The following is a 243,793-nucleotide window of genomic DNA, read 5'->3' as shown; positions in this document are numbered from 1 at the left end:
GGAAGGAAGGGGGGGGTAGTGAAAAGTGAAAATCCAGGGTACCCAAACGAAAAATGATTAGGACAACCAGAAGTGCTGATAATTGAATGAATGGGACACCAGGAAGTGACAATACGTGCTGGAGTGGGATGGGTTAATTTAAACTAGCTTACCGTCCAGGATATAATGATCAGTTTAAACGATGCTGGGGCGGGTGACACAAGATTGTATGCAGGGAACCAGCAAGCTGACAGGAGAGCCGGTGTAGTTAGACACAGGCAGTAACCAATCTAAGAAGAGACATGGTACCAAACATATAGGGGGTTATCCACAAAGCCTTGGCGCAACGTAACTTTTCTGATTTAAGTTACTCCGCCGCAAAATTCCAAAGTTAGGTGCCGATCCACAAAGCACTTACCTGGAATTTTGCGGCGCTGTAACTTAAATCCGTCCGGCGCAAGGCGTTCCTATTCAAATGGGCGAGTCCCATTTAAATTAGGCGCGCTCCCGCGCCGGACGTACTGCGCATGCTCTGTCGGGTAAATTACCCGACGTGCATTGCGCTAACTGACGTCGCTCCGACGTCATTTGCTTAGACGTTACCGTAAATGGCGTCCAGCGCCATTCACGGACGTCTTACTCAAACGACGTAGAATTTAAAATTCGACGCGGGAACGACGGCCATACTTAACATGGCTTAGGACAACTAGGGCTTAGCCCTAGTTTTACGCGGCGGAACTCGACGTAAACGACGTAGATTTAGAGCGTCGGGCCCGTCGGAGCGTTCGTGGATCGCCGTAACTGGTCATTTGCATATTCTACGCCGGCCTCAATGGCCTCGCCACCTAGCGGCCGGCCTAGAATTGCATCCTTAAGATCCGGCAGTGTAATTCAATTACACATGTCGGATCTTCGTCCTAACTATGGGAAACTGAGTCTGTGGATCAGTTCCATAGTTAGGACCAGGGATACGACGGCGTAACAGCAGTTACGCCGCCGTATCTCTTTTGAGGATCTGGCCCATAGTTTGGAAGTGAATGTCTGGAATAATAGAGAGACACAAGAGCATACAGTGCAAGGTCAGCGTGGACAGTGTATATTTACCAAGTTCTATGGAGTGTCAGCGCGTCCCCAGGGAGAGCTCCGTGCGTCTCATTCAGCTTGCTCGTGGAGCAGCTTAAATGGGATATCCCAAGTCGCGTCATAGGTCACATGGACGTGACGTAGACGCGACTCACCATCCAGACGGGCGCGCATTCGTCGATGCGCGGCCTTGCAGTCCTGAGACCCAATGACCAGAAGCCGGGTTCAGGGCTGCAAACAGCGGGCTCCGATTGGAGCCCGTGGTCTGGAGGGTCCGACGTGCGCCAATCAAAAAGGAGGGGGAGAGGCCAGGGCGGGCCCGATCACGTAACCAAGGTCCTGAGCTGACAAGGCACAACATTAAGACATACAAGAAAGGATTACAAACATAATCATAAATATATGGGTATCACAAACGTTTTAATTATAAATGTAAACAGGGGGATATGCCTGCAATACATTACATTGTGGAGTCATTTGAACAAGAATAATTCAAAAATTCAGGGAAACGACAGTCAGAGCGAGAAGAATCAAAGGAAGTATAGCAAACATCTATAAAATATACTTGTAGCATTTAGAAAATAGAAATACTAGGACTTCAAGTAGTCATATGACAGTGGTGGTGTTCATAAAAAGAGTTGAATGGGAAAAAGGGGGTTTAGTTGTTCTGATTGTTGAAATAAGGTAAAGAATATCTTAAACCTATCAAAACTAAAACAGATGTAGGTGAATGAATAATTAATCCATCGACATCCCACCTATATGAAGGACCTATATGAATTAACTTCATTCAAACCTGGGTAAATCGTAGCATTCAAATGTTCTATCCATAAACATTCCTTTTGGAGAATGGATTTGTCCCAGTCACCACCACGTGGATGTGGTGGGATGACCTCTAATATAAGAAATCGTACCACTGTCAAGTCATACCTGTGATAAAGTCCTATATGACGTCCAATAGTAGTCAATTTACCCGCACCCGTGTCATACAGATGGTCGCCAATACGTTGGCGAAATTCTCTAATTGTTTTTCCAACATAAAAAGCATTACAATTACATACCATTAAATAGACCACACCTTTAGTACCGCAATCAGCATGAAAAGGGGGGAAGAAAACTTCATTGTTGGGTAAGATAAACCGTTTACCCTCCAGTACCCATGGGCAACGCGGGCAATTGCCACATTGATAAGTTCCCCTAAGTGCTGGGGGAGGCGGGCGTTCTTGTGTGTAGTGACTCTGAGTGAGTCGGTCTCGCAGTGAAGACGCACGGCGATAGACCATTTCGGGATGTAATTTCACATGTTTAGACAGAGTGCTATCATCAGTAAGAATATGCCAATGTCTATTGAGGATGTCACGTAAGACATTGTGATGGGCGGAATAAGTGGTAATGAAACGTACGGGATTATTGGCTGAGGTTATTGTATTCCTCTGTTTTGATGTATCGTATAACAGCGAATTCCTAGAGCGTAGGCAAGCCCTGTTGTAGGCTTTTTTGAGGTTTGTTCGAGCATAGCCACGATCAAGTAGGCGTGACCTTAAAGCATCTGCCTGTTTTTTGAAATCGCTAGATAATGTGCAATTCCTGCGTAGCCTTAAATATTGGGCGAAAGGAATACTTCTGATTAATGGTTTGGGGTGGGCACTGGTAGCAAATAATAGAGTATTTCCAGCCGTAGGTTTACGGTAGAGGTCCGTATGTAAAGTGCCGTCACTTTGTTTGATGACAGTCAGGTCAAGGAATGGGACCCGAGTGTCATCAAATTGGACGGTAAATTTAAGATTAAATTCATTTATATTAAGCAAACTTACAAATTCTAACAAAGACTCAGAGGTGCCAGTCCAAATAATAAACAAATCATCTATAAATCTATACCAAAGTAAAACCTGATCCAAAAATCTTCGAAAGATGTCATTAGCATGTAATGAGCGTTCCCAGCCGCCAAGATATAAATTGGCATAGGCTGGGGCGCAGGATGTGCCCATCGCTACGCCCTGATTTTGCAAAAATAATTCATCGTTAAACGTGAAATAATTTTTAGTAAGGATAAATGATAATAACTGTAAAATAAATTTAACCAGTGACCAGGAAGTGTTTTCCTGTTCATATAAGAAGGACCCAGCCGTTCTGACACCCTGCTCGTGGGGGATGCTCGAGTACAAGGCCTCGACATCAAGAGCCACGAGCAGGGCGTCAGGAGGGACTTGGGTCCCCTCGACGTGTTTCAAAAGATCAGAGGTGTCACGAATGTATGATGGAAGGCTTGTGACATGAGGCATAAGGAAAGCATCTACGAATTTACTCGCGTTGTCTGTAAGGGATCCCATGCCGGACACGATGGGTCGACCGGGGGTGTTTTTTACATTTTTGTGCGTTTTGGGCAAAGAATAAAAGGTTGGTAACCGGGGAAATTTAGGAATCAGGTATTCTAAAGTATCCTTGTCAATAAGTCCTAAAAAATAAGCATCTGTACATACAGTTGTGCCCATAGGTTTACATACCCTGGCAGCATTTATGATTTATTGGCCATTTTTCAGAGAAAATGAATGATAATACAAACATTTCTTTCACTTAGGGTTAGTGTTTGGCTGAAGCCATTCATTATCAATCAACTGTGTTTACTCTTTTTAAGTCATAATCACAACAGTAACTACCCAAATGGCCCTGATCAAAAGTTTACATACCCTGGAATGTTTGGCCTTGGTACAGGAACAGAAGGTGTCACACACCTTAAAGTTGAATTTCCCACAAAATTAAAGTTGAATTTCCCACATTTGTGGCTTTTTAAATCAAAATGGGTGTCTGTGTATAAATGGTCATGGAGTTTGTTAGGCTGGCAGACTAGACACTGAGCCATGAGCCAACAAGGTAATGGAACTTTACAAAGATGGAAATGGATATAAAAAGATATCCAAAGCCCTGAATATGCCAGTCAGTACTGTTTAATCCCTTAGTAAGAAGTGGAAAATTAGGGTCTCTTTTAATACCAAACCAAGGACTGGTAGACCAAAAAAGATTGCAGCCACAACTGGCGGAAGAATTGCTCAGGATACAAAGAAAAACCCTCAGGTAACCTCAGGAGAAATACAGGCTGCTCGCTAAAAATACGGTGTACAGTAGTTGTTTTTAAGGAGCACAATTCAACAGTACTTGAACAAAAAAGAGCTGCATGGTTGAGCTGCCAGAAGGAAGCCTTTACGGAGCCAATGCCACAAAAAGCCAATGAGGCATGTCAAGGTGTTGTTGGGCATATTGTAACCAGGCTTTTTTTATGGAACTTGTACAGTAAAAGCTTATTTCTGGCAACTTGACCATGCAGCTCTTTTTTGTGCTCCTTAAAAACAACCACACAATTTTTTTTCCAGAGCAGCCTGTATTTCTCCTGAGGTTACCTGTGGGTTTTTCTTTGTATCCCGAACAGTTCCTGTGGCAGTTGTGACTGAAATCTTTCTTGATCTGACCATGGCTTGTTATCAAGAGATCCCCAAATTTTACACTTCTTATTTAGTAAATGAACAGTACTGACTGGAATTTCAAGGCTTTGGATATCTTTTTATATCCTATTCCATCTTTATAAAGTTTCATTATCTTGTTACGCAGGTCTTTTGACTGTTCTTTTCTACCTCCTCGTGGCTTAGTTTCTAGCCTGCTTAGTGCATCCATGGGAGAACTAACAAACTTGTTGACTATTTATACACAGACACTAATCATGATTTAAAAAGCCGCAAATGTTGGAAATTAACCTTTGAATACAATTTTAACCTATGCGCGTCTGTGTCTGTACTGAAGCCAAACATTCTAGGGTATGTAAACTTTTGATCAGGGTCATTTGGGTAGTTTCTGTTATTATGATTTAAAAAGAGTAAACATGAAAGAAAAGTTTTTGTGTTATCATTCATAGTCCCGGAAAAATAGCCAAGAAATCATGAATTCTGCCAGGGTATGTAAATTTAAAGCGGTTGTATACCCACATTTTTATTTTTTTACACCTGTAAGGCAAAAGCCATAATGAGCTAGTATGCACCGCATACTAGCTCATTATGAAATACTTACCTTAAAACGAGGTGTAGAGAACTTACCTGGTCCACACCGAGCGAGATGTCATCTTGCTCCGGCGTGTCTTCCGGGTGATTGGCTGGAGCGGCGATGTCGTCGCATGCGCGCGGGAGATTTGGTTCCGGCAAGGTCCGGCGGCTGCTGGCCCTTTAGCCCTTTAGCCGAGGATCCCCGCTGCGCATGCGCCGCTGCAATCAGCGGTGCATTGCGGGGGGAATATCTCCTAAACCGTACAGGTTTAGGAGATATTCTTTATACCTACAGGTAAGCCTTATTATAGGCTTACCTGTAGGTAAAAGTAGAATATGTCCCTATACAACCACTTTAAGAGCACAACTGTGTGTGTATATATATATATATATATATATATATATATATATATATATATATATATATATATATGTGTGTGTGTGTGTATTTATTTATATATATATATTTATATATATATATTACTTAATTAGACTAAACAGAAATTTCAGAGCTAAAAGGGAGAAGGAGTTAACGCTGCTTTTCTTTCCTGCTCATGTTCTCAGGCTTTTGGGGACCAGCCTCTTGTCCTGTGATATATAAAAAGGCAGAGGTTTGTGTCTTAAGAGAGCACGGGTCAGCGGGCTAAATAATGGGAACCTGACAGGACATGCTGAGACTTGTAGTTCATTGACGGGCACTGGCCTTCAGAATACACACAAGTCATGAACTTCTCCCATCGAGTCGTGCCAGCTATGGACTTCACCCACAAGGATTTTACCTATGCTCCTTGTTATGAAGGCCAGTTATAGATGGGGGCAGCGGCCAATTGTTTGTTACTGATGTAATATAGGTGACGGGACACACTGGACACCTTTGCTGCCATTGTGCTATGTATGTATTGGGTGTCCAGTGTACCCCTGTGCCTTTAAATAGGACGGGGCTACCTCCAGGCTCACCTGCCCTCTATCTATCTTTTAAAATGCATGTGCTTCCACTGTAGAGGCTCTCATAAATTTACAAGAGTTAGGACTGCAGAAATATTGGGTTACCTTGAAGCGACTCTGCAGCTTTTTTTTAATGCAAACTGTTAGACAAGATAATTCGGTTGGTATCAGATTGGCTGGGGAGTTGAGCTGGGAATTTTCTTTGGCTTTGTTTTGCATGTGTTACCCTTCCATGTGCCCCTTGCTGTGAAGGCCAGATATAGATGGGGCAACCAGAAACAGGAACCAGAAGTGACGTGTCATACTATCAGCCATTGTACATATGAAGTCTGTATTTGGACGGTAAGTCAGTAAGTGGGTTCTTGAAAATGTGCTCTTTCATCCTTACAACATTGGGTTTTCTTCCTACTCTCTTTTCACATGAGTCTAAAGCTTGCCATGCATTGTTAAGCTTTTTTTATTCAGCCAGAATTCTGAATGGAAGAAAACTGAACGCATTTTCCCATCCACACATTCATTCTAGATGCAGGAATCCTCCATGCTGTGTCATTGTATTCTGACAGCGGAGAAGTCAGCTGGACTCCACTGGCAGAATACACTGATCAGCGCTGCAACGCTGATCAAACTAAAAATTTCAAATAAGTCAGTTTATGAGTAGTCGATAGATCAACTTCTCATGAACAGAAACGGCCATTCCTGCTGAAATGGCTGAATTTCAATCCATATATGTACAGTTTAACTTTGCCCTCTCTTTTATTGCTCTATTCTGGATACTAGCTTCTTGTATGTATTTATGAACTTCAGCTGCTATATGACTAAGTAGTGCTAAATTTACCTACAGTATAGACATGCATGTACTATTTTGGATATAGATTGGAATTAACAGTGTAGCTGTATTATGCTTGATACTTTGGATATCTGTACCTATTGTACCTGTACCTTTACATTATATATGCTGAATACTATATTGCAAAAATATTTTTTGCATGTTGTGTGCTTGCTCTATATATTAGGATTGCAGCTCTCCAGGCTGAGAAGTGGCTGACCCCATGCCATCTTCAGACAGACAAGGTTGTGTGTGACAATGTCACTAATCTGCTCGGAAAAATCACACATGTGCCTGGCTTGACACATATCCTCAACCTGGAGGTACATCGGTTTGTCATGAAGTACTCTGGCTTCCAGGAGTGTACTGCTGCTGTATTTAAGCAAAGCTCAATGCAGAAGCTTAACCACTTCAGCTCCAGAAGAATTGGCTGCTCAATGACCATGACATTTTTTGCGATTCGACACTGCATCTCTTTAACTGACAAGTGCGACGCTGTACCCAAACAAAATTGACGTCCTTTTTTCCCACAAATAGAGCTTTCTTTTGGTGGTATTTGATCATCTCTTTTTTTTTTTGGTGCTATAAACAAAAAAATGAGCGACAATTTTGAAAAAAAAACCCACAATATTTTGTACTTTTTGCTATAATAAATATCCCCAATTTTTTTTTAAAACGATTTTATTCTCCGTTTAGACCGATATGTATTCTTCTACACATCTTTTGTAAAAATGCACAATAAGCGTATATTGATTGGTTTGAGCAAAAGTTATAGCGTCTACAAAATAAGGGATATATTTATAGCATTTTTATTATTATTTTTTTTACTAGTAATGGTGGCGATCTGCAATTTTTATCTGGACTGGGACATTATGGCGGACACATCGGACACTTTTGACACATTTTTGGGACAATTGGCATTTATACAGCGATCAGTGTTATAAAAATGCACTGCTTACTGTAAAAATTTCACTGGCAGGGAAGGGGTTAACATTTGGGGCGATCAAATGGTTAATTGTGTCCCCTAATGTGTGTTCTAACTGTAGGGGGATGGGACTGACCTAGAGGAAATGTGGTTCCTAGCTATTAGGAACTCACAATCTCCCTTTCCTCACAGAACAGAACAGGGATTTGTGTGTTTACACACACACGTCCCTGTTCTGTCTCTCGTGCCCACGATCGCTCGCGACCGATGGTCATCGCAATCGCTGGTCGTGAGCCTAGACACCCCGGTGATGCAGGTGGTGGGCGAGCACCTGCTGGCCCGCTTAAAGCGACCGGCATACAGCTACGACGCTTCGCACAGCAGAGCCAACCTGCCGCAGTATAACTGCGGCGGCTGGTCCATAAGCGGTTAAACGTCAATAACACATGCAAAATATGTGATGCCAGAATACTGTGAAAATGGTACTGTCCCATAACACCATGTGAAGCTTTAAGTGGTTCTAAAGCCTAAAATGTTTTATTACCTTTATGCATTCCTTGTATTAAGGTAAAAGATGTTTAGGCATTAGTATCCCCCCTCCCCTCTTTAATTTCCTGAGCCCTCTTTCAATCCAGTGCTGTGCAAATCTGCAGCTCTTCTCTCCCCTCAATTCCCAGTCTCACAGGCTTTGCTGAAGCAGTGGGAGCCATTGGCTCCCAATACTGTCAATCAAAGCTTATGACAAGGGAGCAAGGGGAAAGGCTGAGTCCTGCTTTCTGTGTCTACAATCTCAGAGCCCCATAGAAGGCAGTTTTTTTATGGGGGCATTTGCCGGAGGGGAGGAGCCAAAAGCGCTGGTGGGGCACCAAACAAAAGAAGGTTCGGGTCACTCTGTGCATACAAGTAAGAAAGGAGGCAAATATAAACCTGTTTGTTATTTTAAAAAAAAACATGTTCAATCACTTTTTAGATATCTCCCAAGCATATAATTTAAGGCAGAACTGAAGTCATACTATAACAAACGGCGAGCAGGCAGGCCTTTATTTAAAAGAGACATGCAAGGGGTGAGGGACTGTTGGAAAGGTGAGTATTGACCCCTCTAGTTCCATTTTAAAGGATTGGTGGTTATTTTATGTTGCCTACAAAGCCACTTTAAAAAGAACTATGTTCCCTCTGTACAGTATTAAAAAAAAAAATGTAAACGTCAACTGTCCCCCTACAGCAGTGCCCAGTTCATTATGCCCTTTGTTGACAAATGTTTGCCTGATAGCCTTAAAAATAGCCTGAATTTTATTGCACCACCTATAGACTTCAACTGGATTTACCATAAAGTTCAGGTTCCCCAATTGTGAATAAGATTCACCAAACCCCCTCTGAAATCAAACCCAGACAAATTCACCCATCAATACAGGTGTAACGAGACCCTTGCTCGCTTGGTTCCGCTCCCCCGACACTCCTCTGCTACTATTGAGTCAGCTTGCAGATCACAACGTCTGATGGTTCGGTCATCCAAGGCTCTGGGATCCGAACTACAGCTATGTGCCGTTCGGAATCCATTAGAACAAACACCAGGCAGGCTGTTTGTAAGTTCAAACAGGAAGACTTTTATTGGAAGCACACAACACTTTTATACAGAATTTGGAACATCCCGCTCCCAACAACCGATTTCTTATTGGTCAATTGTAAAGTACATGTAGTCCTCCTTCAGGTCCTCTTAGCCATGCAAATAAGGACTTGAAAATGAGTCAGCAAGGATTGGTCCGATAGCTTGAATAGAAGTCTATGTGTAATGAGACAGAAGCCCCAGGGGGCAATCAATGTACACAATAGCCAGACACAGAACAATGGAGCCGTCTGGAGCCTTAAGACAGAGCAGAAGACCCCCCACTGTGTAACAGATTTCAAGGAGGAACACTTCCGCATTCCAAGGTCCATGACAATACTTCCCCTGGGAAACAGTCCAACAGCCACAGTGGGACCCCGAACGGGTCAACTCGAGGATGTTGGAAAAGTAGTCTTAAGGTTCCAGGTCTTTCTGCCGGGGTAACCTCTCCTGTCTCAGTGCCAGCAGGTCCCCAGTATCTTTTCTGGCCCATAATCTGTCAGTAGGAGGCCCGCCCCCAGTCCCTTCCAAAACACACAGTGACAGTGGGCCAGATTCAGCAATAGATACGACGGCGGATCTCCTGATCCGCCGTCGTATCTGTGAGACCCGACGGTCGGATCTGTGAGATCCGACGGTCGGAGCTATGCGACTGATTCATAAGAATCAGTTCCGCATAGATCTCCCTTAGTTCCGACTGGTGTAAGTGACTTACACCAGTCGAATCTTAGGCTGTAAACTCCCGCCGGCCGCTAGGTGTCGTCGCTATTTTTTACCCGTCGCATATGCAAATGAGGAAAACCGCCGATTCACGTTCGTACGCCCGCCCGTCGCTCGTTTTCTACGTCGTTTGCGTTCGGGTTTTTCCGGCGGATAGCTACTCCTGCTATATGAGGGGTAGCTAATGTTAAGTATGGCCGACGTTCCCGCGCCGAGTTTTAAATTTTTTACGTCGTTTGCGTAACGCGATCAGGAATCCCGATGGCCGCAATCGACGTACCCGCCGAAAACAATGACGTCCTAGCGACGTCATTTGGAGCATGCGCACTGGACTTTTTCGCGGCGGCGCATGCGCAGTTAAATCGGCGCGGGAACGCGCCTGATTTAAATTGTACACTCCCCCTAGCCGCGGAATTTGCATTCCGCCGGGGGGAGTTACGATCCAACGGTGCAGTTTGCGAGGTAAGTGCTTGCTGAATCATGCACTAGCCTCGCTAAATTGCACCGGCGGAACGTAAAAAACTTAGATCCAGCGGATCTAAAGATCTGCTGATCTACCTGAATCTGCCCCAGTGGGTTCTGTCACAACAGGCAAATATGAAGACTGATCACATTTTTTTACAACAGAGGATTAAGAATGGTTTACATCAGGAGTGAGCAGCTGATGGCATAGAGATGTGATCTAGAAGCAAAGTAAGTTATATATGTGTATATGTGTAAATGTATATTTAGGAGTGTGGTATAATGTTCCTATAGCTATCACACGAAAAGCAAAAATGTGTCAAAGGGGAGTAGAATAAGAAAGGGCAGTCTCCAGCCTAGCTCAGTTTTCAGTACGTAAATCTATCCTAATCATTTAAAGTGGTTGTAAACCCTCTCCCATCACTTTAGCCCATATAAATCTGCTTTAAAAGCACTATTGGTCGCTGTCGTCAGATGTCATCTTACTTGCTCGGTTTGCTGGAAATCCGTCCCGTTATTGGTAATGACGTTGCCCGCGCATGCGCTTTTCTCCCCCGATTCACGACACGCTCTTTGTGCTATCAATCAATTAAGCAGTGTGCCATGACTGTCATATCTGCTACCAGCGGCACTGCTCTCAAATACCGTGAGACTACATGCTTAGCCTCTGAAACTAGAAGGAGGCTTGGCTGAGAAACGATTGCGCATGCGCGAGATTTAAGCAAAGGGCGGATGTATTTCCTACTACAGACACAGAGAACAACACTTAATATGGCGCTGGCTTACCCCGAGAGAATTTTTTTTTAAACATCTTCAATTACAGTAAGGAACATGCGATTGTGGCTAAATAATATTGTATATATGTTAGAAGAATTTAATATAATGATCTAATTGAAAAGCAGCACAGGAGGGGTAGAGTTTACTTCCTCTTTACGACTGTGACTTATATAAGCAACTTCCCAAGAAATCTTTGCTAAATAAACATAGGAAGTCTTTTGTGTTTCTGGGTATGTTTATTTAATTTTCCAGACTTTTAGTTTAAAGATCACTTTTTGTAAATGTGAAACTCACTTTATTTGATTCAGTTAATTATAGAAAGTTAAAAAGTGCTGCGCTATGCATGTACATTGATATACAGTGACTTATTCAGAAAGAGACATATATTGATAAAACAAATTCAGACAAATGGTGTATCATACAATTCTATACAGGTTGAACCATTAACTTGCCTTATGTTTATAAATTATGGTCCATACGTGACATCAAACAGAAAAAAGAAAAATGTTCATAAATATAAAAAGCCCAAAGTGTATCAAACTTCCATATTGATGGAAGAAAGTCTTTATATTCCAAAGATCACCACTGTGTGTAAGCCGTCACCAGTATATAGGCTAAAATGCACTTACCGGATAGTGTGGACTCAAATGTTATTAACATAGTGTCAGATGAGCATCAGGAGACTAAGCCCTCCTAGACTTCAAAACTGTGTAGCAGATCCACCATCCATTCCCACATCAGTCACGGTAAACTTCTCACTCAGTAGGACATATGTCATAGAAGCAAAAAGAATCTCTACGTAGTGTAAAACCATTTATATTGCATTTATTAAAAGAATATAGCACTTATATTCAACAGGAAGAAAACAGGCATGTCATCATTAAATCCAATAAACCATAGTAATAGAATGCAGTTGATAGATGATCAACTCAACATGTTTCGTCTGATAAGACATCATCAGCATTTAAACCTATATACTGGTGACGGCTTACACACTGTGGTGATCTTTGGAATATAAAGGCTTTCTTCTATCAATATGGAAGTTTGATACACTTTGGGCTTTTTATATTTATGAACATTTTTCTTTTTGATGTCACGTATGGACTTTCATTTATATACATAAGTGAATGGTTCAATCTGGATAGGATTGTATGATACATTTGTTTGAATTTTTTTTATCATTATATGTCACTTTCTGAATAAGTCACTGTATATCAATGTACAGGTATAGCGCAGTACTTTTTAACTTTCTATAATCATGAACAATGTTTGTCAAATTGTGGTGTTAGCTCTTTAACCTATTGGTCTATAGCGCAGTATACTATTGAAACTTAGTTAAAAATTATAGTCAATTCAAAAATGGGACGAAATGCCCATTTTCATTATATGGCTGATTTGAACGATCCCATGAACAATAAAGATTAGTCTAGTTCCCACAAAAACAATAGCAGTATAGCAGTGTGTACAGCAGTACAACTGCTGTACACACGTTTGACTTTTGTAATGGTTTATTAAGGAAACAGTGTTCAATAAATGTTGATATAATTATCAAGAAGCTACAGTATGTTTAAAATAAAATATGATTAAATAAAGGTTTTATCCAACCAGCATGGCTGCAGGTGTAAATGTATTATATTATTATATATTATATATTATTATATACTTTGTATATTAGAGTAAATCAGAATACATTTGGTAATAGTTTGCTTAATCATTATCATGGCAAATATTGTATGAATTGGACAAAGGGTTTTTGACTGCTGAGGTTTTATTATCATCATCGTCCTCATATTAATAGGCGTTTTTCCTATAAGAAAACAGTGAAACAAGAATAATGTACATTGGAATAATATGATGAAAGATTAAAGTATAGTTTAGTAGCATCAGAAAATCATTGTAGACAATAGTTCCACTAGAACATTTTTATCATGGCATCTATTATCAAAACTTAATGTACTTTTGTATTTAAAGAAAATGCCTGCCCCATATTTGGTACCCATACTTGCCTTTACATTTTGCATTTCGGTGCCCAGTACCTACTGCATAGTGGCTTTCCTCCAGCAAACAATGAGGAAGCCCTTTACTGCAAACGGCAGTGCTTGGCAATGTTGCAATCCATAGTTTGGGGACAGAAAGGTTAGTGTATGCACAAAGAAGGGTAGGCAAATAATATATATTTTTTAATGTTTAAAGTGGTTGTAACAAAGGCTAACAGGTGAATGTGAGGGAGGGGCTCCATGTGGAGTAGGGAGTGAGCAGTTGCCACACCTGTGCACCGTTGAACTCGGAGGAGATGCAGGTGATCAGGGCTGGCGTTTAGCACGTATGGCGTGTTGTGTGCTGATCCAAGAAGGATAACCCGGAGGCTTGTACGGGAGTGCGGGAGCACGGACAGAGCTGGCTCGGGGAAGTCGGGTCAGAGCGATCACTGGAAGTCGGGGGGTGTGAAGCATTGTCCATGACGCCCAGTGATGATCGTGTTACTCATAGCCCGTAGCCCGTAGCAGCGGCACGCCAGCGGTATGCACGCGGTATGCACTCACTGACTCATTGCCCAGGAGCCATTTAGCGGTAGCAACGGATGCTAACGGAGGTCTTCAGGTCCTCGCCCCGTCTTATCCCGTCTCCCCCTCCCCTCCGTCCTACCAGCCTTCCTTACTTTTCCTCACCATTTACCCTGAACCTTGAACCTGCTTCTATCTCTCGCATGTTGGCCCGGTGCTTATGGCTTGAGGTGCTAGAGTAGTGCTGGAGTAGTACAGACGTGGCGCGGTGCACGTTGACAGTCGGGTCTGTCGGGAGGAGAGGAGAGATTGCCGCAGCCTGGAGCAGAGTACAGAGTGAACGCGAGCAGAGGCAGCATTGTGAAGGACCGATTTTTGGATTCCTCCTCGTTACCTGCCACAGACCACAGAGCTAATAGAAGCTAATAGAAGCATACAGAGGACAACAGGATCGGGAAGATTCTAAGTGGCACAGCGTATCCCAGGTTTCGTGAGTAGTAATAGAAGTCACAGAAGTCACAAAGAATAATATACAATATAGGTGTAAACTTGCGTAATATGTAAAATGTTTATAGGTCCTCAAGCATTATAAGGACTCGGAGTGGTGAGTAGAACATTTCAGTCCTTTTTAATAGACGTTGTATTTGCCTGGCAGTCTGTAAAAGTTGAAAAATCGCTGAAAAATCACTGACATAATAACTTTATTGACATAAGGAGCAGTGGGCAGAAAAAATAAATAAATGGGACGGTGATAAACTATGATGGAGAGTGTGACCATATTGTGACTATATCATATACATATATCATACGCAGTATAGTGATCATCTTATAGTGCTACAGTTGCATTGAACTGTGGAATTGTGAGAATGCACTAACAGGCACCATAAGAGACATCTGGTTAATGGAATTGATTAGCGATTGAAATAAGAACGAAAATACATGACATTTTTGATACCCTAAAACCTCCCAATACTGCACTTAGTCTGTGTAAAGAAGTGTGTGTAAAGAAGGAAAAGAAGAGAAAACGAAGAGAGACAGGGAGTGACAGAGGAAAAAAGAAAAAAAAAGAAAAAAGAAAAGGGGAAATAAAGCATGTACATAATTTATCCCATGGAAAACAGGTCCTTTCCTGTCCAGTCTCGGTAACCCCTTTGATCATTGGGGGAAGAACAAATAGTTTCTAAAAACCAAAGCCAATGACCAGCGGGATTAGCTAAATAGCGGTGATCGACAAGTGGGTTCCGGCCTGCCTAAAGAATTTGGAAGTTTGAAGAAAGGGTTTAGTTGTTAATAAATACTGAAACGGCTTTGATTGCTGAAGGAAAAAGGGAAAGGGAAAAGAAGGGGAAAAGGGGAAAATGTATAGGAGTATTGATAAAATATAAACTCTTTTGGCTGCCCGGCACTCCCGGAATAGATTGGTGGGACTGTTGATCTTCTTGGCACTGTCGATCATTTTTGCATGGTCCTTTTTTTTTTTTTTTTTTTTAACATAAGTTTGGAGTTATGCATGTATAAATAATAGAATGAGGGGTAGATTACCTAGAGGGGCTACAGCAAACCCACCAAAAATAAGTGCAAGCCCAAATTCAATTAAAAAATATATGTTAAAGAACACAGTTAAAGATACACCGGAAAAAATGGCTTCAACAAGAAAAAAAACCACAGAGAATTCGCAGAAAATGGGATTAAGAAGACAATCCCAGGGGTTGGAAGGAGCAAGATCCTCTACTATAGCAGACGAGGAAGACGATGAGGTGGAAGAGAGCGGATTGACAGAAGATCAACTTCCAACCAAAGGAGAAATTGCAAAAATGTTTGCTAGGATGGAAACGGTAATGAACAAAATGGAATCTTCTCTAAAAGGAGAAATGGTACTTATTCATGAAGACATGAACCACATCCTGAGGAGAGTAGAAGAAACAGAGGAGAAAATAGATCTACAGGCAGTAGAAGTCAAGGAACTTAAAGATCAGATGAAAGATATACAGAAAGAACAAAGGTATTTAAAATACAGATTGGAAGAGCAGGAAAATCGAAATAGAAGGAAAAATCTGAAGATTAGGGGACTCCCAGACGAACAAGTTGAAGATCTACAGGGAAAAACTGATAAAATTTTTGGCCAGATGTTGGGTAAAACTGCAACAGAAAAAATAAAAATAGAAAGAATTCATAGAATAAGAAAACCTGTTGGAGTCGCGGATGAATTACCGAGAGATGTAATCGTAAGATTCCACAACTTTCAAGACAAAGAGCGAATCCGACTACATCTGAAAGCCAACGGTCCTGCTAAATTTGAGGAATCAACGTTACAGATTTTCCCTGATCTAGCCCCCGAAACATTGGCAAGGAAAAGAGTGCTAAAACCATTATTGGAACAATTAAAGCGACAAGAAATCCAATATTTTTGGGGCTTCCCAGCATGTTTGGTTGGAAAAAAAGAAGGACGCTCTGCTACATTAAGATTCCCTGAAGACACAATTTCTTTTTGTAAAAAGCTGAATATCCCAGAGACTGAGATACCGGGATGGTGGGAAAAAGCCCAGAGGGGGCCCAATGACGATCAGCAGCCATGGAAACAGATCTTAAGAAAAAACAAATAGTATATTTTATAAATAAAAGGGGGAGATGAAGGGATGGGAGGGAGAGGGGGGCAGTAGATGAGTGGGTGTGGAAAAGATAGAAAGAAGACAACAGGGGGACAGATGAGGGTAGTGGACCTACTGGCCTAGACCATTTTGATAAGAGAAAGGACGATGGTAAAGAAACGAGAAGACGGGGGGCACAGGAACCCCATTAGGGGAGGGCATCTGCTCGCAAACCCGCCTACCTAGAGCTCAACCTCGAGGGGGGAGAACCGTAGGGCCACATGGGTGAGGGCCACGGATCTATAGACCTAGGGAAGGTCATTTTCCCCCAATCTAGGGGGGGTAGAGGGAGGAGGGGAGGGATGGCGGAGGGGGGGATGGGTTGGAGGGAGGAGGAGGGAGGGGTGCTTGGTGGGGGAGGGAGGGGGGGTAGAAGAGAGGGAAGCAGAGGGGCCAGTAAAATTTTTGTAATAAATTATAATTCTATAGTTTCGGATGCCAAAAGTTAATATAATATCATACAATGTTCGAGGGTTAAATGCGCCAAGCAAAAGAGAGAACATACTGAGAGAATTGATATTCCTGAAGGCAGATGTTGTCTTTTTTCAGGAAACCCATCTGACTAGGGACTCCAAGAGTAGGGTCCGATCAGATGAGTTTCCCATGTGGTTCTATGCGGATTCTCCTATAAGTCGTGCCAAAGGTGTAGCTATAGGATTCTCTAGGAATGTTAGATTTGTACTAGAAAAAAGGAAGATAGATCAAGAAGGGCGTTTCCTTTTTTTAGGGGGGAATCTGAATGGGGTAAAGGTGTCCCTGGCGAATGTGTATGGCCCGAATAAAAATGCGGTTAAATTCCAGTCAGGAATATTAGACGAGTTTATGAACTTTAAGATAGGAGATGGTATCCTGGGAGGAGACTTCAATACATGGTTAGATCCCAAATTAGATAGTACGTCTCATGCACAGGGCTCCGGAATTAGGGAGAGGAAAAATCTAAAAAGGAAAATGTTCCAACACCAATTGGTTGATGTTTGGAGATCCCAACATATAAGTCAAAAAGACTATACATACCGCTCCCCTGTGCATGGGACGTATACCAGAATAGATTATTTTTTAATAGAACATAAATTACTGGAGGTCGCTGAAGATACAAAGATTGGTATTACAACTTTTTCTGACCATGCACCAATTTTATTACAACTGAAGATAGGAGAGAGGGCTTGTGGGAAAAGAAACTGGAGACTTAATGAAGATTTACTAACGGACGTAGATATAGAGGAGAGATTAAGGAAAGAAATAGAACAGTTTTTTTTAGAAAATAATACAGAAGGAATGTCCGAAGCAATTATATGGGAAACGCATAAAGCATTTGTTAGGGGAATTCTGATTAAGGAAGGAGCAGAAAAGAAGAAAAAAAATCATCAAAAAAAGGTAAAAATAGTTAAAGAAATATTCGACTTAGAACAATTGCATAAAGAAACGAGACAGAGAGATCTCCTGCTGAATCTTAACATTAAAAGGGAGGAATTAAAGGGACTAATCGATCATGAAACCCGAATAGCCTCAAACCTAGTTAAAAAAGAAAGATACCTATGGAGTAATAAGACAGGGAAATACCTGGCAAATTTGCTGAAGAAAAAAAAAATGGCTAATTATATAGAAAAAATACAAACAAATACGGGAGAGATAAGATATAAGACATCAGATATAGTTAAAAGTTTTTTTAAATTTTATGAAAAATTGTACTCAATTAAGGAAAAGAGTAATAAGGAGGAGGATATATTAAAAGAGGAACAAATTAAAACATACTTGAGAAAGGCAGATTTAACAAAGATCGCGCAGAATAAATATAATAATCTTGAGAACCACATAACAGAAGAGGAAATAAGCAAAGCCATTCGAATGTTACCAAATGGGAAAAGCCCTGGCCCGGACGGTTTGACCAGCTCATACTATAAAAAATTTTCAGATATATTAATTCCCAAATTATGCTCTTATTTTAACGGCATTGGCGAAAAATGGGAGATGATGAAAGAGTCGTTGGAAGCGATTATATCAGTAATCCCCAAAGAGGGCAAGGATGATTCTTTATGCTCCAGTTATAGACCGATCTCCCTTTTAAACATTGATTTAAAAATCTTCTCCAAGATTCTTGCAATAAGGATGGAAAAGGTGATGCAGGAAATGATACACACGGACCAGGTGGGATTCATTTTAGGTAGGCAAGGAAGGGACAATGGGATTAGAACCCTATTAGCGATAGAGGAGATTAGGAAAAGTGGAGCCCCAGGTCTACTCCTAGCCATAGATGCCGAAAAGGCCTTTGATAGGGTAGACTGGGGCTTCATGCAAAATACTTTAGAATCAATGGGCTTTGGCCCGAGATTGAGAGGATGGGTAAGAGCTTTATATAACAGACCGACAGCGAGAGTCAAAGTCAATGGGTGTTTATCAGAGCTGTTTGAAATGAAAAATGGCACCCGACAGGGATGCCCTTTATCACCCATGTTATTCACGTTAGCATTAGAACCCCTCCTAAGAACAATAAGACAAAATTCGGATATCGCGGGGTTAATATCCGGGGGCGAGGAACATAAGATTGCTGCTTATGCAGATGACATATTATTTTACGTTATGAACCCCAGGACCACGCTACCTAACCTGATGGAAATAATAAATGAGTATGGTAAATTATCCAATTTCAAAATTAACCCCGCGAAATCAGAAATTTTGAGTATTAACATTCAAAAAAAAGATAGAAGTGCCTTACAAAAAGATTTTAAGTTCGCCTGGAAAGAGGAATTAACATACCTGGGAATTAAGCTAGCAATCTCTAGAGAGAGCTTATATAAAATTAATTTTATGACGTTATTAAACGAGGTTAAAACCGAGTTAAATAGAATTGCTCCGGGGCAATTGTCCTGGACTGGAAGAATAAACATATATAAAATGACAATCTTGCCAAAGATACTTTACAAATTACAGATGCTTCCGATACCAATTCCCCAAACCTATTTTAAAAAATTACAATCACTCCTTGTAAGATTTATTTGGAGGGGGAAAAAACCACGGGTTAAAATGAATATACTGATTAAAGATAAATCACAGGGAGGGTTAGGGGCACCGGATATTAAAAAATATCACCAAGCAATTGTAATAACACGCCTCATGGATTGAGCAAGAAATAATACAGAAAAAAGGTGGGTACATTTAGAAATCACGACGAGTAAACTACCACTGGGAAAACTAATCTGGGTACCGGCACAGTATAGAGGAATTAATTTAGAAACGCACTATATTACGAGATATGCTTTAACTATATGGGATCAAATTCACAAAAAAAATAAATGGGAATATAACTCACCCCTACTCCCTTTAACGGATACACAGTATTTCTTACCAGGAGAAAAAAATAGGTTTGGAAAATGGATATTGCAAGAAAATATAAAACTAAAAGACGTTATGAGGTCTAACAGGCTTTTAACAATTCAGGAATTAAAAAATAAACAGGATATGATTCTTATTAATGAATGGCGCTATATACAATTAAAACATTTTTTTGATAGTCTTCCCCAACCAGTTAGAGCAGAAACAAATTTACTCCCTTTCGAAAATTTATGTGAAGGAAAAACGGAGAAGGGCATCATCTCTAAAATATATCAGATATTAAATGAAACAAAATCACAGAATGCTCTACCATATATCGCGAAGTGGGAGGAAGAGTTGGGATCCCGGGTAAATGATTTTGAGATCAATCAAATAATAACTAGGGTCCATGAAACCTCAATAAATAATGATACCAGGGAACTAAACTATAAATGCTTGGTTCAATGGTACCTTACACCAGATAAATTACATAAAATTTCAAAATCTACCTCACAACAATGTTGGAGAGGGTGTGGTGAAGTGGGCTCAATGGCGCATGTTTGGTGGAAATGCACCAAAATAAAAACATATTGGAGGGAAATAAGGAAAAAGATCCAGGAAATTACAAATAATGACCTCCCAGATGACCCTTGGGTATGCGTATTACATGGATCACGAATTCCCACAAAACAATACTTGAAAACTTTGGTTCCACAACTCTTGAATGCAGCAAAACACCAGATAGCGCGTAATTGGAAGAAAAAAGAGAGCCCTTCCCTGCACGGGTGGTGTAATAGAGTGGAGGAAATTTATAATTTAGAACATCTAAGATTTAAAGATGAGGCGAACTGGGAAGAATTTGTAGAAAAATGGGAAAAATGGAAAAAATTTAAATACACAATAGGTTTCGCTGATGCTATGGATATCCAGTGAACTAGGGGGAGACAGGTATGTTTTATGTTTTTTTTTTTTTTTTTTTTTTTTTTTTTTTTTTTCTCTCCTTTTTGGACACGACTTGGATAAGCACGTACTGATAGGATTGATGTGGGAGAGACCATCCGGGCCCAAGAGATTCCGGGAGGCCTCTCGCACACATACAAGCAAGAACCAGGGCGCAAGGGACAGTGATGTAATTAAGAAAGGGAAGCTTGGGTATAATATTGGCTCCGAAACTATCAAATTAATAAATAGATACTGGCAGGGAAAGATGAGGGAGGGGGGAGGGGGGGAGGGTTAGGATGGGTAGTTTTTCCCATACAGATCTCCAGAGTGATGTAGTTTCTCTGAAAATTAAAGTGGAAATGGAAAGGGAGGGAAAGTAATTTTTTCCTTTTTGAAATATTTAAACGGAAAGAAAGGAAGGAAGGGGAAAGAAAAAAAAAAAAAGAAAAAAAAAAAAGAAGGATAATATATATATATATATATATATATATATATATCAAATAAAAGATTACCACCCACTTATGATGCGATACCATAGAGGAGATGATATCGGCATGTGAAATATGGGCCAAGAGTCTGGCCCCCTCCTCGCCTAAAAGATCCTTTTTATCTTTGGTGGAGTCTGAAGTGGGAAAAGAAAAAAAAAAAAAAAAAAAAAAGAAAAAAAAAAAAAAAAAAAAAAAGTGGATGTAAAGTGAGAAGTTTTTGTATCTTATTTAGTCTAGTTCCCACTCAAAAAATAATAGTAGTACAACTGCTGTACACACGTTTGGCTTTTGTAATAGTTTATCAAGATAAAAAAACTTCTGTGTGCAGCAGCCCCCCTCAGCCCCCCAATACTAGCCTGAGTGACAGGAGGGAGGGGCCAGGTGAGCCAAAGAGGGACCGGAGAAGAGGAGGATCTGGGCTGCTCTGTGCAAATCCACTACAACAAAGGAGATAAGTATAACATGTTTCTTTTTATAGAAAAAAACGAGACTTTACAATCACTTTAACTGTAGTAGGTAAAGGAAACCATGATAGAACATGAAAAAGAACATCGGGGATAGGGTAATGTTTTTATTGAAAAAGGTATAAAGCAAAAAATGGCAACTGCTCTAACCAATTTATAACTAGCAAGGGAAATGTGTAGATGGGTGAAATAATATATTTATTACAAAGGATCCCCAGCATTCAAATCAGCTAGTCGGCAAGGAAAACTTAATTAAACCGCTTTTAATATTTAGATTAAATAAAAGAAGATATAAAGTGGTCAGTGGAAGAGGAAAGAAGGCAGCTTGGGGTGTATTGTGTATGAGATCCGAAATATGGAAGGTGACTAAGAACACATTTATCAACGTTAAACCTCATTTGCCACACAGTTGCCCAAATGAACAGTACATTGAGGTTGGCTTGTAAGATGGAGACATCTTGTAAGGACATTATTCCACTGAATAGCTTGGTGTCATTTGCAAACACTGAAATTGCACTTGTAATCCAAAGCATCAAATCGTTTATCAATATGTTAAAAAGTAAGGGTCCCAACACAGAACCTTGGGGTTCTATTTAAAAACTGAATTTTTTAAGTCTGCAGACTTTAACTTACATATTAAGAGCTAGATTCAGCATTGTTTTACGTCGGCGTATCTATAGATACGCCGCGTAAGTAGAAAGATGCGCCGTTGTATCTATGCGTGCCATTCTGGGAGCTAGATACACCTGAATTATAGCTTCCTCCGACCTAGTACGCCGTTGTATCTAGGGTGCATTATTACGCTGGCCACTAGGGGCGTTTCCATAGATTTACGTGTAGAATATGTAAATGACCTAGATACGCCGATTCACGAACGTACTTGTGACCGCTATGACGTTTACATAAGGCTTACGTCCGACGTAACGTTACCCCTGCTATATGAGGCGCAGCCAATGTTAAAGTATGGACGTCGGAACAGCCGTTGAATTTTACGTTGTTTACGTAAGTGGTACGTGAATGGGGCTGTGCGTAGGTTACGTTCACGTCGAAAGCATTGAGCTGACGTATCTTAGGGAGTATATGCGACGTGACTCTGAGCATGTGCCGTTCGTTCGTGAAAACATTTACATGGGGTCACGGCTAATTTGTATACAACACGCCCACTACCTTACACATTTTAATTAGGCGGGCTTACGCCTGCCTATTTACACTACGCCGGCGCAATGTACGGCACCAGATCTTGCAGAATACCATTCTGAGCTCCCTGATTTACGCCGGCGTAGCGCATATGAGATGCGCTATGCCGGCCAAAAGGTACGCCAAGCTACGTGAATCTAGCTCCAAGTGTGTGTGGGGATCTGTGTCAAATGCTTGTGCAAAAACCAAGTATATCATCACATCCACAGCAGCTCCTTTGTCTACGGTCGAGTTCACACATATATGACCACGTGTTCATGCCTGGGGTCCGGTGTGTCACTGTTCACCAGTTCAGGTGCAAATCATGTCCGAATTTTTGCCTGAACTTGAATCTTAATCGGACCCAAATACGCACAGGACCCTTTTTGAATGCGGACCGTGCCCACCCCAGACCTGTATGAACAGGCTCCATTGAGAGCCAGTTATACTCGCCTTTCATGCGAATTGGATGCGAGAAAACCGCATCCAATTTGCATATGTGTGAACCCAGCCTTATTCGTTGTTTACTTTTTTATAAAAAGTAACCATATTTGTTTGACAAAGTCAGGCTTTGTAGCAAAAATTATTCTATGTAATCTTTTATTACACTCTCAAGTATCTTCTAGAAAAAGTTAACCAACTTAGAAGTGAAATGAACTAGTTCAGGCGTCTCAAACTGGCGGCCTTCCAGCTGTTGCAAAACTACAAGTCCAATGAGGCATTGCAAGAATGACAGTTACCAGCATGACTCCCACAGGCAGAGGCATGATGGGACTTGTAGTTTTACAACAGCTGGAGGGCCACCAGTTTGAGACCCTTGAACTAGTTACTTGGCAAAGACTTCGATCCATTTTAGGGACGTATGGTAGGAGTTGAAGTGAGAAAATTAAAGAACATTGACAAAATCCTCACCGGATATGACTATATTAAGTTTGCTGTGTTTTGTGCAGATATGATTCTTTTATGTTTGCTGTGTTTTTATGCAATGATGTTTTCAAATGTGCTGTAGTTTTGAGCGCACTAGCCTGCATTTTCTCAAAGTGATTCTAAAGGTTGTAATTTTAAAAACTAAAAAAACAAACATGTTATACTTACCTGCTCTATGCAATGGTTTTGCACAGAGCAGCCCCAATCCTTTTCTTTTTGGGTCCTCCACTGGTGGTCCTGGCTCCTCCCCCCTGCCAGGTGCCCCCAATAGCAAGCCTCTTGCTATGGGGCCCCTCATCTGTCACCCCCGCTGTCTTCTGGGAGATACAAAGGTCCCAGAAGACAGCAGGGGCCACTCAGAACATGCAACGCGACTACACCATCTACACCATGCCTGGCCCCTCATCTGTCACCCCCGATGTCTTCTTGGAGACACAAAGGTCCCAGAAGACAGCAGGGACCACTCAGAACATGCAACGCGACTCGTGCATACGCAGTAGGGAACCAGGCTGTGAAGCCACAAGGCTTCACTTCCTGATTCCTTACTAGCAATACCGGCACCTCCACTTGGAGCCGACGGACGGGTCAGCTTCAGATGAGGACACCGTGGGCGCCCTGGACAGGTAAGTGTCCTTATTTTAAAATTCAGCAGCTGCAGTATTTTTATTTATTTTTAGGTGTAACTCCGCTTTAAGTTAAAGTTGAACTCCAGTCTTATTATTATTTTCTGCAAGATCTAGCCCAGCCTCTGACTTGCACAAAAATATTATTCTGAATAGCCTCTCTGCTGTCTTTTCTGAAAAAAAAAAAAAAACCTACGTAGTATAGGCTGTCTCTTTGGTGCCCCCTGACCCCTTTCTTCCTAGGAAACTCACTGTTAGTGCTCTTTCAGACAGTCATTGAATTCCAAAGCAGCCTAGAAAGTGTTACTAAACCCACAATAGTAAAATTAGTCACTGTGGAACCTAAGGGGTTAATCCTCCGCATTCTGTAAAAAGGCTGTTTGAACCTATCTCCTCCCCTTCTTCCACTGTCCCCAATATATCTTCGGATAGTACAGAGGCTAGGTGAAAAACTGCACATGCTCAGTTTGGTGCGTATTGCTAAAGAGGTTTTTTTTTTCTTGGGAGAGTGCATGTGATCAGCACAGGGCCAATCAGCACTGTCCAGACAGAGGGTCAGGCGTCCTGCAGCCTGATATGACAGTCAGAGGAGAAAACAAAAACTCCTCCTATAAGCTTTAACCAGACACTGATAGAAGTCAAAATACTGTTATACTACTGCTGATCTAGCTGTTTATATTTACTAAAACTATTGCATTTTCATGTACTGTGAGAGGCCATCATTCATCATTTGTGGGCATTTCTTTTTTTCTCCTACCTGGTGGGCATTGTCTGCATAGATTGCAAATGTGCAGTCCAGGAATGCCCCTCCTAGCTCCCCTATCTTAGCAGTGTATGCATACAGCCCTACTAGGAAAGGTAAGGCTTTATTTTTATATGGGCACACTTATTTATGGAGCATTGCATATATGTTCCAATATGTTTTGTGTGTTTTACAGCATTTTGTGTGAGCACTCTAGCACTCAGACTTGACAGCTGCAGATCATAATTGTGGGAGATGATTTTTGGGCAACATATTGCAATACCCCAAATTTTTGGGCACTTTATTGTAATGCCCGACAAATTAAGTCAATGTTCTTTCACACATATCAATATACTGGAGGAGATTGACTAAAACTGGAGAGTGCAAAATCTGGTGCATTTTTTCATTGAAACCAATCAGCATCCAGATTTTATTGTCAAAGCCTAGTTTAACAAGTTGAAGTTAGAAGCTGATCCTTAACAGAGGGCACTCTGAGTTTTTCATACAGTCATATAGCAATCTAGATGCTGCATAGATCACATATTTCAGACAACTGGTCAGGAAGGGCCTGGTTTCTATTAATTACTGCCCTGCAGTGCACATTCATGCAGTGCAAGTCATACAAGGAAGAAAGTCCTGGGGCAAACCTATGTCTGCAGCCAATGGTCCTGAGTCAACAAGATAACAGCACCCCCTGAGCTCCACGTGGTTCATAAATATAACCTCTTCAGGAACTGGCATCATCTAGCAAAATGAATCTAATATACTAAGGGTTCCTTCCAATAATACAGAGAACTGCTTCTAGTGCATTTGGCCTACCAGACGTACCTCACATTGCATGAGGAGAGCATCTGCCTTCCACAGCTCCAGAATGCAATCAGATTGTACTAAAATATCCAAATATTTAACTAAATAAAATCTAAACAGTAATAAGGGCAGAAGGCAGGGGAAATAACAACGGGGTAGGGGTAAGAACAAAAGGAATAGTATTTGGTAAAATGTATAAAAAAAAAAAAGAAAAAGGAAAGCATATTCCTGTAATTTACAGTCCAGCATATGGGAATTTTAAATAATAATAATAATTAGATCATTTTTACTCAAATCATTTTTAACAGGCTTCTACTAAAGGCCAAGAAGCAGTCACGGCTCCAGGTAGGGCATGTCCCTTTAATCCCCTTTCTGAACCAAAGGGTTGCATGTAATCACATCCTATGAGGGTGGAAGAGGAGAAGTGAGTGGGATAAGATTGCACTTGTGTTTATGACCTTCATTTGGAGGTGCACAAAAGAAGGTGACCAGATAGACTGCACTAAATGGTTCTATTTGTAACAAGTTTAAGTTGAATGGGATGGACTTTTTTCATATACTGTATTTAGGACTTAAATCTTCTATATGCTAATTTAGTCTTTAATGAACTATATTGTTTTTTTTCTTCCGTTTATTCTTACTTACTTGCCTGACATATAATCTAGTTGCCTCCAGGATGGTAGACTTTAAAGTGCCCACTGATTACTTACTCCTGTCATTTAACCTTTCAGTTAATATTTCAAAAATGTCACCATTTCATAAACATATCAGCAAAGTACTTAAACATCAGATATAAAGTACTTAAAGGAACTTACCTATCTTTTTTTGCTGGCAAAGAGAAAACAGAAATGTAAAAATTAAATACTTAAATATAACATTTTTATTATTGAATATTATAACACTAGAGGTATCTAAAACGTGTTAATCATATCATAGAATCAACATTAAAAAGGGAAATGTAAGGGTGTATAAAGCCTAAATTCTTCTTAAAACTGAATAAACATACAAACTAAAAGAATCTAAAAGATCCTGTATAGATGTCAAATTTGTCCACAAAACAAATTTTACTAGAACAGGTCATATTAGGCTTGCAAGATGACATTACCAGGTAATTAGTAAGACCGTAATCCATAATGAATCAAACAATATATAAATAGAAGTAATTGAAAAATACACGTTACATCACTTTCTTGGCAAGATAAGTTTTTCCTAGACATTGACAAACATCTCATATCCTTTCTCTGGCTGAACAGGTTACAGACAAAAACATTTTTTAAGGTGTCTTGAACACCTAGTTGCTGCAGAATATGATAAACTTGACAGAAATATTGTATATTTACTTGGGCTGCATGGATGATATTTGGGAATTCCTGAGAGTCTTGAACTCTTTTGGCTACTTACAGTCAGGTCCATAAATATTGGGACATCAACACAATTCTAATCTTTTTGGCTCTATACACTACCACAATGGATATGGATTTGAAATGAAACGAACAAGATGTGCTTTAACTGCAGACTTTCAGCTTTAATTTGAGGGTATTTACAGGGTATTTACAATGGTTTGTATATGTGCCTCCCACTTTTTAAGGGACCTAAAGTAATGGGACAATTGGCTGCTCAGCTGTTCCATGGCCAGGTGTGTGTTATTCCCTCATTATCCCATTTACAAGGAGCAGATAAAAGGTCCAGAGTTAATTTCAAGTGTGATATTTGCATTTGGAATCTGTTGCTCTCAGCTCTCAATATGAGCCAAAGAGCTGTCACTATCAGTGAAGAAAGCCATCATTAGGCTGAAAAAAACAAAACAAACCCATCAGAGAGATAGCAAAAACATTAGGTGTGGCCAAATCAACTGTTTGGAACATCCTTAAAAAGAAAGAGAGGACAGGTGAGCTCAGCAACACCAAAATACCTGGAAGACAACTGTGGTGGATGACCGAAGAATTCTTTCCCTGGTGAAGAAAACACCCTTCACAAAAGTTGGCCAGATCAAGAACACTCTCCAGAAGGTAGGTGTTTGTGTGTCAAAGTCAACAGTCAAGAGAAGACTTCACCAGAGTGAATACAGAGGTTTCACCACAAGATGTAAACCATTGGTGAGCCTCAAAAAACAGGAAGGCCAGATAAGAGTTTGCCAAACAACATCTAAAAAAGCCTTTGCAGTTCTGGAACAAAAATCCTATGGACGGATGAGACCAAGATCAACTTGTACCAGAGTGATGGGAAGAGAAGAGTATGGAGAAGGAAAGGAACTGCTCATGATCCAAAGCATACCACCTCATCCGTGAAGCATTGTGGTGGTAGTGTCATGGTGTGGGCATGTATAGCTGCCAATGGAACTGGTTCTCTTGTATTTATTGATGATGTGACTGCTGACAAAAGCAGCAGGATGAATTCTGAAGTGTTTTGGGCAATATTATTATCTGCTCATATTCAGCCAAATGCTTCAGAACTCATTGGACAGCACTTTACAGTGCAGATGGACAATGACCTGAAGCATACTGAGAGTTTAAGGGAAAAAAGTGGAATGTTATGAAATGGCCAAGTTAATCACCTGACCCTGATTGAGCATGCATTTCACTTGCTCAAGACAAAGCTGAAGGGAAAATGCCCCAAGAACAAGCAGGAACTGAAGACAGTTGCAGTAGAGGCCTGGCAGAGCATCACCAGGGATGAAACCCAGCATCTGATAATGTAAATGCGTTCCAGACTTCAGGCTGCAATTGACTGCAAATTACTGCGCCGGAACCTGCTATACCAGGAAGTAACTCTGGGAGCGATGTCACTGGCAGGATCGGGGTATGAGGACCGCTGTGGGGCTTCGATCCAAGGCAAGTAATTCATAATGAGCTAGTATGCTATGCATACTAGCTCATTATGCCTTTGTCTTGCAGGTTTTCTTTTGTTTGTGGGTTTACAACCACATTAAGCAGTGAGCCGGGACCATCCTTAACAACCGATGACTCATCAGCTGTCAGCTGGCTTTCCCACTGACAGCTGAAATGTAAACAAAACAAGGCCAAAAAAAAAAAAACACGACGTAGGGTCCTCCCAAAATCCATACCAGACCCTTATCTGAGCATGCAGCCTGCCTGGCCAGAAAAGGGGGGGCGCAATGAGAAAATTCCCCCCTCCTGAGTCATCCCAGGCCGCATGCCACTCAACATGGGGGGTGTTTTGGGGTAGGGGACTCTCCCCCCACCCCAAAGCACCTTGCCCCCATGTTGATGGGGACAAGGGGATCTTCCCCACAACCCTGGGCTGTGATTGTAGGGGTCTGCAGGCGGGAAGTTTATCGGAATCTGGACAAGGGGGCACCCAGATGCCGGCCCCCCTATGTGAATGAGTATGGGGTATATAGTACCCCACCCATTCACCAAAAATGTGTAAAAAGTGACTAAAGACAGTTAATGAGTTTTTGACAATTCCTTTAAAAAAAAAAAAAAACACACAATGTTCCCCAAAGTAGATACATCTAATGCTGCCCACCGCACCCAAAGGGCCTGGTATGGACTGGGGGGGACCCCACAACATTTTTTGCTTTATTTTTTTTAAATAGCCAGGCCGGCAATTCTCACTTTAAGAGTCAAAAAGAGTCAAATCACATTTAAATTGACTCGCATTTGCATTTGCCAGCACCAAGCTATTTTTTAAAAAAATATAAAAAAAATGGCCAACATGAGTTAATATAATATTTCTGGAGTTTCTACATATCTGTTTCCTATTCCCAAAGATCAGCCAGGCTGATACTTGCAGTTCCATGGTTTTAAAGGATAAAGGTATTTCATTCCCTGATTGATACAGACAGATGGCACCAAGCAGAGTCTGCATCTGAGCACTTGGCTCCTGTCTGGCTAGGACAATAAGATGTCCTTTTTATACTTTGCATACACAACCATTCACTGGCCAAGCAAGAGTGAAGGAGAGTGGTCCTATATACCTTATTATATGACTTCCACATGCCAGTATCACCTCAGTCTAGCAGTGAGGTCATACCAAAAGGTGAGCGGCCATTTTTGAGCACAGACAATCTTGACCTTCTTAAAACATGGGAGATCACATGGTTAATTTATGGACATTTTTGATTTTGTTGCGCTGCCCCTTTAGGATTATCATTTTGTTTTGTGTTATTGAAGTGGAATCACTGTGTGGTGTTATAGCTAGCAACATAGTGAGGTATATTTTTACATTACCAGTCAAAACTGATTGTGCTAATAGTTCACATTTCTTTTTTTCAATTCAAGTATATCTTTAGGCATAGTGGGCCAAATCCTCAAAAGAGATACGACGGAGTAACTGCTGTTACTCTGTCGTATCCCTGGTCCTAACTATGGAACTGATCCACATAATCAGTTTCCCATAGTTAGGACGAAGATCCGACATGTGTAATTGAATTACACTGTCGAATCTTAGGATGCACTACCGCATCCGCCGCTGGGGGCATTTCGCGTCGAAATGCCGCCTCGGGTATGCACATTAGGACTTACGGAGATCCACGAAGCTTTTCAGCTTAGTTTTTTCTCCGTAAGTTTTATTTTGCAAACGCAAAATTAGGGCTGCTTTTACAAGGTGTAAACTGTTTACACCTTGTAAAAACAGACCTTTCTTGCTCGCGACGCGATTTTTTTTAAATTAAATTTTTTTTTTTTGGCGCCGTATCTTTTTTTTTACCCGACGCAACTTTATTGTCTCGTCGCAATCCACAAAGCCCGACGTAACGTAATTTCGCGCTATGCACGTCGGGAAAATGATGTCACGAGCTTGCGCAGTACGGCCGGCGCGGGAGCGCGCCTCATTTAAATGGGAATCGCCCCCTGGAGAAGAGGAACGCCTTGCCCTGGCTGGATTTAAGTTACACCGCTCAAAATTTCTAGGTAAGTGCTTTGTGGATCGGGCACTTAGTTAGAGATTTTGCGGCGGTGTAACTTAAATGGAAAAAGTTACGTTGCGCCAGGTTTTTGAGGATTAGGCCCAGTGAGTATTTGCCCACTGGAGCAAATAATGGTATCTACCCTGATAAACCAAAAACATTCCACGATTCCATTATATTTCTTATTAGGGCCGTGTTATCTATTTGGTCACCTCCTTCCTTGGAATGTACACTTGCAGGTCTGCTGTGCAGTTATCATTTAATGACCACTGAGCAAGTCAACAAAAAGTGTAGATCGATTAGTTCACCCAAACTTATGTTCTCATTGAGGCATAAACAGACCAAAACAGCAAACAGGTGGGGACAACAGTAAGTTCCTCCCTTCACCTTCCATATTATTACTGCATCCTGTTGTTGGTTTCCCGGCAGACCTCAGGAAATCCCAGCACAGACCACTTCACTGGCTTGTAATAGATGGACTCATGTAGAACCAATAGGATCTACCCAGGTCACACTAAAAGGCCACATACTTTTCTGATATTTTTTTTCTACAGTATGTATGTTGACAAAGTTCTATGAAAGTTTTAATATAGATTGTAGAATAAACTCTAGATAAAGAAAATTGCAATTGTTTGGTTTTGTAACTTTCTCCAGAAATTATATTTAACATATACTTGAATTGCTTCAATGTTGTTCTCATCAGGAAATGAAGGTTAACCTAATTGGCATGCAGGAATCAGCTTTTCCGGGACAAAATCTTCTTTCCACTAGCTTTGCCTTTGTCTGTAACAACTGACTAAAGAAGGAACTTTCCTCACCTAGTAGAGATTTCCTTTAACTTTGCATCTCTATATATAAGGAAACCTTTCCAACAGGACACAAACTGCACAAAATAACTGACAGAGGTTTTAACTCTATCCTACCCAATTAAAAAGTTGGCTTCATGTTCACTTTCATTACATATCAATATCAGGTCTTCTCAAAATGACAATGTTATATTGAATAAGGATTGTTGGCAGTATTTTTGCCTGGAAATTTAGTCATGTACATTTTGAAAAACAATTACCTTTTTTAAATCGTCGATGAATTAGCCACAAAGCTAGTGCAAGGGTTAAAGCACTGGCAGCAGTTGCCAAACCTAATATAAATACTGGTCTCTGATGATCGATCTGAGAATGCAGGAGGTTCAAATTTTCTATGGGAATAAACCAAAAAAAGAATTAATGTTTTTTTTTTTAAAGTATATACACAAATATTTTACCTTTAATTTTGATTAATTGGTTGCTTTTCGTAGGGGTTCACATATACTTTAGGTATCAGAAAATAATAAAATGTATATTTTAAAATTATCATGTTTCATGATTCATCAGTGAAAACATATTGTTTTGTGCATGTTTGTAAGAATGTCTCCAATATTTTTGTAGTTTTGGATAGTGTTGTGTCTACAAGACAGGAAGTATAGGTACATAAAAAAACCTAGATTGTAAGCTCTTATGCCTTGTAGACGCGATCGGAATTTCCGATGAAAAAAGTCTGACTGAATTTTTCCATCGGATATTCCGACCGTGTGTGTGCCCCATCAGAGTTTTTCCTTTGGAAAACCCGACGGGCTTAGAAAGAGAACATGTTCTCTTATTTTCTGACGGAAAAAAATCCTATCGGAAATTCCGTTCGTCTGTATGGAACTCCAACGGAGAAAAAACATGCATGCTCAGAATTAAGTCGACTCATGCTCGGAAGCATTGAACTCCATTTTTCTTGGCTCGTCGTAGTGTTGTACGTCACCGCGTTCTTGACGGTTGGAATTAAGTGTGACAGTGTGTATGCAAGACAGCTTGAACGGAATTTTGTTGGAAAAATCCATCGAAGTTTATCCTTAAGGAAATTGCGATCGTGTGTACAGGGCATAACAATCAGGGCCCTCTGATTCCTCCTGTATTGAAACCATACTGTTTGCTCTCATATTGTAAAGCGCTGCACAAACTGTTGGTGCTATATAAATCCTGTATAATAATAATAACTGTTGAAGTTAACCATTCCTTATGCTATCTAATAGCTCTAAAAAAATCAGTTTTGCTTTTAGATGTACTTAAATATATTTAATTGTTATGTCAGAGTTGACATGATGCAAGCAAGTGTCAGTAAGATAATTAACACGTTACACAGAACCATTCGGAGCTCAATCAAAACAACAGACAAAGCTTGTTTATCAGCCTAGAGAACCTCGCAAGCTTTTATGGCTGATGGCCATCAGTACATGTGTAACAGAAATATGCCTGTAAAGTATTTAATGATAAAAAAGATACGCCACCTGCTGAGGCACAAAGAGAAATGAGCTCTGTATTCATGCATTACCATATTCTATCTTATCTTATTTATGTAATAAAACCAGATTGCTTTCAGTGAACAAACAAATGTAACCGCTTAAGGACCGCCTAACGACGATATACGTCGGCAGAGCGGCACGGCTGGGCAAAAGAACGTACAGGTACGTCCCCTTTAAAAGCCCAGCCGTGGGGCTCGCTCGCGACACGGTCGTGAGCTCCGTGACCGCACCCACTGGAGCATAAAGCAAGTATATTTACCTTATTTCTCTCTCCTGCAGGCTTTTTCTCAGCAGCGCAACCAGACCCACAAAGCCATTTCTCTTTGCAGCACTGTTGCTCACAGGCACTCTGATGTTATTAAAGTGGTAGTAAAGGTTCATAAAAAAAAAAGCCAAAACAAACAAACCCTGCAAGGTAAAGACATAATGTGCTAGTATACATTTCATACTAACACTTTATGAAAGACTTACCTTGAAACAAATCCCTCCAGCTACACGCTGGCACTGCAGACAAAGCTTCCATCTTCATCTGGTCTTCCCTCTGGGTTCGCAGGCTGCGACCACTTAAATGGCTGAGCCATAAGGACGTCACTCTCGTGCATGCGCAAGTGAGTCATGGTTTACAGCATAGACTACTAAAGGAACGGCACGGAATGCCGTTCCTTCAGAGCGCATGCACCGGATGTCTCCTAGAATATCTCCTTAACTGTGCATGTTTAGAAAATATTTATTTAACCTACAGGTAAGCTTTATTATAAGCTTACCTGTAGAAAATATCAAAATACAGACTTTATTACTACTATGAGGACAATGCCAGACCAGTCCTGCCTTGTAAGTGAGGACAATGAGGTCTTGCCTACAAACCAGAATATCTAAGAGTCTTAAGCCCCGTACACACCAGAGGATATCCGCTGGAAACGGTCCGCCGGACCGTTCCCAGCGGATAAATCATCTGGCGGATTTGGATCTGATGGCTGTACTCACCATCAGATCGAAATCCGCGCGGAATACATCCGCGGTGACGTGTCGAGCCGTCGCCGCGACGATGACGCGGCGACGTGCGCGACGCTGGAAGGTAATTACTTCCACGCATGCGTCGAATCATTACGACGCATGCGATGGAGGGGAGCAGACGGACTGATCCGGTGAGTCTGTACAGACGACCGGATCAGTCCGCTGGACTGGATACCAGCGGATAAATTTCTTAGCATGCTAAGAAATTTTTATCCGCTGGAAATCCGTCGGCTGGAGAAATCTCCGCCGAAAAATGTCCGCTTGGGCCTACACACGACCGGATTTGTCTGCTGGAACTGATCCGCGGATCAATCCCAGCGGATAGATCCGGTCGTGTGTACGAGGCCTAAGAGAGGAGGAGAGCATTAGCTGCCCGGGAGTGAGGGATAAGGTTAATATAGTTGCTTTCTCTATTATCCCCCCCCCCCCAAGACCAATCTAACACTTTGCAGCACTAGAGAAGATCCACCGCAAGGGAACTTTTCTCCGGATTTTGGTTTTAAACACAAGTAAATGAGTAAAGTAGATGAGAAAGTGTGACTTTCTCATCTGGTACATTTATTAAAAAGGACCCAACATCATACAGTATTTCTGTAATTATTCTCCTCTAATAAAAGAAAAAGCCCAAACACAATAAAGTTAGTTATGCAGAGAAAGCAAGACATCATTTGACAGACAGAGTATGATACCAGAGTGTAAAATGTAATTCTATATAACCCCTAATGCTGTGTACACACGATCGTTTTTTCAGATGAAAAAAGTCTGATGGACTTTTTTCATCGGAAAAAAGGATCGTGTGTGGACCCCATCAGACTTTTTTCCATCGGTGTAAAAAATAGAACATGTTTTAAATTTTTCCGATGAAAAAAAAAAACTATAGGAAATTCCGATCGTCTGTGTGGAACACGCATGCTCAGACGGTCGGAATTTAGTCTGATAGTGTGTAGGCAAGACTGATGAAAGTCCGCTTCATCGGATTTTATTCCATCTGAAATCCGATCGAGTGCACACGGCATTATTAACTCTTCGTTAACTCCAAACTGCAATAATAATTCTTTCATCTGTTTCTTCCCTTAGCTAATATTTTTTCTACTGATTTTTTTATTTCTTCTTTTAACACTTTTTATTTTATTTTCATTTGTTGTGTTTGCTTTTTTTTTTTTATAGCACATTTTGGGGTCTCTGCACTAGCTTGGCTGTACTGTGTGCTATCCTTTTGTCTGGGGACTCCCGTCACCCCTGGACGACAGGTGGCAGCAGTGGGATCAAGTGTGTTTGAATATCTCTTCTCAGTAGCCTATCAGGAGGTTGGGCCACCTCGCTGTGCATGCTGGGGAGGGGTATTTAAGGGCAGATGCCATTAGTTGAGGTCGCTGTGTTCCCGCCCCTGAGGTGGGCAGTTGTCCCACCACCCCCGTGTGTGGCCCTCCTGGCTGGGCTGTGTGCGTGTGTGTTCCTGGCTCCAGGACGTTGGTCTAGAGCACATTCATCTGTTTGATGGATCCAGTGAGTCGACTGGATCCCTAAAGTTGCCAGATGGTCCTGGGCTGTCCATCCAATGGGAGGAAGCCGCCTGATGATGAACCTGTCTGAGGGATACCGAGCATGAGGCTTGTGTTTCGGGAGAGGCCTGTCCATTCGTCAGAGGACAACTTTGGTTCTGAGAGGCTGGACGCAGGTCGCCTATCAGTTGCTGATTTGATGGAAGCTCATTGAAGGAGAACCAGGTGCTGAATCCAGTTAAAAGGGATTTTGGACCAGAATTGTCTCCAATCTTCAGGAGGGTCTGTGGCAGAGACTTAATCCTATTCATCCAAGTGACACTCTGACTGCCAGGCTGGTGAGAGAGGCCTGTCCAGATGCACTATACCCACTCTGGCGAGAGTGGCAAAGTAAAGTTGTCGTAGGAAGCAGGACTGTTTCCATACACAGTTACACCTGAATTTGCTGTTTCCTATCTCGCTATCCCTTAACCTTTCCACTGTTTATTGTTTTTACCCGGCTGGGTAATAAAAGCACCAAAAAGACGCCTGTCTTGTGGACATTGACTTTACTACAGCTCTCATCCAATACCCTAGACAGCGGAGATACAGAGGTAACAAAACAAACCAGCAGCTCCTTCGGGGGTAGTGCTACACGTTGGGGCTCGTCCGGGATTGGCTGATACCTCTGGCAACTGAACTGAGTGATTTTTTTTCCACCAAAAGTAATTTCACACTTATTGACAATTAAACAGGCTTGCTTTTTTACTGTTAAAAAAAAAAAACAGGTGTAGCGCCCCCTTGCTTTCAGCATGGGCACTACACCTAAATTTTGTGGGGAAGGGAGAGTTACCTTGCTCCCGTTCAGTGTTTGTTCAAATTTGGGACCTCTGTCATTCTGGAAATATCCACTGGGTCAGTCTGTGGTCAGGGAGTGCAATGCCACCCCTGGCCGGCAGCTGGCGCCAGAGGGGTTCTAGCAGAGCAGATCTTCTCCCAGCAGCCAATTAGAGGATGTTTTCCCTCGCAGGGCATGCTGGGGGAGGGTATATCTGTGACAGAGGTCATGTGTTGAGGATCTCTTCGCGGGGTCCCCATTCAGGTGCGGTACCCACCTTCAGGGTACGCGCATCCATGGACCCCACCGGCGCGGCCCACCTGGCCAGAGCTAAACTTTGCAGCGAACCTCATCCTGATGAGAGAAGGGACCTCAGCGTTCCGCTGGGTTCCGAGGCCTATTGAGGGAATCCCAGCCTGGGATCAGGTGTCCAGTCCACTGACAGGTATGCTTGCTGTCATCCGGGGACCATTTATAGAAAAGTCTACTGGGAGGATTCTCTTTCCTTATTCACCCAGGTCCTCTATTGAAATTGGCCTGTGGCAGGGGCCCTAGAGACAGGTCTGTGTGAGAGACCTGTTCCTCCCAGTATTATCCAGAGTGACGCTCCGGCTGCCAGGTCTATCATAGGGGTCTGTCTGGGGGCACTTCACCCACTCCAAGCAGAGTGGTGACGTGTTACAAAGTTGGTTCGATGCAGAGCAGTGTATTGCTCGGTTCTATATCCAGGCCTGATACCGCATGGTTCTCTTTTCTTCCTTCATCAACATTGACCTTCCCAAATTGTGTTGATGTTGGCCGTGTTTGGCCTGGACAATAAAGCATTGAAAATTCTTTATTGGATGTCTGGACCTCCACTCACTGTTGTTTATTCTCACAGTTACACCCCTAGACACTGCCAGGGTAACTTAGCAGGCCGATCCCAAATCAACCAGCGGCTCCTTCGGGGGTAGCGCTACACAGGCTTGCTTTGATCCACACAGCATATAGGTAATAGTGTGAGAGCGGAAATAGTAAAACAATTCCCTATATGCTAAATATATCTTACACAGAATTGTGTCAATTGAAAAGCTTGTAGAATTGTTTTGGTTTACTGCCAAGACTATTCATTTTGATCCAGGGAACATATCTGAAGAGGATATTTAAAACTATAAAAATGTTTTTCTCTGGAAGTAATTAGAAATATTTTTTGTTATCATCATAAATTCTTTAGAAAGGAAAATGAAAATGTTATGTTCACTTAGGAAGTTTAGGAAATTTCATTATCAGTAATTAGCTATAGTAATGCGTTTACAATCAGGAAGCAGGATACAGATGTTCCTATAAGATGTTTAGTAACTGAAAGTCCACAGAAATTGTTTGCTCCGTAAATTACCTTTTAAGGTTTGAGTTCTGAAGTATTCATTTACAGTTATATCCTGAATGTACTGACTAATACTGCTTATTGTATTGTTAACTGTGTTTATGAAACAAGACCATGAAAATGCATACAGTTAATTACAATTAACACAATTATGACATCACAATCTATACCATAGTTTTTTAAATAGAGGTTACAGGGTGATGCAGCAACCTACCTATTTATTAGATGGTGGATGCAATGAGTGCTGGACTATTATTTTACTTCATTAGTACAGTAAATACCATAGCAAATACATGTACAAAACAACATAAGACTGATATAAAGCATATAGTATTACAGAACTGGGCAACTATCATAACCTTAAAGCCTCGTATACACGACCGGTTTTCCTGGCAGGAAAATTGCCAGGAGAGCATTTGGCCGGGAATCCCAGCTGTGTGTATGCTCTCTAAGCGGTTTTCCACCTCAGGAAAACAGCCGAGAATCCCGACAAGAAAATAGAGAACCCTGCTCTTTATTTTCTCGCCGGGATTCCCGGCAGAGTGTTTCCTGCCGAGAAAACCAATCGTCTGTATGCTTACCTGTCCCAGGTAAACCCGTGCATGCTCGATAAAAGTTTGACGCATGCGCGGTAGCATACAAGCTTAGTGTGGGGTGTAGCAAGATGGCGGTGACGGCATCGAATGTGACGAGCGCCGGCTCATCGTAGTCGATGACGTCACTGTGTTCTTGCCATTCAAAAGAATGGCGGTTCTTTTGAATGGCCGTCTGTATGCACCGCTTTGCAAGACAAGCTTGCCAGGAATCCCGTCAGGAAAACCAACTTTTTTTTCCACTTTTGCAGTCAAATTTGTGAAAATCCTACTATATGTTTGTTATGCGTTATCATTCACACAGCATGCCTGAAATTTTTTATTTAAAAATATTTCTTACCTTTTAGGCCTTAAACACACGAGCAGACATGTCCGATGAAAACGGTCCGCGGACCGTTTTCATCGGACATGTCTGCTGGGAGTTTTTGGTCTGATGTGTGTACACAACATCAGACCAAAATCCCCGCGGACAGAGAACGCGGTGACGTAGAAGACACCGACGTTCTCTAACACGGAAGTTCAACGCTTCCACGCATGCGTCCAATGCATTCGACGCATGCGCGGGATTTCGGGCCGCTGGTTATACGTCATAACCAGCGGACATGTCCGATGAGTCGTACTAACCATCGGACATGCTCGACGGACATGTTTCCAGCGGACAAGTTTCTTAGCATGCTAAGAAACTTTTGCCTGCTGGAAACCTGTCCGCTAGGCCGGAAAACTGTCCGCTAGGTCCTACACACGGTCGGACATGTCTGCGGAAACTGGTTCGGTCGTGTGTACAAGGCCTTAGATGTTTCTCAAGAGGTGTCATGGCTGACTGCAATGTTAGAGGGAGCCTGTCCTCATTAACAATACAAGAAGGTTAGCCTCTACACCTCTAAAGCTGGCCATAGATGGATCAAAATTTGTGCAGTTCAGCAGGGACTGGACAAATTTCAGTCCACCTATGGGATTTTTTCCTTCTTCCTGATCACGGAGGAGAAGCCTCCTGTTCGGGGGGGGGGGGGGGGGGGGTGGATTTTCCCCATTCGCCCTGTGTGAATGAGGGAATCCTTCCAGTTGTTTTTTCTACCAGCCCCTTGGCTGATTGAAAAAAGCTGTTCCATCCATGGTTAGCATAGCTCTTTGTTAGGACAGACAGTGCTTTAATCCAGTTAAATTGAAAATGAAGAACTACCTGTACAGTACATATAGGATTAATTATGGCAAACACAGTAGCCCAGCTCCTGTAAACAGAACCGCTATGATTTTTTTTATTTCTGAAGAATCCAGAATAGGGCATCGAAAAAAGGTAAGCTGCAATTTTTTAACTTTACAAATATACATTACATGTTATCCCTATTTGGCTGCAAAATTAGAAATATAGTTTAAATCGAAAGTTTATCTCTTCATCCTCCTTTACTATCTCCATTGCCATCCTATCACTTTGTTGTCTGAGTTTAGGAAAACTCTACACCATGTCTGAGCCCCTTACTGTTAGGATGTCTTAACCCTCAGTGTGTTTGGCCGCGTACACACGGGCAAACATGTACGATGAAACCGGTCCGCCGGACCGCTTCCACCGTACATTTCTGTACGATAGCTGTACTAACCATCGTACAGAAATCCGCGCTTAAACAATACCCGGGGCGTCTCCGCGCCGTCGCCGCGACAATGACGCGGCGACGTGGGCGGCCCTGCCAGTTAAATGCTTCCACGCATGCGAGGGATGGCGGGCACTCGGACATGTACGGTAGGTCTGTACAGACTGTGATAGACGTGAAACTAAAATGAAAATTTTATGTTATGATTAGAAATATTAAAGTGTATTTCGGTAATATTTCTTTAGTATATTGCTTATTTTCCTTGATGAAGATTTTGTCATATCAGGAATGAAATGAAGAGATAGGTGTTTTAAAGTTATAAGTACATCTTGGAACTTAAGGTTGACCATACAAAGATATGTTATTAAAAACAGATGTAACCCTCCCTCCTGGATTCCTCAGTTGTAACAGGAAAAGCCTTCCCATCCCCCTCCTTCTCACTCAGACTGCTTGGAAGGAAAATGTGCAGAGCTGAATGAACTTTTTTTCTACACTGGATGATGTGGGCAGCATGCCCAAATATGGACTTTGACTTCCCCTTCTACACACTCAGAGGAACTTTGAATAGTGTAAAAAGAGACTGAATGGGAGTAATCAGTGGGTGGTATTGAGGATTGGTGGGTGTTTCTGTTTAATTGTGAACCAATGAAAATGCATTTTGTGCTTGTGTGCTAAAAATAAAGGCAACTGCTCAGACGGCAGCCAGGCTCTTGGCCGTTGAAACATTGGAAGGTGAGCATGTGGTCTGTTTTTATTCTGTTCATAGATTACATTTTCTCACTTTAGCTTTTTGAAATCATCCGGTAGTATGGATAACCCTGAGAATTTAAGTAATGAGTCCTCATCAAGACGACCGAACATGTCCGAGCGGGCAGGATTCCAGCGGGCTGTTTTAAAACAAGTCCAGAAATATTTGCCCGCTGGGAAAAGGCCCGGCGGGCAAATGTTTGCTGGAATGCTGCACGCTCGGGCCTACACACGACCGAACATGTCTGCTGAAACTGGTCCGCGGACCAGTTTCAGCAGACATGTTCGGTCGTCTGTACGGCCCATTTGGGTTAACCACTTCCTGCCCACCTGCCCACACACAATGTACTTCGGACGGGTGGCTGGCATAGGTAAAGCGAAGAACCCATATGTTGCTGCTGACTCCCAGGTTTAGGGTGCGCACATGCGTGCCCCCCAGCAGGCACACACTGTGATTGTACACAGTGGGAGCCTGTCAGCAAGTCCTGGAAAATCATTCATGAATGGGACCTGCTGATTCGCCTTGTACAATTACAGCCCAGAGCTCTGTGTTGACAATCAACAAAGAACTTCGTACAGAGAGAACAAAGCTGGGATGAGAAACTTACTGTAGAGATTTATTAGTAAAAGCAGCACACTTTACACATAAGGCACATATTTTACCACTTCATCACCCTAGATGTTAACCCCTTCCCAGCCAGAGTCATTAGCACAGTGACAGTGTATAATATTATCACGGATCACTGTATTAGTGTCACTGGTGATGTCAGTAGCATTTAGTCAGTCCCTCCTCCCCCAGTGTCAATTAGTGTAAGATTGCCCGCTGCACTATTGCAGTCCCATTATAAGTCGCTGATCAGCATCATTAGTAGTAGAAAAAAATTATTTAAGTATATATACAGTATCTCACAAAAGTGAGTACACCCCTCACATGTTTGTAAATATTTTATTATACCTTTTCATGTGACAACAATGAAGAAATGACACTTTGCTACAATGTAAAGTAGTGAGTGTATAGCTTGTATAACAGTGTAAATTTGCTGACCCCTCAAAATTACTCAACACACAGCCATTAATGTCTAAACCACTGGCAACAAAAGTGAGTACACCCCTAAGTGAAGATTTCCAAATTGGGCCCAAAGTGTCAATATTTTGTGTGCCCACCATTATTTTCCAGCACTGCACTGGAGTCCTCTTCCACTGCAAAAATGTTCTATAACACTCTTCCTCTACAGACTACAGAATCAATAATATATCTAACCACTTCAATACCAGGCACTTACGCACCTTTCTGCCCAAGCCAATTTTCAGCTTTCAGCGCTGTCGCAATTTGAATGACAATTGTGCGGTCATGCTACACTGTACCCAAATGATTTTTTTTATAATTTTGTTCACAGAAATAGAGCGTTCTTTTGGTGGTATTTGATCACCTCTGCAACTTTTTTTTTTTGCGCAACAACTAAAAAAAGAACGATTTATTTTTTTTGTAAGTAAGTTTTCTTCTTCAATTATGGGCACTGATATGGCTGCACTGATAAGGCGGCACTGATGGGCACCAATGAGGTGGCACTGATATACGGCACTGATGGTCACTGATAGGCGGCACTGATGAGCACTGATAGGCAGCGCTGGTATGTGGCACTGATGGGTACTCATAGGCGGCACTGATGGGCACTCATAGGCGGCACTGATAGGTGGCACAGATGGGCACTGGTGGGCACTGACGGACAATGAGGGGTGTCACTGATACTGATGGTGACATTGCTGGGCATCACTTTTTTTATGTTGTGCCCATGTTGCCAGTCAGTGCCCATTTGTGGAAATATACTGCATTAAACATGCACCAATGCACTGCAATATACTGTGGTAAATGTACAATAGCACACTGAAATATACTGCATTAAACATTCACTAACGCACTGCAATATACAGGCAGTAAACATGCACCAACAAACTGAAATATACTGCATTAACCACTTGCCCACCGGGCCTATTCTGGCACTTCTCTCCTTCATGTGAAAATCTCAATTTTTTTGCTAGAAAATTAATCAGAACCCCCAAACATTATATATATTTTTTTAGCAGACATCCTAGGGAATAAAATGGCAGTCATTGCAATACTTTTTGTCACACCGTATTTGCGCAGCGGTCTTACAAGCGCACTTTTTTTGGGAAAAAATCACTTTTTTGAATTAAAAAATAAGACAACAATGATTTTTGCCCAATTTTTTTATATATTGTGAAAGATAATGTTACGCCGAGTAAAATGATACCCAGCATGACATGCTTAAAAATTGCGCCCGCTCGTGGCATGGCGTCAAACTTTTACCCTTAAAAATCTCGATAGGCGACGTTTAAAAAATTCTACAGGTTGCAATTTTTGAGCTACAGAGTAGGTCTAGGGCTAGAATTATTGCTCTCGCTCTAACGATCGCGGCGATACCTCACTTGTGTGGTTTGAACACCATTTTCATATGCGGGCGCTACTCGCATATGCGTTCGCTTCTGCGCGCGAGCTCGTCGGGACGGGGCGTTTTTAAAATAAAAAATGTTGTTTTCTTATTTATTTTTATTTATTTTTATAATTTTTTACACTGAAATAAAAAAAAAAAGATATCACTTTTATTCCTATTAAAAGGAATGTAAACATCCCTTGTAATAGAAAAAAGCATGACAGGTCCTCTTAAATATGAGATCTGGGGTCAAAAAGACCTCAGATCTCATATTTAGGCTTAAATGCAAAATTTTTTTTTTAAATGACAGAAAAAAAAAAAATGTTGCTTTAGGCTGGGTTCACACTACTACACTACTTTCATCCTACTTTGCTCTGCTACATTGGTCCTACACTGATCCTACATTGGTCCTACATTGGTCCTACATTGATCCTACATTGGTCCTACATCCATCCTACTTTCATGAACAGGATACTACTTTGATCCTACTTTGTGATAGTCTGAGGCCTCGTACACACGACAGAGAAACTCGACGTGCCAAGCCCGTCGAGTTGCTCGTCGAGTTTCTTGTTGAACTTGTCGAGAAGCTCGGCAGGCTTGCTTTGCGTACACACGTAACATACCAAAATCTGGTCGTTCTCCGGCGCGATGACGCTCACGACGTATGACGCGACTATAAAGGGGAGGTTTGATTTTGTTGGCGCCACCCTTGGGGCTCCTTTTGCTGATTCCGTGTTTACGCGTGTTAGTAAAAGTTTGGTGAGTGACGATTCGTGCTTTTCAGTCTTTGTGCTTTCAGATTGATCTCTGCCGTTCAGTTTGTACTTGTGTGGGTCGTATCTAGGCAATCGAGACGTGCGGTCAGGTCGTATTGTTTTACATTGCGGTCCTGTCCCCGCGTTTTTCATTGTCAGGGTCGTTCTTCATAGGTCTTGCTGTTCTTCACTGCGGTCTGTTTAGTGCAATTCTGATTTGTCGTTCGTAACTAGCCTTGTAGCCATGTTGCAGGCACCTAGTCGTCGCCGACTTCGTGCTAAGCATCTTCTGTCTATAGGTCTGTTTGTTTATGACCTAGACGATGAGGAGTTCATGAACAGGAGGAGGACACGTTCATGGACCAAGAATTGGTTGCTCCGTAGGAACCAATTCTCTCACATGCCTTTGCTGCGGGAGCTTCAGGAAAATAATCCTGTTGATTACAGGAATTTCCTGAGGATGTCTGATCCCGTCTTTCAGCACCTGTTGGCTTTGGTGTCCCCCTATATTACCAGGCAGGACACCGTTATGCGGGAAGCCATCAGTGCTGAGCAGAGGCTAGTTGCCACCCTCCGTTATCTGGCAACTGGGAGAAGCCTTCAGGACTTAAAGTTCTCGACGGGCATCTCCCCCCAGGCTCTGGGCCTCATCATTCCTGACACCTGCTCTGCCATCATCCAGGTTCTGCAGGAGGAATATATGAGGGTAAGTTTTCTCCTTTAATCTCACATTTTATGTCTATAATGTATGCTAATGTCTTGTAGTTATCTCCTCCTTCCCTAATTACCATGTCTGGAATATGCTGTGAATGTCCCCTTTGCCCCCATGCATGATGTAAACTTTGATGCCCCTTTTTTGGCCTACATGCATATTTCCCATCACTTACCTCCCCAGCATGCTATCCTGGGCCCCAACCTACCTAGTCTAGTCACTTCCCAATGTATTGTGTTATATCCATTGTAATGTCCCCCCCCCTCCCCTCCAAAATGTGTTGTAAAGTCTATGTTCACCAATATTTAATTTTTTTTTATTTTAATTTTAGGACTCAAACTCATCTAGCCCTCCCCTCCAAAATGTGTTGTAAAGTCTATGTTCACCAATAATCAAAATTATTTTTTTTTAGTACTCCCAAACTCATCTAGCCCTCCCCTCCAAAATGTGTTGTAAAGTCTATGTTCACCAATAATCATAATTATTTTTTTTTAGTACTCCCAAACTCATCTAGCCCTCCCCTCCAAAATGTGTTGTAAAGTCTATGTTCACCAATAATCAAAATTATTTTTTTTTAGTACTCCCAAACTCATCTAGCCCTCCCCCAAACTTGGGCACTGGCCCATCAGAGGGGGTGTTTAATGTGTTAATTGGCTAAATATATTTAGATATAATATGCTAGTTCCCAGAAATGTTATAATGCTTATAATGTCTTTGTATAATCTGCTTGCAAGGTTATGTGGCTAATTTTTTCTTTTTTTCTTCCCCAGCTTCCGTCCACACCACAGGAGTGGCAGTCTGTGGCTTTGGACTTCCAGACCCGATGGAACTTCCCCAACTGCGGGGGAGCCATCGACGGGAAGCACGTCCGCATCGTGCCTCCACCCCGTTCAGGATCCCAGTTCTTTAATTATAAGGGGTTCAACAGTATTGTGCTGATGGCGGTGGTGTCAGCACAGTATGAATTCCTTTTTGTGGATGTCGGGATGAATGGACGGGTATCGGATGGGGGAGCCTTCAGGCAGACGGAGTTTGCGCTTCGCCTTCAGGATGATGATCTGTCATTGCCACCGGATGACCAGAATGTAGAAGGCCTGCCATTTGTTTTCCTGGCTGATGAAGCGTTTGCCCTGGGACCCCATCTTATGAGGCCATTCCCTCAGCGCACCCTCACCCCAGAGAGGAGTGTCTTTAATTTCCGGCTGGGCCGAGCACGTAGAGTGGTTGAGAACGCTTTCGGCATCATGGCCAGCCGGTTCCGCCTTTTCCTCACCTCTCTCCACATGGCGGAATATAAGTGGAATACTATTATTTTTGCCTGCTGCATTCTCCACAATTTTTTAAGGAGACAATCTCCAAATTATATGGCCCTGGTTGGGCCCGAGGCACAACATTTGACCCCTGCAGAAACTTTGGCGGGCCTTGAAGCTGGCCACACAGGACTGCCCCCCCAGAGTGCCCGTGAAGTCCGGGACAAATACATGGACTATTTCATGGGTAGGGGGGCAATACCATCTCAATCAAATTTGCCCTAATTGTAGCTTTCAAAAAAATAAATCATAATCTTTTTTCTAAACTTGTTATGTCTTGCTTGTGTTGTTTGGAGTTCTTTACTAAGTGTAACTAAGTGTATTTTCATTATCAACTAGCAAACATTTCCCAGGTGACCCCCCAAACCAAACACATAGAAAATTTTACGTATTTTAGGAAAAACACCACACACTTTTTTGATGTTCAAAAGCTCTTTATTTTCTTAATTTTTTTATTTTTATTTTTTCATAAATACCCTACAAAAATTTTTGGTATATTTTCTCATACAATATACAATCATTTTTGTATTTTTGTGGGTGATTTTTCTCATACAATATACAATCATTTTTGTATTTTTGTTGGTCATTTTTCTCATACAATATACAATCATTTTTGTTTTTTTGTGGGTGATTTTTCTCATACAATATACAATCATTTTTGTATTTTTGTTGGTCATTTTTCTCATACAATATACAATCATTTTTGTATTTTTGTGGGTGATTTTTCTCATACAATATACAATCATTTTTGTATTTTTGTTGGTCATTTTTCTCATACAATATACAATCATTTTTGTATTTTTGTGGGTGATTTTTCTCATACAATATACAATCATTTTTGTATTTTTGTTGGTCATTTTTCTCATACAATATACAATCATTTTTGTAATTTTTTTGGTTTTTTTTCTCATACAATATACAATCATTTTTGTAATTTTTTTGGTTTTTTTTCTTAATAAACATTAAAATCTGGTTATATTATTTTTTTTTTTTTTTTTTTTATTAAAGTATAAAATCTGGTTATATTATTTTTTTGGTTTTTTTTTATTAAATAAAGTAGAAAATCTGGTTTTATTATTTTTTTTTTTTTTTTTTATTAAATAAAGTAGAAAATCTGGTTTTATTATTTTTTTGGTTTTTTTTTTATTAAAGTATAAAATCTGGTTATATTATTTTTTTGGTTTTTTTTTTATTAAATAAAGTAGAAAATCTGGTTTTATTATTTTTTTTGTTTTTTTTTTATTAAATAAAGTATAAAATCTGGTTTTATTATTTTTTTTTTTTTTTTAATTAAATAAACATCAAAATCTGGTATTTAAAATTTTTTTTGGTATTTTTTTCAGATTCAGACTCTCCCCAAAACATCCAATAAATTTTTTAATTTAGTTTCCACCCTCCTTGCTCTTTCGTTTATTTTTCTGTTGGCCAGATGTATCTCCTCCACCTCTTCTCTGCAGGCCCATATTTCGGAGATCAGCATCTGTTTAGTATGCCTGTCCAAGCCACCACCTGATCCTGAAATGTGGGACAAAACAATTTTTTAAAATTAGGCAGGCCTACATCTACATTACCTGAAGCTGGGTTAGTTATATGTTACTTTACCTGATGTGGTGGCAGGCTGCGCATCATCACCATCCCTCGGGGGTGTGGCTTGCTGGACTTCTTGCTCCCTTCTTGCTTCATGACGCCCTACGAGAATGAAGAAAATGGAAACAGGATTTTTATAGCTTATAGGCCTGAAAGAGGAATATGATTCACTTTATACAATTTCTGGGACTATTGATGTTTAGAAAAACCCCTCAGGGCAAAACACAGGATTGAAGGCATTCACAAAGATCCTGACAAATCTTGTAGCTTTGGTCTACTTTTAAACATGTAAGCCAACAAAGTATACACTGGATCACCTCAGCTCTGTGTGAAGCCCAAAATGGGTTATTAACCACTTCAATACAGTGCTTCTAAACCCCCTTCTTACCCAGACCAATTTTCAGCTTTCGGTGCTCTCACACTTTGAATGACAATTACTCAGTCATGCAGCATTGTACCCAAATGAAAATTGCGTCCTTTTTTTCACACAAATAGAGCTTTCTTTTGGTGGTATTTAATCACTCGTGGGTTTTTTATTTTTTGCGCTATAAACAAAAAAAGACCGTAAATTTTGTGAAAAATTGCCTTTTTCTTTGTTTTTGTCATAAAATTTAGCAAATTAGTAATTTTTCTTCATACATTTTGGCCAAAATTTATACTGCTACATATCTTTGGTAAAAATAACCCAAATTGGTGTATATTATTTGGTCTTTGTGAAAGTTATAGAGTCTACAAACTATGGTGCCAATCCCTGAAAAATGATCAATCTGATCACACTTGAAGTACTGACGGCCTATCTAATTTCTTGAGATACTAACAAGTCAGAAAAGTACAAATACCCCCCAAATTACCCCATTTTAGAAAGTAGACATTCCAAGGTATTAAATAAGTAGCATGGCGATTTTTTTTAAGTTGTAATTTTTTCCCACAATTCTTTGCAAAATGAAGAATTTTTTTTTTTTTTTTTTTTTTTTTTACAAAATTGACATATTAACTGGCTATTTCTCTCACAGAGCATATGCATACAACAAATTACACCCCAAAATACATTCTGCTGTTCCTCCTGAGTATGGGGATATCAAATGTGTGGGACTTTTACACAGCCTGGCCACATACAAAGGCCCAACATTGAAGTAGCGCCATCAGGCGATCTACGAGCATAAATTGCACATCTCATTTCTCAACCACCTATTACACTTTTGAAGGCCCTGGAGCACCAGGACAATGGAATTGCCCACAAAATTACCCCATTTTGGAAAGCAGACACCCCAACGTATAATCTAGGAGGCATAATGAGTCTTTTGAGCGGTTATTTTTTTCCAGAAGTTTTGGGAAAATGTGCAAAAAAAATGAAAACGCATTTTATTTACACAAAGTTGTCTATTTATAAAGATATTTCGAACACATAGCATATGCATAGCAAAAATGACACCCCAAAATACATTCTGCAACTCCTCCTGAGTATGGGGATACCAAATGTGTGGGACTTTTACACAGCCTGGCCCCATACAAAGGCCCAACATTGAAGTAGCACCATCAGGCGATCTACGAGCATAAATTGCACATCTCATTTCTCAACCACCTATTACACTTTTGAAGGCCCTGGAGCACCAGGACAATGGAATTGCCCAACAAATGACACCATTTTGGAAAGCAGACACCCCAACGTATAATCTATGAGGCATAATGAGTCTTTTGAGCGGTTATTTTTTTTCCAGAAGTTTTGGGAAAACGTGGAAAAAAAAATAAAACTCATTTTTTTTACACAGAGTTGTCCATTTATAAGATATTTCCAACACATAGCATGTACATAGCAAAAATTACACCCTAAAATACATTCTGCTACTCGTTCTGAGTATGGGGATACCACATGTGTGAGACTGTTACACAGCTTGGCCACATACAGATGCCCAACATCCAAGTAGCACCATCAGGCATTCTAGGAGCATACATTACATATATAATTTCCTGGCAACCTATCATTTTTGAAGGCTCTTCATATTTCTAACACATAGCATGTACATACCTAGAATTACAATCCAAAATAAATTATACTGCGGAAAGGGTAAAAAAAAGTCTTACCTGTGCTTTTAGTAGTGTCCACAGAAGAGAGCACTGGTCCAGGCAGCAGTCAGGGATGTGTTTAGCGACAGCTATAGTGATTCTCCAGGCAGCATATTTCCAGATAGCAGTGGTCTGGCTCATTCATGCCGCAGGCAAATATGATGGCAGGCATGATGGCAGTAAGTCAGCAGCAGGCTGAGGGCTGCAATCGGGTAAGACCTGTGCACAGGGGCACAGGGGTAGAGGCTTCGACCCACCCAAATCTCTATGAAGCCTCCGGACTCCAGACCCTAATCCGGAAATTACGAAACCCGGAGAAAACAAAAAAAATGTTTTCTCCATCCGGAAAAACTATTCTGGAGCCCCTCACATATGTGAGACCCCTGTGTACTACAATAGCAGGGCAACAGATCAGTCCAAGTGGAAGGCAAATGCATAGTCCATAAAACAAGCCAGGGTCAGTTCACGTGAAATCAGTCCAAACGGTAGGCAGAGGCATTGTCAAAAAACAGGCCAGGGTCAGTTTACGTGGAAGCAGTCCAAGCGGTAGGCAAAAGCATAGTCCATAAAACAAGCCAGGGTCAGTTCACGTGAAATCAGTCCAAACGGTAGGCAGAGGCATTGTCAAAAAACAGGCCAGGGTCAATTTACGTATAAGCAGTCCAAACGGTAGGCAGAGGCATAGTCAAAAAACAGGCCAGGGTCAGTTCACGTGGAAGGCAGTAGGATGAAAATGGTCAGAAAATGGTGAGATGGGGGAAATGGTTAAAAATATAGACTAATATTTTAGGGATTCATGATAATTTTCGAAGCATTCTCCAATGCAAAGGCCAGGTTGGGAGGGACATCGGGGACAATGGTAGCTGGTATCTTTTCGAAATCCTTTTTTGCTGCAAACGCGACATCTTTTTTGCCGTCTTCGGCCTTCTTCGGATGGTGGGATGTTGTAAGGGTAGTGGCGTCCATGAAGTCGGCTAACAACATCAGAGCAAAGGGTTTCAGAGGGGGGTCTTTTTGCATAGATGAGGGCCATGACTACTTCTTCTGTGAAGTGTAGGAAGGGGGCAGGGTTTTCAGTGGATTTGGAGTAGACTACATAAGAGTTATAAATGGCCAAATGGATAAGGTAAATTGCTACCTTCTTGTACCAGAATCGGGACCTCCTTATTGATAGATAGGGCTGAATCATTTGATCGTTGAAATCCACCCCCCCCATGTACAAATTATATTCTTGGACACATGTTGGCTTTTCAATGGGACCTTGTCTTCGTTGAACAACAACAGCAGTGTCATTATGAATGGTGGACAGCATGTGCACGTCTCTGCTATCCTTCCACCTCAAGGCCAGCACTTCGTTGCACCTCAGTGTTGCTCTTTGCCCCCTTTGCAGCTTTTTGCTTACAATGGATTGTGGGAAGCCCTTCCTATTTTTTCTGGAGGTTCCGCAGGCCAGGGTTTTTTCAACATATAAGTGTCGGAAAAGGGGCAGGCTCGTATAAAAATTGTCAAGGTAAAGATGATATCCTTTTCTCAGGAGTGGGTAAGCCAGGTCCCATACAATTTTTCCAGCTGTGCCTATGTAGGCCGGGCACTCAGGGGGCTGGAGCTGGGAATCTTTTCCTTCATATATGCGGAACGCATACAAATATCCCGTGGCTCTCTCACACAGTTTGTAAAACTTGACACCATATTTAGCCTTTTTACTAGGAATATATTGCTTTATTCCTAGACGGCCACAAAAGGGTACCAGGGATTCATCCACACATATGTGTTTATCGGGGACATAGAGTTCTGCAAATTGTTGGGAAAGGAAATTTATCAGGGGGCGAATCTTATACAACTTATCGGAATCTGGATGATTATGGGGAGGGCACTGGGTATTGTCATTGATATGAAAGAATCTCATTATCATTTCATATCGGGACCTGGGCATTGTGGCAGAATACATGGGCTGGTGGTAGATGGGTTTGGTGGACCAATAGGAATGTCCTTGAATTTTTTTGTTAAGCCCCATGTTTATCGTAAGGCCAATAAACAATTTGAACTCCTCCAAATTTACTTCTCTCCACTCAAATGGACGGGCATAAGATGATTGGGGGTTGTTGGCAATAAACTGCTGGGCATACAAATTTGTCTGGTTGATAAGGAACTGCAGAAAAGTGTCGGGCAAAAAAAGATGAAAAAAATCAATTTCTAAAAAATTTTGGGTGTTGGCCTGCACACCTGGCTGTGCTGTGAAAGGGGGAATAATTGTTGATCCAGATCCGGAAGGCAGCCATGTTGGATTGGCAAGAACATCTGGCATAAATGTAGTGGCCCTGGCTCCTGGGGGACGTGACACTCCAGGAGTTGGGGGGGTTGAATTTCTTGCGCTGGTACTTGGATGTGATGTGGCAGCATTGGTACTGGGCCTGGGCATTTGTTCGCGAGGGGTTTCGCTGGCGGCATCGCTGGTACTGGACCTTTGTTCCTGGGGCCTATTGCTGGCGGCAGCGCTGGTACTGGGCCTATTGCTGGCGGCAGCGCTGGTACTGGGCCTATTGCTGGCGGCAGCGCTGGTACTGGGCCTATTGCTGGCGACAGCGCTGGTACTGGGCCTATTGCTGGCGGCTGCCTGGTTTTCAGAGGGCCTTGCCCTTTTAGGGGGGACCCATTCTTCATCTGAGTCATTGCTGTGTTGAATCGGTTCAAATGACGAATTTGATTCGGAATCAGAAATGGAATCTGATGAGAGCTCCCCGGTGCTCTCATCGGTCATTGAGATGATCTGGAACGCCTCCTCACCAGAATACAATCTTTTGGACATTTTGGCGGGTAGCTGTATACGATGGGTGGCAGGTGACGGTCACTGATGGGTGATGGTGTGACGGGAGATGGTCACTGATGGGGTGACAGGCCACGGACGGTGACGGGTGATGGGTGACAAGCCACAGACGGTGACGGCGATGGTCACAGATGGGTGACAGACGATGGTCACTAATGGGGTGACAGGTCACAGACGGTGATGGGTGATGGTCACAGATGGGTGACAAGCGACAGACGGTGACGGGTGATGGTCACAGATGGGTGACAAGCGACAGACGGTGACGGCGATGGTCACTGATGGGTGCACCGCTGATGGTCACTGATGGGTGACGGGTGATAGGGCAGGTCACTGATGTGTGACGGGTGCACCGCTGATGGGTGATGGGAGATAGAGCACAGTCACTGATGGGTGACGCGTGATGGGTGACAGGTGCACCGCTGATGGTCACAGATGGGTGACAGGGCAGGTCACTGATGGGTGACGGGTCACTGATAGGTGACGGGTGACAGGACGGGTCACTGATGGGTGACGGGTGACAGGACGGGTCACTGATGGGTGACGGGTGACAGGACGGGTCACTGATGGGTGACAGGACGGGTCACCGATGGGTGACGGGACAGGGCAGGTCACTGATGGGTGACAGGACAGGGCAGGTCACTGATGGTTGACGGTTGATGGCAGTCTCTTTGAGTGACAGGTGCACTTTATGGGTGACTGTTGGGTGACTAGTGACAATTGGGGGGGGCAAAGGGACAGGTGTGGTGTTTGTGCAGACACTACAGAAACACAGAACTAACTCACTGCTTCTAGCTCTTCTCTCCTCACACTGGAAACGATGTGTGAGGAGAAAAAGAGCTGGCAACAGTGTTGCAGGCTCTGTGTTTACACTTAGTGATCAGGCTGTGAATGGATCACAGCTGATCACGTGGTACACAGCCCTGACCAATGGCTGTGTACCATTGTCGGTGACGAGCAGTGTTCCCGAGAACACGCTGCCACCGACATGCACTCGCGGCGCGCGCGCGATCGCGCGCGCGACGCATTCACCGCTTCTTCCTATTATGTGATCAGCCGTGAATTCATCACGGCCGATCACAGGGTTAACAGCGCATCCGCGCCGCTGTTCACCCCTGTCGGTGACGAGCGGTGTCTCGGTGACACGCCGCCACCGACAGTACAGGGATGCGCGCACGCGATCGCGCGCATTCCCTATTTAAATGACATGACGTCATATGACGTCCTGTCAGAACAATGGAGTCCTCCGCCCGCCGTCATTTGACGGCGCGCGGTGGACAAGTGGTTAAAGGGGACAACAATTATGCAAATGAGTCCACATGTGTCACCGACTGCTGAGCAGACTCTCCTTTTACTGTATATTTAATTAATAAAAAAAGTTTTGTGGTTTTAATAGCACATCTACATAATTTTCACGATTGATCTCACCACAATTTTAAAAAAATGTCATAATTTGTAGGATTTTAAACACAATATTTAGTCGTTCCGAATGGACGTCCAGTTTGACGACAAATTATTGTGCCTAAAAAAATATTACAGTACAACCTGAAATAAAAAACACATGGCGCGGAACAAATCTTACAAAATATATAACAAACTTACTTCTTCTAATCACTCTCCTGATCCTCTTCATTTGTTCCGGCTCACGTTTCTTAAGGTCACACCACCTTTTCCGGATCTGTTCCTTGGACCTTTTCACTCCAAATTTCTGATGGAGACTCCTCCTCACCTTCTCCATTATTTGGGCCTTGACCTTATTAGGGTACTTATATGGCCCATGCCTCCCATCGTAGTCCTCTGCTTTGAGGATGAGGACCATCTCCACCATTTCCTCAAAGGTCATGTTGGAGGCCTTACAACGGATTCGCCGTGCTGCCATATTCTCCATGTGCTTCCAACAAAAAAAAGATGGAAAAGGGGCGGGGAAAATACGATACCATGAACGTCAGGGGCGGGGAGACGTGCGTAAAGTCCCACATGCGCGTGTATAAAGGGCTACCACGTGAGTAAAAGGGGCGTTCACAGTTTGTGGAAGACGGCGGAGATAACGATCGGGTCAAAGACCGGTATGTAACTACATTTTACATGTTTTTCTTGATTGAATGATTTTGTGGCCTACATCTTAGGTTCATAAATTAAAACATAGCCAGTTTGAAATTTGAAGGTAATGGTCCGCTATAGTGCCGTCGTACGTAAACAACGCTTTGATTATGCATTTTGATCCAACTACTGTTGTGTGGGCAATCTCGGTTCTCATCAGGATGTCTTCTAAAAAAAAGTCGGTTTAAACATGATGCAAATGGTCGCTTTTATGTCTTGACCAAACTATATCGGGAGTGCTTTTATCTAACTAACGTTTCATACACAAATGAGGATGAGATCTGGCTTATTAGTTCGACACAACTGGTCATCTGTTTCCTAGGAACTGACCCAACATGATCTGCTGCCAATTCCACCTTGTCGTTTTTGCGACGGAAGATAAGGGGCGGGGGGGAAACATCAATTTTTTTTAAGCATGGGCGGATGTCGTGTGCGGAGTGTATATAAGGCTCGAACACATGTAGCGTCCATACGACCGGGTTGCGTAAGAAAGACGTTTGAACGACAAGCGTGTAGGTATGCTTCGAACTTGGGACAGCAGTGGCATATTCAGGAAAGACAGACATTTAAAGGAGCAATAAGCCAAAATTGTTTGGGGCAGAAATAACTAACTTTACATTATATCAGTCTTGATTTCATGTCCTCATTGTCCCTTTTTGCTTTTAAGCAGCTGTAATCATTTGCATAAATCATCACTTCCTGGTTCTGCTCCCTCTCAAATTTATCAGGGGAGCTTGTCACTGTGGTCTAAGCTGTGTGTCTAAAAATCAAAAAAAACAATGCTAATAATTTTAGAAATTAAAATATGCCCTGCTTTTATTTTTTTGGGGTTCTGTGTGTCTCTTTACTTCACAGAAACAATAACTAAATTTAAAAACAAAAGTGAAACTAGAGGCACATTATATGTATGCACTTGTATGTCTCTAGACACTGTAAACAGTCATTTCCTCCAAAAATATAGTTATCCATTAGTGACCCTTTAAGGGCTAGCTTGTGAGAAAGAGTAATTGACTTTATAGATTGTGTAGTGACATTATTTTTTTATCCTTGGTTTTGGACAGGAAAAGATGAATCACTTTAACCGACCCGACTTCTTGGAGATCTTCATTGATAGGTGGCAAGAACTTCCTGTTCTGTGGGCCACCAAAGACCCCATCTCTAGAAATAGAGAATTGCGCAAAACTGCACTGGAGAGCCTGCTCCCACTTGTGCGGAGACAGGTGGGGTTTGATGTGACAACTGACCAGTTGGAGGTCAAAATTGGGACCTTGAGAGGCACCTACAGGAAGGCACGCAACAAGGTCTTGGCTTCGATGAGGTCTGGAGCTGGAGCAGGGCGGGTATTTCAACCCAAGTTGTGGTACTACAGCAAACTGAGCTTCCTGGATGAACACCTGGAGGTAAGGGAGTCACTTTCTAGCCTTCCCCCCAGAAGCCAGAGAAGGTCCAGCCTTCCCTCCAGCCTTCCCTCCAGCCAACCTGCTGCTCCCTCTGCAGATGAACCCTCTCAGCAGCCTTCCATCCTGGATGAAGATCCGGATTTGCCCAGCTGGAGCCAGGTATATAGTACTTTCAATGTGCAAATGTGTGGTGTTTAAATGTTGTTAAAGAGATGTAAATTAAGATATTAAAGGTAAATAAAAATTAGATCTAAAAGTGTTATTCCTAAAATTTGTCAGTATTGGCCATGAATTTTTGTGGTGTGATTGACCATAAAACATGGGTCAGAATGATTGGCTTAGCTAAGTCGTGACAAAAAAAAATGCAACAGTCAGGAGCTTAAATAAATAAAACAAAAATTTTTTTAAATAGTAAAACTTTACTTTTTTTCCATACACAGGACGAGACCAGGCAGCAGGAGGATCAGGAAAATGCCAGGCAGGAGGAGGACAGGGTGAGTGGCTTGGAGGAGGCTGCAGGCCCAAGTATCTTGGACGTGTTGGCAGGCCCAAGTATCAGTAACGTGGTGGCAGGCCCAAGTGGAGCGGATGAGGTGGCAGGCCCAAGTGGGTTGCACGAGGTTGCTGGGCCAAGCACAAGATGCCAGGTGTCTCCTCTTCGTCTGCGTCCGAGAAGGCAGGTGAGGGATACAAGGGTGCGTGACGCCTCACTAGCCCTCATTCGGGACGCCCATGCAACCCTGCAACAGCCTCCCACTGCTCAGGAGGGATTTGTCACAGTGGTTTTGGCCAAAATGTCAGAAATGACATTAGACCAACGCCTCCTCTTTGAGGGCCTCCTCATCACCCTCGCAAATCAGGGGGTGAGGGGTCTTCTCACGGAGGACACTGTGATTTGCCGCCATCCCCATCCTCACACACCACATAACTCCCAAGCTCCCCCACCTTCTTCTTCTTCTCATGCTCCTTCTCAAGCTCCCCCACCTTCTTCTTCTTCTTCTTCTCATGCTCCTTCTCAAGCTCCCCCACCTTCTTCTTCTTCTTCTTCTTCTCATGCTCCTTCTTAAGCTCCCCCACCTTCTTCTTCTTCTTCTTCTCATGCTCCTTCTCAAGCTCCCCCACCTTCTTCTTCTTCTTCTTCTTCTTCTCATGCTCCTTCTCAAGCTCCCCCACCTTCTTCTTCTTCTTCTTCTTCTTCTCATGCTCCTTCTCAAGCTCCCCCACCTTCTTCTTCTTCTCATGCTCCATCTGAACATTCTTCTTCCTCTTCTTCTCCTGCTCCATCTGAACATTCTTCTTCCTCTTCTTCTCCTGCTCCATCTGAACATTCTTCTTCCTCTTCTTCTCCTGCTCCATCTGAACATTCTGCTTCCTCTTCTTCTTCTACTACTCCTCCTCCTTCTACTGCTCCTCCTCCTTCTACTCCTCCTCCTTCTACTCCTCCTCCTTCTACTACTCCTCCTCCTTCTACTCCTCCTCCTTCTACTGCTCCTCCTCCTTCTACTCCTCCTCCTTCTACTGCTCCTCCTCCTTCTACTCCTCCTCCTTCTACTGCTCCTCCTCCTTCTACTCCTCCTCCTTCTACTGCTCCTCCTCCTTCTACTCCTCCTTCTACTGCTCCTCCTCCTTCTACTCCTCCTTCTACTACTCCTCCTCCTCCTCCTCCTCCACCTCCTCCTCCACCACCGTCGGCTACTCATCCTCCACCACCTTCGTCTACTCCTCCTCCTGGCATGAGTACTACCCCTGTGGCACCACCTCCAGCCAGGCAGAAGAGGAAGGCTGCTGAGAAGGCTGCAGAGAAGGTGAAAGAGCAGGCTGCAGGGAAGCCACCAAGGAAGGCCTTGAAGAAATCAAGAAAGTGACTCCCTTACTTCCATGTGGTGTACCAGAGTTCAGGCTGCTGTAGTACCACAACCTGGTGACATCTGCCTGCCCTGCTCCAGTTTCTGACCTCGGGGAGTCCAAGACCTTGATGCGTGACTTCCTGAATGAACCTCTCAAGTCCCCATTTTGGCCTCCAACTGATCACCAGTCACATCAGGCCACACCTGGCTGTGCACAAATGGCAGCAAGCTCTCCAGTGCTGACTTTTGCATATAAAATTTTTTTTTATTACCAAAATAAATGGTACATTTTTTTTTTACAGTTCATACTTGTCCTTGTATTTTTTTACATTTCAATTTTGCAAGTGAGAAGGCAGGTTCTTATTTTGTAAAAATTGGATATAAGGTGTAATTTGAAAGGGACACATGAGATAAGACAAAGCAATAAGGTTTCTATGGGGGGAACTTGACATTACAAAAAATAAAAGGATTTGCATTTTTTAAAAATTTAAAATTAAGGTGATTAAAAGCAGGATTTAAAACACACGACCAAAATAAGGTGACAATAACAAAGAAAAAAAATATTGAGTCCAGTAAGAAAAAGGTTCCACCTAATTTTAAGGAACTCTGTGTGAATATCGTAAAAAAAAATTATTATATTGCTGTTTTGTGCCCTTAGGAAAAATTGTGTAAAGCGCTGCAAATAAACGATTAAATAATGTTGGAAGCGACACGAATGTGCTATCTCCATTCCAAACGCTAGTTTTACCTATGTTGGTCTCCAGTGTCTAAGTTTTTGACAGGTTTCTTAGCATACACACGACCGAGTTTCTCGTTTAAAAAACAGCCCGATGAAGAACTCGTCGAGCCAAAATCCACTGCCATCGAGAAAATAGAGAACCTGCTCTCTATTTGCTCGACGAGTTCCTCGGCGGCTCCATCGGGCCGAAAATGTACACACGACCGAGTTTCTCGACAGAATCCGGCTCTTCACCGAGATTCTCGACGAATTCTGCCGAGAAACTCTGTCGTGTGTACGAGGCCTGACTTGTTCTTTGACCAATCAAAACAATCCCAGAGTGAGATAAATTCCTTTTACTGCTGCTGTAATCACAAGTCGGATGTCAAAAGTCGGATGGTTAGGACAAGGCTCCTACTTTGATCCGACTTTAATGATATTCAATGGACTGATGTAGGATCAAAGTAGGACCAAAGTAGTACAGGGAGTAGTTTCAAAGTCGGACCGACTTGTGTCGGACCAGTTAAGACAGCTCTCATAGGGAAACATTGATTTTCACACGTCATGCTACATGAGCTCCCAATGTAGGACCGTTGTAGGACAAGTGTGAACCCAGCCTCAAAAGGCTGGGCGGGACTGACGTTTTGACGTCACTTCCGCCCAGCAGAGCTATGGGGATGGGTGAAGGAGATTTTTCCTTCAGTCTCGTCCCCAGTCACCAGCCGAACGGCCCCGATCTCCTCCGCCGCTACCGACGGCTCCGGTAAGTGGCGGAGGGTGCGGGAGAGCGGCGGAGGGTGCGGGAGAGCGGCGGGAGGGGGGGGCGAATCCGCCGCGGAGACCACCGTTATCGTTTACAAGACCGTTGGCACTAAAGATGCATACCTCGGTTGTGGCAGCAGCTGCTGCCGTTACCGAGATATACATCTTTAAAAACAGGACGTCTTTTAGACATGGGGCGGTGGGCAAGTGGTTAAACATGCATTAACATACTGCAATATACTGTGGCAAACCTGTAATAACACACTGAAATATACTGCATTAAAAGTGCACTAACGCACTGAAATATACTGCAATAAACATGCACTAACACACTGCAATATACTGCGGTAAACCTGCAATAACATACTGCAATATACTGCAGTAAACGTGCAGTAATGCACTGAAATATACTGCAGGAAACATGCCCTGACAAAATAAAATGACACTAAAGTAAAAATGAATGGTCGCACTACACTCACACTGCTCTATCACTAGATTCACACTAAAGTGATACTAAAGTAATAATGAACGGCCCCACTACACTCACACTGCACTAAATTCACACAAAACTCATACTTTACACTCACAGTAGAATCACAATAGCCCACTATAGCACACTAGTTTGCTACTAGCACTGAACAGAGCCCTGTTCTAACTCTCTTTACGCCAATATCACACTACAAATAGCCGCTATTGGAATAGCATTTTTATTGTGTGGGGTGGGACAAAGAGCAATGAGTCATGATTGGAGTCATCATGACAGTGTCCAATCATGGCTCTGACAGTGCTATGTACCCCGATTGGGCAAAACTTTAATTGCTTCAGCCAATTAGGGCTTCCAATTCACTGTGTGGCAGCGCAGTGCATTGTGGTCGTTCAGCGGGCCAAACAAACAGTTAAACTCCCCAATATTTCAGGTGTTCATCAAACGGGCAAACAGCCAATGTTCGGCCCAAACTCATGCTCGGGCCGAACCGTTTGGCCAACACAAAGCCAATTCACTAATGAGTCTGCTGTGTTCTGGGCTTTAAGTAATCACCAGACCAAGGCCCTAGGCTCCCAGTTGGAGACAACTTAACCCTGAAGACAGGAGGTCTGGGCATGGGAGTCAGTAGAACTTCACCTAGGAGAGAGAGGTGAGAGCCAGCGTAGCACGAGTCTACTTGCTGTACGCACAGAGGTGCTGAGCGTCCGGCAGTGGCGGCTGGTGCTCCATTTTTTTGGGGGGCGCAAACGAAACCCCAACCAACCCTCCCTACCCCCATCACTCGCCTGCAATTGGACCTACAGACAGACAGGCAGATAGATAGATAGATATGCACATAGATAGATAGATAGATAGATAGATAGATAGATAGATAGATAGATAGATAGATAGATAGATAGATAGATAGATAGATAAACAGACATGTAGATAGATAAACAGACATGCATATAGATAGATAGACAGACAGACAGACAGACATGTAGATAGATAAAACAGACATGCATATAGATAAATAGATAGCTAAAGACATGTAGATAGAATAATAGATAGACAGAAATGTATATAGATAGATGGATAAACAGACATATAGATAGATAGACAGAAATGAAGATAGATAGATAGATAGATAGATAGATAGATAGATAGATAGATAGATAGATAGATAGATATATAGATAGATAGAGAGAGAGGGAGAGATAAACACAGATAGATGAGAGAGAGGGAGATGTATAACTGTCCTCCCCCAGGGATTTAGTAATGAATAAGAGAAGCATTAAATCGAAACCAGTCCCCCATGGCCCCCCTCCTCTCCCTTCTCCTGCCTGACACATGTCTCTAACACAGCACACTGTCGGGTGAATGGCTCTGTCCAGGCCCGGACTGGGACAAAAAATAGGCCCAGGCATTCTAAGCTGAGCAGCCCATTTTGTTAAAAACCAAAGTTGCGAATTGTCACTTGCCACATCACCTGCCACACGTTGCGGATTGTCACTTGCCACGTCACCTGCCACAAGTTGCTGATTGTTACTTGCCACATCACCTGCCACACGTTGCAGATTGTCACTTGCCCTGTCACCTGCCACAAGTTGCTGATTGTCCCTTTCACATCACCTGCCACACATTGCAGATTGTCCCTTTCACGTCACCTGCCACAAGTTGCTGATTGTTACTTGCCACATCACCTGCCACACGTTGCAGATTGTCACTTGCCCTGTCACCTGCCACAAGTTGCTGATTGTCCCTTTCACATCACCTGCCACACATTGCAGATTGTCCCTTTCACGTCACCTGCCACAAGTTGCAGATTGTCCCTTTCACGTCACCTGCCACAAGTTGCAGATTGTCCCTTTCACGTCACCTGCCACAAGTTGCGGATTGTCACTTGCCACGTCATCTGCCACAAGTTGCAGATTGTTACTTGCCACATCACCTGCCACACGTTGCGGATTGTGACTTGCCACGTCGCCTGCCACACATTGCGGATTGTCACTTGCCACGTCACCTGCCACAAGTTGCGGATTGTCACTTTCCACATCACCTGCCACAAGTTGCAGATTGTCCCTTTCATGTCACCTGCCACAAGTTGTGGATTGTCACTTACTGCATCACCTGCCACACATCGTGGTTCGTGGATTGTCCCTTTCATGTCACCTGCCACAAGTTGCGGATTGTCACTTACCACATCACCTGCCACACATTGTGGATTGCCACTTGCCACGTCACCTGCCACAAGTTGCGGATTGTCACTTGCCATGTCACCTGCCACTTGTTGCTGATTATCACTTGCCAGAAGTTGTGGAATGTCACTTGCCTGCCACCAGATGCAGATTGTCACTTGCCACCTCACCTGCCACACCTTGCGGATTGTCACTTGCTAAGGTGGTGTTTTGCTTGTCAGAGTCAGGTAGCAGAGAGATGATGTAATCTCCCTGCTGCCTGCACAGTGAGGGCGGAAATTACTGCCAGTATGCAAGGCGGCACGGGGCGGTGAGAGATAATGTCATCTCTCTGCTCCCCCGGCCGCTGGCTTGTTGATTGGCCAGCCACCCACACACCCACAGAGCCTACCAGCTGACTGCCCACTCTCTGACTCTCACTCGCTGCGGAACCGCCCGCTCAGACTCTCTGGCGCCAAATTCCGCAACTAAAACAAATTTCTCTCGGGAGTGCCAATTTCCCTGCGTCCGCCCATAGAACACGGCCAAATTACAGTACCGATAAATCTTTATAGGCAACGCTTTTAAAGTCTTTACAGTTACCAATTTAGAGTTGCACAGAAGGTCTGGTGCTAGAATGATTGCTCTCACTATGTTTGCGGCGATACCTTACATGTGTGGTGCTATTGGCATTTGTTTATTTTTCCTTTTGTCATTTTTTCTATAATTTTTTTTTTCTCCTTGTTTCTGACGTCACAAGGTAAGAGGAATAAGATCAGTTCCTCTCACTGTGTACCTAGAGCTGGATGCCACCAGTTGCATCCTTACTGGGTTGCCCACTTACACAGGAGAGCCTGGTGAAGGCAGCGGTGGGAGGGGGTATATATATGTATGTATGTATGTATGTATGTGTAGCACTGACCCCCGAAGGAGCTGCTGGTTTAATTTGGGCCTGCACTCTACTAATAAACCCCACTAACTTGGCTCAATCCCCTTGGCACAGCTGTGATGCAATGCAATACAATACAATGTAAGACAATACAAAATACCTGTATTATAACCCCAGGATCCACTGACTGCATTTGGAGTGAGAAAAACAGTACGCCACAACAACTGGATACTTAACCAGAGATATATTTTTATCAAAATAAGTGATTACAGTAATTGTGCTGTCATCCCAACGTAAGACGACAGCACAATTGATTTAAACATAAGCTATTTGAAAACAGTATACATAAACATTTTATACCTGGGAGCTCCCCCTACTTTATTAGCTATGCGTGAGATCTCACTTAAAGTACTTGGTCTTGGATCTTCTTTTCTTCGCTAGCTAAAGTGATTTGTAATCCACAGTTTTGATGAGTCAAATTGAAGTGAAAATGCTCCTGGTGTAACTGCAACAACTATTTTAAAATCGCTTGAAATGTCAATGTGAATAGGCCTCAAGCTTTCTCAGTTTCAGTTCCTCTGCTCCTCTGTGGAACTATAAATCTCAGTGAGGCCTGTATATGAGTCTAACTGTGTGTAAACTTAGCAAACTGTGGGTCGTGATCCGCTCACCCACTGGATCGGAGCTCCGGGTAGTAACTTTTGTTCAGGGTCCTGTGACTGCAACTTGCTTCTCCGTCAGCTCTGTTTAGCTCCGCTGGATGGATCCGGTTCTCTGATGCTCGGATGAGTGTCTCTCGGTCTCTGCAATCCGGCCACTGTCCTCTAGCTCTCCGAGCTCAGCCTTTCGCTCCCCAGCAGCTTGGCATCCACCTCCAGAAGGCTTTTGTTTACACTCCTGTCTCCCCTCGTCTCCAAGGCAACCAAAATCCTCAACCCAAAACATCTCTCTGCATTACCAGTATTTGGGTCTCTCCTCGTCTCCAAGGCAACCAAAATACTAAACAAAACATTTCTCTGCATTACCAGTATTTGGTCACTAGATGGCTCCAAATACTTAAACATAGCAATGTCCATAGACGTTGTATTAAAGTATGCAAACACACATCAATATACAAGAATGTCAGCGCTACATATGTATGTATGTATATATATATATATATATATATACCCAAAAGGTGTCCCAAAGTCGGACTGCATTGCATTGCCGGTTTGAAATCATGCGTGTTCAGATGAACTCGCACAATTTCAAACCGGCAATGCAGTCTGACTTTGGGGGCGATTTGTCTATTCAAATTGCCCCCGAAGTCGGAAAAAGTAGTACAGGAACTTCTTTTGGGAATTGGTGCGGCGCTGCAAAGTCGATGACACACTGATTCGGACAGTACTATTGCCGGGTATAGCCGCTGATTTGGTATGCGATTTTAATGTCAAATTGCATGCCAAATCGGCCCAATGTGAATGCAGGACACCTTTTGGGTACAATAACTGTCCTTCTCTCACACAATGTCTGACACCATCACTTTGCCCCTTTCACACTGGAGGCGCTTTTCAGCCCTTTTCATGCGTTTTAGCACTAAAAATAGTGCCTGAAAAGTGCTAGTAGGGTGCTTTTAACCCCCGCTAGCGGCCTGCAAAAGGGTTAAAACCGGCCGCAAAGCGCTGCTGCAAAGCTTTGCCGACAGTTCGGCGGCGCTGCCCCTTTGATTTCAATGGTCAAGGGAACTTTAGGAGCGGTGTCCAGCTAGCAGCATCTTTGAGGCGCTGTAAGGAGTGGCAGTGCCCTGCTCCAGTGTGAAAGCCCTCTGGCTTTCACATTGGAGTGAAAGGAACGGCTCTTTCAGGGCGCTTTGCAGGTGCTAGTTTTAGCGTTATAGCGCCTGCAAAGTAACCCAGTATGAAAGGGGTACAAGAGCATTGCTGGTTGGTTTGGAGAGTTTAGTAACCTGTAACAACTAGATTTCATGATTCTGCACTTAGGCTTCTTTCACACTGGGGTGCTTTGAGGGCGCTAAAGAGCTAAAAATAGCGCCTGCAAAGCGCCCTGAAAAAGCGTCTCCCAGGGCTTTCACACTGTAGCGGTGCGCTGGAAGCACGCTCAAAAAAGTCCTGCCAGCCGCATCTTTTGAGGCGCTGTAGGAGCGGTATATCCACCGCTCCTAAAGCGCTCCTGCCCATTAAAATCAAGGTGCAGGGCTGCCGAGCCACTTTGCTGGCGGTTTTAACCCTTTTTCGGCTGATAGCGGTGGTTAAAAGTGCCCCGCTAGCGGCCGAATAGCGCCACAAAAAGGACAGTAAAGCGCCGCTAAAAACAGTGGCGTTTTACCGCCGACAGCACACCGATCCCAGTGTGATAGTAGCAATAGACCAATTAGGCAACGATTCATAGTTGTGTACTATGAATCACTGCATTTTCACTGTTAAAGAAGTCCATTTAGTTCTGATTGGCAGCTGTGGAGAAATACCTCCTGCTAGTAAATATATATTTTATTTTCATTGATATCATGAGACTGGCAGACTTTATCAGCTTCTTCTTGCTAGTGATCCAACTAGCAAGAAGAAGCTGATGAAGTCTGAAAGTCTCATGATATCAATGAAAATAAAATATATATTTACTAGCAGGAGGTATTTCTCCACAGCTGCCAATCAGATTCTTATTTCAGGGTCGTTTAGGCATTTGTATTTAACTGCTCATTTAAAACATTGACAGGCAAGCTATAAAAAAAAAACACTGGCGGGCTGCCATACTGTGTCACTTACCTTTCTAGACGTCCAGCTCCTTTTAAGACATCAGGCCTCCTCCAGCAGCTCCTCCCTCTTCACGGTCACATGACCGGCCTGACGTAATGAAGCCCTCCTTCCTTCTAAGCCTAGAGCAGAAGGCTGGCCGGTGGCCGTGGAGGCGGCTGTGTAGCCGGCCGTGGTGAGCGGCGCAGCCATGCCAGTACAGGGAGAAGCCCAGCTTGCTGCCTCAGAGTGTGGGGGGGGACCCGGCCGCACACCTGCCTAATAGAAATGCGTCCATCTCCGCGGAATAGGCCGCAAATTCGGCCGCGATCTTGGCGCAGAGAGGCCGGCCAAGCAGCTGAGCGTGGGGAAATGTGCCCGGTGTGCCCTATGGCCAGTCCAGGCCTGGCTCTGTCTGAAGGTTGATTTTAGGGTAGAGTTGAAGCAGCAGGGCGCTCTAGATAGATCAACCTGTATACTGCCTGTAAACCATGGCTGTAGCAGGACATCGGGGCACAGAAGCAGATCACCCTCCCCCTCCCTCCACCTGCAGTCCGATCATCACAGATCACAGTACAAGGTACTGTAGATAGCATTACCTACCAAATGCAGCTCTGCTCAGGATGTGCGTTCCACGGAGCTGCTGACCTGGAATTGACGTAACTACGATAGACAGTCCTAGGGCGGTGCAAATGTCTATCATTCACCCAACCAAGTATTTACTACAGGCGCCGCTCCGGAAGCTATGTGGCGGGATGAAAAGTGCCGCAAAGCCAGTTTAAAGCCTGCAAATTGAAACGCCATGTCTGCAATCACATGATTGCATAGACGTGGCGTTTCCCATAAAGTACTTTGTCCGGCTCACGGTGCCCGAACACAGTGCACTGGAGGACTTTTTAAAAAAAAAAATCTTAAAGGGCCAGTTTTGAAAAAAAATAAAAATATATATATATTTTTTTTACATTTTTTTTGTGACTGCCTGGGGGGACGCCACTGGCGTCTGGTCTGTGGGAGACAAACCAAGGCCCTAAAGCATAAGACCTAAGCTGGAGAGCTGCGTTTAAAAGCAAGAAGGGCTGAATATTGTTTACTTTGGTAGCAGGACTGAAATACTGAATACCCCTGCGAGGTAATCTTCTGTTTTTTTTTACTTTCTTTTAAATAAAAGTGGGCAAAACCAGCCCTGAAGCGGAGAAAAGTGAGTGTTGGAGTCCTTAAAGCTCTACAATTGGAGTGAACCCCTGACAATATATATATATATATATATATATATTGTGAGGGGGTTAGCCCATCAGCGGGTGTGTGTGACCCCCTGGACGGGTTCAGCACACAAAAACAATTAGGCACAGCAGACGATGGTAGGAGGAAAACAAAAAGGTGCAGATTTTATTTGAACTATATACAAAACAAATGTGACAGAAACAAAAGAAATACAAAAATAAATCCTGGTCACTTGACCGCTTACTAAACACATCGGTGTCCCTAACTAACGCCTGGGTGCAGCCTAGTGCTGCCCCAGTCCCTAACTCCCTGCTGGTTAGAGTTTTGGTAATAGTAGCCACACAGGCTTTGTCTCAACGCACAAAGATCTCTTTTCCAGACTGTTCACACAGGTCTGATTCCAGGTTGGACCATATCTCTTAGCATGCTGGGAGTTTTTGTAGAGGACCTAACGAGCTCACCTGATACAGCTGGGCTCATCAAGTCCTCCCAGCAGGACTCCCAGCACTTCCCATAGAGGTACAAACTGGCATAAAGCCTGAACCTAGGAGAAATATATACAGCATCTTGGATGCAACCAGGGGATTTAACCTGCCTATTGTCACATACCCCCCCTCTTGTTTCAACCTTGGTGTTGGAACACCAGTATTCAGGCATGCATGCACCCGAGACAGTGCATCCACATTCCCCATTTGGATGCCAGGGCAATGTTTTACAGTAAAGTTAAATTCTTGTAAAGCCAGAAACCATCTGTTTACTCTTCTGTTTGTTTCCTTGTTTTGGGCCATCCACTTTAAGGGAGCGTGGTCCATAACTGGGTCAAAGTACCGATCCAGCAGGTAGTATCTAAGGGAATCTAGAGCCCATTTCATCGCTAAACACTCCTTCTCAATTTTGGCATAATTTACCTCATGGGACTTTAATCTCCTACTGAGATAATCGACCGGATGTTCTTCCCCATTCCTGACCTGGGACAATACTGCTCCCAACCCCACGTCCGACGCATCCGTTTTTACCACAAAGTCCCTGGAGAAATCTGGTGAGTACCGGCTGGCTACATAAGGCTTTTTTTAAGGCCTGGGAGGCTGCTTCCGCATCTGGGGTCCATATAACCATGACCGAGTCTTTCCCCTTGGTCAGGTTGGTTAATGACACAGCCTGAGAGGGAAAGTGGGGAATAAATCGCCGATAATAACCAGCGATTCCCAGAAAGGCTCGTACCTGCTTCTTGTTGTTAGGACGTGGCCAATTCTGTATGGCCTCTGTCAGGTCACCTGTGGCCAGGTGACAAGTGCACCCTGTAGGGGTCAGGGATGCACCGCAGGGAAGTGAACCCTATAGCCGACTACTGCTGGCAGGGAGGAAGCGTAACCCAAGATCACCCAGGGCGCGGAGTCTAAGACCCAGTTTTGTATTCACCAGAGCCCTTGGTGGTAGGGATGGTCTTGGCCGCAACTGGGTCCAGGTCGCGTTCCCGGGATTCCTCAGGTCACACTCCGCTGGGAGAAGGAGGAAGCAGCCAGCAGAACAAACAGTGGTGATGGACAGGCCGAGGTCAGGGCAACAGGCAGACAAGGATAACCGTGGAACATGCAAATAGTCAGGGGCACAGGCAGACAGGGAAGTCGGGGACAAGCCAAAACGGTACACGGAAGATGATCGTAGCACTCTGCAACCAGGAACTAGCAATACACTGCAGACAGGAACTGAGCATTGGAACACTGTTGAACAGCACTGCAGACCTGTAGAGCAAAGGTTAATATAGGCTTCCTGGGATGGACTAGGGTGGAGCCATACAGGAAGAGGAAGTGATAAGAAGGGAAACCAGAACAGGATCTGCCTCTAATGAACACATGGAGATCAGGTAGGCAGACAGACATGATGCATATTCATGACAGTACCCTCCCTCTTACGAGGCCTCCCCCTTCCCTGCCTGGGTCCGGGTTTAGAGGGAAACTTCAGATGAAAATTCTTCAATAGACGAGGTGCAAAGACCTCTGATGCAGGAACCCAAGACCTCTCCTCAGGACCAAAGCCTTTCCAATGAACAAGGTACTGAAGAGCGCCTCTACAGAGTCGGGAATCCAGTACTTGACTGACCTCATATTCCTGATTCTCCTCAGAGACTGGTGCCGTGGTGGGGAGAGGACGAGAGAACCTATTAAGGACTAAAGGCTTCAGAAGGGAAACATGGAAGGAGTTAGAGATTTTGAGGTTTTTGGGAATCTGAAGCTTGAAACAAACTGGATTCAGCTTAGCCATTATGGTGTATGGACCAATGAATCTTGGAGCAAACTTCAGAGAAGGAACTCGGAGCTTGATGTTTCTGGTGGAGAGCCAGACTTTGTCCCCTGGTTGAAGAGAAGGCGGTTTACGCCTGCGGCGGTCAGCAAAGCCTTTGAATTTGTCGGCAGCTGCCCGGAGGGAATCATGGACGTCGCTCCAGATGGAATTGAATGACTCTTGAGCTGAAGCCAAAGCTGGGATATCCAGAGAACAGGTCATGGGAAGTGGAAGTTGAGGATGTCTTCCATAAACTGAGAAAAAGGGTGTTCTCTGCGAACTGGTATTCACATGATTGTTATGGGAAAATTCCGCCCATGGAAGTAGAGAGGACCAATCGTCATGATGAGCGGAGACTAAGGTACGAAGAAAAACCTCTAACTCCTGATTAACCCTCTCCGTCTGCCCATTGGATTGAGGATGGTAAGAAGAGGAAAAATCCAAAGCAATATTGAGGGATTTGCAAAAGGCTCTCCAAAAACGAGACGTGAATTGAACACCCCTGTCCGAAACAATATGAGAAGGAACCCCATGAAGACGGAAAATCTCTCGAACAAAAATGGGGACCAAAGCAGGAGCAGAAGGCAGACCAGGAAGGGGAACAAAATGTGCCATTTTGGAGAACCGATCGACTACCACCCAAATGACCGTATTACCGTCAGACAGTGGAAGATCGGTGATAAAATCCATGGCAATGTGAGCCCAGGGCTCCTTGGGAATGGGCAAGGGCATGAGGAGACCAGCAGGAGCTTGTGTGGAGGATTTGAACTGAGCACAGACATGACAAGCCTTGACATAGTCTTTAACCTCTGAGCGGAGATTTGGCCACCAATAGTGACGACTAATGAGTAGGAAGGACCGGAGGAAACCAGCATGGCCCGCCACCTTGGAATCATGTCCCCAACGAAGGATCTTGGCTCTTAGCTCAGTGGGGACAAAGGTCTTACCAGGAGGAATTTTTGAGTCCAGGGTGGTAGAATGGGCAACAATGCATGAAGTTGGAATGATCGGCTCAGGTTCAAGAGTGAGATCTTCGTCCAAGGTGTCAAAGGATCTAGAAAGCGCATCAGCCCGACCGTTGCAGGAACCAGGTTTGTATGTAATCGTGAAACTGAAACGGGAAAAGAAGAGACTCCACCTGGCCTGTCTGGGATTCAGACGTTTAGCATTCTGTAAGTACTGTAGATTCTTGTGATCGGTGAAGATCGTTATGGAGTGAGGAGAACCCTCCAAAAGATGACGCCACTCTTCTAGCGCCAATTTAATTGCGAGAAGTTCCCGGTCACCGATGGCATAATTTCTCTCTCTCTGAGTTTTTGTTTTGGAAAAGAACGCACATGGTTGACGTCTCTTCTCAAAAAGTTGAAGAAGCACCGCTCCCACTCCCACTGAAGAAGCGTCCACTTCAATAAAGAATGCCTCCTCAGGGTTTGGTCTCCTCAAAAGAGGTCCAGAGACGAAGGCCTGTTTCAGATCGTGAAACGCAGAGACAGCTTCAGGAGGCCAGTCTTTGGCATTAGCACCCTTCTTGGTCAAAGCGATAATAGGCGCGGCAATGGAAGAATAATTCCTGATGAACTGCCTATAATAATTTGTGAAACCAAGAAAGCGCTGTGTGGCCTTGAGGCTAGCAGGAAGAGGCCAATTGGTAATGGCTAAGACCTTCCCAGGATCCATACGAAGGCCCAAGCTTGAAACAAAGCATCCTAGAAACAGGACCTCAGAACATTCAAAGGAGCATTTCTCCAGTTTGGCATAGAGATTATTCTCTCTGAGGCGCTGGAGTACAGTGCGAACATGGTTCCTGTGGACATGCAGATTTTCCGAAAAGATTAGAATGTCATCCAGATAGATGACAACAAACTGGTACAGCAGGTCCCTGAAGATTTCGTTGACAAAGTTTTGAAACACGGCTGGGGCATTACATAACCCGAAAGGCATGACCAGATACTCATAATGGCCGTCTCGAGTGTTAAACGCAGTCTTCCACTCATCGCCTTCTCGTATTCGAATGAGGTTGTACGCCCCCCTGAGATCCAACTTAGTGAAAATGGAGGCACCCCTCAACCTATCGAACAATTCAGATATCAAGGGTAAGGGGTAACGATTCTTAATAGTAACAGCGTTTAATCCTCGATAATCAATACAGGGTCTCAAGGTACCATCCTTCTTGGCAACAAAAAAGAACCCTGCTCCTGCAGGCGATGACGATTTCCGAATGAAACCTCTGTCAAGGTTTTCTGCGACATACTCAGACATGGCCTGGGTCTCTGGGATGGACAAAGGGTATGTGCGACCCCTGGGCAGAATTGCTCCAGGAACAAGGTCAATGGCACAGTCAAAAGATCTGTGGGGAGGAAGCACCTCGGCTGATTTCTTACAGAACACATCCCGGTAATCGCTGTAAGCAGTGGGAAGATCCGAAGATACTGATGTGGTAGCAACCGGAAGTTCCCCCTTAGGAGTCACCTTGGAAAGACATGACGAGAAACATGAAGGACCCCAAGCCAGAATCTGCCCAGAAGCCCAGTCCACATGGGGAGAGTGGAGCTGTAGCCAAGGAAGGCCCAATACAATGGGAGTGGAGGCTTTAGGTAGGATGAGAAAGGATATCCACTCCTGGTGGAGAATCCCTATCGACATCCTAATGGGTAGTGTCTGGAAGCGAATAGGACCCCCTGGGAGAATAGTGCCATCAATTGCCGAGACTACCAGCGGCGTAGTGAGGGGTGAAAGTGTAAGCTTCATAGAAGAAGCAGTTCTCCAGTCCATAAAGTTGCCGGCAGCCCCGGAATCCAGATATGCAGAGATCGATAGGGGAGAAGTGCCTACATGAAGGGACACCGGAAGGAGCAGACGGGAAGGTGATGTTTCTGGGTCCAATACTCCACCTTCTAAATGTATTAGACCTGAGCGTTTCCCGGGCGAAGCGGGCAGGAGGCACGAAGATGGCCCTTGCCTCCACAATAGAGGCACAAGCCCAGAGTTCTGCGTCTAGCACGTTCTTCGGGTGTTAGTCTGGTCCGGCCCAACTGCATAGGTTCCTCAGCAGGCAGGGGGTGGTCTACGGGACGAAGTGAGGGAAGCACAGACTGACTACGACCTAGGGAGTGCTGGTGTCTTTTCTCAATGGACCTCTCCTGAAAACGAATATCGATCTGATTGCACAGGGAGATGACATCGTCCAGACCGACGGGGATGGTTCTTCCCGCTAATTCGTCCTTCACTCGGTCAGAGAGGCCATGTAAAAAGGTAGCGACCAGGGCCTCATTGTTCCAGCTCAATTCAGCTGAGAGTATACGGAACTGAAGAGCATATTGACCCACTGAACGAGATTCTTGGCGGAGACGTAGCAGAGCACTGGCTGCTGAAGAGGCCCGAGCCGGCTCTTCAAAGATGTTCCGAAAGAGCTTTAGGAAGTTGAACAGGCTGGAAACTACCGGATCATTCCTCTCCCACATAGGGGCAGCCCAGGCTAAAGCTTCACCGGAAAGGAGGGAAATAATATAGGCTACCTTTGCCCGATCAGACAAGAAGTTTTGAGGCTGTAGTTCAAAATGGATGGTGCACTGGCTAAGAAACCCCCTGCAGGCCTTGGAGTCTCCAGAAAAACGGACTGGAGGTGGTAGCTTCAGTGAATGCGACTCTGCGACTGGTGCGACGGGCGCAGCCGCTGCCGCTGGTTGTACTTGGGGTTGTAGATTCGGGGCTCCCAACGAGGTCTGAAGCTGATCAAAGCGGGAAGCCAGATCCTGAAGGAAACGCATCACCTGAGCCTGATTAGCTTCATGCGTCTCGAGTCTGTGAACAACGCCCTGTAATGGGTCATCTGCAGGAAGCGGCATGTCGGCCGGGTTCATGGCTGTTCAAACTGTCAGGTCACCTGTGGCCAGGTGACAAGTGCACCCTGTAGGGGTCAGGGATGCACCGCAGGGAAGTGAACCCTATAGCCGACTACTGCTGGCAGGGAGGAAGCGTAACCCAAGATCACCCAGGGCGCGGAGTCTAAGACCCAGTTTTGTATTCACCAGAGCCCTTGGTGGTAGGGATGGTCTTGGCCGCAACTGGGTCCAGGTCGCGTTCCCGGGATTCCTCAGGTCACACTCCGCTGGGAGAAGGAGGAAGCAGCCAGCAGAACAAACAGTGGTGATGGACAGGCCGAGGTCAGGGCAACAGGCAGACAAGGATAACCGTGGAACATGCAAATAGTCAGGGGCACAGGCAGACAGGGAAGTCGGGGACAAGCCAAAACGGTACACGGAAGATGATCGTAGCACTCTGCAACCAGGAACTAGCAATACACTGCAGACAGGAACTGAGCATTGGAACACTGTTGAACAGCACTGCAGACCTGTAGAGCAAAGGTTAATATAGGCTTCCTGGGATGGACTAGGGTGGAGCCATACAGGAAGAGGAAGTGATAAGAAGGGAAACCAGAACAGGATCTGCCTCTAATGAACACATGGAGATCAGGTAGGCAGACAGACATGATGCATATTCATGACAGCCTCGACTTTATTGACTTGGGGTTTTATCACTCCCCTCCCAATGGTGTACCCAAGATATTTGGCCTCTTCCTGTCCAATGGTACACTGCTTTGGGCTGGCCGTAAACCCAGCTTCTCGGATAGAGTCTAGGACTGCTTGCACTTTTGGCAGATGTGAGGCCCAATCTGGGCTATGGATAACTACATCATCCAGGTAAGCTGCAGCATACTTCTGATGAGGCCTCAGAATCTGGTCCATTTTCCGCTGAAAGGTTGCCGGGGCATTCTGTAACCCAAACGGCATTCTTTTATACTGGAATGCCCCGTCTGGGGTTACAAACGCGGTTTTTAGCCAGGGGAATTTGCCAATACCCTTTTGTGAGATTGAGAGTTGTCATGTACCGGGCTGTTCCCAGCCAGTCGATTAACTCATCGATACGTGGCATAGGGTAGGTGTCAAATTTTGTAACTTTGTTCAGTTGTCGAAAATCGTTACAAAAACGCCAGCTCCCATCCGGTTTAGGCACTAAGACTATAGGACTGGACCAATCACTTTGGGATTCCTCTATCACCCCCAACTTAAGCATTTTCTGCACTTCCTTCCGTATTGCCTTCTGTCGGGCCTCTGGGTTGCGATAGGGTTTTAGCTTCACCCTTTCACCGGGCGGGGTAATAATATCATGCTCTACCCCAGACGTTTTTCCCGGCAGCTCAGAGAAAGCCTCTTTGTTGCGAAGCACAAACTCCTTAACCTCCTGTTGTTGGGGCTTTGACAAGGTGACTGCTATTCTAACCTCAGGAATCACGCAATCAGACTGAGCTGGTGACAAAGTTTCTGCGACTAGGGATTCCCTTTCCCTCTGTAACAATACGCCAAACTAGTTTCAGGTTTATAAATCGCAACTGCGGAGACATCTCAGGTTTGAACCCAGGTTTCACTCTTAACTCAGTTAAGAGTTTGGGTTCTATCATCACAGCCTCAGTAAAGTAAATAGTGCTTATTCCAGCATAAGCAACATAAAAGTAAATCTTGGTATTATTGGTATAGAACTGGTATAAGGATAGGTGTAGCGCAGTACTGGGACTGCACACTAGAGGTCAGTAATGAACACAGGCATAGAAGCAAAGCAGGTAACTGGTATCTGTAGCAGTGAGCATAACATGTGAGCTGCAGTACAACCTTGAGTGAAAGTCCTTAGTACTTTAGCATAACAGTGCACATAACTTGGAAGCAAGCGGCAAGTATGGAGATCAGCGTTTAGTAATTGGTTTCTATAGCAGAGTACTTGCGGTTGCAGATAGCTGGGCATGGATGTGCATCCTGGGAGCCTGGACCTGGTTGAGAGTGGTAGCTGCAAACAAGGAGTCCTGGTGATCCAGTTCAGGAAGCTGGAGCTCAGTTCAGGTGAGTCTGGAAGCCCAGCTGACAGTGGCATTCTGTCAGCAATAGAGGAACACCTTCCTGTCAGTGCTGGGAGTTTAAATGGGCCGCAGGAAGTGAGAGGGTATTCGGAAAGAAGGAAGAAACGAAGAGAGTTGACTGGGAAATTAGGGTACCTGCGATGGAAGAGCTTGATTAAACGAGGAGCATGAACATGTGAAGAGTCTTCCCAAGAGTCATCTTGAGGCCCATAGCCTTTCCAACGTATTAAATATTGTAGAGTAGATCCACACATTCTGGAATCTAAAATCTTCTCTACTATGTATTCAATCTCGCCCACTACCTCCACGGGAGGAGGAGGTCGTGGGACTCTGCCAGGAAACGGATTGGGTTTGAAGGGTTTGATGAGAGAGACATGCAAAAAAGGGTGTATCTTCCAATCCGGAGGTAACTTGAGTTTTACAGCATTGCTGTTGATTATTTGTAGAATTGGGAAGGGACCGACAAACTGACGGCCAAGTTTTTTGGAAGGGACCTTGAGACGTAAGTTACGAGTAGACAACCAAACTAAATCTCCTACTTTATATGAAGGGGGATTTTTTCTATGTGCATGTTTGCTACAGGCGCAAATTTCACAAGAAGAAACAGTCTTGTATAGTTTTAGTCATGCCAGGCCACCAGTAATTCCTATTTATCAGGTGGATAGTCTTTGTAATGCCAGGGTGACCAGCCAAGGGGCTGTCATGAAGTTGTTTAAGGAGTAGAAGCTGTAATGTAGGTGGAACATAAAGCTTGTTGTTGTGGGTGTATAACCCATTAGGTTGCTTAATGAGTCCATCGGGTAACGTAGGATCATCGGAGGTATCTTGAATGAGTAGTTGTTTGAAACTAGTGGTATCCCCGATGAAACGGTTAGAAGGGAAAATAGGAAGAGGTAGAACATCAGCGAAGTCCTGCAGATGAACTGGGAGATCTGGAAGTTCCGAAGAGTGAGCCTCAGCTACAAGGATGGGAGAGATAGGATAGCAGGTGTCTTTACAATAAGTGGACTGCAGCTGGAGAGTGCCATTGTTCCATTGGAAAGTGGGTTGATGGAGTAGTAACCACAGAAGTCCAAGTACTATAGGATAGAGTGGTGAGGGGATGATATCAAAAACGAGAGACTCAGTATGACCTTCAGCACAAGTAACTAACAAAGGATGTGTTTGAGTAGTAACTGGACCTGTGGAAGAAGTAGAACCATCTATGAAGGTAACTGAAAGAGGAGTATGAATCTTCTTGGAATGAACTAGGCGAGTGTTAATAAAGTTGCCACAGGCTCCAGTATCAACCATAGCATCAACGGTGATCCTTTCGTGGTCCCACTGTAGGGTAAAAGGAATGAAAATGTAGCGATTAGTTATGGTCTGAGATCGATTGTGCTTACTAATATGTGATATACTACCTCCAGACTTCTTTGAGAGAAGTGGGCAGCAAGAAACTGAATGGTCAGAGCCAGCACAGTATAAGCAGAGGTTTTGAACTCTCCTTCTTTGTTTCTCCTTAGGGGATAGGGCCCCCCTGATTGACCCTATGTCCATGGGTTCCCCTATAGGAGGTGAACTAGCTCTTATAGGAGTTGGAGGAATAGATGAATTAGCTTGTCCTGCCTTTCTTTCTCTGAGGCGGCGGTCTATAGCAACTGTAAGAAGCATGAGATCCTGTAAGGATGCAGGTATATCAGTGCGTGCGAGCTCATCTTTCATGGCCTCCGATAGGCCCAAGCGGAATTGGTTCCGGAGGGCGATGTCGTTCCACTGGGAATCACGACACCAGGCCTTGAATTCGGAAATGTAATCCTCTACAGGTCTCTTACCCTGTTTAAGATTCCTGAGGGTATTTTCAGCGGTAAGCTGCTTGTTAGAATCCTGATAGAGGAGGGACATATCTCCTAGGAAAGTGTTGAAAGAACCCAAGAGTTCCAGATGTTATTCTACATAAGTGTCTGCCCACGCTCTGGGATCTTCTTTGAGGTAAGAAACAAGAGTGAGTATTTTAATCCTGTCAGAATAGTAAGTGCGCGGCTGTAACTCGAACATCAACTGACAGGAACTGACAAAATGACGAAATAACCTCCTATCACCAGAGAAGGGTTCAGGTGGGCAGACCTTGGGTTCGGGACGATCCCTGTGAGGAGGAACAATTTGGTTAAGACGGTTACGCAGAGTGTCATTCTCCAACTGTACTTCCTGCAATGAGGTAGAGAGGGTATCAACCCGTTGTAAGAGACCTACAAGATGATTAGTTAGTTCCGCTGGATCCAATTTGAAAATGGTTCCTCTATTATGTAACAATACGCCAAACTAGTTTCAGGTTTATGGATCGCAACTGCGGAGACTTCTCAGGTTCGAACCCAGGTTTCACTCTTAACTCAGTTAAGAGTTTGGGTTCTATCATCACAGCCTCAGTAAAGTAAATAGTGCGTATTCCAGCATAAGCAACATAAAAGTAAATCTTTGTATTATTGGTATAGAACTGGTATAAGGATAGGTGTAGCGCAGTACTGGGACTGCACACTAGAGGTCAGTAATGAACACAGGCATAGAAGCAAAGCAGGTAACTGGTATCTGTAGCAGTGAGCATAACATGTGAGCTGCAGTACAACCTTGAGTGAAAGTCCTTAGTACTTTAGCATAACAGTGCACATAACTTGGAAGCAAGCGGCAAGTATGGAGATCAGCGTTTAGTAATTGGTTTCTATAGCAGAGTACTTGCGGTTGCAGATAGCTGGGCATGGATGTGCGTCCTGGCAGCCTGGACCTGGTTGATGAGAGCGGTAGCTGCAAACAAGGAGTCCTGGTGATCCAGTTCAGGAAGCTGGAGCTCAGTTCAGGTGAGTCTGGAAGCCCAGCTGACAGTGGCATTCTGTCAGCAATAGAGGAACACCTTCCTGTCAGTGTTGGGAGTTTAAATAGGCCGCAGGAAGTGAGAGGGTATTCGGAAAGAAGGAAGAAACAAAGAGAGTTGACTGGGAAAGAAGCAACTATAGTTGTACCCAGTGGAAGCCACTGGTGTGGCGTTACACCCTCCAGGCTTTTAACAGATTGATGTGATAGATCTGTTCGAGCTTTCGCCTTCCTGGTTTTCTAACCTTGTAATTCACTTTGCTCACTTTTTCCAATATCTCGTAGGGGCCTTGTCAATTTGGCGAGGAACTTGCTTTCAACTGTAGGGATAAGTACCAATACCCTAACCCCAGCGAGAAGGTACGGGTCTTGGCCCCACGGTTATACACTTTCTGCTGTGCCAACTGTGCTTGGGCCAAATGTTCCCTTACAATTGGCATTACCTGTGCAATTGGGCGACATGCTCATTCACACTCCTGTGGGGAGAACTCTCACTTTCCCAAGTTTCCCTGGCGATATCCAACAGCCCTCTTGGGTGTCTCCCATAGAGCAACTCGAAGGGTGAGAAACCCGTAGAGGATTGGGGTACCTCCCTAATGGCAAACATCAAATAGGGAATAAGACAGTCCCAATCCTTTCCATCTTTATACACCACCCTCTTTAACATTTGTTTAAGGCAGGGGTCTCAAACTCAAATTACCTGAGGGCCACAAGACAAGTTTCCATATCCCATGGGGGGCCGCATGCAAACTTTCAAACTTCAAAAACAGTACTGGTGTCAGCGAACGCATTATTAACCCTGACCACTACACTGCACACTGACCACTACACTACACACTGACCACTCACCATCAGGGTACAGCACATCAGGGCACAGGGCACAGCACACATGAGTGCACAGCGCACATCAGGGTACAAAGCCCAGCACATCAGGGTACAAAGCCCAGCACATCAGGGTACAAAGCCCAGCACATCAGGGTACAGGGCACATCAGAGCACAGCACATAGGGGTACAGCACAACAGGCCACATCAGGGTGCACGGCACTTCAGGGCAGGGCATATCAGGACAGGGCACATGGCACAATGCAGGACATGGCACTTCAGGGCACAGCACATCAGGACAGGGCACATGGCACATCAGGGTACAGGGCACATGAAACAGCACATCAGGGTACAAAGCCCAGGACATCAGGGTACATGGGGCACATCAGGGTACATGGGGCACATGGCACATCAGGGTACATGGGCCACATCAGGGTACATGAGGCACAATCACAGCACATCAGGGCACATGGGGGCACATACAAGCACACCAGGGCACATGGGGCACATGAGAGCACATCAGGGCACAATCAGGGAACATGGGGCACACCAGGGAACATGGGACACATGAGAGCACATCAGGGCACATGGCACATCAGGGTACAGGACATGGCACATCAGGGCACAGCACATCAGGACATGGCACATGGCACATCAGGGTACAGGGCACATGAAACAGCACATCAGGGTACAAAGCCCAGCACATCGGGGTACCCCATGTACCCTGATGTGCTGGGCTTTGTACCCTGATGTGCTGTTTCATGTGCCCTGTACCCTGATGTGCCATGTGCCCTGATGTGCTGGGCTTTGTACCCTGATGTGCTGTTTCATGTGCCCTGTACCCTGATGTGCCATGTGCCCTGTTCTGATGTGCTGTTCCCTGATGTGCTGTGTCCTGTACCCTGATGTGCAATGTGCCCTGTCCTGATGTGCTGTGCCCCATGTGCCCTGATGTGCTCTCATGTGCCCCATGTTCCCTGGTGTGCCCCATGTTCCATGATTGTGCCCTGATGTGCTCTCATGTGCTCCATGGCACATCAGGGTACATGGGCCACATCAGGGCACAATCAGAGCACATGGGGCATATCAGGGCACATGGGGCACATACGAGCACACCAGGGCACATGAGGGCACAATCAGGGAACATGGGGCACATGAAAGCACATCAGGGCACATGGGGCACAGCACATCAGGACAGTGCACATGGCACATCAGGGTACAGGGCACAGGGTACCCTGATGTACAGAGCCCAGCACATCAGGGTACATGAGGCACATGAGTGTACATGGGGCACATGGCACATTGGGGCACATGAGGGTACATGGGGCACATCAGGGCACAATCAGGGCACATGAGAGCACATCCGGGCACATCAGGGCACAATCAGGACACACCAGGGCACATGAGAGCACATGAGGGCACAATCAGGGAACATGAGAGCACATCAGGGCACATGGGAGCACATCAGGGCACATGGGAGCACATCAGGGCACATGAGAGCACATCAGAGCACATGAGAGCACATCAGGGCACATGAGAGCACATCAGGGTACAATCAGGGCACATGAAAGCACATCAGGGCACATGCGAGCACATCAGGGCACATGAGAGTACACCAGGGCACAGGTCAGCATTTACTTGTTGTTTTCTTCAAAGGCAGAGTAGCGCAGGAAACATCTGTCATAAGTTCACTTGTCTCTCATGTCACGCTGCTACTCCCCGGCAGCCCCCCCTCTCTTCTCGTCCATCTCAGATAATGTCACAAGCAAATGGGGATGGACGTGTTAGAGAAATTAGATGCTTATGTTATAATCATTTATGCATAGAAGTAGAATTATTTCATATAATTCATATTAGTTTGCATATGTTTTATTGATAATATGAATAATATTGATAATATTTATATTATTATGATATAGTAGTGTTCTTATCAATATTATTATTCAATGGTTATTAAATCTTTATTAGTGTTATTCTATTATTCTATAAGAATATAGAATGCCTTTATTTTACTGAACTTTAGCTGGTATTGTTAAGACAGTCATAACTGGGTGAAAGTGCAGACAGTTCATTCTAAGTTCAACTAATTAGACAAAGAAACATTTTGACAATAGTTGAAATATAGCTGATCAGATAAGCACCACAGATAGTGATACAGCGGCATAACATAATTAGGCAGGTTTGAGAAAGTTATCAGAACATTAATCAAGCTTGACAGGGTCTGTTTGTGCATTATTGCAGCTTAAAATACATTGTATAAGTTACATTAATGTTTAGACAATATTGAATAAAGTAATTGGCTATGTATGTATGTATATATGTATATACACATGTATGTATGTGTAATATAGATAATACAGTACCTTTTATGAAACCAAATATATAGATACATACACATAGAATTAGTAAGACATAACAGATAAGGTGGGGTTATTGAAAGTTCATTCTCTGAAAGTTATAAATCTGTCATCCTTGAAGTTGTGGCTAACATAGTTGGGTGCCAGACTGTCTCCACACAGATGTCTTTAATTGGACACAACCAGTTATAAATCACTTTTAATGAACATATAGGAATTCTGGCAATAAATACGTTTGTTTGGTTGTAGGACAGGTGTTACATTGACGTAGATCTTAGCAACCAATCACATCTAGGAGAGATGGCTTAGATTAAGCTTGTAAGGGTATATAAGAGCCAGTTTTACAATTGTTAGTTAGACAAGTCAGATAGGCGTCTATCAGGCTGACCGCGTGTCCAAGAAGCCCTATTGCACGGGTGGCAAGCGGTCAGAACCAGTAGGCAACTATCTGTCCTTTTGTTGTAACTTGTCTCCTCGTACGAGTCAATAAAGAAAACTTCTTAACTTGTTCCAGAGTGTGGTCTCGGGTGAATTTTTCTCACAGGACGAGAAGAGAGGAGGGGCCGCCGGGGAGTAGCAGTGTGACATGAGAGACAAGTGAACTTATGACAGCCGCTTCCTGCGCTACTCTTCATGCACCTCGATCTACACTTCCGCGGCACCCGCCCTGCCTGCGGGCCATTTAAAACCAGTCCGCGGGCCGGTAATTTGAGACCCCTGGTTTAAGGGTTTTGTTGAATCTTTCAACCAACCCATCTGTTTGGGGGTGATGCACAGATGTACGCAATTGTGTCACTTTGAACAACTTGCACAGTTCTTTCATAACCTGGGTGTACCTTGGTCCGTAAGCAGTTCCTTACAAATACCTACATGACTAAAAACATTAGATGGCTCTTTGGCTATGGTTTTGGCCAAGGTATTTCAGAGAGGAATCGCCTCTGGATAACGGGTGGCATAGTCCAATATAACCAAAATGTACTGATGCCCCTTAGCGGACTTCACTATTGGAACTACCAAATCCATGGTGATCCTCTCAAAGGGAACCTCAATGATGGGAAGGGGTACTAGTGGGTTACGGAAATGTGGCATAGGTGCCGACTTCTGACACACAGGACAGGAGGAACAATAATTTTCTGTTTCCTTCATGACCCCAGGCCAATAAAATCTCTGCAACACTCTCTCTCGGGTTTTCTCTGTCCCCAGAAGACCTCCAAGAATGTGCCCATGGGCCAACTCTAACACCAACCTCCTGCAAGGTTTGGGCACCACAAGTTGCTCAATGGTTTCTTCTGCCCTTTGAGCCACCCGATAGAGTAGGTCCCTTTCCATGATGAAGTACGGGTAAGTGCAGGTCGTACCTGGGTTCACTAACTCACCATCTATTTTCACTACATTTTCCCGTGCCTTTATTAGGGTGAGGTCCTTTAACTGTTCGGTGGCAACGTTTTCCCTGTGAACCTTGAGATCAGAAAACTCTACAGACGGCATGTTTTCGTCTGAGGATGTTGGCTCCTCCCCAGTTTCTTGAGTCTCCCGTGCCAATACCGACAATGGGAAATCTGGAGAGTCCTCACCACTCTCAGAGGAATTCTGGTTATCAGATTCCTGGTATGTAGAGGCACCAGTGGGGGGCTCAGGATAATCCCATAGTTCCCAGAACTTTGGAAAATCCCTTCCCACAATGGCATCATGTGGTAAGTGAGACACTAACCCTACCGGATGAGAGAGGGTACATTTGGAGGTCTAAAAAAAAACTGTAGTCACAGGATACTCTCGGGTGTCCCCATGCACACAAATAACAGCTACCTTGTTATTCCCAGAGACCCCTGTAGTAACTAATTCAGCCTTTATCAGTGTCACCAGGCTACCTGAATCCAGCAACACAACAACATTTTTACCATTAATACACATCTTGCATAAATGTTTCTCAGTTCCTCGAATAGCAGTGCATGCGACTGTCGCAAACAGCGACTGACGTCTGTCCCTTAGAAAGTCGCATTTCATGGGTTCATCCACAACCGGACAATTTGCTGCAATGTGTCCCTCTTGCCGGCAGTGGTGTCTTTTTGCTGCCTCTTGAGGCCTTGACTTCCCGGGCTGTTCTTGCCAGACACTAGGGAGAACCCCCACCCTCTCACTCTCTCCATCCTCACCCCTTGGAATCATCTTAACCGCCACTGGGGATGGTCTGGTCTTAGGGTGGAAAGTCCATGAGTCTCTGGAAGAGGCAGTCAGGTTCTCTGTAGCCAAGTACCTCTCAGCAAGATCCACAAGCTTATCGGCCGTTTCTGGGTCTCCATGGCTTACCCACTTTTGGATGGGAGTAGGAAGAGCTCTCAGGAAGCGATCCATCACAACACGTTCCACAATCTTTGGTGCGGACAAAGTCTCTGGCTGTAGCCACTTCCTGCTCAGGAGAATTTGATCATACATTTGAGATCTGGGGGGTTTTCCAAGCCGGAAAGTCCAGTTATGCACACGCTGAGCCCGGACAGCCAGGGTGACACCCAGCTGCGCCAATATTTCAGTTTTTAGCACCACATAGTCTTTTGCTTGGTCAGGCTCTAAGTCATAATAAGCCTTCTGCGATTCCCCAGTTAACAGAGGGGCCACCAGTCCAGCCCACTGCTCCTTGGGCCATTTTTCCCTTTCAGCAGTCCTTTCAAATGTGGTCAAAAACAGCTCTGGATCATCCTCTCCAGTCATTTTTGTCAGTAAACGACTCACCCCAAAGGATGTGGTATTAGTGGTACCACTTGCCTCACTGGTCTGCGGACGTTGCTGCATTAAAGTCTCCATTTGTTGTTGTAGTCTCTGCTCTTGCTTCTGCAACAGGTCTATGAAGCGGGCCTCAGATTGCTGCTGGGCTTGTTGCTGGGCTTCCAAACTCTCTAGGTGAGCTTGCTGCTGGGCTGGGAGGCTCTGTTGCAAAGTCGCATTTGTCTGCTGTTGCCCTGGTGCTGGTTCAGTCTTGGTGAGATTATACATTTTTATAGGCCCCGTACACACGATAGAATCCATCCGCTGAAAAATCCCAGCAGATGGGTTTCAGCGGATAGATCCTATGGTGTGTACACGCCAGCGGATCTGTTTCCGCGGATATTTCTCCCCTGGGATGGATTCCAGCAGATCGAATATTTGCTGACATGCCAAGCAAATCCATCTGCTGGAATCCATCCCAACGGATGGATCCGCTGTTCTGTATAGACTCACCGGATCCATCCGTCCGAAGGGATCCCCCGCATGCGTCGTAATGATTCGACGCATGCGTGGAATTCCTTATATGACAGCGTCGCGCACGTCGCCGCGTCATAATCGCGGCGACGGCGCGAAACGTCATCGCCAGAGGATTTCGGCGCGGATTTCAATGCGATGGTGTGTACACTCCATCGCATAGAAATCCGCGGAAATCCTCGAGAGGATTTATCCGTGGAAACGGTCCGCTGGACCGTATTCGCGGATAAATTCTCTCGTGTGTATGGGGCCATAGTAGCTGCTACTTTATGTTTGGATGCTTCTGCTCTCTTGTCTGTCGGTTCCCACTCCCATCTGACATGTTTTTTTGGACACTGAACAGTGTGGAGGCTCGATTAAAAAAGACTCAGAAGTTGAATTTTCTTCTGAACTAATCCTAACAGGAATCCTAACATGGTCTTAATGAACGTTTTTTTTATTATATTAGTCTTTTTCTTGGTTTCTGTTTTATTTCTAATTTCATGTACACCCCTGAATATATTTGCCAATTAATATTTATTATATTTTTCCTTTGTTTTGGATGTAGTTATGGTTGCCTTTTGTTTCTCTGTAAATATTTATTTTGGAAAATTGTTACTTGGTATCTTTTTGTTTTGTAGGTCTTTTTCAATGATGGCTTTTAATGACATCTAGTGGCGTTTTTGCCCCACTACACTCTATTATATTTACACAATGAAGGTGTGCACAGATTTTTTGGTTTCTATTTTTATTTATATTTAATACATATTGCACATATATTTTTATTTATTTATTTTTACCATTTCCACCTTGGTATATATGTTTGGCTTTTGTAATATTGGTAATTTTCGTTTTTTTGCTACATGAGCACATTTTATTTTTATTATTGATTATCGTTTGTATGTTTTGTTTATATCCACTATTCACTTAACTGTTTTTGTGCTGTTCCTGTAATCATCTGGGAAGTCAGCATTGATTTTTATTTGTTATCTTTAAAAACTGCTGTTATTTTATCATTGGCCGCTGACTGTTTTTCTATCCAGTCAAATTCTGCTTTGTAATATTTGCCTTATTCCTTTTATTTCTCCTCTCAGCTGGTCTCATTGGTATTGGCCATTGGTCTCCACAAAGTTTATTGATGGTACAGTAGCGGCATTTTCGCTATTTGTGTTGATATATCAATGTGTTTTTTTTTGAGATTATGTAATTTTTTTAAATCTATAATAAAATCTATATTTTTGTATATGGTTGGTTGTGCCTAAAAAGTCCAAGCCCTATCTTCTATATCTGTCTCAAATTAATAGGATGTGGCACTGTTTATTTCCTTGTATCCACATGACCACTCTGTGTTGTGATACAATCAATATTTTCGGAACCCACAATTTGCCATAAACGGTAATTGGTATCGATGGTGCTATTGTGAGCAAAGTCTGCCCAAGGTAACAGGTCTGACCAGTTGTTATGGTGGTCAGAAATATAGGAACTGCTCCAAGGCTTGGTTGGCCCATTCTTTGGCCCCATTGGACTGTGGGTAATATGCCGAAGGGAAGGAAAGCTGAATTTCCAACTGTGCACAAAAGGCTGTCCAAAACCTGGACACAAACTTGCCACCCCTGTCCGAGATGATAACCTTAGGTAACCCATGTAACCGAAAGTCCTGCCGAGCGAAATTTGATGCCAGTTCTTTGGATTTCGAAAACCGGTCAACCACCCTGGGAGTTGCGTAAATCCACAATAAAATCAATAGACAAGTGGGTCCAGGGCTTGACTGGGTTGAGTTGTAGGAGGCCCACTGAAAGGTGTTGTGGTGTTTTGTTCTAAACACACAAGACAAGCAGCTACGAAGGCGATTACATCAGTGTGGAGACTAGTCCACCAGAATTGTTGAGACATACAGTAGACCAAATGAGTTGATTCTTCCCTGGGTGCCCAGCTGCCTTAATAGAATGGTAGGTCTGGAGCAAAGCAGTGCAGAGATTCTCAGAGACAAAGCAGCGGTCATGGGGTTTTTCAGGAGGAGAATTGATCTGAGAGGCCAGAATTCCCTCACCCAAAGGTGAAGTGAGACAAGTGCGAATAGTGGTAAAATGCGATCCGGATACTTAATCCCAATATAGCTAATCCCTCTCGCAATCCTATCATGGATGTAGTCAAAAGTGAGGACCCCCAGAGATTACCCACTTGACCACTGGGCACTTAAACCCCCTTCCTAACCAGACCAATTTTCAGCTTTCGGTGCTCTCACATTTTGAATGACAATTACTCAGTCATACAACATTGTACCCATATGAAATTGTTGTCCTTTTTTCACACAAATAGAGCTTTCTTTTGGTGGTATTTAATCACCATTGGGGTTTTTATTTTTTGCGCTATAAAAGAAAAAAGACTGAAAATTCTGTAAAAAAATGAATTTTTCTTCGCTTCTGTTATAAAATTTTGCGAATTAGTAATTTTTCTTCATAAATTTGGGCCAAAATGTATACTGCTACATATGTTTGGTAAAAATAAGTACAAATTGGTGCATATTATTTGGTCTTTGTCAAAGTTATAGAGTCCACAAGCTATGGTGCCAATATCTGAAAATGTATCACACCTGAAGTACTGACGGCCTATCTTAATTCTTGAGACCCTAACATGCAAGAAAAGTACAAATACCCCCCAAATGACCCCTTTTTGGAAAGAAGACATTCCAATGTATTTAGAAAGAGGCATGGTGAGTTTTTTGAAGTTGTAATTTTTTCCCACAATTCTTTGCAAAATTAAGATTTATTTTTTCTTTATTTTTCTTTTCACTAAATTGTCATATTAGCATGTTATTTCTCACACACAGCATATACATAGCACATACATATACATAGCACAAATTACACCCCAAAACACATTCTGCTATTACTCTTGAGTATGGCGATACCACGTGTGTGAGACTTTTACACAGCCTGGCCACATACAGAGGCCCAACATGCAGGGAGCACCATCAGGAGTTCTGGAGCACCCAGGCCAATTCTGACATTTCTCTCCTACAAAACATAATTTATTTGCTAGAAAATTGCATAGAACCCCCAAAACATTACATATGTTTTTTTAGCAAAGACCCTAGAGAACACAATGAAGGTTGTTGCAATGTGAAAGATGAAGTTACGCCAAGTTAATAGATACCCAACATGTCACCCTTCAAAATTGCACACGCTCGTGGAATGGCGCCAAACTTCACTACTTAAAAATCCCCATAGGCGACGCTTTAATTTTCTTTTACTGGTTACATGTTTTGAGTTACAGAGGAGGTCTAGGAACAAAATTATTGCTCTCGCTCTAACGTTTGCAGCAAAACCTCACCTCATGTGTGGTTTGAACACCGTTTTCATATGTGGGCGGGACTTACGTATGCATTCGCTTCTGCATGTGAGCACACAGGGACAGGGGCGCTTTAAAAAAAAAATAAAAAAAATCTACTGTTTATTTTACTTTATTTATTTAAGTTTGACACTTTTTTTCCCCAAAAATAATTGTTTTGGTCACTTGTATTCCTATTACAAGGAATGTAAACATCCCTTGTAATAGGAATATAGCATGACAGGTCCTCTTTACAGTGAGATATGGGGTCAATAAGACCCTACATCTCACCTCTAGGCTAGGAAGCCTGAAATAAAAAAAAAAGCGATCCTGGCTTCGATCGTAGGGGTGAGTTGGTAGAAGCACCGGAGGGCAGCGGAAGGGGGGGTGTCCCCTCTCGCCTCTTGTAAGAATGATCAAGCGGCGGAACAGACGCTATGATAATTTTTATGGTGTAAGGAATCGCTGGCTGAAAAAGCCGATATCTGAATGATGCCTGTAGCTGCAGGCATCATTCAGATATCCCCGCACAAAGTCAAGGACATCATATGATGGCCAGCGGGTGGGAAGCGGTTAAAACTCTTCTTTTTTTTTTAACACAAAGTTATGGCTTTGGGTATGGCCAAGCATGGCAGGGTATGGCGGAGTATGGTGGGGTATTGCAGGGTATTGCTGGGTATCGTGGAGTATTACAGAGCATTGCAGAGTATTGCAGGGTATCGTGGAGTATTGCAGGGTATCGTGGAGTATTGCAGGGTATCGTGGAGTATTGCAGGGTATTGCGGAGTATCGCAGGGTATTGCGGAGTATCGTGGAGTATTGCAGAGTACGAGCCACGAGGGTCCCATAGTTCCAACCAACCTCTGCTGCCAGAGTACAGAATTCAATGGCGTAGTCTGTAACAGTTCTCGTATTCTGTTTGATGAACATTAGGTTTTTTCCACTAGGGGTCGCTAGGTAATATGTACGGTATTAAGATCTTTTACAGTCATTTAGTTCAAAATATTTTTGGTCGTATATAATTATAATTAGGTTTCCCTATGAGTTTCGTTTTTCATTTTTATTCTAATGGTAACGTTTCATATAAATTTATTTATTTGTTTTTTAACTTTCTGGTGACTAATGCGCCCTTGTTCGTATGGCGCATAGCTATTCTGAAATGGGTAGTAATTCCAGAGCCACTGTGGGCATTATTGCTATCTTTCCCATAGTTAAGATGGCGTTTTGCTTCTGCCATTTCCTTGCACGTCAGAACGAGGTCTGGTTATTTATTGCCGTGAGTCAGTGTATTGCCCATCCCCATTGAAAACGTCAACTTATGACGAAACGCGCCTGGGGCGGCGTACAGTGACGTCACCGCGTTCGATGTGAAGGAGGAAGGGCTCCTCTAGTGCCGGCCGGCATCTTTTTACACGCTTTTATGAATTTGTGTTTGTAAGTACAATCTTTTTTACTAAATAAACGTTACAAAACGGTATTATGCTATGGTCCATTTTTGTTATCTATGATCCACGGACCATCTTGGTGAAGGAGGTGGTGATCCCTCGTCGGTTGATTGATCCTGTGGCTCCCGGACCCTGTGTTTAAACCTACTGATGGAGACCATGGCCCAGAATTCAAGAAGCACTTGCGCCCGCGCAACCATAGGTTGCGCGGCGCAAGGGCTTACTTGCTCCGGTGTAACGAGTGCTCCTGATTCAGGAACCTCGTCACACCGACTGCAGCCTAGGATGTGACAGACATAAGCCTCCTTATGCCTTCACATCCCAGGCTGCATTCTTGCGTTGGCCGCTAGGGGGCGCGGCCTTTGTGATCGGCGTATAGTATGCAAATTGCATACTACCACCGATTCACAAAAGTTGCGCGGGCCCTGCGCACGCAAGGTACGGAGTTTTCGTACGGCCACTTTAGCATAAGGCTGCTCCTGCTAATAGCAGGCGCAACCAATGCTAAAGTATAGCTGCGCTTCCCGCTCGCGACGTTCAAATTTTACGTCGTTTACGTAAGTGAACCGTGAATGGCGCTGGACGCCATTCATGTTCACTTAGAAGCAAATGACGTCCTTGCGACATCATTTGCCGCAATGCACGTCGGGAAAGTTTCCCGACGGAGCATGCGCTGTTCGCTCGGCGCGGGAGCGCGCCTAATTTAAATGATTCCCGCCCCCGGCGGGATCATTTACATTAGGCAGCCTTACGCACGGCTGATTAACATATCGCCCGCGCAATTTACGGAGCAATTGCTCCGTGAATCGCAGGCAAAGCACAATATTTGCGTGGGCGCAGAGAAAAATATTTGCTCTTTGCCCACGCAAATATTGCGCAATTCTACCTGAATCTGGGCCCATATCTTTTTAAGGCTGTCTTTACTTATCATTCTGGTAAAAGGCTTTCCATGTGGTGGCTGTTCTCACGGATGTTTTAAAACGTTCACTGTGGTGCTGTTCGTCTCAGATGATTGACACCTACAAGATTTATTACTTCTTGGGACATTTTTTTCACATGATTGACTTACATGTTTATTTCTGTTACTATTTATCCAGCATGATTGCTAGTTGATTTGTGTTGGCGCAGTTTTTTCCTTCTTTTACACAGCCAATAATGTCTAACGCTGGCAACAAAAGTGAGCACACCCCTAAGTGAAAATGTCCAAATTGGGCGCATTAGCCATTTTCCCTCCCCAGTGTCATGTGACTCGTTAGTGTTACAAAGTCTCAGGTGAGTTAGATTTACACTGTTATACAAGCTGTACAATTACTATATTACATTGTAGCAAAGTTTAAATTTCTTCAGTGTTGTCACATGAAAAGATATAATAAAATATTTACAAAAATGTGAGGGGTGTACTCACTTTTGTGAGATACTGTATATATGGCAGGGACTCAAGAGGACCATCTTAATTGTGTTCCAAGCCTCATATTGAATGTTCTCCAGGAAATGGAATAGAGCCACTCCCGGTTACAACGAAACGCCACATAGGGTGGGTTTTGGACACGTAGTGTGGCTGTGCATGTGGACCGCCACCATCTTGTTGGTTTGAAACCATCTAAAACCCCCTTTTATGGCATGGTTGTTTTTTTTATCCTTTGTGTACATCGATTATGTTACAATAAACTCTAAGGCCGCATACACACGGTCGGACAAAACCGATGAGAATGGACCGAGGTTCAGTTTCATCGGTCCAAACCGACCGTGTGTATAGCCCATCGGTCTATTGTCCTTCGGTCCAAAATTTTAAAACATGCTTTAAAATCGACCCGATGGACCGCTGCCCGATCGGTCCAAACCGATGGTTAGTACAGAAAGCATCGGTTCAAAACCTGCGCATGCTCAGAATCAAGTCGACGCATGCTTGGAAGCCTTGAACTTCGTTTTATTCAGCACGTTGTGTGTTTGACATCACCGCGTTCTGACCCGATCGGTTTTTGGAACGATGATGTGTACGCACATCAAACCATCAGGCCACTTTGAACCGATGGAAATGGCCGTCGGACCATTCTCATTGGTTTGGAACGACCGTGATTACGCGGCCTTAGGGCCAGGTTCAGAAAGCACTTACGCCGACGTATCTTTATATATGCCGCGTAAGTGCACAGATGCGCCGTCGTATCTATGCGCCTGATTCCTAAAGCTAGATACGCCGTTCATTCGGCCCTTCATTTGCATGGGGTCACGCTTCATTTTAATAGATCACGCCCACTACCTTCCTACTTTGAATTAGGCGGGCTCACGCCGGCCGATTTACATTACGCCGGCGCAACAAAGGGAGCAAGTGCTTTGTGAATACTGTTCTTGCCTCTCTATGTTACGTTGGCGTAGCGCATATGAGATGCGCTACGCCGCTCTAAAGATGCGCCGATCTATGTGAATCCGGGCCCTTGTGTTTTTGACATACTACACTATGAAGTGGTATCTATTCTTACATTTTATGATCTGAGGAGAGATGCTTTTAAGAGGGGACCACAGCATCGAATCCTTGTTGAAGCAGCCTACAGTGGATATGATTCAGAGAAGATTGGTGTTTGAGCGTTAATGACTACCTTTAACTTAGTGGTCCATTACTGAGGGTAAGAAGAGCTTTCAATGAGTTAAACAAATTGCTTCTTAACTAATTTACTTATTACTAATGTCTTCTTATTGTGCAGTAGACATATTAGGCTCAATCTATTTGTTGCCATGTTTTAATGTACAGAGCCGTGTACACACATTCAACCGGTTTTTGGAGAGTTTGCACAGAAACTTACAGAGAATAAATAATATTTTCAGGGCTTTTTAAGAAATACCTACAAATAATATCAGCCTGATATATATAATGTGAAAAATATACTACAGCGCTATCTAAATAATCAATTCCACGTGCACCTAAATAAAAAACCAAATAATATAGCTGCTATCTTGAGTGATACCAAATCCAAACAGTGAAACATATAAAATATAGATGCGCTAATATTAACTTAAAAGGTGATAAAACGTACAAAGAAAACTAATCAGGGAGAACACTCCATAAACTGTGAATTACTAATATGTCCTTAATTATTGCACAGTGATTAGCAGGATTCCATGCAGGGAAAAATCACTCTCTTCAATCTGAATGCTAATCCAGCCCTCCACCGCTGTGATCAGATGATACAGGCACTCACGGACAGGGATTGCATGAAAGAAAAGAGAAAAACCTCATTGCGCAATATTCGATGACAGATCAAAAATGTAATCAGAGCATTGACATATGCACTCACGAATCCCCGCTTTCAGTAAAGCATGAAAACGCCGCTCAGTGTGCTGTTTCCTCAGCTCGATCCGATGCACTCGGATTCGATCTCAGGCTCCTCCCTACGCGTTACGTCACAGGCACGTGACTTACTCATGGGTTCCTACCCATGAGTAAGTCGCGTGCCTGTGACGTAACGCGTAGGGAGGAGCTTGCGATCGAATCCGAGTGCATCGGATCGAGCTGAGGAAACAGCACACTGAGCGGCGTTTTCATGCTTTACTGAAAGCGGGGATTTGTGAGTGCATATGTCAATGCTCTGATTACATTTTTGATCTGTCATCGAATATTGCGCAATGAGGTTTTTCTCTTTTCTTTCATGCAATCCCTGATATATATATAAATAATCTTATCAAGTGTTAATCTTAAAGCAAAAATTACATTTGTAATTTAAATTGTACATGGAACCAACACATTTGCTCATTACAAATATTACAAATGCAGTTTGACTCCTGCTTTATAGTGCTGCACAATGTTATGCTTTCTGCTCCTTCCCTTACTGCAATTCTATATTAGTGAGCAACTATTTGTGACCAAAATATCTGGTGAGCAGCTTGAGAATTCATTGAGAATTGCTACTACATCCACTGAACCAGATATTGATGTGTTAGTTTATCAAAACAGTGTCAAATATCTAACTAGTTTTATTTTGCCTCTTTTACTGTAATATTAAAAAATATTACAGAAAAATGAACTTGTGATGTGCTTGACTTTTTTTGCCCATCGGCTATCTTTTTTGTTAGTGTATTTTATGTGTGGCCCAAGACAATTCCTCTGCTTATAATGTGTCCTGGGAAGGTAAAAAGGTTGGACACCCCTTTATTAGAGTTTAATTATCAGTTCTTTACCTACTGTGCTTTATTAAATATCAATAGATTGACTCTTTTATTTTTAAATGCATTTACAGAATTAAAGATAAATTCAAACATGGATTACGAGAAATAAAATCCTTTGTTACGCATTTATTTATTACTAATATGCAGTGTTGTTCATCTTCCTTTAAAAAAGTAATTAGTTACAATTACAAGTTACTTGTCCGAAAAAGTAATTGAGTTAGTGACTCAGTTACTTTATTGGCAAAGTAACTAGTTACTCGGCAAAGTAACTGAGATTTTTTTTTTTTATATTTTACAATGCAATTACGTTCCATAATATCAAAGATGTTTATATTAACTGATTAATAGGGGAGATGATGGTGAGATGTATGTAGGGGAGATGATGGTTAGATGTAGGTGAGATGACGGTGAGATGTATGTAAGGGAGATGACGGTGAGATGTATGTAGAGGAGATGACGGTGAGATGTATGTAGAGGAGATGACGGTGAGATGTATGTAGGGGAGATGACGGTGAGATGAGATTTATGAGGGAGATGACGGTGAGATGTATGTAGAGGAGATGACGGTGAGATGTATGTAGAGGAGATGACGGTGAGATGTATGTAGGGGAGATGACGGTGAGATGTATGTAGGGGAGATGACGGTGAGATGTATGTAGGGGAGATGACGGTGAGATGTATGTAGGGGAGATGACGGTGAGATGTATGTAGGGGAGATGACGGTGAGATGTATGTAGAGGAGATGACGGTGAGATGTATGTAGAGGAGATGACGGTGAGATGTATGTAGAGGAGATGACGTGAGATGTATGTAGGGGAGATGATGGTGAGATGTATGTAGAGGAGATGACGGTGAGATGTATGTAGGGGAGATGACGGTGAGATGTATGTAGGGGAGATGACGGTGAGATGTATGTAGGGGAGATGATGGTGAAATGTATGTAGGGGAGATGATGGTGAGATGTATGTAGGGGAGATGACGGTGAGATGTATGTAGGGGAGATGACGGTGAGATGTATGTAGGGGAGATGACGTGAGATGTATGTAGGGGAGATAACGATGAGATGTATGTAGGGGAGATAAGATGTCTGGGAGATCTTAGATATCAGTGGATTACACAGCATAGTAAGAGTTACAGAAATGTGAGATCAGGATATAACGCTTGCTATACGATCGCTTACATGCTGCACTGTCTCCTATGAGAGTCTATCATGTGAATGGTAAGAAGATGAAAGTGAAAGCAGTGAGATGTAGAATCAGGAGGAGGCAGAGGAGAGGGGACATTATTAGATGGTGAAGGAAGTGTTTGGTGTGGGGGGGACTCCAGCTGACAATAAGGGGGGACAGAGCCGGGTCTGTAATATAGAGATCACAGCTGACCAGGGACAGGGGACTCCATAGGTGACAGATGAAGAGTCCTGACAGGTGACAGATACAAAGTCTCCAGACAAGTTGAGTGATCAGACCAGACCTCAATTGGTTGGGCTGGATAGGTGGTGACGGTCCGTGTGTACACACGTAGTACTGACATGACATCCCCTTAGATTGTTTCCCCGCACATACCTATATTATATGGCAATGATTGATGACGCTCCTAATCTCCCGTGTGGTGGCAATAGCAAGCGACCCTCGTCGCTTCAACCTTTTGGTTTGACATCACAAGGTCACGTGGATGTTCTCTGCCCATGACTGGCTCTCTCTGGGTTGCGTGTGTCCAGTCTCCTTAGTGAGGGTGGACTTTACACGCTGCTGGACTCTGTCTGTCCCCAGAATCAGGCTTGGTTACACCCAGGTGACGCTGCTGTTCATGTGACGAGTCGACGACAGACGTAATTTTCATCCCCCTCCCGCTGCTATGTGCCTCCAGTGGTGAGTGACGCTGGAGAACACACGTTTACAGTACATCTTGGCCCGGACTGCCCCCCCCCCCCCCGCGCACTCAATGTAATCTCGGTAATGCCGCCCATGTAATGAGAATGGCGTTGCCGAGAGGGTAAAAGTAATCTGGTAGATTACTAGTTACCCACAGGAGGCCAATCGTTACGTAACGGCGTTTATTTAAACGCCGTTACTTACAACACTGCTAATATGTAATGTGTCATAACATACTTTGCTCATTCTATATGTTGCCAAGTTCTTATGTACAGTGCTTTTTTAGGAATTCATCGCTTGGACTTTTGCACATTTTTGTGATGGTATCCCGTTTACAATGCCCTGTGATTTATAGGGAATAAAGAGTATTTTCATTGATTTAAAAGACATACATTATAACAAGATCAACTTGATATAATGTGTTTATTTAAAAAAAAGTTTCTGGGTCAGATCCACGTACAGCGGCGCATATTACCGCCGGGCGTAGCGTATCTAAGATACACTACGCCGCAGTAACTTTTTTTTTTTTTTTGGAATCCACAAAAATTTTGCGCCGTAAGTTACGGTGGCGTAGTGTATCTTTGGCGGCGTAAGGGCGCGGAATTCAAATGGATGTGATGGAGGCGTGTTTTATGTAAATACGTCGTGACCCGACGTAAACGATGTTTTTTTTGAACGGCGCATGTGCCGTCCGTGGGGGTATCCCAGTGCGCATGCTCGAAAATTAAACCGAAACAAGCCAATGCTTACGACGGTGACGTCATTCTACGCAAATCCCTATTCGCGAACGACTTACGCAAACGACCTAAAAAATTCAAAAGGCAGGAACGACGGCCATACTTAACATTGAGTATGCCACCATATAGCAGGGGTAACTATACGCCGGAAAAAGCTGAACGCAAACGACGTAAAAAAATGCGCCGGCCGGACGTACATTTGTGGATCGCCGTAACTAGCTAATTTGCATACTCGCCGCGGAATTCGACGGAAACGCCACCTAGCGGCCGCCGAAAAAAAGGACATAAGATCCGACGGTGTACTAAGACGTACACCTGTCGGATCGATCCCAGACGCCGTTGTATCTTGTTTTGTAGATACAAAACAAAGATACAACGCAGGAACTTTGAAATTACGCGGCGTATCAATAGATACGCCGGCGTAATTCTTTTGTGTATCTGCCCCTCTATGTTTAGTTTATCATTTATTATGTTCATGGGGACAGACATGTTTGTTCATTACAAATGGAGCTCTAAATCGCGATTTACAGAACTATATAATGATTATGCTTTCCACTCCTAGTTATACTGAAAGTCTTTGAATCAGCTGACTCATTGAAAGCAATGCTCCCAATGTGTCTAATCTCTTATGTTGGCAGTTGTCAAAAGAAATATGCAGTAATTGATGTAACTCTTCTACCATAGTGACTAATAAACACATTTCTATAATTAATATAACAATAAAGGAAGAGGAAGATTGAAAATACTTTACAGGTGAAACTTGAAAAATTGGAATATTGTGGAAAAGTTAATTTATTTCACTAATGCAACTTAAAAGGTGAAACTAATATATGAGATAGACTCATTACAAAGCAAGATAGTTCAAGCTGTGATTTGTCATAATTGTGATGATTATGGCTTATAGCTCATAAAAAACCCAAATCCACAATCTCAGAAAATTGTAATATTACATGCAATCAATAAAACAAGGATTGTACCTAGAACAATATCGGACCTCTGAAAAGTATAAGCATGCATATGTACTCAGTACTTGGTTTGGGCCCCTTTTGCAGCAATTACTGCCTTAATGCGGCGTGGTATGGAAGCTACCAGCCTGTGGCACTGCTGAGGTGTTATGGAGGACCAGGATGCTTCAATAGCGGCCTTCAGCTCTTCTGCATTGTTCAGTCTCATGTCTCTCATCATTCTCTTGGCAATGCTCCATAGATTCTCTATGGGGTTCAGCCCAGGCGAGTTTGCTGGCCAATCAAGCACAGTAATCCCACGGTCATTGAACCAGATTTTGGTGCTTTTGGCAGTGTGGGCAGGTGCCAAGTCCTGCTGGAAAATGAAGTCATCATCCCCATAGAGCTTGTCTGCGGAAGAAAGCATGGAGTGCTCCAAAATCTCCTGGTAGACGGCTGCGTTGACCCTGGACTTATGCCTCATACACACAATCAGTTTTCCTGACAAGAAAAGTGCGATGTGACGTTTTTGTCAGGAATTCCGACCGTGTCTATGCTCCATCACCTTTTTTCTGTCAGTTTTCCTGCCAAGAAAAGATTGAGAGCAGGATCTCAATTTTTGTGACAGGAAAAATTCCTATCTCGAATCGTGTCGTCTGTATGCAATTGCAACGCAAAAAAAAACGTGCATGCTCAGAATCAAGCATAAGAGCCGAACTGCCTATTGAACTTCATTGATCTTGGCTTGTCGTACGTGTTATACGTCACGCGTTCTTGACGTTCGGAATTTCAGACAAGATTAGTGTGTATGCAAGACACATTTTAGCCATTTTCCTTCTGAAAAAAAACATCGGTTTTCCTGATTGTGTGTATGAGGCATTAATGAAGCACAGTGGACCAACACTAGCAGATCACATGGCTCCCCAAATCAACACAGACTGTGGAAACTTCACACTGAACCTTAAGCATCTTGCAGTGTGTGCCTCTCCATTCTTCCTCCATACTCTGGGTCCTTGGTTTCCAAATGAGATGCAAAATTTGCTGACATCAGAAAAGAGGATTTTGGACCACTGAGCAACAGACAGGTCTGTTTTTCTTTAACCCAGGTAAGATGCTTCTGATGTTATTTGTTGTTCAGGAGTGGCTTGATAAGAGGAATATGACATTTGAAGCCCATGTCCAGGATCTGTCTGTGTGTGGTGGCTCTTGGTGCACTGACTCCAGCCTCAGTCCACTCCTTGTGAAAGCCCCATCACTTTTGAATGGTCTTTTTCTGACACTCCTATCCAGGCTGCAGTCATCCCTGCTGCTTGTGCACCTTTTTCTTCCAAACTTTTCCCTTCCACATAACTTTCTATTAATGTGCTTTGGGACAGCACTTTGGGAACATCCAACTTATTTTGCAATTATCTTTTGAGGCTTTCCCTCCTTATGGAGGGTGTCAATGATGGTTTTATGCACAACTGTCAGGTCAGCAGTCTTTCTCATGATTGTGATTCTTATTGAACCAGACTGAGAGACCATTTAAAGGTTCAGGAACCCTTTGCAGGTGTTATGGCTTAATTAGCTGATTAGAGTGGGACGCATTGAGCCTAGAATATTGCACCTTTTCACAATATTCTAATTTTCTGAGATTGTGGATTTGAGTTTTACATGAGCTGTAAGCCATAATCATTACAATTATGACACATCACAGCTTGAACTATCTTGCTTTGCATGTAATGAGTCTATCTCATATATTAGTTTCACCTTTTAAGTTGCATTAGTGAAATAAATTAACTTTTACATGATATTCAAATTTTTCGAGTTTCATCTGTATGTAAATGTCACAAAAAATACTGTAAGGCAAAGACAAATTAGTAACTCTAAAATATGTGTGCAATGAAAATACATTATACTTTCCACTTAATTTCTGTACCTGAACAATGTGGAGGTGCTTCACTCCAGTTTCCAGTAGAAAGGCACTGGATGTTATCAGTTCCATTAAGGAAAAATCCATCAAGACATTCAAATTGACATTGGGATTTAAAACTGAAATTTCCCCAAGAATGGGAACAGTTCATATACGTTGATGGTTCAGTTACCAAATGTGGACATTGTACAGCTAGAAGAGAATACAGGAGAATCTATTATCTGATATTAGATATCACCAGTTCTTAGTTTAATGTGTTTTTCACTTGCAACTCAATTACTCTTGTTACTCTGTAACTTGATGAAAAAATAAATTGAGTATTAAAGATTTACTGAAACTTGATTTAAGATATCAGCTAATTGCCTTTTCTCTATCAGGCCTCGTTCACGCCTATGCATTTTGTAGCGCATTTTCAGTTTTGCAGAAATACACTACAGTCCAGGGACTTTTTTTTGGTTCCGTAGACTTCAATGGATGAAAAGCATGTATTGAAAAAAACAAAAATGCACCTGCAATATGCAAACTGCAACCTGCATAAGGCTGGATTTGCAACTATGCAGTCTTAGTGCCTTTTGCATTTTGCAGATTTGCACTACAGAACATGTTCCATAGGATGTTAAATGTGCAAAAAATGTGCAAAAAGCACTAAAACTGCATAGGTGTGAATCCAGCCTACTGCCGCGTACATGCGTTCGGAATTTCCGCCAAGAAAAGTTTGATGTGGGCTGTTGGTCGGAAATTCCTACCGTGTGTAGGCCTCATCGGACATTTTCTGTTGGAATATCTGACAGCAAAAATTTGAGAGCTGGTTCTCAAATTTTCCAACAGGAAAAGTTCTTGTAGGAAATTCCGATCGTCTGTATGCAATTCCAGCGCACAAAAATCCTACGCATGCTCGGAATCATTGAACTTTTCTCGGCTCGTCGTAGTGTTGTCCGTCACCGCGTTCTTGACGTTCGGAATTTCAAACAACATTTGTGTGACCGTGTGTAGGCAACACAAGTTTGAGCCAACATTCCATCGGAAAAAAATCCACGGTTTTCTTGTCGGAAATTCCAATTGTGTGTACGCGGCATTAGTGTGAATCAGGAATAACAGTAGAAATAATTGGATATTGACACTGGACTTTGCTGGAATCCATCAAACTAGGAGTTAGTTCTTACTAACATGTCTTATTCAGTGGCAATCACAATAACCATAAACCATTTAGCAAATCCATAACATAAAACAAACAACACATTTGCTCATTCTAGCCACTAACTAATGTTAAGTAACTCCCTGACCTATGGGGTCCCCCCACATTACATTCAGTGGGCTGTCACATAGCAGATAGAGAGAGACATTGGGGTTGATTAGCAAAAGGCAAATAGACTGTGCACTTTGTAAGTACAGTTGTACTCTGCAATTTCAGTTGCTCCAGAGCTTAAATTAGTGGAAGCAAAGAATACCCAATTTTCTTGCACGTGATTGGATGCTAAAAGTCAACAGAGCTTCCTCTTATTTACTAAGCTCTGGAGTAACTGCACACTAAAGTACACAGTCTATCTGTCCTTAGTTAATCAACCCCATTGAACCTCAGTAAGCTCACATATAAAGGCCTGTGCCCAGCTAAGTAATTGGTGAGGTTTGGTTAACAGGTAAAACATGGACCCAGAACTGGAGGTTTTATCCCATCAAAACCTCTACACACTTCAGAACCTAGTTTTAAACGTATTAAGTTAATTATACATAATAATTATAATGTTAAAAGATGGGAGTTGCGCTAAAAATTATATATGGGTGAACATATGAAATAAAAAAATAAAAAGGAGCTGTGCCAGAGACAGCTCGTGGGGTTAACCAAAAAATCAACAAATTATAAGTCCCAATAAATGTGCATATATAAATTGGTAGAAAACTTGGTTGAAAAGTTCCTAATATTAGTCCATAAACTAAGAGGTGAATCCAATTCTGTGGTTAAGGTTGGGACAATATCCAAGTGAGAGCGTTCAGGCTTAACCCTTACCAGAAGCATAGATCCCCAAGGATCAAAAAGAGCCATCCATAATGTAGCTACAAATAGATCCAACATGGAGCGGTGCAGGAGTTCTTACTTCCGTGGACTCAGCCCAGTGAAAAAAGAACAAAAGAAAAAAATAGTGCAAAAACGTATGGTGAGCAGACACAGACTAACTCCCAGTGACTAATGTTGACAAACACTGTGCAGTAAGGCTGGGGTCAAAAAGACACACTGACCCTTACCGGAACAAGGCGACCCTCAAAGGATCAGTGTTGCATGTCAGTGTGTTACGATCTACAGCAAAGAGGCGTTTGTCAAGCAAGTCCTTTCAGTCCAGAGGTCAGGTAGCCAGGAACCATGAAAGATATGCAAACTCACATAGTGAAATACCGCCAAGGTTTAATCGATAAAAAAGTAGAGCACTTACAGTTTAAAATGTGTAAAAACAGCAAGGACAAATTGTAGCCGGCCGGCGAACAAACAAACGAGACACGTCCTCAGTACGCGGTGACGTCAGCACGCCAACCTCCCAACGTTTCGTCTTCAGATAGACTTGATCACGGGAATTCCACGGAAGTAAGAACTCCTGCACCGCTCCATGTTGGATCTATTTGTGGCTACATTATGGATGGCTCTTTTTGATCCTTGGGGATCTATGCTTCTGGTAAGGGTTAATCCTGAACGCTCTCACTTGGATATTGTCCCAACCTTAACCACAGAATTGGATTCACCTCTTAGTTTATGGACTAATATTAGGAACTTTTCAACCAAGTTTTCTACCAATTTATATATGCACATTTATTGGGACTTATAATTTGTTGATTTTTTGGTTAACCCCACGAGCTGTCTCTGGCACAGCTCCTTTTTATTTTTTTATTTCATATGTTCACCCATATATAATTTTTAGCGCAACTCCCATCTTTTAACATCCGTCTTTTATGTTGTATAACAATTTGAGTTTGCTGCTGTTTTAGGTTTTTTTTTTGGTATGCGCATTTTTTCACTTCCCATAATAATTATAATGTGCACTATCCCTTTAAACAAGTGTATGGGTGTCTAAAGTGTCATAAAACATCTTATATGCATACATTTAATAATGTGCACATACAAATAATCCTGTGCAAAATACAAGAAATCTTTTTGTGCAAAAATCCTTGGTGCAAAACTCTGCCGGAAGCCGTGCATGCAGAAATCCCTTAACATATTTTAATATGCAAATACAAACAATACAGTATAGGCCAGGAGCTCAGGTGCAGCCTAAGCATAGGACCTACATGATGGGGTTTGATCAGGAAGTCTATGGTAAGGTAGGGGTTAATAAGAAATTATGAATAATGGCATGATTCTCAAGAATCACCTTATTGAAGGATAGTAGGGTGGGGAAGGGTGTGGACAGGGTGGTCCAAAGGGGTTACTAGGTGGGAGGCAGCCCTCTAGTTTCAGTCTGACAGAGGACAGCAACGAACAAGTTTCTCCCGCCCCAATTTGGAAGTGGTTGTCTACGGATGTGTTATTTGTTGTCTGTTTAGTTTGAGATTAGTCGGGGATTGCAGATTGTCATGGCAGCAGGCAGAGGTCATAGGGTTTTTGAAGGCGGGGATGGTTACACTCTTTAGAGAACGAGGAGTTGGGCCCATCTATGGTATGGGTGTACCTCCCCTAATAAGGTCGGACGTAACACTTAGTGGGGCAGTTGGCTGTATCGGCTGGTAAATAGGCCAAACAATTGTCCCCGAGCTGGCGTAAGTTACGGCTGGGGGCCGTGGAAAGGCAAGGTGGTGCCAGATACAGCTAGTTGGTCAGTCAAGGGTGCCTTCAAAAATCCTCAGACATAAAAACAGGCAGTTTATGTTCAGTCAGAGAGGTTATGGTATGTTGTTCCGGTTTATCACCATTTTGTACATTATGTAATAAAGAGTTTTTTATGGTTGGTTATTGTAATAAAGGGGCTGCTATGGCCATTTAAACCCAAAAAATTTATGTCTGGTCTGAGTTATTGGTTAAGGTAAGGCAGTATTTGGGTAAGTGGCATAACAGTCGGTACTTGGACAATACCACAGGCAAGTATAGGCCAGGAGCCCAGGCCAGGCACAGCATAAGCGTAGGGCCTAAATGATGGGGTTTGATCAGGAAGGCTATGGTAAGCTAGGGGTTAATAAGAAATTATTAAAAGTGGTATGATTTATCAAGAATCACCTTATTGGAGGATAGTAGGGTGGGGCAGGGTGTGGACAGGGTGGTCCTAAGGGGTTACTAGGTGGGAGGCGGCCCTCTAGCTTTAGTCTGACAGAGGACAGCAACGGACAAGATTCTCCCGCCCTCTAGCATAAAAAATGTATGTCTGGTCTGAGTTATTGGTTAAGGCAAGGCAGTATTTGGGTAAGTGGCATAACAGCCGTTACTTGGACAATACCCCAGGCATGTGCAAAATACAAACAATCTATTTGTGCAAATGTCCTTAGTGCAAAACTTTGCCGGAAACTATACATACACAGTCAATGCAGTGCTACATGCTATTCTGGACAATCTTCAATCATATCCTAGATAGCAAGCAAATGAGCTGCAAGTTTGAAAATGACTTGCTAGACTTGCCAGGCTTCATAAGTTTGTTGCACAATTGCAGCAAGCATTGCATGACTACAGATCAACTTTCTTTGCATACATTTTGCAAGTCTGCTGCAAATGTTGGTTCAGGTATGTTGTGCAATAGTCATCCCATCACCGGGGTCACTGTATACTTTTTGTTATAAGAAAAATCGAATAAACTCAATTTTAATCATACATTTAGGCCAACATGTATTCAGCCACATGTCTTTAGTAAAAAAAGGTCAATAAGCGCAAAAGTTATAGCGTCTACAAACTAGGGTACATTTTCTGGAACTGCCTATCTAATTTCTTGAGGTGCTAAATGGCAGGGCAGTACAACCCCCCCCCCCCCAATGACCCCATTTTGGAATGTAGACACCCCAAGGAAATTGCCGAGAGGCATGTTGAGCCCATTGAATAATATTTTTTTGTCTCAAGTGATTGAATAATGACAAAAAAAAAGTTGTCACTAAATGATATATTGCTCACACATTCCATGGTTATATGTGGAATTGCACCCCAAAATACATTTTGCTGCTTCTCCTGAGTACGGGGATACCACGTTTGTGGGACTTTTTCAGAGCCTAGTTGTGTACGGGGCCCCGAAAACCAATTTGATTCCACTTCTACTACCTATCACAGTTTTGCAGGCCATAAAATGTCAAAATAGCACAAAACCCACCCAAATGACTCCATTTTGGAAAATTGACACCCCAAGCTATTTGCTGAGAGGCATGGTGAGTATTTTACAGCTCTCATTTGTTTTTGAAAATTAAAAAAGACATTTTTTTTTGTAATTTTCCAAACTTTGTGACAAAAAGCGAGATCATATATATGAATATATGAATATAATATAGGTATGGTGAGTATATAGAATATACTCACCATACCTCTCAGCAAATAGCTTGGGGTGTCTACTTTCCAAAATGGGGTCATTTGGGGGGGTTGTGCCATCTGCGCATTCCATGGCCTCTGAAACTGTGATAGGCAGTGAGGAGTGAAATCAAAAATTTACACCCTTAGAAAGCCTGAAGGCTCCCAGAAAGTCCCACACATGTGTTGTGTTGGCTGGTGCAGATGATGCAAAGAATAATCAGACATATATGGATGGCTGTAGTTTACTTGGATTCATTTGTATTGAAGAGACATACAGCAGAGAGCATGGTGCTCATGTTAGCACACAAGATATAGAAAAAAAACAACCATAGATAACAGGAAAGATGCAGTAACAGATAGTTAACACAAAGAACATTATGATAGACTATCTGTGTATAGTGACATCTAGTGGACATACTCCAAATACACAGAGAAATAAACCAAGCAATGTATAACATAGCATGAAACAATGTTCAGTCTCCAACACCCCTTCTCATTGTGAAGTGCTTAATTAGACAAACCGATTCTTCTTGTAAGATCCATATGTCTCTTTGCAGGCAAAGGCTTAGTAAGGATGTCTGCTAACATTTCCTCAGTGGGACAGTATTGTAGATCCATCTGTCCTTGCTCTTGCAAGTCTCTTAAGAAGTGATATCTCACGTCTATGTGTTTGGTTCTCGGGTTTATCCGCTCTGTCTGTGCGAGTGCTATACATCCTTGGTTGTCCTCATAGATTGGCGTGGACTCTTTCTGGATCTGATCTAGATCTTCCAGCAATTGTCTCAACCAGATTACCTCTTGCCCTGCTTGTGATGCGGCCACGTATTCTGCTTCGGTGGAGGACAGTGTCACTGTGGACTGTTTTCTGGTGGTCCAGCTGATCAGACCGTCTTTAAATAGAAACAGGTGTCCACTGGTGGATTTCCGATCACTGGGGTCACCTGCCCAGTCTGCATCCACATATCCAGTCAGACCACTCTTCCCTGTTGATGAAAATTTCAGTTTAAAGTCTATTGTTCCCTTCAAATAGCGTATGATCCTTTTTGCTGCGTTCCAGTCCATCTGGGTTGGCTGGGATACTTTTCTGCATAAGAATCCCACTGCTGTAGCTATGTCAGGCCTTGCCACTGTAGCTATGTATAGTAACTTCCCCATTGCCCTTCTGAATTGTGAGTCATTTTGCAAGGGGTTAATTGAGTTGTTTAATTCTTTAAGATAATTTGTCTCCATAGGCGAGTTGACTGGTTTGGCATCATTGAGCCCAAAAGTTTCAATTACTTCCTGTATTTTGTGACTCTGGTTAATAAGAAAACTACCATCTTCTTCTCTTTCTATCTGCATGCCTAGGAAGTGTTTGACATCACCTAGATCTTTTGTTTCAAAGTCCATGTTTAAGACCTCCAGCAGTCTGGAACAATCCCCTTCTTGCTCATAACATACTAACAGATCATCTACATAAATGAGTACAAAGATCCACCTACCATTTAGTTTCTTGGTGTATAGGCAGGGATCGGCCTTGCTCCTCTGAAAGGATTCTCTCAAAAGCGCCTCATTAATCTTCATGTTCCATGCTCTGGCTGCTTGCTTGAGCCCGTAGATCCCCTTCTTAAGTTTACACACCTGTTCTGGCTTTTGTGGGTCTACAAAGCCTTCTGGTTGCTCCATGTAGATGTCTTCTGTTAAGTCACTGTGTAGGAAAGCGGTTTTTACATCAAAGTGCTTTACTAGCATTTGTTTTGTAGTTGCAACTGTGAGTAGAGCTCTGATTGTGGTATGTTTGACGACTGGGGCAAATGTCTCATCGTAGTCTTCTCCATATTTTTGGGAGTATCCTTTGGCTACGAGTCTCGCTTTATATCTCTCAACTGTGCCATCAGTGTTGTACTTGACCTTGAAAGTCCATTTACACCCAATTGCCCTCTTTTTGGCCGGCAGTTGCGTTAGTACCCAAGCCTGCGTGTCCTGTAGTGAGATGATTTCTTCCTCAGCTGCCTTTATCCATCTCTTGGCTTCCCTCTCTGGGAGTTGTGTTATGTCTTTCCAACAAGTGGGTTCTCTTACGCAGGATGTTTCTACTTTGTACGAGAGTCTGTTGGGGGGTTTACCTCTGTTTTCCCTCATTGAGCGTCTTGGTTCAGCGTCATTAGCTGGTTCAGTTTGTTCCAGTCTTTTCTGTGACACAGTATCACTTTCGGGGGTTCGTTCCATGGGAAAGAAAACCTGCTCAGCGTTATTTGGTTCTTCTGCTCTTGGCATGGCTGGCTCCGTTACTTCATTTCTCGGGTCCTCGATAAATGTTACGCTGCTGCTGATTGTCACTTTATCTGTCTTCGGGTCTATGATTCTATATCCTTTGGTGTTGTCGGCATAACCAACAAAGACACCTTCAATTGCTCGATTCTGGAGCTTGCTGCGCTTTTCTCCCGGAATGTAAGCAAAAGCTTTGCTTCCAAATACCTTGAGGTGTCCTATGCTTGGTTTTCGACTGTGCCATAGCTCGTATGGAGTTTTGGTTGTTGCCTTGGAGTGTAATCTGTTTTGTAAGTAGGTGGCCGTTTGTGCTGCTTCTCCCCAATATTTTTCAGGGAGTCCAGAATCAGTCAACATGCATCTGATCATTTCAGTCAGGGATCTGTTTTTCCTCTCTGCTACCCCGTTCTGCTCTGGAGTATATGGGACAGTCTTTTGATGTTCTATTCCTAGTTCCCTGAGTGTATTCTCAACTTGAAACCCGGTGTACTCCCCACCATTATCACTTCTGAGTACTAATGGTTTTCTGTGAAATTTATTGCTTACTTTGGTAACATAGTCCTTCAGCTTGTCGAATACTTCTGACTTATTCTTCATTAGGTATGTCACTGTAAACCTTGAGTAGTCGTCTATAAAAGTTAATATGTATTTATTTCCTCCTGGGGTGGTTGTTCTCATAGGCCCGCATACATCTGTGTGTATTAGGTCGATCGGTCTTGTTGCTCTGCTTTCACTTGCCTTTGGTGGGGTTACTCTGGTGGCTTTGGCCTTGATGCAGCATTCACACCTTAGCGTGTTTGGGCAGCCTGTTAACTTGAAGCCTTTCGTTAAATCCCGTCTGGCCAGCTCCTGTATGCTGTCAGGGTGCCTGTGGCCCAGACGTCTGTGCCATAAATGAATACAGTTCTTGTGTTTATGTGTGCAGAGCTTTGTTTCTTGCTCAACAACATCAAGTTCATAAAGGTGCTTGCCCGCTTTAGCTGTTGCTATCACTCTTTCCCCATCTTGGATAGTGCATTGGTCACCTTTAAACGTTGTGGTTAGTCCTTTGCTTGCCAGTCGCCTGACTGATATAAGGCCGTCATTGAGTCCGGGAACATACAATACATCCGTCATTGGTATTTTTAACACTTGTCCATCCTCATTTTTACAAGTGACTATTCCATGTCCTGTTCCTTCAGCAGTTGTGCAACTCCCGTCTGCAAGATATATGGCTTCTTTCTTGTCTGGATTGAGCTCTACAAAGAATTCTCTGTCGTTGGTCATGTGACTTGTTGCTCCAGAATCTATATACCATTTATGGTTGGTGACGGCATCTGTCACTTTAAAAGTTCCGTGCCACGCTGCTTGGTCGTTGTTTTTCATCATGGTTATGAGTGCCTGATTGGGATCTTTTTCCCTCTGCTCATTCCTCCACAATGGACAGTCGCGCTTGAAATGCCCAGCCCTGTTACACCGGAAACATAGTTTGGCCTTCCAGTTTGGCATCTTAGTGTCTGTTGCTTTAAGTGCTGCTCCTGTATCGCTCTCTTGCCTGTGAGAAGCTTGCTCCTTTCTGCGCTTGTATTCATCTGAAAGTCGAGATTTCACTAACTGTAATGTGAGTTCTGCTTCAGATCTTGTCTCTAATGCATTAATCAGAGGGTTGTATGACTCTGGCAGGCTGCATAAAAGTATTGCTGTCACATGGTTATCTTTGATCTCCTCTCCGAGGTCCCTGAGTTGTGCAACAATCTCCAGCACGCTTCTTATATGTTCTTGCATATCCCCTTCTGGAGTCAGTTTGGACTGGTACAGCTTCCTTAGTAAATATAACTTGTTGTTTAAGCTAGAGCTCTCATGTAATCTACGGAGTGCATTCCACATACCTTTGGCAGTATCTTCCCCTTTTATGTGGATAAGCTGTTCATCTTCTACCAGTAGGGCTATTGTGGCTCTTGCCTGTCTGTTTTTCTTATCCCACTCCTGGTTGTCTACATCCGGCCTGTCTGTGGTGAGGACATCCCATGTGTCATCTTTGCTCAGCAACATCTCCATCTTGAACTTCCACATCTGGTAGTTGTCACTATTTAGCTTAGTGATCCCCAGTTTAAGATCCCCGCTGCTAGCCATGATTAATGTACCTTGCTCGTATTCCAAACACCTGGATACCTCAGAGCAGATTTCCTCCGCAGCTTGATCAAAGATGGTGTGCAGATGAAGACTAGGCCTCTGTTCCAGCTGTCTGATGATTCACGTTGTCTGGGCCCATAACCTTTGTTGGCTGGTGCAGATGATGCAAAGAATAATCAGACATATATGGATGGCTGTAGTTTACTTGGATTCATTTGTATTGAAGAGACATACAGCAGAGAGCATGGTGCTCATGTTAGCACACAAGATATAGAAAAAAAACAACCATAGATAACAGGAAAGATGCAGTAACAGATAGTTAACACAAAGAACATTATGATAGACTATCTGTGTATAGTGACATCTAGTGGACATACTCCAAATACACAGGGAAATAAACCAAGCAATGTATAACATAGCATGAAACAATGTTCAGTCTCCAACATGTTGTATCCCCATACTCAGAAGAAGTAACAGAATGTATTTTGGGGTGTAATTTCACATATGCCCATGGCATGTTTGAGCAATATATCATTTAGTGACAACTTTGTGCAAAAAAATAAAAATAATAATAATTTGTCTTTTTACCGCAACTTGTGTCAAAATATAAGATATTCCATGGACTCAACATGCCTCTCAACAAATAGCTTGGGGTGTCTACTTTCCAAAATGGGGTCATTTGGGGGGGTTTTGAACTGTCCTGGCATTTTATGCACAACATTTAGAAGCTAAGGGCCAGATTCACGTAGGTGAGCGGCGGCGTAACGTATTGTAGATACGTTACACCGCCGCAAGTTTTCATCGCAAGTGCCTGATTCACCAAGCACTTGCGATGAAAACCTACGCCGGCGGCCTCCTGCGCAAGGCGGGCCAATTCAAATGGGCGTGTGCCATTTAAATTAGGCGCGCGGACCTACTGCGCATGCTCAGTTTCGCAATTCCAGTCGTGCTTTGCGCGCCGTGACGTCATTTTTTCGAACAGCGACACGCGTAGCATAATTCCGTATTCCCGGACGGCTTACGCAAACGACGTTCATTTTTAAATTTCGACGCGGGAACGACGGCCATACTTTATACAGCAATACGATTGCTGTGTAAAGTTAAGGCACCAAAAACGACGACTAACTTTGCGGCGACGTAGCGAACGCGAAAATCCGTCGGGAATCGCCGTAACTCCTAATTTGCATACCCAACGCTGGTTTACTACGCAAACTCCCCCCAGCGGCGGCCGCGGTATTGCATCCTAAGATCCGACAGTGTAAAACAATTACACCTGTCGGATCTTAGGGATATCTATGCGTAACTGATTCTATGAATCAGTCGCATAGATACTCTGAGAGATACGACGGAGTATCTGAGCTGTGAATCTGGCCCTTATGTCACACATCACCCACTCTTCTAACCACTTGAAGACAAAGCCCTTTCTGACACTTTTTGTTTACATGAAGACATATTTTCTTTTTGCAAGAAAATTACGTTGAACCCCCAAACACTATATATTTTTTTAACGCAAAGGCCCTACAGATTAAAATGGTGGGTGTGGCATTTTTTTTCCACACAGTATTTGCGCAGCGATTTTTCAATCGCTTTTGTGCAAGAGCAGGGGGGGACAGGGGTGCTTTTTTTTATTATTATTTATTTTGCTGAGCAACAGACCAGGTCTGTTTTTCTTTAGCCCAGGTAAGACGCTTCTGACGTTTGTTGTTCAGGAGTGGCTTGACAAGAGTAATACAACATTTGATGCCCATGTCCAGGATCCGTCTGTGTGTGGTGGCTCTTGATGCACTGACTCCAGGCTCAGTCCAGTCCTTGTGAAAGTCCCCAACACTTTTTAATGGCCTTTTCCTGACAATCCTCTCCAGGCTGCGGTCATCACTGCTGCTTGTGCACCTTTTTTTCTTCCACACTTTTCCCTTCCACATAACTTTCAATTAATGTGCTTTGGGACAGCACTTTGGGAACATCCAACTTTTTTTGCAATACTTATTGAGGCTTTCCCTCCTTATGGAGGGTGTCAATGATGGTTTTCTGCACAACTGCCAGGTCAGCAGTCTTTGTGCTTCTTATTGAACCAGACTGAGAGACCATTTACATGTTCAGGAACCCTTTGCAGGTGTTATGGCTTAATTAACTGATTAGAGTGGGACACTGTGAGCGTAGAATATTGCACCTTTTCACAATATTCTAATTTTCTGAGATTGTGGATTTGGGGTTTTCATGAGCTGTAAGCCATAATCATTACAATTATGAAAAATCACGGCTTGAACTATCTCGCTTTACATGTAATAATTAATGAGTCTATCTCATATATTAGTTTCACCTTTTAAATTGCATTAGTGAAATAAATGAACTTTTGCATGATATTCAAATTTTTTGAATTTCATCTGTATGTAAAAGTCACAAAAAATACTGTAAGGCAAAGACAAATTAGTAACTCTAAAATATGTGTGCAATGAAAATACATTATACTTTCCACTTAATTTCTGTACCTGAACAATGTGGAGGTGCTTCACTCCAGTTTCCAGTAGAAAGGCACTGGATGTTATCAGTTCCACTAAGGAAAAATCCATCAAGACATTCAAATTGACATTGGGATTTAAAACTGAAATTTCCCCAAGAATGGGAACAGTTCATATACGTTGATGGTTGAGTTACCAAATGTGGACATTGTACAGCTAGAAGAGAATACAGGAGAATCTATTATCTGATATTAGATATCACCAGTTCTTAATTTAATGTGTTTTTCACTTGCAATTTAATTACTCTTGTTACTCTGTAACTTGTTGAAAAAAAAATGGAGTATCAAAGATTTACTGAAACTTGATTTAACAAATCAGCTAATTGCTTTTTCCCTCTGAGGCTGGTTCACACCTATGCAGTTTTAGTGCTTTTTGCATTTTGCAGATTTGCACTACAGTACATGTTCCAGAAAAACCATGGTAAATGGACTGTAGTGCAAATCTACAAAATTCAAAAAGCAGTAAAAATCCATACGTGTGAATTCAGCCTGAGGCTGGATTCACGCCTACTGTATGCATTTTGTAGCGCATTTTCAGTTTTGCAGAAACACACTACAGTCCATTTAACATGGTTTCCTATGGATGTAGTTCACATCTGTGCATTTTATGGAAAGGGCCAGGGGCTTTAGTTTGGTTCCGTAGACTTCAATGGATGAAAAGCATGTATTGAAAAACTAAAAAATGCACCTGCAATATGCAAACTGCAAGCTGCATAAGGCTGGATTCTCAACTATGCAGTTTTGGAGCTATTTGCATTTTCTCATTTTCCACTACACTACGGCCCAGATTCACGTAGAGTGGCGTATCTTTGTGCGGGCGTAGCGCATCTCATATGCGCTACGCCGACGTAACATAGAGAGGCAAGACCAGTATTCACAAAGCACTTGCTCCCTAAGTTACGGCGGAGTAGCGTAAATGGGCCGGCGTAAGCCTGCCTAATTCAAAGTAGGCAGGTAGTGGGCGTGATGTATTAAAATGAATCGTGACCCCATGTAAATGAAGGGCCGAACGAACAGCGCATGTGCGCGCATGCTCAGAATCACGTCGCATATACTTCCTAAGATACGATGGCTCAATGCCTTCGACGTGAACGTAACCTACGCCCAGCCCCATTCACGTACGACTTACGCAAACAACGTAAAATCTGACGGCTGTTGCGACGTCCATATCCTAGCATGACTAACCCCTGCTTTATGAGGCTTAACTTTACGCCGGACGTACGCCTTACCTAAACGGCATAGATCACAGCGATGGGCGTAAGTACGTTCGTGAATCGGCGTATCTAGGTCATTTACATATTTGATGCGTAAATCAATGGAAGCGCCCCTTGCGGCCAGCGTAAATATGCGCCCAAGTTACGACGGCGTAGGAGACTTACGTTGGTCGTATGAAGCCAAAATTCAGGCGTATCTTGTTTGCTGAATAAGGCGCATAGATATGACGGCGCATCCGTGGACTTATGCGGCGTATCATCGGGCATTTTCTGCCGGAATTTCCGACAGCAAAAAATTTGAGAGCTGGTTCTCAAATTTTCAGGCGGGAAAAAGTTCTTGTAGGAAATTCCGATCGTCTCTATGCAATTCTGACGCACAAAAATCCTACGCATCTCGGAATCATTGAACTTTTCTCGGCTCGTCGTAGTGTTGTACATCACTGCGTTCTTGACGTTCGGAATTTCCAACAACATTTGTATGACCGTGTGTATGCAACACAAGTTTAAGCCAACATCCACGGTTTTCTTGTCGGAAATTCCAATTGTGTGTACTCGGCAGTAGTGTGAATCAGGAATAACAGTAGAAATAATTGGATATTGACACTGGAGTTTTGCTGGAATCCATCAAACTGGGAGTTAGTTCTTACTAACATGGCAATTACAATAACCATAAACCATTTAGCAAATCCATAACATAAAACAAAAAGCACATTTGCTCATTCTAGCCACTAACTGATGTTAAGTAACTACCTGACCTATGGGGTCCCCCCACATTACATTCAGTGGGCTGTCACATAGCAGATAGAGAGAGACATTGGGGTTGATTAGCAAAAGGCAAATAGACCGTGCACTTTGTAAGTACAGTTGTACTCTGCAATTTCAGTTGCTCCAGAACTTAAATTAGTGGAAGCAAAGAATACCCAACCTCCTGCAAGGAAAATATGAAAACAGCATTTTTTCTTGCATGTGATTGGATGCTGAAAGTCAACAGAGCTTCCTCTTAATTAATAAGCTCTGGAGTAACTGCACACTAAAGTGCACAGTCTATTTGTCTTTAGTTAAACAACCCCATTGAACCTCAGTAAGCTCACATAAAAAGGCCTGTGCCCAGCTAAGTAATTGGTGAGGTTTGGCTAACAGGTAAAACATGGACCCAGAACTGGAGGTTTTATCCCATCAAAACCTCTACACACTATCAGGGCTTCAGGACCTAGTTTTAAACGTATTAAGTTAATTATATATAATAACTATAATGTGAACTATCCCTTTAAACAAAGTGCTATAATAAAAGTGTCTGGGCGTCTAAAGTGTCCTAAAACATCTTATATGCATACATTTCATAATGTGCACATACAAATAATCCTGTGCAAAATACAAGAAATCTTTTTGTGCAAAGATCCTTGGTGCAAAACTCTGCCGGAAGCCGTGCATGCAGAAATCCCTTAACATATTTGAATATGCAAATACAAACAATACAGTATAGGCATGGGTGTAGGCTACCCTTACAAATCTGGGGGGGACAGCATTTTTACTCGCCAGGTATATTCTTATTCAGTAAACTGGGAGTTGTTTATAAGTTATTTTTGGACAGATTGTGTCACGGTCAGGGAAGTGGAGAGCTGGACTGGAGCTGCTATGAGGGAGACATCAGAGTGAGATGGGGAGACACTGTCAATACAAGGCATGGCTCATACTTTGCATTGTCTGCCGTCCTCAGGGACAGATCCAGAGATCGCACTTTATAACGATCTCTGGATTGGATCTGTCCCAGGGGACAGCAGACAATGGCATCATTGGCATTGATGATTTAATTTGGGTTTTGGAACTGACCTGCAGACAAGGCGTGTTGCTTGCTGGACCGCAGACGGGATCTGATGGCCACAGGGAAGATGGCAAGATGCTTTGGTGACATGCTGCTTGCCGGACAGGTCTGATGGCTGCAAGATGTGGGTGCAGGTCAATTTATGTCACCTTGGCTGAAGATAGCTCATCTACTCTATACCTGGGTGGTGAACAAAGCAACACCCCCCCCCCTTTATCAGGTAAGCTCACAGCTTAGCTACTATAGGTGGGTGGTGGTCACACAGCAATATACAGCACATGCCTCCATTCTGTAACCTGTACATAGCACATGCCTCCATTCTGTAACCTGTTCATAGCACACACCTCTATTCTGTAACCTGTACATAGCACATGCCTCCATTCTGTAACCTGTACATAGCACATGCCTGCATTCTACAACCAGTACATAGCACACGCCTCCATTCTGTAACCTGTACATAGCACATGCCTCCATTCTGTAACCTGTTCATAGCACACGCCTCTATTCTGTAACCTGTACATAGCACACGCCTCCATTCTGTAACCTGTACATAGCACACGCCTCCATTCTGTAACCTGTACATAGCACACGCCTCCATTCTGTAACCTGTACATAGCACACGCCTCCATTGTGTAACCTGTACATAGCACATGCCTGCATTCTACAACCTGTACATAGCACATGCCTCCATTCTGTAACCTGTACATAGCACACGCCTCCATTCTGTAACCTGTACATAGCACATGCCTCCATTCTGTAACCTGTACATAGCACACGCCTCCATTCTGTAACCTTTACATAGCACATGCCTGCATTCTACAACCTGTAAATAGCACATGCCTCCATTCTGTAACCTGTACATAGCACACGCCTCTATTCTGTAACCTGTACATAGCACATGCCTCCATTCTGTAACCTGTACATAGCACATGCCTCCATTCTGTAACCTGTACATAGCACATGCCTGCATTCTACAACCAGTAAATAGCACATGCCTCTATTCTACAACCAGTACATAGCACAAGCCTCCATTTTGCAAGCCCCCCTACACAGCAACCTCCCCCTTCTCTACCAGACCAGCACAGTCAGAATGGCAGAGGGCAGACACACACCAGCCTCTTCTCACAACCCATACACCCCCCTATCATCAGCTCACCTGGGGCTCTCAGTTTCAGACTCCAGAAGTTGGTGTGGACACAGTGTGTAACAGCAGCAGTCACCCCCGCGCTGAATGACACACTCAGCTCGGCTTCTCAGCAGTGGTGGGTGGAGCTAGCAGGGGAAAACATAAACCAGACCATACCATTTCGGCCACAGCACACAGCACTGGGGTTGTTCCAGGTAACAGAAAAAATACTAAACAGAGCAGCCAGAGCCAGGGAGGCCCTTGGGAGTCTGTTAGACAGTGTCACCCGACCTCGGTGCAGAACAAGTCCTCCTAACTTGGGGGGAATTTTACCATACCTGTCCCCCCTGCATTATTTCCTGGGAGGGATGCATCCCCCCTGTCCCCCCCGGTTCCTACACCCATGAGTATAGGCCAGGAGCTCAGGCGCAGAATAAGCGTAGGGCCTACATGATGGGGTTTGATCAGGAAGGCTATGGTAAGGTAGGGGTTAATAAGAATTTATTAATAGTGGTATGATTCTCAAGAATCACCTTATTGGATGATAGTAGGGTGGGGCAGTTTGTTTGCTTTAACAATGGCGGACCTTGAGACCATGCTGGCTGACATTTGTGCTGAAGCAGTGGCCAATTGGCTGCGTTCGCAGCTTTCTAGACTGTTGCCGGGGTCTGTGCGAGTGCCTGCTGCACCTGCCCCTGAACTTCCACGCGCTAGGAGGTCACGGTCTCCTGTGTGTTTGAGCACTGAACTGACCCCAAGGGGTAGTCGCGGCATTGGGAGCCCTGAAGCCAAAGGGTAATCACACCAAATATTAATTTGATTTAGATTTTTCTTCTGTTCACTAACTTTACATTTCCAAAAATTGATAAAAGTAAACAATTAAATTATATTTTTGAAAGCATTCTTACCTTACAGCATTTCTTTCCAGTTCTTCTCATCAGCTAGAACACTGAAGTTTTTTCATGTCCTGTCTCATGTAATTTTTTAATAATTTTTCTAAACATTTTTCTGAGTTACCAGGTATGCATTTCATTTATTATATATATTTTGAACAAGTTTATACCTTAGCTTGCTGATTATTTTCAAGTTTCAAAACATCACTCAGATGTATGTAATTAAATACACAATTACTTTTTAAACATGTACCTTACTCAGTCTCAGTTAGAACACTAAATGATAACTCTTCTGTAATCTTCCTTCTTTTTTTTGCAATTTTGATTATTCAGAGATTTTTTTTAATAATTGTATTACTTTGGTCAATTCTGACACTACCAACATGATAAAATGTTACACAGAATCCCATTAGTAGATTGGGACCACTTTGGCTCCAGCAACATTAACCCAGTATGATTTTGGTAATATGGCCTGGGGACTTTGGTTTCTTTTTATATACAGTATCATTTATAGAGAACTGTTAATATGTCATGCATCCCCCCATAGTTGCTGATGTTTACTTATGAAATGGCATTGTGTCTCTGGTTTAGTATTTCAGCCTATAATGTCTCTTTTTAAAATGTTGGCTAGGGCCCCATTGGGAAGAACTTCTGCTTACATTTTTTAGAACTATAACTCATAATTTTTGTACCTAAAATATGTGTTAAATTAAAATACATTGTACCTTGCCCTTTTATTTTATGTACCTGAACAATGTGGAGTTGCTTCACTCCAGTTCCCAGAAGAAAGACATTGTATAGTATCCATTCCATTCAGGAAAAATCCATCAAGACATTTAAAGTGACAGAGGGATTCAAAACTAAAATTTCCCCAAGGATGGGAACAATTCATATATGCCAATGGTTCATTTAGCAAATGGGGACATTGTTCAACTGTAAGAAAATACAGACATATATTTATTAGAGTTACATTATGTTAAGATTGGGGATTTTAAGTAAAACTACATTGCCACTTTCTTTTTTAATTTTCAAATAACATTTGTACACCACAGACATACTAAAACTTTGAAAATCTGAACATTCTGGTTGGTTGAATGAATTGTGAATCAAATAAGAGCGTACTTCAAACTAATATTATATAGCCCTTTGTTATCCATGAGGGATAGGGTCCTGCAGTTTTATCACAAAGAAGAATGTCAAAGACAATCAGAGAACCATTGTATAAAAAAGGTTCCAAAACTGTGCTGATGTCAAAAGTAACTCTAAAGCCCTGTACACACTATCGGTTTGTCCGATGAAAACAGATCGATGGACTGTTTTTATCAGACAAACCGATCGTATGTGGGCCCCATCGGTTTGTTTTCCATCTGTGAAAAAAAAATAGAATATGTTTTAAATTTTTCCTATGGATAAAAAAACGATAGAAAAAAACGATCGTCTGTGTGGAAGTCCATCGGTCAAATATCCACGCATGCTCAGAATCAAGTCAACGCATGCTCGGAAGCATTGTACTTCATTTTTCTCAGCACGTCGTAGTGTTTTACGTCACAGCGTTTTGGCACGGTCTGATTTTTGACTGATGGTGTGTAGGCAAGACTGATGAAAGTCAGCTTCATTGGATATCCAACAAAAAAATCCATCGGATTAGATTCCATCAGATATCCGATCGTGTGTACAGGGCTTAAGTGTATGTGAATAACAGCAGCGACTAAACCATGTGATATAACCACAGTCAGAAGCAGAATAAAAAAAAAATAAAAAAGGCTGCACTTTCTACACAATAATCCGAGTGACCCAAAAACAATCAATAAATTGTGACAACACATAATAAAAGAAAAAAGTCCACGTGAAGAAGTAATAAATTGTAGAGAAATTCTTCAAATACAGTTAATAAAGATTCCAAAACCAAAACCAAGATATGTAGAAGCTCCTTCTGTGAAAACCACCACCTCAATCAACAGGAGCGCTTATCTTTAGAGAGGTCAGAGGAGTTCTAATCATAACCCTCAATCGGATATAGTGGATGGAAATACACTCCAAAGCTCCTTGGCTCCCACTGCTTATTGGATGTAGGGGCATGGGGGACAGTAGGGCTCGGGACTGCCAGCTACCCTCTTCCGCTAAAAGTGTGGGCAAGCTGGGAGCAGGCACTCAGCTGGAGCTACAGCACAGTACTTCTTCATGTTGACTTTTTTTTCTTTTATAATGATTTATAAATGTTTTTGGTTCACTCATAGAATCATAGAAGACCTTTGTGAAAACATATGAAGCTCATGAAGCCTTCTTTATTTATGAAACAGCAACATTTAAACAGTGCTGCCTTCATTCATGCAGAAACCACTGTTAGTGTTCTTGAGTGCAATCTGACTTTTATCACAAATTTCAATGGCAACATGAGCTCTATGGGGGCAAGCTTATTAAAGCATGCCTAACGTCTTTAGATTAAGTTTTGAACTGGAAGTTTTGGGGCTTACAGTGTACATCCAAAGTCTTTAGCTGGTTAAATTTGCTTTATTCTTTTTACTCCGTGGGCCAGATTCAGAACGCAGATACGACGGCGTATCTCCGGATACGCCGTTGTATCTCTGAGTGTGCGTGGTCGTATCTATGCGCCTGATTCAGAGAATCAGTTACGCATAGATATCCCTAAGATCTGACTGGTGTAAGTGTCTTACACCGTCGTATCTTAGGCTGCATATTCACGCTGGCCGCTAGGTGGCGCTTCCGTATAGTTACACGAGGAATATGCAAATTAGGTATTTACGCCGATTCAGAAACGAACGACCGCCCGGTGCTTTTTTTTACGTCGTTTGCGTTAGGCTTTTTCCGGCGTAAAGTTACCCCTGCTATATGAGGGGTATGTGCGGCGTATCCTATGTTAAGTATGGCCGTCGTTCCCGCGTCAAATTTTGTAAATTTTACGCCGTTTGCGTAAGTCGTTCTCGAATAGGGCTTTGCGTAAGTTACGTTCACGTCGATACCAATGAGGCTTTGCGGCGTAATCTCGAGCATGCGCACTGGGATTTTTTCACGAACGGCGCATGCGCCGTTCACAAAAACTGTCAAATACGCAGGGTCAAGTCAAATTTAAATAAAACACGCCCACAACATCCCCATTTGAATTAGGCGGGCTTACGCCGCCACACATACGTCACGCCGCCGTAACTAAGGGCGCAAGTTCTTTCTGCATACGGAACTTGCGCCCAAAGTTACGGCGGCATAACATATCTGATATACGTTACGCCGGAAGAAAGATAGAGCATTCTATCTGAATCCGGCCCCGTGTATTTATTATTTTTAATAGGAAACTGAAAATTTCTGGTCTGACAATTCTTTTTTTTTTTTAAATCTCGATTGTAAATGTCAGCTAATCATTAACCAAAATCTTCCAAATAGTGACTTCACTCCATACAATTTAATGCTTCACCAATGTGCTGCACCAAATTGGCTGGTCATCTGAAAACTCAATATAAAGCACACTGCGCCATATACACGTGACTATCTCAAGGGACCTTTGAGAAAATCATGTGTCTGTGATGCAACGTGTTGGGAGGAGCCAGGTGACTGAGACAAGTTCAAAATTGTTAGCGATTTTGCCTGTGTGACCCCGCAGTCCCTCACGCTCACTGTTGAGTGTTAATTTTAAGTAATACTGATGTGACCAGAAGCAACAAGCCAATACGGTCACCAAGACTTTAGTAGAGACGTGTTTTGTTCACCACGGTCTGCCTCAACGTCTACATTCAGATCAAGGTTTGGATTTCGAGAGTAAACTTGTGAAACATTTATGTGAACGACTGGGCATTCAAAAGACCAGAACTACCCCTTATCATCCTCAAAGGGACCCACAACCAGAACATTTCAATCGTACCTTGCTAAACATGCTAGGGACTCCACTTTCCGAAAATAAACAGCACTGGGGTGATTACATTGCCGCAGTGGTCAACGCTTACAATAGCACAGCGAACGGCTCCACTGGATATTCCCCTTATCGGTTGATGTTCGGAAGAGAAACTCTTTTGCCTGTGGACCTGGCTTTTGGGACATCCTTGGATCATACTTCCCAAGCTTCTTACAAGGGATATGTAGACAGAGTTTGAAAAAAAAACTTAAAGACTGCCTATGAGCGAACCAAGGAAACCTGCACTGCCAGAGAACAAAGAAACAAAAAGAACTTTGATCTGAAAGTAAGTTCAAGACTTGCAACCAGGAGATCGAGTGCTGCTGCGCAATCTGGGAGTGCCAGGAAAACATAAGTTGGCTGACCATTGGCGGTCACAACCCATCATTGTTTGCAGACGGCTTCCCGGATTCCTGTTTACCAAATTCATCCCAAGGGAAAGACTGGTCCATAAAAGACATGATATCAAAACCATCTTCTGCTATATCCGAGGCCGTTCAGGTGCCTTCAGCCCCTTGCCCTGATGTACCCTGTCCTCCTACATTGAGGTCTAGGACTCGTCGGGTCTCCAAGCTGGTTCCTTTACCAGACATTGAGGAGGAAAGTGATGAAAAGGAACTGACCATTAACTGGTTGTTACACATTAGAAAGCCTTAGTCTCCAGTAGATGATATAAAGGAAATCTCTCTGCCACAAAGGGTGGAACCCCAACTTGTTGAGGAGGAGAGGCCTGCAACCACTCCTTGTGAGGGAGACTGGAGGGGTCAAGCCAGAACCTAAGTTCTTGTTCCTTCCCTACAAGAAGCTGTGGAAGAGAATACCAGAGAGAGAGGAGGAACTGAAGCCTGGTTGTAGTTTCTGGGGATACGGACCATGGGCCTGAACCTTTGGAGAGCATATACTCCAGACTTAGGAGGAAAATCTGTCCTCCCAAAAGACTAACTTATGACACTCTTGTGAACTCATTTCTACAGCTCAACATTCTAGCCCAGCGCCAGTTTCTTCTACCGAACCTTTGGCAGAGGATGATCCTGTTCTACCCCCTGACACTGCTTGGTGGCCCACTACTCTATTATTGGCCTATAAACAAAGTGATTTAGCTCTGTCTGACGACTTATGTAACTTACTGACGGCAAATCCCTCTGTCACTCAGCTCCTTGCCACTGTAGATTCTGGTTCGCAGATTATTATTTACAGGGCTTTGATGTGTTAGGTCATGAATAGTCAGTGGGGTTTTACTACTGTTATCTGACTTCTGCTGACTGTCTATTATTATCCTAACCTTGTTTCTATATCCCCCTAGTTCTGGATTTCAATCGCTGACATAAGTTCCTGAAGCACAAAGAAAGGCATTGTGGGAGATTAGTTCTTGAGTAGGCTTTGCTGATATCGCAGAATTGAATGTGCGCCGCATCTCCCAGAATACTGTCTGCTCACAAGGGGGGATTGTGGGAGAGACTATATAGGAATCGGGAGATCAGGCCTACGCTGCCACTGTGTCTGAGGATTGCCACCTACCGTGCGATTCACAGCCACCACTCCAGTCCCAGTGAGTCCAGCTGGTGGCTGCTGGGAGAAGGGTGCACTGCAGCAGCGTTGGGCACTGGGAACCAGATCGCTGAGTCCACAGATGAATCCCTGCTTCAGCCTACCTGTGCGAGGAAGAATCGTTTGTTGGTCCCATTGGGAGGCTTTGAGGTCTATCAGGATTGGTGAGAGAGCTTATGCTCAAAGATCCCATTGTTCTGCCAAGCATTCCAATTTGAACACAGGACACCCACCACATTCTCTTGGATTACAAATAGAATCACTATCGTCTAGGATTTATCATCTTGCATTGTTCATCATCTCTTTGCTGCAACCAGAAATTTCTGTTCTATGAGCTCCAACATTGCTGGTGAAGACAGTGTAAGGCCTTGCTGTTGGGACAGTGTTATTAGTATTCTTAAAGGGGACACTTAACTGATCATTATATTATACCAGCTCTCATTAGGATAATGGTATTATAATTCAGTCTGGAGTTTTCCTTTAAAGTGAACACTTTCCTTATATACATTGATAGCTTCTATATAATATCCTATGTGATTGTGTACATTGTTGCATTCATGTGTCATTACTAATTACTATTGTCACAAGAGTTATTTTAACCTAGTCCTGGTTCAACCCAGGATTTGGCTGAAGCATTCTAGTTTACACCTCTCATTACAAGGAAGTAAAGTCAGAGAGAGTTCAAACTACTTGCTTTGTGTCTGTGTCTCATTTAAAGGTGTACCTAACATGTCTGAACCTAGAGTGTCAGAGGGGACTGGAGAGTTTACAGGGTCAAGGTGGTATTAGAGAAAGTGCATTACCAAGCATCCCTCAGGGGGCACTGTTACACTTTTTTTTAATAAACCATTTTTAAGACGTACTACACTATCTGGATTTTCATTATCTTTCTATGTAATGGCCGATTGAGAGCTATATTAGTAAACCATAGAGGGCTACATCTAGGATGGAGATAATATTGATTCATTAGAAGCTTTATATTGATTTTTCAGGTGAGCGGCCAGTTTTCACAGTGGTGCAGTACATTGGTGAAGCATTGGATTGCATGTAATTATTTGGAAGATTGTCACTGCACCTTATATTTAAATTGGAAAGAACTTTATTTATACTCACTCGTTTGAATTATACAGCACTGAATTTTGGATTCACTGCCTACCAGGGCACTTTGGACTGATTTAGCCAGATTCAGAGAGGTTTACGCCGGCGTATCAGTAGATACGCCGTCGTAACTCTGAATCTGCGCCGTCCTAAATTTAAGTGTATTCTCAAATTGAGATACACTTAAATCTAGCTAAGATACGACGGCGGGCGCCGTCGTATCTAAGCTGTCTATTTAGGCCAGCCGCTAGGGGCGTGTACGCTGATTTACGCATAGAATGCGTAAATCAGCGAGATACGCCTATTCACGAACGTACGCTTGCCCGTCGCAGTAAAGATACGCCGTTTACGTAAGGCGTTTTCAGGCGTAAAGTTAGTCCAACATAAAGCTGGCCTCGCCAATGTTAAGTATGGACGTCGTTCCTGCGTCGAATTTTGTAATTTTTACGTTGTTTGCGTAAGTCGTCCATGAATGGGGCTGGGCGTCATTTACGTTCACGTCAAAACCAATAAGTCTTTGCGGTGTAATTTGGAGCATGCGCACTGGGATATGTCCACGGACGGCGCATGCACCGTTCGTAAAAAACGTCAATCACATCGGGTCACGATTCATTAGCATAAAACACGCCCACCTCTTCACAATTTGAATTAGGCGTGCTTAGGCCGACACATTTACGCTACGCCGCCGTAACTTAGGACGCAAGTGCTTTGTGAATACAGCACTTGCCTCTCTAACTTACGGCGGCGTAGCGTATATGAGATACGCTACGCCGGAACAAAGAAGCGCCGCTCTGCCTGAATCCGGCTAATTATCACCATTTTCTTTCTTATATAGAGGTAGTTACCGTATATGGATGCATTTCTATATAGCATTGAATGAGAACACAATTTTGAAATAATATTTGTTTGAATGTCAATACACATTATATGTTTTTTATTTTTATTGTATATCACTGTGATACTTTATTTATAACTTAATATTGGGATTTAGCGCCACACTTTATTTGTTTTATTTATTCTATTGTGTTTTTACTGCTGCCTATGGCAGCACTGGAAAGATATACCCTTGCTTCCTGATACTGTCAATGCCAGGAAAGAAATTGGTGGAATAGGTGCCTTAACCACTTCCATACAGGGAACTTTCACCCCCTTCCTGCCCAGACCAATATTTAGTTTTCAGCGCTGTCACACTTTGAATGACAATTGCGCGGTCGTGCGACATGACTCCCAAACAAAATTGACGCCTTTTTTTTCCCACAAATAGAGATTTCTTTTGGTGGTATTTGATCACCTCTGCGGTTTTTATTTTTTGCGCTATAAACAAAAGAAGAGCGACAATTTTGAAAAAAACACAATGGGGGAGATTCAGATAGAGATACGACGGCATATCTCCTGATACGCCGTCGTATCTCTGAGATCCGACGGTCGGATCTATGCGACTGATTCATAAGAATCAGTTACGCATAGATCTCCCTTAGATCCGACAGGTGTAAGTTACTTACACTGTCGGATCTTAGGCTGCAATTCCCCGCTGGCCGCTAGGTGGCGCTTCGGTTTTGTACGCGACGAATATGCAAATGCCGATTTCCGCCGATTCAGAAACGAACGCCCGCCTGTCGCTTTTTTTTTACGTCGCTTGCGTTCGGCTTTTTCCGGCGTATAGTTACCCCTGCTATGTGAGGCGTATCCTATGTTAAGTATGGCCGTCGTTCCCGCGCCGAGTTTTGAATTTTTACGTCGTTTGTGTAAGTCGATTCAGAAAAGCGCTGGACGCAAGTTACGCTCACGCCGAAACCAAGCGACGTCATTGGGAGCAATGCACGCCGTAAAAATTCACGGACGGTGCATGCGCAGTTAAATCGGCGCGGGGACGCGCATGATTTAAATACTACACTCCCCCTAGCCGTGGAATTTGAATTTGGGACCATTCACATTTATACAGTGATTAGTGCTATAAAACTACACTGATTACTGTGTAAATGTGACTGGCAGGGAAGGGGTTAACACTAGGGGACGAGGAAGGGGTTAATATGTTCCCTAAAGTGTGTTCTAACTGTAGGGGGAGGGGACTCACAAGGGGAGGAGACCGATGTGTGTTCCTCTGTACTGGTTTACACACACAGATCTATGGTCCTGCCATGATTGCGGACAATCGCAGGTGCCCGGCGGACATCGCGGGCACGCGCACCGGGTCCTGAGCAATGCGGCACGCGCGCCCCCTAGCCCCCCTTGAATGCAAGGACGTCATATGACGTCCACTCTGAGGGAGGGAGGGTTCCCGCGACGTCATTTTACAATGACTCGGTAGGGAAAGTGTTAAAGACTGAAGACACAGCCAGCAATGACAGGGGTTGTAAATGTTCTTCATTCTGCCCAGTAGGAATTTAAAATCAAATCACTAGAATAACGATTTATTCCATAGAGAAACTTTGATCCGTTCACTAAAATCATTTATTCTAAAAATAAATATTAAGGTACTTTGGTTTCTTTTTATATATCATTTTAAAAAGAACTGTTAATATGTCATGCCCCCCCCCCCCCCCCCCATGGTTGCTGATGCTTACTTATGAAATGGCATTGTGTCTCTGGTGCAGTATTTCAGCCTACAATGTCTCTTTTTAAAATGTTGACTAGGGTCCCATTGGGAAGAACGGCAGCTTACAATTTTTAGAACTATGCCTCTTAATTTTCATACATAAACTATGTGTTAAATGAAAATACATTGTACCTTGCCCTTTAATTTCTGTACCTGAACAATGTGGAGTTGCTTCACTCCAGTTCCCGGAGGAAAGACACTGGATATTATCCATTCCATTCAGAAAGAATCCATCAAGACATTCAAAGTGACAGAGGGATTCAAAACTGAAATTTCCCCAAGGATGGGAACAATTCATATATGTCAATGGTTCATTTAGCAAATGGGGACATTGTACAACTGTAAGAGAATACAGACATATATTTATTAGAGTACATTATGTTAAAATTGTATATTTTAACTGAAACTACATTGCCACTTATTTTTTTATTTTTAAATAACATCTGTGCACCACAGACATACGAAAACGTTTATAAACCAAATAATTTGAATGGTTTAGTCCTTTGTTATCCATCAGGGACAGAGTCCCCCAACATTTTTATCACAAAGGAGAAAGACATGAGAAGGTCAAAGACAATCAGGGGAGGGCTGGCAGGGTGGAAATCTCCCCCCGGGCTGGTGACACTATGCACAGCCACCGGCCGCCACTACCAAATGCTGTTTTTGCAGAGCAGGAATATGCCTGCTGGAGCTCTGTTAACACAGGTCACGGCCGCTGCTCACCTCCCACTGTGCAGCCGTGCCTGTGTCAGCTCCGAGGTAGATGGCTGAAGAGCTGAGCTATGTCTCGTCTCACACAATAGCTCAGCCTCAGCGCACACCAGCGCTGACATCACCTTCTCTCTCTAAACAGACACGAGGAGAGATAGAGCTCATCTGCTCCTCCTCCTTCTGAGTCTGCCCTGCCCACACTCCCCGGGCATGTGTGGGCACTGGACAGGAAGTTTGAACCCAAAAAAGCATCAGACAGCCTGCCTGCGCCTCAGCCTCCATCCTGGTAAGCTCACCCTCTCTAGTCTCTCCTGCCTCCCAGTGTATAAAAAGGGGTTCTCTGTGGACTTTGTTAAAGTTGAGGGACGGCAGGCTTTGGTGAGCAGAGACCCTCTTTACACAATTGTCCACAGCATGCACCCTTATATCAAGTTTCCCAGAGCACCCCTTACATCAGATCTGATGTATATGGGGTCTGTGCGGACTCTGATGTAAGGGGGGCCTCTGTGTGGACTCTGATGTAAGGGGGCCTCTGTGTGGACTCTGATGTAAGGGGGCCTCTGTGCGGACTCTGATGTAAAGGGAGGCTCTGTGCGGACTCTGATGTAAGGGGAGCCTCTGTGCCGTCTCTGATGTAAGGGGGGCCTCTGTGCAGACTCTGATGTAAGGGGGGCCTCTGTGCAGACTCTGATGCAAGGGGGGCCTCTGTGCGAATTCTGATGTAAGGGGAGCCTCTGTGCGGACTCTGATGTAAGGGGGGCCTCTGTGCGGACTCTGATGTAAGGGGAGCCTCTGTGCGGACTCTGATGTAAGGGGAGGCTCTGTGCGGACTCTTGTGATCATAAAAAATCTTAGACTGTTTTCCTCGATCCATCACTTTTCCACGCTCTATGGGCCACTTGACTGGACTTGCCCCCCAGGCCTAAGGATGCTAGCCCTCCCCTGAAGACAATCATAGAATACCTTTCAGAAAACATATCAATCTCATGAAGACTTCTTCATTTATGTAACAGCAACATTTAAACAGTGCAGCCTTCAGTGTTCTTGAGTGCAATCTGACTGTCATCATACATTTCAATCAGAGTGAGCTCTTTGGGGACAAGCTTATTAAAGCATGCCTAATGTCTTTAGATGAAGTTCTGAACTTGACATTTTTGGGCTTACAGTGTAAATTGAAGGTTTTTAACTGGTTAAACTTGCTTTATTCTTTTACTCAGTGTATTTATCACTTTTAATAGGAAGCTGAATATTACTGGTCTGACAACGTCTTGATTATAAATGTCAGCTAATCATTAACCCACACTTTTGCAGGTCTGCATCTTGATCCTTGTAAGGCCCCGTACACACGATAGAATCCATCCGCTGAAAAATCTCAGCGGATCGGTTTCAGCGGATAGATTCTATGGTGTGTACAATCCAGCGGATCTGTTTCCGCGGATTTTTATCCCCTGGGATGGATTTCAAGCGGATACAAATTTGAAGACATGCTTTCAAATCTATCCGCTTGAATCCATCCCAACGGATTGATCCGCTGGTCTGTACAGACTCACCGGATCAATTCGTCCGAAGGGATCCCCCGCATGCGTCGTAATGATTCGACGCATGCGTGGAATTCCTTATATGACAGCGTCGCGCTCGTCGCCGCGTCATCATCGCGGCGACGGCGCGACACGTCATCGCGAGGGGATTTTGGCGCGGATTTCGATCCTATGGTGAGTACACTCCATCGGATCCAAATCCGCTGAAATCCTCGAGAGGATTTATCCGCGGAAACGGTCCGCTGGACCGTATCCGCGGATAAATCCTCTCGTGTGTACTAGGCCTAAGAGTAATACATTCCAAATCCAGTTAAAAATACTTTAATTCTATATAGTGTTAGCACTGACAAGACTGATGCCGCATACACACCATCACTTTATGTGATGAAAAAAAACGACATTTTCTGTGAAGTAAAAAACTATGTTTTTGAAACTTCAATTTTCAAAGACGAAGTTGCCTACACACCATCGTTTTTCTCACAATGTTCTAGCAAAGCGAGGTTACGTTCAATACATTTTTCCATTGAAGCTTGCTTCATAACTAGCTTCTGGGCATGCGCGGGTGTAACAACGTTGTTTTAAACAACGTTTTTTGCTACACACGGTCAATTTCTGTGAAGTAAAAAATGACGTTTTGAAAAAGGACACATAAAATTGAAGCATGCTTCAATTTTTTTTTGTCGTTTTTCAGAAGACATAAAACAACGTTTTCCCCCACACATTTAAAGTGACGTTTTTAAAAACGTCGTTTTTTTTCATCACATAAAGTGATGGTGTGTATGCGGCATTACACTTGCTTCCTGACACTGTCAATGCTGGGAAATAAATTGGTGGAATAGGTGTCTTAAAGACTGAAGACACAGACAGTAATGACAGGGTTGTAAATGTTCTTCATTCGGAATTTATTTAAAATCAAATCATTAGAATAACAATTTATTTAGTAGAGAAACGCTAAACCATCTGTAAACTTAAATCATTTACTCTAAATAAAATTACGAAGGTACCATAAATTCATCTTCTCGAGATTTCACCATCTCATTAGCTATATAAAATATTGCAGTCTAGCAATAGAGATCAATGAAGAAGCTCAATTTGGTTGCAGGTTGCATGTGATATCAATACTCAACAGCAATGACACAGTTAGGAAATATGCTATCAATTAGCCTCTATGGACACGTAAAAATGTGGTGGCAAAGTAATAATATAAAAAGGAAGGCACATTGATTATGAATAGGAATGGCTATAGATTAAATAAAACTTGATTAAAGGGATTATGTCACCAGTCTTCACTTAAATAACGTTTGCAGAAGTTGGAGTCAACAAATGCTAACAGGCAACTTCCCGTTTCTTTACTTTTTTATTTCTGAGGTTCTGAGCAAAGAAAATTTAGCATGAAGCTTTATATTTGGTGTATTGATTATCATATGAGGCTTATTAGAAGAAAAAATTGCTGAAATAGCAACTTCTGTGTAATTTCTGAAACAGCAGCTTCTATGTACTTTCCAGTGCATTTTGCCACATCACATTCCAATCACACTGCCCTTGCGATCTGCAGAGGGTGTCGGTGCAAAGGTAACGACACCTCAAATGCAGGTCGCAAAATTGGTGTGTTTGCCCTAATGTGATATGTTTGCAGTGCATTTCAAAAAGTAGTGCATGCACTACTTTTGGTGTGGTGAGATTTTATCCCATTCAAAATGAATGGGCTAAAATCACACTGCAGAACTGCATGTGAATTGCACAGGAACCACACAGCATTCCTGTGCAATTCCAATGCAGTTCCTAGTGTGAATGGGCCCTAAAAAAAAAAAAAAAAAAGCAAAATATACCAACAACAGACAGGAAAAAAACACAAGGACAGGCCAAGAAACTGTTAAAAACATTTGTACTTATTTTTGGAGGTATTTGTTATTTTACTTACAAGATAACATCCACAAATACTCTAAAAGTAAGTAAGTGAGTGAGTAAAACCTTTTTTAGTTTTAACTTGTCTTTTTTGGTGAGGTTTATTGTTATGTGAAGTCATTTACACCATAGGAAGATAAAAACTGAGTACAAATTGCCACTAATGCACTTTTAACACTAGGGAATGTTTATGTTAACTGTTTCTTCAATTTTTTTATTTGGAAGTGTTAAATAACATAATACACAATAACATGTTAAAAAAAAAAAAGTGCACAGAATTGATATGAATGGGATTGATTACCTAGAAACCCATTCAGATTTAGCAAAATATAAAATTAGTTCCTAATAATCAGAGCAGGTCAAATGAGGACAATAGTAATTCCCAAATGTACTCACTTCTTTGAATGGATCCATTCATATGCTGGGGAGAAGGTTCAGTGATGGGGTGTTAGAAGGTTGGTGTGTTTCTGTCAGAGCCAAAGAGGGTAACAATGGCTGTGTGTGTACATCACACAACTATTATCAAAAAACAGCACCTTGCCTGGCTTTAGCAACCAGATAAAGCTTATATATAGAGCGATACGTTTATTTTACGTTATCTGCTAATAGAGGTAAATTCACATAGCAGTCAAGTTTTTTTTTGTTTGTTTTTTCAGCTTTCTGCGGAATAAGAACGCAACATTGGCAACATTTCAGGAAACCTGATTTAGTTGCAAAATCAAGTTTGCTGAAATTCACCAATCATCACAAATAAAGAATCCAACTGATATTAAAGATTTCCCCCAGATTCCTGTTGTGGGATCTGTAAAAACAAATAAGAGATGGAGGAGCAGGGGCACAGACACAGTATAGCTAGGTATTAACAGAACCTCTCAGAATTATTGGACTGCTATACCGCTTTGCTCAATAATCACAAATAAAAAACAAAAAACTCTTTAACTGAAACCTTTGCAGCAGTATGGAGAAACAACTTTGTTACTCCATACTGCTGCAAAGGTTTCAATTAATGAGTAATTGATCTTCCACTTTAAAGCCCTGTACACACGATCGCTCCATCCGATGAGAACGGTCTGATGGACCGTTTTCATCGGTTAACCGATGAAGCTGACTGATGGTCAGTCGTGCGTACACACCAACGATCGTGTCAGAACGTGGTGATGTAAAACACAACGACGTGCTGAAAAAAACCTAAGTTCAATGCTTCCAAGCATGCGTCGACTTGATTCTGAGCATGCGTGGATTTTTAACCGATGGTTGTGCCTACTAAAGATCGGTTTTTAACTATTGGTTAGAAATCCATCGGTTAAATTTAAAACAAGTTGGCTTTTTTTTAACCGATGGATAAATATCCGATGGCGCCCACACACGATCGGTTTGGACCGATGAAAGCGGTCCATCAGACCGTTCTCATCGGTTTAACCGATCGTGTGTACGCGGCCTTAAGCCCTGTACACACGATCTCCATACTGCTGCAAAGGTTTCAATTAATGAGTAATTGATCTTCCACTTTAAAGCCCTGTACACACAATCTGTCCATCCGATGAGAACGGTCTGATGGACCGTTTTCATCGGTTAACCAATGAAGCTGACTGATGGTCAGTCCTGCCTACACACCATCAGTTAAAAAAATGATTGTGTCAGAACACGGTGATGTAAAACACGACGTGCTGAAAAAACGAAGTTCAATGCTTCCAAGCATGCATCAACTTGATTCTGAGCATGCGTGGATTTTTAACCGATGGTTGTGCCTACTAACGATCAGTTTTTAACTATTGGTTAGGAATCCATCAGTTAAATTTAAAACAAGTTGGCTTTTTTTTAACCGATGGATAAATAACCGATGGCGCCCACACACGATCGGTTCGGACCGATAAAAACGGTCCATCAGACCGTTCTCATCAGTTTAACCGATCGTGTGTACGCGGCCTAAGATGCCTTCTTCAACTAGAATTCACTACACATTATAGCTCTATATACTGTGCATTTATTATGTATCCTCAAACACCTCAAATGCTGTAATTACATTTCACTAATGGGAGTATGTGTTCATCATTATCTCTAAAATACAGTTATTATAACAGTTATTTTAACTACTTTAACCAACTACTACTACGTATAGCTGCTTGGAATAAACTTCTAGCAGAGGTAGTGAGTCAGTCAACAGTATGTGGATTCAAATATGCGTGATACAAACATAGACCTATTTTAAGACAAAAAAGTTAACAAAAAAACAAACAAAAATAAAAACATTTAAAAATGAGACAGACTTGTGGGCCACTTGATCTTGTTCCTGTGTTACTCTATGTTTCTATGTTTCAATAAAAGATCCTCACCATGCTGACACAGATCTCCATAAAATCCTGCATGACAAGCACAGGTGAAGTTGTTGATTGTCTCAATGCATTCGCCATGGCCACTACATGATGTACTATTGCATGATGCTGGCAAGAAAAAAAACATAAAATTGAAATAGAATTTAGTCTCAGACCTGCATGTTTCAATAAGATCATTAACATTGTATGCCTAGCCTCTTGCTCATGGTGCTGCTAGGATCTTGTACTTAACTTCTGGGGATCTAGGGAAGCACAACAGTTTCAGAACGAGAAGAGAGTGTTCCTAAGCTAGTGCATATACCACATTAGCAGGGTTTTAGCAATGCAAATATAAGAGGAAGAAACCATGTAGTCTTTACTGTGAAATAAAAAAGTGAGTGTATTTCTTCAGAGAAAATAACCAGAAATATTGTATGGTCATGGGGAACACTATGTAAGCATCTTTATTAGGCCGCAGAGTGCATGACCGGGCAAGTTTTATCAACAAATAAATATTAGATACTTCAGAAACAATAGCCAGTAATGTTGTACTGACTCTTTGCACTGTATGCAAGCAGCTATAGTAGGCCACAGCTTAAGAAGGATTGAGCATGTAGATTTTAATTAATAACGCACGTTAAAACATATTATTTTACATAAAAAAGCCCATATTATTGTGCATACTCAGTTCACGTTAAATAAACAGCTTAAGTAGAATGCAATTTCAGAGGTAGACACCAGTCCGGTTTTAATGAAGAAATTAAAATTAGAGTGTATTTTGACAGCAAAAAAAGTAAAAAAAAATGATACAGACTTGATGCATGCTATGTAAGCAGTTTTAGTAGGCCACCGTTTCACATGGAGACAGCGGGTAAGTTTTTATAAAGAAATCAACATTAGAAATTTTTATTTCACTCAAAAGTCAAAACTATTGTACAGACTTGATGTACACTATGTAAGCAGCTTTATTGGGTCACAGTTTCTAAGGTAGACACCAGGCAGTTTTTAATCAAGAAATAACAATTTGATGGTTTTATTTCAAAGGTAAAGCCACACAAATTGAATAGTCAATGCAAGCTATGCAAGCAGTTTTAGTAGGCTTCCATTTTTGAGGGAGAGGTTTTAATCAAGAAATCAGCATGATAGTAAATTATTTCACAAAAAAAGACTGGATGCACACTATGTAATTGGCTTTAGTAGGGCAAGGTTTTAGGCCTCATACACGCGACCAAACATGTCTGCTGAAACTGGTCCGCTGGAACCATGTCTGCCGGACATGTCCGATCGTCAGTATGACTCATCGGACATGTCCGCTGGCCCGAGAACCCGCGCATTGCGTCCAAGTGATTCGACGCATGCGTGGAAGCATTGAAATTCCGGGTTCGCGCACGTCACCGCGTCATCGTCGCCGCCACGTCACTGCGTCGTCACCGCGTCGTCTGTCCGCGGGAAATTTGGTCTGATGGTGTGTACAGCCATCAGACCAAATGATCCCAGCGGACATGTCTGATGAAAACGGTCCGCGGACCGTTTTCATCGGACATGTTGGGTGGTGTGTACGAGGCCTAAGGCCTCGTACAGACGGACGGACTGTCCGCTGAAAACGGTCCACCGGACCGTTTTCAGCGGACATGTCCGCCCGGAGATTTCCCAGAGATTTCTGTCTGATGGTTGTACACACCATCAGACAGAAATCCCCGCGTACACGATACGCATGCGAGGGATGGCGAGGGATGGCGGCCGATCGGACATGTCCGGTGAGTCTGTACAGACGACCGAACATGTCCGACGGATAGGCTTCCAGCGGACATGTTTCTTAGCATGCTAAGAAATTTTTGTCCGCTGGAAAACGGTCGGCTGGACAAATGTCCGCTGGAAACCTGTCCGGTCGGCCGTACACACGACCGAACATGTTTGCTGAAACTGGTCCGCGGACCAGTTTTAGCAGACATGTTCGGTCGTGTGTACGGGGCCTAAGAGGTAGAAACCAGGTAAATTGTATTTAGGAAATGAAAATAATAGTGTTATGTCAGAAAAATAAATCATAAAAAAATATGCAGACTCAATGCACCTTATAGAGCGTTATTAGGTCACATCTTTAGAAAGAGAATCTAGGCAGGTTTTAATCAAGGAATAAAACTTTGGAGTGTTTTATTTTGCAGAAAAAAAAGCCACAAAAATTGTACATGCGACCTACACTATTTAAAGTTGTTGTAAACCCTTACAATTTACTTTTTACTACAGGTAAGGCTTACCTGGCGCAACACCAGATATCTCCTAAACCTGCACGATTTAGGAGATATCCCCTGTATCAGCATGTGCCGATGTCATCACAGCGTCGGAGCCTGCGATACTCGGAGGTAACTCTGGGAGCGATGTTGCCCGCTGGAGCTGTGTAATGGGACCGCTGCGGGGGCTTTGATCTAAGGTGAATATTTCATAATGAGCTAGGATGCTATACATACGAGCATTTCTAGCTCATTATGCCTTTGTCTTCTAGGTTTATCTTTTTGTGGGTTTACAACCACTTTAAGTTGCCTACTAGGCCACAGTTCCAGAGGAAAGCACAAAGTATATTTGAATCAAGGAATCCAAATTAGTAGGGTTGTCCCGATACCACTTTTTTTTAGGACCGAGTACAAGTACCGATACTTTTTTTCAAGTAGTCGCCGATACCGAATACCGATACTTTTTTTAAATGTGTCCCCAAATGCAGCCATGTCCCCCCCATATGCAGCGATGTCCCCCACATATGCAGCCATGTCCCTCTAACCATGTCCCTCACATATGCAGCCATGTCCCTCTAGCCATGTCCCTCACATATGCAGCCATGTCCCTCTAGCCATGTCCCTCACATATGCAGCCATGTCCCTCTAGCCATGTCCCTCACATATGCAGCCATGTCCCTCTAGCCATGTCCCTCACATATGCAGCCATGTCCCTCTAGCCATGTCCCTCACATATGCAGCCATGTCCCTCTAGCCATGTCCCTCACATATGCAGCAATGTCCCTCTAGCCATGTCCCTCACATATGCAGCAATGTCCCTCTAGCCATGTCCCTCACATATGCAGCAATGTCCCTCTAGCCATGTCCCTCGATGCGGCGGCGCGATGCAGCGGCGGGGGGGGAAAGTATTCTATTTAGGTATCGGGGGTATTTGCGCGAATACGAGTACTCGCGCAAATACTCGGTATCGGTCCCGATACCGATACTGGTATCGGTATCTGGACAACCCTACAAATTAGAGTGTATTATTTCATAGGAAAAAGCTACGAAACAATCAGCAGGTTTAGCCACTTTCTGACCGCACTATAGCCAAAAGACGGCTACAGTGCAGTCGTCCAGTTCTGGGAGGGCATCTATGGACGACCCAGGGCACACTCTGTGATCGCTGTGCCCTTTTTGTCACAGCTGATCACAGATTGATGTAAAGGGCCAATCACAGCGGCCCTTTACCATGTGATAAGCTGTGTCCAATCACAGCTGATCCCATGTAAACAAATGCTGTTTATCGGCATTTCCTTTTCTCAGCGCTGTCCCTGTGTGAGGAAAGCAAAGTCAATAACAAGAAATCCTGTGGCAGCACAAATTTACACTGATAATCAGTGCAGCCCCATCAGTGTCAATCAGTGCCCATCAGTGCAACTTATTAATGTCCATCAGTACAGCCTCATCATTGTGCATCAGTGCAGCCCCATCAGTACAGTGCTTCATGACCAGGCAATTGTCATTCAAAGTTCAAAAGCACTGAAAGCTAAAAATTAGCCTGGTCAGGAATGGTGGTGAATATGCCCAGTAGGCAGCAGTATCAGTGATAGACACCAGGCAGGTTTTAGTCAAAAAAGCAGCGTACTTTTTTTATTTAAAATAAACTGTTTTGCTAGACCCCATTTTCAGAGGGGAAGACCAGGCAGGTGTTAATGGGGGAAAAAAATTAAAGCATTTTATTATTATTAGTAGCTGTGGCAGTAGATGAATTAAAGCTGTGGTGCTTTTGTGCAACTTACCAATGTGGTGATTTGTTGCAATAAGAGCAATACACTGCAAAAGGGATTCAGACAATGCATCTACTGGAAGAATCTCAGGCAACTCACACCAAGCTTCAGACGGGAACAGAAACCCTGAAGTAATAGATCTGTCAGTTTAATTTTACCGCAACAGTGCAGTTAGGCAGCAGGTATAGGATTAGTGGAGACACACTTGGCAGCAGGTAGTGAATCAGTGGAGTCAGACTGGACAGTAGGCAGAGACCTAGTGGAGGCATGCTGACTTTGCTAAATAACAGGTGGAGAACCACCAGGATCAAGTTTGACAGCAGATAAAAGAACAATGGGATACAACTTGGCAGCAGACTGAATATCAGCAGAGTTAGTTGGCAGCAGATGGAGTGTCTGCAGAGTCAAGCTGGGCCACAGGCAGAAAGTCTACAAAGTCAGGCTGGAGGACCAGGTCAGGGTACAGGCCTTCTAAAGCATCTAAAGGGTGCATGAGCTCTGGAGTACGGTCAGGGTGCACAGTCTTTATAACAAAGGTGGGCAGAAACGCTTTTGGAATAGTATTATTGTAAAACCACTGAGTCAGCAGCTTGGAAAAGTGGCCGAGGGCCTTACTTTCCAGCAGGTCTGTCCCAGGGATGGATGGTACTTCTTATGGAGACAGTGGAAGGTGTTGATGCAGAAAATTAAGACTGGGGTTCAGGAGATGGCAGCAGCCAGAGCAGGAGCTGACACAGGAACAGATTGGCATAAGACTTGCACAGTGACGGGCTGAGCTAGAACCATAGCTCCCAACTGTCCCTGATTTTGAGGAACTGTCCGTCATTTGGAGCAATGCCCCTCTGTCCCTCTTTCCCCCTCATTTGTCCTTCATTTTGGCCCGCATTTGTAAATTTTAAATGCCAATATAAAAAAATATTAATGGTAAAAAATAGCCCTTGTGGATTTAAATAACCTTTTTTTTTTGTTAATTCTCCTTTAAGGGGGTGTTTCCGGGGACGTGTCCTATGACTACATACATTTGCTAGTGGGTCTCCCTCATACCCATCTCAAAATGTTTGGAGGTATGCTAGAACCGCTAATGTGGAACCACACAGGTCTGGAGGCAATAGCCCAAAAATAGTCTGGACTGGAAGGGCTGGCACAGAGACAGGCTGGACTGGAGTGGCTGGCAGAGAGAAAGGCAGGACAGGAGAGGCTAGCACTGAAACTGGCTGGACTGGAGAGGCTTTCACGGAGACAGGCTGGACTGGAAAGTTTGGCACACAGACAGGCTTGCATGGAGCGACTGGCACAGAGACAAGATGTACCAGAGCAGCAGGCATGGAGAAATGCTGGACTGAAGCAGATAATACAGAGACAGTCTGCATTAGAGCATCTGGCACAGAAACAGGCTGGACTAAAACATCAGGCATAGAGACAAGCTGGATTTGATGAGTAGGCATGGAGACAGGCTGGAATGGAGCAGTTATATGATCATGATAAATGTTCTGTGATGATAAATATTATTTAGACCTGTCACCATTAGAGATGTATAGAACGGTTCGCCGGCGAATAGTTTGCGACGATTTTCGCTTGTTCGCGTTCGCCGTCGCCGGCGAACATATGCGATGTTCGACCCGCCTCCTATTACTGTAATTAACATTGAGCAAACTTTGACCCTCTACCTCACAGTCAGCAGACACATTCCAGCCAATCAGCCGCATACCCTCCCTCCCTGCCCCTCCCACCTCTAGGGCAGCATCCATTTTAGATTCATTCTGAACCTGCATTCTTAGTGAGAGGAGGGACAGTGTTGCTGCTGCTGATTTTATAGGGAAAACGGTAGCTAGGCCAGTGTACTCCAGTCCTGAAAGACTCATCTGATCTCTGCTGTTAGAACAGCACCCCAAACAGCCCTTGTTAGGGCTAATCAATCAGTCTGCTTTTTTTTTTCTCTGTAATCTGTGCTGCGTGGTTTACAGAGAGAGACAGAGAGAGAGAGTGTAATTTTTTGGAGTTAGGCAGGCTAGTCAGTTAATGTTACAGTGTGTTGAGGATATATATACATCCCAAGAGTTGTACATATATTTATACACTGTGGCCCAGATTCACGAAGCAGATACGACGGTGTATCTCGAGATACGCGGCGTAAGTGTAGATGTGCGCCGTCGTATCGATGCGCGGTACCCACAGAAGCACATACACGTGAACTTAGGCTTCACCCGTCCAACGCAACTGTCCTCCGCCGGCGAAACTTAGGCGCATATTTAGGCTAGGCGTATTCTTCGTTCCCATTGATTAGCTATTCAATTATGCAAATGAGGGCGAAATGCCGATTCACATGCGTACGATTGTCCGTCGTAGGCTACGCGCGGTGCGCGTAAGCTGCTAGCCCGATCTAAAGTTACCCTTCATAAAAGCAGGGGTAACTTTGCAACGGACTTGCACAGGTCAGCTGGAGAGCAGCAACAGCAGCAGCGTGACAGAGGAGCTGAGCAACAACACTTGCAGGACAACACATCTGTGTGCCAACATGTCAGGGGCAGCCGTGGTCATAGTACTACGGCGTCTACGAGCACGCAGGAGGAGGAGGAGGGCACAGGAGAGGGTACCCCGAGATCGCATGGACCTCTTTGGCATGGTGGAATCGGAGGTGTTTCGCTTGTTGAGATTTGACACTGAAGCCATCATGGAAATAGTACGATCCCTGCAGGATGACCTCACCAACCCAACACATCGATCACAAGCAGTGCCGCCACTGCTCAAGGTCATGGCAACCCTGCATTTTTTGGCCAGTGGATCATTTCAAAGAACCAGTGGAAATTTGGCTGGGATGTCCCAATCCACAATGAGTAGGTGCGTGCACCAAGTTGTACCCGCCATCCTGAGACGGATGTCCCACCACATTGTGAGACCCACCCAGGAGGTCCAGCAGATGAAGGCAAGAACCGATTTCTATAAAATAGCCAGATTTCCACGCACTGTGGGGGCCATTGATTGTTCTCACGTGGCACTCCAGGCCCCCCGTGACGCTGAGCATATGTACCGTAACAGGAAGAATTGGCATTCCATTAATGTACAAGTAATAACCGATGCTCAAGGCCTCATATGGCACGTCTGTGCTAAACACCCTGGAGCCACCCATGACAGCTTTATCTACCGGCAAAGCGACATCCCAAGACAATTTGAAGAGAACGTGTATGGGGACAGCTGGCTGGTTGGTGAGTGACATGGGTGTCAGGCATTACTGTCCCCCCCCCATGATGCTGACATCACGAGGGGCACATGCATGACTAACATCCTCCTGTCTTTTCCCTTACAGGTGACTCTGGATATGCCCTGGGACCCCATCTCATGACTCCATTCCGGAACCCACAAACACCAGGAGAAAGAAGCTACAATGAGGCTCATATACGTACCCGGGGAGTGGTGGAGCGCACGTTTGGCCTCCTGAAGTCACGTTTCCGATGCCTAGATAGGTCTGGGGGTACACTGTTGTATGCCCCAGACTTTGTGTGCCAGATAATCGGGGCATGTTGCATTTTGCACAATTTCGCAATGAGAAGGGGCCTGCAGATTGAAGTCCGTCATGACCTGACCCCCGAACCAGACATTCCCCCCCCACCCGAGGGTCCCCCGTCTGCAGAGGGAAGAGCAGTCAGGAGATGCCTCGTGGAAGGCTTATTTTCACGTGCAACACGCACATGAAACATGTCACAATGCTAATGCACGCATGCACCCCACTGTGGTCCCTAACACACCCCCCCCCCCCAAACACCAATAAATTGGATTAGACCGAAGTACACCGTGCGGTACTTGGGAGCAGCAACGCCACGTCAAGGCTCCAATTATGTTGCTGTATGTTTTTCAGAAAATATTTGTCAATATATATATCCCAAATAAAAATAAAATAAATACAACTCCAATCGAGTATCATAATAAACAAATATCACTCATATCATGAGTATCAATTAATAACCAAAAATCAAATAGAATATAAAAATAAAATAATATAAATGGCACTCATCTGGCCCGACGTGTACTACGCCTAGTGCCAAGGCTCCGTGCCCTCTGTTGCCTGGGGGCAGCCGCGGGTGGGGGGGGTGGGTCATTGGGAGGAGGAACATCCCCCGGTCTCTCCCTGGCTGCCTGGATACCCTCTAAAGCCAGGGCTATGCGGGTGAGGACCGCAGTGGCCTGATTCCCCACCGCCTCAATGGCTGCTGTATTGGCCTGTATGGCCACTCCCAGGCTCCTCACCTCTGCCACAAGGCCTGAATTAGTGTCATCCAGGTCCCTAACGCAGGTCACCAACGCAGTGCTGTTGGCACTGACCTCCTGCACATTTTCACTAATGGTGGCAGTGAAAGCAGCCTGGGTCTGCTGCATGGAGGCCAGGCTGGCTGCCACCCGGCGCATATCACATGCAACAGAACCCACATGTTGGGTCTGCCTGGCCAGGTCCATAGCCAAAGTGGCTTCTAAGGCATCAGGATCACCCCTCGTCTTCCTAATTGCCTTCCTGGGTGCAGGTGAGGCTTGGGGACGAATGTATGGGGAGGACCCTGAGGGAACTTCCCTTAGGGAGGATGGGCTTCCCAAAAGGTCGGAGGCCCTTAGGGGGCTTCCCAAAAGGGTGGAGGCCCTTGGGGGGGTTACAATAAAGTTGGAGTCCCTTGGGGGGGTATCCCCTATGGAGGTATGGGAGGGTCCAGCGACGGTGGTCTCATCCCCCAGATATATGCCATCATCCAGGTGCCCGTGCTCCTCCTCCACTTCCTCTAATGGAGAGGTGTGGACACTGGTATCCTGGGATGGGCTTGGTTGGCCAGCAGCCGAGGATGGGCCCGCTTCATCCTGCACATCTGTGGATGACACAAAACAGTAACATGTTGGTGGACCCACACACTTGTCACATATTTACTCCCCCCCCCCCCACATGCTATACACCAGATAAAAGAAAAAACACACTCACCTGTCCTCAAGGGCTGATCAACTGACTCGAAGCCCTCCAGGCCCTCCACCTGCTCCTTCTCCAGGCACCTGGCAATGACCTCCTCATCAGGTGTCAGTCTTAGTTTCAGGGCTGGTCCACCTCCGGTGCCCCTACTGTGTTTTTTTATCTTGGCCACCTTCTCCTTCACAAGACGCCGCAGGTCGTTGATCTTCTTGGCGATCTTGTCTGGGGTCCGGTTGGCATAGCCAAGGGCACTCACCTCCGCAGCAATCTGTGCCAAGATTTGATCCTTACGGACCTTGCTGGTCGAGCCACTTTCCTTGCCGTGGAGGAACTTGTTATACTTCCTCATGGCATCTATAATCACCGCCTTCTCCTCAATAAGAAAGTTTTTTTTCCCTCCTATCTTTCGTGCCAGCCTCAGACATCTTTTTTGATCTGAACAAAGCAAAAGTAGCCACACCAAACGACCAAAACCAGCAGGTGTACTTTTGCACTTGACTGGCGCATGTCCGGGCGGATTTATGCCCTGGGCGGAAACGGTGGGCTGGGTTATCGTGGGGGGGAATACGATCGGCGAATTGGGGCGCATGCGCAGTGGGACGCGGGGGATGCGATCACGTGACGGCGCATGCGCCGTTCGTTCGGACCTTAATTTGCATGGGGTCACGATTCATTTAAATGGATCACGCCCACCTCCTTCCCAATTTGAATTACGTCGGGTTACGCCATCAAAATTACATTACGATGGCGCATCGCAGCGCGCATTTGCTTGCTGAATAGGCTGCTTGCCTCTCTAAGTTTCGACGGTCTAGTGTATCTGCATTGCGATACGCCCGCCTATTGATGCGCTGAGCTTCGTGAATCTGGGCCTGTATATTTGTAAAAGAAAGTGATCTGTTTGGAATCCAAAACCTAGACCGTGCCCCCATCCCTGTAGTCATATATAACAAAAGGAAATTGGGTTGTGGGACTTTAAATGGGGCATGGACGGGTTTGTAAGTTTATTAAGGATATCAACAGTGGGAGATCTATCACAGTCCCATCAAGGGAAATCTCTGTGGTCAAGGATAATGCTTAGTGATCAATCCGAAAATAAATTGAAGGAGTCAAATATAAACTTAATAATATAATGTGTATCATAATAAATAATACAGAGATCATGCATACAAAGGCATAATACATGTAGTCATAGAATATTGATATAAAATATTAAAAAATCCAGGACATGACCATTAAAAGCAATCACAATAAATTGACATATAGATACAGTAGACATGATTATCCAATAAAGTTGGTGGATGTAAACAATATGGTAATAGAACACATAATTTGGCAAGCTTGATCTTGGCATCCCTGAGCATAGACTCGACGCGCGTTTCTTGGCGTTTAAAGACAGTCATCAGGAGTGGGGTGCATAGCAATAAGCTAGAGAGAAAAAGGAGGGGGGGGAAAGGGATGAACATACAGGTGAGTAGGTGCAATCTTATCATGGTAGCAGCATAAGCGAGTTTGGTTGTGTGGTATATTACCTTTATGTTGGGCCAAAAGTGAAGTAAACATTTGAGTTCCAAACTAAGGAGTGGAATGATGGTCCTGGAATGAAATGTCTCCCCCGGAGTTGAAGCAGGGACATCTCCCCCTTAGTCCAGGGACAGACCAGCAAATGAGAAGAGCCGAGGACAGAAAGACGTGGGACAGCAGTCAGATGAGGCAAAAGCAGCCACAGCACAATGCCAAAGGGTGAGGCGGGCGCACATGGGGCACACATTTGAGTACTGGTAAAGAAAAAAAGTGAATGAATGAGGTTATCAATCACTATGGGGTACTGGGGTATGGGTCCTATATAGGAAAAATCAATTACCAGTGAGTGTGGATACATGGAGCCTCTCATCAGATGGGAATGTGTGAAGTGAAATTGCCGGGGCCATCCGAACTAAATACCCACATCCTGGGGGCGTGTCCCCACTAACGTCATGCATCATCGCATTGGGCCAGACAATGGGATGGGAAAAAGACCTCAGTGGGCGTTCACCCATCTAGTCAGCCATGCGGGATGGAAAAGCCATGCAGCAATCAATGGCGTCCTAGAACGCCCTGAATGCAGCATGCTAGCATGACGCTGATGCGCCGAAAGTCCGCCCCGTGCTGTCCCACGTCTTTCTTTCCTCGGCTCTCCTCATTTGCTGGTCTGTCCCTGGACTAAGGGGGAGATGTCCCTGCTTCAACTCCGGGGGAGACATTTCATTCCAGGACCATCATTCCACTCCTTAGTTTGGAACGCAAATGTTTACTTCACTTTTGGCCCAACATAAAGGTAATATACCACACAACCAAACTCGCTTATGCTGCTACCATGATAAGATTCCACCTACTCACCTGTATGTTCATCCCTTCCCCCCCCCCCTCCTTTTTCTCTCTAGCTTATTGCTATGCACCCCACTCCTGATGACTGGCTTTAAACGCCAAGAAACGCGCGTCGAGTCTATGCTCAGGGATGCCAAGATCAAGCTTGCCAAATTATGTGTTCTATTACCATATTGTTTACATCCACCAACTTTATTGGATAATCATGTCTACTGTATCTATATGTCAATTTATTGTGATTGCTTTTAATGGTCATGTCCTGGATTTTTGAATAGTTTATATCAATGTTACTATGACTACATGTATTATGCCTTTGTATGCATGATCTCTGTATTATTTATTATGATACACATTATATTATTAAGTTTATATTTGACTCCTTCAATTTATTTTCGGATTGATCACTAAGCATTATCCTTGACCACAGAGATTTCCCTTGATGGTACTGTGATAGATCTCCCACTGTTGATATCCTTAATAATCTTACAAACCCGTCCATGCCCCATTTAAAGTCCCACAACCCAATTTCCTTTTGTTATACACTGTATAGTTTAGTTAGATTAGAGGTGCAGGTTGCTGTGTAATATAAAGGGGTCCAATGGTGCAGGGTGCTATGTAAAGGGGCCCAGAGCTGTGGGGTGCTGTGTAATGTAAGGGGCCCAGTGGTGCAAGCTGCTGTGTAATATAAAGGGGTCCAGTGGTGCTGGGTGCTATGTAGAGGGGCCCAGAGCTGTGGGGTGCTGTGTAATGTAAGGGGCCCAGTGGTGCAAGCTGCTGTGTAATATAAAGGGGTCCAGTGGTGAGATCTGGTGTGGAATTTCTGATCAGAAGTGGAATTTTTTGAATACAAGTGGAAGAGTAAAAAACCAGGATTTGCTTTTAGCTGCTTTTAACTGTTTCTGCTGCAAGTGTTCAATTGTTTGTCTTTTTTTCTCTGACACTTTTTAAACAGCTTTTTTTTTCTTTTTTTTCCCTTTCTGCTAATTAAGGGGAGTGTTTAATTGTTAACAGGGGAGTGTATAATTGTTAACAGGTGAGTATATACGTGTCTGTAAAAACTCCATAAGAGCTGGCTCCTTGCTGAGATCTGGTGTGGAATTTCTGATCAGAAGTGGAATTTTTTGAATACAAGTGTAAGAGTTAAAAACCAGGAGTTTAAAACAAGAGTTAAGACAGGAGTCTTCTAAAACTGTAAGTATCATCTTAATCTTCATACAAGTAATTATATTGTAACTGGGAAATGAGTGCTAGCAGGGTTGAAGGTTTTGCTCAGTGCACAGCGTGTCACATGTATGCAAAATTGGTGCAACAGCTCCAAGATGGATACCGCTGTGACAGATGTGAGCAGGTTGCCCTTCTGGAAGCTCGTATTAGAGATCTGGAGGAGCAAGTTGCAACACTGGGTAGAAATGACAACCTTGAAAGGGGTTCTCTGCTCGCTGAGCAAGTGGTCAGTAAGGTTGATGTGGAGGGTGGAGGGGCAAGTCAGGATTATCAGATAGGGAGATGGGTTAATGCAGTTAGAGGGAGTGGAAGGGGCGTGAAGAAATGGAAGGCCAGTCCTGTATTTGTGCATCAAAACAAATTTGCCAAGTTGGGTGATGATGTGGAGGTGGCAAACACAGAGGTGGCAGCCCTAGATGTTACTGCTACCCCTAACAGCCGGGAGAGCAACCCATCTAGTAGAGGTGGGGAGGGGAGTGCAGGTAGGCCTAGACAGTTGGTGGTAATAGGGGATTCTATAATCAGAAGGACTGATAGAATAATTTGTCGCCAGGATCGCTTCAACCGAATGGTTTGCTGTCTCCCTGGTGCCAGGGTTCGGCATGTGGTGGACCGGGTGAATAAATTACTGGGAGGGGCTGGGCATGACCCAGCTGTCTTGGTCCACGTTGGAACCAATGACAGTATACATGGAAGGTGGAGGCTCCTTAAAAATCAATTTAAAGAACTAGGCTGCAAGATGAAGGGAAGGACCTCCAAGGTGATATTCTCTGAAATATTGCCTGTGCCATGCGCAACACAGGAAAGGCAGGGGGAGATTAGAGAGCTGAATGCATGGCTAAAGACCTGGTGTAGGAAGGAGGGATTTGGGTTTCTAGAGCACTTGGCTGACTTTTCATTGGGGTGCAACCTATATGCTAAAGACGGTTTGCACTTGAATGGAAGGGGGTCTGCTGTGCTGGGGGAGAGGTTTATGGGAATGCTGGAGGAGTATTTAAACTAGGATTGAGGGGGAGGGTGAATTAGAATTACATCGAGCAGACAGGTCAGTTAGTGGTCAGACATTAATGGAGAGTGGAATGGGGATAGATGGGGGAAGGGTTATGGCAGGTGACAAGAAAGTTCCCATGTTGCAAACAGCCATTGGAAATAATAGTGCCATTTGTACTACTATAAATTATATGAAAAACACCAGAGAAAAATGTAACAATACATTTAAGTGTTTGTTCACCAATGCCAGAAGTCTGCCAAGCAAAACAGGTGAGCTGGAAGCTCTGGTGCATGAGGAGAGCTATGATGTAATCGGTATTGCTGAAACTTGGCTTCAATCCTCACATGACTGGGCTATTAATATTCCTGGCTATGCTCTCTTTCGGAAAGACAGGGTAAAAAGGAAAGGTGGAGGGGTCTGTCTCTATGTGAGAAGTGACCTCAAAGCAAGCGTGAAAGAGAACCTGGTTGATGGAGAGTGTGATGAGGCTGAAGCATTATGGGTGGAACTGCATACAGATGTGCGTAGTTCAAAATTAATCATTGGAGTTTGTTATAAACCACCCAATGTTAATGAGGAGGTGGAGACTCAGCTCCTTGCACAGATGGAAAGGGCTGCAAGGTCTGGGACGGTGATAATAATGTTGGATTTTAACTACCCAGAAATTGACTGGATTAATGGCACTTCTGGGACAGTTAAAGGACAAAAATTTAAAAACCTATTGCAGGACAATTTTATGGTGCAGTTTATTGAGGCCCCAACTAGGAATGATGCCCTGTTGGACCTGATAATCTCAAACCATGCAGAGCTTATTACTAATGTTCAGATAAAGGAACACCTGGGTAGCAGTGATCATAACATGATTTCATTTAATGTTAACTATAAGCAAGAAATACATACAGGAAATATTAAAACACTACATTTTAAGAGAGCAAATTTTCCAAGGATGAGGGCTGCTCTCCAGGACTTGGACTGGGAGGGAATATTGGCACAGCTGAACACAGAACAGAAATGGGAATTCTTCAAAAAGACTGTGTGGAACCTCACTGCAAAGTATGTTCCCATGGGCAATAAGTTTAAAAGGCAAAAAATAAAACCTATGTGGCTCACGGTCAAAGTTAAAAAAGCTATAAACAATAAGAAAGTAGCTTTTAAAAAATATAAAAATGAAGGAACACTAGTGTTGTTTAAATGTTACAAAGAATATAACAGGATATGCAAAAAGGAAATCAAGGATGCAAAAATTCAAAACGAACGACAGATTGCAAAAGATAGTAGGACAAACCCCAAAAAATTCTTTAAATATATTAATAGTAAAAAGGTGAAGTCTGAGCATGTAGGCCCCTTACAAAATAATCTAGAGTGGGTGACTGGGGACAAAGAGAAGGCAAATGTATTAAATGTTTTCTTCAGCTCTGTGTATACAATGGAGCATGGGGGAGCTCATGTCCAAAATGGGGGTGGGAGTGACACAGCCTCAAATCCACAATGGCTCAAAAGTGATATGGTCCAGAAATATTTAGACAGAATAAAGGTGGATAAAGCACCTGGACCTGATGGCATCCATCCACGGATCCTAGGTGAGTTGAGCTCTGTCATTTCAAAGCCACTGTATCTAATATTTAGGGACTCATTAAAGACAGGAATAGTACCACTGGATTGGCGCAGGGCTAATGTGGTGCCCATATTTAAAAAGGGAACAAAGTCTTTACCAAGTAACTATAGACCTGTTAGTTTAACTTCTATAGTTGGGAAGATACTGGAACGTTTAATAAAAGACCACATGGATGAGTTCTTGCTGGAAAAAAACTATTTAAGCAGCAGACAACATGGATTCATGAAAGACAGAAGTTGTCAGACAAACCTGATTTCCTTTTATGAAGAGGTAAGTAAAACCCTGGACAGAGGCGTGGCTGTGGACGTGATATATTTGGATTTTGCAAAAGCGTTCGATACAGTTCCGCACACATGGCTCATGTGTAAGGTAAGGTCTACAGGATTGGATATATCAGTTTGTAAATGGATAGAAAACTGGCTGAAAGACAGAATTCAGAGAGTCGTGGTTAATGATTCTTACTCTGAATGGTCCAAGGTTATCAGTGGTGTACCCCAAGGTTCAGTGCTGGGACCCTTACTTTTCAATATATTTATAAATGATATTGGGTCTGAGATCAAAAGTAACATTTCTGTCTTTGCAGATGACACCAAGCTATGCAGTGGAATAACGTCCTTGCAGGATGTCTCCAATTTACAAGCCGACCTCAATGCTCTGTCTAATTGGGCGACTAAGTGGCAGATGAGGTTTAATGTAGATAAATGTAAAGTTATGCACTTGGGGGCTAAGAATATGCATGCATCATACATACTAGGGGGAGTACAACTGGGGGGATCTGTAGTGGAGAAGGATCTGGGGGTTTTAGTTGATCATAAGCTCAATAATGGCATGCAATGCCAAGCTGCGGTTTCCAAAGCGAGCAAAGTCCTTTCTTGTATTAAGAGAGGTATGGACTCCAGAGACAGAGATATAATTTTGCCCCTGTACAAATCATTAGTAAGACCTCATCTGGAATATGCAGTTCAGTTTTGGGCACCAGTTCTCAAAAAGGACATCGGAGAACTGGAGAAAGTGCAGAGAAGGGCAACCAAACTGATAAGAGGCATGGAGGAGCTCAGCTATGAGGAAAGATTAGAGGAACTGAATTTATTCACTCTTGAGAAGAGGAGAATAAGGGGGGATATGATCAACATGTACAAATATATAAAGGTCCATACAGTGAACTTGGTGTTGAGTTATTCACTTTACGGTCAACACTGAGGACAAGGGGGCACTCTTTACGTCTAGAGGAAAAGAGATTTCACCTCCAAATACGGAAAGGTTTTTTCACAGTAAGAGCTGTGAAAATGTGGAACAGACTCCCTCCAGAGGTGGTGCTGGCCAGCTCAGTAGATTGCTTTAAGAAAGGCCTGGATTATTTCCTAAATGTACAGAATATAACTGAGTACTAAGATTTGTAGGTAAAGTTGATCCAGGGTAAATCCGATTGCCTCTCGGGGGATCAGGAAGGAATTTTTTCCCCTGCTGTAGCAAATTGGATCATGCTTTCCTCTGGATCAACTGTGGGTATGGAGTTGGGTGTATAGGATTTTACTGTGTTTTTTATTTTGTTTTTTTATTTTTTGTGGTTGAACTGGATGGACTAACTATGGTGCTGGGTGCTATGTAGAGGGACCCAGAGCTGTGGGGTGCTGTGTAATGTAAGGGGCCCAGGCTCACAGTGTAAACTGTGCCCACCTGCCAGTGCCACATCTCATCTATCTTGTGTTGGCACAGTTGATAAGATATAAAAACAAAATTCACTGCAATACATAATAGTAGTCATTTGTCTGCCAGGGTGTCTTTGCCTCACAGGGTAAACTGTGCCCACCTGCCAGTGCCACATCTCATCTTTATTGTGTTGGCACAGTTGATAAGATATAAAAACAAAATTCACTGCAATACTAAATAGTAGTCTTTTGTCTGCCAGGGTGTCTTTGCCTCACAGGGTAAACTGTGCCCACCTGCAAGTGCCACATCTCATCTATATTGTGTTGCCACAGTTGATAAGATACAAAAACAAAATTCACTGCAATACTAAATAGTAGTCTTTTGTCTGCCAGGGTGTCTTTGCCTCACAGGGTAAACTGTACCCACCTGCCTGCCAGTGCCACATCTCATCTATATTGTGTTGGCACAGTTGATAAGATATAAAAACAAAATTCACTGCAATACTAAATAGTAGTCTTTTGTCTGCCAGGGTGTCTTTGCCTCACAGGGTAAACTGTGCCCACCTGCCAGTGCCACATCTCATCTATATTGTGTTGGCACAGTTGATAAGATATAAAAACAAAATTCACTGCAATACTTAATAGTAGACTTTTGTCTGCCAGGGTGTCTTTGCCTCACAGGGTAAACTGTGCCCACCTGCCAGTACCACATCTCATCTATATTGTGTTGTCACACCCCAGATGATACGGTCGTTGCTTCATTGTGAACAGACCAAAAGCGATCGGCTGGATAATTTTGAATAGAAAAAACATTAATTTTCTTTGTGATAATCTAAGGAGATCATTAAAGCCTACTAGGAATCATTGTTTTCTGGGTTACTTAACTGTCACTGAACTACCTCAGCATGACCATAGGATTTGAAAAACCCCCATCGCCTGCAATCTCCCAAACGTGCGCACGAGCACAGTCATTACTACACCAAGATTGACGCATAGAGGAATAAAATTTATGTCATGAGTGTGTAAGTTACAGACAGGGTTAGGGTTACAGATAGGGTTAGGGTTACAGACAGGGTTAGGGTTACAGACAGGGTTAGGGTAACATATAGGGTTAGGGTTAGGGTTACAGACAGGGTTAGGGTTACAGACAGGGTTAGGGTTACAGATAGGGTTAGGGTTACAGACTGTAACCCTAACTCTATCTGTAACCCTAACCCTAACCCTTACACTACCTGATTGATACAACATCATACCTGATGTTTTAAAGCACGTTATTCCAAACAATTTAGGAATGTTAGGTGATTTATGCCCTTTAAGGATTAAAAACGGACTCTGCGACAACTACGTAATTTTCCATGGGAGTTTTGCCATGGATCCCCCTCCGGCATGCCTCAGTCCAGGTGTTAGTCCCCTTGAAACAACTTTTCCATCACTATTGTGGCCAGAAAGAGTCCCTGTGGCTTTTAAAATTTGCCTGCCCATTGAAGTCTATGGCGGTTCGCCGGGTTCGCCCGTTCGAACATTTGCGGAAGTTTTAGGTTTGCGACATTACTAGTCACCATCAATGGCCCTAAAAACAGCAATATTTCCACTTGCAGTAATCCATTAACACCTTTAGCAGTGGAGCACTGCATAAACTATAAGGTGGGTCCCCACTCCTAGTGTCTCCAGAGTCCAACCCTGTATGTATTATCAATTCTCCACTGCATAATATCTTTGGCACATTTTATTGTTATTACTTTGTTTATAATGTATATTATCCACTGCTCAGCAGCACAATGACCCTTAAAATGATGCATGTTAACACTTTCACATGATTTTTATATATATATATATATATATATATATATATATATATATATATATATATATATATGTATATTTTTAAGCACTGCCCTAAGCACTGTGACCCCCTTGTCACCTAGCACAATAGTCAATTAGCAATAATCAGGAGCCAGCAGGATGGGTTACGATCACTGAAGGTAACTGGTAGGTCCTAAAGTGTAAGAGATATAATAGATGTTGTTGTTATTGTTTTGATAAGAGTGGATCTTTAGTGCAGTGTTTTATCCCAATGGGGAGATGTATTTGTGAGACCAGATTAAGTAATTTGAGAAAGGAATTTCCCCAGAAGACACAGGAAGCAATAGAAAAATCTCATTCTACTCCCAAAAATATTGTTATTGCTGTCTTTAAATCCATTGGAGACATTCACCATCACTTCTCATGCCTGTGATACCCTGTCCTTGGGACAAGAAGTAAAAACATACAAATTCAGCAAGGGCACAGACAGCAATAAAAATCTTACAAGGGTGAGGGTGCAAAAAAAAGCCTGGGTTTCAGCCATAGCAGTGTAGAAAGGTTAACCTAAAATGCTCATTGGGGAGAGCAGCAAAAATGGTGTGCAATAAGTTAAAAAACATCATGTAATTGTCAATAAAAGCTTTTGACACACTGGAATGCTTGTAATTATATTTCAGTATACCATAGTAACATCTGACAAAAAAGATCTAAAAACGCTAAAGCAGCAAACTTTATTAGTTAATATTTGTGTCATTCTCAAAACTTTTGGCCACGGCTGTATAATATGTAAAAAAGTACAATATTTCTTACCTGTATAGCACAATGCACGTTTCCTCTTTTTGCAGGAATCATCATTCCACTTCCCTGAATCCTTTGCTCTCCCAATATATATCTCAACACAATCTTCATTGTTCTTTTTATTATTTGGTTCATTCTCACCCCAGTTTTCTGCCTCTTTTGTAAGCGTCTTGTTGGTTCCCACCCAAGTCCATGCACCATTAATCTTCCTTATTCCTATCCAATAATAGTTTTTATTTGTGGGAATGTTTTCTTGGAGGTATTCAATCTCTTTTTTATTCTGTATGGCCACAAGATCAGTAAATTTACTCTGACAAACTTTCTGAGCTTCGTCATAGGACATGTCATTTGTGGAGTAATGGTAAGTCCAACAGTGGGTCACAGAGACTATAAATGAAACTGAAAAAAGAAAATGTTCACATTGACAGGGCACAATGACAATATTACATTTTTCAACTGGAAAATAATTCTAAAAAGGTTGCGCTTGGCCTCAAATTGTGAAAATATCAGAAAATGCCTCACTCAAAAATTCCTTGAATAATGAAGAAATACATATATATAAATATATATACAGTATCCACATGCTCCACTGTTTCTAACTCAAACATAATCCAAATTAAATTGTTTATTGTACGATAAACAGGAAATACTCAGGAAGCTATACTCACTGCCTCCCACCTCCCCCATCGGACCCCTCCCCTCCCCCCCAGCTCTCTGATTTTCCATTTTTTTGCTTTCTCTGCCTGGTCTCTTCCTGTTCTTCTTCCTCAGCTTTATATTCCTAACAGTTCAGCAAATCTTATTGAATATTTATGTTTTATTCAATCTCTCCACTTCACTTCAAACCCCTCCATTCCCTCCCTGCCACTGAACCTTAGATACTCTTTATTTAGTTATAGATTTCATTTACTTTATTGCACCAGCTCTTCACTGTGGGCCTCTCTAGGTTTTGCCACTGTCTCTGTATTAGGCTTTTGATGGCATTTAATAGCTGAGGGACCAATAACCTCATATATATATCTTAGTTGGCATTCTAACCCCATGAAACAGACATCCCCATGGGTCGTCTGGTATTTCTAAATGTATTATTTCCTTAATTACTTGCCTAACCTCTCCCCAGTATTTTTTGATCTTGGGACAGGTCCACCATATATGAGTCATGGGGCCAAATCCTCAAAAGGGATACGCAGGCGGATCTGCTGTTCCGCCTGCGTATCCCTGTGCCTATCTTTGGAACTGATCCTCAGAAGCAGTTTTCCAAAGATAGGCATAAGATCCGACATCTGTAAGAGACTTACACTGTCGGATCTTAGGATGCAGTACCGCATCCGCCGCTGGGGGCATTTTGCGTCGAAATGCCGCTTCACGTATGCAAATGAGGACTTACGGAGATCCACAAAGCTTTTCAGCTTTGTTTTTTCTCCGTAAGTTTACGTTTGCATGCGTAAAATTAGGGCTGCTTTTACAAGGTGTAAACTGTTTACACCTTGTAAAAACAGACCTTTTTTTCGATCGCCGCGATTTTTTTTTAAATTTGATTTTTTTTTTTTTCGCCGTATCTTTTTTTTAACCCGTCGCAACTTTATTGTCCCGTCGCAATCCACAAAGCCCGGCGTAACGTAATTTCGCGCGGTGCACGTCGGGAAAATGACGTCACGAGCATGCGCAGTACGGCCGGCGCGGGAGCGCGCCTCATTTAAATTGTCATCGCCCCCTGGATAACAGGACCGCCTTGCGCCGGGAGAATTTAGGTTACACTGCGTGAAATTTCTAGGTAAGTGCTTTGTGGATCGGGCACTTAGGTAGAAATTTCCCGCCAGTGTAACTTAAATGGGAAAAATTAAGTTAGGCTACGATTTTGAGGATTTGGCCCATGGTTTCTATCTCCTTACACCCCCACCAACATAGCTGCGATATCTCCCTTTGACACTTGTGTGCCTTATCTGGAGTTATGTACCAACAAGCCAAATACTTATAGTTCAATTCTGTCATATTACAGTCTACTGACGTGGTATGTGCCCTCCTCAGTATTTGCCTGAACTCTTGATCATTCACCCATGCTCCCAATTCTTTTTCCCATTTCCTCATAAATGGTGCAATTTCCTGCCCCTTCATACCCATCAGAATTTTATATAACTTAGAGATCACCCTCTTCTTTCCTGTAGCTATACATATTTGCTCCAGGGGGAGTAGGTTCTCTACAGTTCTGATTGGCAGGGGTAAAGTCTATATGAAGTGTTTCAGTTGAAAATACCGCCAACTATCAATCACCATTTAATCACTTTTATGTTTTAAGTCCTGTTAAGTGCAAATTTTACAGTTTACCATTATATCTTTTAATTGTATGTTTTCTTGTGTAATCCAATTTCCACACATTATCCCCATCCTAGGTGTGAAATATTTTGTATCTTTTAGTGGTATCAAGGGAGAATTATATACCCAATTTCCCCTTTTGTGTATCATATCCCAAGTCGCCAGTGCTTTATGTGTAATACTATGTGTGGCCTCACCGAATTCTCTTAATTGTGCAGGAATCCATATTATTTTCCCCAGTGTAACTTTACTAATAATGCTTTCCATTTTTACCCATCTTTTTTCTTTATTGTTTTTTGACAAATCTATCACCAGTTAAAGTAATATAGCATTATAATATTTTTTTAGGTCAGGTGCCCCTAGGCCTCCTTGGTCCCTTTCCTTAGTCAGCAGAGCATAACTAATGCGTGACTTCTTTATTCTCCAAATAAACCTTAAATCAGGGTTTGTAGCGTTTTAAAAGACACCTGTGGGAGAGAGATTGGGAGCATTTGCATTTTATACTTTACTGGTATAAATGAATAAATAAATTATTGGTAGAATTACCATTTTAAATGTAGCGCCTGTGTACTTTTCAGTACAGGTGCTATGTTAAATTTAGTAGGATGAGAGAGTTATTTGCTTTCATCAGGGTTGATCTGTTTAAATTTTGGCTGACCCCAGCCCTGAACTGTCCTTTGGGTCATTCTGTACTCCAGAGATGTAGTTCTATCTCTGGATGGCAGGTGGCGCCAGAGGAGTCCAGGCGGAGCCGCTCTTCCTCAGCAGCCAATTAGAGGAGCGTTTCCCTCGCGGGGCATGCTGGGGAGGGGTATTTCTGTGGTGGAGGCCCTTGTTCGGGGGTTCTTTGCAGGTTCCTGGTTCCAGGTCCGGCACCCACCTTTAGGGTGTGCGCACATCACGGGCCCCGGCGATTTGGCCTACCTGGCCGGGACGCACGTGCTATGTGGCGTTCCTAACTCTGGGCCCTCATGGCTCAGAGCAACTGAAGCTACAATGGGGCCCCAGTGACTTACTGGGTCCTCACACTTTGACAGAAGATCCCAGGCTGGCTGTGCCGTTCGGTGGGGAGTCGGTCTGAGGTGAGCCCGGAGGCAGGTGATCCAATAGGGCTTGGATGAACCATCAGGGATCTGGGTGACCAAATACTGGCAGGTTGTATGATGCAAACTGTCAGTCGGTGGCCCCAAATTATTGACTGGGAGGATTCGCTCTACTTTCATGTTCCTGAGTACTGGGCCTGTGGCAGAGACCCTTTACTAATTTAAAACCTAGTGGAGCCAAGTCGGTGGCAGAGACTTGTTCCTTCCCAGTGGTTCCGAGTGACACCCTGGCTACCAGGCCTGTGAGAGGGACCTGTCCAGGGGCACTATACCCACTCCGGCTGGAGTGGCGACGAAACAGGCATAATTACTGGAGGCAGGACTGCTTCTTCTATCCATAGCCTGAATCTGCAAAGTTTATTCCTTTTTCACCAACCTATTCTATCTACCTCGAGTTGACTGTTGGTCGTGTTGGACCAGAAATAAAAGCATTGAAAACGTCAACCAACTGTCTGGACATTCCTTCACTGCTCTCATCATCACCATTAACCCTAGACACATCACAGAGGTAACATAATTATGCTGTCCCAAATCTAACCAGCGGCTCCTCCAGGGGTAGCGCTACATAAAGATATTAATTCTACCCATCCATAATAGCTGCCTTGGTGCAATTTTGTTGAGTTCTAATTTAATATCGTTCAGTAGCGAGAAGATATTCAGTTGATACATTGTCTCATATGATGTTGTTATCTTGACTCCTAAATATTTTAACTCTCCCCCCCCCCCCCCCTAAAAACAAAAGGAAAGTCTTTTTGATATGACAGCTCTTCCCATTTATGTACATTGATATTTAGAGTTTCTGATTTAGTTGGGTTCATTTTAAAGTTTGAGATCTTTCCATATAATTTTAGTGATTTGATTAGGTTTGGGAGGGTTATCCTGGGATTAGTTATAAAAAATAAAATATCATTGGCATAAGCCGCTAATTTGTGTTCCTCTTTCTCTACCTTAATCCCCCTAATATCTGAGTTATGTCTAATCCCCAACAACAATGGTTCCAAAGCCAGTACAAATAATAGGGGGGATAAGGGGGCACCCCTATCTCGTGCCATTGTACATCTCAAAAGATCCCAAGACTGTCCCATTTACCTTTACCCTTGCTGTAGGCTGATTATATAATGCTTTAAACCAAATAGTAATTTTTGGGCCTAAACCCATTGCCTCTAATGTACTCTGCGTGAAGCCCCAGCCTACCCTGTCAAACGCTAGGGGCAATCAAGGGGTTAAACTGGTTCCATCAGCGTGTTCTAACTGTAGGGGGGATGGGCTACCAGAGACATGACAGAGAGCACTGTTCCTGATCACTGGGAACAGTAGATCTCTGATATGTCCCCTGTCAGAACAGGGATTTGTCTTGTTTACAAAGGCAGATCCCCGTTCTGCCTCTATATTAGACACAGCGTGCAGCAGGAGCAAGAGAGCGACGCCGCTGGTGCACATCCGCCTACAACTGCGCCTGCGCGAGCCACCGTACAGATGCAGCGATTAGTATATCTGCGTTAGCTGGTTGGCTAGTGGTTAAGTTACATTACTATTAAAACTCTAAAAAATTATATACTTTTTACATACCAATGTAAAGCACAGTGAAAGTGGCTGCTCTGTGGTTCACACGGGACAGCGCAAATGACTGACATTTTGGTCTAAGGCAGTGCTGAAAAAAAGGAAAATATGCTGTTACTCAAAAAATATATATATAATTGGTTAATGATTCACATTCAGTGTTCTTGATTCTGGTTGTGGGATTAAAAAGAACAAAACTGCAAATAATCTGCCTCAATTGATGCACTGAGAATTTTCTTATATTTCTCTGTAAAAGTATTTGCAAAAGCATTCTGTTAGCAAAAACTAAAACATACTTTGTGGATTGGTAAAGGGAATAAACACACATAAAGATGTGTGGTTTTGTTATTGGAGCTTGAGCCCATCACAACTGCCAATTTCACGTAGAGCTCATATCCTGTGTGATAAACAGCCCCACACTCTAGGATATGGTCTGGGCTGACAGATCGTTTGCTTATAAAAAAAATAGAATCAGGAAACTATAGACCAGTAACATTGGCTTATGTTTATGTAAATTTTATGGCATACAAGAGATATTACACAAGCAAGTGAAGTAAAGAATATTTAAATAAAAAAGAATTGCAGTTCATGAAGTACACATCGTGTCAAACTATCCTGATCATTTTATGAAGAGGTAAGTTCCTGATGCTTAAAAATTTGTCTGACAATAGCTGTCATGTTTCACATGCTTTGTGATATGCCTTTAAATGTTATATGTATTATTCTGTCCCTGGTTCCTCCCCTTCCTGTATCTGAGCTTATCCTGTATTGTTAGCCCCACCCCTTTTCCAAGTAATGCATCTCAGCACGTGTGTGGACTAGATCACATTATGATCTTTCGACCTATCCGATGTTCATTGTTGTAAGATCCTCACAGTTTATGAATTAAACTTCACAAGATCAACAAGGTGTCGTCTGGATCGAGTCACCATCTGTTTATCCTAATAATATTGGGGTTATCGACATCTCAACACAACTAAATGTAAGTTACGGAGATCACACTTTCTTTTTTTCACTTTTCTGTTTATTAGTCTTTTTCAACATTATATTACAAACATTACAATACAAATAAGAAACACATATATAAAACACACATATAAGGTCTCAATGTTATCCCTTCCTAAAAAAGTAAGCTAATATCGATAGTAGTTATGCTGGGAGATCCACTTATCTTAATTAATTTAGACCTAACCCTATGTCCCCCATATTCTTAATCCACCAGTTTGGGGGGAGACAAAAATAGGAAGGAGATCACACTTTCAGTGCTTAGATTGGAGAGACAGGACAGTCAAAAGATCATTAGAAAGATCAGTCAATACATCCGTATAGAAAGATAAATCAAAAGATCTGATCCTTGCTAACTCTGGATCCACTGTGAGATGTTATATGGACCCTGGAAATAGCAGCTATCAGACAGTGCAGCCATTAATATACAAGCCTGTATGTGTGTCTGCAAGCAAGTCTAAGCATAGCACTCATCAGCCACAAAGGAAAATTTTACTGCTGTGAATGTTCATACAAACAGCTTATACACTGCCTCTGTATGCATTAGCACATGGCTTTTTGTCTGTGTAATCTTATAAGAAAGTCAGAGTAAACCTTTCTTAAACTGCAGCCTAAGAAACCTAATCTCAGACACAGCAAATTGATACATTTCTCTGCTGCTGGAAAACTTTAATGTAAACCCTCTTGTTAACAAGATGTTTCAGCAAGACAATATGCAATCTGGGGATGCACAACCAGGTTTAGAACTCCTTCCAGATGAGGAATTAAACCCTGAATCAAACCAAAGGGAAAAATGCTTGACAAAACCAACCTGAAAAGTGCAAGAGAATGTTAATGCTGACAAAGAAGAGCTACTGTCTAATATCAATGACTTATGGTCTAATACTGTTAAATGCATGTCTGATCTCTCTCAACAATCTCATGAGCCATTACAACTATCAAGCAATTATCAAGCAATTGAATGTTGCAAATGAGAACTATCAAAGATTGTGCGTTAAATATACTAATCTCTTAATGCGGTACAACACTCAAGGGTCATTGGAAGAATTAAACTCAATCTTGAAAGAGACAATTTAGTGGTGCAAACAAAGACAAAGGCAGAAGTGAGAATAACATGGCTTCATGAATCCAGATCCTATCGCTCTGCATCTACTAGATGCTTCACAAGATCTTCCAAATCCCTACAATCAAGATCTTCTGCACTCAGTCAACAACTCATAAAGACCCATGCCGATGCTAAAGCTTCTAAAATTCAGGCAGCTTTTGCCCAAAAGAAAGCTGAAGTGGAAGCCGAGGCCGCATGCCAGAAAGCAGAGAAAGAAGCTGCACACCTGAAAGTCCAGGCCACACCCCAGAAAGCAGAAATGGAAGCCGAGGCCGCACGCCAGAAAGCAAAGGTGAATGTTTTGGAAAAACAATGACAGCCATGGCAAGGTTAAGGGTCTTAGAACAAGCTGCTAGTGAATGCAAAAGAGACAACAGTTGCATCTTATGCCTCAGATTCTTTTCATACCTCTCCAGAATGCCAACTCCCTGTCACAGCAATCAAAGCACTCAATCAAAGTCTCTTATCTACACCTACGGTACCTCAAGACAATTTGCCTTTATACATTCCAGTACACCAGACTGCAGCATCTCAGCAAGCAGCAGACACTTGTATGCATATAAAAGACTGTCCACCTTACTTTGGCACTAACCAAGTACCTCTTGGCAAGCACACTAATCCACAGCTACAAACCAACATGTCAATGGACTTTAAGCCAGTTCCAGCATTGAATGCTTTTGCGCCAACATATGTTCCCAAGTCACCAACATATGTTCCTAATGTCAATGCACCAGCCATCACAACTAACTCTGTTCCACCTGCAGTCATGCATGTAAAGTCTGAGAACATGGACATGTCACAGTTTGCTAAATACATGCTCCGCAGAGAGCTCACTAAGAAAGGCCTCACCACGTTTGATGACAAGCCTGAAAATTACTGAGGCTGGAAATCCACCTTTAAGGTCACAATGAGTGACCTAGACATCAATGCCACAAGGGAATTAGATCTGCTCATCAGATGGCTAGGTCCCCAGTCAAGTGAATGCATCAAAAGGCTCAAAGCAGTTCATACCGGCAACCCCACTGCAGGCATTAATGCTGCTTTGGACAGACTTGACCGTACCTTTGGCAGCCCAGAGGCCATTGAAGATGCCTTATTCAAAAGGTTGCAAAGCTTCCCGAAGATTTCTTCTAGAGACAATCTAAAGTTTCAAGAACTCAGCGATGTTCTATTAGAGCTTCAACTTGCTATGGCGGACATCAACTTACATGGTCTCAGTTACCTTGACACCGCTCGTGGCATCAACCCTTTTGTTCTCAAGCTACCATATGGCATTCAAGAAAAATGGGCAGTGCTTGGATCAAAGTGTGGCGCTCACCCCCGAAGGAGCCGCTGGTTGATTTTGGGATCGGCCTACTAAGTTACAGTAGGTGTTTGTGATATTGTGCTTTTAGCACGACAGCGTCGCGCTGATACTCGGCGACAGGGTGCCGAGATCTCGCCGACATCTCACACTCACTGGAATAGTGACAGCACATCCCAGCAAGCGCGTCATAGAAGCGACGGGAGATCCGACTTGGATTCCCGCCAATTCTACACGTGTGCGGCGTTTGTTATGAATCCTGAGGGGGAAGTCCCCGCCGGATTTTAAATAAAAATCCGGCATGGGTCCCCCCCTCAGGAGCATACCGGGCCCTTAGGTCTGTTATGGGTTGTAAGGAGAGCCCCCCTACGCCGAAAAAAACGGCGTAGGGGGTCCCCCTACAATCCATACCAGACCCGTATCCAAAGCACGCTACCCGGCCAGCCAGGAAGGGAGTGGGGACGAGCGAGCGCCCCCCCCCCTCCTGAGCCGTACCAGGCTGCATGCCCTCAACATGGGGGGGTTGGGTGCTCTGGGGCAGGGGGGCGCACTGCGGCCCCCCCCACCTCAGAGCACCCTGTCCCCATGTTGATGAGGACAGGGCCCCTTCCCGACAACCCTGGCCGTTGGTTGTCGGGGTATGCGGGCGGGAGGCTTATCGGAATCTGGGAGCCCCCTTTAATAAGGGGGCCCCCAGATACCGGCCCCCCACCCTAAGTGAATGAGTATGGGGTACATCGTACCCCTACCCATTCACCTGCAAGAAAAGTGGTAAAAACACAAATAAACCACACAGTGTATTAAAATATTTTATTTTTCTGCTCCGGAGGCCGCCCCCTGTCTTCTTTATTAGCTCTTTTACCAGGGGGGGCTTCTTCTTTGACGTCTTCGGGTGGGTGGGGGCCGCCGTCTGGTTCTCTTCCACCGCCGGGGGGGGTGGCTTTTAAAAAAGCCCCCACCCCCCCGGCGGGTTTCCTCCGGCGTCTTCGGCGGGGCTCTTCTTCTTCCGCTATCCCGACGGGTCTTCTCAACTCTCCGGGGTTCTCCTTCTGTTTCCGCCGCTCTCCGTTGTTGACTCGGCGCACCCCGGTTCTTCGTCTCGCTGTCCGGTGTCTTCTTCCGTGCTGTACGTCTTCTCCTTCCGTGCTGTGATGAGTTCTTCTTCCGTGCTGTGACGTCATGTTCTTCACTTCTCTCCTTCTCCCGATGTTGCCACGCCGGTCCTCCTCGCTGAAATGACGGATGCGCGCCTTGCATCGGACCTATATAGGCCTCACAGTCCCATCATGCTCTGTACCTACCCATGTGATACCTACCACGTGGGTGGGGGCCGCCGTCTGGTTCTCTACCACGTGGTAGGTATCACATGGGTAGGTACAGAGCATGATGGGACTGTGAGGCCTATATAGGTCCGATGCAAGGCGCGCATCCGTCATTTCAGCGAGGAGGACCGGCGTGGCAACATCGGGAGAAGGAGAGAAGTGAAGAACATGACGTCACAGCACGGAAGAAGAACTCATCACAGCACGGAAGGAGAAGACGTACAGCACGGAAGAAGACACCGGACAGCGAGACGAAGAACCGGGGTGCGCCGAGTCAACAACGGAGAGCGGCGGAAACAGAAGGAGAACCCCGGAGAGTTGAGAAGACCCGTCGGGATAGCGGAAGAAGAAGAGCCCCGCCGAAGACGCCGGAGGAAACCCGCCGGGGGGGTGGGGGCTTTTTTAAAAGCCACCCCCCCCGGCGGTGGAAGAGAACCAGACGGCGGCCCCCACCCACCCGAAGACGTCAAAGAAGAAGCCCCCCCTGGTAAAAGAGCTAATAAAGAAGACAGGGGGCGGCCTCCGGAGCAGAAAAATAAAATATTTTAATACACTGTGTGGTTTATTTGTGTTTTTACCACTTTTCTTGCAGGTGAATGGGTAGGGGTACGATGTACCCCATACTCATTCACTTAGGGTGGGGGGCCGGTATCTGGGGGCCCCCTTATTAAAGGGGGCTCCCAGATTCCGATAAGCCTCCCGCCCGCATACCCCGACAACCAACGGCCAGGGTTGTCGGGAAGGGGCCCTGTCCTCATCAACATGGGGACAGGGTGCTCTGAGGTGGGGGGGGGCCGCAGTGCGCCCCCCTGCCCCAGAGCACCCAACCCCCCCATGTTGAGGGCATGCAGCCTGGTACGGCTCAGGAGGGGGGGGGGGCGCTCGCTCGTCCCCACTCCCTTCCTGGCTGGCCGGGGTAGCGTGCTTTGGATACGGGTCTGGTATGGATTGTAGGGGGACCCCCTACGCCGTTTTTTCCGGCGTAGGGGGGCTCTCCTTACAACCCATAACAGACCTAAGGGCCCGGTATGCTCCTGAGGGGGGACCCATGCCGGATTTTTATTTAAAATCCGGCGGGGACTTCCCCTTCAGGATTCATAACAAACGCCGCACACGTGTAGAATTGGCGGGAATCCAAGTCGGATCTCCCGTCGCTTCTATGACGGCTCTGTCTCCATCGCGGCAAGCCAGCTCGGCGCTGGCTCCCGCGATGGGGCTCGTAGGTGCTCAATCTCGCTGAGAAAGAGAGCGAGATTGACACAAAATCGGGTTCACCTACTGTACCCTGGCGGTGTCTAGGGGTGTAATTGTGAGAACAGCAAAAGAGAGCGAAGGTCCAGATAGCCAATAAAAGGGTTTTCAATGCTTTATTGTCCAGGCCAAACACGACCAACATCAACATGTATTGGGAAGGTCAAGGTTGATGAAGGAAAGAGAAGAGAACATTGCGGGAGGAACAGGTCTCTCTCACAGACCCGGCTCTAGGGCCTCTGCCACAGGCCAATTTCAATAAAGGACTCTGCTGCTCTATATCATATAGAGCTGCAGTTAGAGACAGACAAGTTGAAGGAGAAACTCCTGGAGAGATATGCTTCCACTATATTACATGTGAGCGTGTAATCTATGGTTCCTCCACTAGAGGGCAGCAACTACATCTCTGCTTCACCACTTTGATCGAAGAGCGGCGTCCCAGACGTGTGATGTCATCACGAACGGACGGAACGAGCGGCTGTCCTTCTAGACCTTATTGTGCCTTGTCCCCGATCGGTGGATTCGTCGGATGATCCCGTCTTTCCTCCCCTACGGTGACACTCCAGTTACGCGGATTGCCCGGTGATAGGCTCCTTTTGAGGTTCGTAAGGCCATCTCCTCACCACCGTCATCCTACCACATGTCCTGAAGGTACTGTTATTGTCATTTCCATTTGATGATATGTTCACTGAACCTGTGAGGTTTTAACCCTGTGTACTTTATGGTACCTGTCTGCGGAGTCTACATTTGTTTATACAGCTCACATAGTTTTGCCATTTCCATACGGACCTTTTACTACATATCTGGAGTTCATCTTTAATAAATGGATTTTTTTCTAATACATTTTATCTGAAACTTTTGTCTTCTTCCAAAAAAATGTATGGTTTATTATGAACTGTAGATAACCATGAGCGCAGCTTTTTGGCATGTTTTCTGTTTCTTTGGTACTTCCGGGTACCACGATTCTCGGAGCCCTGGACTATCTTCCCCACACCCTGCATATCAGTAACAACTTTTACATTAGGAATTCTACTATCCTTGTTTAGCGCCAGTGGATTTTTTTGTGTGTTTGAACATAACAGGAGATGCTCTACCTTATACTCTGAGCACTTGTGCCGGCACTACAGAAGTCTTAGGTAGGAGAGCCAACAGTCTTGTAGTTGCTCCCCTGAATGATAATGTGGAAATATTCTTGCCCACTATCACTGCGTGCAACCAAATCCCAAGCAACAAAGAGGAGATCCCTACTCCTGAAGCTGCCTTTCACCATTCTCACTTGAAGGACATAGCCGACCAAATACCAGCCATCGACGAAAGAGCTGGTATCCTGCTGTTACTTGGCCGAGACATCTTAAGGGTGCACAAGGTTCGTCAGCAAATCAACGGTTAACATGATGCACCATATGCTCAGTGTCTGGATCTAGGCTGGGTCATCATAGGCAATGTCTGTCGAGACAAAGACAGCAGGTCTTACTCTGCCTTTAACTTTAAAACACAAGTCCTGTCAAACGGACTGACTACTTGTTCTGCACAATGACCACATCAATATAATTTGAAAGATAGACTGTTTGAAAAGGTGCACAATGGCACATCATGCAAGACGATAAGAAAGCCCTTAATTTCTAAGATGACAACATCGGCAACACAGTGTTTGAGGTAACCACTAAAGACAATGAGTTGGCAGCTACCATAGAAGACGAAGTATTCTTGAAAACCACGAGTAAAGAGTTCTACCAAGATGATTTCAACAGTTGGGTAGCACCTCTACCATCTCGTACCACAAGAAAGAGACTACCAAATAACAGAGTGGAACGCATTAGGAAGTTCTCTATGCCTGAACAATGGCACTATGTTCCCACTCACCTCAACCCTGCTGTCACCTCAACCCTGCTGATCGTGGCAGTCGTGCAGTACCTACTACTGCATTTATGGACACATCATGGCTATCTCCACCAGTACTCTTGAATGATAAACTCATCTCAAGTTCTACAGATTCTATCTTTGATCCAGAATCTGATAAGGAAATCAGAGCTGTACCACCAAACTCAACACCTCTGTGAAACCAAGGGTAAGGCTGAGTCCTCACCACTTTGAATGCTTTTCTAAGTGGTCCTCCTTTGTACGAGCCAGTGCACGTCTTAATCACATTGCTCATCAATTTGCAAACAGCTCTAGCACTGGAAAAGAGTGTCACAAGTGGCACATCTGTAAAGGCCCTTCCGCAATTGAGGAAGTCTCAGGAGCAGAAAGATTGTGAACTTCTTGAATTACAACAAGTGTAAATGGGAATTTAACCCACCTCATTCCTCTCACATGGGAGGCTCCTGGGAACGCATGATTGGAGTTGCAAGGAAAATCCTGGACTCTATGCTACTGGACCAGAAAACTTCCCAGCTTACCCATGAAATCTTTGTCACTCTTCTTGCAGCGGTGTCTGCTATAATCAACACAAGGCCTCTGGTCCCTGTGTCCTCAGATCCAGAGTCTCCAGTATTGCTCACTCCAGCCACTCTTCTTACCCAATAAATTGGGATAGCCACTATTCCCACAGAGGAACTTCATTATCCTAATGTTTACAAGCATCAATGGAAACAGGTTCAACATCTTGCTAATGTGTTTGGGAACCGTTGGAAGATGGAGTACTTTTCTAACCTTCAAAGTCGCAGTAAATGGCAAGCCAGCAAATCCAACCTACAAGTGGGAGACATAGTTCTCTTGAAAGAGACAGGTTCTCATCGCAACCATTGGCCTATGGGTCTCATTACAAAGACTATGCCAAGTAACGACGGAAAAGTACAGAAAGTAGAAGTTAAAGTAATGAAAGAAGGTTCTGTACACTTTTACTTCAGGCCTATAAAGGAACTAGTACTTCTTTTGCCTAAAGAAGAAGACAAGTCATCAACCTGATTCAAAGGGAGGTACGAAGGTTTGGTGCATATTGCTGCCTTCCCCTCTGAAGATGGATATTTTCTTGTCACAGCCTGGACCTTCGAGACCAACATCTGCATGTATATGTTAATAAAAAAAAAAATGTATCTTGCGCCAAATGTGCAATTAAACAAAGAGTTAAACTAAATATGAGCTGCGCCTCAAAAAAACAGTGTATACCACTGCTGCATAGTGGATTAAAAAAACGGGTGAGTGCGCTAATAGCTAATAAATAAAATTATAACTATAATCAAAAATAAATTAACAAATAAATGAACAGCAAGTGAAACACCAGCCTACCTAATATAACCTAAATATCTAAAAAAAACATGTTATCATCTAGTCCCCAACGTGACAGGTGCCTAATAGATAAAATTTATAATTAGTGACCATTTAGGCCTTGTACACACGACCGGATTATCCGATGAAAACGGTCCACCGAACCGTTTCCATCAGATATGTCCGCTGCCGGATTTTGGTCTGATGGTTGTACACACCATCAGACCAAAATCCCCGCGAAAAACATACGCGGTGACGTGTCGCGACGTGGCCGCGCCGTCGCCGCGACGATGACGCGGCGACGTGCGCGACCCTGGAAGGTAAATACTTCCACGCATGCGTCGAATCACTTCGACGCATGCGAGGGATGGCGGTCGGTCGGACAAGTCGGACAAGTCGGTGAGTCTGTACAGACGACCGGATTTGTCCGACGGACAGGTTTCCAGCGGAAAGATTTCTTAGCATGCTAAGATCTTTTTATCTGCTGGAAACTGTCCGATCCGCCAGACAATTGTCCGCTCGGGCCTACACACGACCGGATCTGTCCACTGGAACTGGTCCGTCGGACCAGTTTCAGCGGATAGATCCGGTCGTGTGTATGGGGCCTAAGTGAAAAACAGAATATAATAACAATATTCCATAAATAATGTCGAAAAACATAAATTCAATAAATTCATGTGCTGCTTTGAGTCCATAGAACTGTAGTGTACTGCAAGATCCACAACAATTGCCACGAACATCCAGTGAAATAATATCCAGTGATAAAAGCTGTTAATGTTTCACCTTCACCGACTGATAAGGACACCCACAAAAGTGCTCAAAAGATGGCAGCTTACCACAAGTAGTTGACTCTTTTACTGAAAAAAGTGGTCAAATGTGCTTCATAGCAAGTTGGACTTTGCTATTAACAGATGAAATAAGCAGATAATGGAACAACCTCTTATCCCATGGAGACTCAGGACGGCATATGCAAATAAGAAAATAAGGTCCGAAGCTTCCTGAAGATGTGTCAAACGAAACAGACGTAGAGGCGTCACCTGGTCACGTACTGAGGTCACCTCCGGTTCCCTTTGGCTCACTGCGGTGCAGGGTGGAACGCACGCCAGCGCACACGAGTCGGGACCATCTCCACCAATTTGTTTCTTTGCCATCCAGCCTCAGTGCCGGGTCTTGGGCACTCCTAAAGTAAGCAGCCATTTGGCTTTTTATTTGAACATTTTTTAAGTTTAATTAACGGGATTACACTATTCGGACCTTATTTTCTTATTTGCATATGCCATCCTGAGTCTCCATGGGATAAGAGGTTGATCCATTATCTGCTTATTTCATCTGTTAATAGCAAAGTCCAACTTGCTATGAAGCACATTTGACCACTTTTTTCAGTAAAAGGGTCAACTACTTGTGGTAAGCTGCCATCTTTTGAGCACTTTTGTGGGTGTCCTTATGGGCCTGTACACACGACCGGATCTGTCCGCTGATACTTGTCCGCGGACCAGTTTCAGCAGACAAGTTCGGTCGTGTGTACGGCCGACCGGACAGGTTTCCAGCGGACATTTGTCTAGCCGACCGTTTTCCAGCGGACAAAAATTTCTTAGCATGCTAAGAAACCTGTCCGCTGGAAGCCTGTCCGTCGGACATGTTAGGTCGTTTGTACAGACTCACCGGACATTCGGCCGCCATCCCTCGCATGTGTCGAAGTGATTCGACGCATGCGTGGAAGTATTTACCTTCCAGGGCCGCGCACGTCGACGCGGCCACGTCACCGCGGATCGTGTACGCGCGGATTTCTGTCTGATGGTGTGTACAACCATCAGACAGAAATCTCCGGGCGGACATGTCCGCTGAAAACGGTCCGGCGGACCGATTTCAGCAGACAGTCCGTCCGTGTGTACGAGGCCTATCAGTCGGTGAAGGTGGACCATTAACAGCTTTTATCACTGCATATTATTTCACTGGATGTTCGTGGTAATTGTTGTGGATCTTGCAGTACACTACAGTTCTATGGACTGATAGCAGCACATGAATTTATTGAATTTATGTTATTGTGATTATTTATGGAATATTGTTATTATATTCTTTGTTTTTCACTTAATGGTCACTAATTATCAAGTTTATCTATTAAGCACCTGTCACGTTGGGGACTAGATGATAACGTGTTTTTTTTAGATATTTAGGTTATATTAGGTAGGCTGGTGTTTCACTTGCTGTTCATTTATTTATTCATTTATTTTTGATTATAGTTATAATTTTATTTATTAGCTATTAGCGCACTCAAGCATATATATCTTAATGTTTGCATTGTTTCCCTTATTCTTCCCTTCCCTCTTGTTTTGCAGGTGTTCTTGGAAGAATCTTCATTACTTATATTTGAACTTGGACTAAAGTTTGTTAATAATTGAAATCATAGATTTTGACGGGGAGTGTCATGTTTCACATGCTTTGTGATATGCTTTTAAATGTTATATGTATTATTCTGTGCCTGGTTCCTCCTTTTCCTGTATCTGAGCTTATCCTGTATAGTTAGCCCCACCCCCTTTTCCCAGTAATGCATCTGAGCACATGTGTGGACTAGATCACATTGTGATCTTTTGACCTATCCAATGTTCATTGTTGTAAGATCCTCACAGTTTATGGATTAAACTTCACAAGATCAAAAAGGTGTTGTCTGGATCGAGTCACTGTCCGTTTATCCTAATAAGATTGGGGTTATCGACATCTCAACACAACTAACTGTAAGTTACGAAGATCACACGTTCAATGCTTAGATTGGAGAGACAGAACAATAGCCCTGTCTGTGAAAACATACTAGACTTAAAATCTTAGGCCCCGTACACACCATAGAATCCATCCGCAGATAAATCCCAGCAAATGGGTTTCAGCGGATAGATCCTATGGTGTGTACACGCCAGCGGATCTGTTTCCGCGGATATATCTCCCCTGGATATATCTCCCCTGGATCTGCTGGATTCCAGCAGATCGAATATTCGCTGACATGCAGAACATATCCATCTGCTGGAGTCCATCCCAACGGATGGATCCGCTGGTCTGTATAGACTCACCGGATCCATCCGTCCGAAGGGATCCCCCGCATGCGTCGCAATGATTAGACGCATGCGTGGAATTCCTTATATGACAGCGTCGCGCACGTCGCCGCTTCATAATCGCGGCGACGGCGCGACACGTCATCGCCAGAGGATTTCGGCGCGGATTTCAATGCGATGGTGTGTACACTCCATCGCATGAAAATCCGCCGAAATCCTCGAGAGGATTTATCCGCGGAAACGGTCCGCTGGACCGTATTCGCGGATAAATTCTATCGTGTGTATGGGGCCTTAATGGCAAACAAGCACCAGACCTATGACAGAACGTGACTATATTAACTGATGATCCATAATGATGTAGAACTATTAAAACTCAGCAATATAATACAATTTTACAGATGTATGGTAATGTGCGTGGTTATATGGCAGAAGAATTTGAAGTTATGCAAACATACCATACTAATAGCATTTCTTTTATATATTAAAAATAATATATACAGCTAAAATAGACATTGAAAATTCCATAAGGAGTTCTAAAAAGTTAAAGGGGGACTAAACTGTATCTGAGCACCACAAATCAAAAACACCATTTAATTCAATTTTAATATCTAAAGAAACTCCCCCATACATCCATTTGTCCATGCTTTATTTTGTCGAGAAATCACTTTGGAAAACAACTCCTATAGCAATTCTAGCCACAGCTGAGTAAGGGCAAATGATTTATGTAGCATTTACTTCCTGGAATCCATCTGCCCTTAGACCAGGCAAGCAGGCAGGAGGGCATACAGTACTTAGCTGAGAAAGCCCCTCTTCCAGATGAAAGGAAAGGGCTCACTTTAGTGTTCCTGACATTCTGTAAACTTTCTGTACTTGGAAACAGTCTTAGCAAATATTGAAAAATTAATAAGTTGAATTAGAGCCAAAGTGCTTTTTTGGCTAATTAAAGCAGAGGTCCGCTCACCGCTGCAAAAATTAAAAGCCAGCAGCTGCACATTCATATTTTAATAATCGGACACTTACCTGTCCAGAGATGTCGGCACCGCAGCTGATGTTTTCATCAGCTGTCGGGTGCATGCTGCCTCCATTGTGAGTAAGGGAACCCTACTGTGCATGCACAAGGCTCAACTCTTCTCTCCTACTGGCTCGGCGGTCAGGGAAGAAGGAGGGAGCCCAGACGGTGATGTCAATACCCGCGGCTGAGGCTCCCAGAAGTGGGAACAGGTTACCTGACAGGTATCCTGCCCCCCTTCCCCCCGAAAGGTGCCAAATGTGGCACGAGAGGGGGGAGGAGAACAACGAGCGGAAGTTCAACTTACGTTTCTTCAGGTAATTTCTGGTTTTCAGTCCTAAGCAAATTAGGTCATACATGCCAGGAGTCTTCAGGAGGTGAGGAGGGGTGTTCTCAGTTAAGCACACCCTCTACCTGCTTGCCTGAGCTAAGGACAGATGGGTCCCAGGAAGTAAACGATATATGAATCATCTGCCCTTACTCAAGATGGCCACAGCCAGAAATGCAAGTGGATGTTTTTCAAAGTGACTTCTCAGCAAAATAAAACATGGCAATGTGGATAGGTAGGTGAGTTTGTTATGAATATTAAAAATGAATGAAATAGCGTTTTTGGGGTGTGGTGCTCAGATGCAGTGTAATTTCTTTTTTATCAAATGCAAACAAAAAAGTGGTGAGAAATCTTATCTGTGGGAAATTCTATAGTCTTTCCACAAAGTGCATTTAAAGTGGTAGTAAACGCTGTGTTTTTATCTTTACCTACAAGTGAGCTTATATTAAAGCTTACCTGTAGGTTAAAATAAATATCTGTTAAACGTGCACTGTTTAAGACATATTCTAGGGAGCAACAGCAAGTGACATCACTGGCGCGGGTATGCCATTCCTTCAGAGCGCATGTGCCAGTGACGTCTAGACGCCTTGTGTGCCGCAGCTGTGACTCCCATATGCATGCGTGTGAGTGATGTCATTGTGGCTCAGCCTTATAAGCAGCCGCAACCCGGAAGGAAGACCGGGTGAAGTGGTGACAGCGCACTGCTAGAGGGCTTCTTTTCAAGGTAAGTCTTTCATAATGTGCTAGTATGCAATGCATACTAGCACATTGTGGGGAAGATCCCCAAAGCACTTACGCCGGCGTATCTCGAGATGCGTAAGTGTAAATATGCGCCGTCGTATCTATGCGCCGTATCCACAAAACAAGATACGCCTGAAAAATAGTTTTTTCCGACCAACGTAATTTTTCTGCGCCGGCGCATCATGGACGCAAATATACGCTGGACGCACCATTGTTTTGCTATTCAAATATGCAAATGAGGGAGATACGGCGATCCACGAATGTACGTGCGCCAGACGCGGGCTACGCGCGCCGCGCATAAGACATACGTCCGGTCTAAAGTTACCCCTCATAAAAGCAGCTTTAACTTTGCACCAGACGTGTGCAGGTCAGCTTCAGCAGCACCGTTGGGGACGAGCTGAGCATCCACACTTGCAGGACAACAATCTGTATGCCAACATGCCAGGGGCATCCATGGTCATAGCTATACTACTGGCTTTAGATGCACGTAGAAGGAGGAGGGCACGGAGGAGGGCACGGGAGCGGATATACCGACCACGCATAAACGTCTTTGGCATGGGGGATTCTGAGGTGTATCGCATCTTCAGATTCAGCCCTACTGCCATCCTGGAATTAACCACAACCCTGAAAGATGACATCACCAACCAGACACACCGCTCACATGCAGTGGAGCCACTGGTCAAGGTACTGGCAACACTCCATTTCCTTGCCAGTGGCTCGTTTCAGTGTACAAGTGGAGTTGTGGCTGGGATGGCACAATCCTCCATTAGCAGATGTGTGCACCAGGTTGTCCCCGCAATCCTCAGACGCATGGCCAACCAAATCATCAGACCCACCCAGGAGCATCTGCGGGTGAAGGCAATGCGGGATTTCGTCAGAATTGCAGGATTCCCACGCACTGTGGGGGCCATTGATTGCACCCATGTAGCACTACAGCCCCCCCCCCCGTGACACAGAGCACATATTCCGCAATCGGAAGCACTGGCATTCCATCAACGTACAGGTGATAGTCGATGCCCAATGCCTCATATGGCACGTCCGTGCCAAACACCCAGGGTCCAGCCACCACAGCTACATATACCGTCAAAGCCCCATCCCAACAGAATTTGAACAGAACGTGTATGGGAACAGCTGGCTGGTTGGTGAGTGACATGGGTGTCAGGCATGACTGTCCGCCCCATGATGCAGACGAGGGGCACATGCACGGCTAACATCCTCCTGTCTTTTCCCTTCCAGGTGACTCTGCATATGCACTTGGACCCCATCTCATGACTCCATACCGGAATCCCCAAACTCCAGGAGAGCAAAGATACAATGAAGCACACGCACATACCCGTGGAGTGGTGGAACGCACCTTTGGCCTCCTGAAGTCCTGTTTCCGATGCCTGGATAGGTCTGGGGGTACCCTGTTGTATTCCCCAAACTTTGTGTGCCAGATCATCGGGGCATGTTGCATGCTGCACAACTTTGCCGTGAGAAAGGGCCTGGAGATTGACATACGCGATGACCTGACCCCCGAACCAGACATTCCCCCCCTGACCGAGGCTACCCGTCTTCTGAGGGAACAGCAGTCAGGAGATGCCTCACAGTAGGCATCTTTGCATGTTAAACACACACATTCATCATGGCACAAGGAGAATGCACACATGCACACCACTGTGGTCCCTAGCACACACCCCACATCCTCATAAAACATAAAAACATAAAAAAAAGAAAATTAACGGCGCTGCCGTGCCCCACGCCTGCGGCGGCCACGGCCCCGGCCACGGCTCCTCATGGGAGGATCATGGGGGGGGGAATCATGAGGAGAAGCATCCCCTGGTCTCTGCACACCTGGCGGCCTGCCCTCCAACGCCAGGGCGATGCGGGTGAGGACCACATTGGTGTCCTCCTGCAGCCTCACCCCCGCCTGGATGGCTGCCGTGTTGGCCCTGACAGCCTCTGTCAGGGCGTGGACCTCCTCACCCACGCCTGCTGTGGTGGTCTGCAGATCAGCCATGCAGGTGACCACAGCTGAGGAATTGCATCCAACATCCTGCACAGATTCCTTTATGGAGGCCATGCTTTGGGCCATGTGGCCCATACTCCTCACAACCTCACCCAGATGGCGAGTCTGGCGACCCTGGTCCCTCCGGAGGTTTTCTGGCAGAACGTCTGCCACCCCCCTTGTCTTCCTGGTCACCTTCCTGGGTCCTGATGTGGCTTGGGGCCTAGGAGAAGGGGAGACCCTTGGGGGGGAAGCCCTGTTGGGGGAGGAGTGGGAGGGGCTACCACTGATGGTGGGTTGACTGGTGCCAGCAACAGGGGAAGACAACTCCAAATGGAGCCTCACCTCATTGCCACTGTTGACCCCCTCCTCCTCAACCTCCTCATGGGGAGAGGTGTGGCCACTCCCTTCCACAGAGGACTCCGGGCTTGCCAGGTGGTCTGGCTCAGCCTGATTTCCTGGGGGATGGTGTGGACTGGCCAGATGGCCCAGCACCCTCCTGCACATCTGTGGATGACATTAAACATTCACATGTTGGAGGATCCACACACTTGTCACATGTTCCCTTCCACCCCCACACATGCTACACACCAGATAGGAGATAAAACACACTTACCTGTCCTCAAGACCTCCTCAATGGAGTCAAAGCCAGGAACTCCCTCCACTTGATGCCTTGGCTCCACTTGATGCCCACTTGATGCCTTTGGAGGCACTGGGCAACCACCCGCTCCTCAGCAGTGAGCGTCTCCGTAGTTGCTGGTGCCCCTGGCATGAGTGGTCATCCTGGCCAGCTTACCTCGGACCACGCGCCGCAGATCATTGATCTTTTTTAAAATCTCATTGGGGTCCTGGCCTCACTCCCCAAAGCATTCACATCATCTGCAATCAGTGCCAGGATCTCCCTCCTCCTGGCCTGAGTGGTTTTGGCACTCTCTTCCCCATGGAGATACCTATCATACTGGGTCATGGCCCTGATAATGATAGCCCTCTCCTGTGGGGAGAAATTAAGCTTTCTCTTCTTCCGAGCTGCTGACATGGCTCTAAAACAAAAAGCTACAAACCACAGAACAAAAGTACCTTGCTTCAGGGGGGGAAACAAGAGGATGTACTTTTGCACTGGACGGGCACATGTCTGGGCGTATTTATGCCCTGGGCGTATCTCACTAATTACGCCGGGCCTAGTTCGTATCTCACTGATTACGCCGGGCCGAGTTCTGAGCATGCACAGAGAGGCGCTGAACATAGTCAGCGTCATTGCGCAGGCGCCGTCCGTTCGGCCCTTCATTTGCATGGGGTCACGGGTCATTTCAATGGAACACGCCGACTTCCTTCCTACTTTCAATTATGCCGGCTTACGCCTCGGAATTTACGTTGCGCTGGCGCATCGTTGGGCGCAAATACTCTGAGGATACGGTACTTGCCTCTCTAAGTTGAGCCGGCGTAGCGGAAATGAGATGCGCTACGCCAGTCTATATATGCGCCGATGTACGTGGATCTACCCCTGTGTCTTTACCTTGCAGGATTTGTTTGTTTGTTTTTACCACTGCTTTAAATTGCCCATTAGAGTAGGGTGACCAGACATTCCCGGTTTCCGGGGACAGTCCCTGGATTGAGGAAACTGTCCCCGGACCAAATCCGTCCCTGGTTTTGTCCCTGTATTGGATTTGAACAGGGGCTGGGGCAATTTCAAAGACAGTCAGTGTAAAATTAAAAATTAAAAATTCTGAACTACACCCCCTCCGCTCCGCTGCTCCTACTTGCTTAGGGGGGAGTATTTTTTCTATAATCTGTGCCCCTTTCTGATGATCATGTGCTGGTCGGAGAAGAGGGAATATTTCCTCAGTTTCGGGTGCATGCCCATTCAGCTTCGCTTGCATGTTCTTCTGCCTTGGCTCAAGTCCTGGCCAGCTGCCTGCCTGCTTATCTCCTGGCCTTCCCTGGTGGACTGATCTTCCTCCGCTCCCCACCCAGTAGTAGCTGGGGCCCGAAGAGTAAGACTTGAGAGTCTGTGAGGCGGGCGGAAGCAGCGATGGGCAGAGAGAGGCAGCTGAGCTCAGATGAAGGTGTCCAGCAGCAGGAACAGAGGGGAAGCGGAACTGATTGTGGGGCTGCCATTTCCTTCAAGGCTTCAACACAGGTGTGCTTTGGGGGTGTCTGTGAATAGACTACATTGCACTGTGTCTGTCTCTCTGGCATATTGGTCATAACTTGACAGAGCACTGCCAGCCAGAACCATGCCTGCTGCCTGTGTGTTATCATAATTCTGATGATCTTAACTACTGGCAGATCGCAGACAGCAGATTTAATGCTACAGGGCGGTTGTGCTGTGAAGGATCATGTATATACATTTTCCTGCATTTCTGGGTCCACTGGTACCCGCTGATCATTATGTACACAGGCAGAACGGTGGTCTGCCTATGTAAACAAGGCAGATCACCGTTCTTTCAGTATGGAAGACATTGATCCTGATCACCCACAGTAAGAAAACACTTGTTAGGCACACATTTAGCCCTTTGATTGCCCTAGATGTTATCCCCTTCCCAACCAGTGTCATTAGTACAGTGACAGTGCATATTTTTAGCACTGTATATGTTCCCGGATAATCTGGTCACCTTATATTAGAGGCTTCACTGTGTGGTTTGTATCTGCTAGCATATGCTCCTGAGGCAACACGCACTTACATACCAGCCTATGTTCAATACAGATGTGAATATTTGAATAATAACTGACTGGATGTTTGCATGATACATAAATATGGCAACTGGAAAAGTTAAATGTCTCAATATCAAAAAGTGACAGGTTGGTGTAAAGGACACATGCAAGTGTTTTTGGGTGTGAGAATTCAGGAAACTGTTTCATCTTTTTATCTTGCAGTTTCACATCCTTCTTCCCTTTCTCTGCAACCGCAGTTATGTGTGAACCTTTAAGAAAGAGGTTAATACGTGAAATAGATACATACAGTAGGTATTTGGATTGGATTTTTAGGATGCCTTTTCCAAATGCAGTGCCTCTCTCTTTTAATTAGCTCTAGCAGGATGCATTAATTGCATTTAACAATATTTAACATTTAACAATATGTATGTCTTTTTTTTTTTTTTTGCTTTGCCTGCTACTATAAAATTTGTTGTGACCTAGTTCAGCAAATTACCCCACAATTAGAGCTTTCTTTTGGTGGTATTTGATCACCTCTGCGGTTTTAATTTTTTGCGCTATAAACCAACATTTTTTGAAAAAAACACAATAGTTTTTATTTTTTGCTACCGTGTTTCCCCGAAAATAAGACCTACCCCGAAAATAAGACCTACCCCGATTTTTAGAAAAACCTGCAATATAAGCCCTACCCGAAAGTAAGACCTAGTTTAAAGTGCTGGTGAAATACTAGTGTTATACTACAGTGTTATATAGTGTAGACTGTGTGTGTGTGTGTGTTTATATGATCTAGTTGTGCCAAATACCTTCGGTATAGCGCTGACCTCCCGCTCCTCTCAGCTGATCTTACGCGGCTCTCCTCTTCTCCTCTCCTCTCAGCTGTCAGGGGGGATCTCGGGCCCCCCTCCCTCTGTATTCTTTAGAGCTGGGAAGAGACCTCCGGCGGGCCATGGAAGCGCCGAGCGAGCGGCGCTCAGCTGATGTCACGCTGCTCTGCTCTCTGCAAGCTGTCAGTGGGGAATTTGGGCCCCCCTCCCTCTGCATTCCTTAGAGCAGGGAAGAGACCTCCGGCGGGCCATGGAAGCGCTGAGCGAGCGGCGCTCAGCGGATGTCACGCTGCTCTGCTCTCTGCAAGCTGTCAGTGGGGAATTTGGGCCCCCCTCCCTCTGCATTCCTTAGAGCAGGGAAGAGACCTCCGGCGGGCCATGGAAGCACTGAGCGAGCGGCGCTCAGCTGATGTCACGCTGCTCTGCTCTCTGCTCATCTGCAAGCTGTCAGGGGGAATATGGGCCCCCCTCCCTCTGCATTCCTTAGAGTCCTCCGTGGGCCATGGAAGCGCTGAGCAGGGTTCAGCTGATGTCATGCTGCTCTGCTCTTCTGCGTGCTGTCAGCAGTGCTCGAAGAGGGAAAGAGAGCTCCAGGGGGATACAGATGCACCCAGCACTTGAAGAAGGTATGTGGCACAATTGAATTGCAGACATACACATTTTGCAATATGTGGTGCTGTGAATTTTAGGAATTTACAAGCCTTTTTACACAGTTCCACAGGGGATTTCTGACAGGCAGAAAGGAGAGAAGACAGCCCCCCGGCATGATAAGACCTACCCCGAAAATAAGCCCTAGTGTCTTTTTGGTTGCCCAAATTAATATAAGACCCGGGCTTATTTTCGGGGGAAACACAGTATAATAAATATCCCAATTAAAAAAAAAAAATCTTCCTCAGTTTAGGCCGATATTCTACATATTTTTGGTAAAAAAAAGGCAATAAGCATATATTGATTGGTTTGCGCAAAAGTTATAGCATCTACAAAATAGGGATAGATTTATGGCATTGCTATCTGCGATTTTTATCGGGACTGCGACATTGCAGCAGACGCATTAGACACTTTTGACACTGTTTAGGACCATTGACAATTATACAGCGATCAGTACTATAAAATTGCACTGATTACTGTAAAAATGTCATTGTCAGGGAAGGGGTTAACACTGGGGGGCGATCAAGGGGTTAAATGTGTTACCTCGGGAGTGACTGTGGGGGAAGGGGACTGACTGGGGGAGGTGACCGATCATGTTCCTATATACAAGGAACACACGATCGGTCTTCTCTCCCCTGACAGCATCTGGATCTGTGTGTTTACACACACAAATCCACGTCGCTGCTCTGTGATCGACAATCGTGGGTGCCTAGCGGACATTGCGGCCGGCAGGCACGCGCATCGGCTCCCGAGTGACGCAGTGGCACGTTCGCGCAGCCTAGCGGCCAGGAAGCCAAGGATGTCAAATGACGGCAGAGCCACCTTGCAGCCGTCATATGACTATACGCAGGATAGGAAGTGGTTAAAGTCAAGTGTTTTTTTGTTTTGTTTTTTTTTTCAATAACAAACATGTCATACTGCTCTGTGCAATGGTTTTGCACAGAGCAGCTCTGATCCCCCACTTCTCTCTTCTGACTTATTGGGCCAGATTCACGTACAATTGCGCCGGGGAAACGTCAGCCATTTAAGTTACACCGCCGTAAGTTTTCAGGTTTAGTGCTCGATCCACAAAGCACTTACCTGGAAACTTGCGGCGGTGTATCTTAAATGCGTCCGGCGCAAGGCGGGCCAAATAGAATGGGGCGAGTACCATTTAAATTAGGCGCGCTCCCGCGCCGGACGTACTGCGCATGCTCCCCACGAAATTACGACGCACCGACGTTTTGTGAATCGCGACGTGAAAAAAGATTTACGCCGGGAAAAATAAAAGATTTTAAAAAAATTCAAAAGCGACGCGGGAAAGACAGGCATACTTTAACATGGTGGAGTACTTTTACACCATGTTAAAGGTGCCCTATCTTTGCGATAGAAATCTAACACTTGCGACAACGTAACGACGGGAAAAAGCTTTGTGGATCGCCTCAACTCCTAATTTGCATACCCGATGCTGGTTTACGACGCAAACTCCCCCCAGCGACGGCCGCGGTACTGCATCCTAAGATCCGACAGTGTAAAACTATTACACCTGTCGGATCTTAGGGATATCTATGTGTCAGGCCTTGTACTCACGAGCAGACATGTCCGATGAAACCGGTCCGCGGACCGTTTTCATCGGACATGTCTGCCCGGGGACTTCTGTTCGATGGCTGTACACACCATCGAACAGAAGTCCGCGCGTAAACAATACGCGGGGTGTGTCCGCGGTGTCGCCGCGGACCAGTTTCAGCAGACATGTTCGGTCGTGTGTACGGGGCCTAACTGATTCTTTGAATCAGTCGCATAAATAGAAACAGGGATACGACGGCGTATCAGGAGAAACGCCGTCGTATCCCTTTTGTGAATCTGGCCCATTTTCCCCAAAGTAGAAGTGCTAATAATATGACCTAAACAAATGACAGCGCTATGCTTAATGCATATAATTATGCCAAAATATACCATGTAAAATCAAAACCTTATAAGAATGAAATAGAACACATTGGGCCAGATTCACGTAGATCAGCGGATCTATAGATCAGCGGATCTATAGATCCGCTCGATCTACGTCATTTAAGATCCGCTCCCGCAAGTTTGAGAGGCAAGTGGCTAATTCACAAACCACTTACCTCCAAACTTGCGGCGGCGGATCCTAAATCCCCCGGCGGAATTCAAATTCCGCGGCTAGGGGGAGTGTACTATTTAAATCAGGCGCGTTCCCGCGCCAATTTAAATGCGCATGCGCCGTCCGGGGAATTTCCCGGCGTGCATTGCTCCCACTGACGTCACTAGGACGTCAGTGGTTTCGACGTGAGCGTGACTTGCGACGCGCGTGTTTGTGAATCGGCGTACGCAAACAACGTTAGAAAATTCAAATTTGACGCGGGAACACCGGCTATACTTAACATTGGCTGCGCCTGATAAAAGCAGGGGTAAGTATACGACGGGAAAGCCGCTACGGAAACGTCGTAAGAAGACTGCGTCGGGTCCGCGTACGTTCGTGAATTTGCGTATCTCGCTGATTTACATATTATTCAAGGTAAATCAGCGGGAACGCCCCCCGGCGCCATTTTTAAATCGAAAATAAGATCCGACAGTGTAACACATTGTAACACTGTCGGATCTAAGCCCTATCTATGCGTAACTGATTCTATGAATCAGGCGCATAGATAGGACCAGTGTAAGTCAGAGATACGACGGTGTATCTGTAGATACACCGTCGTATCTCTTTGTGAATCTGGCCCATTATCTATATAAAGATCCAAGCTTGAATGTGCTTAATACAGTTTCCTTATAGGATCTACTACTTCTGCTTTCGTAACTCGTGTAATATACCAGCCTTTTTCAACATGCCTAAAAATTGCTCAAAATTTGTGTGCAAGAAAGTGGGTGGATCAAGCCTGCTTGCTTGTTACACAAAGCCACAGGTTTCATTGTGCAACATTACAACCTTGATCACTGTGTAGGGCAGCCTCCAGCATCCAGGGCCAGATTAAGAACATCATGGGCCTGGTGCTGAGGATTTTGGTGCGGCCTTTTATAAATAATAAATAAATAACAATGCAATTTTTTTTTGTTATAACAAATTAAATTAAAGAGAGAGAGGGAGGATGAGAGAGAGAGAGGGGGGTGAGGGCTAAGGGAGGGCGGATGAGAGAGAGCGTGGGGATGAGAGAGAGAGGATGCGCATGAGCATATGTGGGAATGACATCAAGGCAGCCCGGCCAAGGCAAGTGACCAAAGGCACAGAACACAGAAGGAAGACCGGGTGAAGATGGAAGCACCTGGGCCCTGCCGGTTTGATCACAGTGCAGTACTGTAGGGCTCAGTCTGGCACTTTAAGTGTACTGTAATGTGCTAATATGCTGTGCATTCTTGTACGTTGTGGCATTACCTACCTCAGAGCCTCTAAAAAGTAGTAATGTTAGCAAAGTCCACTACCACTTTAATATGACAGGGTCCCAGGAGCCTCTCATGGGCGACCGTGGCCTGGAAAGGGTTAACACAGGTCACGACCACCGCTCACCTACCGCTATGTGGCCATACCTGTGTCTGGCTTCTCGGTCAGTTATTGACTACATGGGTGCGGAACTTACACACAACTCAGCCTCAGAGCTAACAGTTCCACTCTCTGCTGCCTGTTTTGACTGCAATTCTCCTCCTCCTCCCGCCCCTCTACTCTGTGTCTGCCTCGCCCACACAATCGGGGAGATGTGAAGGAAGCCTGAGCCTATATTCTGGGGTGAGTAAGATCACCCTCTCTCCTTTGTGTAAAACACATTTTAGGGGTTCTCTGTGTACACTGATGCAAGAGGGGGGCTTTGATGACCAGAGACCCCTTACATCAGATTTACCCTTTGCATCAGAGTCCACAGCATTCCCCCTTAAATCAGGGTTCTCAGAACACTACTTTACATATGATCCTCCTTACATTAGAGTCCACAGACCTCCCCTTTACAGTAAGTGGAAATTCTGCAGACTATAAGGGGCTCTGTGCAGACTCTGATGTAAGGGGGTCTGTGCAGACTTTGACTTAAGGGGGGTCTTTGTGGACTCTGATGTAAGGGGGGTCTGTGCAGACTCTGATGTAAGGGGGGCCTGTGCGGACTCTTATGTAAGGTGGGGTCTGTGTGCGGACTCTGATGTAAGGGGGGTCTGTGCGGACTCTGATGTAAGGGGAGGTCTGTGTGGACTCTGATGTAAGGGGGGTCTGTGCGGACTCTGATGTTAGGGGGGTCTGTGCGGACTCTGATGTAAGGGGAGGTCTGTGCGCATTCTGATGTAAGGGGGTCTGTGCGGACTCTGATGTAAGGGGGGTCTGTGCAGACTGATGTAAGGGGGGTCTGTGCGGACTCTGATGTAAGAGGGTCTATGCAGACTCTGATGTAAGGGGGGTCTGTGCGGACTCTGATGTAAGGGGGGTCTGTGTGGACTCTGATGTAAGGGGAGGTCTGTGCAGACTCTGATGTAAGGGGAGGTCTGTGCGCACTCTGATGTAAGGGGGTCTGTGCGGACTCTGATGTAAGGGGAGTCTGTGTGGACTCTGATGTAAGGGGAGGTCTGTGTGGACTCTGATGTAAGGGGAGGTCTGTGTGGACTCTAATGTAAGGGGGGTCTGTGTGGACTCTGATGTTAGGGGGGTCTGTGCGGACTCTGATGTAAGGGGAGGTCTGTGTGCACTCTGATGTAAGGGGGTCTGTGCGGACTCTGATGTAAGGGGGGTCTGTGCAGACTCTGATGTAGGGGGGTTTGTGCGGACTCTGATGTAAGGGGGGTCTGTGTGGACTCTGATGTAAGAGGGTCTATGCAGACTCTGATGTAAGGGGGTCTGTGCGGACTCTGATGTAAGGGGGGTCTGGGCGGACTCTGATGTAAGGGGGGTCTGTGTGGACTCTGATGTAAGAGGAGGTCTGTGCGGACTCTGATGTAAGGAGGAGTCTGTGCGGACTCTGATGTAAGAGGGCTCTGTGCAGACTGATGTAAGGGGGCTCTGTGCGGACTCTGATGTAAGGGGAGGTCTGTCCTGACTGTGTGGAGTCTGATGTAAGGGGGCTCTGTGCAGACTCTTATGTAAGGGGGCTCTGTTGTAAGTGGGTCTGTGCGAACTCTGATGTAAGGGGGCTCTGATTTAAGGGGGGGTCTGTGCCGACTCTGATGTAAGGGGGCTCTGATGTAAGGGGGTATGTGGAGAGAAAGATAGTTGGCAGTATGTACAAGAGAGGAGTGTTAAGGGTAAGGTTACAGTATGTACAGGAGAGGAGTGTGGAGGGTATGACAGTGGGCAGTATGTACAGGAGACCTCCCCTTACATCAGAGTCCGCACAGACCCCCCTTACATTAGAGTCCACACAGACCTCCCCTTACACTTTGAGATACGCCGTCGTAAGTCCTTTCTGAATCCCAGTCTTTATCAACTCTCCAATGAGATTCCTCTGTGTCCCACCACCAATCCATTGCACTCACCAAAACATATGGCTGCACAAATTATAAACAGCAACTGGTAATATTTGCACTTTATGACACATATCACATTTTTTTTTTAGCGCTGCACTTTTCCATTGTAATTCATTAGAACCATAGTTTCACTATTAGTAAAAAAAACACCTACGTGTGAGCTGTGAAAAAGATGTAATCTAATGACTGTAGAATAGATCAGTTAGCATTGGCATATTCTGGTATATATAATTGTGCAACATCATTTCAGTGGTTTTTAACTAAGATTCTAAGATACTAGCAGGGTGTGCCTTTGTGGGTGCGGGAGAGATGAGTTTGAGATAATATGAGCTTTGTGACATTATTCTGCTGGAAATAGCCATCAGAAGATTGGTACACTGTAGTCATAAAGGGATGGACATGGTCAGCAACAATCTCAGAAAATTCGAATATTGTGAAAAGGTGCAATATTCTAGGCTCAAAGTATCCCACTCTAATCAGTTAATTAAGCAATAACACATGCAAAGGGTTCCTGAGCCTTTAAATGGTCTCTCAGTCTGGTTCAGTTGGAATCACAATCATGGGAAAGACTGCTGACCTGACAGTTCTGCATAAAACCATCATTAACACCCTCCATAAGGAGTGAAAACCTCAAAAGGTAATTGCAAAATAAGTTGGATGTTCCCAAAGTGCTGTATCAAAGCACATTAATAGAAAGTTATGTGGAAGGGAAAAGTGTGGAAGAAAAAGGTGCACAAGCAGCAGTGATGACCGCAGCCTGGAGAGGATTTTCAGGAAAAGGCCATTCAAAAGTGTTAGGGTCTTTCACAAGGACTGGACTGAGCCTGGAGTCAGTGCATCAAGAGCCACCACACACAGACGGATCCTGGACATGGGCTTCAAATGTTGTATTCCTCTTGTCAAGCCACTCCTTAAGTCTAGGGTCACCACAGCCATCTACCAGGAGATTTTGGAGCACTTTATGCTTCCTTCCACAGACAAGCTCTATGGGGATGCTGACTTCATTTTCCAGCAAGACTTGGCACCTGCACACACTGCCAAAAGCACCAAAACCTGGTGCTTTTGGCCCCCAGACCACAGTTCTTCTCTCCTTACTCCTGCGTCAGAAAGGACTTGGCCAGGATCTGCGATTATAAAGAGGGAGGGTGGCACCCAATCCACGACACTCTCCATACACACATCTGTGCCAGATTTTGGGAAAATTTGACACGAGTGCTTCACCCATTAGTCTCTCAAACAGGCTGGAAGCTGTAGTGACACAGTACATTTTAAACAATAGGGATGCATGCGCACTCCTCCGCGCATGGCTTCCATTGCAACTGTGTGAAAAACTGCAACCACCAGTCGGGAATCATAGAGGTCTAACTCCCGAGTTAAACTCAAATTGGGGGAACTCTGCAGATAGAATGAGGGAAATGTAGTGCATAATGGGAGGAAGGGATACTAGGGGTTCAGATGTCCTAGAAAATACTTATATTATTATTAATTTTCATATTTTTCATTTTTTTTTATTATTTCATTTTTTTTTATTATCATTATTATATTAATTTTCATTTTTTGTTTTGTTTTTTATTATTCATTTTTCATTTTTCAATTTTTTTTTTCTTTCTCAATTTTTTTTCTTCGATTTGTTTGTTACTAGTGTTCCATCTATTTTGTTTTTGTTTCATTCAGGTGGAAAGAATTCCAATATTTTGTGATTTATTTACCTAAAAGGGTTAGTAGTGCATAGATCTTAAAGTACAGATAATGCATTGTTTTTTTTTTTAATGCTTAAAATCTTGAATTTTTGGGAAGCAACGCTCACATTCATTTTTTTTTTTTTAGATTTTTGCTTGTACCATGGGGATCCATTTTAGAATGGGTCATCCGAGAGGAGTCATGGTTGTTTTGATAAGTTGTTCAGAAGTCAGGAAGTTATGAGATATTATCGATAAGAATTTGATTCTGCTCTTGTTCTTTAATTCCAGAATCTTGGTGGAGTGAAATTGGAGAGGATTCTGGAACAGAGATGAAGAATGTTCATCTGGTTGGCAGTTCATCTGTGCCATACCACACCGAAAATTTGTTCTGATAAACGTTCAGGAGAGGAAAGATTCAGATTAATACTTGAAATATAAGGTTTCTTTTTCTTAAGGACAATTTTTGCACTAATACTGAATCTAAAAGACTTTGCCCAACAACGAGACGCGTGAAACATTTTGCCAAAGTCTCTCCTGTAATTTATGGATGCAAACGGACTATGAATACAAAGGCAATGGGTTGGAGGTTGGGGAAGGAATTTAACGTATCCAATTCTTCAGAACAAGAGTTGTAAAATATGTTTTTTTTATTAGGAAAGAAGGAAAAAATGTTTTGTTTAGATGTATTGTCTTAACTGAATATGGTGCAGGTACCTAGGAGGCTGACACTAAGGCTCCATTCACACCTAGGCAGAAAAATTTGCGGCGTTTTGTCGCCGCAAATCGCGGTACAAATAGCGGCGTTTTGTACCACGATTTGCGGCGACAAAACGCCGGTATTGTCCGCCTAGATGTGCCCCAGATTGACCCCCTCTATGGAGATGGTTCCCATCTCCTAGCCGAACGCCGAAAGCCACCTGAAAAAAAGGTCCGGGACCTTTTCTTTAGGCGGCAGGCGTCCGGCGTCCGGCGTTCAGCGTGGTGATGTGAACCATCTCCATAGAGGGACATGTGTTTTCATCCCTCTGGCGGCAGCAGCGTAGCACTACAGGCATTAAAACGCCTAGATGTGAATGGGGGCTTATGCATAATAAGGTGTCTGTTGGCCAGACTAGAGGGTGCCAGGTGATACATCAATGGGGTGAAAACTTCCTCGTAGGGGCGGTGTGTCTCAATCTTAGCAGTCCTATAGAGAAGCTCTCGGTTACTGTACATGTGGGAGATACACCTAATTCATGTCTTACCTGAGAGGTTGAAACCCTGCATGGGTAATGCCCGTGACCACAGCAATAGACGCTGGCAATCAGGGTACAGTATGCAGTCACCACATGGCGCTTCAGCGCCTCGCAGTGGTTGATAGAATCTAAGTACCCTATATGTGCTGAATATACTCTGAATCAAATGCGATATATTAGTAGCATGCTCCCAGAGATGTGCGGACACAGAGTGAGGTTCATGCAGGACGCTTATCTCTGAGGAGTAACCGGAAGAGGAGGGATGTATTCAGCACTATATTGGGGGGGAATAGGATCCAGTGTAAAGTGGCTCAAGATTTTGTCAACCAGGGTGAGAGGTTGGTAGAGAATGTGAGATGGTATAGGACAGTTATATGTCATTGGCTCTGGTGTGCACGCAGCGGCAGGCGTAGTTATCGACCACCATCAAGCTGATTGTACAGTCTCTCTATGAGGGGCAGTGGCCGGATGAGTTAGCATCACCGCTCAGTGAGACTTTGCAAAACACGTCGCTTACACTAATCCAAGGTGGTAGTCGAATGCCTGGATGGGCTGTACTGGTTTGGATTGTGAAAGGTTGTGCTGTATGATCCATATACAGAAGTGCAGACTCGGTCTGTATATTTTGTGGCGTCAATGGGCTTACTGACTGGGGATTCTATCTTGTTGCATGTGTGGCTAAATGACCCACATGTGGTCAGGGAGTACAGAAGCTTGGGGCAGGTTTATGTTTCCCTCTGTTAAAAGCATGACCATGATGTCCTCTGAATACCAGGTCAATACACGGTACTCTGTGTTCTGGATGGAGAGATCATTGCTGGGAAGGAAGCACCTAGGTATTATTTAGGACGTAGACAAGTTTTTCCTTGTCCTAAAGGATACCGATGTAACGTCAGTCATGAAACAAGGGTATTTCTTGAACCTAATAGAGGTGCAGGATATACCTGGGGCATGGTCACTGGAATCCGGTCACAGGGATAGAATTCTGTGGGGTTTTTTTTGTCATTGTTTGAGATTTATATATGTTGTTAGACTCAAAACTTATATAGAAAGCTCTCCTGCTTATCTATGCAAGTTGAGGGACGAATTGACGGTGGGGTCTCTTCGTAAAAATTCGAGACTTTGCTGACAATTTAGATCCCTGAGGTAACGCAGACAGGCCAAGTTGCAGTAGGAAAAACCACTGTGAGCAAGTCTGCATAATCCCAACCTGTATTTACAGTAAAGAGTTATAGAAGATTGGGAGCGGGATATGTAATTTGGGTCATATGTATATATGTAAATATTATGGTGATGGGTGATTTATGTCATGGTGTAGTGTGGTAACTGTGTGTTTTAGGCTAGTAAGATGGGCAAGAAAGGCCCTCCTCTGGACTCTGTTTCGGGAAAGCTGGTTAATATGATGCTCTGAGCGTGTGCTGATGAATGGTGAGTGAATGGACACCCCTTGCCTTGCCTGTACTGCGCCCCTGCATGAAAATGTCAGAAAGAAGAAGACACAAAATGGTGACATGGAAGCCGTCACGGAAGTTGGTGTGTCACCCAGTAGCAAAGCGACACGTGTTGGGAAGCACAGCACGCTAAAACCATTATGGACTGTTCCAAAGAGCTGTTTCTGAAGCACATGTTGGAAGACAGTTAAGGACTGTTCCAGAGGTACTGGTTCTGAAACACATGTTGGAAGACAGTTAAGGACTGTTCCGGAGGTACTGGTTCTGAAACACATGTTGGAAGACAGTTGAGGACTGTTCCAGAGGTACTGATTCTAAAACACATGTTGGAAGTCATTACTTACTAGTATTACTGGATAAATGTACTACTTTTATTCCGTTCTTTACTCCTGGACCAGGACGCCTTCTGATCTATCCCAGTGGTATTGGGATCAGGGGAATACAGGGCATCACTTTGTGCGGCTAATCGTGTGTCCCACTAGGGAGGCGTGTTTTCCTTCAGCGCCTCCCTTCCCTGTCATGTCCATCATCGACAGGATGCGCGCGCTGTACATGGAGAGGTGTGTGGCTTCTTAGCCATACACTTTCTGCATGTAATCAGGGGACGCCCAGCGTCCCACGCTGCGTTCCATGCGTTCGTCAGCACGCGGGGACGCAGCATATGCGCGCGCACTTTGCTTGGGACGCACGGACCGGACGTGAAGCCAGAGGTCAATTGTGACCTTTTCACTTCCGGTGGGGGTGTCAATACTTAAGATGGCGCTGACGCTTCACATGTCAGACGCCATCCTGGGTTGTAGGATACAGAACCGGCAGCGGAGCGGTATTGGACCTCTGGGAGAGCTGTTGTTAGCCCCCACATGCATCAATCCTGGTTTCAAGGTATTTCCTCCCCCTATTTCCAGCTATTTTAATTAAGCTACTTACATCCTAGCTATTTGTGTTGCCATTTGGATTCATTTATATGCAATCTGTACTAGTCTAGCCTTCCTTTGCTTGACAGCCTAACTACCTGTTTAACCCTGCCGGATGTTTTTCCCTCTTCCCCTCTTGCATTAATATACAATTGGGGTTATGTAAGTCTCTATCCGTTTACCTGATTGGTCACTGGAATGTCGGTATGCCAATAGATTGGGGTGCTTAAATATATGTTTACTTATTCGGTAGGGAGTGTGTTTATTTATTTATTATATTTACCTTATACTATATATCCTGCCCTTTTGGGCTTGCTAACGCTAATTAGTGTGGATCTTTAATTTGATCCACCTGTTTATGTCCAAACTATTAATGAAACTAGTCTGGAAGTTCTATTTCTTTTATACCCTTTACTATGTCATGGGACTAAAACATCAGTCTCTCTATGACCAAGTAATCCTTCTATCTAGCTGACTGCTATATGTTTCTAGCATCTATTGGATAATGTATATAGGATAATTTAATACTATCCTCCCTCATATATCTTATATAACGTGTTATATAATTTAATAATTCACAGACCCAAATTTTGGTACTTGCTGGTTATCCTAGCACCTTGTTACCCGCACATTTACAGTCAGCTGAATCTGGCTTTCACTGGCTATTGCCCGGCTCTGCTGTCTCCCATTCCGCTGGGAGCTATTGGAAGGCGTCCTTATACTTTTGTTTTGGTTCAGTTGTTGACGGAATTGGTAAGCACACAATTACCTTGCTTTATCCTTTTATATTATCAAGAATGTATAATGGATTACAATATATTGTGTTATGATGTACTAATGGCGTATTTTTATGTCACACACAGACCACTAAACTCAGAAAGATTAAGTTGCAAGCCCTGACGAAGCACGATAGTGTGAAACTAGTCGGCAATCTGTATACTATATTAAATTCTCACTCTTTGTAACCATTGTGGTCAAATCCATACCCTGCCGCAAGTTTGAGAGGCAAGTGGGTAATTCACAAACCACTTACCTCCAAACTTGCGGCGGCGTATCGCAAATCCCCCGGCGGAATTCAAATTCCGCGGCTAGGGGGAGTGTACTATTTAAATCAGGCGCGTCCCCGCGCCGATTTAAATGAGCATGCGCAGTCCGTGAATTTTCCCGGCGTGCATTGCTCCCACTGACGTCACTAGGACGTCAGTGGTTTCGACGCTTATGTAAACGACGTCCATCCGTATTACAGAACGATTTACGCAAACGACGTAAAAAAATTCAAAATCGACGTGGGAACGACGGCTATACTTAACATTGGCTGCACCTCATAGAAGCAGGGGTAAGTATACGCCGGGAAAGCCGCTATGGAAACGTCGTAACAACACTGCATCGGGTCCGCGTACGTTCGTGAATTCACGTATCTCGCTGATTTACATATTATTCAACGTAAATCAGCGGGAACGCCCCCCGCGCCATTTTTAAATTACAAATAAGATCCGACAGTGTAACACAGTTACACCTGTCGGATCTTAGCCATATCTATGCGTAACTGATTCTATGAATCAGGCGCATAGATAAGACCAGTGTAAGTCAGAGATACGACGGCGTATCAGGAGATACACTGTCGTATCTCTTTGTGAATCTGGCCCCTTGTGTTTGGTGTGCTTACCTTAATACTACGACTAGCATCTCACGTAAAAATCCCTATATTCGGAAGAGAAGTTCTCTCTACCTTATATGTGCCTTTTGTTTTATACATGTTGGAAGTCAGTTATGGACTGTTTCATAGGAGCCGGTTCTAAAACCTATGGTGAGAGGTGCAACACGGTAAAACCATTGTGGGCTATTCCATAGGAGCTATTTCTGAGACACATGTTGAAGAATGCAACACATTGAAACAGTGGAGGACTGTTCGGACCATATGGACTGTTCGAGGGGAGCCATGTCTAAAGAAGGATGTTGTGCACCTTTTTAGGCGCAAAGCGGCATATGTTGCAGAGCAATTCAGCTGCCTGTACAGCGAACGACACTTGTTTTGTCCTCAGGCAAAATCTGCACAGCGGGGGGGGGGGGGGGGGGCTAGCTTAGATGCGTAAGACAATACTCTACAAGCCAGCTGGAGAAGGGGGCTGCCCTATGAATAGTGATTGGTCCAAAGGCAAATGGGAGGGAGTTTTGAATGAATGAGTTGTTGTAAAAAGTGCTTGGTTGCAACACAGAGGTCTCTTTTATCGTTCATGCAAGCTTGCAGTGAGGTTGTGGCTCTATTGTCTGAAGGCCTATGCTGAAACCACATGGACTAGGCCTCATGGGAGCCTGGTGGCCATCTTTGGGTCTAAGATATGTGGGCAAGGCCTACCTCTCTTTTTCATCATGAGCTCAGCCGAGGAGGAAAGCAACTGTTGAGTATATTTCTATCTTATTTGCCAGTATTGTTTATTATGCTATAGACATTTTCTGTTAGAATACATGTAACTGTTTGACTCAAATGTGTCTGTCTTATTAACTAGCATTTTAGCCTTAGGCTAGTATACACTTTGGTCTTATATACTAGCAGGCAAGGGACTCCTGCATTTTAATACAGATGCAATAGTTATATATATATATATATATATATATATATATATATATATATATATATATATATATATATATATATATTATAAGTTACAGTAAAGGATAGACACTTATAGTTATTATTAATTATTGCAAGATTGGTTTAACACCTCCTCCATGAATAATGCAAGGTTAATCACCCTGCATTGTATGTGATGATGGCAAGGGACCGCACTCAAAGCTTTGGTTAGAAAAGAACACCACTGGAGCATGCTACACCAAGGGACAGGGCAGGGGCGTCGTTAGGCCCAGGCTTAGGGGGCTGGAGCCCGATTGGGTCCCCGTAAAGTCCCGATTCCCGGGCTTTTAGCTAGCCATTGTTATCCCCGAGCAGCGAGCACCGGGACCGTTCTGATCCCGAGTGCCGCCGCGCCTAGACCGAGTCATGCCGCGTGCCGCCAAGCCGAATGTGTCTGAGTCCTGCCGAGTGCGATAGCAGGCTGGTCCCACCTTCTGGAGCCCAACGCCTATGATGGATGTCCCACTGATCCAATGCCGGAACCACAGGACCTGTGACATCCATCATAGGCGCCACAAGCTTAGAAGGCCGGAATTACAATGCCGCCCGGCGCCCCATGCAACATCCCCGCTCCCTGCTTGGTTCGGTGGCTCTCCACGGCACGGCTCCTGAGCCTCCTATGGCTGACTGTATGATGACACACTGGGCGAGCCAGCGCCGCACACCACACCCTGCTCAGCGGCTCTCCTCTCCTGCTCGGCTCCTAAGCCTCCCTGGCTGCACTATGACGGGCACATTGGGCGTGTCAGCGCTGCACACCACGGCTGAGGTAGGTCAGTGATTGTGTATGCCTACCAGGTCAGTCGCAGTGTATGTATGTAGGTCAGGTCAGTGTTAGTTGGTCAGGTCAGTGTTAGTGTATGTTGGTCAGGTCAGTATTAGTGTATGTTGGTCAGGTCAGTGTTAGTGTATGTTGGTCAGGACAGGTCAGTGTATGTTGGTCAGGACAGGTCACTGTATGTAGAACAGGACAGGTCAGTGTATGTAGGACAGGACAGGTCAGTGTATGTAGGACAGGACAGGTCAGTGTATGTTGGACAGGACAGGATTATATTGTAACTGGGAAATGAGTGCTAGCAGGGTTGAAGGTTTTGCTCAGTGCACAGTGTGCCACATGTATGCAAAATTGGTGCAACAGCTCCAGGATGGATACCGCTGTGACAGATGTGAGCAGGTTGCCCTTCTGGAAGCTCGCATTAAAGATCTGGAGTTGCAACACTGGGTAGAAAGGACAACCTTGAAAGGGGTCCTCTGCTCGCTGAGCAGGTGGTCAGTAAGGTTGATGTGGAGGGAGGAGGGTCAAGTCAGGATTATCAGATAGGAAGATGGGTTAATGTAGTTAGAGGGAGTGGAAGGGGCTTGCAGAAAAGGAAGGCCAGTCCTGTATTTGTGCATCAAAACAAATTTGCCAAGTTGGGTGAAGATGTGGAGGTGGCAAACACAGAGGTGGCAGCCCTAGATGTTACTGCTACCCCTAACAGCCGGTTGAACTGGATGGACTTGTGTCTTTTTTCAACCTGACTAACTATGTAACTATGTAAGGTCAGTGTATGTTGGACAGGACAGGACAGGTCAGTGTATGTTGGACAGGTCAGTGTATGTAGGACAGGACAGGTCAGTGTATGTAGGACAGGACAGGTCAGTGTATGTAGGACAGGACAGGTCAGTGTATGTAGGACAGGTCAGGTTGGCGTATGTAGGACAGGTCAGGTCGGTGTATGTAGGTCAGGTCGGTGTATGTAGGTCAGGTCGGTGTATGTAGGACAGGTTAGTTTGGTGTATGTAGGTCAGGTCGGTGTATGTAGGTCAGGTCAGGTCGGTGTATGTAGGACAGGTCAGGTCAGTGTATGTAGGACAGGTTAGTGTATGTTGGACAGGATAGGTCAGGTCAGTGTATGTAGGACAGGATAGGTCAGGTCAGTGTATGTAGGACAGGTCAGGTCAGTGTATGTAGGACAGGTCAGTGTATGTAGGACAGGTAAGGTCAGGTCAGTGTATGTAGGACAGGTCAGGTCAGTGTCAGTGTTAGTGTATGTAGGTCAGGTCAGTATATGTAGGACAGTTCAGTGTCAGTGTATTTAGGACAGGTCAGTGTCAGTGCTAGTGTATGTAGGTCAGGTCAGTGGTGTATGTAGGTCATGTGTCAGAAACAACCCTGAAAGACATGCTAGTGTGCCTAAGAGCTTCCTTACATGCTGATCTCATGGAGTGTGTAACTGACATACATACACACACTGACTTACATAGTGTATAAAGCAGAAAATGTAGTGAAATGACTCTCATAGAGTCCAATACAGTCCTGCAGCAGCGCTGCAAACTCTACGCTTGCTGTGATCCTAGACAGTGTTGAGGTAAGAAAGATGTGCTCCAATCACCACTGTTGTTCACCACGTGGGGGATAAGGAAACCCCTTCAGGGGATACACTTACCAGATGGTAGATGTAAAACAGCATGTAATCCACCTTATTCGTCAGATTTTCACCATATAATGATATTCAGCATATGTATATGAGGGAAAAAAAGCTCATATAGAGTAGTACCGTTTTTAAAAAAGATTTATTAAACAAAATCCCCCAATTAGGCTTTCCCCTTTAGTAATATGCGTACCATATACTGATAAAAAGCAGGCATGTAATGTAAATCTGTGTTTGGCTCACGGTTTTGACCCTGAAGACCGATCTGATGGATATCCTCTCGGCGGCTTCCTGGTTCTTTCCTCGTGGAGCGCACACGTCACTTCCGGTTGCTGTGTTTGGAGAGTCACGCCCTGACGCGTTTCGTCACTTCCGGACTTCAACTGAGGGCGTAACTCTCGCAGGCACAGACCGGAGTTAAATAGAGCAGCACCGCCCGTCATCACCGAATGATCGACTCATTCGCGTCATTCATAATGCTCGGACGTGATTGCTCACATCCTCACTAGTAAGGGCGGAAGTCTAAGCATGTATTACGTACTGCGCTACTCATGCCCAAAGGTGTTGCCACCATAACTGGGATTGCGGCGCGCACTGATATGCTGACTGTAGCTGTATAACAAAAAATTATAACAATACATAAGATGTTTATAGCTATGTGACCAAGTGTATATGATCCATCTCTAATTGAGAGCGGATACTTGGTGGGAAAGATGGCTCAGTCCCTACCCACTATCCATAGTCTAACTTAGTTCCAGGTAACCGCCTATATGATAGCCCTGTGGCCACACATATGGTGGCAACAACGTTCATATAATTGATGTGGAGAGATGCAAAGACATATAACTAATAAACGTCTATATATAGCACTCTATAACAGTATAAAATCACTTACTCTATAAATTATTTAAAATTATAGCATATATAGCACCCCTATAAAATTCATAAATCAAGCATGTAAATCCATAAAATACTTTGAATATATAAATTAAAATCAATTGATCCACATATATATAAAAAAAAATTAATCCATATATAAAATCATATATAAAAAAACATATACAAATAACCATATACAAATAAACCCATCCAACAATACCAATATATACACACATATAAATATGTAAAACCAGAAAATGTTCCCATATATATATTATTCCGTGCATAGCCCTTCATTTGAATATAGGTCCAATCCACCATGATCATACTTAATCTGTGGATTTATTTGATATGACCTATTTATCACCTTTGTACTTTTACGTTCAATTTAAACGATGGAGGAAGTGAGGTAGCTAGTACATGTAGATTATGTTCATCAGAAATTGTATGTATATATGTGTATATGATGGTTATATTGACTGACATTGAATGATAACCCTAAGTGAGGAAATGACTAATAGTCTAGTAACCCTATTTTTTCAAAGGGGTGAAGAGATCGTTTGTGGCGATCCCTCACAAAATTACACCATTGCTGGATAGATAGTCATAATGATAATCATAATCATAGCTATATGGAACCAATTACTGGATAGATAATAGATGATGTCTTCATTGGTGGGGTGAAGGATGACTATGTATCACTGATAAAGCAGTTAATATCTACTTCTACGTTAAGGCCTTTCGGCACTAAAACATCCACTAAATAGATCCATCTTGTTTCGCGTTTGGATAGCTCGCGAACTCTATGAGATCCCCTCCAATGTGCTGCCAGATGTTCAACTCCCCAGAATTCCAGACCAGACGGGTCTTGGTTGTGCATTAATTTGAAATGGAGAGACACGTTGTGATCTGTGAACCCATTTCTTATATTTTTGATGTGTTCGGCAATCCTGATCCTAAGCAGTCTTTTGGTTCGTCCAATGTATAACAAACCACACAGGCATTTGAGGGCATATACCACAAAGTTACTGTTGCAAGTAATGAATTGTTTGATTTCAAATTCTCGATTATTGGAGGGAGACGAGAAATGATCCAGTCCTCTTTGTAGACGTTTCAGTTCCCTGCACGGTTTGCACTTCCTGCATGAAAAGAAGCCATTTTTGTCCCAGAATGTGGGAGGTTTGTTTGGCAAATCTAAAATTTTCTTTACCACCAAATCACCATGATTAGGGGCTTTCCTATAAATAAATTCAGGCTTTTGCGGTATTATCGGGCCCAGTTTCTTATCTAATAGGAGCACATGCCAGTGCTGGTTAAAGATAGCTTCAACCTCTTTGTACTGGCTATGAAACTGGGAAATGAAGCCCCATTGCTTTGAATTATTGGTTGTGGTGACTAATCCTGTCGTTTCTTCTTTAGTCCTTAGACACATTTCTCTGGGGACCAGCTTTACTTCTTCCACAATTTTATTTAAAAAATGTGGGTTGTACCCCTTCTCTTCGAATCTTCTTGTTAGGACTTTAGACTGTGCCAAAAAGTTCTCAGTATCAGAGCAGTTCCGCTTCACTCGCATAATTTGGCCTTTGGGAATGTTTTTTAACCATTGTGGATGGTGTCCACTGGTGATTGGCAGATAACTATTTCTATCTGTGGTTTTAAAAAACACTTTGGTTTCTAATTTGTTATTTTTCCGGTAAACAGTTACGTCTAAAAAGTTAATAGTCTCTTCATGCCATTCTGACGTTAATCTGATGTTATTATTATTGATGTTTAAAACGTTAAAAAAAATTTGTAAAGACTCCTCTGGACCTGACCAGATAAAAAATAAATCGTCAATAAAACGTTTGTAAAAAATAAGTTCAGATCTCCTTTTGTTAAAAATCACTTTGTCCTCCCACTCTGCCATGAATAGATTCGCAATACTTGGGGCGAACTTTGCTCCCATTGCTACGCCTCTCTTTTGTATATAAAACTCATTTGCGTACCAAAAGTAATTGTGGGAGAGACAAAAGTTCAATGCATGGCATATAAATACTTTTTGGCTGTGGGGGAGCTCGTCTCTTTGGCTTAGAGCCCAATTTAGGGCCAACATCGCATCATCATGTTGTATGATGGAATAAAATGAGGATACGTCTCCTGTGACGAGTATTGCTTGTTGGCCCTCCTCTAAAGTGACATTGTGCAAATAATTTAAAAAGTCCTTAGTATCTTTCAAGTATGATTTTGTCATTCTCACTCTTTTTTGTAAAAAGTTGTCAAGGTACTGTCCCATTCTCGCAGCTACTGAATCAATGCTGTTGACTATTGGTCGAGCTGGTGGTTTCACTGGATTCTTATGTATTTTTGGTAAGGTATATATTGTAGGTATTTTGCTACTTGTTGGAAGCAAAAAATGTGCCTCTTTCTTGGAGAGCACCCCTGTAGTGGCTCCAATTCCTACCAATATTTCCAGTTGATCCCTAAAGGCTTGAGTGGGGTTCAAGTCCAAGCGCTCATATGTAGTCGTATCAGAAAGCATATCTAGAATCTGACCGTGATAATAGTCTTTCGGAAGAATCACTACTCCTCCTCCTTTATCCGCCGGTCTGATAATTATGTCTTTCCTTTTTTCCAGTAGTTCTATACCATCTTGGATATGTTTGATATTGACACTTTTTTGGGGTTTAAGATGACCTAAATCCCGTAATTTGATTCCACATGCAACTTCGCACCCCACCCCAACCTATAACTATTATCAACCATTAAATACAGAATATAACGCTTATACCAATGCTCCACCACCGCGTCCTTTTTTAGGGAGAGGTGGGAGGGGACTGAGAAGGGGGACGGCCCATCCACACAACAGGGGGAGACCATATCCACACCCCCCCCAGAATTACAGAGACCAAGAATGGAGAGACAATCAGACACACAATCCATGGCCCAGAGAATATCCACAATCAAGAAATACGGGACCGGAGGATCAGAGGATCAGAGGACCAGAGGATGCAGGGCAGGAAGGAGGGCCCAGAAAAAGAAGTCGTCAACACTAACAAATGGGATTTTTAACTTAAGTACAGTAGAATTGACTCACAAAGAATTGAACATTTTAAACATGGGTCTAAAATGTGGTATAAAAAAGCCGGTAAACAAATTTGACGTATACATAGATGTGCATAAATACATCAGAAAGTTAAATATAAAAAAGTATTTTGTGGGTTTAAACACACAGATCATGCCAATTAATAACCACCAGGGGGTAGTCAATAGCGGATTAAAGAATAAATCTTTATTTAATCCGCCAAACAAACCGAATCACCAGGTGGAAGTATTTAAAAGTCTAGTATTACGGGATTTAGGTCATCTTAAACCCCAAAAAAGTGTCAATATCAAACATATCCAAGATGGTATAGAACTACTGGAAAAAAGGAAAGACATAATTATCAGACCGGCGGATAAAGGAGGAGGAGTAGTGATTCTTCCGAAAGACTATTATCACGGTCAGATTCTAGATATGCTTTCTGATACGACTACATATGAGCGCTTGGACTTGAACCCCACTCAAGCCTTTAGGGATCAACTGGAAATATTGGTAGGAATTGGAGCCACTACAGGGGTGCTCTGCAAGAAAGAGGCACATTTTTTGCTTCCAACAAGTAGCAAAATACCTACAATATATACCTTACCAAAAATACATAAGAATCCAGTGAAACCACCAGCTCGACCAATAGTCAACAGCATTGATTCAGTAGCTGCGAGAATGGGACAGTACCTTGACAACTTTTTACAAAAAAGCGTGGGAATGACAAAATCATACTTGAAAGATACTAAGGACTTTTTAAATTATTTGCACAATGTCACTTTAGAGGAGGGCCAACAAGCAATACTCGTCACAGCAGACGTATCCTCATTGTATTCCATCATACAACATGATGATGCGATGTTGGCCCTAAATTGGGCTCTAAGCCAAAGAGACGAGCTCCCCCACAGCCAAAAAGTATTTATAGGCCATGCATTGAACTTTTGTCTCTCCCACAATTACTTTTGGTATGCAAATGAGTTTTATATACAAAAGAGAGGCGTTGCAATGGGAGCAAAGTTCGCCCCAAGTATTGCGAATCTATTCATGGCAGAGTGGGAGGACAAAGTGATTTTTAACAAAAGGAGATCTGAACTTATTTTTTACAAACGTTTTATTGACGATTTATTTTTTATCTGGTCAGGTCCAGAGGAGTCTTTACAAAAAAATTTTAACGTTTTAAACATCAATAATAATAACATCAGATTAACGTCAGAATGGCATGAAGAGACTATTAACTTTTTAGACGTAACTGTTTACCGGAAAAATAACAAATTAGAAACCAAAGTGTTTTTTAAAACCACAGATAGAAATAGTTATCTGCCAATCACCAGTGGACACCATCCACAATGGTTAAAAAACATTCCCAAAGGCCAAATTATGCGAGTGAAGCGGAACTGCTCTGATACTGAGAACTTTTTGGCACAGTCTAAAGTCCTAACAAGAAGATTCGAAGAGAAGGGGTACAACCCACATTTTTTAAATAAAATTGTGGAAGAAGTAAAGCTGGTCCCCAGAGAAATGTGTCTAAGGACTAAAGAAGAAACGACAGGATTAGTCACCACAACCAATAATTCAAAGCAATGGGGCTTCATTTCCCAGTTTCATAGCCAGTACAAAGAAGTTGAAGCTATCTTTAACCAGCACTGGCATGTGCTCCTATTAGATAAGAAACTGGGCCCGATAATACCGCAAAAGCCTGAATTTATTTATAGGAAAGCCCCTAATCATGGTGATTTGGTGGTAAAGAAAATTTTAGATTTGCCAAACAAACCTCCCACATTCTGGGACAAAAATGGCTTCTTTTCATGCAGGAAGTGCAAACCGTGCAGGGAACTGAAACGTCTACAAAGAGGACTGGATCATTTCTCGTCTCCCTCCAATAATCGAGAATTTGAAATCAAACAATTCATTACTTGCAACAGTAACTTTGTGGTATATGCCCTCAAATGCCTGTGTGGTTTGTTATACATTGGACGAACCAAAAGACTGCTTAGGATCAGGATTGCCGAACACATCAAAAATATAAGAAATGGGTTCACAGATCACAACGTGTCTCTCCATTTCAAATTAATGCACAACCAAGACCCGTCTGGTCTGGAATTCTGGGGAGTTGAACATCTGGAAGCACATTGGAGGGGATCTCATAGAGTTCGCGAGCTATCCAAACGCGAAACAAGATGGATCTATTTAGTGGATGTTTTAGTGCCGAAAGGCCTTAACGTAGAAGTAGATATTAACTGCTTTATCAGTGATACATAGTCATCCTTCACCCCACCAATGAAGACATCATCTATTATCTATCCAGTAATTGGTTCCATATAGCTATGATTATGATTATCATTATGACTATCTATCCAGCAATGGTGTAATTTTGTGAGGGATCGCCACAAACGATCTCTTCACCCCTTTGAAAAAATAGGGTTACTAGACTATTAGTCATTTCCTCACTTAGGGTTATCATTCAATGTCAGTCAATATAACCATCATATACACATATATACATACAATTTCTGATGAACATAATCTACATGTACTAGCTACCTCACTTCCTCCATCGTTTAAATTGAACGTAAAAGTACAAAGGTGATAAATAGGTCATATCAAATAAATCAATTAATAAAGAAAAATTATTCAGCGCTGGAATGTAAATATAAACTAAAAAATGCAAGCCAGCACTAAGGTAAATTCAAATAAAACACCTCACATTGACATCTAATAATAATAGTGCAGCGCAAAACAAACAATTTTAAACTATACATACAGAAAGTTAAAACATATGATATATGATATATAATTAAAAATTATATAATAAAGTCCATATAAAGTGCTCAAGTGCAAAAAGATGATCCAAATCGGAATATAATAGTGCAAAAATCCAAAGGGTGATATCCAGAAGGAACCTCCACCAAATAGCAGGAATGGCCTCTCACCTTACAACTTCGACCTGCAATAGGTCACAAAGCATAATCAGAGAACCACCTGTTCTCAGAGGACAGCAAGCAATGCAGCAGTAGAACCACGATATCAGTCAGACTCAGGATCAGGACATGGCAATCAGGGCATAAAAAACAAAGGAGAGGAAATCTAGTGCTCTCTGAAGCCAAAATACATTTATTTAAGAATAAAAAACGAATACACTCACTGTATAAGCACTCTCAAACGAGTGCAGCGAAACAGCATAAAACATCCATAAAAGCATGGGTTTCAGTCTAGGTCGGCGATCGCGGTTGACGTCTCATGTGGCCCCTTCCCCTCGAGGGGAAGGGGCCACATGAGACGTCAACCGCGATCGCCGACCTAGACTGAAACCCATGCTTTTATGGATGTTTTATGCTGTTTCGCTGCACTCGTTTGAGAGTGCTTATACAGTGAGTGTATTCGTTTTTTATTCTTAAATAAATGTATTTTGGCTTCAGAGAGCACTAGATTTCCTCTCCTTTGTTTTTTATGCCCTGATTGCCATGTCCTGATCCTGAGTCTGACTGATATCGTGGTTCTACTGCTGCATTGCTTGCTGTCCTCTGAGAACAGGTGGTTCTCTGATTATGCTTTGTGACCTATTGCAGGTCGAAGTTGTAAGGTGAGAGGCCATTCCTGCTATTTGGTGGAAGTTCCTTCTGGATATCACCCTTTGGATTTTTGCACTATTATATTCCGATTTGGATCATCTTTTTGCACTTGAGCACTTTATATGGACTTTATTATATAATTTTTAATTATATATCATATATCATATGTTTTAACTTTCTGTATGTATAGTTTAAAATTGTTTGTTTTGCGCTGCACTATTATTATTAGATATCAAATAAATCCACAGATTAAGTATGATCATGGTGGATTGGACCTATATTCAAATGAAGGGCTATGCACGGAATAATATATATATGGGAACATTTTCTGGTTTTACATATTTATATGTGTGTATATATTGGTATTGTTGGATGGGTTTATTTGTATATGGTTATTTGTATATGGTTTTTTATATATGATTTTATATATGGATTAATTTTTTTTTTATATATATGTGGATCAATTGATTTTAATTTATATATTCAAAGTATTTTATGGATTTACATGCTTGATTTATGAATTTTATAGGGGTGCTATATATGCTATAATTTTAAATAATTTATAGAGTAAGTGATTTTATACTGTTATAGAGTGCTATATATAGACGTTTATTAGTTATATGTCTTTGCATCTCTCCACATCAATTATATGAACGTTGTTGCCACCATATGTGTGGCCACAGGGCTATCATATAGGCGGTTACCTGGAACTAAGTTATACTATGGATAGTGGGTAGGGACTGAGCCATCTTTCCCACCAAGTATCCGCTCTCAATTAGAGATGGATCATATACACTTGGTCACATAGCTATAAACATCTTATGTATTGTTATAATTTTTTGTTATACAGCTACAGTCAGCATATCAGTGCGCGCCGCAATCCCAGTTATGGTGGTAACACCTTTGGGCATGAGTAGCGCAGTACGTAATACATGCTTAGACTTCCGCCCTTACTAGTGAGGATGTGAGCAATCACGTCCGAGCATTACGAATGACGCGAATGACGCAAGTGGGCGTCGATCATTCGGTGATGACGGGCGGTGCTGCTCTATTTAACTCCGGTCTGTGCCTGCGAGAGTTACGCCCTCAGTTGAAGTCCGGAAGTGACGAAACGCGTCAGGGCGTGACTCTCCAAACACAGCAACCGGAAGTGACGTGTGCGCTCCACGAGGAAAGAACCAGGAAGCCGCCGAGAGGATATCCATCAGAGCGGTCTTCAGGGTCAAAACCGTGAGCCAAACACAGATTTACATTACATGCCTGCTTTTTATCAGTATATGGTACGCATATTACTAAAGGGGAAAGCCTAATTGGGGGATTTTGTTTAATAAATCTTTTTTAAAAACGGTACTACTCTATATGAGCTTTTTTTCCCTCATATACATATGCTGAATATCATTATATGGTGAAAATCTGACGAATAAGGTGGATTACATGCTGTTTTACATCTACCATCTGGTAAGTGTATCCCCTGAAGGGGTTTCCTTATCCCCCACGTGGTGAACAACAGTGGTGATTGGAGCACATCTTTCTTACCTCAACACTGTCTAGGATCACAGCAAGCGTAGAGTTTGCAGCGCTGCTGCAGGACTGTATTGGACTCTATGAGAGTCATTTCACTACATTTTCTGCTTTATACACTTTTGACTGTTTCTTTTTTAGCAGCTGCTTTTATCCATGGGATTTTATCATTGATGTTGGACAATTTTAGTGTTTATATCCTAAAGCGCAGAGCTGTACATAAATAAGTTGCGCCTATTACTATTATTTCTGTACATTTACACACTGACTTACATGTCTGTGTGTACTGACACACACACGTGTCAGTGTGTGTACTGACACACACCCCCCCCCCCCCCCCGTGCCGGCTTCGGGCTGAAACCCCTGTTCTTTTTGCCACCTAGCAAAGCCCCTGGGACAGGGTAAGTATTATTCCTTATCTGTGCACCCCTAGACTAAACAATCACTTGGGGGGGGGGGTATTTTGTCCAATTCCAACAACTTAACTTTAAGAATTGTATGGATTCTTGGATAAATATATTTTTTAATGTAATTTTTATCTAAGACATAATAAATTAACACAGCTTTATTCAGACACATGGTGACAGCTCACATGTCCAGTCACAGCTGCTCTATCGGTTGCAGTTTCTCTGAGCACCTAAGCAGGGGATGAGTGGAATTTATATCCCCTGGGAGTGTATTGGAGTCCAGGGGATAATGGAATGATTGTTCAGGGGATGATGAAAGCCTGGTCAACGTTGTAATGTGGTGACCATGCATCCAGTCTTTTTCTGGCCAGATTTTAGAGCCCTCATGCCACAGGAATCCCGACTCCTGTCAAAGGTTACCTATTCCTCTGAATCCGTTTACCACACAAACTGCCCCAACCATACACTGGGCTCTCTGGGGCTGTTTGTCAGGATTGTCACATATTAATAATGCAGTTAGCTGCTCTCTGCTGCTGAAAATTCCAAATAAATGGCACATGAGAAAGTATAAAGTAACAAAAGCCATAATAAATATGCACACATCACCAAGTACCGTATATGAAGACCTACAACACCTGATTTATCTAACGACCAAGTTATTTGAATCATTTATTTTTTTCTCTAAAACATCTGTAAGTTTGAGCATTGAAAACCTATTTACAATTTTTTTAACTGTAGGGGGTATCAGTGTTGCCAGTGTCGCCAACCAACCAGATTGAAATGTATTGACACAAAACAAAAAATTTACTGGCACAGCCAAGTTTTTACTGGCTTTTCCAAAAAGTTAAAAAATTCAAGTTTTAAGTGCAATTTTCAGTATGTAGGCTACAAACAAGTACAGGTACAATGTGCAATTAGCTATGTGAGATATTAAGGCTAAAAACATATTTCTAATGTATTTTCAATATAGTAAATAGGCAGCTCAGGGTCAGGAAGGACAAGAAGTGATTGGCCAAGGCACACACATGAAATTCACTATCACAGTGACACTGACAGCAGTGTGCAGCAGCACATATGATGATGACACCTCACTGACACTACACAACCCCTCCTAAGTCATAGTGACAGTCTCTCTCCACATCAGGTGATCCCTTTAATCCAGTCCAAACAGCACTAACAGTCCCACTCCCGGCTGGCCTTGCTCCCTTCCTGCAGACCCACACTCTCAGCTCCAGACGCTCTGCTCGGTTCCCTTGCACCATGGCATCACACAACACAGTCAGGCACCTTCGTTGCCAGAAACAGCCCCCACTGGCGCCACCCGAACACACTGTAGCAGACACTCGGATGGTAACACAGAAAAAACTGTAGAATCAAAGAAAACTTCAACACTCCAACCCTCCCATTGCTCCCACTCATATGCTGGAATCCAGTACTGGCTTGAAGTCCGTCACTCCTCTACACATCTAGGTATAATGAAGGCTTTTTTTCAGGTAGAACTTGGTGGAATCAACCTCTGGCTCAGACCCTTTGGTGTCTGCTCACCACAATCACGTGTGTAACCCCCCTGAACTCTGCACTCTGTGTGTAATGCAATCTTGATATTTAACAACCTTTAAGACCCTCCTACCAGGGGTCAAGTCCTGGGGAAAAAAGTGTGGGAACTCCCACCCAAGATTCACCCCCACCACCCAAAAAAATAAAAATAATACGCTCATATGCATAATTACTAAACCGCATGTTTTTTTTCTTCGATCCACTGTAATCCTTAGTAATCCTTTATGTTACTGGCCGCTTCCTGTATATGGATTCATCGGGTAGCGGGATTTAGAAAGAACTTACTTCTTTCTAAATCCTGCGATAACTCGCGGCAGACCTCTGCAATGTCTCCTGGGAACAATGACAAAAGCTACCTGATGAATCCATATACAGGAAGCGGCCAGTAACATAAAGGATTACTAAGGTTCGCCTGCCCCTGACAGTGACTCGAGCTGGGCATCGCCGCTTAGTGAAGGATTGGCTCGGGAGGCTCGGCTGCTTTTGGCTGCTCTAGTCCTGCAAAGAGAACTGCGTTCCTGCTGTGAAAAAAGTGCAGGAACTCCGTTCCCACGCGTTCCCGCAGGACTTGAGCCCTGCCTCCTACTGTTCGTGAATGTGACTGACCAAACAAACTATTTTATGTGATTTGGAGGGTGTGGTTGGGGGAGGGGTTTTGGGGCATTGTGGTTGAGATCCAGCACCTATTATTTGAGAAAAAAAGCCCTGGGTATAATCCAAAAGAAAAACAGTACATCAGCGATGTCTTCACAGACAATATTTGTGTGCGGCTTTTTCTTTGGATTTTACCAAGTGACACAGAAAGTTTCAAAAATGCAACCAGAATAATTGGTGTCACTCTGCTGGTTATGCATTGAGGAAGGTCCTTATAAAACAGAGTAGCTGAAAATATTTTTTGTTTTTCTAAGGGGACTTTTACCAAATATGTAATTTAAATACTGTATAAGTGTGCAATTATGCCAATATGTAGCATTCCATGTGACCTCTTCTACATGTCTTCAAATTCAAGTGTAGTTTCATTGGACTTTGAAAAAAGTGTGTTTTCAAAGAGAACAGTCCTACCTGTAAAACCAATAAAAATCTACAACTTATGCATCAAAATTATATACAATAAAGAAAAATAAGTGGAACTACAATAACTGGTGTGCTTATCACTTAGCAAGAAGCAGCTCAATCCTTTGATTTCCTGGCCTCCAAAAAAATGTTTAGATGTTGCATTCTTTCTTCATCACTATTTTCTAATGAAAAAAATATTGTGAAATGTGCGGAACCACAAAAGTAAGTGCATGAAGGTCACACATGATATTTAGGACATGTGCACACAGGCACTTGTTTGCTTTTTTCTGCAATACAAGTCCAATGGGTATGCAAAAGCAGGTTAGAACCAGGTCAGAAGCACTTCAAACTCATCTCAAACTGGTCTCAAATGCAAGCCGAATATATATATTACTCCTCACACTTAGAGCCTGATTAACTAGAGAGTGAAGTAAGTACAGTACAGTAAAGAATACCTTCACACATCACAGAGCATATTCAAACCCAAGGACAGGGCCGGACTGGCCTACCGGGATATCGTTAGATTTCCCGGTAGGCTGCCTGTCCTGTGGCCGTTTTCAGTTGTGGGGCTGCAGTGCTCCCTGTCTTCTCTCTCCTGCTCCTGTGTATCATCACGGAGCTGGCTGGCTCGGTCTGTGTTCGGCGGTAACGCTGCAGCACGATCCCGCCCCCCTAGACCGGCTCATGTAATAGTAGATAGAATCAGTGTTCAGCCTATCACACAAGAAGGTCTAGGGGGGCAGGACCGTGTTACAGCATCACCGCCAAACACAGGCCTGCCTGGCCAGCCAGCTGAGCTCAGTGATGATACATGCTAGATGCCCGCAGTACCTATGTGACTGAATAGGGGGATCGGATTCGGCAGGGGGGGTGCATATAGAGGAAATGAGCTGTCTATATTCCTCCATACAGCTGCTGAATGCTTGCAGGAGGGAGAGGAGGAGAATCAAGCATTCCGCAGCTGCATGGAGGAATATAGAAAGATAATTTCCTCTATATGCAGCCACCGTGCCTCTCCTTCTATCCAGTTCTCCTTGAAGCTCCCCCCCAGTGTTCTCCTCCCCTACCACACTCTCCATCCCCTCCCCACAGTTCTCTCCACCCCTGTTCTCCCCCCAGTGCTCTCCACCCCTGTTCTCCCCCCCTGTGCTCTCCACCCCTCTTCTCCCCCCAGTGCTCTCCACCCCTGTTCTCCCCCCCTGTGCTCTCCACCCCTCTTCTCCCCCCAGTGCTCTCCACCCCTGTCCCCCCCCAGTGCTCTCCACCCCTGTTCTCCCCCCCCAGTGCTCTCCACCCCTGTCCCCCCCCAGTGCTCTTCACCTCTGCCCTCCCAGTGCTCTCCACCCCTGCCCCCCCAGTGCTCTCCATCCCTTTTTCCCCCCCAATGCTCTCCGCCCCTGTCCCCCCCAGTGCTCTCCACCCCTATCCCCCCCAGTGCTCTCCACCCCTGCCCCCCCCCAGTGCTTTCCACCCCTGTTCCCCCCCAGTGCTCTCCACCCCTGCCCCCCCCAGTGCTCTCCACTCCTGTTCTCCCCCCCTTCATGCTGTCCACCCCTGTTTCCCCCCGTGCTGTCCACCCCTGTCCCCCCCCCAGTGGTCTCCACCCCTGTCCCCCCGTGTTCTCCACCCCTGTTCTTTCTGCCTCCCCCAGTGCTCTCAAGCTCCACCCATCGCTCTCCATCCCTGTTCTTTTTGGCTCCCCCTCCAGTGCTCTCAAGCTCCCCCCCAGCACTCTCCGCTCCCCACCCCTGTACTCTCCACTCCCCCTGCATTTTGCCCCCACCCACGTGCTCTCCAACCCCGCCAGTGCTCTCTCCGCCCCCCCTGCATTTTGTCCCCACCCATGTGCTCTCCAACCCCGCCAGTGCTCTCTGCCCCCATAGTGCGCTCCAGCCCCCCGTACTTTCCACCCCTGTTTTTTCTGGCCCCCACTGGTGCTTTCAAGCTCCCCCCATTGCTCTCCGCTCCCCAGTGCTCTCCACTACTCCCCCCTGCTCTTTGTATCCCCCAGTGCTCTCCTGCCCCTGTGCTCTCCACCCCTGTTCTTTCTGCCCCCAGTGCTCTTAAAATCCCCCCCAGTGCTCTTTACCCCCACACTCTTAGCCCCCTTAGTGCTCTCCAGTCCCCCACCCTCTCAGCCTCCCGTGCTCCCCACACCTGTTCCTTTTTGCTCCCCCCAGTGCTCTCAAGCCCCCCCCAGCACTCTCCGCTCCCTACCCCTGTGATCTCCACTCTCCCCTTCTCCTTGCCCCCACCCATGTGCTCTCCAACCCCGCCAGTGCTCTCCGCTCTCCAGCTCCCACCCAGTGCTCTCACTTCCCCAGGACCAGAGGACAGGCTGACTGGGGGCAGAAAATGAGGATGGCTGAAGGTGCAAGTGGCCAGGGACCACTCCATCTCACAGCAAACAGATCCTCTGGAAGGAGCACTGTCCCCATCTAAAACGAGAACAGCCCTGCCTGCTGATGGCGATCATGGATATCCTGCTGGCATGGAAGGTACCGTACCGAGCATCAACAACACACCTTCCCACAGACAGGGACTTCAGACTGGGACATGGGGCATAGGAGGGGCTGCAATGATGGGCACAGTGAGGCTACATTCGTGGGCACAGTGAGACTACATTCATGGGCACAGTGAGGCTGCAATTATGGGCACAGTGAGGCTGCAATGATGGGCACATTGAGGCTGCAATGATGAGCACAGCGAGGCTGCAATAATGGGCACAGTGAGGCTGCAATGGTGGGCACAGTGAGGCTGCATTTGATGAGCACAGTGAGGCTGCATTTAATGAGCACATTGAAGCTGCATTTGATGAGCACAGTAAGGCTACATTTGATGAGCACAGGGAGGCTGCATTTGATGAGCACAGTGAGGCTGCATTGATGGGTACAGTGAGGCTGCATTTGATGGGCACTGATGAGGCTGCATTTCATGGGCATTGATGAGGCTGCATTGAGGTCAGTGGCGGCACCGCTAGGCCAGTCTGAGGGGGGTCACTGATGTAAGGGGGAAGTGTATACGATAATGTAAGGGGGCACTGATATAAAGGTTTCCCCCTTATATCAGTAACCAACCCCCCTTACCTTAGTGTATTCTTTCTTCGGAAGGTGGTCCCCCCACATTCTGAGTTCCTGGGGTCCCCCTTGATGATTGACCATTTTTACTACTTTTAACTGGAATTTGCTTTTATATATATAAAGCCCTATGTGATTTCATATCTGTCTTATCTATATATAATACACTCTTCAAATGTTCTTTAAAATGTATGGTTTTCCCTTTCATGAACAAGAAAATAATGACGCTGTGCTGTTACGCTGGTATAATAATGCTGTGGAGCTGGTATAAATTTTTTTTCCAGGGCTGGTTTTTATTCCCAGTCTGGCCCTGCCCAAGGAGAAAAGATTTACATATTGCAACTTACCAGTCAGAGCATCTATACCTTTCCTTATATCCCTAAAGAAAATTGAGTACTGTCAGTGATACTTTTTTTATTTGCACTAACATACAATTTTTCAGGACAAGCTTTCGGGGTGTTACCCTGAAGAAGGGGTAACACCCCGAAAGCTTGTCTTGAAAAATTGTATGTTAGTGCAAATAAAAAAAGTATCACGGACAGTACTCAATTTTATCTATCACAATTGCACTAATACGGCTACAATCACGTCTTATATCCATAACATAAGAGGGCAGGTTTTATGCAGTTTACAAAGGAGAACTAGGAAGGCTGATAATACTGTTTGAGGTTTCAGTTCAATGTGCAGGAAGTGCACAAGGACACAGGTTTTCTGTCAGGATCAGCAGCTATTTTCAGTATTTATTTGCCTGAAAAAAAGACCAATGCAGGCAATGCTTCTAAGGAATGGTATACAACAATCCATTGCATTTTTGTTTTTGGGATATAATGTACTGTACTTTAGGAAAATCTGATTCTAGAATAAAAATCTACAAAATATGTACCATTTTGTGCAAGAAACTACCTATATTAACAAGTTTTAACTCAGGATAAGAAAAAAATATTTTCTATAAAGTAATTATATTTTATTTACTATCATTGTCCTAGAGATGTTTATCTTATTTCAAATGTGTGATCTAGATTGTTTAAAAAAAATATTAAAATAATTTTATGGAAAGTGTGTACTTACCATCACGATTTTGCAGCTAGTACAGCCCTTTATGAAACCTGAAAAGCAAGTGATTTTTTGTAATGTTAGCATTCCACTTCACTGGTAAATTAGCTTTGATTGTGCTTCCTGTAGTCACAGAGTTGTGAAATTTCATCTCTTTTGAAATGCTTCTTTATACTATAGGAAATGTGATAACATTTCTTTAACCTGTTGCAAACCCAAGTCAAGTAATGACAGAAATGGCTTTTTAAACAATGTAATCTCCAACAGGATATTCACGGTTGCAAAGAAATGCAATAAGATGAAAAAACAAAAACAAAGCAAGCATTTGTGAAAACACATCAAAATTGTGGATTTGCAAAATGATAAATTTTGAAAGAATCTATCAGGCCCCGTACACACGAGAGGATCCATCCGCTGAGCGGATCGGTTTCAGCGGATAGAGCCCCTGGTGTGTACGTTCCAGCGGATATTTCCGATTTCCAGCAGATAAAAATTTGTTAGCATGCTAACAAATCTATCCGCTGGAATCGACAGACTCACCGGATCGATCCGTCCGAACCCGTCCCTCGCATGCGTCGTAATGATTCGACGCATGCGTGGATTTCCTTATATGACAGCGTCGCGCACGTTGCCGCGTCATCATCGCGGCGACAGCGCGACACGTCACCGCGGTTGAATTCCGCGCAGATTTGGATCCGATGGTGAGTACATGCCAACGGATCCAAAGCTGCCAGAGGATTTATCCACGGATAAATCGTGTGTACCAGGCCTCAGAGCAGGAGAGATAGCTTTTGTGGGTTTCACTGGGATTGATTTACTAAAGGCAGTGCCGGCACAAGGTCACCTAGAGCCCAGGGCGAACATGCCAAACTGTGACCCCCCCCCCGAGCATTATGTGTCAGCAAAAATCCCCCCCCCCCAAATAAATGAATACTGGGCACTAATCTGCATGATTACCACCTAAGCAAAAATCCCCCCTCCTCCCAGTACAAATTACCAATACAGCCCCCTGCCGGCACAAATCTCAGCCCCTCCATCCCCCAGCCCAACTGCCCCCCCCCCTAAAAAAATCACCCCTCCTAGCACAAATCCTCCACCCCTCAAGTTTCCCCTAAGAACACACATTCTCTCCAAATCCCCCTCCTAGTACAAATATCCCCCCATCATCCCTGCTAGCAAACCCCCCTCAAACAAAACTAAATCTCACTAAATCTCTACTAAGTATCACCTCTTCTAGCACATACCCCCAAATCAACCATCCTATCACAAATCCTCCTCTCCCATCCAGCTTTCAACACAAATCCCCCTGAATCACCACTCCTAGCACACACACACAAATGTCCCTGCTAGAATTTTTTTCCCCTTCTGCCCCCCCCAAATTCCTTCTAACACAAATTCCCCCCCCCCCCCACAATCTTCTTGCGGTGCCCCCCCCCCCTCACATGATATTACCATACCCAGTAGCCACCCCTCCTGCCCACCCCTTGTCTTGGCCCTGAGGAGCAGAGACTGTTGACTTAGAGGAGTGAATTTTTTTGCAAAGTGAATATTAGTGAATACATTGAAGTTATGTTTACTAACATATGAACGAGTATTCAAACTGAGTGCAGCTCTGATGTGTTCATTAACATTCACTGTACAAAGAGAACAGCTTCTGTTTCTTTATAAAATCACTCTCATTGTGTAGGAAGTAATGGTGCAGGCATATGCAAGTAGAAAAACCACAAGAGATTGATGGTCCATGACCTCCACTACATGCAGTATACAGAATATCTGCTGCTAATCTGTACACTGCAAAAGTTCAATTTTCATAGGGCTTTTACTTGTTGTCATCATTTCTAAACAGAAATATTCAAATTCATAGCAGTTACTGAAGAATTTTATTAATAGGAATTGGCGTTATACTGTACAACATTGAACACACTTTAAAAAATATAATGAAATACATATAAACATTATAACAATACACAATTTCAGGCACTGGAAATGTAAGAGTTCCATTATAATGATACAATAGAAGGTTATTATTTACAAAGGGGTTAGGAGAAAAGAAAATTCTAGCAGTGAAGTGAGTATAATGACATCTGTCTTCATATCGCTGTCATCCAGGATTCATTGGTCTTTTTCTCTGGATGCTGATATTTATTTTGTGGCACTGACCTATGTAAATGGGAGCAGGCTGAGCGTCAGATATTTCAGACAAATGTAGATGGAGCAGGGAACAACATTTCACATAAATGGCCAGATCCGTGCAGCTTGATAAAACAGGTTGCTCACAGTGTTCTGTTCTGCTTTTCAGCATTTCTTCAATATTACTTCATCTAAAATGACGTATTCGGAAATATTATTACTACATTTTTGTATGTAAAAAAACATTTCTCACTCTCCTCAATTACATATTGTGCATACTATACATACTTTACATAATTATACATAATTACATACTTTACATAATTATACATAATGATATACTATACTTACTGTAGCTTAGTATAGAAGTAAAATAAATGCAAAAAGCTGAAAACAGAGCAGTCATGGAGATGAGTAAAGGAATAGAGAATTTTCATTTGCAAAGTGAAAGTTTATTTAGGTCAGTGAATGTGTGCGCTCGTTTTTTTTTTATCATCCAACCACGTGCAGGCATCAATCCAACTTTTTCAAAAAAGGACTGTTTTTTTTTTTTTCATTTTAAGTGCATGCATGCTATGTAATGTGTTATGCCTTGTGTAACGGTCACCACCGTTTACGACCTTCCATCCCAGTCACGACAGCTTATCGACACTCCAACCCACAGGACCCGATCCATTTCATTTGCCCAGAATCAAGACGAGACACAGCTCTGTGCTTGTTCCAAATGTAATGACAACGTTAATGGTTTCTTCTCAGCTTTTTATACAGTACAAGCATGTGACAGTATTCAAAGGGATATGTATAAAAAGGGGAAAGGACGGGAGAGGGGGTTGGTGCAAAATATCCACTGATGTGTGTAGGGAATTGTATGTATTCCCTAAACTGATCTAGTACCCAAATGGGTCGTGTTGCTGTAATCAATAACTATTATCACAAAAAATAGGATGAAAAGAGGTGGGGGGGATAAGAAGAAAGAAATGGGGGAATTGGAGAAAAGAGAGGAAGTCAGCCAACTTGGGCTTAAAGGGATTACTATGAGCAACACTGTAGTGATCAATATGTGAAGGCAAGGATACGTTTAAGTAAATTTATTAGTATCAAAAATATAAAAATAGGCATTAGATAATACAAGTTACATGAAAGGTAAGGCGGTGGCCAAAAAGATATATAACGTGGCTACCTTAAAAAAGTATACAAGTATACGCAAAAAATTGTGGACAGGACATGGACAAACATTTAACAATGAACGTGATCCGGACACGTTGTGTTCAGACCGATCATGTGTTGACACTCATGAAGGAAAATTAATGAAATTTAAATGCAGTAATCTAATTATAGAATGAGGGGGGACGATATAGTGCCCACTCTGCATATATCAATAGGGTGTCAATATATAATGATGGGGCTGAACACTAGCTTGATGGAGGACAGGAGGTTGGAGGGATGGATAAGTAGGGATGGGTATATGTGGACCATGCATGAATTGTTGGTCGACTTTAGCGCTTGATGGTTGTTAGTCCCCAAAAAGTTCAATATTCAGAAGTTTTAAGATAATTGAAATAAGTTAAATTATAATAGTTAGTACAAATAGAACAACTTGATATTGATCACTTGTCAATATGACATTTAGGAGAGCACTAGTAACTTGCTTAGTGTTGGTTAGTATGTATGAATATACCAGTCGTGAGTACTGAAAGGTGGGTATTTACTAGGCAATAGTAATCAAGTGCACCATCAGAGGTACCGGGAGCAATCATGCACAGGGGAATGTCAAGCCAGCATTGGTTCTATAGACCGAGCACCAGTCCCAAAGTAGCAGCTGGTAGGAGTAATGTTAAATAACAGACCATCCCAAGGGTGGGAGGCCAATACTTTACCAAGCCGCTACGTGTAGAGTATGAAGGGCAGGTCCGTCCATGTGGTGCAGCTTTTGTGTAGGCTGCTCTGATGCTGAGCTTGTTGCTGGCTAGTTGGTTTGGTTTGCGGGAATCCTGTTTAGATTGACACGTGACTATCACACCATGCTTAGTCCTATGGGGTGCGTTCGTCCCTTAATTCACTAGGTATTGCGGGTGGCACGGTCTGCTTGATGTTACCTCTGTGCTGTGAAACGGCTCCCGGTCTCAGTCGCCGCCTGTATATTGGCCAGTTCGATCCATCCGTGGCGGATGCCTGCAGGCTTCCGTCCTCCGTCCAACAGTGCAAGCTTCCGGGGTCACGTGATCACGTTGCTAGGTGACGTCAACACGTTTCGCCAGGCGCATTGGCGTAGCTTCGTCTTGGACGTATTGGGCGTGGGCAGCGGTGCTTTGATTTATGCAGAAGGCTGTCAACGCCCATCACCAATCGGGGAAAGGAAGTGCTGCTGTCCTGTTACAGCCATGATAGGCAGCTTGTGTTCTTCTTCAAAACCGTTTATGGGGATTTCAGTAACTCGTTCTGGATAGTTGTAGGGTAGATCAGATAGACGATCAGGTCTATTTCAAGAGGAGAAGACAACAAATATGCCCAAGAGTCAAGAAATGGTTCCTTATTAGTTTACTTGAAGGAAAAGACCGTCATCTATGTGAAAAGATACAACTCCGGAGCAGTCCATTTGACTATATTTCTCATCTTTGGATGATGGGAAGAAAAAAGGAAATGGGGAAGGGAGGACATACACCGGGATGGACACGGAAGGATAAAAAAGGAAAAATAATAAAAAATAATAATAAAATAATTGGAGGGGGGAACATCCAATAGGTAGAGAGATATATATATGGCTTGTTGTGGTATTTGTTTTTCATTTTTCAAAAAACCCAAGTTAGCTAGATCCAAAAAAGTAGGGGTGCTTATAATTGGGTTGATATAAGAAATGGATGCAAAGATCAGGGATCAAAACAAAGTATTTACAGTCAATGGGGGAAGGGGAGGATAAGTTCAAGGAGGTATATTTCACAGTTGTTATAGTTAGGGTCCGTTGTCAACAGTGGTATAAAGCCACTGTTGGGTGGAAATGGGGTTCATTGGTCAGGGGTCTAGGAAGACCTGCAGGTTGAGTTCTGTATTTAGGCCCACGGGCACCAGGGATTTCAAATGGTATACCCACCATTTCTCTTTTTGTAATAAAATCCGATCATAGTCGCCACGACGGTTTGGAAGTTTAAGGGCATATATGCCTTTAACCGTCAGGCCATCCGAGCACCTATTATGGCACTGCGCAAAATGCCTGGCGAGAGGTTTCTCGGGCTCTTTTACTTTTTCGTTTATTTCCCTTAAGTGTTCGCCCAAACGAACTCGCAAGGATCGTTTAGTTTTTCCCACATAGATTTTGGGACATGGGCATGTAATAAGGTAAATGACTCGAGTTGTTGAACAGTTTATTAGGCTCCTGATTTCATACGATCCTTTACCATGGGCATCAGTGAAACTTGAGGTTCTTTCAACAAAGGGACAATGAGATCTCCACCCCCCTAATCCCACGCTAATTACTTAAACATTCCTTAATTAATAACAACAAAACACCTTCACCCACTCCGTCTCCGCAAGTACATTCCACACATAAACAGTTTTTAGCATGCATAATTATAGGTCTGGGAGCAGACCTGGGATTAACACCTTTCCGTTACAACACCTTTACACAAGGACAATGGACTGTCTCCCAGGCCCTGATGCAATTAGCATGTCACTAGAAATGAGTCACTATTGACTGGTTTGGCCCACATCTTGCAATCTTTCAAGATCCTGCAATATGAATTATTATTGATGTCCTATCTCATGTAATACATGAATTATGATTCCCTTGCCACCCCATGCCCAAAAGGCACAGGGTGGACTCAGACCCAAGAGTTATCAGTGACGCTGACACAGGAGTATCCCCCATCCTCACAAAGTCTCTGGATGTCCCGGGTCATTCCGTTACACCTTGTACATATGATCGGGTTTCTCGGCGGTCAAAAGAAATCTGAGGGGAAAACCGAGGAACGGCTCGGTCAGTTTTCCCAGTGTACACACGGCCGGTTTTCCCGACAAGAAAACTGCCTGAGAGCTTTGGTCGGGAAAACCAGCCATGTGTATGCTCCACAGCAGTGTTTCCCCATAGGAAAACTGCGGGGGAAAAAACGATGCGATTCGTGGTGAGAAAAAAGAGAACATGTTCTCATTTTTTTAACCGCAGTTTTCCTGTCAGGAAAACTGCTAAGGAGCATACACAGGGCCGGTTTTCCCGGCCAAAGGAAAATGCGGCAGTTTTCCCGATGGGAAAACCGGCCGTGTGTACAAGGCATAAGAATAAAATGTATAGGTATTTTTTACCTCTCGCTGAGAACACAGCTCTTCTCTTAAGAATTTTCCTGTCTGCTTTTCCCATCAGAGGGGTGCTGTGAGCTTGGTCTAGGCCAGTGATGGCGAACCTTGGCACTCCAGATGTTTTGGAACTATATTTCCCATGATGCTCAACTACACTGCAGAGTGCATGAGCATCATGGGAAATGTAGTTCTAAAACATCTGGGGTGCCAAGGTTCGCCATCACTGGTCTAGGCACTAACAAGGGTCAGCATCTACTTCCTAGCTTGAAAATCAGACTAAAGCCTTGTATACACGATCGGATTATCCGACTGGAATTGTGTAAAGACAGGCTGTTGTCGGAAAATCTGACCGTATGTATGCTCTATCAGACAATTGTTGTCAGACTTTCCACCAACAAATGTGGGATAGCATGCTTTAAAATTATCTGCCAAAAAAAGTGTGTTGTCGGATTATCCGATCGTGTGTACACAAGTCCGTGGGACAAAACTCCAAAGTACAAACATGCATGCTCAGAAGCAATGCTCACCATAACACAACATTAGCAGAAGTTGTCCAAAGGGTGGCACTAAAGAGCGGAAAAAACACGTAGTTTTGCGTTTGTTTGCTGACAATTCTTTGCCGTTTTGTATGCAATACAAGTTCACGGCCATCGCCCTTTGGACAAAAGTCCTACGATTTATCCGCAGAAAATCTGATTGTTTGTATGAGGCTTAAAGGATCACTAAAGGAATTTTTTTTTTTAGCTAAATAGCTTCCTTAACTGCAGTACTGGTTTCATGTCCTCATTGCTCGTTTTTGCTTTGATGTTGCTGTAAAACTGCTCTGATCTCCACACTTCCTGGTTGCCTGGCTCCTTATAACCACAGTACTGGGAGCTTTTCACTGTAGGTCTAAGCTGTCATTACTGTGTGTCTAAAACTTAACAGAACCAATCAGATTCATTTTAAAAACAAAACACTGCCCTGGATTTGTTTGTTTTTGTTCTGTGGGTCTCTTTACTTCACATAAACATGAAACCAGTTTAAAAACCAAAGTGAAAATGTAGGCACATTATATTATTGAATTTAATCTATTTTTAATCATTTTTAAAAGGAATCTGTTAACTTGTATGTCTCTATACCCTGTAAACAGTCATTTCAGCAAAAAAATGTTTTTCCTTTAGTGACCGTTTAAGAGATAATACAATCCTGTAAATCCTTTTGGTGGGATTGGTGATAAAGCATCAGTGGACACACCTTTTTCCCATGATCACACTTACAGGAGTGACTTTCTCTTCCTAGGGGTAGATTTCCTCTCACTTCCTGTTGTCTCTCTCCGTTTGTAAGTACGAGTCGGATGTAAGTCGAATGTATGTATCTCGATGACTGCCTGTATTTCACATTAGGTTTAATCAAACGCCACCCCCACCCTCACCCCCACCTGCACCCACTTTGCATCCCATGTGATTAAATCTAAATACAAATAACATTTGTGCTGGTTTGGTTTTGGAGATATTGTGCATTATATTTGATTAAACCCTCTCCACATGTGAGAATCGCATGCTAACCATTTCTCCTTCACATAGACAGCACTTCTTTAACAGTCTAAAACCATTCTATTAGATACAAAATGAGAGTCCTATGTGAAAAAAATAACTTTGATTTCATGTAAAGGAGAATTTCAAGTTGTACTTTATAGCTATTGGGAATTGCAATTGCTAGGCTGGACTGTGTAAATTCTACAATTCAACACTTTATAGTTTATACAAATGTATGTGAGAAGTATAATATATACAGTCATGGCCAAACATATTGGCACCCTGCATTTCTGTCAGATAATGCACTACTTTGTCCAGAAAATTGTTGCAATTATGAATGTTTAGGCGTGCTCATGTTTATGTCTTTTGTTTGGATTGGTATGACAAAAAAAAGTAGAGAAACAAAAAGCCAAATCTGACACATTCCACGCAAAACTCCAAAATTGACTGAACAAAATTATTGGCATCCTCAATTTAAAATTTGGTAGCACACCCCTCGGAAAATATAACTAAAAATTAATCGCTTCCTGTAATCATCAATTAATTTCTTACACCTCTCTACTGGAATTTTGGACCACTCTTCTTTCACCAACTGCTCCAGGTCTCTCAAATTGGAAAGGTTCCTTTTCTCAACTGCTGTTCTGAGATCCCTCCACAGGTGCTCCATGGGATTTAGATTTGGACTCATTGCTGGCCAGTTCAGTACTCTTTAGCCATTTGTCTTAAACCATTTCTGGGTGCTTATTGAAGTGTGATTTGGGTCACTGTCCTGCTGTAAAACCCAAGACCCATGACATTTGACCGAGACACAACTTTTTGACACTGGGACCAACATTGCACCCCAGAATTCCCGAGGGCTTTCACACTGGAACAGTGCACTGGCAGGGCGTCAGAAAATGTATTTGGACTTTTCACTTCTTTGGAGCACATTAGGAGCAGTGAACCTACTGTTTTCTAATGCGCTCCTGACCATTGAAATCAATGGGCAGGGCCGCCGTACCGCCGGCAAAACGCCACTGTAGCAGCACTTTGCTGGTGGTTTTAACCCTTTTTCGGCCTCTAGCAGGGGTTAAAAAAGCCCTGCTAGTGGCCGAATAGCTCCGCAAATCCGACGGTAAAGCACCGCTAAAAATAGTGGCGTTAGGGGCGGCTGGGTTTGAAAGGGCTCTAACAAGCCAGGACAGTACAAGTACCCCTTTTTGGAAAATAGACATTCCAATGTATTTAGTAAGAGGCATGGTGAGTATTTTTAGTTGTAATTTTTTTACACAATTCTTTGCAAATTAAAGATTTTTTTTTACATAATTGTCATATTAACAAGTTATTTCTTTCAAATGGCATATGCATACTTGCAACTACACCCCAAAACACATTCTGCTATGCCTCCTGAGTATAGCAATACCACATGTGTGAGACTTTTTCACAGCCTAGCCACATAGAGAGGCCAAACATTCAAGGAGCACCCTCAGGTGTTCTAGAGGCATAAGTTACACATCTAATTTCTTACCTACCTATTATACTTTTAAAGGCCCTGGAGCACCAGGACAATAAAAATGCCCACAAAATGAACCCATTTTGGAAAGCAAACACCCCAATGTATATTCTACGAGGCATAATGAGTGTTTTGAACATGTTATTTTTTCCACACGTTTTTGTAAAATGTGGCAAGAAAATGAAAACACTTTTTTTTTTTTTTTACAAAAAGTTGTCCATTTATAAGATATTTCTGACACATAGCATATACATACCAAAAATTACACCCCAAAACACATTCTGCTACTCCTGAGTATGGTGATACCACATGTGTGAGCCTTTTACACAAAGAAAATTAAAACACATTTTTACAGCACGGACGGGCGCTGATGAGGATCCACTGATAGGGTGGCACTGAGCACTCACTGATGGGCACTGATGTTCACTATTGGGCACTGATGGGCACTTATTAATATATATATATATATATATATATATATATATATATATATACATACACACATGTATACAGTATAAATGAGAGTTAAAACCAGATGATGCACGCAACTCGGGCTTGCATCATCTGATACATGGAGAATACTTAAAGTGGTCGTTAGGCCCCTCTGATCTCTTTATACTATCTGCTCTGTCTCTGAATCCTGTGTGCCCCTATGTGTGTGATTTATAAAACAAATGCTAATTATACCTGATTTCAGTGCACCGCTCGGCGCTCACGTGATCGACCGTCTCTCCCCGTCTAACAGCTAAAGCAGGAGGGGCTGAGATTCCCCCACTGATGTCAGTCAGGAGGGGAGGAGGAGAGAACAGGCCGGTCATGTGAGCACAGATAGTATAAAAATGTAGATGTTATTCCAGCAGCAGGAGGGGAGGGACAGACACTGTCACTAGCTGACAGGCAGAGAGGGAAAAGGGGGGGTTTCAGAGGAGGATGGAAGAGAGCAGACAGGAGAGACAGCGGATGACAGAAGCACGTAAACTGACCATGGTGTCAGGGCTCAGCAGCCATGATGAACCATGGTCAGTTTACAGGGGGGAGGGTAGAACCGGGCAGGGTCAGTCAGGTATTTCAGATGATTATTTCAGGTGATAGAAGGAACCAAATTACAAAGCACAAGCACTGTGCTGTATAACATGCTTTAAAAGGGACAGGATCCATTTTTCTTATTAGAGTAACAAACTCTTTAAGTATAAGCTTGCAGCATCTGTAGCTTTTACTGTTACATGGGGGCAGGGCTTTTTTTCAGCGGGAACGAGGGGGAATGCAGTTCCGGCACCTTCTCAACTGACTGTAAGGCCCCGTACACACGACCGGATCTATCCGCTGGGATTGATCCGCGGATCATTTCCAGCGGACAAATCCGGTCGTCTGTACGGCCTAGCGGATATTTATCTGCGGAGATTCGTCCGGCCGGTCCATTTCAAGCGGAATTCCTCCGCGGTGACGTGTCGCGCCGTCGCCGCGACGATGACGCGGCGACGGCGCGACACGTCACCGCGGAGGAATTCCGCACGGATTTTGATCCGATGGTGTGTACATGCCATCGGATCCAAATCCGGAGGAGGAATCGGGGCCTTATAGTAAGGGATGCTGGGGTGTGCTGCAGGGTATTGATGCTCACTGCTGTGGATCTATTTTTGCAGGGGGGTCTATTGTTGCTGGTGGGGGACCTATTGTTTCTAGGGGGGTTTTATGTTGCTGGGGGGATCAGTTGTTGCTGAAAGAGATCTACTGTTGGGGGGAGGGTTCTATTGTTAATGGCAGCCAGAGTCTATTAATGCTGGCTGTATGGAGATCTGTTGATGCTGCCGTGAGTCTATTGTTGCTGGCGGGGAAATTTTGTTGTGGGTGGTCCATTGTTGTTAGGGGCAGGGGCGGACTGACCATTGAGTCACTCGGGCACTGCCCGAGGGCCCCATGCCACTAGGGGGCCCCATCAGGGTTGCCAGGCTCAGTAAAACCAGGGACAGTATGTAAAAATCTGTGTTTTTTTTAGATCTGTCCCTGATATGTCCGAAACTGACATGCTTTTAATGTAAATATCCCAAGATTTTAGCTGCCCTGCCTCTGCACTGCCTCCTGGCGTGGTGGCCATCTGTAAGCCAGAGGGGCCCCATAATCTTCTATTGCCCGGGGGCCCCATGAGTTGTCAGTCCGCCCCTGGTTAGGGGGATCTATTGTTGCTGGCTGAAGGGGATCTATTTTACTGCTTTTCTTGATATCATTACCAAATTCCATATAAATTACTTGGCACCACAAAATGATACTTGGTTATATATTGTCTAAAAGGGGCGGTACTGGGAGGTGGGTAGGGGGCGGAGAAAAGGGGTGACTCGGAAAGGGGGAGTTCCTGCACCTATTGTCTGAGAAAAAAAGCCCTGCATGGGGGAGAATAATTAGATATAATATCTCAGAAACCAAACTGGCGCAAATATTTTAATGCACAAAAAGTAGCATAAATTAATGTTACATTTACATTTAAAATGTAATAACATGGTGTGCAAGGTAGGCAGGACTTGAGGTGACAAAATATAAAATCGCCAAGTGGCTGTACTGTGCATGCGCTGTTTGGAAATGTTTAAAGCAGCCTTCAGTAAATTGTGGTCTGTGGTCTGGACACAGAAGTCCATGTTCGGACCATCAGCCCACCAGACTGCAGAGCACAATCCCTGCTGCTCAGCTATCATTAGTTGCTGGGACTGCCGGTGTTCCAGAAACCAGTGATGTCACATGTGTGCCCCGCCCCCTGTAGCAAGTTTCTCTGTCCAGCTCTTGCCCCCTGCAGCTCATTCTTTATGCCAGCTCCCACTGCCTGCAACTCCTCCCTTCTCCCATCTCCTGGCTGTTCTGTGCCCTACTGGACACGGCTTCTACTACACCAAGTCACTTTGGAGTTTTTCACAGAGAATGAATTTGTCATGAGGATTTTTTCTACTTAATCAACTAATTTAGCTTTTTTTTTTCTGTTTTTATATAATAACTTTGCTGCACAGTACTTTATACAATAGTTTTAAAGTAGTCCAAACGCATATATAAACACCCATTTAAATAGGCACCACATCCCTAACAAAAGATATTAGAATTTTAAAAGGAAGAGAAAAAGGGATTTTTATGGTGCAATTGATATTACAGTTATGAGAAAGAACTCGTCTTATATCCATAAAAAGTACAAAATTATTTTATTAAATACAAAAAAATTATTAAAACCAGTGGTCCAGTCAAAATGGCAGAATATAGTGGTCATTAAATAACAAAGTTACAGTTGAACCATATAGAAATCGCATGCTCCCGACATGTTTCGCGAATTACGCTTCTTCAGGGGAAAGCGATAACCATTCATGTCATTACAACTATATGAATAGAAAACATTAGATTAGCCATACAGAATTCCAAAAATGTACTGCATATGCACAAAAATAGACATACAAAATATTATTACAGTAGGTTACTTTATACAATGTTTTTATACACTATTATTGGACTTTTCACACATAATTATATTTGTTTCTTATATGCATTTTCTCACTTTTGAATTTTTTCCATGGCTAACTGCCCGGTTAAATGTTTATTGGAATTAATTTGTGTTCATACACTTTTTTCTTTTCTTTTTTGGCTTCTGGTCATTGCATATAGAGGCTTCACTGCACAGATTATTTCTGCACAGCTTTATGGTATATTACTTACTATTCACTTATTGTTCTTAGAAGCTCTATTTTGGAAGATCTCCTCAGGGATAGGTTTACAAGTATTTCTGTCACACGGTGAGCAGATAGGCCTCTCCTGTGACACCAGCCACGTGCTCGGTGTCCTTCAGACAGGTTCTCCATTGACCGGCCTCCTCCCACTTTGGACGGACAGCATAGGACCACTTGCAATTTGTAGACTCAGTCTGCCTACTGAGCCTACGAGGTAGATCAATGATCCACTGTCATATGACATTTGGGTCCAACAGTTGCGGTAAGCGCATATGTATTCCACCTCATATTTCAAGATTTCTGTTGGGAAGTTTCTCACCATCTCATGACATCTTTATCGTTTTATTGTTTATGGACACTACATTACATTGTTGTTTAGATTGTTCACTTTATTGATTTTAATTTCACATTTTGTTGTGGTGCAATTTTTGCCATTACATCCTTTGTGTCACAATATATGGTCACACCCCATTAGGTGTATACAGCCATTGCTTTTTGGCTCACACATAGCGCTACATTACTATCCACATTTGTCTGAGGCCGCGTACAGACGAGCGGACCTGTCCGATGAAAACGGTCCGCGGACCGTTTTCATCGGACATGTCCGCTCGGAGATTTTGGTCTGATGATTGTACACACCATTAAAAACCAAAATCCCCGTGGACAGACAGCGAGGTGACGTGACGGCGACGTGACGGCGACGATGACGCGGCGACGTGCGCAAACCCGGAAGTTCAATGCTTCCACGCATGCGTCAAATCACTTAGACGTCATGCGCGGGTTCTCGGGCCAGCGGACATGTCCGATGAGTCATACTGACCATCGGACATGTCCGGCGGACATGGTTCCAGCGGACATGTTTCTTAGCTTGCTAAGAAACAGTTGTCCGCTGGAAACCTGTCCGCGGGAACTGGTCTGACGGAGCAGTTTCAGCGGACATGTTCGGTCGTGTGTACGAGGCCTGAGTTTTGTCACATTCCTGTGTAGTTGCTTCACTCCCGTTCAGGGTTCATTCTTTGTTACACTTACTTTTGTTTTTGGGTAGCGCACACATTTTTTCCCTTTACATTGTGCCTTTTTTGACATTTTATATTTGCTGCAACCCCTATTTTATATTCATCATGGATGTTTTTTAATATATAACCTTCCGGTCTTTCAATACTGATGGTGTGTTCAGTGCGACCACCCCTGACACCGAAATCAGCTGTATGTTTTTGAGACTAAAAAATTTGATGACAACAGAGATACACCTTCAGTGGGACAAAATGTCAAGGAACAGATGGTTTTCTAGAGGACTCCGTTGGGACGTGTTCCCACAGCAAGGAGATTCTGATACCGAAACATCGTTCAGATATTTTAATGAGGTTGGCATCAAACTTTTAGCCTCCCTGGTCAGTAAGAAACAGCGCAAGCTGTCTATTATTGATAAGGAGATTAAGGACTTAAAAGAGAAGCTTATTCCTAACAAAGCTTCCTCTGAATATATCTCTCTTTCTACAAGTTTGAGGAGTCATCTTAAGAAAGAGGAGAAAGAACAAAAAATCAAGAAACAAAAGAAATATAATAGGGATGTTATGGACTACAAAACCAATCTCGTTTTCGGCTGGCAAAAGAAAATTAATATATCCGAACCAGTCGAGAGCGATGTATTGGGAATGAAATTCACACATTCCGAAACTTTAAATACAGAGAGAAGGCTCACGTTTGAACCAAAAGAGGCTCCAATACGGCCTCATAACATTTCACAGCCATCCAAAGGTGGACCATCTAAGATCTCAGAGCCTCGGGTAAACCTCAAGCTCAGATTCCCCATACTACTTACCCCCCTGCCGCGAGAGGCAGAGATTTTAGGAATGGGGGCAGGGGCTCACATCAGGGTTACCCCATCAATCCCCATTCTTATGGAAGTCCGAGAGGACCTATGAATGGTTGGCGTGACCATCGTGATTCTTATCACGGAAGCTATGAGAACAGTTACAGGACGCCTACTCGCACTTCCAATAGGTATTTTCCACCACAAGAGAATCGTATGGAAGAATTCTATCATGACTCTTATAGATATCGCGGTAGAGATGAGGATACATACAACCAATCCCCATATAATTACAACTATGGGCATTTAGGTCCCTCCCACTCTCCAGGTTTTCCCAGGTCCACACAAGAACACCCAGGAAACCAGGAAAGAAGAGAGGCACTAGAGGTGGTTGGAGGGTCCAAAGCAAAAAGAAAAAGAGTCTAGCTGGCTCTGGAGTTTTCAATCTGAGCTTTGCTTGTCTAACAGATGAGGAGAAACTTGTTCTTGATAAGGGTCTGAAATATGTCCCTCCAAGACCTCTCAATAGGTTCTCCACATTTATGGACGTGCAGAAGTTCATTAGAAAGCTCAGCATCCAGAGACACTTCTTGACCTTTCCCTCCAACAATACCCCAATGTTGAATGATGGACATGTGCACACAGGACAGGACTGTCAAAACCTGTACTCACCGAGACCGAGATGCTCACCGAGACCGAGATGCATGCGCGCGCACATATTGCGCCCGGACGTGCGCCCGTGCCCAGTCGCCCCGCGCATGCGTGGGAACTCAATGGAGCCGGGAATGGAGCCCTGACAGTGCCCCCTCCCAAGGGGCGGACTCCGGACGCCCAAACTGTCCATCACCTCAGGGTGCTCCGCATGAAAGGCCCGAATCAGACGAGGGGCATGGAGATTTCGGGAAGGCTCCCAGGAGTTGTCTTCAGGGGGATACCCCTTCCATTTGATGAGGTATTGTAATTGTCTTCCTCTCTTCCTACAATTCAAGATGGCCTCCACCTCAAATTCCTTTTCCCCCTCAATCTCCACTGGTGGTGGCGGCAGTTCTTCTCTACCGTTGAAGGGGTCAGACACAACGGGCTTAAGCAGGGAGGCGTGAAACACAGGGTGGATCTTGTAGGACCTGGGTAAAGCCAACTCAAAAGCTACTGGGTTGATTTCTCGCCTGATCTCAAATGGCCCGATGAACCTTGGACCCAGTTTCCGAGAGGGAATAGGTAACTTGAGGTTGATGGCGGATAGCCAGACCTTCTCACCCACTTTGAAGACAGGGCAATCCTTCCTCCCCTTGTCATGGAACCTCTTATAGTCCTGCTGAGCTTGCTGCATGCTTTCCTGTAACTTCTGAAAGTTTTGCTGGATGCAGGTCACACGTTCCTGGACCGCTGGCACAGATGTTTCCGGGATGGAGTCCGGCAAAAAGGAAGGGTGGAAACCGAAGTTAGCCCAGAACGGGGTTTGGTTTGTGGAAGAATGTATGGAATTATTGTAAGCGAACTCGGCTGTAGATAACAAGGAGGACCAATCGTCTTGGGAGACTGAGCAAAAGCATCGTAGATACTGTTCTAGCGTTTGATTAGTGCGCTCTGTCTGGCCATTACTTTGAGGGTGATAGGCCGAGGACAGACAGATCTTCACTTCCAAAGCTCTGCAAAGTTCCTTCCAAAATTTGGATGTGAATTGAGTACCTCTGTCAGATACTATGCTTTTGGGCACTCCATGGAGCTTGATAATCTCTTTAAAAAAGATTTTGGCTGTGTCTGCCGCGGAGGGCGTACCCACCATGGGCAAGAAATGCGCCATCTTGGACAGACGGTCCACCACGACTAGGATCGTGGTAAACCCGGCTGAAGGAGGCAAATCGACAATAAAGTCCATGGAGATGTCAATCCAGGGCCGTTCTGGGATAGGAAGGGGTTTCAGCAGCCCCCAGGTCTTCGTGTTTGGCCCCTTACTCCGCTGGCAGCGAATGCAGGAAGAGACATAATCCTTGCAGTCGGACCTCCATTTAGGCCACCAGAAGGAGCGAGAGATCAGTTCGGAAGTTTTACGGGTACCAAAATGGCCAGCCAATTTAGATCATGGAAGGTGCTGAGGATTAACTGTCTTGCCTCTGTTGGAACAAAAATCTTCCCACGAGACCACAGCAGGTCGTCCTTTTTCTCCAAGGAGGAAACCTCATGATCAGGGCACCGTTGGCATGCGGTCTTTAGAGCAGTCAACAAATCTGTTTGAGGGAGAAGCAAAAAATTTTGAGGTGACAGGATCGTGCTGGGCTCGGAAGTATCGGGCGTCTCTGGAAACATCCTGGAGAGGGCATCAGCTTTTCCATTTTTTGCGCCAGGACGATAGGTAATATGGAAATTGAAGCGAGCAAAAAAAAGAGCCCAACGGGCTTGTCTGGGCCTAAGGCGTTTTGCAGACCGTAAGTATTCCAGGTTCCTGTGGTCAGTGAAAATGATAATGGGATGCGCTGCCCCCTCCAGCAGGTACCTCCACTCCTCCAGTGCAAATTTTATGGCCAGTAGTTCTCTATCGCCTACGTCGTAACTGCGCTCAGGAGGACTTAGTTTCCGAGAGGCGTAGGCTACTGGGTGAAGAAGCGACTTTGGTCCCTGTCTCTGGGAAAGAATAGCGCCTGTAGCAGATTCCGAGGCGTCCACTTCTAGAACAAAAGGTAACGTAGAATCCGGATGACAAAGTACAGGTGCCGAGGTAAAGGCCGCTTTGAGTTTGATAAAGGCCTCCTGAGCCTCTTGTGGCCACTGGAAGCGGTGCCCCTGGCGGGTCAACTTGGTGATGGGAGAAACAATTGATGAAAAACCGATGATGAATCGTCTATAAAAATTGGCGAAGCCAATGAAGCGCTGAACGCCCTTTTTGTCTGTTGGAGGTGCCCACTCCTGAATAGCACTGATTTTCTGGGGATCCATGGCTACCCCATGCACAGAAATGATGAATCCTAAAATTTGCACTGATGTCTTTTCGAACTCGCATTTTTCTGATTTGAGATAAAGCCGGTGTTGTCTCAAGATGGTGAGAACCTGCCTGACATTGCCGATGTAATTCTTTTGTGGCTGAAAAGATGAGAATATCGTCCAAGTAGACTACGAGGAAGTCATCTAAAAATTGTCGAAAAATTTCATTGACTAGATGCTGGAAGGTGGCGGGCGCATTACAAAGCCCAAAGGGCATGACCAGATACTCGAAGTGCCCGAATCTGGACCTGAACGCAGTTTTCCACTCATCTCCTGCCCTTATTCGGACCAAATTGTAGGCGCCCCGGAGGTCCAATTTAGAAAAAACCTGAGCTGATCGGAACCTTTGAAAGAGCTCGGGGATTAGAGGCAGCGGGTACCGGTTCTTGATGGTAATTTTGTTTAACTCCCTATAATCAATGCAGGGTCTAAGCGATCCATCTTTTTTCTTGACAAAGAAGATCCCCGCCCCCGCTGGCGAGGAGGAGGGACGGATGAACTTCTTACTTAAATTTTCTTCAATATAGGCCTTGAGGGTCTTCAACTCAGTCTCTGACAAGGGGAATATGCGCCCAAAGGGAATTTCAGATCCGGGCAAGAGGTCAATGGGGCAGTCATATGACCGATGTGGTGGGAGACAATCGGCTTGTTTTTTGTCAAAGACATCCTTGAAGTCTAGGTAGGCTGGAGGAACATGCTGTAGGTCTTCAGGTGGAGTAGCTAGCGTGGAGCAGGCGACTGGAGCGGGTGCGAGACAGTGCTGGGAACAGTAGGTGGAAGGGAAGCTGACTTCTTTCTTGAGCCAATCAATGCAGGGCAGATGAACTTGTAGCCAAGGGAGACCCAGAATGATAGGGAACATAGGGGACGGGATCAAGTCCAAACAGAGGAACTCCCGGTGCCCAGAATCTGAGATGGCACAAAGAGGAAGGGTTTCCTGGGTAATCAATCCGGAACGGGGAAGAGAGCCATCAGCCAGATGAACTTGCAGCTGAAAATCCTTGGTACGGCAGGGGATACGCAGCTTTTGGGCCAAGGATGAGTCCAAGAAGCAGCTGCAGGCCCCGGAATCAATTATCGCCGGCAGACGTGTTGCCCCTTCCGGGAGCTGTAGGGAAAGAAAGAGGATAACATAAGTCTGAGGCAAACTGGTAACAGGGAAATTTATAGCAGATGGAGGTTTCGACTTACAAGGCCTTACTGGGCAAGTGCGCAAAACGTGTCCGGCGGCTCCGCAGTACAGACAGAGGTTAGATTGACGCCTCCGGAGTCTCTCTTCTGGAGTCAGAGGGGCCCGTACTATACCAAGCTGCATCGGCTCTGGGTCAGGTAATGAGGTGTTTGGTGGAGCTGGGTGAGGCGGAGGTACTGGAGCATATCTTGGTGGAACCCAGTTAGGCCGGTTGGACTGGAACCTCTCCGAACGACGTTCTCGAAGGCGCCTATCCAGCTGAGTGGCGGTTTGGATTAAATCCTCCAGAGAGGCAGGGGGTGCCGACCTTGCAAGCTCATCCTTTAGGTTCTCAGAGAGGCCCTGGCGGTATTGGTACCTGAGGGCCAACTCATTCCAGCCTGTGTCAGCAGACCACTTTCTAAATTCGGCGGTGTAGTCTTCCACCGGCCGTCTCCCTTGATTTAAGCTGTGCAGAGTACCCTCTGTGGTGGCTGCACGTAGAGGATCGTCGTATAATTTCCCCATGTGGGTGAAGAAGGTGTCCATAGAGTCAAGTATTGGACTGCGTTGTTCCATTAAGGAGTGTGCCCATGCTTGAGGCTCCTCAGAAAGGAGAGGGATTACGAATCCAACCTTAACAGCTTCGGTCGCAAAAGTTCTAGGTTGCAAGGCCAGGTAAAGGGAACAGGCATTCTTGAAAGCCCGGTATTTCCGGCGGTCGCCTGAGAATCGCTCGGGCATGGAGACCCGGGGTTCGGGATTACTCCCCATCATGGCAGGGCTTGCAGGAGCTTGGGCAGCAGAAGGTCCGGGTGAAGAGGCTAGGGCTGCAGTGGATGGACCTGGGGAACCGGCCAGTTGTTGGAGGCGGCCATCAATCTGGAGGTAGCCTTCCTGAAGCTTCTGGACTGCCTCTGTTAAGGCGGAGACCTGTTGGCACAGCGTCTCAAAGGGTGAGCGCGCCCTGTCGGTCTCAGACATCTGGCTGGCTTGTACTGTCAGGACCTGTACTCACCGAGACCGAGATGCTGAGGGCGGCTCACCTTTGCGACCCTGTGCAGACCACTCCCTGGAGTTGGGACAGAGGAGGGACGGCACAAGGAGGCACCGGTGCCGGGAGCTGGCAGGAAGACTTAGTGCAGCTGACAGAAGCAGGGCAGGTGCAGAAGACTGGAGACAAGCGTTGGTCAGGCAGGAACTGGTAGGTGAGTCTGGTAGGGTCCACAGGAGATGAAGGTAAATCCGAGTCACAGGCCAAGGGTCAAGGGCAGGAGAGTTCAGAGGGAGTCCATGAGAGCAAGCCAAGGTCAAGGGGCAGGAGACAACAGCAATCCAGGTAACGTTAGCCAAAGGGTCAGAGGTTCCAGGTGAGAGGAGAGTCGTCAGGAATTCCGGGTCAAAACAGGCAGGTACGGCAACAGGTAAACACATAGGAGCTGAAGACAAGCCAGCAACTTGTTCAGGGGATGAGGCCAGTTTAAATAGGAGAGCCAGTCCTCTGATTGGCCACAGAGCTGTCACGTGCACGGCCGTGCGCGCGTCCACGCACACGGCGCGCCGCTGTACCGCGCATGCGTGCGCACATATTGCGCCCGGACGTGCGCCCGTGCCCAGTCACCCCGCGCATGCGCGGGAACTCAATGGAGCCGGGAATGGAGCCCTGACAAGGACTGTCCAATCCTTCATTATTTAATCCCGCTGGGACTATGGCACCATCCATTAATGTGTTCCATAGCCTTGTACTACAAGATTTAGACAAATTACCATCTAAGAAAATTTATACTGACCCGAGTATTGGAGCTGGTTTGAAGCAACTTTGTGACCAAAAAAACCTCATCATACGTCCAGCCGACAAGGGTGGCGCCATTGTCGTGTTGGACAAAGATGATTATATTAAGGAGATGGATAAGATACTTGGAGACTCTAGTACATACAGCCAGATCCAGACAGACCCGACTGTACAATACAAGAGGGCCTTAACTGTATTGGTAGATGAGGGCTTTGCTTTGGGCATACTTGATAAGAAAGAGAAGAGCTATCTTGTTCCTTTAGCTCCCCGCATTCCAGCCATCTACTACCTTCCAAAAGTGCACAAAGACCCAGTCCAACCCCCTGGCCGGCCCATAGTCAGTGGGATCGACTCGGTCACAGCGCGAATCGGGAAGTATGTAGATTTTTATCTACAACCATTAGTGAGACAAGTGCCTTCTTATTTGAAGGACACTGGTGACACTATTAGATTGTTGGAATCAATTGTATATGAGGAGGGCATGATTCTAGCAACGGCAGATGTTGCTGCCTTGTATACATGCATCCCACACGATTTGGGCTTTGAGGCAGTAGAATACCTCCTCAGGTTTGCTGCACAACATAATTATTTCTGGTTTCAGAACCAGTTTTATGTGCAAACTAGAGGAGTTGCCATTGGGCCAAATTCGCCCCTAGTTTGGCGAATTTATTCATGGCCAAATGGGAGGAGGATGTCGTCTATGCCTATAAGAGACCGGAATTGGTCCTTTGGGCCCGCTATATAGACAACATCCTCCTCCTATGTAAAGGCAACCAGGAATCATTGGATGAGTTTATGTCTTTACTTAATTCCAATGATAGGGGTATATGCCTGAGCCATGAGGCCAGTCTTTCTTCTGTTCATTTTTTGGACCTTGAAATTAAAGTGGTTGAGCACCACTTGGAGTTCACCACTTTTTTCAAACCTACGGACCGGAATGGTTACATTCTGGTCGATAGTTGCCTTCATGTCCAATGGCTCAAATCTGTGCCACGCAGCCAGTTTCTCCGTTTACGGAGAAACTGCACTAGGGCGGAGGACTACATTGTGCAGTCTAGTATCCTGAAGGGGAGATTCCTCGAGAAAGGGTATTTGCCTGCCGACCTTGATAGTGAAATCTATCTAATCTTACGGATTGATCGAGATTCACTACTACAGGTTCAGCCTAAAAAGACAATGGACACCAAGTTCAGGTGGTCTTTTTTCACTACTTACTCTGTACAATTAGGACAGGTGAAGGAGATCCTCAAGAAACACTGGGGGGGTACTCCAAAACGATAGGCTTCTGGGACCTGTGCTTCCTGAGAGGGCAGGTGTGATCTTTAAAGGGGCACGATCAATTCAGGGTCAAATAGCCCCCAACGTGATGGATCCACCCAAGAAGGTTTCATTTTTTTCAGGATTGCAAGGGTTACTTCCCTTGCCGTAAGTGCAACGTATGTTTAATAAACATCAGCGGCAAACGCAAAAGTGATACTTTTCAATTATCTGTCACTTTACGCACTTACCAAATGAAGCGCTTTACAACATGCGCTAGTCAATATATTGTATATCTCCTGACATGTCCTTGCAAACAACAATATGTGGGACGTACCATTAGGACTTTCTCCACCCGTGTTAATGAACATATTGCTAAGATCAAAAAAAGGTAAAATCAATCACAGTGTCCCTCGTCATTATTTGCAATGTCACAATCGCGACCCTACAGGGACACAGTTTTTGGTGATAGACCAGTTCGTCCCACACTGAAGAGGGGAATCTCGGGTGCGGGGTGTCTCCCGTTTAGAAACCTATTGAATTTTCGAGTTACGTACCTATACGCCATTTGGTATGAACGTTGAGTGGGACGTCAACTCTTTCATTAATTTAGCCTAAATAGTTATCCATTTACTTTTGAGGTTTGTTTCATTGTTTTATTTATCATTGCTTCAACCTTGCTCCAATTTTATATTTATGTACAGATAGGGAAATGTAGGATATATTCTGGCCACATTCATATATGTACATGTCCCCTTTTCCATTATTGTTGGTTCATTCAGGTGTATTCTATTCATACACCTCTGGATGGCACTGTGCAGCCTTTCAGGTCTACTATACATAGGGCTTTGATGTAGGTCATTGTATTTTAGATGTCGGACTAATTTCTCAGTTTTTATTATAATGTTTGTGGTATGTATTGAATCTGCTTTGGCCTCTGTGGCTTTCGTTTTACTTACTGTTCTATTTTGAGACAGTGGGTGAAAATGGCCATTTGACTGCATAGCAGGAAGTGAGATGACGCCCATTTGCTCCATTTAGATAGCGTTGGGTCGTCATTCCTATCACGTAATATATGTAGAGATGACTGCCTCTGCGCTGTTTTCTTCCATGTCATTCTAACATGATGGGCGTGACTTTTTCGTCACATGATTGCCACGCTGACAGCACACCATTGGCTGTTGTTCGATCGCTGTGATGATGAGGTGCGCGATCCTAGGCTTTGGGCACATTTCCGATTCCATTCGGTCAGATGTCCTTAATGGTTCCTTTGGATCACATGATTGTCACGTCAGTGACGTCATTTGTGTCCCGTGACTGCGGCATTCGTGCACCAGCAGCCAATCCCAGACGACGTCAACATATGACGAAAAGCGTAGGTGTGGCCTGCGCTCCGACGTCATCACGCTATTCTGAATGAACTGACCCAGGAAAGGGAAGCAAAGAGGACGCTGAGATCCCGTTTTTCAATTGCACATGATTTTCTACAAATATCTGTAAGTGCATTACTTTTCTTTTACATTAACACTGCTATGCAAAGTTGCACTATGGGCCCTCTTTTCTGTTTTTTTATTTGAGCCATCCATTCGCTTTGATCGACCGTATCTGATTGGAGGCAGCTCCAGCATACAGTACATAGTCGTTTGGGTGACTCTAAATTAAACCCGTGTTCAGTCTGACCGCCGTTGCGGTCATTATATCTGGTAAGGAGGTTTTATCTGTCACTCGGGTGTACCCTCTATTTGAAGATATTTTTCTTTTGGAATTCATTTTTCAAGAAGTTTTCTTTAGACACTCGGGAAATTATGGACTAACATCTCCCTTGGAGCCACTTCCTTGTACCAATTGTTTATTTTTAAACACACGGACAGTCTATATACATTTTTTTATTTATATTTTTTTATTTATATTTATTTTATTTTTTACTTATATGTATTCACTCAAGATTTTTCATTTGCATTTATAGTTTCACTTATTATTATTTTTCCCTGATTTGTATACCACTCTTCACATTTCATTTTTTCATATTAGGTGATTGTTAGTGGTTTGTTTATATCACTTACTCAATTTTGGATCACATCAGAATTTTAATTAATTGTTTTTTGAGCTGTATCTCTTCTTTTTCCTTATTTCTTCTAATATATGTATCTATATTTTTTGGTACCAGCAGCATTTTCACGATTTTTGGTTTAGCGCGGTGTTTTTTCCTTTCTATAATTCGTGCACTATTGCCTATGTTTTGTGGCAATACAGTATACAATGCCAGGTACTGGAGTGCGTATCAGATTGGGATTTAATCGGGAGCCCTCCTTGTCTTTCTCTCTCAGATTTGACATTTGACACAGTTTGTTTCTGACATGTCTACCTGAACTAATGGTGATTGGGCAGGGGCAGTCACATGAGAGACAGTCACATGATGGTCACATGACAGTCACATGACAGTCACATGAGAGAATGACCTCATTTTGGCGGACTTTTTGGCAGGTTGTTTGCCATGTGCTGCTGTTGTTACTTCCTGGTTTGATTCACTTTGAACCAGGAAGGACTTTTGCTTGTTGTAGTGATTGGTAGTGTTGCTCACGAATATTCGCATTGCGAATATTCGACTCGAATATAGCATATTCGAGAAATCGCGCTATATTTCGAAATTCGCGGTGAATATTCGCAATTCCGAATATTCGATTTTTTACAATTTTTTTTTGAATCAGATCACATCCTAGATATCTCCATCGACGTCTAAAAGCATTGCTGGTATCATTAGAGACCCTGGGCCGAGTAGCTGAAGCGTTCATTGAATTTTCCAGAAAGATCGCAATGCGATTATTCGGCAAACGCAATATCGCGCGATTATTTTCTTCGCCCCTATCTTCCGCATCAGAGCGATTTTTACAGTTTCATTTTTAAAACAGATCACATCCTAGTGATCTCCATAGACGTCTGAAAGCATTGCTGGTATGATTAGAGCCATTGGGCCGAGTAGCTGAAGCGATCATTTTATATTGCCGAATATTCGCAATGCGAATATTCGGCAATAGGAATATTGCGCGATTATTTGCTCCGCCCTTTTGCATCAGAGCCAATCAGAGTTCTCCTTCCACACTCGTCACAGGTTAGCAACCAATAGGAACCTGCCTGCATGGACATTATATAAGCTCACTCCCAGCACCATTTCATTGCAGATTCAGAAGCTGGCTATAGAGTGTGGAGGCTGTTTCTGTGTTCCTGGTTTCCTGTGTCTTTGTTCTTGATTGATTTAGATCATCACCAGCATTGCTATTTAGTGATTCCAGTGGATCTTTTCCAGTATATCAACTGCTTTTTTCAAAGCAATAGACCCAAGAGCTTTTTTCAAAGCTACGTTTTGTGCTGTTTTGTGCTGTTTTTTTCATTTGTGTTACTGTTTGATCCTGCAATCCTCCCTGTTCAGTTATATTTGCAAGAGATTTCAGAACACATTTTGCTGAGCTTTATAAAAGAGCTTTTCTAAAAGCTAAGTTTTGTTCATCTTGTGTTACTGTTAGATCTTGCAGGTTCGCTGTTCAGTGATATTTGATAGGCATCTCAGTTCAAATTTTGTTTAGTTTTCCCTAAAGAGCTTTTATAAAAGCTAAGTTTTGTGTTCAGTTTAGTTAAATTTTGTGTAGTAAGTGTACACACTGTTAGTGTACATTTATTTCATCTAGCTTAGCTTAGTGTGTGTTTAGTGTCTGTGTTTTGTGTTTAAAAAAAAAAAAAAAAAGTTAGTGTTTGTTTAGTGCTTTTTTTTTTTTTCTTTAATTTTGTAGTCCTTGTCTGGTGTACTACTTTTCTTATAGTTTAGTAGCTGTCTGTGTACGTCTTTGTCTGCGTGCCTGTCTTGTAAAAAAAACACAAAAACACATTTTGTTCACATTTTCCCCCCCAATAAAGTTTAACCCCCCCACACACATATCAGCAATAATGAGCGGCATCCGTGGCCGTGGCAGCAGGGGTAGGGGAGTTACTCCCAGTGCTGGATCGCTGCCAGCACGGGGTACCTCTCGTGCCCCTACTAGTGGTAGAGGATCGGGTGCAAGGGGAGTACGCCTGATCCGGGAGTTCTTCCCATCGGGCAGCCGCCCGATATTGCCATCTCAGGCTCAAGTAGTGGTGGACTACATGGGGCACAGCAGTGCCACTGAGTCGTCGGTCCCGACTCACAGTAGTACCACCATTACACCGTTGCCTGTACTACCCCCCCCCCAGCCCCCAAGAGTCCAGCATCTTACTGTTCGACAGCGACAGTGATAGGGATCTCTTGGGGGAGGCCATGCATCAGGCAGACCTCCAGCTCTGTCCTGATGGTCAGGACCTTTTTGAAGGGATGGATGAGGAGGATGGGATACCTGCTGGCAGTATCCCAGAGACATCCCTTCAAACTGGTGCTGCTGTTTTGGTGCAGGAAACAGCAGCACCTAGTCAGACCCAGGCGTGGGTGAGGGGACAGCGGAGCCAGGCTAGAGGCTCCATGTCACGTGGTTCCCTCAGACCAACACATCTCAGCCCTTGGTCTGACATCTCTGGGGGCGAAGAGGGTGACCCATCATGGTTGCCATCTGACGCGTCGGCTCACTACATCAGTGACGACGGGGAAGGTAGGCACCCTGGTGAAACGGTGCGCCAGGTCACCACCAGGGAGACCATCGTCAGGGTCTCCACTGGTGATGGCAGCAGGAGGTGTCAGGAGGAGGAGCAGCAGCAGCAGCAGCAGCAGCAGGCAGCTCCACCTGTGCGCACCGAATCCCAGCAGGTGCAAGTAAGCGTCAGCCCCATCTGACAGGAGGGCGGTGCTGAAGTCACCTGTCTGGAATTTCTTTACCCTGGTGGCAGACAACCCTACCGTGGCCATCTGCCGGATTTGTAAAGTGAGGGTGAAGAGAGGGAAGTGTTTGGCTCGGGTGGGTACCACAGCCCTGAACCAGCACCTGAGGATAAACCACTGGGCGTTGTATGACGAGATGAAGCGTGGTGGTGGTAGCAGCGCCACCACCACAAGTGAGCAGGGTACAGCAGCCCCTGCCACATCTTCATCTGTTTCCAGCAGGTCATGCCCCCCCGCTCCCTCTAGTAGAGGTACTGGTACCGGCAGCCAGACCTCTACTTCCACAGCACCCTCCACGTCTGTGTCCCGCACTGCCGTCCGGCGCCAGGCGTCGATTTCAGACGCCTTTGACCGCACCACTCCCTTCCCCCCTGGAGACCGACGTGTGCGTTCCCTCAATGGGCTCCTGGCAAGGGTTATTGCCCAACATCTGCTGCCCTTCAACATAGTTGACAGCAACCCCTTCAGGCAGATGTTGGAGCAGGCCCAACCCCAATGGCGTGTCCCCAGCCGCCATTTCTTTGCCAGGACTGGTGTCCCTGCCCTACACCAGCACATTGTGCAGAATGTAACCCTGTCGCTGGATCACGCTGTCAGCGACAGGGTTCATCTGACAATGGATGGCTGGACCAGCAGGCATGGGCAGGGACGCTACATCAGCTTCACGGCCCATTGGGTTTCCCTCCGAGGCGTCGGTGAGGGATCGTCGGCAACCGATCTTGTGGTGCCGCCCCGGGGTGTCCAGGGGAGAACTGCTGGTCTCCCTCAAGCCACTGTCTCCGCAGCTGCTGAGCCTCCCAGCAAGCGCCCCCGTAGCTACTCAAGTGTGGGGCACGTGCGCTGTCAGGCCGTGCTCCAGCTTGTTAGTTTAGGGGACCGGAGACACACTGCAGAAGAAGTGCTGAAAGCACTTCAAGCTCAGGTCCAGAAGTGGCTGACACCCCGAAGGCTCCAGCCAGGTATGGTTGTCTGCGATAACGGCAGCAACCTACTCGCCGCCCTCCATGCTGGCAGTCTGACGCACGTGCCCTGTCTGGCACATGTCCTCAACCTGGTGGTGCAGAAGTTCCTGCGCACTTATCCAGGGTTGAGTGACATTGTGGCAAAGGCGCGTAGGATTGCCAGCCACTTCAGGCGCTCCCCAACCGCTACCGCGTCCCTGTCCAAATTGCAGCGGAAGTACAATCTGCCCCTTCACAGGCTGATTGTGGACAGTGTGACGCGGTGGAACTCCACCCTCCACATGCTGAAGAGGTTGTGGGAGCAGCAAAGGGCGGTGAGGGAGTACCTGATGGAACTAGGCACTGAGAGGGCTTCACCACAACTCCCTTTCATCGCCTGTGCGGAGTGGGGGCAGATAAACCAGGTCTGCCAAGTGTTGTCCTCCTTCGAGCAGGCGACCAAGATGGTCAGCAGTGAGCAAATTGGCCTCAATAGCGTGCTGCCAATACTGTTCATGCTGGAGAGGACACTAGATCGCCTGCTCGAGGCTGGGGAGAGTGCCTTGGTGGAGCAGGAGGAGTCAGCAATGCTCCACCGAGACCAGGGCCAGGACCAGGAGGAGGAGGAGGAGGAGGAGGATGATGATGAAGAGGAGGAGGAGGTGGTTGCTGGTGTCGTCCCGGAGTCAGGGCCTGGTCAGGAGGGAGAGCCGGTGTTGGGGGCACCGATAGTCCGGGGGTTGGGCATGTCTGAGTTTGACCAGCAGCGCCTCAGGGAAGAAGAGTCGCACCTCATTCACCTGGCCAGCATTGAGGAGTCACAGCGGGCTGTGCTCTTCCCCATGGCTGCCCACATGCTGAGATGCCTCAGGAGGGACCCCCGGGTTAAGACCATCAAGACGAGGGATGATTTCTGGATGGCCACCCTTTTGGATCCCAGGTGCAAGGGGAAACTGGAGCAGTTCATCCCAGCCAGCCGGAGGCAGCACCGGATGGAGGAACTGCAGGCAGCCATTGTCAGACGGTTGGAGCAGGCAACTCCCCGGCCTCCAGTTGTCCCCCCTCATCTCACCCAGCAGGTGGCTGCACCCAGCTGCAGCCGAGCAGGGGACCTAATGGAAGAGATGAGGATGTTCTTCCAAACCGAGCGACCCAGTACCACCACCAGCAGCAGCAGCAGCAGTCACCACCAGCGGCTGGCCCACGTGGTGGCAGACTACATGGCGTCCGTCGGTGCTTCTGACAGTATGAGCACCGACGACCCCATGGAGTACTGGGTTGCCAGATTGGACACCTGCCGCGAGCTCGCTCAGTATGCGCTGGAGTTATTGTCTTGCCCCCCCTCCAGCGTACTATCTGAGCGGACATTCAGCGCGGCAGGTGGGGTGGTCACGGACAAGAGGACCCGTCTGTCCACAGACTCCGTGGACAGACTCACATTCATAAAGATGAATGAGTCCTGGATCGGCGGTGACTTTCTGGCACCCGTCGTCGGTTCAGGGCGCTGAAGGGTCCCTTGCCATGCATTCCCTGATGAAGCCCCGGACCTGATGTATTTACAGTGCTGAATATAACTATTTCAACATCAGAGAAAATCAATGTTAATATTTGGTACAGTAGGCTTTCTTTGCAATTACAGCGGTCAAACATTTCTTGTAGTTTTACACCAACTTTGCACACACTGGAGGAGGGATTTTGGCCCACTCCTCCACACAGATCTTCTCTACATCAGTCATGTTTCTGGGCTATCGCTGAGAAACACGGAGTTTGAGCTCCCTCCAAAGATTCTCTATTGGGTTTAGGTCTGGAGACTGGCTAGGCCACGCCAGAACCTTGATATGCTCCTTACAGAGCCAATCCTTGGTTATCCTGGCTGTGTGCTTTGGGTCATTCTCATGTTGGAAGACCCAGCCTCGACCCATCTTCAAAGCTCTAACTCAGGGAAGGAGGTTGTTGCCCAAAATCTTGCAATACATGGCCCCGGTCATCCTCTCCTTAATACAGTGCAGTCACCCTGTCCCATGTGCAGAAAAACACCACCAAAGCATGATGCTACCACCCCCATGCTTCACATTAGGGATGGCGTTCTTGGCATGGTACTCATCATTATTCTTCCTCCGAACACGGTTAGTGAAATTATGATCAAAAAATTATATTATAGTCTCATCTGACCACATGATTTTCTCCCATGACTCCTTTGGATCAGTCAAGACAATTATGTCAGCAGTTATTTCACACCCTATATACTCTTATTAAGACTGCTGTACATCATGGCAACTCCTGCCCATGTGATATGACTCTGTATCAACTACTACTGTTAATACTACTACTGCTGCTTCTGCTGCTGCTGCCGCCCAGTCAATACACCTATGTCAGCAGTTATTTCACACTCTATATACTCTTATTAAGACTGCTGTACATCATGGCAACTCCTGCCCATGTGATATGACTCTGTATCAACTACTACTGTTAATACTACTACTGCTGCTTCTGCTGCTGCTGCTGCCGCCCAGTCAATACACCTATGTCAGCAGTTATTTCACACTCTATATACTCTTATTAAGACTGCTGTACATCATGGCAACTCCTGCCCATGTGATATGACTCTGTATCAACTACTACTGTTAATACTACTACTGCTGCTTCTGCTGTTGCTGCTGCCGCCCAGTCAATACACCTATGTCAGCAGTTATTTCACACTCTATATACTCTTATTAAGACTGCTGTACATCATGGCAACTCCTGCCCATGTGATATGACTCTGTATCAACTACTACTGTTAATACTACTACTGCTGCTTCTGCTGTTGCTGCTGCCGCCCAGTCAATACACCTATGTCAGCAGTTATTTCACACTCTATATACTCTTATTAAGACTGCTGTACATCATGGCAACTCCTGCCCATGTGATATGACTCTGTATCAACTACTACTGTTAATACTACTACTGCTGCTTCTGCTGCTGCTGCCGCCCAGTCAATACACCTATGTCAGCAGTTATTTCACACTCTATATACTCTTATTAAGACTGCTGTACATCATGGCAACTCCTGCCCATGTGATATGACTCTGTATCAACTACTACTGTTAATACTACTACTGCTGCTTCTGCTGCTGCTGCCGCCCAGTCAATACACCTATGTCAGCAGTTATTTCACACTCTATATACTCTTATTAAGACTGCTGTACATCATGGCAACTCCTGCCCATGTGATATGACTCTGTATCAACTACTACTGTTAATACTACTACTGCTGCTTCTGCTGCTGCTGCCGCCCAGTCAATACACCTATGTCAGCAGTTATTTCACACTCTATATACTCTTATTAAGACTGCTGTACATCATGGCAACTCCTGCCCATGTGATATGACTCTGTATCAACTACTACTGTTAATACTACTACTGATGCTTCTGCTGCTGCTGCCGCCCAGTCAATACACCTATGTCAGCAGTTATTTCACACTCTATATACTCTTATTAAGACTGCTGTACATCATGGCAACTCCTGCCCATGTGATATGACTCTGTATCAACTACTACTGTTAATACTACTACTGCTGCTTCTGCTGCTGCTGCTGCCGCCCAGTCAATACACCTATGTCAGCAGTTATTTCACACTCTATATACTCTTATTAAGACTGCTGTACATCATGGCAACTCCTGCCCATGTGATATGACTCTGTATCAACTACTACTGTTAATACTACTACTGCTGCTTCTGCTGCTGCTGCTGCCGCCCAGTCAATACACCTATGTCAGCAGTTATTTCACACTCTATATACTCTTATTAAGACTGCTGTACATCATGGCAACTCCTGCCCATGTGATATGACTCTGTATCAACTACTACTGTTAATACTACTACTGCTGCTTCTGCTGTTGCTGCTGCCGCCCAGTCAATACACCTATGTCAGCAGTTATTTCACACTCTATATACTCTTATTAAGACTGCTGTACATCATGGCAACTCCTGCCCATGTGATATGACTCTGTATCAACTACTACTGTTAATACTACTACTGCTGCTTCTGCTGTTGCTGCTGCCGCCCAGTCAATACACCTATGTCAGCAGTTATTTCACACTCTATATACTCTTATTAAGACTGCTGTACATCATGGCAACTCCTGCCCATGTGATATGACTCTGTATCAACTACTACTGTTAATACTACTACTGATGCTTCTGCTGCTGCTGCCGCCCAGTCAATACACCTATGTCAGCAGTTATTTCACACTCTATATACTCTTATTAAGACTGCTGTACATCATGGCAACTCCTGCCCATGTGATATGACTCTGTATCAACTACTACTGTTAATACTACTACTGATGCTTCTGCTGCTGCTGCCGCCCAGTCAATACACCTATGTCAGCAGTTATTTCACACTCTATATACTCTTATTAAGACTGCTGTACATCATGGCAACTCCTGCCCATGTGATATGACTCTGTATCAACTACTACTGTTAATACTACTACTGCTGCTTCTGCTGCTGCTGCTGCCGCCCAGTCAATACACCTATGTCAGCAGTTATTTCACACTCTATATACTCTTATTAAGACTGCTGTACATCATGGCAACTCCTGCCCATGTGATATGACTCTGTATCAACTACTACTGTTAATACTACTACTGCTGCTTCTGCTGTTGCTGCTGCCGCCCAGTCAATACACCTATGTCAGCAGTTGTTTCACACTCTATATACTCTTATTCCTACTGCTGTTCATCATGGCAACTCCTGCCCAAGTGATATGACTCTGTATCAACTACTACTGCTAATACTACTACTGCTGCTGCTGCTGCTGCTGCTGCTCAGTCAAGACAACTATGTCAAAAGTAATTTCCCACTCTATATACTCCTATTACCACTGCTGTTCATCATGGCACCTCCTGCCCAAGTGATATGACTCTGTATCTACTACTACTACTACTACTGCTGCTGCTGCTGCTCTGTCAAGACACCTATGTAAAAAGTTAATTCCCACTCTATATATACTCCTATTACCACTGCTGTTCACTGATACCACTGATAGTTAATTTATCCCTTAACTACCCCCATTTGTGAGGGTCGGGGTTTTCCTTTAAAGTCCCATGCAAATCAATGGAAAATGTATGTTCCCACATAACTTCTGTACGCCTGGAGATATTTCAATAATACCCGCTATACATATTACTTATATGCCAAATAAAAATATATAACAGTTAAATTAACCCTTACCAACACCCTTATATAAAAGATGGGTATATTTATATTACTATGATTTTCCTCCCCAAAAGGTTAAGATAGGAAGACCGGGCAACGCCGGGTATTCAGCTAGTAATAGTATAAAATGTTTTCGGTTATTATTAAGCTAGATGTGTTGATGTTGATGTTGATGTGTTAGATGTGAAGTTAGATGTGAAGTTAGATGTGTTTAAAAAACTAACAATTTCAATAAGAAATGAAACCTTTGCAAAATATAACATTTTTTATTAAAAAAAAAAAAAAAAAAATTAGGACATTAACTTCTGAAGCTCTGTCACCTCATCCATGTTTTTCGCCAGTTGTTGCACCAGTTGTTGATTTTGGCGCATCAAAAACAGTATCTGCTGCTCATTTGCCATTACTCTCTTCGTGAGGTTTTTCATGGCAGCTTGTTTCACCTCTAGCTTTTTTAGAACTGTTAGGATATAAGAAAAAAACATTTGGATTTCAAAGACCGTTACGAAAGATTATTTTCAGCCATAAAAATAATAAAGTCTGACTTAAGAGACTCTATGAAAGAGGATCTGGCAGAGGCAATTCTCTTCCTTAGAACTCTACATTGCATTTATTTGCATTTGCTAAGCCTAGAACTACATTTCAAGATTAATATAAACCATTTCTAGGTTTTTCATATTTTTTTTTTGGGTTCATTATAGATAAGCTTTGTTTTGGTTCTAAAACAGCCAAATAATGTGGTCTGTATTTTTGAACTGTTAAAGATCATGTTCCTGATGTTTAAGCCTGCTGCTACTATCCAGTCACTTGATTGTTTTCATTGTGTTTGTCTTTTGCTTAAACTGTGCAATACAGTAGACTGTTGGCTTCCCAGCCAGTAGTCCTGTGGTAGTTTGCGTTTCTTTCCCTCAAGGAATCTATAAAATACATTCGCATATTAATACAGAGGAGTCGGAGTCGGGGAGTCGGGGAGTCGGGGAGTCGGAGTCTGAAGTACATAAAACTGAGGAGTCGGAGTCGAAAAATTTATCTACCGACTCCACAGCCCTGCTTTAAATGCTGTCCATTTTTAGAGCTACATTTTATTGTTGAAATTTTATTAATATATGTGCACATATTTACCCTCCTGATTGACGGTATAATTAACCGTCTCATCCTGCTCCTCTTCCTCGTCACCCACTACTCCACCAGAAGTTTCGGGGGGGGGTGCAGCTCCTCCTCTTGCTCCTCCACAGGAACTGGGGGTGGTGATGTGGATGGCCCTGGCTGCTCCTCCTCATCCCTCTCCTCCTCTTCCACATCCTCCTCCTGCTCCTCCTCTGCGGCCTGTCGCCTTGTGCGCTTGGGGCGCACAGTTGGTAGCGGAGCTCCTATAATAACACAATGTTCATATATTATAAAAATGTTTTCTAATGACGTATGCAAATTCTGTGTACTCTACTGTATTGTATATGAATACAAATTAATTTATATAGACAGTTAACCAATGGGACAATGTTATATTAAAGGGTCTTGTGGGCACTACAGGGGACTGAGCGTGAGCTGGGCTGCCACCATGGTAAAATGAGCTGTTTTTGTCTCCTTTGTTTTGTTCAGACGATCTCATGTTAAAAAAAAGTACTTGATGGAGTACACAGGATTACTATAACAACCCCACGCCTAACACAGGAATTTAGTGGGAATCTATATATATAAAACTCAACGTGTGTGTGCATGTATGTATGTATGTTCCACCATCACGTCCAAACGGCTAAAGATATTTACATGAAACTTGGCACACAGGTTACTTATATGTCAGCCACAAATATAGGATTGGTGGTTTAACCCATACCCACCCCCATTTGCCTTGGTCAGGGTTTTTCTTTAAAGTCCCATTCAACTCTATGGGAAATACATGTTATTTCATAACAGCTGTAGATATTTCGATAACACTTGGTCACATGTTATCTATACGTCCACTTAAAGTATAGGATCGTTAATTTATCCCTTAACTAACCCCATTGGTGAGGGTCGGGCTTTTTGTTTAAAGTCCCATGCAAAGCAATGGGAAAAGTATGTTCCCACATAACTTCTGTGTTCCTGTCTGCTGTCCCATGTTTTTTTCCAACAGTACTATGAATACCTTGGCTGGTGGTGATATATGTTACAACAACATGGCGTCTTGGTTAACAACATCTGACCTTACATTAATTACATATGACCTTACATAACTGTCCCCAAGGGACCCGGGCTGGCTCAACGCGATTGCCACTGCGCTGACAAGCCATTCACCTCTGCAGCTAGGGGTTCGGATCCCGCTCTCGGCTACATGTGAATTGAGTTTGGTG

The 243,793-nt window shown here is 44.1% G+C and overlaps 1 protein-coding gene and 1 long non-coding RNA gene across 4 annotated transcripts; one reads left to right on the top strand and one right to left on the bottom strand.

Moving 5' to 3' along the window:
- Positions 1-12,843: 12,843 nt before the first annotated feature.
- Positions 12,844-208,470, bottom strand: SELL (selectin L). Of its 3 annotated transcripts, XM_040359713.1 has the most exons (11): positions 208,367-208,470; positions 156,003-156,084; positions 151,030-151,416; positions 131,656-131,763; positions 125,322-125,507; positions 116,773-116,958; positions 110,942-111,127; positions 98,636-98,821; positions 31,915-32,043; positions 26,794-26,806; positions 12,844-13,155 (listed from the first exon to the last, which is right to left on the bottom strand). In XM_040359713.1, the coding sequence occupies exons 1-11, from the start codon at positions 208,436-208,438 to the stop codon at positions 13,140-13,142; spliced, it is 1,551 nt and encodes a 516-aa protein (XP_040215647.1). In that variant the 5' UTR covers positions 208,439-208,470; the 3' UTR covers positions 12,844-13,139. The 3 variants fall into 3 exon arrangements, with proteins under 3 accessions (XP_040215647.1, XP_040215649.1, XP_040215648.1); XM_040359715.1 differs by lacking the exon at positions 110,942-111,127; XM_040359714.1 differs by lacking the exon at positions 125,322-125,507.
- LOC120945519 lies at positions 142,743-143,322 on the top strand. The gene is made up of 2 exons (XR_005750595.1): positions 142,743-142,887; positions 142,994-143,322. It is a non-coding gene; the product is annotated as an uncharacterized LOC120945519 (long non-coding RNA).
- Positions 208,471-243,793: the final 35,323 nt, after the last annotated feature.

This window comes from Rana temporaria, chromosome 7, assembly GCF_905171775.1.
Source record: "Rana temporaria chromosome 7, aRanTem1.1, whole genome shotgun sequence".
NCBI classification, from domain to species: domain Eukaryota; kingdom Metazoa; phylum Chordata; class Amphibia; order Anura; family Ranidae; genus Rana; species Rana temporaria.
The sequence above is the reverse complement of the archived record's forward strand: the minus strand, read 5'-3'. Positions and strand labels throughout refer to the sequence as shown.

Coding starts and splice junctions, on each gene's coding strand:
- SELL (XM_040359713.1), bottom strand. CDS start 208,438: ATGCTAACATTACAAAAAATCACTTGCTTTTCAGGTTTCATAAAGGGC. Junction 116,959..125,321: donor AGCAACTCCACATTGTTCAG/GTACAGAAATTA, acceptor ATTTTCTTACAG/TTGAACAATGTCCCCATTTG. Junction 32,044..98,635: donor AGCACCTCCACATTGTTCAG/GTACAGAAATTA, acceptor TTATTCCCATAG/AAAATTTGAACCTCCTGCAT.